We start from the raw sequence: 288,358 nt of genomic DNA, 5'->3' as shown, positions 1-288,358 counted from the left end.
AGGTTACGATTGTGGATGGGGCCGTCAACAGTTGCTGAGAGTTGCACAATAAAACACACAACTTCATTTTTCTTAGAACCAATTATTTACACATTGCCTTAAAAGATCACAATTAGACAATATATCTGAAGGCCTAGTTAAAGAAAACTTGAGATGCTTTCTTGGCTGAAGGCCCAAAACCACACCAAAACAAGAACAGCTGAAGGCCTGGCTTAGAAATCAAAAACAATTAAAAATAGAAGTTAAAATTTTAAAAAAAACATGCAATTGAAAACAGTTAGCGACTGAAGGGCTACACTACACTACTGAAGGACATCTATAATTAAAACACACTAATAAACAATTTTTTCGAACCAAGAAATTTCTTTTCAAACTTACAACAGAACAACCAAAGGCCTAATTAAAGAAATATTAATTTATTGCCTGGCTAAAGGTAAAAAATAACACATCAAACAACCAACGGCTTAGGGCCTGGATTACAAACAATTTCGGATAGAACAAATTTGAAGGACAACATATTTTTAAAATAAAATAAATCTTCAAAATTTTAATTTAACACGGCTGAAGGCCTTTATGTCAAATTTTAAAATAACTGAATTAATAGATGGCCAAAGGCCTCTCACAAAACTTCAAACTGAAAAGAAAACCACAATCTAATACAAACAGAACAAGTGGTGCTCAGAAATGTTTCAAGGGTCGGCCTGAGAAGGTAGCTCAAACTTAAGGTGAGGTGAGACAGGCAGCCAACAGCTGAAGTTAAATAATCGGATGGCAAACCAAATTAGGGATGGCCCAAGGACCTCCCAACAATTTAAACTGTTCTCTTCCGTCCGACCAACGGCACAACGATGGAAAATATCGGCCGAGGACGAAGATACGAACAGCACTACATCTTTAGAAATTGGCGTCTAAAAACAGCCACGGGAACAATAAGCACTCTAAGCATAATATGAACCAAACAACTTAAAAGGCTGTCGAACTACACGCCGTGCCAGACAGCATCAGCACGACGAGGAAAAGCACACTGCCGAAAAAGTAAGCTAACGACTGGTGCTGGTAACTGGGGCGTTAACAGCCACAGGACAGAAAATACCGCTGGTGCACTCCACTGGCAAGTAACAGTTAATTTCATAGTTAATCACAAAATAGGAAGATGGCTCCACGATTTCTCCAGCTCCAGCACATCACACGTTGCTGCTATCCCAGATGGCCCAGGGAGCAACAACCCACAAATGAACGAAGAGATGTCACAATAGTTGAGGTTTCATAACAGGTTAACTGATCACTCAACTTCAGCTTCCAGGTTTGGTGGACAATGAACATTGTCGCTCTCGGAGCTGGCTCCTCACGATCCGACAGCGCGCGCACGCTGCCAGCGGCCCCGGCCTGGCCTCGAGCTGTGGAGACTTCCTGGCTGCTCCGTCCCAACCGACTGACCACCACACACACTACTTGGAAATACTAGTGGTCACACCAAAGATAGTACGGAAGTATTAGTATCGATACGCAATGCTGCTGCCACTCATGGAGGCAATCTAGCAACTTCGTTACACCAGTAAGTAAAGAAGTAACTAGACGGCACTCGATGTGACAAAATGCCAAAGAACAAACGGCATGAACTCGAGTCACACACCGCTCATGAACAAAATACGATTGTAGAGAATAACAGGCGCTCTTTCTCACTATCTAAAAAATTACTAGCAAACAGAACACAGTATGTTATTCTCAACAGAGAGAAATCTAGAGACGTGAAAGAAACTTCTGGCTCGCCACAAGAGCGCATTATAAAACTGGTACGGTTTGCAGCTCATATAAACGATTTTGTAGATAGTGTTGGAACCTCATGGCGTTGTGGATGCTGCTGCTTTATATAGAGACGTCACTATACTAGAAAACTCTAGCGAACAGCAAGAAGATGTGCAAAGGGTTGACATTTGGTGCAAGGATTGACAGCAGACAGTCAACCCTAGGCATATATATAAAAGCAGAAAAAAATACGATATTTCATTAAATAGTTGGGAGGATGCATATGGAGCAATTTAGAGTGCAACGAATACATAAGACTTGTCAGGGGAGAGTCAGTTGCCAAACTCAGATTCACTGAAAGAACCCTAGGAACTGTAACCTACACATGAACATAATAGGTTAGGCCTGATACTCAGCTGGGCTAATATACCCAGGAAGGTCCTCCAACAACAAGAAGTTACACTGAACTCTCTAAAACATGGTCCACATATAGGACCACAGGGACATTCTTTCACAGCCCTCCTTCTGAGAGCAGTCTTGGGAAACAGTAGCTTAAGTGCGTGATAGGTGGATGTCGCTACATAGCACTACCGTCATTACTATCACCATCAACATCACCACCAGCATCAATGACACCACCATCACCACTATCACCACCACCAACAACTGCAACACAACACACAGAAATACAAAATCGTGCATGCTCTAAAGGCAATCTTTATGACTGTAACCTTGGTACGCAGTAGATTGTGGGTGACTGCTCATGTAGGTGCTGTTATCCAATACAACCACCAGCACCACCCTCACCATTACCACTATCAACAAGAACAACGTAAACTGTAGTGGAAAAGATGCAGTCTTCACATGGAACCCTGGTGATTTCCTATTATACACACTATTACAGCAATCTCGGCACACGGAAGTTCGTGATAGAATCCTCACTTAGAAGTTGTTATCCATTACAACTAACATGCCCTACAACAACAACCTAAATTGTAGTTCAAAATTTGTGGTCATCATACGGATTGTTGTCAGTAGCCTTGAAGTTTGCCTGGTGCCTGCTCTAGTTGGACACAGTAGATATTAACAGACATTTTAGTTTGCTGGTGCTTTACTGTCCAGCATCAACACCACAACAAAAATCGAAACAGGTCCTGCTATACAAGTAATATTTGTATTAGTCTACAGTCACACTTTTAATTTCGGCTACTGGCTACTGGTTTCCCTACACAGTACCTCCCCTGGGCATTCTCTGGGGTGCAGTCATCAGCATCACTTTCCAAGTGTATATGCTGAGGTGAACGAAAGTCACAGGATATCTCCCAACATCGTGCTGATCCTCCTTTCACCCATTTTAGTGCAGCTACTCGACTTGTCACATGAACTCAAAAGGCTGTTGGAAGTCCCCTGCAGAAATAATGAGGCATGCTGCCTCTATAGCCATTCATAATTGCGAAGACGTAGTCAGTGCAGGATTTTCAGCATGAACTTTCGATTATGTTCCAGTAATGTTCGACGGGATTCCTGTCGGGTGATCTGGGTAACAAAATCATTCAGTTGAAGTGTTCAGGATGATCGTCAAAACAATTATCAAAAATTTTGATCTGGTGAAACGGCGCATTGTCACGCAGAAAAATTCCATCATTGTTTGGGGACAAGTAGCCATTCATAGCCATTTCCAGTCAATTATCGATTCCGTTGGAGCAGTGGAGCCAGTTCATTACATGTTAACACAGCCAACACCATTCAGGAGCCACCACCATCTTGCACAGTGTCATGTTGACAACCTGGGTCCATTACTTCGTGGGATCTATGCCACACTCTTACCAACTGAAATCGGGAATCATCTAACAAGGCCACTGTGTTGCTGTAGCCTTGGATCCAACTTATAATAATACTAGCCCAGGAGAGGCACTCCAGGCAATGACATGCTGCCAGTAAAGGCACTTGCGTCGGTCGTCTGCTGTCACAGCCCGTTAACGCCAAGTTTCGCCCGACTTTCTTAGAGGATGCATTCATCGTACGTCCCATATTGATTTTTGCGGTTATTTCACACATCATTGCTCGTGTGTTAGCACTGACGACTCTATGCAAACGTCACCGCTTTCGGTTGTTAAGTGAAGCCTGTTGGGCACTGTTTTGTCTGTGGTGAGAGCTAATGCCTGAAATTTGGTATTCTCAGCACACTCCTGACACTGTGGATCTCATGATATAGAATTCCCTAACGACTTCCGAAATGGAATGTCAATTGCGTCTAACTCCAGTCAAAGTCTGTTAATTTCCGTCGGGTGTACGTGATACTACCATTGTGTGTATGTGTACATGTAGGTAAATTATCAGTTTTGTCACCCCATTGTATAGCAGTATTTGATGCATCTGACTGGGCTGACTGCATGCCTGGGAGTGGCCTGAGGATGATATACTTTATGGAAACTTGTAGCCAGTCGGCAAAATTAAAAATTGCTGTTGTAGACTGAAACATATATTATTTCTAAAGTGTACTGGCCGGTTTTCCAACCGCTAGTACGTATAGAATATGGGGTTCTACTACGTTGGTCGACATATGGAAAAGTGGCATATGTTGCGACCACACGGGCAGCCAGTGGACAGTGGCTCACCTTGATGATACTTTCCAGCGCCCTGAGTCTGCCTAGGTCTGCAAGGCTGGGGGCCCGCAGGTAGTCGTCACCCTCGCCGAAGACGTCCTTCAGCTCCTGGTGGGCTGCATCCTGCCACTCAGGGTGGAGGGCGAGCAGTGGCAGAACATAGCTGATAGTCACAGCCGTCGTCTCCGTGCCGGCCATCAGCAGATTCATGAGCTGTGAGGCATTTGAATTAGATTAGCTTGTTGGAGTGTTCATTCTGTAGGCCAACAGGAAGAAATGTTCATTAGGGTGGGAAATCCAGAACACATTATTAGCCGAAAGCTACCACACACAGGAACAGAGGAATATTGTCAGATGATCGAACAGTCCATGGGTATACTGCCAGTTCATAATGTTCTACTGGTACAGCATATCGGTGCTCAGACACATCGCCGTCGTCAGGTGCGCTGGCGACTTGAGCTCCTCGGGAGCCAACCAGTATCCCCTGCCGCCCCCGCAGCTCCGTCTGCAGTCGCGGAGGCCCTAGCGTCGGCCTCAGTGGCAGCGTAGATGTAAGTTCTCTGTCCGCCCCGGTCGCCAGATCGTTTTGTTTGCCGAGTCTTCTTAATTAAACTCATTGCTTGTTCCCAAGCCTTCCTAAGATTATACCCCCAATCTTGGTTGATGAGGTCGCCCCTGGTGCGAATTTCTATGGCCTCAGTCCCAGTGCTTGGAAGTCTGTGCTAACATCCTGCTATGTTCATACTCCTCGCATGAATCTCGAACGAACAGTGCTCTGCGGCCGCTGACTAGTTGGGATACATTAGGCGAATGTGCCTGTGGTGTTCTCGGCAAGTATCTCCGACATTGTACACCCGTGTACTGTTAGACCAAAAAATATCCCGGGACAAACTGAACAGTCGCAATAAATCAGATGTTCAAAATTTATTTGCAAGCTATGAGTCTGGAACTGCTAATGTACAAGTGTTGTTCAATAAATAACTTTCGAAATTTTTTTTACAGCTTTTAACATATCGGGTTCGTCTGTAAGCTCATAGCATTTCTCCGTAGGTTTAATAAACACAACAGATACACATAACCGAGACTTTAATCATCAATAATATATTCTCCTTCTGCCATCCCTCCACTGAACTCAGACAGAAGAATATGTCCCAAGTGTTCCGATTTTTCCACTTGGCACTCCATTTTTTACCATACGCAGCCCCATTCACTACCTCCAAATGACAAAATGACAATATGTAAACCCCGACAGCAACAGTCACTACAAATAAAAAATTACATTCGATAAATAAACCCATAGCAACCGGAATACCAACGTATAATGTAGAAGAAGATACTTTACACGGTTCAAATTTGATGTTCCGTTTCTGCACGTGTGCGACTTGGTGAATCAGGCAGATCCCATCATTCGCGCAGACTGGCGCATCACAACTCGACAATACGCTGTACGGCTGTCAGTGAGAATTACCTAAGTATGTGCGCAGAGAATGAGACTCTTGGATATTCAAAGTTCTCCTCCATAAATGTTCACAAGAAACCACAAGATAAAAAGTGCCTCTTCATCTGAATTATTGGAGCAGTCTGAGGGCAATGGAAGAGGCCTTCCTGTCATGGGTCATTACACATTATGCAACTTCGGTGCATCACATCTAGCCAGAAACGAATATGCAGTCACTATAGTGGCATCTAGTGCATACACGAAAGAAGACAAAATCAACCCAGCTCCTTCTGCTGACAAAAATCATGACACTCTTCTTGGATAGTGTTGATGCCATTCACGTGGATGTGCTGGCAAAGCATCAACTATCAAACTTAAAAAACACAAAGTTCGATAACTGTCTTTCAGGTGAAAATATTAATTGAGGAGAATAAATATTTTCCTCAAAGTTTTAAAGTGTATATTATGTGAAAAATCCCTCCCCCCCCCCCCCCCCAGTCCTCCTTGTGTTACTATGCTTAATTCAGAAGTCTGTGAGAAGACACTAAAAAACTCAAGATCGGTTTTTAGGTCTGACAGGAATCCAAAGTAAACCTTATTCCAATACTATAGTGCATGCCCATATCCGAGTGTAATAACCTGTGAACATATGCCCAAATACTTTTTGTCTTGTACACCATCTAGCTCAGAGTTATTGCCGTGGGACTTCCCTCTCTCTCAGCCACTTAGGAATTCTCTACAAGTGATACACTTTGAAGATGGTATGAGCGTAATTCACGCAGTGGAATCATGAGTTTGAGCACAAGGCAATGCCCTCTCTTAACAAATATTCCCTATCAAATACTCCTCTATTAAGTGTACTCCAACATCGACACTAGCACTGGTCCTCAGTAAGTTGATGCATCTCAGCTTCATTGTTAGATCTGATTGGGGCATTAGGCAGACTGTGTCAGGGGTTTGCCAGACGAATTTCTACACCCACTCCCGGACCACTCGCACTGTTTCTAGCAGCCCCGACGTTGCTTGGTCGGTAATCATTCCGGCGCTGGTCATGACTACCGTTCCCTGGTATGCCATAGTTACGCGTAAATCGCTGCTCATTTCCATATCTCTCTACCTCTCCGGGGTGTCTCCGATTTCCTCTTGGCGATCGGTGTCCATTAGCATCATTCGCTCTACCCGAGTTCCGCGAATTGTAGCGACACACAGAACTATCGCTCACTCTGTGACTCCCGGGTGACCCGTTGCGCCGTGAGTGCATTCTGCCTCTACGGCTGCGGCTCCGCTCTCGCGACCACTGCTCGTAGGCGCTCCGGCCATAATAATAGGCGTTGCCGTTCGCATCACACACAAGCTCTAGGAGAAGGCTATGGCAACCCTCTATGTCTTCCTTACACCGTCCTTCAACGATAACACGCTGCAATTGCGTGCAATTGACCTCATACATGCCGCTGGCTCACCTTCGAGGCAACTGCACATTTGTTCAATTTTGTGCGCACTTGGCCACGTTGGAGGAAGAAAGAATTCGAGTTGTTGCAACCAGGCCTGCGGGTGAATTTCCGTGGCCGAATTACAGAACACTTCAGACTTCCTCACCATCATAAAGTGTTTGCAATCAAATTCATGATTTCCACTCCTTGGCGAACGTTCCTACGTTCCTGAGGGGACCCGTGTCGTTCCCACCTTGTATGGAAACCATGATCGTAACGATAATGAAACTCGCCGTCGTTACCGGAATCACTGTCGCAGTAATTACCCTTGTGCTCATAATGTTTTAGCTTCATGGGCCGTTACACGTTTCATGTGTAATTCTAAATGGGCCATGTGCCCGCACAGTACTTTGGTGACCCCGTCTTTTTGGGTATTTATCTCACACTGTCCGTGTTGAAATTTCATTAGCGACCGGATTTCATCTGTGTCTGCTAATGACGATTTAATAGTCTCCTAATTACAGTCAGAGTTGCCCGCTATTGTGACCGAGATTTTGGATGTCTCTTCCAGCATATTTCAGGGGGCCATGTCCTCCTGTAATTGCATTCCCTCTTGACCTCGCTCGCAGACCGTTAGCCACTGAACATGGGTTTCTACCTGGGACCTGATGTTGTCATGGCATTTAAAAGCAGCACTTCCTGTTCCGGACACAAGAGCCGCGTGGTCACTCTGGTATTGTTCCTCTAACGTGTGGAGATTCCCAGCGACCCTTTTTTTGTGCTCCACAACACGCTTGGTAATGACCAGCTGCCCCTCCTCTAAAGCGCTAATGCATTGGTCCATGATCTTCAGTCTATCTCCGACAACCTGTACTATATCGTTACTAAATTTCGTAATAACTTCTTCGATATGCCTCTTATTCCCTTCTGCTTGACTTTTATTAGCCTCTACTAACTGTTGTAGGATAGCCTGTAACGAATTTACAATTACCAACTGGTTCGAGTTTACTAAAATGGGCTCAGAACGGACAACGCTCGGACCTGCGTGTCCTTGTTTTCCTCCTGGGCAGCCTCCACGTTTTAAATTCGTCCCTGTTCAGCATTATTGTCTGACCAGTTCTCCCGCCTGTGGCTCCCTGAATGGGTACATATCTCCATCGTAGACTTAGTTATTACGTGTTCAAAACAAAACAAAATTTAGAAATCGTTTACCTAATTTTGATATAGAAAAACTTGTTAAGGAATTAAAAATTAATTACTTTAGAGGTGTTTTTATGATTTATGAATTACCTAAACAATCAAACAATAATGAATGTGGAATTGTAAATTTAGATACATCTAATCATCCTTTTACTCACTGAATTTATTATAAAAATTAAGACACAATATTTGTTTTTGATTTATTTTCAGGATATATACCAAAACAACTAGTTAAGTATTTGGTACAAATGATCTGCACTACAGTGTCGAGAGAATACAAAAATTCAATGAATCAATTTGTGGTCATCTGTGTTTGTTTCTTTTAAAACCATTATTAGATAATTGTAAATTTAATTATATTTTGAATCAAATAAATGGATATGTTTGGAGATAAGCTGAAGTGTAAATGACAGACAATTAATAGTCAGACCAATTTAGAAAACATAAAAATTGAATTAGCAGCAAAAATTGATCCAAAAATTGAGAGTTTAATTAAACAATTCCATAAAGAATTACATGCCATTTTGAAAGCAATTGAAGTATATATTTATTCTAAAGGTACATGAATAGTAGATTTGAAGGACCCAGGAAATGGTTATGACGTAGCTAGAGAGTAGTCTAACGCAACTCGGTAAATATGACAACCTAAACAATCATCAACCTAAACAACTTACTGAAAAATTAATTAACATAAAATGTTCTACCCCTCCATGAACCATAGACCTTGACGTTGGTGGGGAGGCTTGCATGCCTCAGCGACACAGATAGCCATACCTTAGGTGCAACCACAATGTAGGGGTATCTGTTGAGAGGTCAGAAAAGTATGGTTCCTGAAGAGGGCAGCAGGCTTTTCAGTAGCTGTAGGGGCAACAGCCTGGATGATTGACTGATGTGGCCTTGTAACATTAACCAAAACGGCCTTGCTGTGCTGGTACTGCGAACGGCTGAAAGCAAGGGGAAACTATGGCCATAATTTTTCCTGGGGGCATGCAGCTTTACTGTATGGATAAATGATGATAGCGTCCTCTTGGGTAAAATATTCTGGAGGAAAAAATAGTACCCCATTCGGATCTCTGGGCGGGGACTACTCAGGAGGCCGTCGTTATCAGGAGAAAGAAAACTGGCGTTCTACGGATCGGAGCGTGGAATGTCAGATCCCTTAATCGGGCAGGTAGATTAGAAAATTTAAAAAGGGAAATGGATAGGTTAAAGTTAGATATAGTGGGAATTAGCGAAGTTCGATGGCAGGAGGAACAAGACTTTTGGTCAGGTGAATACAGGTTTATAAATACAAAATCAAATAGGGGTAATGCAAGAGTAGGTTTAATAATGAATAAAAAAAATAGGAGTTCGGGTAAGCTACTACAAACAACATAGTGAACACATTATTGTGGCCAAGATAGACACGAAGCCCATGGCTGTGGCAGTAGTACAAGTCTATATGTCAATTAGCTCTGCAGATGACGAAGAAATTGAAGAAATGTATGATGAGATAAAAGAAATTATTCAGATACTGAAGGGAGACGAAAATTTAATAGTCATGGGTGACTGGAATTCGATAGTAGGAATAGGAAGAGAAGTAAACGTAGTAGGTGAATATGGATTGGGGCTACGAAATGAAAGAGGAAGCCGCCTGGTAGAATTTCGCACAGAGCACAACTTAATCATAGCTAACACTTGGTTCAAGAATCATAAAAGGAGGTTCTATACATGGAAGAAGCCTGGAGACACTGACAGGTTTCAGATATATTAGATGATGGTAAGACAGAGATTTAGGAACCAGGTTTTAAATTGTAAGTCATTTCCAGGGGCAGATGAGGACTCTGACCACAATCTATTGGTTATGAACTGTAGATTAAAACTGAAGAAACTGCAAAAAAGGCGGGAATTTGTGGAGATGGGACCTGGCTAAACTGAAAGAACCAGAGGTTGTAGAAAGTTTCAGGAAGAGCATTAAGGAACAATTGACAAGAATAGGGGAAAGAAATACAGTAGAAGAAGAATGGATGGCTTTGAGGGGTGAAGTGGTGAAGGCAGCAGAGGATCAAGTAGGTAAAAAGACGAGGGCTAGAAGAAATCCTTGGGTGACAGAAGAAATACTGAATTTAATTGGTGAAAGGAGAAAATATAAAAATGCAGTAAATGAAGCAGGTAAGAAGGAATACAAACGTCTCAAAAATGGGATCGACGATAAGTGCAAAATGGCTAAGCAGGGATGGCTAGAGAACAAATGTAAGGATGTAGAGGATTGCCTCACTAGGGGTAATATAGATACTGCCTACAGGAAAATTAAAGAGGCTTTTGAGGAAAGAGAACCACTTGTACGAATATCAAGGGCTCAGATGGAAACCCAGTTCTAAGCAAATAACGGAAAGCAGAAAGGTAGAAGGAGTATATAGAGGGACTATACAAGGGCGATGTTCTTGAGGACAATATTATGGAAATGGAAGAGGATGAAGATGAAATGGGAGATATGATACTGCGTGAAGAATTTGGTAGAGCACTGAAAGACCTAAGTCGAAACAAGGCCCCGGGAGTAGACAACATTCCATTAGATCTACTGACAGCCTTGGGAGAGCCAGTCCTGACAAAACTTTACCATCTGGTGAGCAAAATGTATGAGACAGGCGAAATACCCTCAGACTTCAAGAAGAATTTAATAATTCCAATCCCAAAGAAAGCAGGTGTTGACAGATGTGAAAATTGCCGAACTATCAGTTTAATAAGTCACGGCTGCAAAATACTAACGCGAAATCTGTACAGATGAATGGAAAAACTGGTAGAAGCCGACCTCGGGGAACATCAGCTTGGATTCCGTAGATATATGGGAACACGTGAGGCAATACTGACCCTACTACTTATCTTAGAAGCTAGATTAAGAAAAGGCAAACCTACGTTTCTAGCATTTGTAGACTTGGAGAAAGCTTTTGACAATGTTGACTGGAATACTCTCTTTCAAATTCTGAAGGTGGCAGGGGTAAAATACAGGGAGCGAAAGGTTATTTACAATTTGTATAGAAACCAGATGGCAGTTATAAGAGTCGAGGGGTATGAAAGGGAAGCAGGGGTTGGGAAGGGAGTGGGACAGAGTTGTAGCCTATCCCCGATGCTATTCAAACTGCATATTGAGCAAGCAATAAAGGAAACAAAACAAAAGTTCGGAGTAGGTATTAAAATCCATGGAGAAGAAATAAAAACATTTAGGTTCGCGGATGACATTGTAATTCCGTCAGAGACAGCAAAGGACTTGGAAGAGCAGTTGAACGGAATGGAGAGTGTCTTGAAGGAAGGATATAAGATGAACATCAACAAAAGCAAAACGAGGATAATGGAATGTAATCGAATTAAGTCGGGCGAGGCTGAGGGAAGTAGATTAGGAAAAGAGACACTTAAAGTAGTAAAGGAGCTTTGCTATTTGGGGAGCAAAGTAACTGATGATGGTCGAAGTAGAGAGGATATAAAATGTAGACTGGCAAGGGCAAGGAAAGCGTTTCTGAAGAAGAGAAATTTGTTAACATCGAGTATAGATTTAAATGTCAGGAAGATGTTTCTGAAAGTATTTGTATGGAGTGTAGCTATGTATGGAAGTGAAACATGGACGATAAATAGTTTGGACAAGAAGTGAATAGAAGCCTTTGAAATGTGGTGCTACAGAAGACTGCTGACGATTAGATGGGTAGATCATGTAACTAATGAGGAAGTATTGAATAGCATTTGGGGCGAAGGGGAGTTTGTGGCACAACTTGACAAGAAGAAGGGATCGGTTGGTAGGACATGTTCTGAGGCATCAAGGGATCACCAATTTAATATTGGAGGGCAGCGTGGAGGGTGAAAATCGTAGAGGGAGACCAAGAGATGAATACACTAAACAGATTCAGAAGGATGTAGGCTGCAGTACGTATTGGGAGATGTAGAAGCCTGCACAGGATAGAGTAGCATGGAGAGCTGCATCAAACCAGTCTCACGACTGAAATCACAACAACAACAAGCAGGAGGTCAAGAAAAATTAAAGTTGGTCATGAATTATCTTAAAATAAATTTTCACAAAGGTTATCTGGTTGTAATAGTGGAAGACCTGAACAAGATAAAGCATTTTGTATTACAAAGTATGAAAGTACAACTTACAAATTAGTGAAACATATGCTTAATGTTTACTTTGGTGTACACAGAGTAGATGAAAAAGTAAACAAGCTTCGATGCATGAGGTGTTAAGCTGATTGTGCGGTAATTCTCGCACTTGTCAGCTCTTGCCGTCTTCGGAATTGTGTGGATGATGCTTTTCCGAAAGTCAGATGGTTTGTCGCCAGACTCATATATTCTACACACCAACATGAATAGTCGTTTTGTTGCCACTTCCCCCAATGATTTTAGAAATTCTGATGGAATGTTATCCATCCCCTCTGCCTTATTTGACCATAAGTCCTCCAAAGCTCTTTTAAATTCCGATTCTAATACTGGATCCCCTAAATCGACTCCTGTTTCTTCTTCTATCACATCAGACAAATCTTCACCCTCATAGAGGCTTTCAATGTATTCTTTCGACCTATCTGCTCTCTCCTCTGCATTTAACAGAGGAATTCCCGCTGCACGCTTAATGTTACCACCGTTGCTTTTAACGTCACCAAAGGTTGTTTTGACTTCCTGTATGCTGAGTCTGTCCTTCCGACAATCATATCTTTTTCGATGTCTTCACATTTTTCCTGCAGTCATTTCGTCTTAGCTTCCCTGCACATCCTATTTATTTCATTCCTCAGCGACTTGTATTTCTGTACTCCTGATTTTCCCGGAACATGTTTGTACTTCCTCCTTTCATCAATCAACTGAAGTATTTCTTCTGTTACCCATGGTTTCTTCGCAGCTACCTTTTTTGTACCTATATTTTCCTTCCCAACTTCTGTGATGGCCCTTTTTAGAGATGTCCATTTCTCTTCAACTGTACTGCCTACTGCGCTATTCCTTATTGCTGTATCTATAGCGTTAGAGAACTTCAAATGTATCTCGTCATTCCTTAGTACTTCCATATCCCACTTCTTTGCGTATTGATTCTTCCTGACTAATGTCTTGAACTTTAGCCTACTCTTCATCACTACTATATTGTGCTCAGAGTCTATATCTGCTTCTGGGTACGCCTTACAGTCCAGTATCTGATTTCGGAATCTCTGTCTGACCATGGTGTAATCTAATTGAAATCTTCCCGCATCTCCCGGCCTTTTCCAAGTATACCTCTTCCTCTTGTGATTCTTGAACAGGGTATTCGCTATTATTTGCTAAAACTTGTTACAGAACTCAATTAGGCTTTCACCTCTTTCATTGCTTGTTACAAGCCCATATTCTCCTGTAACCTTTTCTTCTACTCCTTCCCCTACAACTGCATTCCAGTCGCCCATGACTAGTAGTTTTTCGTCCCCTTTTACGTACTGCATTACCCTTTCAGTATCCTCATACACTTTCTCTATCTGTTCATCTCCAGCTTGCGACGTCGGCGTGTATACCTGAACTATCGTTGTCGGTGTTGGTCTGCTGTGGATTCTGATTAGAACAACCCGGTCACTGAACTGTTCACAGTAACACACCCTCTGCCCTACCTTCCTATTCATAACGAATCCTACACCTGTTATACCATTTTCTGTTGCTGTTGATATTACCCGATACTCATCTGACCAGAAATCCTTGTCTTCCTTCCACTTCACTTCACTGACCCCTACTATATCTAGATTGAGCGTTTGCATTTCCCTTTTCAGGTTTTCTAGTTTCCCTACCACGTTCAAGCTTCTGACATTCCCACGCCCCGACTCGTAGAACGTTATCCTTTCGATGATTATTCAGTCTTTTTCTCATGGTAACCTACCCTTTCGCAGTCCCCTCCCGGAGATCCGAATGGGGGACTATTCCGGAATCTTTTGCCAATGGAGACATCATCATGACACTTCTTCAATTACAGGCTACATGTCCTCTGAATACACGTTACGTGTCTTTAATGCAGTTGTTTCCATTGCCTTCTGCATCCTCAAGTCGTTGATCATTGGTGATTCTTCCGCCTTTAGGGGCAATTTCCCACCCCTAGGACAAGAGAGTGCCCTGAACCTCTATCCGCTCCGCCCTCTTTGACAAGGCCATTGGCAGAATGAGGCTGACTTCTTATACCGGAAGTCTTCGGCCGCCAATGCTGATTATTTATCAAAATGTAGGCAGTGGCGGGGATCGAACCCGGGACCGAAGACGTTTTGATTATGAATCAAAGACGCTACCCCTAGACCACGGGTACATTAAAACTTCCACTTACGGTGTGTGAATGTCATTATTCACAGAAAAATAAAAAGGTTCATCATCATGATCATTAAACTGGAAAATTTATAAATCAATTATGTAATAACTGCAATTTACAACTGAGACATCCTGGTTTTGTAAAAATTTATTTATCTAATTTATCAGAATAAGATTTGCATCTGTTTGTGAAAGAACTTGGTTATGATGAAAAAGACATAGCTTTATACCAAATAATGATGAAAGCTTTGGTACGAGTGCAAAAAGGTTGAAAATGAGGTTTATTAATACATTTAAATTTATGAATTTGTCATTTGTCAAACTTTCAAAAACATTGGATAAGGACCAAACGATAAATATTAAAAAGATTTTCTTAGAAGAGTTATTCAATCTAGTGACCATCAAAGGACTATATTCGTATGATTACATGGATTCTTGGAGAAAATTTGAAGAGGCACTCTTACCAGCAAATGAGGTATTTTATAATAAAGTGAAAGACATTGAAATAAGTGATGGAGATTATGAAGATGCAAAAGTAGTTTTGGAAAAATTTAATATTAAAAATATTGTTGAACACCATGATCTATATCATAAAACTGATGTGTTGTTATTGGCTGATGTATTTGAAAAGTTTTGAAAAACTTATATTAAAGTTTCCTAAAGTGTTTAGATCCATCTGGTATTATACAGCACCAGGTTTATCTTGGGTTGCAGTGTTGAAAATAACTAAAAACCACCCTGATTTATTAAATGATTATGATGTGATTTCTGGGGGACAATGACTGTTAGCATCAAAAGTTCTCAGTTTACTTGCCATGTCAAATGTGGATAAAATCCCAAGCTTTCGATTACTACTTCCGTCATCTTCATGAGGGGTAAGAAATTTGGCACAGCAAGTAAACTGAGAACTTTTTATGCAAGGATTCCATCAAGAAGGACTTCACAGTCATTATGACTGCGTCCATGACATACCCTAAGTGGGGCTGAAGGACAGTCACTTCAAGGCAAATATCTAAAGCCAAGAAACAGAGGCAGCCAGATAATCTCAAAGATCTTCTGGCTAAAATAAGTCTGTCACAAGACATAGACTCACGCAGTTGTTCTCAGGATGTCAAATCAAGATTAAAGACATAAGTAAATCTAGTGCCCAAATCTTACAGAAGATTTTATCAAAATATAACAATCATGTTGTTGTTGTTCAGGAACCTTGTGCCAAAAATGAAGAGCAAACGAATCAGAGAGGAAAAATTCCTCACTTTGAATTACTAGGAGCTATATACCACTGAGCTTGCGGAATGAAAACAAACACACGATCGTCAATGAAAAATGCACATTATTGCTCTCTATCTGATCTCAATGACATTCACAAACTTATAGTAAAAATAGGAGAACTGCCAGTAATTAATGTATACAAACCCCTGGCTGCCTCTTGGCCTCTACAGGTCATTCTGGTATCACAACAACCCACCATATACCTTGCAGTTTATATATAAGTTCCTTGAAAGAATTCTATGCAGTCGGTTTAGTCCAGTAATCTTTCAGAACCTTCCTCTTGAGCAAGCTTGATTCCATCATGGACAGAGCTACACTGATCAAGTCTTATCATTAACAACATTTATTGAAGCAGGATACGAAATGAAGCAGAAAAAGTCAGTTGCTTTCCTCAATGTAAGTGCAGCATATGATACAGTTTGGAGGAATGAACTCCTTTATAAATTATTGCAACTTGTCCCATGCAAACAGACCATGAAAGTAACTGAAACATGTTGATGGCAATGACACTTCTTGCAACTACAGAAAAAGACGCTAGGTACACAAAAGTATTGAATAATATGTTGCCACAGGGATCTGTCCCTGCTCCTCTCTTGTTTAATACATATATATATATATATATATATATATATGTATGTATGTATGTATGTATGATATCACTTAAAGTTGGGCTAGCAGATGACTGGGCAATAGATATACAAACACAAACCACACGAAACTATTAAAAGAACTGAAGAAATCCTAACTTCTGATTTATGTATCTCAAGCCACTATTTCCGCAAATGGAGGTTCCAACCAAACTGAAATAAAACAAAAGTTTCATATTCTGTCCAAAAGATTGGCACACAATGCCCTCAATGTCAATTTTGAAGGAGACATACTTCATCATAATATGCACCCAAAGTACCTTGGCGTCACATTAGATAGGACACTTTCTTTTAAGGATCACTGGCCAAACCCAGAAACATTACTCTCCATAAACTCTACAGCTCCAGTTGGGGATCGTCAGAAGACAGTCTCCAGGTATCAGCAGTTGGTTTGGTATATCCAGCAGCAGAGTACTGTGCACCTGTCTGCCTTAATAGTCCTTAGTAAAAGAGATTGATGTACAACATAATGAGATCATGAGCGTTGTTAGTGGGTCAATAGGATCCACCCCAACATACTGAATATGCTGTTATAAAATACGTAAAAGACCATGATGTCTAACTAATGCTGTTCTTGTTTGTGATATTTTGTGCTGGAGAGCTGCGCTTAAATGTTGACATGTAGTTATTTGTAATCTTTATGTATGTATTGCCACATGATAAATAAACAAATAATGGTTGAAAACCAACCCGCTTCTTCAACGTTATTCCAGCAGTGCTGTGTTTGACTCTGCGAGCTATGTGAACAGTTGCAGGTTAATTACTCCAGGCGAGCAGTGAGCAGAGAGGCTTCAGCGTAGATGTAAAAAGGTTTCTGGGCAGCAGCGAGGTGTGATATGTCTGAGGTACCAGCAGCAAGGCTGCCCTCATGTAGAGATAGGTGTGAATCAAGAAATGAGAGCCTCCAAATCGCAATTTCTTAGGAGTGGGATCGAAGAACTTGAGGTATGGCAACTCGAGATTTCACGATTTGCTCCTTGCACAATCTTAACATCCACACTCCATTCCATATCTAACGATTCATATTTTTGTTACTATTATTGTAATGTAATGGATGAAACAATCACTGACCAGCAGTATGAAAGAGTAATTATTTGTGAATAGGTTTGTGTAATCATTGTTAAAAGGAGAAGCTGTCTGGTAATTAATTTGTAGTAAATATACGAGACGACAGGCTGCAAAGAATTATAAAAGAACGCATTTCTATATTTGTCTTAAGCAATGTGACAGTATTCAGAGTAGGTGCACTGTTTGCATCATCTCCAGTCAATGCTACAGCCGAAGACGTGATTACATGGACTGTATATGAGCTAGAAGTTTCACATGGGTATTCTAAGTGAATATGTACTCCTCAGCCACACTTCACTAATGTTTTGTCCACTCATGAGTCATGTACAGCTCTGTCCCTTACTCAAAATATATCGTTTGCTCGTAGGTCTGTCCACTAATAACACTGACCTTTACTGCAGCGAGGGTCACAATGATTTTAACAGTCTGTTGACGTACTGGCAATGCGTATTTTTGAAGGATGCCATAATACTTGTCATTGCTTGCCACTGTGAAATGTGTACCAAGGCTTATTACAAGCCACATGAAAATATTTCCACACAACCAAAACAGGATATAAGGCACTCTCATACTATGTACCTCTTTCTCCATGCACCTTAGACTGACACCAAACTTTGTGTCAGGCTGACTGGGGGCTCTGTCCTCGAATGCTGCCCAATAAGAGGCCAAAAAGGCATTATGTCCCTGTATGGGCTTGCTCTGGAAAAGCGAATTTCACATGATCGTCAATGCACCCAGTCTTGCATGAGTTTATACCACATTCTGCGATATTACATTTTCTGTATACTGCGTTAGTTGCCTTCCGATGATTGTCTCACAATGAACTAAGGTCATATCTGAAATTTTTTAGATAGCAAAAGGCCAATTAGCTATAAATATTAATCAAGGAGAGACACGTAGTCAGCATATCAATTGGAGGTGCCCACATGTATGGACTATGTGGGTGTCGAGAATCTTACAGAACTTTCTGAGTAGTTATGATTCTGGTCTAAAGAATTGTTAAGATGCAGTAAATCAACGAAGGCATCCCTCAGGCAAGTGGATGGACTCATGCCTTTGACTTGGATGGGAGTTGAATAAAATATAGTGCAGTAGAAAATTCAACATAACAGGGAACTGTGACATTTTAGAAATGTGTTAGAGATATTTAAAACTGTCAGATGCGAAAGTAAGGAACGACGAAAGAAGCTCAGTGTAACGTTGACAGGGTGACGAAATTCGTGGTGAAGGAATCAGCAACAGGTGCCAGCAGACATTGCAGAGGTCTGCCAGGCGGCTGAGCCTATCATATTTCAGGTATTTAAGTGTGCACACTCTCTAATAGCCAAAGTTCAAACAGTTCTAACCATTCAAATTTACTTCACAGGTTTAGTTTAAGTTCTATTCTGAAACGACGAGTAATGTGATTAGGAATAGAACTTGGTCCCACCTGAACAATTAAGTATGTCCATGTTATGTGCAGGACGTGTGTCGTTAACTTCCTCACTATGATTTTATTGCTGATGACGAACTTATCATGGCAGAGAGCGCCATGTGTGGTCAGTATTACCCTCATGCCGTAAAACTGTTCAGTGAACCATTTTCTGGGACACTCAGAAAATGGCACAGAAAATATATCTTAAAGAGTGTTATTAGTGCGAGTAAGTTTAGGCTCTTGCTTTATATCAAGATAAAATTTCCATAAGCTCCAAATCTAAACCTAGAACGGTTAGGGAAGGCATGTTCTGATTGTGTGGTTTTCCATGTCGGTTCTTTTCGATATGGTGTCATAATGCCATTTTTCAAGAAAAATTTGTCAGTGAATCTCCAGAGTAAATTGTTTTATTACATATTTCACTTTGTTCTCGTCAGTGGCTTAACAGTTTGTGTCACAGATTTAAATTCTCTGCATCATTTTGATGTAATGAAAATGCCAGAAGGGAAAGAAAGCAGTCTGGATGTTGCAAGGAACTGATCACTAGCTCATTTTTGTTATGTTTTGTACTTGACGATGCACACAAACAACTGGAGCACTCAATATGTACAAATACTCGAAGTACAAAGCGCACTAAGATAGCCAGATTACATGATACAGCCTTTTTCCTTTTTTTAGTAATTATATTGTTCTAAATTGTAGAAGGATATTTAAAATTAATAAATGTTATTTCGACTATTGTTATTTCTATAATTTAGCGTGGCTAATCATTTCAAAACATTTGTAAAGTAGATTATTTCCTATGTCTGACTTTCTATGACTCTAAAAAGCCGATAGGCAAACAACACCTCAGTTTACTGTAAAATTAGTGTCTTTGTTCTTTATGACCAAAAATGTTTTGGCGTGCGTTAATAATTCGAGTCTGATCTGTGCTGTTGTAAAACGATTGCTGGAATTTGTTGTAGAGTCTGTTCTGATATGTCAGAAGTGATGTGGTTGAAGTTGTTGCATATTCCGAAACAGTTTTAATGTGAAGATTTTGCACTAAAAATAATTTAAATGATATGAATATATCAACAGAAGCATACTAAGTGAATCGGAAATAGTCAAACCTTGTTCATACTTCATGGACACGAAGTACTCATACAATGAGCCATATTTCTCAGTGAGACACATTTTCAGTGAGGAGCCACAAGAAACAGATAAGAAAAATATAATATATCATAACACTATCTACGTTCTCAGTGCTTTATTAGCTGCACTTTAGTAATGTTTCAATAGCTAAAAAAGTGAATTTCATTAGATATGCTTGAAATTCGAACAATTTAAATGGTTTTTCGTAATAATAGAGGAGAGGGTCGTCACAGACTGTTCCTGTAACACTGTAAGCAGGTAAATCTACAAGAAGACTACCATCAACATTAAAATTAAGTTGAAGCGCTGCCTGCATGAGCTGGTTCCTCAACCTAACCTCAAGTACCAACAGGACAGAATGCGAAAAACAGGAAGTGTTCGGTATTCATTACCACGACTAATCTTCTGGACAAAACTGAAGGTTTTGACCCATCTCACAGAGAGTATACCATGTTAATGCCAACAATTCTGAACTAATATGCTAACAACACAACTATTAACTACGTTGTAGTTGTGGGAAAGATTTTCCATTTAGCAATATCTTCTTTCTTAAACATGCATCTTCGGTTTGAGAACTTTTGTGATTATGTATTTTGGATATTCATGAAGACTGCATGTTTACTGATTGCTTTTTTCTATTAAATTTTGTTGAAGAAACAGCTAGTTGTTTAGTTGCTCATACATATTTAGATCATTTAAAAGTTGTATCAAATAAGTCTTACTGGCTGAGATAGGAAACCACATTTTGAAAAATTATCTCTTTCATGAAAACAGTATCATTGTCTTATGTAGGCCTGGATGAAGTACTGCTAATGCATTAGTCTGGATTTTAATTTGCGCATTCTACATGATAAACATTTGTTCATATGCAACCAAATGACACTGAAACAAATGATAGCTGTGTGAAATCATAGATATCGTATTAATGTGCATAAACTGGGCAAATGTCAAGCACTGGAAGGACGTGAACTTTTGTGAGCTATGCTTCGTATTATTTTCAGTAAAGTGGAAGAACTGACAACCAACAAGTACTAGAGGGTACTCTTTTTCTGTACCTTCCAGTAAATAAACATTTTATAATCAGTAACAAGTTACAGATAATTTAATGTGTACTAAGGTAAACACCTATGTTCACAGAAGAAAGAGTCTTTCTGCCTCTATGTTGGTTGTTCTTATCCTGTTTCATTAATAAGGTCTATGTTGTTAGATCAAAGTGAAAATGTCTTATGTTGCAGGAAGGGTGTTGAAGAAAGTGTGAAGATGGTTTCTTATACAGACTGCAACAAATTACAATTTATTAATTGAATGTATGAGTAAAATAATTGTGAGCAACATAAAAAGAAATGTTTTTTACTTTAAAAACAATCATACATTGTCAAGCAGAGAAATTTTCAACCTGCCCATTTAGAATGAGATTTTCACTCTGCAGCGGAGTGTGTGCTGATATGAAACTTCCTGGCAGATTAAAACTGTGTGCCCGACCGAGACTCGAACTCGGGACCTTTGCCTTTCGCGGGCAAGTGCTCTACCAACTGAGCTACCGAAGCACGACTCACGCCCGGTACTCACAGCTTTACTTCTGCCAGTACCTCGTCTCCTACCTTCCAAACTTTACAGAAGCTCTCCTGCGAACCTTGCAGAACTAGCACTCCTGAAAGAAAGGATATTGCGGAGACATGGCTTAGCCACAGCCTGGGGGATGTTTCCAGAATGAGATTTTCACTCTGCAGCGGAGTGTGCGCTGATATGAAACTTCCTGGCAGATTAAAACTGTGTGCCCGACCGAGACTCGAACTCGGGACCTTTGCCTTTCGCGGGCAAGTGCTCTACCAACTGAGCTACCGAAGCACGACTCACGCCCGGTACTCACAGCTTTACTTCTGCCAGTACCTCGTCTCCTACCTTCCAAACTTTACAGAAGCTCTCCTGCGAACCTTGCAGAACTAGCACTCCTGAAAGAAAGGATATTGCGGAGACATGGCTTAGCCACAGCCTGGGGGATGTTTCCAGAATGAGATTTTCACTCTGCAGCGGAGTGTGCGCTGATATGAAACTTCCTGGCAGATTAAAACTGTGTGCCCGACCGAGACTCGAACTCGGGACCTTTGCCTTTCGCGGGCAAGTGCTCTACCAACTGAGCTACCGAAGCAAGGTTCACAGGAGGGCTTCTGTAAAGTTTGGAAGGTAGGAGACGAGGTACTGGCAGAAGTAAAGCTGTGAGTACCGGGCGTGAGTCGTGCATAAACTGGGCAAATGTCAAGCACTGGAAGGACGTGAACTTTTGTGAGCTATGCTTCGTATTATTTTCAGTAAAGTGGAAGAACTGACAACCAACAAGTACTAGAGGGTACTCTTTTTCTGTACCTTCCAGTAAATAAACATTTTATAATCAGTAACAAGTTACAGATAATTTAATGTGTACTAAGGTAAACACCTATGTTCACAGAAGAAAGAGTCTTTCTGCCTCTATGTTGGTTGTTCTTATCCTGTTTCATTAATAAGGTCTATGTTGTTAGATCAAAGTGAAAATGTCTTATGTTGCAGGAAGGGTGTTGAAGAAAGTGTGAAGATGGTTTCTTATACAGACTGCAACAAATTACAATTTATTAATTGAATGTATGAGTAAAATAATTGTGAGCAACATAAAAAGAAATGTTTTTTACTTTAAAAACAATCATACATTGTCAAGCAGAGAAATTTTCAACCTGCCCATTTAGAATGAGATTTTCACTCTGCAGCGGAGTGTGCGCTGATATGAAACTTCCTGGCAGATTAAAACTGTGTGCCCGACCGAGACTCGAACTCGGGACCTTTGCCTTTCGCGGGCAAGTGCTCTACCAACTGAGCTACCGAAGCAAGGTTCACAGGAGGGCTTCTGTAAAGTTTGGAAGGTAGGAGACGAGGTACTGGCAGAAGTAAAGCTGTGAGTACCGGGCGTGAGTCGTGCTTCGGTAGCTCAGTTGGTAGAGCACTTGCCCGCGAAAGGCAAAGGTCCCGAGTTCGAGTCTCGGTCGGGCACACAGTTTTAATCTGCCAGGAAGTTTCTGCCCATTTAGTTTGAAAGAGCATATTTTTTGTATATGAAAAATGGAGAAGAATGGCAAGATGAAGGGCTATAAGGGAGAAGAGTAGGGAAGAAAAGAAGGATGCAGCAAATGATTAGAACAACAAACAGAAAAGGGCTAGGAGAGGGGAACGAAAGATAAGACGAAAAACTGGGAGAAGTGTAAAGATATAGGGAGAGGGAATGTGGATGATGACATCAAGGTATAAATGTTATAGAATAAGAATAGCAGTACAAGATGAAGAAAAGAGACGAAAAATAAGTGGGAGAAGAAAGCATAATGAAATGGGTAACAGACAGTAGAGAAATATAACTATGGGAATGAAGGGAAAGAGGAGTATGAAGAAAGTGAGAAAGGGAAGAAACAGAGGATAAGAGGAAAGAGACTGTGGGTAACGGACGAAAATGAAGCAAAAAAGGATGAGAAAAAACTCGAGGAAGGCAGTATTGTTTGAAAGCAGACTGAAAGAAAATACAGAAAGAGAGATAAATAAAGATGGTACTCAACCAAAGATTAAAAAGAATGGGAAGAAGAAACAAAGGAGCAAATGAGGGACACAGGATGGAAAAAGAAGTGAAAGAAGGAGAAGGATCAATATGAGGAAGAAGCTGAGAGGATTAAGGTAGAGGTGGGTGGACAAGGTGGAGGAAAATTATGATGAAATGTCTGAGGAAAAATGAGTAGAAGTAGGAGCTGAAGAACTGGCATGAGACAATGAAAGATGAAGAGCAAGAGTTGGAGGAAGAGTTGGAGGAAGTGGTGGAGAGAAAAGGAAGAAGAACAGGAAATATGAGTTGGATAATGTGATGGAAGAGAAAGAGAAATGTGGATGAGGGAAAGGGAATGAAAAAGGAGTAGGATCTCAGATGTGGGGAAAGTACACTAGACTCTCGCTGATCCGATCCTCAGTAATCCAGCCTCTCTGTAGTCTGGCACACATCCCAAAACACGTGCTCAATGAATTATCGTGCGCAACAATACTTAGTTAAACAATGCTTTATATACTGATTTGAAATTGTAGCTTTCTTTACAGCTCGGAATCATGTCTTCTAAAATGAAACAAGTTACGCTAGACCTCAAGCAGAAACTCGTGATTTTAGATAAGTTAAATCGAGGTTCTTCGCAGAAAGCGATTGCTGCTGAGTTCAGTGTTGGACGAGCGACTATTTTTGACATCAAAAAGAAAGAAGATGTTATTCGACAGTACTTAACAATGGATAGTGAGTTGGAAAAACGGCTGGTAATGCGAAAGAGTGAGAATGAAGATGTTGTGACGTAACAAGACTGTTACGCCACACTGAAGTAGCCGAAAGAAAGGCACGCGTACACACACGCCGACGTGCGTGAATTCTGGAACAGTATAACTATTGAATGGTAGCAAGAAAAGTACGTAGCTGCTTTATACTTAACTTTATTAGTTGATGACTACAGCGTTCTTCATGAGACACTTGTACTATAACTCTCTAACTATGTAAGGCTAATGGCGCCTTGCTAGGTTGTAGCCATGGACTTAGCAGAAGGCTATTCTAACTGTCTCTCGGCAAATGAGAGGAAGGCTTCGTCCGTATTGTCGCTAGCAATGTCGTCGTACAACTGGGGCGAGTGCTCGCTCGTATATCGAGACCTGCCTTGTGGTGGCGCTAGGTCTGCGATCACACAGTGGCGACACGCGGGTCCGACATGTACTAAATGGACCGCGGCCGATTTAAGCTACCACCTAGCAAGTGTGGTGTCTGGCGGTGACACCACAGAAGATGTGGACGTAGCTGTTTATAGATGGTTCATACAACAACGTTGTAAAGGAATTCCAGTCAGTCGCCGGATTATAAAGTAAAAAGCAGCTGCATTTAACAAATAACTTGGAGGTAGTAACTTGTTTGCAGCGGGTGAAGGTTGGCTATGAAAATGAAAAAAAAAACGACATGGCATTCGGCAGCTGACAGTCACCAGGGAAAGTCGCTCAGCTAACGTTAAGGATGCTGTTGAGTTTGTAAGCAATATACGGAAGATAACAGAGGAAGAAGATTTAGCTACTGATGCCTTGTATAACGCTGATGAAACAGGACTCCTTTACAAGATGCTTCCTTCAAAAACATAGCTGCCAAGAACGAGAAGGAAGCTCGAGGTTACAAGCAACAGAAACAGCAAGTAACATTAATGGCTTGTAATGCAAATGGAAGTCATAAACTACCGCTTATGGTGACTAGAAAATCCCAGTATTCACGTTGTTTTCAACACACTTACATAAATACTCTACCAGTGAAGTATTGCGCTCAGAAAAAAGCGTGGATGGACAGACAAATATTCTTTCGGTGGTCTCATGAAACATTTGTGAGAAAAGAGCTAAAGAAGAAAAAGCTTCCACTGATAGTTATCCTTAAAACCGACAATGCTCCCAGTCATCCTTCAGATGTTTCTCTAAAGTCCGATGGTATACATGTACAAGAACTCTTTTTCCCAATCACTGTGAGAGCACTAATTCGGCCCATGGACCAGGGAATTTTGGAATCAATTAAACGTCATTATCGACATTCACATCTCGTCTCCTTGCTGAATGAAAGTGAAAACGACTCTATAGAGACTACGCAGAAGTCGTGGAAGGCAATTAACATACGTGATGTTGTTTTCCAAGCAGCTGAAGCATGGGGTAAGGTGGAGAGCGCTACCGTAATGAAGATTTGGAGAAAATTGTGCCCATCCATTGATGCCGAGTTGGATCCAGTAGTGAGTGACAACGATGAACCAGTCAGTTCGGAATTATTAATTACTTTGTACACTGACATATTCCACAACATTCCAGGAGGAGACGAAATTCATGATGAAGATGTTACTAAGTGACTGAACGAGGAAAATTGTGATACAAACCAAACTTTAACAGATGAAGAAATAATCAAAAGCGTGCAAGAAAGTAATGATGAAAGTGATGAAAAAGAGAGCACAGCAGGAGAGCGCATGAAGATTTCTCACAGCGCTGATGCTGAAGCTGCCGAGGTCTTCCTGGAGTACATTATGCAACAACCAGATACATGCAATACCGATGTAATGTTTGTAAAGCGGTTGCGTGATAAAACATGATACCGTCGCGTATCGTCATTGCGACAGTTAAAAATTAGGGACATGTTTCATAGTGAGTGATACGACTGTATAATTATGTACAGTGTACACTCAAGGACTAAGTTTTTTTTCAAAATTAATGTATTTTTGGATTTAATAAAGTATATCCTCTATGTTAAATTGTATCCTTCGGTTTAATAAAATACAGTACACTATATCGCCTATGTTTTCAAAAAAAATAAAAAACAAAATAAATGAATAAAATGAATTTCAGACACTCAATAATACGGTACTTCCGCTAATCCGGCACCCATATGTGCCAGGAATGGCCGGATTAGCGAGAGTCTAGTGTAATGGGGAATAAAGTAGTGGATGAAGACCAGGAGGAAGAAGAATTGGATGAAGTGGTGGAGCAAGAATGAAGGCAAAGTAGAAATGATGCAGTGATGAGTTTAACGTGAGAGAGGAAGAAGAGAAGTGCAAATGAGGAAAAGGAGGTGGAAGTATAGAGGGAGAAACTGAAGAAACAAAAGGAAAGAAGTGGGAAAAATAGGGAGAAAGAAGAAAAAAAAGAGGAATGGCGATGAAGAGGCGGAGGAAACTACAGACATGGGTGAAGTAGAAAGGGGCAATGTAATATAGAATTAGCAGGAAGAGGAAAGCAATCAGAATCTGGAGGACAGATCTCTGCCTCAGGCTGTAACTCACTTCGCCCTGAACCTCGTCGAGTGGTACCGCAGTCTGCCCGCCTGGCTTGATCAGAGCTTCCAGCAGGCTCTGGCGTGTCTTGGTAGGTCCGTCCTCTGTGGCTGCCGACCTGATGGCGATGCACTTCAGCGGAAAGTTGTTCAGCATTTTCACGAACCTGAGCAGACCACGTCCTTTGGAGGTGAGCTGCAGCAGGAACTTGCTCTGCATCCATGGCCGGAATACCATCTTCTGCAAAAACAATGTGGCTCTCGTCAATGCTGGTCTCCATATGAGGGGGACCTGGTGGCGAGAGGGGGGGGGGCGTGGGGGGGGGGGGGGTTGACAGTAGGCCATGAAACACTGGTCTCTGTTAATCTAACCAATTCGCACAAATTACAGATACTGGTGAAACTGCTTATGTAACACCAAATATATAAGAGTGAAAATTTAATTCATTGTAAAAATTGAAAAATTGATTTAACTTATAAACTACTACATATCAGTTCCTGGCTGCTCCTATTGGTTAGTGGTGGTCGCTATTGCGAGCACCAATGTCAGTAAACCAGCTTCCGGGAAACAGATACTTTTCTCCAGCCTGGAGATGACGGATCAGCCTTTCCTTTATCTAGCTAACAGTGACTTCACTGGCCCACTCCTCCTGTTTGCAGAGGCGAATGATTCCCGAAGGAACGCCAATTTTTTCCAGCACGGTTTTGGAAAAGAAACTTCTCAGAACTGACAGAAACAAGCACCTTTCGGTAAGTACTATAAGCATTACCAGGACATAACTGAACGCAGTGCCTTACTGATGAGGCAAAACTCTTATGACCACCAGCTTAGTACCTTGTTTATCCCTCTTTGAAAAGAAACACATATCTGATTCTGTGTATCATGGATACGACAGTTAGTTGGCAGGTTTGTAGAAGTATGTGGCATTAGATCTCTACGCACAGGTCATAGAGTTCCCGTAAAAACCGAGCCGCTGATATGGATACGCCGTAATTGCACGTGATAGTAATCAAGGCGAGTTCAATAGGATTTACATGAGGTGAATTTCGTCGCCGAGACATCAATGTGGGTTCACTGCAATGCTCCCCAAACCACTGTAGCGGGGTTCTAGTTCCGAGACACGGACAATTATACTGCTGTAACATGACATCGCCTTCGTCGAAGACATCAAATATGAAGGAATGCAGGTAGTTTGCAGCTGTCAGCGTGTCTTCCATTACTACGACAAGTCAAATTCAAGAACAGGAGAATATCTCCCATAGCATAATACTGGTCCCACTATCCTGCGTACGTGGCGCGCTGCATGTTTCGAGCCGCCGTTCCCTTCGATGACGGCTTTTTTGGAGATGACCCTCGACCTAGTGTAGCAAGAATGTGATTCACCCGGAGAGCCGACACGTTTCCATTGATCGACGGTCGAAGCCTGATGGTCCCCAGCTCACTGCAATCATAGTTGACGATGTCATTTGGTTAACACGTGAACCCGTAGGTGCGGTCTGCTGCGGAGCTCCACGTTCAACAATGTATGATGAGCGGTGTGCTGCCAAACACTTGTGCGTGCACCAGTTTTGTTCTCTTTCGGCAGACGTTCTACAGTAACCAGCTATCCTATATTATGTAGTAGAAAACTCTCCGAACCCCACGTTCTTTGAAGAGTCGCGTAGGTCCAACCATTTAGCGTCCAGTGGTGGTTTCACTGTGCTACGTCTTTTCATAGATCCGCACGATTGTAGCATGTGAACATTCGACCAATTTCACCGTTTTCGAGGAACTCGCTCACAGGCTCTTAGTAATAATAATCTGCCCTTTATCATTTCGCGTATCTCAATGGTTTTCCCGATTTGCAGCCCATATCTTCGCTAGCGTGATCCCCTGTCGGTGTCTGCTCCGCTTACATACTTCTGTTAGCGCATCACGCCACTAGGTGGCATCGAATGTTGCGGTGGGCAGTGGTCAGATTGTTTTGGCTTATCAGTGTATATTCTGCTGTGGAAAGTGATTAATCCAAAGGTCGGCATATTAAAATAATTTCGTGGAGCAATGTTACTTGCTGACAAAGTAGGACTGTCTGCTTAAAGCTCTTGCAAAGCTAGCACGAAAGTCGTAGGCCCTATGAGGCAGAGCTGTGGTTAAAAATTGCAGGGTGTATGAAGACGGGAGTGAGCGGTTGTCATCAGTGTAGCGGTTTTCCGCTTTTTGTAAGAAACAGAGCGAGGTATAAGTTAGCATTTGATAGATAAAGCTTAAAGCTCTTGCAAAGCTAGCACGAAAGTCGTAGGCCCTATGAGGCAGAGCTGTGGTTAAAAATTGCAGGGTGTATGAAGACGGGAGTGAGCGGTTATCATCAGTGTAGTGGTTTTCCGCTTTTTGTAAGAAACAGAGCGAGGTAATAAGTTAGCATTTGATAGATAAAGCTTTCATATTGGAACGTGTAGAAAACAACAAGGTAGACTTGGTGAGGTCTTTAGAAGACAGTAAATTCAGTTTGCTCCAGTGGAAACTTGTAGCGTTTTCGAGTGTGCGCGTCTCTCTTATGACCATAGATTGTCATTCTAAGGACAATGACTGAAAAAAATCCTACCAGCAGAAAAATAGTTAATGTACAGTTATTAAATTTTGGGAATACGTCTGTCCAGGAAACGTATTTAAGTAATTAACACTGCAAAAGACTTGGCGATACCGTTTACGAAAACGTCTGCAGGGCATCATGCACGTCTACTCAAGCCGCACTTTTCCAGGCACATAATAGCAAGTAGGTGGTGCTGCACACCGATATTGATGTTGACCTTGAACCGGTGGGCCGACATGGTTCAAATGCAAATCATTTGTGCAGAATATTTTAATACACATATCCTGTGAATATTAAAGTCGTCGCTCAAGTCTTTCTTTCTCTGTTCTTTATGAACATAAGTGTAGTTTATTTGGAGAAAAATAGTATGCTCATCTGCTCAGATGAACAAAACATAACTAACACTCAAAATGACTGATCGGCTGAAGGCCTTCGTTTGTCAACTCGAACTTTGTCGAGTTTTCCACAAATTAAAATTTACAATCCAGAATGAGATTTTCACTCTGCAGCGGAGTGTGCGCTGATATGAAACTTCCTGGCGGATTAAAACTTTGTGCCGGACCGAGACTCGAACTCGGGACCTTTGCCTTTTGCGGGCAAGTGCTGTACCAACTGAGCTACCCAAGCACGACTCACGCCCCCTCCTCACAGCTTTACTTCTGCTAGTACCTCGTCTCCTACCTTCCAAACTTTACAGAAGCTCCTTTCTTTCAGGAGTGCTAGTTCTGCTAGGTTCGCAGGAGAGCTTCTGTAAAGTCTGGAACGTAGGAAAAGAGGTACTGGCAGAAGGAAAGCTGTGAGGACGGGGCGTGAGTCATGCTTGGGTAGCTCAGTTGGTAGAGCACTTGCCCGCGAAAGACAAAGGTCCCGAGTTCCAGTCTCGGTCCGGTACACAGTTTTAATCTGCCAGGAAGTATAATATTTACAATGTTGTTCTGCTCCATTGGACACTAAGTTCCACAAGAGTTTACTTTGCGGTCCTGCACAGTAATATAGATCCCTGGAAAAACAAAATACAGTCAATGATCCACCAAAGTTCGTCAACTAGTTATAGCATGCAAACACAGAGGCTGGACCGCCGGCGAAGTTGCAGAGGCCAGGTGGTGTCCGTCGAGGAAGCAGTTGGTGGATGGAGGGCAGCGGCGTCGCAGTGGAGCGGATGACTGTGTGTAGCTCTTGCTCGACGTGAACTGACCCTGTACAGCTGTGTGCGGGTCTAAATACTGTCTCGCGGCAGCATATTGCAGGAGCTATTTTAGGTCACGTGGGTCGCGGATGCAAAGAGGTTCCCCCTTCTCCAGTTCGCGACTCCTTGTGGCGCTGCTACGGTCACCCAGTGGAACGGCTGCAAAACTGTTTCCTGGTGCAGAGCGGTTGTGCCAAATGGTCCCCGACTGTCAGTGTCTCCAGTCCCGTAATTCCCTAGGAATTCCTCATAGTCCTTCTCAAACATGCACCTAAGCGCATCAGCTAATTGATAGCCTAAACACTTAATGTTCTCCACAAGGAAACTAAATGCGTCCATCCCAACGTGCCACTGTCCCCATTTTTCTGGGATGTGTCAGGACCGTACTTAGGGCCCGATTGTCGGTCTGAAGAGTAAGTTGGCGGGCTCTAAATAGAATTTAAAATTTTCGAGGGCGAACGTCATCGCCAGGGCCTTCCATTCGTCGACTGAGTACGTTAGCTCAGCTGTGGAAAGGGCCCTCGAGGCATACGATACAGCCGACGACTCACAGCTTTCTCTCCCAAAACGAGATCAGCAACTCCAGAATTCGAAGGGTCAGTTTGGATCAATTAGGGGCACTCGAAATTCTGAATGGACAAGACTGGTGGACTACTAACGACGTCAGAGGCGAACTGGATTGCCGACTCTCTCCCCACTGCAAGATTTCTCTCTCCTTACGTGAATTATTCAATGAGCCGATCTATTGGACAAAATTAGCCACGAACTTCCTAAAGAGTTTTGCCATGCTGACGAAATGGGTGACTCCCTTCTTATTCCTTGGAGAGGAAAATTTATACAAGTTGCGTGTTCTTTGCAGAACGAATACCATAATGTGATGCCACATAAAGGAAATTTGTTTGCCATCAAGACTGATCTCGGTTGGCTTAATAGTCAAACCGGCCTCATGGAGGTGGATCAGGACCTGTTTCAGATGTTGGATTTCTCTTTGAAGATCGAGCTGTTTGCAGCAACATCATCCGAAAAATTGTATGTGATTTTTAACTTTAGATCATACAATACCACATCTGAAACTCACTACAACAAGGCTGCCCCTGCGGATAACTCGATTAAAATCATAGAGATTTTATATGGTGCAAAATGCGGCTACATTATTTGCAATATTTGGTGAGGGGACAACACACCTGGATTTTATCCAAGACAGTGGACCAGCGTTTCCCCACAAACCAAGCAATACAGTTGTGTCAGTCCGGTAGCGGCACTGACTCTCAAATAACCTTATCATTATGTACTGTGTAGTTTAGAACTAGACGATAACCAGCCCACCTGTTTTCTGAGACTAAAACATCGTCGAGGCGTATGGGGAGGTAGATGATCTTGCAGTGGCACTACAGAGCTTGTTATCCACGACTTACCACAAGGCTTTCGTCGTGGTGGCTGAAAGCCTGTACTGGCGTTTTCAGACAGCAATATCGCCTGTCAACCATATTTTATATTTATCCTTATTCGTGACCCCCAATTTGCCGAGTGGGACATCAAGAAATCGGCCGAGCACCTGTAACTGTTAACTAGCTTAAGTATGCCCCAAGTGACTTACCTCATACACCATTAATTGCACCACAACACAGTTGATCCCCTGAACCGACTGACAAGAACACAAAAGAAATTTCCATTAAATTTCGGGCATGTACTTCCGGCCAAATACTTCTTATTCAACTGGTATTTCGGCCGCGTATCGTCCGGCCATCCTCAGAGTCGCTAGACTGACGGCAAAGTGCCAAACGCGGTCTTGTATCCACCACTGCGGCGGTACTGCGCATGCGTGTCAAAGAGGTTGATTGGTGGGAGAAACGTCAACTCACGCACACGCCACACGTTGTTCAGACATTCGATTCGCTTGTCGATGTACATTCGGCGAAAGGAACACCTTGAAGACTCCTCTGCAATTTAATTACTCTAAGAGCCGGATCCCTTGCCTTATGCAAATTAAAACCATTAGCTCAGTTTATTAAGTTATCGGTTAATTTCTGTGGTTTCCTTGAAAACAGAATCCCAAAAGGAAGAGGTGGACATCAAAATCTTCACGTCACTGTTGTTCATCGAATGACCCACATATAAACAATGTTCTGTCACATCTGTCTGGCTGTAGTAAGCGCTTCAGACATTGGTGCTCCACTCACCTCTCATGAATGGTGCGTGTTGTATGACCCGCATATGACTTACATCGTTTAAGTAGATCATCCATCAAATACCATCTACGAATCCACTAACGGCGCAGTGCACACCCACAACTGGTCCTGACAAGTTGATGTAGGGCGGCTTCCCGATGGAGTACACAAGCGATGAATACGTCGATATGCTTTTGATGCTGGATGCATCCAATAACCAAGCTTCTGCTGCTGCTCAAGCATATGCTGCCCAGTATCCTCAAAGGCGCCTACCTGATGAGAAAGTTCCTTATTTCCTGGAGGAACGCTTTCGGGAAATTGCTACAATTCGTCCACAATACAGATGTCGTCCAAGGAGTACACATATTCCACAAAAGAGGACGCGATTCTTGAAACTGTTCACCAATCACCTTGACGAAATACACGTGATATTGCAGGGCAGTTCCACATCTCTCAAAGACCGGTTGAAGCACGATGGAGATCTACATACATACCGGAATAATGGAGATAGAGAGGTAAAAATTGACACACATGCTTGGAGTGGCATGGGGTTTTAATAGAACAAAAACTAAAAAAAAATAAAGAATCACAAATTTATTCAGTTTTCAAATTTATACTGACTTTTTTATCACCCGGTAAATCTACATACATATCACTACATATTACATGTTAACTTAGCATCATCAGGAAGAAGACCACATTCGACAGGTACAGTTTTGTGATTGGCTTTTGCACCAAGTGGAAGATAATGAACATTTTACAAATAACGTGGTAAGGACTGACTTATCAAGCTACGCTCGTGAAGGTATTTTCAACATCCACAACAGCCATTATTGGTCGGAAGAGAACCCAGATGTCACCTGTGAACCTGGCTTTACATTATGGGATAAAGCTGTGGGCTCGAATCGTGGGAGGCGTCCACTGGCCCTTAAACTATTGCAAGACAAGTTGAATGCACCAGTATGTTGTACATTTCTTTGCACTACTTAGTGTGATGTAATAAAAGATGCACCAATTGGTGTTCGGCGACAGCTACGGTATCAGCGTGATGGTGCACTGTGACACTTTGGAACGAATGTGCGTTTCCAGGGAAATTGATTGGTCTTGGACTTCCAGTGCTCTGGCTTCCACGTTCCCTGAACCTTAATCCACTAGAATTTTATTTGTGAAGACACTTAAAGCAACGAGTTCATTATACTTCACACATGGATGTTTCCGACCTAATAGATCGCGTGGATCACACTTCCGCAGTCGTGGATTCAGCTGCGATGCGTAGGGTCCAGCAAAGTATGATCCAGAGAGTCACGAAGTGTTCGCAAATCCGAAGTGGTCGCTTTTGAACATCTTCTCTAAAGTGATCGTTGCTTGCACGTATACGTATCAGCTCTGTGAAGGTAAGCCTGGAATGTACAGAATGAAATTATTGAGCATAGTGTAATGTGCAATCTGATGTAGCCTGTCTGTTAAGTTTCTTGTACATCATTGAGTACAGACAATGTTAATGTATTCAGATCTGTTTTTTGTGGCCCTTATGTGGGTCAAGGAAGAAAGAAGGTGGTCGTTAAGATCTGTAAGAAGTTCATGTTACACCATAATGTTTAAATAAGGTAAGAGTAACAGAAAGAAATATATACACTGTGGAGTTTTAATTGGATAAAATTTGATGCTTTAACTGAAAAAAGGAGTTTGGCACAGACGCGTCTCAGACGTCGGCGAGTCTGCATATTCATTCTCGACGTCATTGCTTCGTCTCACTGTGCTGTCGGCCGGAGTGGCCGAGCGGTTCTAGGGGCTACAGTCGCAGGTTCGAATCCTGCCTCGGGCATGGGTGTGTGTGATGTTACGTTTAAGTAGTTAAAGGTTCTAGGGGACTTATGACCTCAGCAGTTGAGTCCCATAGTGCTCAGAGCGATTTGAACCACTGAGCTAGTGGGACAGCCCTGGCGCTCTTCAGGGTTCACAGTGCCACGCTGCTTGGCGACGCTGCATGCAGTACAGTGTTGCCAGAGCCTCGTTTTTAAATCGCATTTCTGTTAAAGCTATTGGTGGAAGTAGGCTATGTAAGACCAACTTTTGTCATCAACTGAAATGGGGAATCGCCTGCCGACCTCCAAGTGTGGAATTTTTTCTTCACCCTGTATGTTACCTCCTCTAACATTACTGCATTCTGGGTACGTTTGGGCTGATCTGCTGAACAGGGAGGGGCAGAAAGCTATTTTGGTACATCTACAAGCTACATCAACACTCAATACACTGCAAGCCACCAAACAGTGTATGGTGGAGGGTACCTTGTAGCACCGATGGTAACTTCCTTTCCTGCCCCACTAGCAAACAGAGCGGGGAAGAAGCGGGTTTACTTACATGCCTCTGTAAAAGCCCTCATCTTCTCTTCACGGTTCTTGCGCAAGACGTATTTTGGTGGCATTACTCTGGTTCTCCAGTCTGTTGCAAATGCTGGTTCTCTACGCGTTTTCAGTAGTCATTCCTAAATGAACGTCTTCTTCTCTCTAGGTAATCTCATTTCAGTTCGTTAAACAATTCTGTAATACTAGCATTTTGATGGAACATACTGGTGACAAATCCAACAGCACGTCTTTAGTCCAACATTGTGGGGCTCTCAAACACTCGAGCAGTCCTCAAGTGTGGGTCGCCCAAGTATTCTCTCAAGGTCTCTCTAATTTCCCAAGAACCCTTCCTACAAACCGAAGCCTAGCGTTCACCTTACCTACATACGACCTTACGAGACTGTTGCACATCATATCACTTTCGAAAGGCATGTCTAGATATTTAGTTGCTTGACCATGTCAAGCAGGGCACATTATTAAAACATTACTGAATTTCTTTCCCTACTCGTCTGCATTAACTAAGATTTACCCACAAGAATTCCTGCTGTATCCTCCTACAGTCACATAAAAGACGACGTTTGCTAACACAGGCACATAAAGACGAGTACAGCAAAGTCCACTGGACTGCGAGAATATGCGGCTGGTTTCCTGGTCACTCCCCCAACGCTACTACATCCCGAGTAGTCCGCAAAATCACCAGAAATGAAACCCATAGAAAATCTGTGGCAAAAGCTGCAGTAGCAGGTGAAATGCTGACTTCAGCATCAACGCAATTTAGAGGACCTACCAGATGGAATCCTCATTGGGTGGCTTAACCTGGAGGTAGCATACCTGCACGAACTTGTGGAGTGACCGAATCCAGGCTCTCATCAAGTTCAGAAGCGGAATTACATGCAATTAAATGATGGTTGAATTGATATCTCTAGCAGCAACTAATATTTTGTCCGATGAGATTACACACTGAGGTGGCAAAAGTCAAGTATTATATTTGGCCCCCCTTCAGTCGCCGTGGCGCAGCAGCTCGACGTGGCTGGTACTCAACGAAATATTGAGCCATGCTGCCGCTTTAGCTGTCCATAACTGCGCAAGAGTTGCCAGGGCAGAATTCCATGGACGAACTGGCCTCTCGATGATGTCCCATAAATGATCGATGGGATTCATGCTTGGTGATGAGGGTTGCCAGACGTATCATTTCAAATGACCAGAATCTTCTTCAGGCCAGTCTCGAACTACTGTGGCCCAGCGCTATGGCACATTGTCATCCATAAAAATTCCATTGCTGTTTTCGAACGTGAAGTCTACAAATGGCTGAAAATGGACTGCAAGTAACAGAAGATTAACATTTCGAGTCGATAATCGCTTCAGTTGGACAAGAGGACCCACTCTATTCCATGTAAGCATAGCCCATACCATTATGGAGCGACCACCAGTCGCCTTGTCGACAAATTGCGTCAATGGCTTTATGGGGTCTGCGCCACGCTGGAGCCCTGCTATCAGCTCTACCCAACTCAGATCGGTACTAATCTGACCAGGCCACGATTTTTCAGTCATCTACAATCCATCCGCAAAGGTCATTTGGCCAGAAGAGGCACTGCAGGCGATGTTGTGCCATTAGCAAAGGCGCTCGTGTCGATTATCTGGTGCCGTACCACTTAACTCAAAATTTCGCCGCAGTGTCCTAAAGCATACCTTCGCCATACGTCCCACGTCGTAGGTTAATGCGGTTATTTCATGCGATCTTGCTTGTCTCCTAACACTGGCAACTCTACGCAAACGCCGCTGCTCTCGGCCGTCTGACACTGTGTTGTCTACAGTGAGAGGTAATGCCCAAAATCTGGCATTCTCGGCACACTCTTGACACTTTGAATCTCGGAATATTGAATTCCCTAACGATTTCCGAAGTGGAATGTCCCATACGTGTAGCTCCAACTACCACTCCACATTCAGAGTATGGTAATTCCCATCGTGCGGCCATAATCACATGACTCACCAAAGTACAAATGACAGCCCCACCAACATACTTTGAGAAGACAGTTTTACCGTCATCGATATGTTCGATATATCACTATCCAATGACATTTGTCATCTCAGTATACATTGTATTCTGAAAAGTTTCCAGACCGACACATTCAACCTGCGTAGTTGCTAGGTACAATATCATCTTTGCTTACATTGTGGTTGTGTGTTCCTTCAGTGCACTGTTACTCAGTTGTCATATAGATGTGGCAGCCCATGCAGTAGGTCGTGAGTGGACGATGGTATTTACTAATGCAGAAAAAACCGACATGTTCATCATCTATGAATAGTGTAGGAAGAATGCAGTTCGTTCTTGTATGGTGTATGCAGCAAGATATCCCAATAGACGTAAATCATCTGGGTAGTTATTTATCAACCTCTTCAACCAGTTACGTGAAGGAGGTAGACAACGTAACTGGAGGAAACAAGTGATGGAAGAAGAGGGGGAAATTAATGTTCTTGCTACTGTTGCAGTTAAACTGCACATTAGTGTCAGGAACGTGTCCTAGGTAACATACCTACCACATCAGTTTCCATCAGGAGCTGCATGGAGACGATTATGATGTGGTGTCACCGCCGGACACCACACCTGCTAGGTGGTAGCCTTTAAATCGGCCGCGGTCCGTTAGTATACGTCGGAACCGCGTGTCGCCACTATCAGTGATTGCAGACCGAGCGCCGCCACACGGCAGGTCTAGTCTAGAGAGACTCCCTAGCACTCGCCCCAGTTGTACAGCCGACTTTGCTACCGATGGCTCACTGTCTACATACGCTCTCCTTTGCAGAGACGATAGTTTGGCATACCCTTCAGCTACGTCATTTGCTACGACCTAGCAAGGTGCCATAATCAGTTATTATAATCTGAACAGATAATATTGTGAGTCATGTACCGTCAAGAGCGACGTTCATCATTAATGGATTAAAGTTAAGTATCAAACTAATTATGTCCGCTTTCTGAATTCTCATTCCTTGTCATGTTCCAGATCTCACGTCAGTATAGTTCTTCCCTCTACACGCCAGCCTGCGTGAGCTAAAACGCGTGTATTTCGGCCTCCACTAGTAACACAGTGTTGGCTCTTCTGCCAACACAACATATGAGAATCGTGTTTAGCTTCTGTACATGGGAATTAAGACAGGGCACTCCTAATTACCTTATCTAGTGTTGAAGCCACATTTACCAATCATGACCAGGTAAACCACCGAATCATCCACTATTGGTCTATTGTTAATACCCATTAGCTTTGTCATGTTTGTTTCCTGTGACGAGCAAAATGTTCTGAAAAGCGGAATTCTACGTGCCCTTGCGATAGAGCGGTCCTAAATTAGTCTAACGCGATGTTCGATATGTATTAACATGAACGGTAAAACACGAAGAACAAACCCGTATTCCCGCACTGACAACACCATGCTAGCTGCTAACGCCGAACAGCGCTGCTCAGTCGCCACTGGAGTACTGGTTTGTTCTTCGTATTTTACTGTCCCTGTTAATACATATCGATAACACAAACATCACATTAAACCAACTTGGGACCGGTCTGCACAGACTGATTTATTCCAACACATGCAAACTCTTATGTTGCTTGTATACTAAGTGGTCAGTTACAAGTGTTAATCACCGCAGAATGGATATGCCTGCTGTTTATACTTAGGCTATAACAGTTTTACAGGGTTGGTGCCATTGTGCTGTTTATTCTGATACAGTTTAATCATTCTAGATGTTGTGTAATGTTGTCTACAGTACGCTTTGGTGAAAATATTTGCTGTTTGAGTAAATGTGTGTTTCCGTACTGCTGTGTGTGTTGGTGTTCAATTTGAAACTCCTGTCTTATGTGCTTCATGTGTATTGCAGTGTTCTGTCATAGGGCTGTATCTGTCTGTATTCATCATCTAATGCCCTTGAGACATCATCATCGATTATATTTATTATCTCCCACTCGCCTTTGCTTCTTTACATTGCAGCCCGAAATCGAATGGTTATGTCTCTAAGGAAGGTTTCAAACACCACGCACAGTGTTTCCACTGATGTGGTGTTGAAAACTCCTCATACAATTACCAAGATACTTCTCTGCCCTCGCCACATGATGTTCCTATTTGTCACCAGATATACTCGGTGGGACCACGCACTGGCTGCAAAACAGACCACAGACTCAAGGATCGCACAATGTCAAGTTCACCTGAAGTGTATCATATTGAGTCTGGCCAGGTTGTGCATGATCGTGGCAGCCCTATCAGTCGTTGTTCTGATTTTTTCGTCAAAGGATAGTCGTTCGTCGAGTTGTACACGAAGGTATCGTATTTTTCGTTGTCTGTGTATGCTAATGTCGTGTAGTTTTATGGTTGGATTACTTTGTAGTGTTCCTTTGAGTAGAATATAAGCTGTTTTGTGTAAAGCCATTTATAGTTTATTATGTTTGGCAGTGGCTGATGCTTGTCCCTAGCTGTGTTGACCAATGTTTGAGTTGCGCTCTGGAGTCCGCCCTGTTGGCACTGGTCCGCGGCTCGTGGTCGTGCGGTAGCGTTCTGGCTTCCCACGCCCGGGTTCCCGGGTTCGATTCCCGGCGGGGTCAGGGATTTTCTCTGCCTCGTGATGACTGGGTGTTGTGTGCTGTCCTTAAGTTAGTTAGGTTTAAGTAGTTCTAAGTTCTAGGGGACTGATGACCATAGATGTTAAGTCTCATAGTGCTCAGAGCCATTTGAACCATTTTTTTGTTGACGCTGCTGTCCCCATCCAATTTATGTAGGAGGGGTTAAAGGCGATATCCCAAAAGATGGGGCACAGATTGACCCTTGTGGGCAACCTTTGGTGATTATTTTAACCACTTCCTGACTTCCCGTGTACCATTCAACCACCCTGTTTCTACAGTACTCCGAGAGGATACGGTAGAGGGCCTTAGGTACCTGGATCTGACTCTCACAAACTATGCAGGCAACCAGTGATTATATAAGGCGCCCGAAATGTCTATAGGAATAGCAGCTGCGTATTTGTTTTCTATGTTATGAACAGCGGTTAGTGCCTTTTTTGGTGCGTCATATATAGATTTTACCGTCTTGAAAGAGAATTCATGTGGACTAAGCCCAAGCAGATCCTTGTGCTATTGCAAGCAAATTGTTCCTGGTCCTTGGCCAAGGTGTTAATTATGCGTATAGGTCTTTAAGTTTTTTGGATCTGAGGCATTCTTGTTCTGTAATTTTTTAATTATTACGACATTTGCTGTTTGCCCGACCGAGACTCGAACTCGGGACCTTTGCCTTTCGCGGGCAAGTGCTCTACCATCTGAGCTACCGAAGCACGACTCACGCCCGGTGTCACAGCTTTACTTCTCCCAGTATCTCGTCTCCTACCTTCCAAACTTTACAGAAGCTCTCCTGCGAACCTGGTTGTTTGCATTCAAATGTAAGAGTTTCATCGATGTCGGGTATATCAAGACATTTAGATCTCTCTTCACTGAGACGTGGGACTTAGGGAAAGCAGGAAAGGTGTGGACAGGGCCTAATCATTCGCCGTTCGTTGCACAGAAAACACATACTCTTCATTAAAAAAAAACCTCTCAACAATCATTTTTAAAAGAATTTATTACACTGGCGGCTGAAAGCCCTATTAGAAGATCTGCAAGTTATTGTCGGCATAAGGCCACAAGCAATGTTACACACAATCAACGGCTGGGGCTGATTAAGAAGGATGAAAGTTATTCGTCGGCTGAAGGCCAGAAGCAACTTCAAAAATACACTACTGCTGAAGGAATGAATTACCAATAAGGTGGACAATTACACGTTAAAAATACCCCAAACCTTTTTAACCATCTTGATAACTGTAACAAGTTATAATGATGGCTGAAAGCCTTATCAAGACAGAACTGGAACTATTTGTCGGCTGAAAGCCACAAGCAATGTTACAAACAATTAACAGCTGATGGCCAACAGCAATTTCAGAATACACAACAGCTGAAGACCTCAATTACAAGTGAGCAAGGCAGTTACACATCAACAAATATCAAGAATTTACTTCTTCACAATCAAAATGGTAACAATCTATAGTAACGGTTGAAGGCAAATTCTTTATCGGCTGAAGGCCACAAACAATGTTACACACAATCAACGGCTGAAGGCCTGATTAAGGATGTTGAAAATTATTCGTGGGCTGAAGGCCAGAAGCAATTTCAGAATACACAAGGGCTGATGGCCTGAATTAGCAATAAGGTGGACAATTACACTTTAAAAATTTAAAATCCTTTCTAATAATCTTAAAAACTTGTAACAAGGTATAGTGACGGCTGAAGGCCTCACTAAAACACAATTGAAAATTATTTGTCGGCTGAAGGCCACAAGCAATGTTACAAACAATTATCGACTGAAGGCCTGATTAAGATTGGAATCTGAAGGCCACAAGCAATGTTAGAAACAATTAATGACTGAAGGCTGGAATTACAAGAGGAGAAGGCAATAACATGTTAAAACATAAGAGTAAATTTTAAACAATTATGACCACTTGTCCAAATAAGACAGATTGATCCACAGACAGTGCTCCTTGGATCGACCTAAAGAGGGTGACGACAGCTGTGTAAGCGGTGAGACACGCAACCGAGAGTAGTACTCATGTAACAGGATGGCAACTCACATGATGGGTAGCGTAAACGCTGATCGATCCACTAACCAATCCGCCTAACGTCTGATCACCAGTACAGCGATGGAGTATTTTTAGGCAAGGGCGAAGATATGGACTGCACCACGTCTTCAGAAACACACCCAAGGCCGAAGGAAACATTAGAACGAACGTATACCTCCCAAAACATATCCACAGTACAACTCAAGACGCTGTCGAACTACACGCCATGTCGGACATCATCAACACGCCGAGGAAAAGTACACTGCCGGGAAAGTACGCTAGCCTCCAGGTCAGGTAACTGGAGCGTTAGCGGCCACAAGGCAGAAAATACCGCTGGTTGCACTTCAGTAATTAGAATAACACTGAAGCCAAACTAACATCAACGAGTAGAAGGCAGCTAATAGCTTCCGCCAACCAAACAGACACCACTTGTTTCGGTTGGTCTGGGAGCAGCAACACACAAACAACAGTGAGATCTCGAACAGTGGAGGTTTCAGTACTGGACGTGATTCACTCAACTTCAAACGCCCTGCGTTCTGTCGCCGGCTACAGCGACACCCCCGGGATAACAAGGCCGTCCAACAGTGATAGTGACGTCACACTAAGCGGCCCATAGCCGACGCAGCAGTCCACGGACACCTCCGTACAGACGCGCCTGATGCTAACGATCTTCTGTCTGTCATACAGAAAGGAGCCAACTATAATTCGAACCAAAGACCAAATTATATGTATTCTTGTAAACAGCATAAAGGTTCATAACGAAATACCGATTACATATACGGGCAGGAATAGGTTCTAGAACTCCTCTGAAAAGTGTTTATCTTCAGTACCAGAATGAACATCAAACTGTCAGGTTTTCTAAATAGAAAAGCACTTTGTTAGTAACAGACAGCGATAATGAGACTTGCAGTTGGCGATTTCTACGTGGAAAAGGAAATAAGCTGTAGAGAGATTGAAAATGGCAAGTAAAGAGAGCCTCAGCCTTTTGCTCACATTCTTACATGTAATGCACTTGGTTGTTTTTCATTTCCTTACCTTTCATAACATTTTTAATATTGTTTCAAGAAGTGTATCTTCAATAGCAGAGTGAACTTCAAATTGTCAGGCTTTTCTTAAAGGAAAGAGCAGTCCCTTAGCATCACAGTTCAAGACAGAATATTGTGTTCAGTGATGTCTATGTTAAAAGGAGTATATTTGATATCTATCTTTTGTTTCCATTCTTTATTACTGGGGATACACTTGTAAAAATTCTTGAAAAGAGCTGTCACCATGAACATATGAGTAAATTCACAATAGTCATGTGTTTTATGAGATAAAGCGAACTCTTGTTAACTTATTGTAAACGAAAGTTGTGAGGGTTTTGCTATGTATGACAGTGTTTAAGATAATTTACTTTGAGTGTAATAGCTTGAAAATGTTAAGTCCTGCTGTCAGTTGGCATTTGTCACCACCTGTATGCGAGTTTTAAAGCTAAATAGTGTTCTGACAATTATAAAATGGTGGCAAAGTTCCTCAATCGATTAAACTTATTCCTGCCCGTATATGTAATCGGTATTTCGTTATGAACCTTTATGCTGTTTACAAGAATATATATAATTTGGTCTTTGGTTCGAATTGTAGTTCGCTCCCTTCTGTATGACGGAAAGAAGATCGTTAGCATCAGGCGCGTCTGTACGGAGGTGTCCGTGGACTGCTGCGTCGGCTATGGGCCGCTTAGTGTGACGTCACTAACACTGCTGGACGGCCTTGTTATCCCGGGGGTGTCGGCTGCAGCCCCTCGGTCCGACAGTGCCTGCACGCCGCGAGCAGTCGCAGCCTGCCCTCGCGCTGTGGACCTCCTCGCTGCTCTGTCCGAAGCCGAGTTGCCGGACACACACGACGACCTGGAATACTAGCTGTGGCGCCAAAGATAGTACCACAAGACTGGCTATCGATAACCACTGCTGCTGCCACTCGCGGACAAACAATACTAGCAACTCAGTGGCACCATTAACACAAGAAGGAATGAAGACACCACTACCGCTATTACACGACATCAAGTTATGAGCGGCAAGAACGCCAGCCGCACGTGGCTCATTCACTGTAATCGAATTCTACTCGTCCGTGGGCCCTCGTAAAGTCTTTGCATACATATTCTGGAGTGAACTTTTCGCCCCTTCTGGTGCAGATTTTGTATAGTAACGCAGATAGTTCTGTAATGTCTGTCGGTATATTGTCTGATTTCAGCAAAATACTTTCAGCCTGCTCGGTCGTTGCATAGGAGATTGTGGCACCTTCTGAGTTGCCAATGCTAATCAAAAGTTGCAGTGCTGTTTGAAAGGCGTCTCTGTTTTCTATTCTCGAAAGACGTATATTTTCTTCCAAACTTCAAAATTTCGTCTGTTCCCCAAGTTCCGTGTTCTTTTTCTGGGTCTGATCATTCTTTTGCAGTCTGCTAGGGCTGTGATTGTGTTATGGGTAGCTGTATTTCGTGTTTTGTGTTGCACTCTTGTTTACGTTCGAGCTTTGTAGCCGAAGTTGTGTTGGGTTGTCTGTCTGTGTTCCTCTGGAATCTTCGCTTCCAAGCAGTTTACGTGTTGTGATATTGTGTGCTGCGTTATTTGTGTTTGACAACCATCCTGAGATGAACGTCACTGGTTTGATGTGGTCTTGATATTTTTGTGTTGTATACCCTGTTGTGTTTCAGTGTGTCCCGTTTGTGTTGTCTGACGGTGCTTGTTCAAATGTCTGTGTTTTGTGTGTATCGCTGAGGGTCTGCAAGTTTCGTGAGCTGTGTAGTTGTTGGTGTACATGTGGTCATTAATTTCGTATTGTTCTTGTTTGTCATATCTACGCTTTCCACTACCATTACAAACTAATTCTAGTTCCAGTTCTTCTGTTCTTAACAATAAGGATATCTGCGGGGTAGCTCATTGGTACATTTCACGTTTTAGGTGCCTTGCTACCCCATAGTCCATGGCACCTTGCATTCACAGTAGGTCGATGTGTTCGTTGTCTGTCATGTCACTGAAACGCGTCGTTGGCAACCAATGACGGTAGGATTTCGTTATCATAGAACGTCTCCTGGAGGAAGCCCATTTGTTGCCGCCATGCCATTCAGCGCGCCCTAGTAGCTGGAGGGTTATGTTTCCGGCGGTGAATGTCTTCGTACGCGCTGTCAAGATACGTGGAATGAATGTCCTCTTGGCATGATGTGGTCTTAGTAAGCACAGTTTTGATATTTCGTGGTCTGTGTTAGAGATCAGTTTTTCATGTAACTGTTTGTGTGTAGGGTTTCAGGATCGCCTGCTTTGTTGGAAGTGCGGTTTCTGTACATACATGGTACGCTATCAACCGCCTTATCAGTGCAGTCGGTGTGAATATGTCCAAGTTGGGAGTACTTGCAGTGGACTGCTTCGTCTAGCCCACGGCACTTAACTGGGTGCCCTGAGTCATAGCAGGTGTAGCAGTTCTGGACCCATGTGTTTATTCTAATCGCCCACAAATCGATGAATACCCGTTCTCTTTGCTTAACGAAGAAGTGGGCTGGAGCACCATCATGTAGTAGCCACACAACCCTTCGAACCATCAATAAAATGGCTCAAATGGCTCTGAGCACTATGCGACTTAACTTCTTAGGTCATCAGTCGCCTACAACTTAGAACTAATTAAACCTAACTAACCTAAGGACGTCACACACATCCATGCCCGAGGCAGGATTCGAACCTGCGACCGTAGCGGCCGCTCGGCTCCACACTGTAGCGCCCAGAACCGCACGGCCACTCAGGCCGACCGAACCATCAATAGCACTTCTTTCATCAGGTGAGACAAAGTCACCCGCGGAAAACGCCGATAGTTGCGTCCTGTTAGGGGACGTGGAAAGAAGACTGGTCTCAAAATATGGTCGCCAGTTATCCCAGCCCACACATTCCAGCTGCACCGATGCTGATGATTCGCTGTCACCATACCGTGGAGGCGCTGCATACTACCCCACAGGTGAAAATTATGAATGTCGAACGTACCACTCCATGTAAAGCTGGCCTCGTCTGTGAATAGGATGGATGACAAAAGTTTTAGATTCGTGGTTGCCTGATCAAGAAACCAGTGACAAAACTGCTCCAAATGTGGAAATCTGTCGCTAGTAAGCCCTGCACACGCTGTAAGAATCGAGGGTAGTAACATTTGTCGTGGAGACTGTGCCACAGTACCCTGTTCAGGAGGACCCATTACCTGCTATTGACGCGGAAGTTGCCTCCCACAGTGTGAAACACATTTCCCCCCCCCCCCCCCCCCAAGTCTGGTGGCCGGACATTTCGGTCACTTCCTTCATGAATTCCTGTTTCCTGATATGATGCTATCTCAGACAAACGGCGAAACACTGTTCCAAGCGTTGAATACCGTGACTGTTATCGGCGGGGGTAATTTTTCCGATACAACCTTGTTGCCCACCGCCCGTTGCCATTTGCCCTTATGTAAATAAACACCACGTCAAGCAAGCTTTCGATTCGAATACTGAACCATATGTACAATGCTTTATCACACCCTGTACAAGATGAGTCAGCAAGAGAATTGAATCGGATATAACATTAGCCATTACTATGGAAGGAGAGGGCGCTACGGAATGATGTATGATGAACAATACTACCCTAATAAAACAGAACGATCCGTACTGTAACTGTGGCTGGATGGTCCCGCGCGAGGTAGATCACATTCTCTATAACAGTGTATGATTGAATAAAATGTCTCCAGCATGGAAATCATGCATTTCTGGATATAAGTTCATTAGATCCTTTTTCTTCCGTACCCTCCCATCGATCAGTATCTAGAATTTGTGCACTGTGGGAAAAATCGTCCTGTAGCATGAGTACATAAAATTCCGCTTTAAAGGTCGTTTTGTTTTGTGTAGGGAAACAAAGCTTCGCTGGGGACCCCTGAAGATATCTGTATGTCCGATTAACACACTCCATGCGATACAATGTACTGTATTTCCTACGATACAAATCACAAGGTGGTTCAAGAGGTACATAAAGAGCTTCGACAGCAGACAGATCCGTTCTTGGAATGCTAGTCGGTAACCTCAATATTTCAATCCATCTTACCTGCACAATGCTCACAGCATAGCTCATTGTAGCAGAGAGCTCCTCCTCTGCTAAGGCGTCTGGCATGAGAAGGTCAGGGTTCACGCCGATGATAGTGCTGATGAAGTTGCGGATGGTTGCCAGCAACATTGGAGGGTGAACCTCAGTAGCTGCACCTCTGGTCCTGGCGAGCCGCTCGCACACGAAGAGACCACCATCGTGGAAAGCCTCCAGAAATCCCTTCAGAATCTGTAACACCAGCAGTTGTCTATCCCATAGCATGCACTGCAAACTGCATGGAAATAGGAATTGTGTACCACAGTGTTCTACCTTGCGTCCTTTGTAGTTTCTAATATACACTTTCAGAAAAAATAGATTATTACAGTCTTTTATAGGTTTCCATTTCACTCAAGATTTATTGTTACAAGAGTGCATATGCAGTATATGAAATGATTACAATTAAAGATAAATAGCACAAGGAGTTCTGAGGTACGACATACTGAAACACCCACCATATTAATATGTGGTGTAGCTGTCATGGGCCCCGATGCAGACACTGACTCCGGCATCCAGCCGACAGGACAGATGGCCAGTTCTGTACTGAGATACGTTACGCTTGCTCGGCCTGCTCACTTAGCTGTGAAACAGTTGTTAGCTGACCCATCACGCAAGTCACCTCTTGTCCCATCATATCCCACACATGTCTCATTCGAGAAAAGTCCAAGGATATTGCTCTCCAGAGAAGTTTCTGCACATTTTACAGAGCACATTGCAGTTCATGGGCAGTATGTGGGGAAGGACTATCCTGCTGGGACAACGCATCACCTTTGTATTGCAAAAATAGCAAAAGACCATTAGTAACAATATTATGCACACACCGAGCGCTTGTTAGCATCCTATAGCGATTCACCATCAAAAGTGAAAGGTTGTAGCTTATCACATCCCAGACCATAAGGCCGGCAGTGGGACCAGTGTGTCTTGGACGAATGCATTCTCAGAGACAGCGCTCACCAGGTGTACATCGTGGCGCAAGCGACCATCATTTGCATGCAGACACAATCTGTTTTCATTGCTGAAGACCACGGCGCGTCATTCCATCTCGAATGCGATTCTCTGACGCCACCAGTCAAGCCGTGCACTTCCGTGCTATCGCGTGAGAGGAAGAGATGCTGGAGGTGTGTGTGCCTGTGGTCTCACTGCCAATAACCGATTTGACATGGTTCATATTACCGTCGTTTAGCCCCCAAGCCCTCTTATCTGTTCTGTGGTAGCTGTACAATGTGTTACTACTGTTCTTACAGTACAATGACCATGGTGGACGTCTGTGCTACATGGATGTCAAGAACATCATCTGCAGTGCGATTACGATCACATGACAACTGACACCAACATCGCTGCACAACCTTAGAAGCACGTCGAACTTATGTGCCAATTCTAGCAAAGGATCATCCCGAAACTCGAAAGACCACAATTTTTCAAGCACGCTCAGTTGGCTGTGCAAACACGAGTGCATCTCTGTGGCATGGGTGCCTGCTTGTATCACACTTTTGCACCACAGATATGCATAACAGAGTCACCAATAATGTATTTTCCTATGTTACTTACAACAGCCTACAAACGTTGGGGTAACTTTTCTATTCCGCGACTGTGGAAAGCACTTGGTTTTGAGGTGAAGAACATGTCAAGCCATGTTCGAAGCGCATTTTCATCCTGAAAAGTCCTTGAAGCATGTTTGGTAAAGAACGAAAAATCCCAGAGCGCAACATCAGGTGAATAGGATGAGTAAGGAGTGACTTCCCTGCCCAGCTCCTGCACAGTGTTTTTCTGTCTGTCTAGAAGGATGCGGGCAGACGTTGTTATGGAGTACCATCACTTCACGCAGTCTTCTTGGCTGTCGTTCTTGGATTACGTCTGTAAGACGCCTCAGTTGTAGACAGTAAATGCCAGCAGTGATGGTTACACACCGCCAAAGCAATTCGTGGTACACCACACACTTGCTGTTCCACCAGGTGCACAACAACATTTTTTTTTTTTTTTTTTTTGGTGGATGCATGCAGATTTTTGTATGGGGAGTTTCTACTTTGTTTGGGCTCAGCCATTCATGTCTTTTCTTTATTTTAGCATTACCCCCAGTACCAATAAATGACAGGAACGCTCGCTGTTGTTCACAAGCCAATTGACGACATGCAAGCAAAAATGCACAAATGGTCAATTGCTCATTTTTGTGATGCTGCCTAAGAGCAAGCAGTAATCACATACTCAGTTTCTGAACCTTCGCCATTGCATGCAAATATGGCACGATGGCGGACTGATATCAAAGTTCATGACTTTTTCCACTTCTCGCATACACTGATGTGGATTAATGCGTTTAAACGAACTTTATAAAGCCCCAAAGATCTTCCTAAACGTGGAGAGTCACTAAAGTCAAAACGATATGACTTAAAACGAGAAAACCATTATCTTGTCGTCGTCTGTCCAATGGTATTTTTCCCCATACACCCTGAAAATATTTCTGGGTTCCTCCCTAGCTGTCCCCCCATCTACTGAAATTAAACAAAAATAATAAGTCGGAAATGTTCCTAATCCTCTGTTCATCCACTCATTACCTCCAAAAGACAAAATGATCACATGTAAACTCAAAAAGCGGCAGTGAACTACAGATAAAAAATGACAATCGACAAATAAACTCATAGCAATTGGAATACCAAAATTAAAAACAAAAACTCTTACGAACTTAAGTCCCAACCTAGTATTTTTCATCTCGACCAGAGTGACTATGTTTTTGTAGTAAGAAATTTAACTTGTTTATTTTGGATTCCTAGCTTACGTGTTATGCTTATAATATAATGAATATGACAATAACAGTATAGTTGAAGGGTATCAGTCCTCTGAAATATGATCTTGAGATTTTGATCTTAAACAATCTTCAATCTCTGTAGGGTGTGAATAAAAATTTCTTCACGAGCTCCGATTGTTTTCATTTCTGTCTTGTGTATTTTGCCTATCCTTGCAAATCCTTACAAATAACGGAAGATTACTAGCTCCAACAACGCAAGTTAGACTGGTTCACCACCGAGCTGCCTGTGGGCTTCCTGTGAACCCATTAGGTCTTCCAGCTGCTTACCTAGGCTGGTTAACTTACCTCAGAGTGGAACGTCGGGTTTATGAGTTTCCGGTGCACCTTCCACCGGCTGGCATCGATGGTGACTAACCCGTCGCCGCCGAACATCCGCATGGCATTGGTGCAGATGGCACCACGGTCTACCAGCTTTGACGTCAGCAGGATGTGCTGCACATCGTCTGGGTGCGCCACCAATACCACCAACATTGGGCCCACATAAAGCCTGCCACAGGACATCAAGCGCACTCACATGTTCATTTGTTGATATGGCAGACAAAATAGCTGTACATATATAACAACTACAACGAGTGTGACACAGCAGTTCAGGAACATGACAATACACCAGTGAGGAGATCTACAGGACTGTATAAGATGTGTACAATGCACTAAGAATTCATTATGATATAACTTCTTCAAATTCTGTAATAAAAGTTCCTAAACAACTTGGCACCGAGTCAAGGACGGAATGCCTCTGTTCTTGGAGATCTCAATAAATAATTCATGTGTCTTTGACCACAAACGTTCATTAGCAGTAATGGAGGTTGGGAATGAGCAAGTGCTACCAAACAAGCTACATCTACATCTACATCTATATGGATATTGTCTGTTGGTGTGTAAGGGGCGAGCTTTGCTTTAAATTTCCGTTTCCTAAATCTTCGCGATTCAAATTAAGTTCTTCTGAAGTCGCACACACAGGTACTTGATAGTGTTCTTACAAGAACTGCCTTGCACTTTCCACGTCTTCATCGGTATGTGCTGTACACGGGCGAACAGCTCTGGAATCGTCTTGTAGTGAATCTTTGCCTTCACTAAACCTTTTGTGCCACTCGAAATCATGACTTCTTGAACGTGCCACGCGTGCATATGCTTGCTGAATCATTGTTCACGTTTCACTAGGGGTTTTCCCGAGCTTAAAGTATAACTTAATGTTCATTCTTTGCTCATAATCAGCATCCATTGTATCACCGTAACTAATACGTCAATAACGCAAACAGTGCGTTGCTAATCACAGCCCTGTCAGTTCGTTAGTTTTCGGAGAAACATGGCCAAGGTCATCTCAAAGATGCACACATATCAGGAAATATAAAAACAGCATTTCTTTCTTTCTAGTACTGCAAACGCACAAATAAAATATCTCTCCTGGAAATTTTCTGGCAATGGAGCATGTGGCGTTAAATATCCATGTGGATTATTTTGACAATAATGCAAGATATTGCCATTTGTTATTGGTCATGTAAGATTTTTGACACGCTATATGAAGATGCATAGGAATAGTTCTGATTTGAGTCGCCATGCACCGTTGGCTGTAGTTGCGTGCGTGGATGCTAAATGAGACAAGTTACATCAGCTGTCTTCTTCTCGCTGAGAAAACCAAAGGGTGACAGTTGCAGGCAGGATAGCGTAGCGTGTGGATGTAGCTGTGTCATGACTGCCGATGGTAATATTTTTTTAGTACTGAATCTGTGCATATTCGAGTGAAAATTAGTGTGGCGGAGTTATATGTGTCATACAGTTATCTCCAGATATTGCGCGGTTTGGAAAGCATGGTTATCCAACATTAGTGTATGACGGAAATTGCAGCCAACTTAGTAATAAGTTAATTCTATCTCAAAGGAGACGCAAAGGCCAGGGCAATTATCGTTGTGCACTCTTCAACTACAGCACTGTAGCATCTACAATAAAACACTCTATATATGCACTATATGATGCAGTTTTTTTTTCTTTATTGTTATTTTCAAACCTGGGTACAGGTAGGCCAGCAGCTGCATGCTACGCCGCTCTTTGGCCTCAGAGAAACACACAAGAGATAAATGAAGACATCGAGAGAAAAAACATGGTGGACATAGAAACGGAGATAACCACTTTTTAAAATACATGGAGCCGTCCATGGGCGTACAGTCCAAGATAATATTTGTTCAGACACTTGGACAGAGACGAATATTGTCACACAGGAACCACTTAAGCACAAAACGACGGCACAAACAAAACACGAGGCGTAGATCTCCGGCGCGAATGTTCACTAACCGTGTACAAGTGCGGGGACCTGCCAAGAAAGGAGGATGGGGGGTGGGAGAGGGCAGGGGAGATAGGGGGAAGGGAGGAAGGGGGACGGGAAGCCTGGGGGAAGAGGGGAGGAGGGAGGAGATGGGGGAAAAGGAAAGAGAAGGGAAGGGTAGGGAGGGAGGGTGCCGAAAGGAAAGGACACAGGAAGTGGGGGGGAGGATCAAAGTTGGTAGGAGGGGTAGATGGAGGGGAGGAGGACATTATCAGGGAGGGGAAGCCACCTTGGGAGAGGGTAAGGAGAGTGGAGAGATGGAGACCGGGTGGGACGTGGGAATGCAGGCGCGGCAGCAGGTGGGGTGGGAGAGGATGGGGGAGACTAGCGGGTGAGGAGGATCGAGTTTGCGTGAGGTGTACAGGATCCGTACCCTTTCAAGGAAAAGGAGGAGGTGGGGGAAGGGGAGGAGATCGTACAGGATCCGCGTGGGGGAGGGGAGACGGATGCGATAGGTGAGGCGGAGAGCATGGCGTTCAAGGATTTGGAGGGATTTATAAAAGGTAGGGGGGGCGGAGATCCAAGCCGGATGAGCGTAACAAAGGATAGGGTGGATGAGGGATTTATAGGTGTGGAGGATGGTGGAGGGGTCCAGACCCCACGTACGGCCGGAGAGGAGCTTGAGGAGACGGAGTCGGGAGCGTGCCTTGGCTTGGATTGTCCGGAGATGGGGAGTCCAGGAGAGGCGACGGTCGAGGGTGACGTCAAGGTACTTAAGGGTGGGAGTGAGGGCGATAGGACGGCCATAGATGGTGAGATAGAAATCAAGGAGGCGGAAGGAAGGGGTGGTTTTGCCTACAATGATTGCCTGGGTTTTGGTATGATGCAGCTACAGTTACAGTATATGTTGCAAATGGTTTCAATGTGCCTCAACGAATACATATAAGCACTGTATCATGTCCTGTTTCAAACAGTGACATTGGCCAGGTTGAAACCGAACAGTGTCAAAGTCAGCTTGAATACGCCATTCCACCATCTCCAAATCTGAATTGGGTTCTGCATATACGATACTTTTGAGATGAACCCATAACCAGACATCGCATGAATTGAGTTTAGTACCTTCCGCCGCGGGTCGAACACGCGCCGGAAGAAATGGACGTGGTCAGCCCATAGAGGGCTCCGCCTCCGCGGCGGCTATTCCGCGCAGCGAGGGCGCCACCGCTAAGCCACGTGCAGACAGCGGCCAATAGCCGCTCCCTCCGGTTTAGTATATAGGGACCCGCTCTACCCTAGTCCAGTCAGTCTGGTACTCGCTCTGGATTTCGTTTCTATCTCGGCGGTACTGCGTTCTGGTAGTTGCTCGTTGTTGACATTTGCCTGGCTCTGGTTCTGAGTGGATTTACTGTTGGTGTTTGGTGTTGTGGTTTCCACAAGCCTCCGTTGTTTGTCTCTTCCTTGTTGTGTCGGTCATAGCCGGTCGTGGTCGGTTGTTGTCAGTTGTCGTTGGTCTGTCGTCCGACTCGTCCTGTGTTCACCCGGTGTTGCGTGCTCCACCGCCGGCGGCTTCCCCACCTGGCGGCTCCGATCCGTAGCCCAAGGCGTTCCCGCAGTTGGTTTTGGTTACTACATTGAGATCCGGTGACTGAGCAGCCTATGCGACTGGACAACAACGTCCGATCCATCAACCAGGATAGACACGATTTAGAGGCGTCCGGTCGTTAATAGCAAAGTGGGCTGGAGCATCATTATGTAGCAGCCACATAGCCCTTCGAATCATGAATGACACAACTTCCAGCAGAGAATGCAAAGTCACCTTCAAGAAACGCCGATAGTTCCGGCCTGTTAGCTGAAGTGGTAGGAAGACTGGTCCCAAAATATTGTCTCCAATTATCCCAGCCCACATATTCCAGCTGCACCGATGCTGATGATTCACAGTCACCATACCTTTGGGTTCTGCATACTACTCCAAAGATGACCGTTAATAAAGCTGTAGATGCGATTCCATGTAAAGATTGCCTCATCTGTGAATGGGATGGATGACACAAATCTCAAAATCGTGGTTGCGTGGTGAAGTGACAAAATTGCTTTTGATGTAGAAAGTATATCGCTTGTAAGACCTGCACACGCTGTAAGTGACTAGGCTAGTAAGATTTGTCATGGACGATGTTCCAGACGATCGTATGGCTTACCCTGTACTGGCAGGCCTACCTCCTGGTACTTAACCGATAGTCGCCTTGCACAATGTTAATCACATTTTCCTCCAGGTCCGGTGTCTGAATATTTTGGTTACGTCCTTCATGATTTCCTGGTTCCTGCAACGTTCCTGTCTCAGAAAAACGGTGAAACACTGTTGCAAACATTGAATGCTGTGGTTGTTGTCGGCGGAGATAGGTCTACTGATACAAGATTGCTGCCTGCGGCACATTGCCATTTGCCTTTCCGTAAGTAAACACCATGTAGGCACGCTCTCGAGCCGAATAATTAGCAATTGTGAGCAACGCTGTATTGCATCCACTACAAGGTCAGTCAGCAAGAGAAGCGAATCGGATACAGCATTACCATTTACTACGGCAAGAGTGGCCGTTAGGGCATGACGTATCAGGAACAGTACCACCCTATAAGAGGAACCCATGCATACTGTAACTGTGGCTGCATGGTACACCGGTATTAGATTGCAGTCTCTGTAACAAAGTGTGACTGAATGGGTGGCCTCTGGCATGGAAACCATGTGTTATACTAAAATGTAGATTTTCACGGCCGGACATATCTTGTCCATTATAATTATCCGGGCTGTTATGCCGTGGTCGGTTGATGAATTTTGTCTCAATTCCCAACGTTTCGTCTCCGACTGCGGGAGACATCATCAAGGGGGTCCGTAGGTCAATGGAAGGTCCAACACACCCACTGGCTCGCTACTGACTGCCGCTAAATTCCGTGTGACGTCACGTGTTTTGAAAACGTCAGTGCAATTGGCCGCTGTCCGTCGCCGTCGATCGCCGTTGCCATCACCCAGTAGTGGACAGGTGGTACACATCTTTTTTAGCACCGGCATCCATATACCGTTTAATTTCACGCCCTTCTCCTTTCGGTTGAAATTATTTGGGTGTTTAGCGATTTCGATTGCCTCCCTGTAGAGCCTTTCGTAGCATCCGCTTGTGGCCGCTAGTACTTGCGTCTCCTCGAAACGAATATTGTGGTTCCCTGGCTGAAAAGCATGCTCAGCAACAGCTGATCGTTCCGTTTCTCCTCTTCTACAATTTCCCTTGTGCTCTTCCAAACGTTTAGAAACAGTTCTTTTAGTTGTACCCACATAAACATCACCACAGCTGCATGGGATCCTATACACTCCAGCTTTTTCCAAAGGTTTGCGAGCATCCTTGGCAGGCTTAAGGTATTCCTGTATCTTCCTGGTGGGCTTGTAAATTACGGTAATATTCCGCTTCGTCAAGATCCTCCCTATTCTTTCCGTTACGTTTTTAACAAACGGCAGGAAAACCTTAGATTTTGCAGTAGCCTGTACGTCAGTATGATTTCTGCGTGGCTGCCTCAACGCACGTTTTATTTCGGCGGACGAATATCCGTTCTTCGTTAGTGCATTGTGGAGATGTTCCATCTCAGCGTCGAGCAACTCAGGTTCACAAATATTTCTAGTTCTGTCCGCTAACGTCTTGATAACACCCCGCTTCTGTTGTGGGTGGTGGTTCGAATCCCGGTGCAAATAACGGTCCGTGTGCGTGGGTTTGCGGTATACTGAGTGGCCCAAACGACCATTTTCGTTTCTAAAAGCAAGCACATCGAGGAAATGTAATTTGCCGTCTACCTCCTCCTCCATTGTAAACTGAATTCTCGAGTTTATGCTGTTTAGATGTTCGTGGAACCGGCTTAGTTCCTCCCTACCATGTCTCCACAGCACAAACGTGTCATCCACGTATCGGAACCAGACATTTGATTTTTTGCTGGCAGTACCTAAGGCCTGTTCTTCGAATTTCTCCATAAAGAAGTTTGCAATTACGGGACTTAGGGGGCTTCCCATAGCCGCGCCATCCGTTTGCTCATAAAACTGTTCATTCCACTTGAAGTATGTGGTCGTCAAACAACACTTAAACAGTTCTAAAATATCGGCAGGAAAAATTCGATCCATCTGTTCCAATATGTCCTCAGGCTGGACCACTATGCCATTTAATCTGGTGATGAAATGTGTCGAATTCTTATATAAGAGTCCGAACGGCCCACATGTGGCTTCAACAGCGAAGTCAAGAACTTGGCTAACGAGTAGGTGGCGAACCAATGGCACTTAGTATCGGCCTTAACGCCGCATTTTCGCCGAATTTTGGGCAATCCATAAAGCCTCGGTGGTGGCGCAACCGAATTGCAGAGACCTTTCTGTACACTCTCTTCAATGGAGGACTTTTTTATTAACCGCGACACAGTTCTGAGAACGTTGTTAGTGGGGTCCTTATTCAGCTTCCTATATGTTTGCGGATCCAATCCGTTTGAAAATGCGTTGTGCCTTTCCCGAATAGAACAGTCGCTTTATCTTCAGAAACTTCGGTATAACGCCGACGGCTCTGCAACGAGACAGGAATGTGAGGGAACACAAAAGCTGCACTCTCTTCTTCTGGAGGCCTTCCAGGCGTCGCACTTCTCTTGACATCTCCGCCCCGTAGAGGCGTCTGATGCTAAAATGTTGACTTTCACGGCCGGAAATATCATGTCCATTATAATTATCCGGGCTGTTATGCCGTGGTCGGTTGATGAATTTTGTCTCAATTCCCAACGTTTCGTCTCCGACTGCGGGCGTTATACCGAAGTTTCTGAAGATAAAGCGACTGTTCTATTCGGGAAAGGCACAACGCATTTTCAAACGGACTGAGGAGGCCTTACTGCTAGAGCGCATTCAGCAGAGCCGACGGGACTTGGCAAGCACAAACTGTAAGTTAATGTCTCTCCATATTACGATCAGTAATAAACTGTGCAGCAGTGACTGGGACAAAATTGATAGACTACTGCATGATACCATGGAGAAGCGTATGTTGACAACGTCTAGTAGACAGAAGAAGTTTGATAATTTGCTACCTAATCAGACTGTTCGGCATTTAGACGTTTCCCGGACCGTTATCAATTTGTCCAAACGTTCGTTATCTGACGATGAGACATCTGTGCTTGCCAAGGGAGGAAATTTTGTTGTTAGGCCCCGTTTTGTGCCCACGGAAGAAATTATAGCCAGTGTAGAAGCAGGAATTCGCAGTGTGGATTCTGTAACAGCTGAAGAAATCGGTATAGAAACAGTGAGAATATTAGCCAATGCAAAACCGCCGAAAAGTAATATAACTGTGGGTGAGAGAAGAGCTTTAAAACTCCTGAATGACGACGATAGTATTTTGGTTCTCCCAGCTGACAAAGGAAGCGCAACGGTGGTTATGGATGTGGCCGACTATCAGAGTAAAATTACTGATCTATTGGATCCGCAGGCATATTGGAAGCTGAATGAGGACCCAAATAACGTTCTTAGAACTGTGTCGCGGTTAATAAAAAAGTCCTCCATTGAAGAGAGTGTACAGAAAGGTCTCTGCAATTCGGTTGCGCTACCACCGAGGCTTTATGGATTGCCCAAAATTCGGCGAAAATGCGGCGTTAAGGCCGATACTAAGTGCCATTGGTTCGCCACCTACTCGTTAGCCAAGTTCTTGACTTCGCTGTTGGAGCCACATGTGGGCCGTTCGGACTCTTATATAAGAATTCGACACATTTCATCACCAGATTAAATGGCATAGTGGTCCAGCCTGAGGACATATTGGTCAGCTTCGATGTGGTATCGCTGTTTACCATTGTTCCACTTAATGATGTATTGGAACAGCTGGATCGAATTTTTCCTGCCGATATTTTAGAAATGTTTAAGTGTTGTTTGACCATCACATACTTCAAGTGGAATGAACAGTTTTATGAGTAAACGGATGGCGCGGCTGTGGGGAGCCCCCTAAGTCCTGTAATTGCAAACTTCTTTATGGAGAAATTCGAAGAACAGGCCTTAGGTACTGCCAGCAAAAAATCAAATGTATGGTTCCGATACGTGGATGACACGTTTGTGCTGTGGAGACATGGTATGGAGGAACTAAGCCGGTTCCACGAACATCTAAACAGCATAAACTCGAGAATTCAGTTTACAATGGAGGAGGAGGTAGACGGCAAATTACATTTCCTCGATGTGCTTGTTTTTAGAAACGAAAATGGTAGTTTGGGCCACTCAGTGTACCGCAAACCCACGCACACGGACCGTTATTTGCACCGGGATTCGAACCACCACCCACAACAGAAGCGGGGTGTTATCAAGACGTTAGCGGACAGAGCTAGAAATATTTGTGAACCTGAGTTGCTCGACGCTGAGATGGAACATCTCCACAATGCACTAACGAAGAACGGATATTCGTCCGCCGAAATAAAACGTGCGTTGAGGCAGCCACGCAGAAATCACACTTACGTACAGGCTACTGCAAAATCTAAGGTTTTCCTGCCGTTTGTTAAAAACGTAACGGAAAGAATAGGGAGGATCTTAACGAAGCGGAATATTACCGTAATTTACAAGCCCACCAGGAAGATACAGGAATACCTTAAGCCTGCCAAGGACGCTCGCAAACCTTTGGAAAAAGCTGGAGTGTATAGGATCCCATGCAGCTGTGGTGATGTTTATGTGGGTACAACTAAAAGAACTGCTTCTAAACGTTTGGAAGAGCACAAGGGAAATTGTAGATGAGGAGAAACGGAACGATCAGCTGTTGCTGAGCATGCTTTTCAGCCAGGGAACCACAATATTCGTTTCGAGGAGACGCAAGTACTAGCGGCCACAAGCGGATGCTACGAAAGGCTCTACAGGGAGGCAATCGAAATCGCTAAACACCCAAATAATTTCAACCGAAAGGAGAAGGGCGTGAAATTAAGCAGGATATGGATGCCGGTGCTAAAGAAGATGTGTACCACCCGTCCACTACTGGGTGATGGCAACGGCGATCGACGGCGACGGACAGCGGCCAATTGCACTGACGTTTTCAAAACACGTGACGTCACACCGCGTCGCGGGAGCGCGCGGACACGGAATTTAGCGGCAGTCAGTAGCGAGCCAGTGGGTGTGTTGGACCTTCCATTGACCTACGGACCCCCTTGATGATGTCTCCCGCAGTCGGAGACGAAACGTTGGGAATTGAGACAAAATTCATCAACCTACCACGGCATAACAGCCCGGATAATTATAATGGACATGAAACCATGTATTGCCGAATATAAGTTGATGAGACCTTTTTTGTTCCGCAGCCTGTCAGTAGTCAATTCCTGGAATTTGTATACGGTAAACAGATTATCCTGTGCGCATTTGTATAGTATTTCAGCCCGCGGAAAAAAACAGAACCATCGATATATTTGGAGTGAATATGATATAAGAACTTTCTCAAATGTTATAGATGCATGCGATAGATATTTTATCGTGAAAATTTGCGGCTCTCGAGATAAAAAAATAAAATACCGTAGGAGATGTGAAGCTGTTCCGCCTCTGTAACGAAAAAGTCGTCGCTGCTGAATTTGCGTTGTGTTGGACCGTGTGCAAAATTCCAGAGGCAAAGTTGTTAATCAAACTATGAAATTAGTTTTGCTAACATCTGAGACATCAGTATTGTATCGTGTCAGGTAAGAACGCATTTTATTTACGACAAACTCCGAGCGCGAGAGTGCTGAATTGGTGGCGCCAGTATTTCAGTTACGACGGCTCGCCTCAATAAGATCGAGAACATTCCCCACACTGCACAAAAGTAAACGTAGGTACAGCCATTACTTGCGCTGAAGTCTAGTAAAATACGTTTTTGATTTTGTGAAAGCCATACTTTATCGACGTATAGGCCTACTACAAGATAACTGTCCTCTGCATGGAGTAAATGATTTTTACACAAATCTTCGTTCTTGCTGCTGCAATCACTCTTCATTCCATTACAATTTTTATTCTGGTTCATGAAGCTCTGCAACGTGTGAACGGAGGATATTGCCAAACCGTCGATACTCTCACGTCAATGCGAACAATCAGACTGTCAATATATGGATAGTTTGACAATATTATTACTACTGAACGTGTGAGAGCCCATTCAGTGCAGATGGAAAAGAGAGCTTCAGATCTGTGCGTATTTATCTGAAATTTAGTAGCTTCATCGCTAACTTAACTTTTACTGATCGCATTGCTAACTTATTTGCTGATACTGATCATGAGAGTAATTTCACTTATTCTCCAGTAATTTAATTTTCATTAATTCGCAACTGCAACTTAATGATGGTAGCCATTGGGTTACATGGTAAATATCACAGCATGAATCCTTCTGGTGTCCAAGCAGCACACTGATAAACAAAACTCGTTTCAATAAAAGTTAAATGGGTTCTGAAACACTACAATTAAATTGGTCTTTCTGAGTTAGCGAACGCGAAATTTCGTAGAATTAGTATTTCTTACAAAAGGACTGTAGTGCGGTAAGATTATACCCCCCTACAGCCCATTCGCAAGTAAGATGAGTATAAAACTACAAGATACACAGTGAAGTGATTATCATTTTGTTGTGTGCCGAAGTTATTGAATATAAAGCCCTGTTATCTTCACCGAGATTTGGAGAGACGTCCAAAATTAGATTGCGGAAATCAATGTGGAACGTACGACTATCGTATGAGTTCGGACAGTGTGCCGAAATGTGGTGTTAATGGGCAATGGTAGCAGACGACGGGCACGAATTCCTTTGCTAACAGCACTACATGGCCTTGTGATCACATCGCCTGGAGCCTAGATGCCTGGAAAACCGTTGCTTGGTATTATGAGTCCCGATCTCCGTTGGTCGCACGGTTCAAGTGCGGTGCAGACTCCTCGACGCGGTGGACCCAAGTTCTGAACAAAGCACTCTGCAAGCCGGTGGTGGCTCCATAATGATGTGAGCTGGGTTTACGTGGAATGGACTGCGTCCTCTGATTCGGCTACTTGGAGACAATTTGTAGACATTCATGGACTTCATGTACCCAAACAACGATGAACCTCTTATGGAAATAGTGGATCATGTCACTGGGCCACAATCGTCCGTGATTCGAAGATCATTCTGGACAGTTGGAGTAAGTGACATTATTCCCATCGAACAATCATGGGACATAGTCGAGGGGGCAGTTCGTGCACAAAATCCCGCATCCGCAAAACACTTTCAATTATTGACCGCTGTACAGGCAGCGTGGCTCAATATTTCTTCCAACGACTTCTGGAGTCCATGCCATGTCGAGTAGGTGCACTACGTCAAGCAAAAGGAGACTACACGTTATTAGGAGATAGTCCATGACATTTTTCACCTCATTGTATATCGTTATGTTGAGTATGCTGGAGAGACTGCCATCTTCCAAGACGGCAACAGCCAAGGGATGGCGACTTCCGCTGCCACAACTGGTTTCCGGGCCTATCGGTTTTTCTTCACGACAGATTCATGTGATGTTAAAACCGTTCAACATAATCGATTTCTGAAAAATCTGTTTTTAGTCTTCATTCTTATTATTTTCTGTAACAAACGTAGAAATAAAAAAAATTAAAAATGTTGACTCTCTCAGTTTCAAGATGCACGCAATCACGTATTTAATTAAATACGGAAGTGAAAGAAATCTCAGTTCGTTTACCTTTCGACGCTTTTCTCGAAAAGTGGTTAAATACGATAAAAAATTCACCAGCATTCCCCTACTGATTCTAATTTTTGAAACTGTTCAAAAATAATGTTCTAATGGGTTATCATACCACTGTTGTAGCATTACGAATAATCACAGCTAAATGGTAAAAACTGAGGTTAGAGAACTCTGTTTCTCGTGTTAATTTGTCCGCTTTTAAGGGCTTCAAGCGGATAAATTCATTTTATGCAGACACAGACATCAGATTACCTACTTTCAATTTTCATTGTTTAATATGAATTAATTGTTGTTTTTCTTCTTCTTTTTCTTGTGCCTTCGTCCAGCATTTACGCATGGTCGGCATGGTTACCGTCGAATTTGGCAGGGTTAATTTTAAGGGGTGGCCGCATGTCCTTCCTGTCGCCACCCCGGTGGATGAGATGATGATGATGATGATGATGATGATGATGAAGACAACACAACACCCAATCCCTGAGTGCAGAAAATCTCTGACCCAGCCGGGAATCAAACCCGGGCCCCTATGCATGGCATTCCATCACGCTGACCTCTCAGCTACCGAAGTTGACACGAATTAATCGTTAATTTTTTAATTTATTACTGTTTCCTTAACTTCCTTCCTCGTTTCCATTATTTCATAGAAACGGCATACAAATATTTAATGTTTCGAAGCAAATGGAGCACTGCACTTCATTCCTACGTCACTTTGTAAAAATATTTCCCAACTAGTGTCGGTGCCAGTCTGCAGTACAACTGTTGTCCGACGTCGACAGCGAGAAACTGCCGTGTAGACCAGGTGGGGACAAGTTCTGCACACTACACGCACACGTGGATCATAAGGCGCGCTACACGTTGTCTCAACAGTACTGTACCAGTTCTTGTACTAAATTCTTGTTTCGTAAATAAAACATCCTTTTCCTGCTGCTAGTTACTCTATTTATCCCATACACGTTTCGCCTTCTCTTGTTCTAAGATATTAACAGTGGCATCTATAAAGATAGAGCTTTGTTAGTTTTAGATTATTAAACAGTTCGCTTCGTGATTTCTTTGTGAAAATAGTAATTACTTACGATTTGCTGATCTGCGTTTCTTCACATCTGGTCTGATGGAGGCGTTTTTTTTTTTTTTTTTTTTTTTTTTTTTTTTTTTTTTTTTTTTTGGTTGATTCTAATTATTTTCGTGTCATTAAAACTTCCAAACCCTGCAAGAAAATTACCACATACGAAAAAAAAGCAGAGGGGAAAATCCTGTTGAATGACCAAGTACATATGCCAAGCCGTTCATTCAATAAACTAATAGAAAAAATAATAGAATAATATTCGCAAAAAGATTTAATATAATAATAATGTTCATATAACCCAACATTTTTACACTCACTCATCGATGAACCCCTCCACAGAATATTAAAACGAAAAGTCAAATCAGCTGTCACCAAAAGCATGCACATACCTCCCAAGCGTACCTGCCGTGGAGAAAAATCAGCATGGTGCTTGTTGTATTCAACAAAGATGCAATTTCTGTATTTCATCGTCAATGCGAAGGTCCAAGGGTTACAGTAAATGTCCCGCTGTTCATCGGAAACGACTACTGGACTCCCAGGAATGGTTCCAAGCAAACAACTTTTGAAGCGTTGCCTCTCTGGACACAAATGAGCATGGTGACTGTTGTATTCGATCCCGATCCGATTTCTGTGTTTCATCGTCAATGTGAATGTCCAAGGGTTACAGTAAACCTGCAGCTGTAGATCGGTATCTACCACTAGACTCCCAGGAATGGATCGAAGCACAGACCGTTATATGCGTTAGTTCCCTCGTCAGAATTCAGCAAGGTGCCTGTTTTACTCAATCCCGATGCAATTACTATGTTTCATCTTCCATGGTTTACAGTATACCTGCAGCTGTCCGTCGGAAACTACTACAGGACTCCCAGGAAAGATGCCAAGCAGAGAACGTTTGAAACGTTACTCGCCTCGGCAGAAGTCGGTATGGTGACTGCTGTATTCAGTCCCGATGCAAATTCTGTGTTTCATCGTATGTGTGAAGAACCACGGGCTACAGTATACCTGCAGCAGTCCATCGTAAACTTCTACTGGACTCCCAGGAATGGATCAAAGCACAGACCGTTTGAAGCGTTACTCCCCGGGACAGAATTCAACATGGTGTCTGTTGTATTCAAACGCGATGAAAATTCTGTGCTTCGTCGTCAATGTGAAGGCCCAACAGTTATAGTAAATCTGCTCCTGTCCATCAGGAACTACCACCTTAATTCCAAGAATGGTTCCAAGCACAGGCTGTTTGTAGCGTTACTCAACTAGACAGAAGTCAGCATTATGCACGTTGTATTCAATGTGGATGCAATTTCTGTGTTTCACCGTCAATTTGAAAATCCAAAGGTTACAGTTAACATGCAGCTGTCCATCGGAAACCATTACTGGACTCCCAGGAATGGAACAAAGCACAGACTGTTTGAAGCGTTAATTCCCTGGACAGATATCAAAATGGTGCCTGTTGTATTCAATCCCCACGCTCTTTCTGTGTTTCATCGTCAGTGTGAAAGTCCGCGGATTACAGTAAATCTCCAGCTGTCCATCGGATACGACTACTGGAGACCCAGAAATCGATCAAAGCACATACCGTTTGAGAGGTTCCTCGCCTGGACACAAGTCGGTATGGTAACTTCTTTACTTAATCCCGATGCAATTTCTGTCTTTCATCGTGAATGTGAAAGTCCAGAGGTTACAGTAAACCTGCAGTTGTGCATCGGAAACAACTACAGAATCCCCTGGAAAGATTCCAAGCACAGACCGTTTTCGAGGCGAGTAACGTTTCAAACGGTCTATGCTTGGAATCAACACCGGGAGTCCAGTTGTAGTTTCCGATGCAGCACTGCAGATTACTGTATCCCTTTGGACTTTCACGTTGACGATGAAACACAGTAATTGCATCGGGATTGAATAAAACAGGCAACATGCTGGTTTCTGTCCGGGGTAGTAACGCTTCAAATGGTCCGCGTCTGATCCATTCCTGGGTGTCCAGTAGTCGTATGCGATGGACAGCTGGAGATTTACTGTAATCCGCGGACCTTCGCATTGACGATAATACACAGAAATAGCATGGGGATTGAATACAACAGGAACCATTCTGATATCTGTCCAGGGAAGTAACGTTTCAAACAGTGGGATTCCAGTAGTAGTTTCCGATGGGCTGGTGCAGATTTACAATAACCATTGGCCCTTCACATTGACGACGAAGCACAGAAATTTCATCGGGTTTGAATACAACAGGCATCTTTCTAATTTCTGTCCAGGGGAGCAACGCTTCAAACGGTCTGTGCTTTGGTCAATTCCTGGGAGTCCAGTAGAAGTTTCCGATGAACTGCTGCAGGTATACTGTAGCCCGTGGTTCTTCACACTGACGATGAAACATAGAAATATCATCGGGATTGAATACAGCACTTACCATACCGACTTCTATCGAGGCGAGTAACGTTTCAAACGTTCTCTGCTTGGCATCTTTCCTGGGAGTCAAGTAGTAGTTTTCGATGGACAGTTGCCGGTTTACTGTAACCCTTCGACCTACCAATTACGATGAAACAGCAAAATTGGATCGGGATTGGAATACAACAGGCACCATGTTGATTTCTTTCCAGGGCTGTAACGCTTCAAATGGTCTGCCAATTAACCCATTCCTGGGAGTCCAGCAGCGGTTCCCGATAGATAGTTGCCGATTTACTGTAACCCATGGACTTTCACATTGACAATGAAACACAGAAAATGCATCCGGATTGAATACAACAGGCACCGTGCTGATATCTGTCCACGGGAGTAACGCTTCAAACGATATGTTCTTGGAACTATTCCTGGGAGTCCAGTATTAGTTTCCGATCGACAGCTACAGGTTTACTGTAACCCTAGGAATTTCACGCTGACGACGAAACACAGATATTAAATCGGGGTTGAATACAACAGGCATCATGCTGACTTCTGATCAGGGAAGTCGTGCTTCAAACGGTCAGTGCTTTGATCCATTCCTGGGGTCCCGAAGTAGTTTCCGACGGACAGCTGCAGGTATACTGTAAACCATGGACTTTCCCATTGACGATGAAACATAGAAATTGCATCGGGATTGAATAAAACAGGAACAATGCTGATTTCTGACGAGGGGAGTAGCAGTCTATGGTGGGAATCTTCCCTGGGACTCCAGTAGTGCTTTCCGATGCACCACTGCAGGTTTACTGTAACCCTTGGCCATTCACATTGACGATGAAACACAGAAATTGCATCGAGATTGAGTACAACAGGCAGCATGCCGAATAATGTCCAGGGGAGTAACGCTTCAAACGGTCTGTACTTTAATCCACTCTTGGGAACCCAGTGGTCGTTACCGATTTACAGCTGGAGATTTACTGTAACCCGTGGACCTTCACATTGACGATGAAACACAGATATTGCATCGGAATTGAATACAACAGGAACATTGCTCTTTTTATGTCCAGGGGAGTGCCGCTTCAAACGGTCTGTGCTTTGATCCATTTCTGGGAATCCAGTAGTCGTTTCCGATGGACAGCTGCAGCGTTACTACAACCCGTGGGTCTTCCCATTGACGATGAAACACAGAAATTTCATCCTATCGAATACGACATTCACCATGCCCATTTGGATCCAGAGAAGCAACGCTTCAAACGTTCTGTGCTTGGAACCATTCCTGGGAGTCCCTTAGTCGTTTCCGATGGACAGCTGGAGGTTTACTGTAATCCGTGGACCTTCACATTGACGATGACGCACAGAAATAATATGGGGATTGAATACAAGAGGCTCCATTCTGATATCTGTTCGGAAAGTTACGCTTCCAAGAGTCTGTGCTTTGATCCATTCCTGGGACTCCAGTAGTGGTTTCCGAAGGAGAGCTGCAGGTATACCGTAACCCATGGACATTCAAATTGCCGATAAAAAAAAAGAAATTGCATCGGAATTGAATAGAACACTCGCCATTCATATTTCTGTCCAGGAGACTAAAGCTTCAAACGCTCTGTGCTTGGAGCTATTCCTGTGAGTTCAGTTCAGTTTCCGATGCACAACTGCAGATTTTCTGTAACCCTTGGACCTTCACATTGACGATGAAACACGGATACTACATGGAGATTGAATACAATAGGCTCCATGCTGATCTCTGTCCAGGCGAGTAACCCATCAAACGGTCTGTGCTTGGAATCAACCCTGGGAGTCCAGTAGTAGTTTCCGATGCACAACTGCAGGTTTACTGTATCCCTTGGACCTTCACATTGAAGATGTAACACAGAAATTGCATCGCGATTGAAAACAACAGGCACCATGTTGATTGCTGTCCGGAGGAATAACGCTTCAAACGGTCTGTGCTTTGAACAAATCCTGGGAATCCAGTGGTAGTTTCCGATGGACAGGTGCAGATTTACTGTAACCATTAGACTTTCACATTGACGACGAAACACACAAATTTCATCCGGGTTGAATACAATACTCATCATGCTCATTTCTCTCCAGGGGAGAAACGCTTCAAACGATCTGTGATTTGATCCATTCCTAGGGTACCATAGTAGTTTCCGATGTACAGATGCAGGTTACTGTAAGCCATGGACCTTCAAATTGACGGTCAAACACAGAAATTGCATCGGGATTGAATACAGCAGTTACCATATCGACTTCTGTCGAAGCGAGTAACGTTTCAAACTGTCTATGCTTGGAATCTTCCGATGCACCACTGCAGGTTTACTGTACCCCTTGGACCTTCACATTGACAATGAAACACAGAAATTGCATCGGTATTGAAAAGAACAGGCACCATGTTCAATTCCGCCTGGACAGAAGTCGGTATGGTGCCTGCTGTGTTCAATCCCGACTCAGTTTCTGTGTTTCATCGTCAATGTGAAGGTCCACGGGTTACAGTAACCCTGCAGCTGTCCATCGGAAACTAAAACTGAACTCCAAGGAATAGTTCCAAGCACAGAGCGTTTAAAGCTTTACTCTCCTGGACAGAAATCAGCTTGGCGAGTGTTCTATTCAATCCCGATGCAATTTCTTCTTGTTATCGGCAATGTGAATGTCGAAGGGTTACGGTAAACGTTCAGCTGTCATTCTGAAACCACTACTGGACTCCCAGGAATGGATCAAAGCACAGAGTGTTTGAAGCGTAACTTTCCGAAACAGATTTCTGAATGGTGCCTGTTGTATCCAATCCCCATGCTATTTCTGTGTTTCATCGTCAATGTGAAGGTCCACGAGTTACAGTAAATCTCCAGCTGTCCGTCGGAAACGACTACAGGATTCCCAAGAATGGATCAAAGTACATACCGCTTGAAGCGTTACTCCCCTGGACAGTATTCAGCATGCTGCCTGTTGTACTCAATCTCGATGCAATTTCTGTGTTTCATCGTCAATGTAAAGGTCCAAGAGTTACATTAAACACGCAGTTGTGCATCAGAAACAACAACTGGACTCCCAGGAATGGTTCCAAGCACAGATCGTTTTATGCGTTACTATCGTGGACAGAAGTCAGCATGGTGCCTCCTGTATACAATCCAGATTCAATTTCTGCGATCCATCTTTAATGAGAAGGTCCAAGGGTTACAGTAAACCTGAAGCTGTCCATCGGTAACTATTACTGCACTCCCAGGAATGGTTGCAAGCACAGACCGTTTGCAGCGTTACCCCCCTGGACAGAAAGCAGCATGGTGCCTGTTGTTTTCAGTCGCGATTAATTTCTGAGTTTCATCGTCAATATGAAGGCGCAAGGGTTACAGTAAATCTGCAGCTGTCCATCGGAAACTACTACTGGACTCCCAGGAATGGTTCCAACCACAGACCGCTTGAAGCGTTACTCCCGTGGACAGAACTCACCATAGTGCCAGCTGTATTTAATCCCGACGCAATGTCTCTGTTTTATCGTCAAAGTGAAGGCCCATGGGTTAACCTGCAGTTGTGCATCGGAAAACACTACTGGACTCCCAGGAAAAATTACAGGCAGATACCGTTTGAAATGTTACTCGCCTGGACAGAAGTCGGTACGGTGCTAGCAGTAATCACTCCCGACGCAATTTATGTGTTTCATCGTCACTGTGAAATTTTTACGGTTTACAGTATACCTGAATTTGTATATCAGAACCTACCACTGAACTCCCCGGAATGGTACCAAGCACAGACTTTTTGAAGCGTTACTCCCCTGGACAAAAATCAGCATGGTGCCCGTTTTATTCAATCCCGATGCAATTTCTGTGTTTCATCGTCAATGTTATGGCCTATGGGTTAACCTGCAGTTGTGCATAGGAAACAACTACCGGACTCCCAGGGAAGATTCCAAGCAGATACCGTTCCACCGTGGACTTGGCCGTTGGTGCCTCAACGATTCAGATAGCCGTACCGTAGGTGCAACCACAACTGAGGGGTATGTGTTGAGAGGGCAGACAAATGTGTGGTTCCTGAAGACTGGCAGCAGCTTTTTCAGTAGTTGCAGGGGCAGCAGTCTGGATGATTGTGTGACCTGACCTTGTAACACTAACCAAAATGGCCTTGCTGTTCTGGTACTGAAGACGGCTGAAAGTAAGGGGAAACTACAGCCGAAATTTTTCTCGGGGGCATGCAGCTGTACTGTATGATTAAATGATGATGGCGCCCTCTTGATTAAAATATTCCGGAGGTAAAATAGTCCCCCATTCGGATCTCCGGGCGGGGACTACTCAAGAGGACGTCATTATCAGGAGAAAGAAAACTGGCGTTCTACAGACCGCAGCGTGGAATGTCATATCCCTTAATCGGCAGGTAGGTCAGACAATTTAAAAAGGGAAATGGATAGGTTAAAGTTAGATATAGTGGGAATTAGTGAAGTTCGGTGGCAGGAGGAACAAGACTTTTAGTCAGGTGAATACAGGGTTATAAATACAAAATCAAATAGGGGTAATGCAGAAGTAGGTTTAATAATGAATAAAAGAATAGGAGTACGGGTAAGCTACTACAAACAGCATAGTTAACGCATTATTGTGGCCAAGATAGACACGAAGCCCACGCCTGTAGTAGTAGTGGTGGGAATTTAAGGAGATGGGACCTGGATAAACTGAAAGACCCAGAGGATCTACAGAGTATCAGGGAGAGCATAAGGGAACAATTGACAGGAATGGGGGAAAGAAATACAGTAGAAGAAGAATGGGTAGCTCTGATGGATGAAGTAGTGAAGGCAGCAGAGGATCAAGTAGGTAAAAAGAAGGGCTAGTACAAACCCTTGGCTAACAGAAGAAATATTGAATTTAATTGACTAAAGGAGAAAATACAAAAATGCAGCAAATGAAGCAGGCAAAAAGGAATACAATCGTCTCAAAAATAAGATAGACAGGAAGTGCAAAATGGCTGAGCAGGGATGGCTAGAGAACAAATGTAAGGATGTAGAGGCTTACCTCACTAGGGGTAAGATAGATACTGCCTACAGGAAAATTAAAGAGACCTCTGGAGGAAAGAGAACCACTTGCATGAATATCAAGAGCTTTGATGGAAACCCAGTTCTAAGCAAAGAAGGGAAAGCAGAAAGGTGGAAGGAGTATATAGAGAGTATATACATGGGCGATGTACTAGAGGACAATATTATGGAAATGGAAGAGGATGTAGATGAAGATGAAATGGGAGATGTGATACTGCGTGAAGAGTTTGACGGAGCACTGAAAGACCTGAGTCTTAATAAGGCCTCTGGAGTAGACAACAATCCATTAGAACTACTGACAGTCTTGGGAGAGCCGGTCCTGACAAAACTCTACCTTCTGGTGAGCAAGATGTATGAGACAGGCGAAATACCCTCATTCAAGAAGAATATAATAATTAAAATCTCGAAGAAATCAGGTGTTGACAGATGTGAAAATTACCGAACTATCAGCTTAATAAGTCACAGCTGCAAAATACTAACGCGAATTCTTTACAGACGATTGGAAAAACTGATAGAAGCCGACCTCGGGGAACATTAGTTTGGATTCCGTAGAAATGTTGGAACACGTGAGGCAATATTGACCCTACGACTTATCTTAGAAACTAGATTAAGAAAAGGCAAACCTACGTTTCTAGCATTTGTAGACTTAGAGAAAGCTTTTGACAATGTTGATTGGAATACTCTTTTTCAAATTCTGAAGGTGGCAGGGGTAAAATACAGGGAGCGAAAGGCTATTTACAATTTGTACAGAAAGCAGATGGCAGTTATAAGAGTCGAGGGGTATGAAAGGGTAGCAGGGGTTGGGAAGGGAGTGAGACAGGGTTGTAGCCTATCCCCGGTGCTATTCAGTCTGTATATTGAGCAAGCAATAAAGGAAACAAAAGAAAAGTTCGGAGTAGGTATTAAAATCCATGGAGAAGATATAAAAACTTTTAGGTTCGCCGATGACATTGTAATTCTGTCATAGACAGCAAAGGACTTGGAAGAGCAGTTGAACGGAATGGACAGTGTCTTGAAAGGAGGGTATAAGATGAACATCAACAAAAGCAAATCGAGGATAATGGAATGTAGTCGAATTAAGTCGGGTGATGTTGAGGTAATTAGATTAGGAAATGAGACACTTAAAGTAGCAAAGGCGTTTAGCTATTTGGGTAGCAAAATAATTGAGGACGGTTGAAATAGAGAGGATATAAACTGTAGACTGGCAATGGCGAGAAAAGCGTTTCTGAAGAAGAAAAATTTGTTAACATTGAATATAGATTTAAGTGTCAGGAAGTCGTTTCTGAAAGTATTTGTACGGAGTGTAGCCACGTATGGAGGTGAAACGCGGTCGATAAATGGTTTACAGAAGAAGAGAATAGAAGCTTTCGAAATGTGGTGCTACAGAACAATGCTGAGATTAGATGCGTAGATCACATAACTAATGAGGAGGTATTGAATAGAATTGGGGAGAAGAGGAGCATGTGGTACAACTTGCCTAGAAGAAGGGATCGGTTGGTAGGACACGTTCTGAGACATCGAGGGATCACCAATATGGTATTGGAAGACAGCGTGGAGGGTAAAAATCGTAGAGGGATACCAAGAGATGAATACACTAAGCAGATTCAGAAGGATGTAGGCTGCAGTAGGTACTGGGAGATGAAGAAGCTTGTACAGGATAGAGAAGCATGGAGAGCTGCATGGAACCAGTCTCAGGACTAAAGACCACAACAACAACAACCGTTTGAAATGTTACTCTCCTGGACAGAAGTCGGTATGGTGCATGTTGTATTCACTCCCGACGCAATTTATGTGTTTCATCGTCAATGTGAAGTTCCACAGTTTACAGCATACCTGCAGCTGTATATCAGAACCTACTACTGGACTCCCAGGAACGGATCCAATCACAGACTGGAAAAAAATCAGCATGGTGCCTGTTCTATTCAATCCCGAAACAATATCTGTGTTTCATCGTCAATGTGAAGGTAAAATTGTGACAGTAAATCTGCAACTTTCCATCGGAAACTAGTATTGGACTCCCAGGAATTGTTCCAAGCACCGACCGTTTGAAGCGTTGCTCCTCTGGACAGAAATCAGCATGGTGCCTGTGGTATTCAATCACGATGAAATTTCTGTGCTTCATCGTCAATGTGAAAGACCAAGGGTTACAGTAAACATGCAGTTGTGCATCAGAAACGTTTACTAAATACCCAGGAATGATTCAGAACAGATACCGTTTGAAACGATACTAGCCTGGACATAAGTCGGTATGGTTCCAACAGTATTCAATCCAGACACAATTTTTGTGTTTCATCGTCAATGTGTTGGGCCACGTTTTACTGTAAAACTGCACCTGTCCATCAGATACTACTAATGGCCTCCCAGGAATTGATCAAAGCACTGTCTGTTTGAGGCGTTACTCCCCTGGACCGAAATCAGCATAGTGCCTGTTGTATTCATCCCGATGCAATTTCAGTGTTTCAACGTCAATGTTAAATTCCTAGTGTTACAGTTAACTTGCAGCTATCCATAGTGAACTACTACTTTCCTCGCAGGAATGGTTCTAAGCACACACCGTTTGAAGCGGTAGTCCCCTGGACATAAATATGCATATTGGCTGTTGTATTCAATCCCGAAGCCATTTCTGTGTTTCAACGTCAATGTGAAGCTCCAATTCTATCAGTAAACCTGCAGCTGTACATCGGAAACTACTACTGGACTCCCACGAATGGATCAAAGCACAAACCGTTTGAAACGTTTCTCCCTGGATAGAAATCAGCATAACACCTCTAGTATTCACTCCCAATGCAATTTCTGTGTTTCATCGTCAATGTGAAGGCCCACGGTTTACAGTAAATCTGCAGCTGTCCATCACAAACTTGTACTGGACACCCAGGAATGGATCAAAGCACAGCCCGTTTGAAGCGTTACTACCCTAAACATAAATGAACATGGTGCCTGTTGTACTCAATCCCGATGCAATTTCTGTATTTCGTCGTCAAGGAGAATGTACGAGGGTTACAGTAATCCACCAGGTGTGCATCGGAAGCAACTACTGAACTCCCGGGAATGCATCAAATCACAGACCGTTTGAAACGGTACTCCCGATTACAGAAATCAGCATGGCGCCTATTGATTCAATCCCGATGCAATTTCTGTGTTTCATAGTGAATATGAAGGTCCAAGCGTTACAGTAAACATGCAGTTGTGCATCGGAAACAACTACTGGACTCCCAGGAATGGTTCCAACAGATATTGTTTGAAAAGTTATACGACTGGACAGAAATCATTATGGTGCCTGCTGTATTAAATCCCGATGCAATTCTTTGTTTCATCGTCAATGTGAAGGTCCACGGATTACAGGAAATGTGCAGCTTTCCATCGGACAGTTTGAATCAATACTTCCCTGGACAGTCAGCATATCGCCTATTGTATTCAATCACGATGCTATTCCTGTGTTTCATCGTCAATGTGAAGATCCAAGCGTTACAGTATTTCCGTAGTTGTGCATCAGAAACTACTTTTGGACTCGTAGGAATGGATCAAATCACAGACTTTCTGAAGCGATACTCTCTCGACAGAAATGAGCGTGGTGCCTGTTGTATTCAATCCTGATGCAATTTCTGTGTTTAATCGTCAATGTGATTGTCCAACGGTTACAGTACACCAGCAGCTGCCTATCGGAAATTACTACTGGTCTCTCAGTAATGGATCAAGGCATATACCATTTGAAGCGTTGCTTCCCTGCACCGAAATCAGCATGGGGCCTGCTGTATTCAATCGCGATGCAATATCTGTGTTTCATCGTCAATGTTGAGGTCCAAGGGTTACAGTAAACCTGCAGTTGTGCATCGGAAACAACGACTGGATTCCAAAGAAAGTTTCCAAACATATGACGGTTGAAACGTTACTCGCCTGGACAGAAGTCGGTATGGTTCCAGCTGTATTCAATTCCAACGCAATTTCTGTGTTTTATCGTCAATGTGAAGGTCCACTGGTTACGGGAAACCTGCAATTGTACATCGGAAATTACTACTGGATTCCCAGGAATGGATCAAAAAACTGATCGTTTGAAGCGTTACTCCCCTGGACTGAAATCAGCATAGTGCCTGTTGTATTCAGTCCCGGCGCAATTTCTGTGTTCCATCGTCACTGTGAAGGTCCAAGGGTTACAGTAAAGCTGCAGCTGACCATCGGAAATTTCTACTGGACACCCAGGAATTGATCAAAGCACAGACCCTTCGAAGCGTTACTCGCCTGGACATAAATCAGCATACTGCCCGTTGTATTCAATACCGATGAAATTTCGGTTTTTCATCGTCAATGTGAAGGCCCAAGGTTTACAGTAAACCTGCAGTTGTGCATCGGAAACAATTACTGGACTCCCAGGAATGGTTCTAATCACAAACAGTTTAAGGCGTTACTCCCCTGGACAGAAATCAGCTTGGTGCCTATTGTATTCAATCCCGATGCAATTTCTGTGTTTCATCATCAATGTGGGGGTCCAAGCGTTACAGTAAACCTGCAGTTGTGCATCGGAAACAACTACTGGACACCCAGGAAAGATTACAAGCAGAGATTGTGTGAAACGTGATACGCTTGGAGGGAAATCATAATGGTGCCTGCAGTATTCTATTCCGTTGCGATTTCTGTGTTTCATCGTCAATGTGAAGGTCCAAGGGTTAAGGTTAACCTGCAGTCAGTATTGAAGGCAATTACTGGACTCTCAGGAAAGATTGCAAGCAGAGACCGTTTGAACGTTACTCGCATGTACAGAAATCATCATGGTGCCTGTTGTATTCAATCCCTATCCGATTTCTTTGTTTCGTCGTCAATGTGAAGCTCCAAGGGTTACACTAAATCTGCAGCTGTCCATCGGAAACTACTTCTGGACTTCCAAGAATGCTTCCAAGCACAGACCGTTTCTAGCGTTACTCCCCTGGATAGAAATCAGCATGATGACTGTTGTATTCAATCCCGATGCAATATCTGTGTTCCATTGTCAACGGGAAGGTCCTAGCGTTACACTAAACCTGCAGTTGTGCATCGAAAACAACTACTGGAGTCCCAGTAAAGACTCCAGGCTTAGATTGTTTGAAACGTTTCTCGGCTGGATAGAAGTCCATATGTTGCCTGCTGTATTTAATCCCGACACAATTTTTGTGTTTCATAGTCGATGTGAAGGTCCACGGGTTAATGTAAACCAGCAGCTGTCCTTCGGAAACTACTAGTGGACTCCCAGGAACGGACCAAAGCACAGGCCGTTTGAAGTGTTACTCCCCTGGACAGAAATGAGCATGGTGACTGCTGTGTCGAATCCCTACGCAATTTCTGTGTTTCAGCATCAATGTGAAGGACAAAGGGTTACAGTACACCAGAAGCTGCCTATTGGAAATTGTTACTGAACTCCCAAAAATGGATCAAAGCATAGATCGTATGAAGCGTTACTCCCCCGGACAAAAATTAGCATGGTGCATGTTGTATACCATTCCAATGAAATTTTTGTGTTTCATGGTCAATGTGAAGATCCAAAGTTTCCAGTAAAACTGTAGTTGTGCATCAGAAACAACTACTGGAAGCCCAGGAAGGATTGCAAGCAGAGACCGTTAGAAACGTTTCTCTCCTGGACAGGAGTCGGTATGGTTCGAGCTGTATTCAATCCCGACGCGATTTCTGTTTTTCTTCGTCAATGTGAAGGTAAAAGGGGTACAGTAAACCTGCGGCTGTTCGTCTGAAACTACTACTGGACTCCCAGGAGTGGATCAATGAACAGACCGTTTGAAGCGTTACTCCCCGGGACAGAAATGAACATGGTGACTGTTGAATTCAATCCCGATGCCAGTTCTGTGTTTCATCGTAACGTGAAGGTCCTAGGGTTACTGTAAACCTGCATTTGTGCATCGGAAATAATTACTGAACTCCGAGGAAAGATTCGAACTAGACACCGTTTGAAACCTTGCTGTCCTGGACAGAAGTCGGTATGGTCCCTGCTGAACTCAATCCCTACGCAAATTCTGTGTTTCATCGTCGATGTGAAGGTCCACGGTTTACAGTAAACCAGCAGCTCTCCATTGAAAACAACTCTTGGACTCCTAGGAATGGTTCCAATCACAAACCGTTTCAAGCGTTATTCCCCTGGTCAGTAAACAGCATGGTGCCTGTTGTTTTCAATGCCGATGCAATTTCCTTGTTTCATCCTCAATGTGAAGTCCATGGGTTAAAGTATACCTGCAGTTTCCATCGGAATCTACGTCTGGACTGCCAGTAATGGATCAAAGCACAAACCGTTTCAAGCGTTACTCCGCTGGACAGAAATCAGCATGGTGCCTGTTGTATTTTATCCCAGTTCTATTTCTATGTTTCATCGTCAGTGGGAAGGTCCAAGGGTTACAGTAAACTTGCAGTAGTGCATCTAAAACAATAACTTGACTCCCAAGAAAGGTTACAAGCAGATACAGTTCCAAACGTTACACGCCTTGACAGAAGTCGGTATGGTGCCCGCTGTATTCGATCCCGACGCATTTTCTGTGTTTCATCGTTAATGTGAAGGCCCAATTGCTACAGTAAACCTAAATGTTGTGCATCGGAAACAACTACTGGACTAACAGGAATAGTTCCAAGCACACACTGTTTCAAGCGTTACTCCTATGGATAAAAATCAGCATAGTGCCCGTTGCATTAAATCCCGACGCAGTTTCTGTGTTTCATCGTCATTGTGAAATCCAAGTGTTACAGTAAACCTTCAGTTGTGCATCGGAAACAGCTACTGGACCCCCAGCAAAGATTCCAAGCACGTACCCTTTGAAACGTTATTCGCCTGGACAGGAGTCGGTATTGTTCCAGCTGTATTCAATGCCGACGCAATTTCTGTAATTCATCGTCAATTTGAAGGTACACGAGTTAAAGGAAACGTTACTCCCCTGGACAGAATTCGGTATGGTGACTGCTGTATTCAGTGCCGACGCAGTTTCTGTGTTTCATCGTCAAGGTGAAGGCCCAAGGGTTATAGTAAACCTGCAGCTGTCCATCGGAAACTACTACCCGAATCCTGAAAATGAAACAAAACACAGACCGTTTAAAGCTGCACTTCCTGGACAGGAATTAGCATGGTGCTTGTTGTATTCAATCCCGATGCATTTTCTGTGTTTCATCGTCAATGCGATGGTCCAAGGGACACAGTAAACCTGCAGTTGTGCAACGTAAACGGCAACTGGATTACTAGGAAAGATTCCAAGCAGGTACCGTTTGAAACGTTATTCGCCTGGACAGGAGTCGGTATTGTTCCAGCTGTATTCAATGCCGACGCAACTTCTGTAACTCAACGTCAATGTGAAGGTCCACTGATTACAATAAACCAGCAGCTGCTTATCGGAAATTACTAGTGGATTCCCAGGAATGGACCAAATCACAAACTGTTTGAAGCATTACTCCCATGGACAGAAATATGCATGGTTCCTGTTGTATTCAGTCCCGATGCAATTTCTGTGTTCCATCATCAATATGAAGGCCCAAGGGGTACAGTAAACTTGCAGTTGTGCAATGCAAACAACTACTCGACTCCCAGGAATGGTTTCAAGCGGAGACCGTTTGAAGCGTTACTCCCCTGGGCAGAAATGAGCAAGGTGCCTGTTGTATTCAATCCCGATGAAATCTGAGTGTTTCAGCGTCAACGTGAAGGTGTTAGGGTTACAGTAGACCTGCAGTTATGCATCAAAATCTACTACTGGACTACCAGGATAGATTCAAAGCTGACACCGTTTGAAACGTTACTATCCTGGACATAAATTAGCCTGGTGTCTGTTGAATTCAATCTCGATGCAATTACTGTGTTTCATCGTCAATGTGAAGGCCCAAGGGTTACAGTAAACCTGCAGATTTCAATTGGAAACTAATACTGGAGACACACGAATGGATCAAAGCACAGTCCGTTTGAAGCGTTACTCCCCTGGATAGAAATCAGCATGGTGCCTGTTGTATTTAATCGCGATCCAGTTTCTATGTTTGATCGCCAATGAGAATGTCCAAGGGTTACAGTAAACCAGCAATTGTGCAACGGACTCAACTACTGGATTTGGAGGAACGACTCCAAACACATACCGTTTGAAACGTTACTCGCTTGGACAGAAGTCGGTATGTTTCGCGATGTATTCAATCCCGATGCAAATTCTGTGTTTCATCGTCAATATGTATGTCCGCGGGATACGGTAAACCTTCAGTTGTGCATCGGAAACAACTACTGGAGTCCCAGGAAAGTTTCAAAGAAGAAACAGTTTGAAACGTTGCGCCTGGATAGAAATCGGTATAGTGAGTACTGAATTTAATCCCGACGCTATTTCTGTGTTTCAACGTCAATGTGAAGGTGCACGGGTTAAAGTAAACCCTCAACTTTCGACCAGAAAATGGTACTGGACTCCCAGGAATGGATAAAGATACAATAGTTTGAAGCGTTACTACCCTGGACAGAAATCAGCATGGTCCCTGTTGTATTCACTCCCGATGCAATTTCTGTGTTTCATCGTCAATGGCAAGGTCCAAGGGTTAGAGTAAACCTGCAGTTATGTATCGGTAACAACTACTGCAATCCCAGGAAAGATTCAAAACAGATACCGGTTGAGACGTTACCCGTCTGGACAGAAGTCGGTATGGTTCCAGCTGTGTTCAATCCCGACGCTATTTCCGTGTTTCATCGTCAATGTGAAGGACCACGGTTTACAGTAAACCAGCAGCTGTCCATCAGAAACTGCTACTGTACTCCCATTAATGGATCGAAGCACATCCCGTTTAAAGCGTTAATGACCTGGACAAAAATTAGCATAGTGCATGTTGTATTCAATCCCGATGCAATATCTGTGTTTCATCGTCAATGTGAAGGCCCAAGGGTTACAGTAAACCTGCAGCTGTCCATCGGAAACTACTACTCGAATCCTAAAAATTGATCAAAAGCACAGACCGTGTCAAGCGTTATTCTCCTGGAGAGAAATCAGCATGGTGCCTGTTGTATATAATCCCGATGAAATTTCTGTGTGTCATCGTCATTGTGAAGGTCCTAGGGTTGCAATAAACCTGCAGTTGTGTACCGAAAACAACTACTGGAGTCCCAGGAAACTCTCAAAGAACAGACCGATTGACGCGTTACACGACTGGATAGAAATCGGTATGATGCCTACTGTATTCATTCCCGATGCAATTTCTGTGTTTCATCGTCAATGTGGAGGTCCAATGATTGCAGTAAACCAGCAACTGCTTATTGGAAATTACTAATGGACTCCCAGGAATGGATCAAAACACAGACCATTTGAAGCGATACTCCCCTGGACGGAGGGTTCCTGTTGTATTGAATACCGATGAAATTTCGGGTTTCATCATCAATGTGCAGGCCCAAGGGTTACAGTAAACCTGCAGTTATTCATCGGAAACAACTATTGGACTCCCAGGAATGGTTCCAAGCGTTACTCCCTTGGACAGAAATCAGGACGGTGACAATTGTATTCAATCCCGATGGAATTGCTGTGTTTCATCGTCATTGTGAAGGTCCTAGAGTTACAGTAAACCCGCCGTTCTGCATCGGAAAGTATTACTGGACTCCCAGGAAAGATTCCAAGCAGATACCGTTTGAAACGCTGCTCGCATGGATGCAAGTCGGTATGTTGCCTGCTGTATTAAGTCACGACGCATTATCTGTGTTTCATCGTCAATATCAATGTCCATGGGTTTTAGAAAACCTGAGGATGGCTACGGAAACAGCTACTGGTTTCTTAGGAAAGATTCCAAGCAGATACCCTTTGAAACGTTACTCGCTTGGACAGAAATCAGCATGATGTCTGTTGTATTCCATCCCGATGCAATTTCTGTGTTTCATCGTCAACGTGAAGGTCCACGGGTTGAAAAATCCTGCAGCTTTCTATCGGAAAATACTACTGGACTCCCAGGAATGAATCAAGCACAGACAATTTGAAGCGGTACTCCCATGAACAGAAATGGGCATGGTGCCTATTGTATTCAATCCCGATGGATTTTTTGTGTTTCATCCTCATTGTGAAGGCACAATGGTTACAGTAAACCTCCAGTTATGCATCGGAAACAACTACTGGAGTCCCAGGAATGTTTCCAAGAACAGACCGATTGAAACCTTACTCTGCTGGATAGAAATCGGTATGGTGCCTGTCGTATTCAATCCCGATGCAATATCTATGATTCTTCGTCAATGTGAAGGCCTAAGGGTTACAGTAAACCAGCAGCTGCTTACCGGAATTTACGAGTACTACTGGACTCCCAGCAATGGATCAAAGCAGAGATCGTTTGAAGCGTTACTCCCCTGGACAGAAATCATCATGGTTACTGCTGTATTCAATCCCGATGCAATTACTATGTTTCATTATCAATGTGAAGGCCCAAGGGTTACAGTAAACCTGCAGCTGTCCATCGGAAACTACTACTAGATTCCCACGAAAGGATCAAGGCACAGACCGTTTCAAGCGTTACTCTCCTGGACAGAAATCAGCATAGTGCCTGTTGTATTCAATCCCGAAGCAATTTCTGTGTTTCATCGTAAATGCGAAATCAAAGGGTTACAGTAAACCCGCAGTTCTGCATCGCTAAAGAACTACTGGACTCCCAGGAATGATTCCAAGCAGATACCGTTGAAACATTACTCGCCTTGTCAGAAATCGGTATGGTGCCTGCTGTGTTCAATCCCGACGCAATTTCTGTGTTTTATCGTCAATGTGATGGTCCATGGGTTAAACTAAACCAGCTGTTTACCATCGGAAACCACTACTAGTCTCCAGGGAATGAATCAAAGCACATACCATTTAAAGCGTTACTCCCATTGACAGAATTCAGCATGGTGCCTTTTGTATTCAATCCCAATGCAATTTCTGTGTTTAATCATCAATGTGAAGGCACAAGGCTTACAGTAAACCTGCAGCTGTCCTTCGGAATCTACTACTAGGCTTCCACGAATGGATCAAAGCACAGACCGCTTCAAGTGTGACACCCCTGGAAGAAATTAGCATAGTGCCTGTTGTATTTACTCCCGATGCAATTTCTGTGTTTCATCGACAATGTGTAATCCAAGGGATACAGTAAACCCGCACATCTGCATCGGAAACAACTACTGGACTCCCAGGAAAGATTTCAAGCAGAGATTTCTCTTTTTCATCGTCAATGTGAAGGTCCACGGGTTAAAGTAATCCAGCAGCTTTCCATCGGAAACTACGTCTGGATTCCCATGAATGGATCAAAGTACAAACCGTTTGAAGCATTACTCCCCTGGATAGAAATCAGCATAGCGCCTGTTGTATTCAATCCCGATGCTATTTCTGGGTATCATCGTCAATGTGAAGGTCCAAGGGTTACAGTAAACCTGGCATTGTGCATCGAAAACAACTACTGGACTCACAGGAAACATTCCAGGAAGAGACCGTTTGAAACCTTCTTGGCTGGATAGAGGTCGGTATGGTACCTGCTGTATTCAATCCCGGCGCAATTTCTGTGTTTCATCGTCAATTTGAAGGTCCACGGCTTAAAGTAAACCTGCAACTTTCCATCGGAAACCACTACTGGACTCCCAGGAATGGATCAAAGCACATACCGTTTGAAGCGTTACTCCCCTGGACAGAAATCAGCATGGTGCCTGTTGTATTCAATCCCGATGCAATTTCTGTGTTCCACCGTCAATGTGAATGTCCTATGGTTACAGTAAACGTGCAGTTGTGCATCGAAAACAACTACTGGACTCCTAGGAAAGATTCCAAGCAGATACCGTTTGAAACGTTACTCGCGTGGACAGAAGTCGGTATGGTGCCTGATGTATTCAATCCCGACGCCATTTCTGTGTTTCATCGTCAATCTGAAGGTCCACGGGTTACAGTAAACCTTCAGTTGTGCATCGGAAACAACTACTGGACTCCGAGGAAGGATAGGACTCTTCAAGTGGGCAGCTGAGCCACCGAATGTTAGTCATACGTAAGATATCTGCAACTATTTGTAATAACAGGTTAAACGTTGCAGCTAACATCCTCACAATTACTTATCTCTGTGGGACCTAATCATCAGTGATGTCAGACACATGCGATTTTAAGAGCTTGTATTTACAGATGGTGCAGTGTATTCTAAGTCTGAACACATGTGAGTACAGGGCTATTACAAATGATTGAAGCGATTTCATAAATTCACTGTAGCTCCATTCATTGACATATGGTCACGACACACTACAGATACGTAGAAAAACTCATAAAGTTTTGTTCGGCTGAAGCCGCACTTCAGGTTTCTGCCGCCAGAGCGCTCGAAAGCGCAGAGAAACAAAATGGCGACAGGAGCCGAGAAAGCGTATGTCGTGCTTGAAATGCACACACATCAGTCAGTCATATCAGTGCAACGACACTTCAGGACGAAGTTCAATAAAGATCCACCAACTGCTAACTCCATTCAGCGATGGTATGCGCAGTTTAAAGCTTCTGGATGCCTCTGTAAGGAGAAATCAACGGGTCGGCCTGCAGTGAGCGAAGAAACGGTTGAACGCGTGCGGGCAAGTTTCACGCGTAGCCCGCGGAAGTCGACGAATAAAGCAAGCAGGGAGCTAAACGTACCACAGCCGACGGTTTGGAAAATTTTACGGAAAAGGCTAAAGCAGAAGCCTTACCGTTTACAATTGCTACAAGCCCTGACACCCGATGACAAAGTCAAACGCTTTGAATTTTCCGCGCTGTTGCAACAGCTCATGGAAGAGGATGCGTTCAGTGCGAAACTTGTTTTCAGTGATGAAGCAACATTTTTTCTTAATGGTGAAGTGAACAGACACAATGTGCGAATCTGAGTGGTAGAGAATCCTCACGGATTCGTGCAGCAAATTCGCAATTCACCAAAAGTTAACGTGTTTTGTGCAGTCTCACGTTTTAAAGTTTATGGCCCCTTTTTCTTCTGCGAAAAAAAACGTTACAGGACATGTGTATCTTGACATGCTGGAAAATTGGCTCATGCCACAACTGGAGACCGACAGCGCCGACTTCATCTTTCAACAGGATGGTGCTCCACCACACTTCCATCATGATGTTCAGCATTTCTTAAACAGGAGATTGGAAAACCGATGGATCGGTCGTGGTGGAGATCATGATCAGCAATTCATGTCATGGCCTCCACGCTCTCCCGACTTAACCCCATGCGATTTCTTTCTGTGGGGTTATGTGAAAGATTCAGTGTTTAAACCTCCTCTACCAAGAAACGTGCCAGAACTGCGAGCTCGCATCAACGATGCTTTCGAACTCATTGATGGGGACATGCTGCGACGAGTGTGGGAGGAACTTGATTATCGGCTTGATGTCTGCCGAATCACTAAAGACGCACATAGCGAACATTTGTGAATGCCTACAAAAACTTTTTGAGTTTTTGTATGTGTGTGCAAAGCATTGTGAAAATACCTCAAATAATAAAGTTATTGTAGAGCTGTGAAATCGCTTCAATCATTTGTAATAACCCTGTAGATTATATGGGTGACATAGGGGCAGTTTTACCAAATAGCGGTATTTTATATAACCGATAAAAATAAAAAGCTTTATTTTTTAGACAAAACAGAAGGCAATTACATGCATGTAAAACGACATCTTTATCTATAAATTACCGCAATAACTCAATTTACCCACTCATTCCACCCACGCGCCCAAATTGACAGGTAGCTGAAATTATATTTTCAACTGCACTCTAAATATAAAGCACATAAATTTAACAACGTGGTTGAAATTATACTTTCAATTGCCTTCGCAGTATAAATAATACAGGTTTTAGAAAATATTTTGTACGAAATATTAACAGAGTGAATTCTATATAGCGAAATTCATTATCATTATTTTTAAGTTTCTTCTTACTTTAACATCACCTTCTTCAAAGAACTGTAAATCTCAATAATTATAAATTTTCTATCGAGTTCTCTACAAATTAGTTCCCCATATCTAGTTTTTAAAAATTCACAACCACTAACCTCATTCAATTCATTTCATTTAAAAAAATTAGAACTGCTTGCATTATTGAGCTTCTTCAGTAGAGTATCCATTTATATAGAATAAAGTTAATAATATTATAATTTTCACCCAAAATATATGCTGAGCATGATACATAACATGTTTCTTTCCATACATGACAATGTAGGCAATTGTACCTTTGGCAATTTTATCGTTTAAAGTGGCAACTAATTACATTGTTGGATTCTGTGTGGCTATAACATTTATTTTCCTAGATGTATTTATAGCAAAAATAATATAATTTCCAATAAAACTGAGTGGATATACGTTAAAATCACTATTAAATTGAGTTACTCTCTTGAAATCTAGGAAAGCATGATATGTTTTCACGTAATCATTTGGTGGATATAGATTCCACATTGTTTGAGGAAAAACTTCGTTTCTTCTATTCTCTATGTAGATATTCTGCAAATTATTATGATCTAATATAGAAGAATCAATTAGCAGATTACTTTTACGATTAGTTTGAAACATAACGAACATAAAATAAGCATATCAAACTCTGGAGAATTATAATAATTAGTAACATGTAGCTCAAAATTTCTTTTTACATCTAATCAAGCTACTTCAACTGCATGTTACTCAAAGAAAGAAATTAGAATTTTTGGATTTCTTAGTCTTCCTTCTTCTAGTTCTAGTGAATATTTTCATTCATAGTTTACGACTGGAACACTATAAATACTGATACAATCTCATCTGCTTTTGGAATAGTACCCTTTTTCTTAACTCCAGCACTTTTTATCATCCCATCTTAGAATAGCATCTCCAGCACTTTCAAGTAAAAAAATTACTGTTAAATCTCCTTCCCGCATCACTTCTTTATAATCTCTGGAAAAAAAAACCACACAAATCTAGTGGGAAAAGTACTTCATTTTTCTTACATTTTTCTTTACATTATTAAGGATACTACCTCCCATGGCCCACTCATGAGCTAGAGTGGAAGTCAATCGATAGATGAAGATGGTTGTTCCATTCTAGACCAAATTTTTTTTCCTTTCTTTATGGTGATAATATCAAACAGCTTTGCCATGTAGTTATCAATCGACCTCCTGTGGCTCACTCATGAGCTAGAGTGGAAGTCAATCGATAGATGAAGATATTAATGGCTGTTCCATTCTAGACCAAATATTTTTTTCCTTTCTTTATGGAGGTGACATCAAACAGCTTTGGCATGTAGTTATCAATCAATTTTTATTGGATTTTCAATCATATGTTATTATGTGTATCATTAGTAATAATAATACTGAAGTTGATATACAGTTCAACATGGTTAAGATGAACCAAACCATCACCAATATTTATATTAACTTCTGTGTTCTTGTTGGGGATATTGAGATTATTGTAGTCTTGTCATTCACAGGAAGTTAATAAAACTGGTAACTCACGCGATTTTGTTCCTCTTTTAGTAAGGAACAGTTTCATTGAGTTTCTAAAACAACTGTTGCATTAGCACCAATAAAGTCAATGAAATGATCATTCTCATAAGTTAGAGTAATTTCTTAATCTTGAGGTATCAAAAATTGCAATTACACAGGATAATGTGGTTCATGAATTATTAGTCGAGAAAATTCAGTATTGGATTGAAAGAAGCAATAATATTAGTTACTCGTTGAAAATATTCATTACAAACATTGCATCAAGTAGATTAAAATTTATGTTGATTAATTCTAACAGAATAATGTTAGGAAGATCATTAGAAACAGTCATTTCCTCAGCTATAACAATCTGATCACTAAATCCAAGCACACTTCTGATACTATCTATTATATACATGAGTAATTTTAAGTTGTAGTGGCACTCAGTAGTTAGTCTGTTTATAATTCCAAGTGCTTTAATGTTTATATTAGGCTTTCTGGAATGAATAAATTTTTATAAGTTTTTCAAACTATATTAACACGCAGGAATCACTATTGTTTCTCTGTCACCATACAGTTCATTATTTTTCGATGTAATATTCTGAGTTAAAAAAGCTGAATAAGGGCCAACCAGTGCAACATTAATAAGCTGTTTCATATAGGCACTGTCAGTCTTTTTTTGAGAGAAGGTAACTCACCACTCAGTTGTAATACTGTACTCCTTTATTAATAAATATTTTATTTAACTAAATGAAAGCTGTTTGAGAACCAAAAATTAAGAATTCCAGGAAAGAAACCAAAATGTAAACATGGTAAGCTTTTATGAAATACAACTCAATGTGCAGTAATTGGACAAAGTTGTTGTGGGAAAGCTACATTAATTATTCCAACTATATTCTAGCTCCAGAATGGTTGAAATGAAAAAAAATTAATCACTTGTCCATTAATTCTAATAGTTTGGATCAACCAATACATAGAGAATTTATAAAAAGATTGAAAATAAGCATAATGAGAACATTGAAACTTTTAGTGAAATTATGCCCCTAGACTCTTCACACTAGGTAAAACATTTATGGATGAAGTTACAAAAAGTTTCTCACCAACTGGCCACCAAGAACTTTTTACCTAGTGTGAGGAAGCAAGTGGGACCAGTAAGAATTGGCAGTAGCTTTACCTACTAAGAATGGCTAGTAGACAAGAAGCTTTCTTTATGATCTCTTAATAGTTAGTGTACATAAGCTAGTGAAATGAGTGAGTGTTGCTAGTAACATTTTCTGTCAAGAGTGGCTAGTGGATGAGAATCTTTTTGTAGCTTTGTTTACAAATTTTTTACCTAGTGTGAAGAAGCTAGTGAGAGCAGTAAGAATTGGTGGCACATTACCCACTAAGTATTACTAGTAGACTAGAAGCTTTCTCTATGATCTCTCATAGATTTATTACTTAGTGTTAAGATGCTAGTGAGATGAGCAAGGGTTGCTTGTAACATTACCTACCATGAGTGGCCAGCAAGTGAGAAGCTCATAGCAGCTTCTTTCATAATTTTTTACCTAGTGTCAAGGAGCAAGTGAGACCAGTAAGAATTGGCATTAGCATTACCTACAGAGAATGGCTAGTAGAGAAGAAACTTTCTTACGTTTGTTTACTTTTTCATCTACTCTGTGTACACCAAAATAAACATTAAGCATATGTTTCACTAATTTGTAAGCTGTACTTTCATACTTTGTAATACAAAATGTTTTATCTTGTTCAGGTCTTCCACTATTACAACCAGATAACCTTTGTGAAAATTTATTTTAAGATAATTCATCACCAACTTTAATTTTTCTTGACCTACTGCTTGTTGTTGTTGTGATCTTCAGTCCTGAGACTGGTTTGATGCAGCTCTCCATGCTACTCTATCCTGTGCAAGCTTCTTCATCTCCCAGTACCTACTGCAGCCTACATCCTTCTGAATCTGCTTAGTGTATTCATCTCTTGGTCTCCCTCTACGATTTTTACCCTCCACGCTGCCCTCCAATACTAAATTAGATGTGGCAAATAATTAATTTGTTTTTTCTTTATCTCTACTGCATCAGAAAGTATACTTATTGGCTGTAAGCATTCTTTTCCTTTTGCTTGTATTTCTATCATTTATTGTTAAATAATTTTTTGAGATTTATTTTTTGAACTATTGTAATAGAATTCAGGTAACTGAATAAATTATTTTCTAAAGATATGTATTATATTTTACTTGTTTACATTGTTTTGTTTTGAATGAAATTACCGAATTTTTAAAACTTTCAACAGCAAATAAAATCACTTTCTTTTGAACAAGATTATTAGTTCTTGATAACTAAATTTCGTTTTCTATAAATTCATATTATAGAGCCATATAATGGTCACATATTGTTTCTGTACACGATATTTAGTTGTCTCTAAGAAAATTAATATAAATGTTTTTCATTTATTTAAAATTTCTATTGGGATGAATGGATACATCTAGAATTCAATATATAAATAATGAAAGTTCATTCGCCATAAGAACATTTTTATCTTCAAACGATGGAAACCAAATGTTTTTAACCCAGTTTCCCAAATTCAGCTGACAACTGTTGTTGTTAATAAATTGAAATACATTCATAATAGAAGGTTTGGGTTATTTTGGGGGAGGAGACCAGGCAGCGAGGTTATCAGTCTCATCGGATTAGGGAAGGACAGGGAAGGAAGTTAGAGGTGCCCTTTCGAAGGAACCATCCTGGCATTTGCCTTGAGCGATTTAGGGAAATCACGGAAAACCTAAATCAGGATGGCCAGATGTGGGATTGAACCATCGTCCTCCTGAATATGAGTCCAGTGTGCTAGTCGCTGTGCCACCTCACTCAGTCATAATAGATGTTGTATTTAAGGTACCTGCAACTGGACATAGAGTAAAGACTGCTACAACTGTCACTGACTCCATACAATAAAAATATATCAGATACAAATGCTTAGCTGTATTTCACTAATTTCCTTAAGATTGTGTCACTATAGATCAGATTTTCTTTTTCATGAAATGTGTATTGTATTAAAAACTCATAAACGAAATAAAAATTACATAGTAGAAATACTAGTTAGAAAGAAATTTGGGAGTGTAAAAATTTTACCTATACATTATGTAGTCTGCAGCAACATGAAATAACATTCATTTATTAATATGAATTTTGTTTTGCAATGTGAAAATGAAGGTAATCCTTCAAGTACTCAATTGGTAGGCCGTGAAGTTAGATCCATTTTCTTAATCTTATAATTTCTCATATGTGAATATCATATTTGATCCTCTTATAAAAGAACCTGCTAAATCATACTTTTATGGTAATGGAAATAATTATCCTGTTGTTTTGCACAATATTCAATATATTTCTTAAATCGTCTCAGATTCTCTTCATGAGTCATTTTTACATATTTGTCTTATATTTTCCCAGATTCTTTCTCAGAACGTATCCTAATTTTTGTGTCGCCAATAACATAATGATGCTTTTCTAATTTATATATTGTTGAAATTTCCTTACCGATTGTAACAACTTATGAGTTTCCATTGTATTTAATAAATAATAATTGATATTACACTGATGAAAATTATCTCAATAAATGGAAGGGATTATATGTAATAAGTGTAAAATTTGTGAATGGGAGAAGTCAATTGATAACTTTAACTCACATGAATATACAAAGGATAAACATTCACATATGTGTAAGTAATGTATTAGAAACTATCAAAGAAATACATCTATTCAAGAGTTTCAGTGTGTGTGGAAAAAATATTATATCTGAATATTGTAAAAAAAACGTTTACAATAAGTTTCATGTGAGGAGAGTTCTAAAATATCGTTATCTATGGAAAATGATGATTGTGATAGTTCAACAAAAATGTATAGTTTCTCAAGAAATTAAAGGTATTAATTGTTTTTACTTAAATTCTCGAAGGGACAAACTCTCAAATGAATGGTTGCTATGTCAAATACAAGATAAGCTGAAAAAAGGTGTGTAAAAGTGGAAAAGATGTAATTAAAAGTTATCACAAAAAACATTTATGTACAAAGAACCAAAAAGTGAAAACGAAAGTTATATTTCAAAAGCCTAATGTTCTGTATCTCTAATAGAGGGAGGAATTGACAGTTGCCCAACTCCATGATTATTGTAGAAGGAATAATTTGCAGTGATATTATAGTTAGAAAAGCTGATTTAATTACATTTATTATTGGTCATTTTAATATTGAAAAAATCTTGGAAACAATTACGATTTCATAAAATCGGAGGTGATGACGAAATTTTTCAAAATATAGAACCTAAACCACTGAAAGAAATATATCCTTTTTGTAATAATGTATTTGAGAGGAAAGAGACAGAAAAACAATTATAGATCATCTAGTTGATACAGCATTTAAAAACAGATTGCAAACTATAACTTTTGAAAATAATATACATTCAGTTGAGCTGGATTATTTCTTAAATGCGGAAAAACCAAAAATTATGAAAATAGTTACAGAAAATTTAGAGTAATTTAATGGTTTGAAAGTAAATATATATTTATTTTGTGAGTACAGATTGCAGACAAATGATAAAGATCAGAAATTTGGACAACAAACACAAACCTATACTTTCATTACAGAGAAAGCATGGGGATCAGAATGGACTTTAAAAAGAGTTATTTGGGCTTCAATTAGAAATTAACAGATATGTTCCATTGAGAGGATCATCTTGCATCGAAGTACGAGAAAAATAAACGATAATTAAGCTCCTATTAATGTAAAAAAATAGTGAGGTGGTTTGTGGTTTGTGGGATTAAAGGGACCAGACTGCTACGGTCATTGGTCCCTTTATCCAAATACTAAAAACACCCACAGAGAATAAAAACGAGGAACAGAATAGATCACATATGACACAGAGCAAGAGAAACTTAGACAAAGACCAGACAAGACGAGCTAAAATCACACAGAGTGTCATGGTGGTTGGCCAACCATGGAAACAAAAAAGGAAAAGCCATCCAACGAGAAACACATCAAAAACCCAGATTAAAATCGTAGGCCAATGGCCAGAATCAACACAAAACAACATAACAAATACTCAGATTAAACGATAAAAACCCCCTGCCCGAATAAAACGCAAAACTAAGTCCACCATGGCAGAGTCATCGATTAAAAGGGCAGAGAGCGTGTGAGGCAGCGCCAACGTCTGCCTGAGCACAGATAAAAGTGGACAGTCCAACAAAATGTGGACCACTGTCAATGCCGAGCCGCAGAGGCAGAGAGGGGGGGTCCTCACAGCGCAATAAGTGGCCATGGGTCATCCGTGTGTGCCCAATACGCAGTCGGCAGAGGACGACAGACTCCTTGCGAAAGACTCACAAGGAGGAGTGCCACATAGTCGTCGTCTCCTTGACGGCACCGAGTTTGTTGGGGTAGGCCAGACTGCGCCATTCAGCGTCCCAAAGCGAGATAATTTCGCGGCGTAAGACTGCCCTCAAATCAGGCTCCGGAAGGCCAATGTCTAGAGGGGGTTCACTGGTGGCCTGTTTGGCCGGGCGGTCAACACGTTCATTGCCCGGGATACCGACATGACCGGGGGTCCACACAAAGACCACAGAGCGGCCGTAACGGGCAAGAGTATGCAGGGACTCATGGATAGCCATCACCAAACGAGAACGAGGGAAACACTGGTCGAGAGCTTGTAAACCGCTCAGGGAATCGCTACAGGCTCCGGAAGGCCAATGTCTAGAGGGGGTTCACTGGTGGCCTGTTTGGCCGGGCGGTCAACACGTTCATTGCCCGGGATACCGACATGACCGGGGGTCCACACAAAGACCACAGAGCGGCCGTAACGGGCAAGAGTATGCAGGGACTCATGGATAGCCATCACCAAACGAGAACGAGGGAAACACTGGTCGAGAGCTTGTAAACCGCTCAGGGAATCGCTACAGATAACGAAGGACTCACCTGAGCAGGAGCGGATATACTCTAGGGCACGAAAGATGGCGACCAGCTCAGCAGTGTAAACGCTGCAGCCATCCGGCAAGGAACGTTGTTCAGAATGGTCCCCTAGAGTTAGTGCATAACCGACATAACCAGCAACCATCGAACCGTCAGTGTAGACAACGCCAGAGCCCTGATACGTGGCCAGGATGGAATAAAAGCGGCAGCGGAAGGCCTCTGGAGGGACTGAGTCCTTCAGGCCAGTGCCAAGTCGAGCTGAAGGCAAGGGCGAGGAACACACCATGAGGGTGTACGAAAAGTGGCCCGGAAAGGAGGTGGAACAGTGAAAACCTGAAGCCCAGAGAGAAGCTCTTTGATGTGGACCGCGATCGTACAACCTGACCGGGGCCGAAAAAAAATTGTGATGAAAAATGTTTTATGTGGTGTATAAAATCTGCATTATGTATATTGATCAGAAATCAGAAAATTTTGAATTTCCTCTGGTTGTTGATAACATTCCAAAAACTGAGAGTAGAATTAATGGCATTTGTTAACGTTTATTTATCTCATGAACAGTATCAAGTGTATCTACCAAAAATTAGAAAACTTAAGAAAGAAAACATGTAAATTTTTTATATTTTAAAAACAATGGAAACCAACATTATTGTTGGATTAAAGGTTTTTTCTTCATTCTTTTTAGCTGATATCTCAAAACATAAAGGATCCAAATTTATCTGTAATACATGTTTATTCCACTTCATTAGTCAAGAGAAATTAGATTGCCACACACCAAATTACTCAGTAACAAACCATTAAAAGTTGAGTTACCACAGAAAGTGTCATATGTAAGTTTTGAAAAACAGATATAAATAGGAAGTCCCATTTGTTATTTATGAAGGTTTTGAGAGTATATTGAAAATATGGACCACTGTCAACCAAATCCACGAAATTCATGTACAACGAAATATCAAAATGTACTGAGTTGGTTATTATATCAGATACATTAATGGACATTATAAATATAGTGTTGTATACACAGAACTAAATTGTCATAAAAAAGTTATTGACTGTATAAAAAAGAGGTTGAAGAAATTGGAAGAAAATATGCTGAAACTGGAGAAAATTGAAGAAATGAGACCATTATCACTTGAAGAACAATGAGGTCATGTGTACTGAAAACTTGTACATTACATAGATGTCATTATACAAGAAATAATAAAAAAGTTCGTTACCATGATCACTCAACTGATATATATATATATATATATATATATATATATATATATATATATATATATATATATATATCCATTATGTAATAATTATAATTTACACTTAAAACATCCCAGTTTGGTACGAATTTATTTACATAATTTATCAGGATATGATTCTCATTTGTTTGTGAAAGAACTTGCTTATGATAATAAGATCATAGATTTAATACAAAGCAATGAGGATACATACATTATTATTAATAGTATTATTATGTGAGATTAGACCCTGTTGAATCACATAAAGCTGCTTGATTTTTTTCTTTTTTTCCACACTGCTCCAATTTTTTCTCCATGGTCTCTCTTCCTTTTCTCTGTGCTTTTTTTTCCAGCTTTCTTTGGAGCTTCGATCTCTGACATAACTTCCCATCTGTCAGCTTTCTGCTTAAATACCTTTCTGTCCAAAATATCTCATTGGAATTTAGAATCGATGCCTCTGCTATATATTTACCTTTGCTGCAGTTGCTATGGACTCTTTTATAGACGTTCCTATTAACATGGTTGTGTTTTGTCTACCCTTGTGTTACATTCGTTCTGTGGATGTTAATGAAAGGATTTATGTTCACTACCAAACTGTAACCATGTGTTTATTTCAAGTTCAATAACAACAGGTTATGGGCTGAGTCACAGTCACTCAGCAGTTTATCTGAAGTGATTAAAAACTACGTTTTTTCGTCACATTAAGATGCAGATACAGAACGCCGATATCATGAGTCCAGTCAGTGCTAATTCGTTGCCATTAATTGAATAACTGAAAGGAAGAGTAAATTACAATACATGGCAATTTGCAATGAAAATTTATTTACAGCACGAACAACTGTGGCAGTGTATAACAGGCGAGATGAAAGATGAAGTTAAGATATGCCCTGTAAGGGCCAAAATAATCTTATCAGTTGATCCTGCTATTTATGTGCATCTCCAGAACACGTCTTCTGCAAAAGAAGTGTGGGTTGAATTAAAACTAAGTTATGAAGATTCAGGACTTTATCGATGAATAGGCTAGTTGAGAACGAAATCAACACGATTGGAGAACGTCTATGGAAGAATATGTGTCGAGAATAATTTTAACGTCAACAAATTGAACGATCTTAACTTTGAAGTTAAATACGAGTGGGTAGGATGCATCTCATTAGCTCGGCTGCCTAATGAGCACAAACCAAGGATAATGGGTTCAGAGAACTCCAACACGCCAATAATGGGCAATTCCATTAAAAACAAATTACTACAGAAAATTCCATTCAAAAGAAGTTACTACAGGAAGTAAAGGATGAAGCGAGAGCAACACGATGTTAATGACGTGGCTCTCCAGGCGAATAAAAAAGACAAGCAAATCAGCTCACACGACAATCGCAGAGGTCCAAGATGTTACAACTACAACAAATATGGACACATAGCGATAAATTCTCGCAGTAAAAACAAGGCAACCGAAAAATCAGTAATTAAAGAAACCAGTTACAAGACATTCTTCATGATGCCACCGTCAACTAAAACTATACACAAAGACTGGTTTGTGGATTCTGGTGCATCAGCTCACATGTCACACCATCCATGTGATTTAAATTTCCTGGCGTCATTTCCCAGTTTACAAGTGGTCGTGGCCAACAACCAAAATTTACCCGTTAAAGGGAGAGGTTGCACGCATATTAAATCTGTGGCAGGCAGAGAGAAAATAAATATTAAGGTGCTGAATGTACTTTATGTTCCTCAGCTGGGTACAAATTTACTTTCTGTGAGCAAAATAGTGCAACAGGTCACTCAGTCATTTTTGACAATAGAGGCTGTCGCATTCGAGATACAGAGAAGAAATTCATAGCTACAGTATCGTTAGTCAAGGGAATATATTGGCTGGACCAACCAAGTGATCGCAGTGCAGAAACAAAATACGCATCCTTGTCTATCGATGTGAATTTATGACACAGAAGATTAGGCCACCTACGCTCAGATGCGACAGAAGAATTACGAAAGGGTTTGGCTAATGGCATCAAATATAAAGGAGCCGTCGACACTCCGTGTGTTACGTGCCTATAAGGTAAGCAAACTATATTTTCCTTTCCTCACTCCACTTCTAGAGCTAAAGGGATTTTGGAGTTAGTATATTCAGATTTGTGTGGTCCAATGCAAACCACATCGATTGGTGGAGCTGAATAACTAACTGTGACTGATGATTTCTCTGGAAGGATTTTGTATTCTGTCAGCAACAAATACCAAGTACCTGACATTATACGCAATTTTAAAAAGTTCATAGAGACTCAGTCGAAAGGCTTTGTATCTTGCTAACCGATAATCGAAAAGAATATGTAAATGAAACAGTGGCGAAATTTTTAAGGGAAGACGAAGTTAAACATGAAACCACTGTTCCCTACAGTCCAGAACAAAATGGTGTGGCGGAAAGGTACAATAGAACAATCGTGGAAAAGGCAAGATGTATGTTATTTGAAGCGAAATTGCCTATGAATTTTTGTGGGGAAGTACTGACAAAAGCTTTGAACAACCTAATGCCAGAGCAAGCTTTCTTAGGGAAGAAACCTGACCTCCAGCATCTAAGATTATTCGGTAGTAAGGCATTTGTCCACATACCAAAAACCATTAGGCTAAAATGGGACAAGATATGTGTTCAGTGTTTACTTGTTGGATACTGTGAAGATAGCAAGGCACACCGGTTATTCCATTCGGTTCAACAAAGAATCATTAAATCCAGATATGTGATATTTAAAGAAGAAACAATTCAAGAGAATAATAACAAGCCAGGGACAAGTGATCTTTGCTGGAAACAAATCAGATATCTATTCCATTCACAAATAAGGAGGAGAACATTACGATTGAAGATGGCTCAAGGGACAACGGATCCGATAACAGCATTTCAGAAGAAACGGGCTTAGTCGAAATAGAAGAAGAATCAGAACCGCCTCAACAAGCGCTCAGAAGATCTTCCAGAACACCCATACCGAAGAAGATGGATGATTATGTGACCTATCTTACTAAAGAAGATTCACAAGAATCAGAGCCACAACTTTGGAAGTACTTTGCAATCCAAGGATTCAGAGAACTGGTTTCAAGCAATAGAAGAAGAATTGAAGTCACATGCGGAAAATAAAACTTTGGAGTCAGTTATCCTGCCTCAAGGCAAAAAAGGGATGGATGCTAGGTGGGCCTTTAAGATAAAAAGAGACTAACAAGGACAGATAATTCTCCATGAAGCTCGACTTGTAGTTAAGGGATGTTCAAGTTAAAGGTTTAGACTATGAAGAAACATACTCACCAGTGATACGATACAATTCACTCAGATATTTGTTTAGTCTAGCTGCTAAATACGACTCGGACATTGATCATTGTGATGTGGTGACATCTATTTGCAAGGTGATTTGAAAGAAGAGAGTTATGTCAAAATTCCCACAGTTGACTACACGTCAAGAACAGTGAAATGTGAAGATATTAAAAGACTCAAGAAAGCAGTGTATGGACTTAAAGAGGGAAGTCGCTATTGGAATTTCAAACTGGACAAAGTTCTACGAAGTTTAAAATTCAGCAGGTCCATCACTGATCCATGTGTTTATCACAGAAACCAAGAAAGTGATATATCAATTGTAGCTGTTTACGTAGATGACGTGCTGGTATTTTGTAACAATATGCAAAAGGGAATTGCATTTAAAGAACAACTAAAGGAACAACTTAAACTAAAGGACCTTGGAGAAGTATCCAATTGTCTAGGGATCCGTGTGACAAGAGATCATAAGCTTGTACTTTTATGGTTGGATCAGGCTCATTACATAAATCAGATTTTACGAAAGTATAACATGGAAGACTGTAATCCAGTATCCACTCCGCTTGACAATAACCAAGTATTAATTCCTAAAATGAGCCCAAAAACAGGGAGAGAAAGAGCAGCCATGAAGAAAGTCCAAATTAAAGACGCCATATGTATCTTAATGTATGCACAATTAGATACTAGACCAGATCTAGCGTACGCAATTGGAGTTGTGAGCCAGTTTAATAATAACACTGGAATATCCCACTGACAAGTTGTAAAGCGAATCCTAAGGTATATAAAGGGAACTAAAGACTTCAAGCTACAGTTTTCCATAGAAGATCATGACATCACAGGTTACACTGATGCTGACTGGTCTGGGGACATAGGGGATAGTAAATCAACCAATGATTTTTTATTTGTGTAAAAAGGTGCAGCAATTAATGGAATAGTAAACAACAACCAACAGTAACTCTCTCGACGACGGAAGCAGAATATATGGATTTAACTTCTGCGTGTCAGGAAGCAGTTTGGCTGAATCATCAAAAGAGAGATATCCCCTTTCCCATAAGAGGGGCCCAGTAAGATTGTTTTGCGATAACAAAGGTGCAATTGATCTATCAAAGACAAATGGATACAAAGGTCGCACTAAACACATTGACACCAGGCATCATTTCATCAGGGAAAAGATAGATACAGGAGGAATCACAGTGGACAAATTTCCACAAATGGAATGCTTGCAGATATGATTACAAAGCCACTGCCAAGAACCAGACATGAGCAACCAACTGAAGAATTTGGACTGCGACAATGAAGTACTGAGAGACATTCCTCTAGTGGGGGTGTTGGAATTTAGAATCGATGCCTCTGGTACATATTTATCTTTGTCGCAGTTGCTACGGACATCTTAAGGACGTTTCTACTAACGTGGTGATGTTTTGCCTACCCTTGTGTTACATTCATTCTGTGCATGTTAATAAAAGCATGTATATTCACTTTCAAACTGTAACCGCATGATTGTTTCAAGTTCAACAACATATCTGAATAATTTATCTGTGTTTCTTGCAGGGCCTTTTTGACCTCTTGTTTCCAGGGTATAGTTTTAAGTCCTTCTATGTATTTAAGAATATTTTGCATAAGTCTTCTTTTGTGAAGTCTAGAGACGTGCGTGTTAGATTTTAATCGCATTTTCATAACATCTGCTGCAAGGCTGGACAATTTCTGAGTTGTTTGACGAGATTGGGGTCTACAGCACCCTTCTGTTTTCTTTGGCCCTAGTACCTTTCTCATAATTTTTTATTCTTCCTTTAGTAAGTTTTCAAGATCACCTTATGTGTGGACTGTCAGGGGTTCACCTGCATAAAGCCTTCAGGTTTTAGTACTGTGTTATATTGCCGAATTTTATTGTTATTGGACATGCATTTTTAATGCACTCCTTGTAGGATCTTACATGGGCTCTCTTCTGTTTTTGGAGGCGAACATTTTGTGCTGTTTTCTCTCACACTGTAGATTCAATGACTTCACATACGTATTTAAAATATGGGACTCTATTGATATTTTGTAATCAGATTTTGGGTGTTAGTTTTTGTGGCGATGAACTCAGAATTTAGGATAGATATTTGTAGACCAAATTTCTCTGCACATTCTCCAAAGGTTTCAACCTGTTTGATAGCTGTTGTCTCATCATATGCTAATAAGGCTAAACCGAAAAGCTAGGCATGAAAGTCTTATGTCATCCTTGACTCACCCCATCTGTATAGGTTTCCAGCAGTTCTTATACTTCAACTCCTTTTCCCATTTACGGACGACCTTCTCCAGCACAAGAAGAGACAGAACATCACCTTGTCAGACACCAGTTTTGATCAGGATGGGCTTGGATACTTCACCCATGAATTTCACCTTGGCGGTTGTATCAGTCAATATTTCTTTGATGAGGGCAAGGGTTTTGGGATCTAACCCTTGTTCTCCAAGGATATCAAAAAGTGTTTGTCAGTCAACTGAGTCATATGCGTTTCTAAAGTAAACAAATCTGTAAATTATTGGGCTATTTGTGACTGCTTTGTATTTCTCCACGGTCTTTAGTTTGAAAATTTGTTGTGTGCAGGATCTACTGGAGCAGCAACCACCTTGGTATTCGCGAACTTTGTTTTCCAGTTGTTTATGTTCTCTTTGCACAAGAGAGGCTGATAGAACTTTCTATGTGATCTGAAGTAGGGATATGCCTCCATAATTACATACTTCACATTTGACTCCCTTTTTGTGTAATGGATGATTAAGCCCACATTTCCCTTCCTGGTGTAAGTTTTCTGTCTCCCAAATATCTACAATGATATAACACTCAGAGAATTGCACCTAGAGTTTTCAGTAGCTTAGCAATAATCACCTCTTCACCAGATGCCCTATTGTTTTTTAATTTTGATAATGTGTTTGTGAATTTCTTCTTGTGTTAGTGGGGATGATTCAGAGTGCATGTAAATAGGTCTTTCCTTAGGGAATCTCGAAGGTGGTTCTGGACGATTAAGGAGCGTTGAAAAATAATGTGCCAGCTACTTACAGTTTCCCAGGTTAGTGTGTGCAAGTTTTGCATCAGACACAGCAAACAAAATGTATGTTTCAAGAAATCAGATGGAAAATTTGCACTGACTAACCAGGGAAATACATACATTAGTTTGGGAAACAAGACTGAAACAATGAAGATGAGATTTATTGACACATTTATGCTCATGGCTTGTTCACTTGATAAACTTTCATCGATCTGAAGAGAGTTTAAAAGAAGGACATCAGAAAATTTTGATTGGAAGAGCTATTCAATCTAGTGACCAGAAAAGATGTACAGCCATATGGTTATGTGGATTCTTGGAAAAAATTTGAAGAAGAGCAGCTTCCATCAAAAGAAGATTTTTACAGTTAACTGAAATAGTGTGACATAACTACATCATGTACAATTAGTATGGAGAAATATATTAACGACCTTGGTGAATATCATGATATGTATCTAAAACCGATGTTTTGTTATTGGTTGATGTATTTGAGAATTTAGAAAACCATATATTACAGCTTGCGCCAATGGCATTGCTGCAGTGATGACACCAGTTCCCATCAGATAATCGCAGTTAAGCGCTGTCAAGCTGGGCTTGCACTTGGATAGGTGACCATCCAGCCTGCTGAGCGCTGTTGGCAAACTGGGTGCACTCAGCCCTTGTGAGGCAAACTGCAGAGCGACTTGGTTGAGAAGTAGCGGGTCTGGTCTTGTAAACTGACATATGGCTGAGAGAGCAATGTGCTGATCACATGCACCGCCACATCAGCATGTAATGACGCTTGTGGGCTGACGATGACACAGCGGCCATTTGGTACCATTGGGCTCTCATGGCCTGTTTAGGTGGAGTTTTATATTACATCTTATGACTTAGATCCTTCTTGGTAATTTTACTGCAGCTGGTGTATCGTGGGGTGCACAGTTGAAAATGACTAAACAACCATTTGATTTATTATACAATCATGATATGATTTTAATGGTAGAAAAATGAATAAGGAGTGGTGTATCTCACTGTTGTAAAACATATGTCAAAGCAAATAATAAATATATGAAAGATTTTGTTGATAAAAAGACATCAAATTATTTAGCATATTTAGATGAACACAACCTACATGGTTATGCTATGAGTCAGTATTTGCCGCATTCTGAATTTGAATGGGATGAGCAAAATAATTTTGATCATATGAAAACAAGTGAAACATCAGACACTTCTAAAATTGGATATAGGTTTTAAGTAGATCTCGAATATAAAAAAGATTTACATGATTTGCATACAGATTTACCATTCGCTCCTGATAATAACATTTTTCCAAGAATGTAGGAAAGTAAGTTTCTGAATGCTCTGAATGATAAAAATATTTATATAGTTCACTACAGAAATCTTAAACAATACTTGTATCTAGGAATGAAGTTAAGAAAAAGTTTAAAATTTAAACAATCTGATTGGTTGAAGAAATATATAGATTAGAATGCTCAAATGGGAATGCAATCGAAGAATAATTTTGAAAAATATTTATACTAGGTAATGAATAATTCAGTGTTTGGTAAGACAGTGGAAAATAAAAGAAGCAGGATGGATATAAAATTAGTTCCAGATGGTGAAAACAGTGATAAACTAATATCTAAGCCAAATTTTAATGGAAAAACTATATTTAATGAAAAATTGTTGGTATTCACACGATTACGAGAAAAATCAAGTTTAATATGCTAGTCTACGTTGGCATGTGCATACTCGATCTACCTAAAGAACTTATGTAGGATTTACACTATGGTGCAATGAAACAAAAATAAGGAGAAGGTATTGAACTGTGTTCCCAAGACACAGAGAGTTACATTTAAAATATAGAGATTGAAGATTTGTATGAAAGCACGAACTCAGTGACTGATTATTTATATATGAGTGATTATCCAACAGATGATACTTACGGTATTCCACAGGTAAACAAAAAAGTCTTAGGAAACATGAGGGATTAATGTAATGGAAAAATAATGGAAGAATTCTACACTTTGAGACCAAGAAGGTATGCTTATAAGGTTTGTGATAAAATAGAGAAGAACCTAAAGGTGTTAAGATATGTGTTGTTAAAAACAGAAAGAGTTTAGTAGCATATAAAGATTGTTTATTTAACGATATAGAACGATGCATATGATTCGAAGTGAAAAACATGTAATCTATGCATTGAGTCATCATGATGATAAAAGGTATGTGTTGAAAAATAAAATAAACCGATTAGCATATGGTCATTATTCATTTTTATCATGTTGCATATAGTTTACAAATTCATAGTCATCATCTACTTTAAAAAACAAAGACCTTAATTGAGGTGCATTATATGTGATTTCTGCTATCTTTTCCACAGTATAAACCCCAGTAGAATTTTTGTTGCTTTTTTCTCAGACCACTTACAACACACAAAATTTAATAAGAAGAATTTAAATAAATTTTTTTCGTACAAATGGAGGCCCTGGATATTGAAAAAGTTCTTCTATCTTCTGTAACATAAACATAAAATCCATAACACAATTACAACACCAATGGAGTGAATTTATTATTTAATTTTTATTGTCCCCACTGTTTTCTAAATCTCTATTTACTGGGTGGAAACTTCTAATAATGATGAATTGGTTTTAGTATAATTTTGTAATATTTTTGGTAAATTATTTATTGGAAAATTACAATTCGCAAGTTGTTTGGCGATCATAAAAAGAGAAAATATGCGTTTTCTGTTTCTTCCCATATTTATATAAGGCTTCCTTTATAACTATAAAATCTTATTTTGTATTCGTCTTTCCTATAAATTTGCTTTAATACATCAATACGGTCAGTACAGTCCTGTCTTCTCAAATGTTCTATAAGATGGTTTAAATTTGTTTTAGAAATATTGTATTCAACTTGCCTTGTGTTGGATTGTTATTTCTCTCAACAAAAACGTCAAATTTAAGTTGGTACCACACATTAGTCATATTTTCATGAAAAAAATTATAAACTTATTAAATTTTGATCAAAGTAAATGGATACTCTACCGAAGAAGCTTAATAATGGAAGGAATTCCAATTTGTTTAAACAGATTATTGATATAGAACTTAATGAATTGTTTTGTATTGCAGATGATGTATATTTAAAAACTAGACACAAGGAAAAATTTCTATGGAATTTTATAAAAATTTATGACCATTTTACCAAACAGATATAATAAATTAATTACAGATTGGAATATGCTGTTTTTTGAAGATGGAAGTATTAAACTGAGATACAAAGGATTGAAGAAACTTAAAAATAATAGTAATAAGTTTCAGGATCTGGAATTTTTACTCATAATGTGGCTTTACTTCGAAAGTAACTGAATGCACAATTCCATCTACCTATCAATTTGCGCTCTCGGTTGGAATGAGTGTGTAAATTGAGCTTTTGCAGTTATTTATACATGAAAATGTCGTTTTACATACCCATAATTACGTTTTGTTTTGTCTAAAAAATGGGACATTTGATTTTTTACGGTTATTTGTATACAAGATGCTCCTATTTGTAAAACTGCGTCCATGTCCCCAATAGATATCTATTCAGGAGGGCATAGTCGCCATAAAATGGCCTCTAAAGCGTACTTAATCACATAGCTCTCTTTTTGAAGGGATCATCGAACCTTTAAGACTGTGCCTTAAGTTTTTAATAGAAGTGATGTATCAGAACAGATACTTGAGGGTTACTCCGCTTTGCATCACTTCGAGACAAGGGGACAACCTTCAGTTTCAGTTCACAAGTATCAAAAGAACAATTATCCACTTAATTAATACTGTAAAGCCTCGAGTTATGCAGAAGTATCGTATCGTCCAAAATTACGTTACTTATTTCCAGAGGTTAGACGTCATGTTTCAGTCTGTACATTTTGTTGTGTCCAACCACTCTCCCACCAGATGCCATAAGCTCACCTTGTCAAGTCCCCATACTGCCGGTGGAGGTCGAACATCTTACGGAGGGTCAACGGCATGTCGAGTAAGTCCAGAATGTTCCCAATGATGGGCAGCGTAGGCGGCCCTGGAGCGTCGATGTGGGGCTTGGTGGTCCACTTCCACCACAACACCGCCACCAAGCCGGCACAGCACCACACCACCAACTGCACCAACAGCCACAGCCACCACGCCATAGGTTAACAGGCAATGTGGGTTCCCAATAACCGACCTGCAGTCAGAACACAGCTGGTCACATATTCTCATGTTTCTCAGTACTGTGTACAGTAACGTTCAGAAATAATAGTCAGCACCAAATGATTCGTCAACAACACTGGCGTTTTAAAAGTATTACGTTCATATAAGGAACAGTCAAAATGTTTCTGTCAGAAAACATACAGTCCAGAATCGGTGTGCCAGTGAGACAAACTTGCCATGGTCATTGAGGCAATCATCCAGGCGATGCACCAAGATGAAAATACCCATTAAGTGAAACACTGTGTTCTGGTGCGTGAATAAGTGTACAGCCCCTCACGACAGGAATCGGCCACCCTTAAAGTCCGTTTCCAAATGACTGAAGGTGCGATAGTCACGCGGTGTGTGTTCAGGGCTGCAAGGCGCGTGCTCGACTGCCTCCCACTTGAGTTGGCTGGATGGGTCTGGCCTCCCAGGCCGACGGGCGTCCTGAGTGGAGCCGCGACCAGCACGGCACGTGGAGAACCATTCCACAGTGGTGGATTTCGACAGATATGCTGCGCCATACGTATTCTTAATCCTCTGACGAATGTCTACTGGTGTTTGTTCCTGCACAATCAAGAAAAGAATAACAGCACGTTGGCCCTGCTTAGAAGCACTTAGTAACAACGTCGCCAACTCTGTCTTTTCTGCATTTACTGCAGACTCATCTGAAAAAGACACGAATGCTGTTTAATCTCTTGGCTACTTATCGGTGCTTAAATATCCGCATCGCTACGTTGCATATGTGCTGCGGAAACGTTTTGATCGCCCCTTATAAACAGTGCATGAAATGAAAAACATTGTTGCGAATAAAATGTCAATTAACTCTTCGAGAGGAGGTAAATTAAATAAAATTTTATTATAGAGAGGCATAAATAATAATTTACATACTTTGAATTTGATTCACTTGTAACACTTCAGTTTTATTAGTGTTATATGCTTTCTACAGGTAGTTTGTAAAAGTTCACCTTAACAACAACAAAAAAATTTTGTTGTTGTGGTCTTCAGTCCGAAGACTGGTTTGATGCAGCTCCCCATGCTACTCTATCCTGTGCAAGCCTCTTCATCTCCGAGTAACTACCACAACCTACATCCTTCTGAATCTGAATACTTTATTCACATCCTTGTCTCCTTATACGACTTTTACACGCTACACTTCCCTGCAGTACTAAACTGGTGATCCCTTGATGCCCCAGAACATGTGCTACAAACCGATCCCTTCTTCTAGTCAAGTTGTGTGACAAATCTCTCTTCTCCCCAGTTCTGTTTAATACTTCAATACCTCCTCAATAGTTATGTGATATACTTATCTAATCTTCAGCATTCATCTGTGGCACCACATTTCGAATGCTTCTATTCAATTCTTGTCTAAACTATTTATCGTCCATGATTCACTTCTGTACATGGCTACACTCCATACAATTACTTTCGGAAAACACCTCCTGACTCGTAAACCTATACTCGATGTTAACAAATTTCACTTCTTCATAAACGCTTTCCTTGCCACTGCCATTCTGAATTTTGTATCCTCTCGGACGATCACCAGTTATTTTGCTCCCCAAATAGCAAAACTCATCTATAACATGAAGTGTCTCATTTTCTAATCTAATTCCCTCAGCATCACTTTATTAAATTCAACTACATTCCATTACCATCGCCTTGCTTTTGTTGATGTTCATCTTATATGCTCCTTTCAAGACACCATTCCATTCAACTACTCTTCTCAGTCCTTTGCTGTCTCTGATAGAATTTCAATGTCACTGGCAAACCTCTAAGTTTTTCTTCTTCTCCCTGGACTTTTATTCCAGATTTTTCTTTTGTTTCCTTTACTGCTTGCTCAATATACAGATTGAATAACATCGGGGATAGGCTGCTGTTCTTTCTCACTCCCATCTCAACCACTACTTCCCTTTTCTGACCCTCTGTGCTTATAACTGCCATCTGGTTCTCTACAAACTGTTAATAACCTTTTGCTCCCCGCATTTTAGCCCTGATACCTTTAGAAGTTCTAATAGAATGATCCAATCAACATTCTCAGAAGCTTTGTGTAAATCTACAAATGCTATAAGTGTAGGTTTCCCTTTCCTTCACCTGTCTTCAAAGAGAAGTATTGCCTCCCATGTTCCTACATTTGTCCGAAATCCAAACTGATATTCCCTGAGGTCAGCTTCTGCCAGTTTTTCCATTTTTCTGTAAAGGATTCGTGTTAGTATTTTACAGCTGTGACTTATTAAAAGAGCCGGCAGCTGTGGCCGAGTGGTTCTATGGGCTTCAGTCCGGAACCGCACTGCTGCTACGGTCGCAGGTTCGAATCCTGCCTCGGGTATGGGTGTGTTAGTTAAGTTTAAGTAGTTCTAAGTCTAGGGGTCTGGTGACCTCAGTCCCATAGTGCTTAGAGCCATTTATTAAATTGATAGTTAGGTAATTTTTACATCTGTCAGCACCTGCTTTCAGGATTATTATATTCTTCTTGAAGTCTGAGGTGTATCGCCTGTCTTATACACCTTGCTTACCAAATGGAAGATTTTTGTCATGGCAGACTCTCCCAAGACTATTCAGTAGCTCTAACGGAATGTTGTCTACCCCCGGGGCCTTGTTTCGCTGTAAGTATTTCACTGCTTTGTCAAATTCTCCACGCATTATCGTATTTACGTTCTCATCTTCCTCTATATCCTCTTCCATTTCCATAATATTGCCCTCAAGTACATCTCCCTTGTATGGACCCTCTATATATTCCCTCTATATATTCCTTCCATGTTTCTGCTTTCCCTTCTTTGCTTACGACTGGTTTTAGATCTGATCTCTAAAGGCTTCTTTAATTTTCTTTAATTTTCCTGTAGGCGGTATCTTTCTTACCCCTAGTGATATACGCTTCTACATACTTACATACCTCATCTAGCCATTCCCACTTAGCCATTTTGCATTTCCTGTCCATCTCATTTTTTAGACGTTTGTATTCGGCCACTTCATTTATTACTTTTTTTATATTTTCTTCTTTCATCTATTTCTCGCCATCCGCGAGCCATGCATATACACAGTCGCACAGAAAACAGAGTAAATGCTCTCCGAATGTGGAGGTGACTGGACACAGATGAGAATAGTTCTACATTGCGGCTGCCGATCAGTGGAGGCAGCTGTGCTACATTTACAAGCAATTTTAGAACACATAACGAGAGGTTATGTCTTGATCGCATGGATCTATCCGACATAAAATCGATGGAATTGCGAAAAATGACGAGGGAATAAGTATGAATTGACCGAATATACACCGAAATGCGGTGAAATTCAGGAAATACTTGCGTATCTTCTGGTTCGCGCCGAACAATTTGTTCATGGGAACAAGAATGCGGCAACAAGAGGAATCCAAGAAAACGTCGACACCAAAACGAAAGGAATCAGGGAGCCAGTCAATTTCTTTTTCTGTCGAAGCAGCATTATACTGTATTTCTATTGAGGTACCAGTGATACACGCTAGTTGACTACTGCATGTGATGTTTTAAGGAAGACAGAGAACATTCACCTCTAAACTTACTTGCATCTGCATTAAAGGATAGCAGAGTGGACGAGGTGATCGATTGAGATGCTGTAACGAGGTACGATTTAATGGTTGACTGATGCATTCTAGAGGAGGAGAAGTTGCTGCATGTCAATTTTTCCACTGTGTGGTCCGGATAAATCAGTCGCGTGACACAGCCTGCCTTCTACTCGTATACAGCCACGTGTTCTGTATGAGGTTTAAAGCTCTGTCTACTTGCGATCGTTAACGGTGAACCTGTCAGTCATCAAAGGACTTCCATCTCATGTGTGATGAAACTTGACACATTCCTCTAAACGAACTTTGATTTATGCGATGTACTCCATCCCCCCCTGTCGCATCTTCGGTGTAAAATCGAGAATTCAGCATCGAAATTAAGTTAGCGCTAGGTGCTTGTAAGGTGCTGCAATCCCCGCATACACATTTGCCTGAAAGATGTGCTGTTTACAGATTTAGTGACGGAATGAATGTAATTTTTACATGTCGGACGCTGCTGCTATGCTTTTATCTGTTTCCTTGTAGGAGCTATCCCCCACTACTAACAATTATTTTATATAGGCTTGATGGAGGAATCGTATAATTTCTGAACCGTGATCGGATGTGAACGGTGGAGGCTATACGTCTCCAGAAAGCTATATTGTGCTCGTGTCACGCAGAGAAAATGTTTTACAGAAGTAGGTTTTTCTTTTTATGGTTTGATAACATAGTTTATCGTAGAAAACCGGAAGAAGGATGTATCTCATGCGCTTGAAATATATTTCTAAAATGGAATATTAACACCGCTACATTCCACACGACTGATAGGCTAGAAACTCAGGCGATCTAACATTATAGCCCGTTTTAAGTGCAGAACGTTGTAGTCTTGCGTGTGTTTATGTTCTCTCTTACCAATACCTTCCAGGTACCGATCCTAGCCTCTAGAACAATACTTTCAAGTTGATAGCCTGGTTGATTTACGTAAAACTGCGTCGAAATCCATCCGTCTGGAGCTCCATCGCGTTTAAAAATTATTCGTTTCTTGTTCTTCTTAAGTGTCTGCTACTACATCACGGCACTTTGAAATATGTTACTACACATCGATTAGGAGTGCTAAGCTCCTCGACATGGGCGCATCTCGAGATGGGTGAGGACTCGGAAAGCTACATTCATTCACGAGACGTGGAGTGTAGCGGTCTTTTTCTGGTCTGTTGAAGATTAATTTGAATGACAATAGTAAAATGCCACAACGAGGGAACACCAACTATGATAAACTTTGTAAGTTGCGTCCTTTCCTAGAAAGAATTTCACATAACTTTCAGAAAGCACTTAATACAAATGAATGAATGGCAGTGGACGAATCTATGATTAAATTTAAAGGAAGATCTTGTATAAAACAGTACTTATCAAAGACGCCTATCAAGAGAAGCTACAAGGTGTGGGTACTAGCAGACAAATCTAGCTATGCATGGAAGTTTGATATTTACACAAGAGAGGAAGATAATGCTGTGGAAAAGAAATTGGGAGAAAGAGTTGTAAAGGACCTGACTGAAAATATTAAAGGTAAGGATCACAGAGTTTACTTTGATAATTATTTCAGTAGCCCAGATCTCCTTCCAGATTTGGAAGAAAACAAAATACATGCTTCTGGTACAGTGAATCCAAGTAGAAAATCTTTACCTATGTTGAAAAGTAACAAGGAAATGAAAAGAGGTGACTATGATTGGGCTACTAGCAATACAGGCCTTAGTGTGATGAAGTGGAAAGATAAGAGATCCGTCCATCTGCTTTCAAATTTCCGTGATCCAACTCAAACAACAGAGGTTACAAGAAAGGAAAAAGATGGAAATGAAGTAAAAGATTTTTGCCCCATTGCTCTCTCCGATTACAATGCCAACATGAATTGTGTAGATAAATTTGACCAGCTGAAGGGCGTATATGAAACTGACAGAAAGGCCAGAAAGTGGTGGCACAGAATATTTTGGTACTTTATTGATGTCATTGTGGTGAATGCTTTCATCATCCATAAAGAAATGAAGTTGCCTAAGATGACTCTGAAGGACTTCAGAAGAGAAATCGCAAATGATTTAGTGGCACCTGCCTCGGTAGCTTCAAGAGGTAAAAAGCAAATCTGAACAGCCATCTCCAGTTCAACAAGAAGAAACCCAATGTTCCGAAATCTGTGCGTCTTGAAAGCTCATCTCATCAGCCAGAAAGATCTACAGAGAGGAGGTGTGCAGCATGTAGTTCCAAGAAACAACAAATTCGCACCGACTGTATGTGTAGTGAGTGTAAGGTTCCTCTATGCTTAGAGAAAAGGAAGACATGCTTCCAAGACTATCATGCATCTTGATGTATGGTGGTACAAAAATGAACCACATCCCTTGTGACCAACAATAATTATAAAAATTGAATTTTGTGTACAATGGTAATAATTATGTTCATTCTATTATAAATATGCTGCTTGTATGAATTTTTGACAATAAAAGTAAGTCATGTACTTCTAGAGCTATTTTTTGGTCAAATTAGTTGTGCGTGAAAGAGTTAAATAAAGACTGGTGCATGATTTCGACAGTTGACGATTAGCAACCATGTTTGCAGAATCTTTTAGATGGATTATTATTTTGATGATTTAGGAGTTGTTTGTCTCTCTGGACGTAAATGTATTGAATTATTTACGAGTGGTTTGCATATCTGTAGGCTGTCCATTGCGTTATTTTTGTAGTTTCCAATTAGCAAGCACAAGTGTAGAGCATTATACATGAGTTATGCAGGAGTAGTTTGCAGGTCTGTATGCTGTGAGGCATGTCAGAGCGTGTGCTCTGTATCACTCTGATAAATATACTCCATCCCTAAATAAATTGTTCCCACCAACCCCTAAGAAGAGGCGGCAGATGGGTGACATAGGTTAGTGGAGGTGAATTTTGTTTGCCGCAATTTTCTTAGGTTACTAGAGAAACCCCAAGTGACCTTTCCTTACCGCCAAAATTCAAACTTGGCGCCAGTTCCTAGGAGGAGGTGGCAGTCTGGTGACTTAGGTTAGTGGAGGTAGCCCAAGTGACGTATCTTTTCTTAACTTAGTAGAGGTGTGATACATTGTTCCATTAAGTTTCGGGTGTGCAGCCGCAAGAAATCTCCTTCTTCTTCTAATATTTCGGCTGTATAACATCGAGCCATCTTCAGAGTGAGCTGCGGCTCACTCTGAAGATGGCTGAACGTTATACAGCCGAAATATTAGAAGATGGCTCGATGTTATACAGCCGAAATATTAGAAGAAGAAGGAGATTTCTTGCGCCTGCACACCCGAAACTTAATGTAACAGTCTTTGCGCCGCCAAAACCTGAAGATTCACGTGTGATACATTGTCCTGTTGGAATTTGAACTCCGCACCATTTTTCTGGGGGAGGGGGAAGGAGGGGAGGGGGGTTAGGTTAGTGGAGGTTGCCCAATTGACCTATAATCCCACAAAAATTCAACTTCCCGTCAAAATCCGCCATATGGAATGACATCACAGTCGCCATCTTGGATGACGTCATCAGTGCCATCTTGGATAACAGTACTTTGTGCCAGAACATACACCGTCCCAATACTATCGTCTGCACGCTTGTGTCTTCTTAGCATCCACAGTAAAAGAGTGCATAATCCTGGTTTCGAAGAAAAAGTGATTGACTTGTTCAGAAAAAATGTAAGTAGTTTACAGTTTTATTCCACAGATAAATATTACTGTCAGATCCATAAAGTAACGTATGCTTTTTGATCAATACTAATATAAAATCTTACGAGGTTTGCATTTTTAGTTTGTTTGCTGTATATAGTATAAGGACCCTCCTACTCCATTTGTGCTGCCAAATATCTCCTGGTTTCAATGAAGCGGTTAAAATAACTTGTTATGTTTTATAGAGTCTGACTACCGAGGCCTAGTATTTTTGCAACAGGAGAAAGTTTTTAACCGAGGATGAAGTGGAATTTTCTATGGTCAGTTAGAAGTCGCAATTCGCCTACCAATATTAAAGACTGGCGGTCCATTTGGCATCGCATTGGCTTCACTAATGGTAAGTATCTACAGTTGGAAGAGTTGTCTGGCCTCTGGTAAATTTGTTGATGCACCGCTGCGTAGGGCTGTGTGTAAATTCAGAGTCCGGAACCGCGCTGCTACTATGGTCGAAGGTTCGAATCCTGCCTCGGGCACGGATGTGTCTGGTGTCCTTAGGTTAGTATGTTTAAGTAGTTCTAACTCTAGGGGACTAATGACCTCAGATGTTAAGTCCCATACTGCTTAGAACCATTTGAACCGTTTTTAAATTCACAGAACAACGATAGGTAAAGAATACTATTGCTTTCATATACTGAAACGTTTTGTGCAATGCACGCTAGGAATGTTCTCAAGAGACACGAATACTATCCTTTCCATACATTAAGTATGGCATATGACGATTTAATTAATATGGTTCGAACGAACGTAAATATTGCATGCGATTAGTGGCTGTATGTGTGTGTGATCGAAAACGTCTTTTAATTTTTGGCACATCTTACATCAGAGACTGGCAGAATTGATCGTATCTGAAGGCCATAAATGAAATGAAACACAAAAGAAAAAAAACATAACAGGATTTGTAATAAAATCGAGATTTGCGACTACCTAATATCAAACCACGAGTTCTGCTTCTGAGAAGACCATCAGGGAAGCAGCAGTGTGATTGTGGACAACGATAAGACCGCTGGAATAGGCTGTTTAAAGTGGATGACCTCCAACTGTAAAGATTTATCACAAATATATGTGTGAAATCACAAGAACAAGTGTGGATAAAGGTAGGGGTAATCACTTTATAAATTTTAGAAAGTGTCGAGACATGCGACCATGAGAAACTTTTACATCCTTCTTGGCTAAACAACATGATATTACCAGACTAGAGGCTACAATGTATAACTACAGAATTGATTGTGTGTTTGACCCTGTGTAAAAGTGTTATAGACTTTTTTAACTCTTTCATAGAGTACTTACGATGTGGTCCACTGTACTCTGCGCCAATCACAGCCATGTAGTGTCAGCTAACTACTAACTTACAGGATAGCTGCTGTGTGGTGTTTATCAACGTTGTGCAGCTTGTCCACTGGGGTAATAAGAATACCCAAAAACTGACTGATGTGCAAGTAAGTCTGCCCCACTCTCAAGACCGAGAAGTGCTTATAGCTTATGCTGGCCAGCATACATTTTTAATTATCCACCTGTAAATTACGTAGAGATGCTTAAAACTGACTCCAACATAGACAATATAAGTATCACAGTGCTATATTACAGCAGCAGAAACATATTTGTGTAAATTGTCTCAATCCAGGACATTGTTCTCCACAATACCGTCGGGTTTGGATATCGCCGAATTGAGATTTATTCCTACAAATAGTATTATACCACAAGTCTTGAGAAATACAACCAATTCATCAACCGGTCTTAAATAATTTCGCATTAAAGAAATTACTCCGTTCTGTTGTGTGAATGTACTAAGTGAACGAAAAAGAGAACTGGAAACAGAAGAAGTCGAAGATAAAAAACGAAGACTGGAATACTAGGCAAAAGCAATTGCAACTGCTCCTGGAAAAGGAAGAAGCCACTGCGGATGTACAGACAAGACTAAGAGGGAGCGGAGGCAGCTGCTGATGCGTTCAGCTCGATGTGCAGCTACTGACTAACTCACTCTTACCTTCCACCCTACCCCCCCTCTTTCCTCCTGCACGGCCTCCGCAGCTAGAGGTACCAGTTTTTCAGGTGTGATCAAGGCTGCCGCTAACAGTACGCAAAAAGAGCTAAGTGAAACCCTCTGTAAATACATAACGAGTGATTACATAATCACCCGGATGGTCATCAGTCTACTGACTGGTTTGATGCGGCCCGCCACGAATTCCTTTCCTGTGCTAACCTCTTCATCTCAGAGTAGCACTTGCAACCTACGTCCTCAAATATTTGCTTGACGTATTCCAATCTCTGACTTCCTCTACAGTTTTTGCCCTCTACAGCTCCATCTAGTACCATGGAAGTCATTCCCTCATGTCTTCGCAGATGTCCTATCATCCTGTCCCTTCTCCTTATCAGTGTTTTCCACATATTCCTTTCCTCTCCAATTCTGCGTAAAACCTACTCATTCCTTACCTTATCAGTCCACCTATTTTTCAACATTCGTCTATAGCACCACATCTCAAATGCTTCGATTCTCTTCTGTTCCGTTTTCCCACAGTCCATGTTTCACTACCATACAATGCTGTACTCCAGACGTACATCCTTAGAAATTTCTTCCTCAAATTAAGGCCGGTATTTGATATTAGTAGACTTCTCTTGGCCACAAATGCCTTTTTTGCCATAGCGAGTCTGCTTTTGATGTCTTCCTTGCTCCGTCCGTCATTAGTTATTTTACTGCCTGGGTAGCAGAATTCCTTAACTTCATTGACTTCGTGACCATCAATCCTGATGTTAAGTTTCTCGCTGTTCTCATTTCTACTACTTTTCATTACCTTCGTCTTTCTCCGATTTACTCTCAAACCATACTGTGTACTCATTAGACAGTTCATTCCGTTCAGCAGATCAGTTAATTCTTCTTCACTTTCACTCAGGATAGCAATGTCATCAGCGAATCGTATCATTGATATCCTTTCACCTTGTATTTTAATTCCACTCCTGAACCTTTCTTTTATTTCCATCATTGCTTCCTCGATGTACAGATTGAAGAGTAGGGACGAAAGGCTACAGCCTTGTCTTACACGCTTCTTAATACGAGCACTTCGTTCTTGATCGTCCACTCTTATTATTCCCTCTTGGTTGTTGTACATATTGTATATGACCCGTCTCTCCCTATAGCTTACCCCAACTTTTTTCAGAATCTCGAACAGCTTGCACCATTTTATATTGTCGAACGCTTTTTCCAGGTCGACAAATCCTATGAAAGTGTCTTGATTTTTCTTTAGCCTTGCTTCCATTATTAGCCGTAACATCAGAATTGCCTCTCTCGTCCCTTTACTTTTCCTAAAGCCAAACTGATCGTCACCTAGCGCATTCTCAATTTTCTTTTCCATTCTTCTGTATATTATTCTTGTAAGCAACTTCGATGCATGAGCTGTTAAGCCGATTGTGCGATAATTCTCGCACTTGTCAGCTCTTGCCGTCTTCGGAATTGTGTGGATGATGCTTTTCCGAAAGTCAGATGTTATATCGCCAGACTCATATACTCTACACACCAACGTGAATAGTCGTTTTGTTGCCACTTCCCCCAATGATTTTAGATGGAATGTTATCTATCCCTTCTGCCTTATTTGACCGTAAGTCCTCCAAAGCTCTTTTAAATTCCGATTCTAATACTGGATCCCCTATCTCTTCTAAATCGACTCCTGTTTCTTCTTCTATCACATCAGACAAATCTTCACCCTCATAGAGGCTTTCAATGTATTCTTTCCACCTATGTGCTCTCTCCTCTGCATTTAACAGTGGAATTCCCGTTGCACTCGTAATGTTACCACCGTTTCTTTTAATGTCACCAAAGGTTGTTTTGACTTTCCTGTATGCTGAGTCTGTCCTTCCGACAATCATATCTTTTTCGATGTCTTCACATTTTTCCTCCAGCCATTTCGTCTTAGCTTCCCTGTACTTCCTATTTATTTCATTCCTCAGCGACTTGTATTTCTGTATTCCTGATTTTTCCGGAACATGTTTGTACTTCCTCCTTTCATCAATCAACTGAAGTATTTCTTCTGTTACCCATGGTTTCTTCGCAGCTACCTTCTTTGTACCTATGTTTTCCTTCCCAACTTCTGTGATGGCCCTTTTTAGAGATGTCCATTCCTCTTCAACTGTACTGCCTACTGCGCTATTCCTCATTGCTGTATCTATAGCGTTAGGAGAACTTCAAACGTATCTCGTCATTCCTTAGTACTTCCGTATCCCACTTCTTTGCGTATTCATTCTTCCTGACTAATGTCTTGAACTTCAACCTACTCTTCATCGCTACTATATTGTGATCTGAGTCTATATCTGCTCCTGGGTACGCCTTACAATCCAGTATCTGATTTCGGAATCTCTGTGTGACTATGATGTAATCTAATTGAAATCTTCCCGTATCTCCCGGCCTTTTCCGAGTATACTTCCTCCTCTTGTGATTCTTGAACAGGGTATTCGCTATTACTAGCTGAAACTTGTTACAGAACTCAATTAGTCTTTCTCCTCTTTCATTCCTAGTCTCAAGCCCATATTCTCCTGTAACCTTTTCTTCTACTCCTTCCCCTACAACTGCATTCCAGACGCCCATGACTACTAGATTTTCGTCCCCCTTTACATACTGCATTACCCTTTCAATATCCTCATACACTTTCTCTATCTGTTCATCTTCAGCTTGCGACGTCGGCATGTATACCTGAACTATCGTTGTCGGTGTTGGTCTGCTGTCGATTCTGATTAGAACAACCCGGTCACTGAACTGTTCACAGTAACACACCCTCTGCCCTACCTTCCTATTCATAACGAATCCTACACCTGTTATACCATTTTCTGCTGCTGTTGATATTACCCGATACTCATCTGACCAGAAATCCTTGTCTTACTTCCACTTCACTGACCCCTACTGTATTTAGATTGAGCCTTTGCATTTCCCTTTTCAGATTTTCTAGTTTCCCTACCACGTTCAAGCTTCTGACATTCCACACCCCGACTCGTAGAACGTTACCCTTTCGTTGATTATTCAATCTTTTTCTCATGGTAACCTCCCCCTTGGCAGTCCCCTCCCGGAGATCCCAATGGGGGACTATTCCGGAATCTTTTGCCAATGGAGAGATGATCATGACACTTCTTCAATTACAGGCCACATGTCCTGTGGATACACGTTACGTGTCTTTAATGCAGTGGTTTCCATTGCCTTCTGCATCCTCATGTCGTTGATCATTGCTGATTCTTCCGCCTTTAGGGGCAATTTCCCACCCCTAGGACAAGAGAGTGCCCTGAACCTCTATCCGCTCATCCGCCCTCTTTGACAAGGCCGTTGGCAGAATGAGGCTGACTTCTTATACCGGAAGTCTTCGGCCGCCAATGCTGATTATTTATCAAAATTTAGGCAGTGGCGGGGATCGAACCCGGGACCGTAGACATTTTGATTATGAATCGAAGACGCTACCCCTAGACCACGGGTACATTAAATCATAATAAAACATATTTTCAGCGTTTGAGAATCACATGAAAACATCTTGCAAATCAAGTAATTAAATTTCCGCCACAAATCGATCGTACGTCTAAATATATCGAAGGTTCAAATGGCTCTGAGTACTATGGGACTTAACATCTGAGGTCATCAGTCGCCTAACCTAAGGACGTCACACACATCCATACCCGAGGAAGGATTCGAATCTGCGATCGTAGCAACAGCTCGGCTCCGGAATGAAGCGCCTACAACCGCTCGGCCACAGCGACCCGCTGGATCCAAGGACACTGATGTTTGAGAACGCTAGCACACTCCTCCAACGTTTCTACCTTACAATAAACATACCTGGCTGCAAAAACCACACACACACACACACACACACACACACACAGGCCGTCCACCGACTGCTGGGGAGGTCACACACGTCGTCCAGGACAGGACTAAAGGCCTGCACCCTCGCTGGCCACGTCGGCACCTGCGCACACGTCTCCAGCCACACCAAGTGTTCAAACTGCGTTTAATGCATCAGTTTTTGCTGGCACTTCAGCGTCATCATCCATCTTTTTCAGCGATTTGATGAAGGAGAGACAAAAAATGTTTTGTATTCCTCACAAGATGCCGCGCCATTTCTTACAGCTTTGTATAAAAAAATGTTCAAATGTGTGTGACATCATATGGGACTTCTATGGTCGTCAGTCCCAAAGCTTACACACTACTTAACCTAAAATTATCCTACGGACAAACACACACACCCATGCCTGAGGGAGGATGCGAACCTCCACCGGGACCAGCTTTTAAGATCTCGTGTTCAAAAGACGTAAGCATTTCCTTTTTGTTATTAATTGGGGTTCGTTGCACATCACTAAAGGAAGTACATGGTGCAGCTGGCGAATTTTCAGGACTTTTTGTTGCTGATTCACTTCATGGAGTGTTGTTGTTTCCAAATGTTTTGGAATCTTTGACGTGTGCAACAGGAAACAGCAATTCGTCGTAATATCGGTATTTTTTTCTCTTCTTTGCACCTTGTCCTGTTGTAACAGCTTTCTGGACTTGATATTCACAACGATAATGGTTCGACTTTGCTTGAATGTCTTCGACTGAATATAAAAAATTGGCTATTTATCTACCTACTCATACCTGAATTTCATTTATTGCAGCGTCAGCTTTCTCCTTTTTACATAATCAGTTTCTACTTGGATAGTAGACAAAACACTTTGTGACGCAATATGGGAAAGTTTGATAACTAAGTGTAAGCCAGAAAAAGCAAGGATAACCTTAAAAAATTTCAGAAGACTTTTATTGTACTGATTTTCCTAATGTTCTCAGGAATCTAGACGGCAAACTTACTGGAATAGCAAAGCCCGATCAAAGTGTTTCCCTGTACAACAGTTATTCGAATTACTTTTCTATTACTTCAGTGGTAATTTGCAATGGAAACTACTGTTTTACTTGCATTAGAGTAGGGGCATCCGGTGTTTTCGCTGATTCAAACGTATTTAAAAATACATCGTTTAACAGGACACTGGAATTGGGCAATTCGATTTACCAGAACCGACAATACTACGTAATGACCCCAAGGGAAAATAAGGCTGTTTTTACTTATCTAGACATGTCTTAAGACAGTATCCGAGTCTCAACTTAACTGTGCAACAATGTATTTATAATTACGACTTACACGAGAAGGAAGAATGATTGAATCTACTTTTGGTACTCTTTCAAACTTGTTGCGAATTTCAACAACAGCTATAGATCTTGAGTTGAATCGTACAATATCAGTAGTTAAAGCGCGATGCGTGTTAAACAATTCCACCAGGATTAAAGATGGAATTCAATTTGATGATACATTATTTGATAGTGCATTGCGATATATACAACCAACATGTCTAAGAAGTAACTAGGTAGGTCTGGAAGTACGAGATTATTTTGCTAAATACTTTATATCGCCACAACTCGATTTCGTGGCAATACCATGCTGTCAACAGACAGAAAGAAGAACAAAAGATTAGTTCTTGAAAGTGCCTCCTTCGAAGGGGGGGAATACGTCATGTATCAAACACGAAAATTTGTAAACTCTTGGCTACTCCTTCTGCTGATTTTCGTATCCATGCTGGGAGATTTTCTCACTTGCACGTCGACATTTCTGGGACCCTCCCCATTCTGAAGGATGATCGGTCAGTTTATTCGTTGGCCAGAGGCTGTACCTGTTCAGGATATTTCTGCAGCATCTATTGCTCGCGTTTTGATACCCGTGTCGTTCGCCGGTTTTGGTATCCCACAGGTCATTACGTCAGATAGGGGACGCCAACCTGAATGCCAGTTATTCACAGAACTACTGCATATTTGTGGTGGCAAGCAAATCTGTACTATGAGCTGCCATCTCTCCATTGGACCCTAAAGACAGTGTTGTGTTGGCATGCTGTCCAGAATCTAGGGTTTTGTCATTGCCTTTCGTTTTATTGGGATTACGTACTGGTATTAAGGACATCCAGTGTTCGTCTGCAAAGCTGGTTTATGGTGACCTGCTTATTTTTCTCGCCATCTAAACTTCTTTCGTTGCAGTCTGGGCAGTCTGAGTTTTTAAACAAACTACAAAAGCTTGTGCAACGTCTGGTTGCAGAAACTTTACTAGAAGTGGGACCAAACTTGTTTTCGCACATAAGGACTTGAAGACAAGCCACTATTTTTGGTTACGTGATGACTGTAAGACTTCTCCGTACCCATTACTATTCTGGCCCTTTCACGGTCCAACAGCGTGACGACAAGGTATTTATGAATGAGAGGAATGGTAAACAAGATGCAGTCTTGATTGATGGTTTAAGGTTCCGATAGTAACTTGGGAACTGTACCATGTTAAACAATGATAGCAGTAGTGTGCTTCAAAGTCCTTCAAACGTAAGTCTACTACATGTTATCCAAATTCAGTGGTGTGTCAGTACTCAGAAGTACCAGGGGCTCTTAATTTTAAAAGGATTTCTTGGAACTTTTAATTTGCATTCAGCATTCTGTTCCTATGTATGCTGTTAGACGAGCCATAGCTCCTACTACAATTGAAGGGGGGGGGGGGGGAGAGGTTCTACTAATTTGACGAAATCGATTTAAATCAGAGTATGAACTTAGAATAGCATGTGGTACCTATCTGTAAGGACTGAGTACTTTGGGATATTGTTTTGTAATGAATCTATGCTATTTGAGCTCTGAAGTAAGTGTGTACAAAACGGAAGAAAGTTCAGTATATTTATCAGTGTTTAATCAGTAGTATTACATAGTACACCTACAATAACGCAGGTAAAGCAGGTGGATGGAAATTGCACAGATTTTTACACGCTATACTACACTACCACAGGGCAAACTGATTCTTAGTCATTCTGTAGAGCATCTGTAGCGTTGTTCGGGGAAGGGCAACTTAGCCACTGGGAACTGACAGATTATCTCTCCCCAGCATTTCATTTCCAGTTCTCTTATGTGAGTGGACAAAATAACGTCACTGAGCTCAAGTCTATATAGTGAAGTTATTTTCACTTTATTAAATGGGTACTTACCTGAAGTTGTTATGTGAGCGTTTGTGTAAAATACACTTATGTTCAGAGAAAAACAGAACACCTTGAACCACTACAGATGGGATGTTCACATTCAAAGGAAATGTACATTAGTATGCTCTGCAGAAGTGAGCAGCATTTGAACCATGTTAGCCTGCGGTGAACATCGATATCCCGGTGCAAGACACCCTACCGTAAAATGTCCCTGCGGCTCCTGTTGTCGCTATAAACCACAGGTAACGGATCAGTCTCACTTGAATATAAGAGTAGGATGCCTCGTAGACGTATGCACCAACCGTACCATAAAATCAGTGAGTTCGAAAGAGGGCGCATTATTGGCATGAGAGAATGTCATGCATGCATGCATGTGGAAAACTGCTGCTCGAGTGGGACGAAGTGATTCGGCAGTGCAATGGATGTGTGCTGAATGGTTCACAGCAGGCGATGACGATATGGGTCAGGTCACAACACCCAGACCAAGACCACCCCTCGAGAGGATGGACATCTCGTTTGGAAGGCACTGCAGTGCAGATCTGCGTCCTCCTCGGCTCTGGCGCAACACTGGATCACGTCGTACACTATCAGGGGTCGCCATTTATTACGGCATGGCTTACGCTCGCGTCGTCCACTTCGCGGTCTGGGAAACGAAAGTGAAGAAACATGCTAGTCGGAAATGGTGCATGGAATGACGTCAGTGGGGACAGGAATGGCATCCGATAGTGTTTCCCGACAAGTACAGGTTGTGTTTGTTTGAAAATGATGGCTGCTTTTTGGATCGCCGCAAACAAGGGAAGTAGCATCACAGTAGATGCATTCGCACAAGAGATACAGTGCCACCTCGGGACTTTGTGGTGTGGGGTGCTGTGGGGTACTACCACAAATCGCAGTTGGTGGGTGTCCGGGGCATTATGACCAGTGTGACCTACGTGAATGACATGCTGCGAACCCAGACGACACTTTTCAGCAAGACAGTGCACGACCACATGTTGTTGTCCGACCACGTGCCTTTGCCCTGGCCCGCCAGATCACCAGACTTGCCGTCAATCGAAAATTTGTGGGATATGGTGAAAATTTGGGTGCAGCGCTGTGACTAAATGCGAAGCATCACGGATGAACTTTAGAACCAGGTGAATGCAGCAAGGATGGCTTTACCACAGGACGATTTTCACGCGTTATATGCGTCGATGCCATCACACATGGATCAAGTTATCACGGGTGAACCGAGGTGACTGAAATGCTAATGATTTCTGCAGAACACACTAATTTACATGTCCTGTGAATATAAACATCCAGTCTATAGTAGTACAGGGTATTCCATTTTTCCTGAACATGAGGTTTGGTTCCTATAAACAATGCCTGAGAAGTGTTTAAATTGTAAATGTTTCGTTCTCAGTGACCTTGTAGCGCTGATGGGAAATGGATAGGACTGCTAAATGTGGCACCTTGCTGCAGTTTATAGTTAACGGAGTTGTAGAGCTGTGTATCTGTGTTGTAGTCTCTTGTTGCTGAATTGGCGAGTGAACATGAAGTTACTACGCTTCTATCAACATTAATTATGTCACTCGTAGGCCGCATAAATCTTTTCCAGTCAGTAATTGCTGACACTTCTACAGTGGGCTGTAGTGAGTGGAGCCACATACCACGCATTCACAGTGTACCTTTCAAGAAGTGTGTGAAAATGTGTGATGGAATAGCACTGATCACGTTCAAGTTTGAAACAGTACTCTGCTGTAATTCACAGCTTGACTTGTGTTCAAATATCTGAAACTCCATAATACACAAGTGACCTGCTTGTGTTGGAGAGCTGAGGCTGAGGTGACGAATTTGATACCCTTCATGTTGAGAAAATTATTGCAGATGGTGATAGTGGAGGGAATGAAATCGAGATTTCCATTACATGTTGACAGCCTGTTCCACGTGGGACAGGCTCTCCAATGTGGTTTCAGCTGTCGGCTCTATTTACAGAGTTGCTCGCTTAACAACCGCAAATAAGAACAAGCTCCATAAGCATAACAACTCCGCTCGCTATATGGGTTGATTAAGCTGCCCCTACATATGGATTTATGCAACCCAAAGTGCCTTCAGATACTACGTGCACGATTTTCATGTTTATTTATAGCGCTATGTGCAACCTGTTAGTACCACAATAAAAATAATAAAGACCTTTTTGTATAAATTGATTGCAGTTAAGTTCCTAATTGGGCAAATTATTTTGTTTCACATGAGTGCTTCAGTAGTTAGGTTATTGAACATCTGCTTATTATTAGACATAGTTCGTGAGTTTTCGTCTGGGTCTACTGTAGATATGGGCAGCACGTGCCGATAGTCCATTTATCTGCATAGTTTAGTTTCCCACGGTCTTTAGTATGGACAGGGACTGCGATTGTTGCGTGCTGATGCGAGCCGGGTTGGTGACAGTTCCCTTGCAGCTTCAGGCTGTGATGGCTTCGGTTACACAGCTTGAGGCTGCAGTGGATGGGCACCACTGTTGTGGGCCGGCCTTGGCGATCCAACGGATGTCCAGCACGTCAGAGTCCTCCGACCGGTCCTCACCAGTGGCCAACCCAGTTACTGCAAGCACTGACGCTGACCCCTCACCTGCGGTCGAGAGGGAGGTCGCCCCAGGGCGAGGCAGGCGGCGAAAGACTTCCCTTGGCGGCCGCACGTAAGGCCTCCCCGGTTTGTCTGAATAACAGGTTCCAGGTGCTGTCTGTCGCTGACACTGTGGCTGACCGAGATGCTGTCGCCTTGTCCTGTTTCAGAGGAAACCACTCAGCCTGCGAGATCCGGGCAATCACAAAGGGTGGGATTATTGGTAGTTGGGAGCTCCAACGTTAGGCGCGCTTTGGGGCCCCTTAGGGACTTGGTTGACAAGAAGGATAAGAAAATCAATGTGCAATCCGTCTGCATACCGGATGGAGCCATTCCAGATGTGGAAAAGGTCCTCCTGGATGCCATGAAGAGCACACAGGGTGCAGCCAGCTCCAGGTGGTTGCTCACGTCGGTACTAACGATGTGTGTCTCTTTGGATCAGAAGAGATTCTCTCTGGTTTCGAGCGGCTAACAGAAGTGGTAAAGGCTGCCAGTCTTGCTTTCGAGAAGAAAACAGAGCTGACCATTTGCAACATAGTCGGCAGGACCGGTTGCGGACCTCTGGTACAGAGCCGAGTGGAGGGTCTGAATCAGACGGTTCTGCGACGGCGTAGGCTGCAGACTCCTCGACTTGCGCCAAAGGGTGGTTGGGTTTCGGGTTCCGCTGAATAGGTCAAAAAAATGGTTCTAATGGCTCTGAGTACTATGGGACTTAACATCTGTGGTCGTCAGTCCCCTAGAGCTTAGAACTACTTAAACCTAAGTAACCTAAGGACATCACACACATCCATGCCCGAGGCAGGATTCGAACCTGCGACCGTAGCGGTCACGCGGTTCCAGACTGAAGCGCCTAGAACCGCACGGCCACACCGGCCGGCTGAATAGGTCAGACGTCCACTATACGCAGGAAGCGGCTACACGGGTAGCAGGGGCATTGTGGCGTGGAATGGGCGGTTTTTTAGGTTAGAGGGTCTCCGGAAAACACAAGAAGGACTTCAGGCAGGTGCAGGCAGAACACAGTGAGAAAGTGGATATATTGGTACAAAATATGTAAATTGGTGTAGCTGTGTTAGGAAAGTACCACAGCTCCAAGGGCTAACAGAAAGCACTGATGCTTAAATCGTTATAGGAATTGAAAGCTCACTAAAGCCGGATATAAGCTCATCCGAAATTTTTGCGAATTGTTCCGAAAGGATAGGCTAAACACGGTTGGCGGTGGCGTGTTTGTTGCTGTCAGAAGTAGTTTATCTTGTCACGAGATTGAAATAGATAGTTCCTGTGAGTTAGTACGGGCAGAGGTCACTGTTGGCAACCGGAATAAAATAATAATTGGATCCTTTTACCGACCTCCCAATTCAGATAATACAGTTGCTGAAAGGTTCAAAGAAAACTTGCGTTCGATTTCAATACGATAATAGTTGGTGGTGACTTCAATTTACCCTCCATATGTTGTCGAAAATACATGTGCAATTCCGGAGGTACGCACAAAATATCATACGAAATTGTGCTAAACGCATTATCTGAACATTATTTCGAGCAGTTAGTTCATGTACCCACGCAAATTGTAAACAGTTGTGAAATCACACTTGACCTCTTAGCAACAAAAAATCCTGAGTTAATAACGAGCATCAAAATCGATTCAGGGATTAGTGAACACAGGGTTGTCGTAGCGAGACTGAATATTGCAATCCCCAAATCTTCGAAAAATAGGCGAAAAATATATCTATTAAAAAATAGATAAAAATTCACTTGACGCCTTCCTGAGAGACAATCTCCACTCCTTCCAAATTAGTAATATAAGTGTAGACAAGATGTGTCTTAAATACAAAGAAACAGTTTCGGCAGCAGTTGAGTGATTTATACTAAATAAATTAACAAACGACGGAGCTGATCCTCCTTGGTACACAAAACGGGTTAGAACACTGTTGCAGAAACAACGAAACAAACATGCCAAATTTAAAGAGACGCAACATCCCCAAAATTGGCTATCTTTTACAGAAGCTCTTAATTTAGCGCGAACTTTAATGCGAGACGCCTATAACAGATTCCACAACGAAACTTTGTCTCGAAACCTGGCAGAAAATCATAAAGATTCTAGACGTATGTGAAGTGTGTTAGCGGCAAGAAACAATCAATGCTTTTCTGCGCGATAGCAATGGAGATACTATCGAAGTCAGTGCTGCCAAAGCAGAGTTACTAAACACAGCCTTCCAAAATGCTTTCATGAAAGAAGACGAAGTAAATATTCCAGAATTCGAATCGAGAACAGCTGTCAGTATGAGTAACGTAGAAGTAAATATCCTCGGAGTAGTGAAGCAACTCAAATCACTTAATAAAAGCAAGTCTTCTGGCCCAGACTGTAAGCCAATTAGGATCCTTTCGGCGTATGCTGATTGATTAGCTCCATACTTAACGATCATGTACAACCGTTCGCACGACGAAAGATCCGTTCCCAAAGGCTGGAAAGTTTCACAGGTCACACCAATATTCAAGAAAGAGTAAAGAGTATTCAAGACTATTCAATAGTAAAATGGATCAAATATACTAAATGTGTCTAGAAGGTTGTATGAATAGTTGATAAATCGAAATGCATATTTAAGAAACTTGTTAGTTGTAGCGACAATAAATTTGTATGACACTTTGTTGTTCAAATAAATTAGTAATTATTATTTATAATGGTATATAATTGTTGCGATTACTAGAAATAAAGTATGGATTAAGAAGTACTAAGAAAGTACTTGCTTAAGTCATATATGAAAATATTTTATATGGGGTCAAAATGACCCCTTTGCGCCGTTTCAGGAATGTGAGAAACTCCGCTATTCTAGTGTTAACCTGTATCAGCCACCACTTAAATGCAGAACAGAAACGGAGCCGTAGTTCGAATAATGCCACTCAAAGTGTGTCCTCACCGGATTTTCAGTCATCTTTGAAGACAGCTGATCTGTGTGGCGGCAGCAGGAACGTCAGCAGACGTATTTCCAACAGGTCACACCTCCAACAGCCGATCCTACCGCAGATGGACCAGGGTCTCAGGCGGTATCACATCCTCCGTGCATCGTGTCTTGCACAACTGCAACGCCTTCTAACGAGAAGGCTTCACTGGACGCTTCAGTCCGCAACCCCCTCGCCTCACGCCGTGTTGTCAAATCCCCCTTTTTCTGCACATGCTGTCCCTCTCGCGGATCCGTTCCGCACACCAGAATCTTTCCCTCAAAGACGTGCTACGGTTTATCGATAGATCGTGACACATCTGCTGTTGTAGGACAATCGCAAGATATTGCAGAAAGACTCGTACAAATTTTCGGCTCGCTGTAATGGGTTGCAGCTCTTCTTTTATGTGGACAAGTCCGAGATAATCACCCGTAACAATAAGAGCCCCATACTGTGCAATTACAATGTCAGCTAAGAACCTCAACGTTTCTATTTCTTCTCTCTCAACTTTAATCCCCTTTCCTAATTTCATGTGGATATCATTCAGGGCTTGCTCACTGTGCTAGCTCCCCACTGTCTCTATATCCAATTTAGCCCAAATTTACCTCCCACTCTATCAAAATTCTTTGTATTACCAAAACTGTGTATCCACAATATATCATACAACTTAAACTCGTATGTTAACCTTTGACTAAGCAGAACCTGATTTGAACTGAACTGTAACTGTCTGAATATAACTTGTCTGTATATTAAATGTGCAATTGAAGTAAAACAGTTATCACGCACTGTTGTAGACTTCTCGGAAGCACAACAGCAAACAGAAAGCAGGCAATGGCTATCATAGATTTCTATTTTTGAAATAAACTTTCTAAACAATATTGAAACTGTTGCATATCATGTGGCGCAATGTGGTAATGTGTAATGTTAAACCTTTCTTAAACTGTGGGACGAGGAGAGTAATTATTCCCATGAAATTATATTCGAAGACAACGATTTCTTAATCAAGTGTGTACTCAAAAAGGCAGAGTGATCTTCACACACAACATTGTTCTGAACAGTACTATGCTTGACAAAGTAAACAATGCTTTAAAATATGATTAGATTTGCTGACTATGACGTCTGAATCGTTTTAATTTCCACAACACTGTCGTGTACCGTTCCACGAATCTTATAAGGTCCCTTATATACTTGTGACTAAGATGCTTGCCTCTAAAAGGTAAAGGATGAGATTGAACCAGAATTTTCTGTCCACCCTGTAGCTTTCTCATGTTAGTCTGTCCGCGTTGAAATTTCTTCCTTCTTTCTGCGGCCTTCTTCATGTTGTTCGCTGCTGTATCTACCGCTTCCTTATGACGTAATTTTCTCGAGCCTGGAAATACGGGGTGTTCAAAAAGTCTCTCCGCAGTGCCGTGTGATTGTTGGCCACGCATGCCATATGATTCTACGCCTGCCTGGGTTTGCAACGAAACAGCAAACGCACAACAATACTGCAGTGATATTTTGTACCCATTCGCAGGAGAACTCGTGTTAAGTGAAAGGGTTACTTTCAACAAGATGGTGCAACCGCGCTAACAGCCCGTGTTCAATGGCACTGCTTGCTGATGTTTTTGGTGATCGCATAATTTCACAGGGACTTTAGTCACTACAATCGCGTGACCTAACACCACTTGTTTTTTTCTTTGGGGCGCAGCGAAAGCAACTGTCTATAAAAACCATCCAAATCCATCGATGAACTGAAAACTGCAATATCCACTTTCACTGCTTCTGTTGCAGAAGAAGTGTTACAGCTTGTGTCTGGAAACATGATTTGACGAACTGAATTGTGTATTCAGCACATGGGGGACACTTTCGACATTTAATGTGAAAATTTGTAAGTAAAAATGAATATTCAATAAATTAATAACTTGTATTTCACTGAGTTTCATTTTAGTGTAATCGCTGTGGCATACGGCACGCACGACTAACAATCATACAGCACTGCGGAGAGACTTTTTGAACACCCCGTGTTACTAAAATAAATGTTTTGTGTGATCCACACTACTGTTAGCTGGCGGGTCGCCAGTTATTGACTTGTATTGCTTCCTTGTCATTGCTTATCTCGTGGATCTGGTGATCTGAATTCAATTATTTCTATCTGCCGCACTGGGCTTACACTTCCAGAATTTTGCCACTATACCGTGTTATCAAAAAGTCAGTATAAATTTGAAAACTGAATAAATCACGGAATAATGTAGATAGAGAGGTACAAATTGACACACAGGCTTGGAATGACATGGGGTTTTATTAGAACCAAAGAAGTACAAACGTTCAAAAAATGTCCGACAGATGGCACTTCATCCGATCAGAATAGCAATAGTTAGCATAGCAAAGTATGACAAAGCAAAGATGATGTTCTTTACAGGAAATGCTCAATATGTCCACCATCACTCCTCAACAATAGCTGTAGTCGAGGAATAATGTTGTGAACAGCACTGTAAAACATTGTCGGAGTTGTGGTGAGACATTGGCGTCAGATGTTGTCCTTCAGCATCCCTAGTGCTGTCGGTCGAACGCGATACACTTGCGACTTCAGGTAACCCCAAAGCCAATAATCGCACGGATTGTGGTCTGGGGACCTGGGAGGCCAAGCATGACGAAAGTGGCGACTCAGCACACGATCATCACCAGACACACACAAGAGATCTTTCACGCGTCTAGCAATATGTTTCTTTTTTTTTTTTGTTCCAATAAAACCCCATGTCATTCCAAGCAAGTGTGTCAATTTTTACTTCTCTATCTACATTATTCCGTGGTTTATTAAGTTGTCGAATTTATACTGACTTTTTGATCACCCGGTACATTATAATGTTGTTTACTGTGACTGTGTTGGTTTTGATTGTGTTAGTTGCTATTTGCATAATTGTTGTTGTGCCATGTATTTTGCGGATTTGATCCAACTGAATTGTGCCCATCAGAATTTGCATGATTACTAGCCGAGTTAAAGTATTGCCTGTGAGTATTTTGATTTTTACAATATTTGTGACTGCATCTGTTCTCATTACCGTAATTCCTGTGATTTTTGTTGTTATGCCCATAGTCTGAGTTCCCGAATTTACTTCTATCACAGTAATCATTACTGAACTGCGGAAATGGCACCTCATACTGACGATACCTGTTATCTCATCCCTAATTGTTTCTGTGGTTGTGTTTGTTGTGCGAGTTCGCATAGTTTTGTTTACACGCGGTACAAACTCACTTTGCATGTCATAGTTTCCCTTGTGATTGTTGCTATGTTTTCTCGTTAGGCTGTTGTCCCGAGGTAATGCTTGAAAAGCTTATAAATCGACTTTATATCTGCCACCCAAAATTACGTGTCTAAAATGTTTAGGTAACTTTGTTAAACAAATGCGATTTAGCTCTGATGGACTGCATGTGTTTGATAAGCACTGACTTATGCGTACCATGTCTTCAAAGTATTTTGCTGGGGTAGAGACGTCAGACTGTTCAAAGTTTCATAGCACTGAAACGCTAAGTTTTACCTGATCTTGTGTGACCGTGCCGTCAGTAGGCTGACAAAAATGCTCAGTAGAAATCATTTGCGCTTTGTCAGTCTCTCGCTATTGAGTGCATTCTTGCTGCAGGTTCATTTTCTAAATAACCGGGGAGAAATACTAATTTCTGTTCAAGTGTCCAGTTTCGTGGTAAAGAATACAGGAACTGATCAATCCAAGCTCAGTTCAAGAGGCTCTGAGCACTATGGGACTTAACTTCTGAGGTCATCAGTCCCCTAGAACTTAGAACTACTTAAACCTAACTAACCTAAGGACATCACACACATCCATTCCCGAGGCAGGATTCGAACCTGCGACCGTAGCGGTCGCGCGGTTCCAGACTGTAGCGCCTAGAACCGCTAGGCCATCCCGGCCGGCCAATCCAAGCTCGGGGGTGAATTTCGTTAGTGTAGTTCCTGAAAACTTCGAATTTATGTATTGTCATAAAGTGTTTGTAATCTAAGTTACCATTTTTGTGTGAACCAGACATTCTCTGTTGCACCACCTAAACGCCATATATTTGCATGGTCACCAAAGTACCACTTAAGCACTGCATGGCAACTGGCATGTGGGCTCCCAGCATCAACTTGACGTGTTGTGTCCAGACAAACGATGTGGGGAAGGCTTCAGGAAAGTAGTCTATATTGTCAGGGACATGCTATAGCTCTACCTGTTACGCGTCTTCACAGAAGGGAACGTTGAGATTGGTGTCATCAACATGCCACATGGACGGTCGAATGGGACCCAATGTTGTTTTCACAGATGAGTGACAATTTGGTCTGCAGAGTGATTCTCAGCGGATTCGCATCAGGAGGGAACGTGGAATACTATTTCGGGACTCAAAAACTGTGGAAAGAGACCGCGATCAAGGAGCATCCCAAATGGTGTGGGTAGAGCTAAATTTACCACTCGAACCCCTCTTCATGAAATTGTATGGGTGAATCGGCATGGTTCAACTGCTGTTAGGTATCGTGACGAGATCTTGCGACCTCTTTTGCGGTTGTTGCGAGATGCTGTGGGCCCAAACACCGTATTGTTGGACGATAATGCTCGAACTCATAGAGCACGGCTGGTTGATGTTTTCTTGGAATCGGAAGATACTGCAAGCGTGGCGTGGCCTGCTCGCTCCAACAACCACTCTCCAAGACTGCGAGCATCTCTGCAGGAAGAACAGGTATTACGAGTATAGCTTCAACATAAGATTGATGGCATAATTCACAGCAAGCACCGACGTTGCCAAGCCTGCCAGAGGTGGTCACACCCCATTAACCAGTTGTCGGAATGTGTGTGCAAATCCGTTAAGTTGGAAAAAACGAAGAACATTTTTGTCTACCGTTCTGCATGTTGCAGTTGTTTTCATTTTGTATTCTCTACATTTTTTTACTTTACTATCAACTGTTTATAATGTTTTGTGGCAAAATGAACGCAACCTTCAAAAATTTCTGTTTGTTGCTTTAATTTTGGACACCAGTGTACATAAATAGCCTGGCGGACAGAGTGAGCACCGATATTCGGCTGTTTGCTGACGATGTTGTGGTGTACGGTAAGGTGTCGACGATGAGTAACTATTGGGACACAAGACAAGTTAGACAAAATTTCTAGTATAATGTACGGTAGCTACTCTAAATGTAGAAACGTGCAGGTCAGCGCAGGTGAGTAGGAAAAGCAACCCTGTAATGTTCCCGTACTGCATCAGTAGTGTGCTGCCTTACAGTCCCGTAGATTAAATTCGGGACTCTGTAATTAAAGAGTCCGAGGAAATACGTCTTTCTGATAATTTAAGCCGGCCGGTGTGGCCGAGCGGTTCTAGGCGCTTCAGTCTGGAACCACGCGACCGCTACGGTCGCAGGTTCGAATCCTGCCTCGGGCATGGATGTGTGTGATGTCCTTAGGTTGGTTAGGTTTAAGTAGTTCTAAGGTCTAGGGGACTGATGACCTCAGATGTTAAGTCCCATAGTGCTCAGAGCCATTTGAACCATTTGATAATTTAATGACTCGTGATAACGGCTTTCAGCTGGATAAAAATTGGAATCCGTTTATTAAAATTATGCGGTCACAAAGGGACCGACATGCTCAGTCGATACTCAGCATCAGTTTGTTCTTACTTCACCACTGAGGACAGCACACACTACTTGGCTGCCTCGCGCTTGTCACCCTCTAACGCACGAGCCGTAAACCGCCAGTTCGATTCGCACTCGCGGATCTCACCATAGATAGCGCGACTGCATCAGCTCTCTTCAGTACTTCGACTACTCGCCAAAATTACTGGAAGAAGAAATACGCCGGGAAATTTTCAGAAGTCACTGTAGGTGCAATTAGACATAATAAGCATTTTCAATTATATCCGTTTCGTGAATAATTAGTTGAAACTGCGTGTTAGATTTCCTGTTGACTTTCAGACTTCTGGAAGCGTTTTGTCTTCTGGACTGTCGGATCAACCACTTTGCGCATTTTTTCGGTATCTATCTTATCCTTTTCACAATCACGTTTTGTTGGTGTACAGACACTACTCAGTTTACTAAAGTTGCCTTTAAAAATTGAATAATCGGTATTTATTGCAGTAAGTGTGCCTTACAGGAAACAAATTGAAACCCACAACATAAGGCTTTGCCACGCTAGAATGGTGGCACAACTGCTGGCTCGCCGGGGTTGGCAGCAGCCGTCTCGTATGGACGCGGAAGGTGACGTTACGCAACGAGCAGAACCTTGGAGGCCGCCTGCTAGTTTTTTTAAATAAATAATCCACAGAGAGATGTTTACGTCACACGCTCTTGTGGGCCCGTATGCTGTATTTAGTGCTCCAGTTACAAAAAATACAAAATTAGTGGAATCTCACTCTTTCTCAACAGAAAGTGTGACATAGACAATCGTCTTGACGTTTGAGGTTAGGTTGTATTCACAAACGAGTACTCGTTTCATGGCTCAGTTACCCAACACACGCAAAATCAACATAAACGTTTTTCGTTTTTAATGCTTTATTAAAATGGAGCCTAGAAAAAAACTGCGTAAAATAAAGTATTTTTACGTGTTTGATTCCTCTCATAAAACAGAGCGAACAGTCGACCGAAATAATCTACAATAATCTCCTCCATGGCAACCAACAAGGATTCTAAAAACGTCCATCATGTGAAACCAAACTCGAACTCTTCTCACATTTTATACCAAAAGGGAAATCCCGGTTCGCAGGACACAGCGGATCAGGTTGTGGAAAAGGGCCAATATCACTTACTGTTAGTTACACGAGAACCGACAACTTTATTCCTCGAAAACCAATGCAAAGTTTTCTCTTTAAAACAACAAGGATCATGATCGAAACAGACGAAATGAATTAAAATTTGCGCTGCAGCCGAGACGCGAACCTGGGTCTTCTTGCTTGTTAAACATAAATGTTAACTATTACACTACCATAGCACAACTGTCGTCATTCCTGCACGAACTACCTAAGGTCATTGCCCTCACCAACACAAACTTCAATTCATTTTCCCTTATATATTGTCACTACATAAAAAGTTTGCAACGAGACACTTTCCGAAATTTTCCGTTGCCATAGAGGTTATATGAAACACGAAATAACCAGTATTTACAGTGAGGTGACAAAACTCAAGGGATTGCGATGTGCACATGTACAGATGGCGGTACTATCGATTACACAACGTATAAAAGTGAAACGCAATGGCGGCGCTGTCATTTGGACTCAGGTGGTTCATGTTAAATGGTCTCTGACGCGATTGTGGCCACACGACGGGAACTAACAAACCCTGTACGCTGCATGGCATGCGGAACTAGAAGTTTCCATTTCGGAAATCATAAAGGAATTCAGTATTGCGAGACCCACACCGTCAACAGTGTGCTGAGATTACCAAACTTTCGGCTTTACCTCTCACCACTGACAACGCAATGGATGACGGCCTTCACTTAACCACCGAGAGCAGCGGCGTCTGCGTAGAGTTGTCACTACCGACAGACAAGTAATATCGCGTGAAATAACGTCACAAATCAACGTACGACGTACGACGAACATACACTCCTGGAAATTGAAATAAGAACACCGTGAATTCATTGTCCCAGGAAGGGAAAACTTTATTGACGCATTCCTGGGGTCAGATACATCACATGATCACACTGACAGAACAGAGCATGCACAATGTCGGCACTAGTACAGTGTATATCCACCTCTCGCAGCAATGCAGGCTGCTATTCTCCCATGGAGACGATCGTAGAGATGCTGGATGTAGTCCTGTGGAACGGCTTGCCATGCCATTTCCACCTGGCGCCTCAGTTGGACCAGCGTTCGTGCTGGACGTGCAGACCGCGTGAGACGACGCTTCATCCAGTCCCAAACATGCTCAATGGGGGACAGATCCGGAGATCTTGCTGGCCAGGGTAGTTGACTTACACCTTCTAGAGCACGTTGGGTGGCACGGGATACATGCGGACGTGCATTGTCCCGTTGGAACAGGAAGTTCCCTTGCCGGTCTAGGAATGGTAGAACGATGGGTTCGATGACGGTTTGGATGTCCCGTGCACTATTCAGTGTCCCCTCGACGATCACCAGTGGTGTACGGCCAGTGTAGGAGATCGCTCCCCACACCTTGATGCCGGGTGTTGGCCCTGTGTGCCTCGGTCGTATGCAGTCCTGATTGTGGCGCTCACCTGCACGGCGCCAAACACGCATACGACCATCATTGGCACCAAGGCAGAAGCGACTGTCATCGCTGAAGACGACACGTCTCCATTCGTCCCTCCATTCACGCCTGTCGTGACACCACTGGAGGCGGGCTGCACGATGTTGGGGCGTGAGCGGAAGACGGCCTAACGGTGTGCGGGACCGTAGCCCAGCTTCATGGAGACGGTTGCGAATGGTCCTCGCCGATACCCCAGGAGCAACAGTGTCCCTAATTTGCTGGGAAGTGGCGGTGCGGTCCCCTACGGCACTGCGTAGGATCCTACGGTCTTGGCGTGCATCCGTGCGTCGCTGCGGTCCGGTCCCAGGTCGACGGGCACGTGCACCTTCCGCCGACCACTGGCGACAACATCGATGTACTGTGGAGACCTCACGCCCCACGTGTTGAGCAATTCGGCAGTACGTCCACCCGGCCTCCCGCATGCCCACTATACGCCCTCGCTCAAAGTCCGTCAACTGCACATACGGTTCACGTCCACGCTGTCGCGGCATGCTACCAGTGTTAAAGACTGCGATGGAGCTCCGTATGCCACGGCAAACTGGCTGACACTGACGGCGGCGGTGCACAAATGCTGCGCAGCTAGCGCCATTCGACGGCCAACACCGCGGTTCCTGGTGTGTCCGCTGTGCCGTGCGGGTGATCATTGCTTGTACAGCCCTCTCGCAGTGTCCGGAGCAAGTATGGTGGGTCTGACACACCGGTGTCAATGTGTTCTTTTTTCCATTTCCAGGAGTGTATTTTGTCGGACAGTGTGGCGAAATCTGGCTGTAACGGGCTACGGCAGCAGCCGATTGACGCAAGTGCCTTTGGTAACAGCACGACATCGCCTCCAGCGCCTCTCCTCGGCTCGTGACCGTATGGACTCAACTTGTCAACAAGGTACTGTGCAAGCTGGTAGTGGCTCCGTAATGGTGAACGGAACTGAGTCCTCTGATCCAAATGAACCGATCATTGACTGGAAATGGCTATGTTCGGCTACTTGGTAACCACTTGCAGCCATTCATGGACTTTTTGTTCCTATACATCGATGGAATTTTTGTGAATGACCATGCTCCATGTTTCTGGGCCACAATTACTCACGGCCGGTTTGAAGAACGTTCTGGACAATTCGAGAGAATGATTTAGCCACCCAGATCACCCACCATGAAATCTATCGAACATTTATGAGACATAATCACGGGGTCAGTTCTGCACAATATCCTACACAGGAACCACTTTTGCGTTTATGGACGGCTATAGAGGCAGCATGTCTTAATATTTCTGCACGGGACTTCCAACATATTGTTGAGTCCACGCCACGTCGAGTTGTCGCACTACGCTGGGAATGAGGAGGTCCGACACGATACTGGGAAGTATTCGATGACTTGTGTCCTCTCCTCGTATTAAGGCTTACTCCATACACATTTGCGTAGCTCCTGTTAGGTACTTTTTAAATTTTTTTAATAATTTAACTAGGGACGCCCAGCAGTTTGATTCTGTTTGATGTCGAAATGTGAAATACGAAATTGGGGCTCAGTGGTATAACGGGAAGGCAGATATAGCCGACCCATTTCTTTTTACGATTCAACACGGACCACCACAGTAGTCTTTCACTTTCGAGAAAAGGTGTCCGTCGTATCAATCACAATGTCCGCGTCAGTTTATTTTCTCGGTTATTACGCTTATGAAGTAACTGCAATCAAACTGTCGTGTGTCAAACATACGTTAAAGCCTCCTTCTACAATCTGGTGGTCTGTAAACTAAATGTACTTCAAATTGACACACTGTCTGTGAGGGTTTGATGATTTATTATGAAAGGGTACGAATTACGACACAGGACCTGAGAAATTGCGCTTCATGTTCAATATCTTGACAGCAGTTTTGACGTAGTTCATGTTACTGCTTTAACACTAGAACCACCGAAGGGACTTTTTTGTCCCATAACAAAATTTTAACATCTCGCCCTCTTATAACTGTTTTGTGAGTTTTAACTTTCTGTAGACTATTTCATTTTGAAATACACTGAAGCGCCAAAGAAACTGCTAGAGGCATGCGTATTCAAATACAGAGATATGTAAACAGGCGGAATACGGTGCTGCGGTCGACAACGCTTATATAATACAACAAGTGTGTGGCACAGTTGTTTGATCGCTTACTGCTGCTACAGTGGCATGTTGCCAAGTGTTAAGTGAGTTTGAACGTACTGTTAAAGTCGGCACACGAGCGGTGGGACACAGCATCTCCGAGGTAGCAATGAAATGGGGATTTTCCCATACGACCGTTTCACGAGTGTTCCGTGAATACCAAGAAACTGGTAAAACATCAAATCTCTGACATCGCTGCGGCCGGAAAAAGCTCCTGCAACGACAACTGAAAAGAATCGTTCAACGCGATAGAAGCGCAACCCTTACGCAAATCGCTGCAGATTTCAATTCCGGGCCATCAGCAAGTGTCAGCGTGAGAACGATTCAACGAAATACCGTCGATAAGGGCTTTCGGAGCCGAAGGCTCACTCTTCTATCCTTGATGATTGCACGACAGAAAGCTTTACGCTTCGCTTGGGCCCGTCAACAGCGACATTGGACTGTTGATGACTGGAACCTGTTCGGACGAGCCTCGTTTCAAATTGTATCGAGCGGAAGGACGTGTACGGATATGGAGACAACCTCATGAATCTATGGATCCTGCATGTCAGCAGGGACTGTTCTACATCTACATCTACATGGATACTCTACAAATCACATTTAAGTGCCTGGCAGAGGGTTCTTCGAACCACCTTCACAATTCTCTATTATTCCAATTTCATATAGCGCGCGGAAAGAACGAACACTTATATCTTTCCGTACGAGCTCTGATTTCCCTTATTATATCGTGGTGATCGTTTCTCCCTATGTAGGTCGGTGTCAACAAAATATTTTCGCATTGTGTTTTTAATGCTTTCAGCTCAAATCCTGTATCATTTCAGTGAGACTCTCTCCCATAGTTCGCGATAATACAAACCGTGCTCCCTTTCTTTGAACTTTTTCGATGTACTCCGTCAATCCTATCTGGTAAGGATCCCGCACCGTGCAGCAGTAAAAGACGACGGACAAGTGTAGTGTAGTAGATCTGTTACATTGTCTAAGAGCCCTGCCAATAAAACGCAGTCTTTGGTTAGCCTTCCCCACAACATTTTCTGTGTGTTCCCTCCAATTTAAGTTGTTCGTAATTTTTATACCTAGGTATTTAGTTGAATTTACAAGCTTTAGATTTGACTGATTTATCGTGTAACCAAAGTTTAACGAATTCCTTGTAGCACTCATGTGGATGACCTCACACTTTTCGTTATTTAGGATCAACCGCCAATTTTGGCACCGTTCAGATGTATTTTCTAAATCTTTTTGCAATTTGTTTTGATCTTGTAATGTCTTTATTAGTCGATACACGACAGCGTCATCTGTAAACAATCTAAGACGGCTGATAAGATTCTCTCCCATGTCGTTTATATAAGTAAGGAATAGCAAAGGGCCTATAACACTACCTTGGGGAGGGCCAGAAATCATTTATGTTTTACTCGATGACTTTTCCTCAATTACTACGAACTGTGACCTCTCTAACAGTAAATCACAAATCCAGTCACATAACTGAGACGATATAACATAAGCATGGAGTTTCACTACAAGCCGCTTGTCTGGTACAGTGTCAAAAGCTTTCCGGAAATCCAGAAATATGGAATCGATCCAAAATCCCTTGTCAATAGCATTCAACACTTCATGCGAATAAAGAGCTAGTTGTCTTTCACAAGAACGTGGTTTTCTAAACCCATGTTGACTGTGTGTGAATAGACAATTTTCTCCGAGGTAATTCACAATGTTCGAACACAATATATGTTCCAAAATCCTTCTGCATATCGACGTTAACGATATGGGACTGTAATTAAGTAGATAACTCCTACTATCTTTCTTGAATATTGGTGTGACCAGTGCAGCTTTCCAGTCTTTGGGTACGGATCTTTCGTCGATCGAACGGTTGTATGTGATTGTTAAGTATGGAGCTAATGCATCAGCATACTCTTAATCGAACCTAAATGGTATACAGACTGGACCAGAAACTTGCTTTTATTAAGTGACTTAAGTTGCTTCAACACTCCGAGGATATTTACTTCTACTCAAACCTGGTACCAAGGAAGGCAGGGGTTGGGTTGCAATTGTGGACTGGGCCGTAATCACTGTTGGTTAGTATATTTTTCAATCACGTACACTTTATTTGGAAACAAGAACAAATAAAAGGCGACAAAAATGGGTGAAATGGTTCTAAGCACTATGGGAGTTAAAAACTGAGGTCATCAGTCCCCTAGACTTAGAACTACTTAAACCTAACTAAGCACATCACACAAATCCATGCCCGAGGCAGGATTCGAGCCTGCGACCGTAGCAGCAGCGCGGTTCCGGACTGAAGCGCCTAGAACCGTTCGGTCACGGCGGCAGGCTAAGAGGTGACAATAAATAATAAGTGTTCTACGGCTGGAGGTCTCATCAACAACAAATTCTATTTCTCGGCTGAAGGCCACAGTAGTGATAACTTAAAACTGTTTCACGGTTGAAGGCCTCTCTAGCAATCCTTTTAAGAACCAGTTAAACATCTTCAAACTTGAAATTACAGTTATTAAAACATTTTAAAGAACAATCCTCAAAATCTCACTGCTAGAAAACGTCTAATTAAAATTTTAAGACAAGTAACACCCACGGTAGAAGGCCTTAATGACAACAAATTCAAACTTTGTCTCGGCTGAAGGACGCAATAGTAATGAGCCGTGGATGCTGGCGCGAGGGTGTTCCGCTTGCATCGCTGATATCGATATTCGGCTGTCTTACTATCTTCGACTGCTGCCGCCGCCGGGTTTTCCGGGTGAACGTGTGACGGAAGAGCCTCCGGTCGGCGTTCATCGAACCAACTTGTGTTGGAAAACAAGGCGGCCCTAACCGCGGAGCATGGACCTCGCCGTGCTCGCCGCCCTTGTCTTTTGTCGCTCCGGATTTACGGTGCCGATCACTGGGGGCCTTGACGTGCAAAACTGTGGTGTGTTCGTCGTCTCATGCTGAACAGCTTCCCAGCTCCTAATTTGTAAGCCCCAAGTTATTCTGTGTTTAACTAAGAAAATTGTTGAAATTTATTGTGGCATGGGTACCTGCCGCAGATGGTTCTGAACTTGGTTCCACAGTGGCTATTTTAAGGAGGCTGATGTTCCTCATTTCGTTTCTCATTATTTGTGGAGTGTGTCTTTTAAGTTCGAACACAAGTTTTCATTCAAGTTTTAACTTGTTTTAGGATATATTGGCCGCTTGGGGACTGGTTGCCGTTGTGTACGCGCCTGGCAGCCGTAGAGTTAATGGTTTAATCATTTGTCAAGGCAGGATTTAGTATCTTTATTTAATGCCGAAAGTGCCTTAAGGCAACTGCAAGTGATCTATAAGTTTCCTGCTAATTTACTGGGAGACGGGTGCTGTTGGAGGATTGCTCCATAAGAATTTGGGGGCATCCTTATTGTATATTCCAGTGTGGCTGTGTATTCATCTTGTTTTCATTGCAATCTATTTGTGCTGCAGGTCATTTTTAAAGCCTGCTCGTTTCCTGGTGTCGGTGTGATTATTGATTCTTGTCAGGACCGCGCATTCCGAGGCCGGTCGGACTATACATAAATATATACCGCCTGCTTGTGAGCCTGCGCACAAGCCGTGGGGAGTGAACGCTCGTATTGCCTGCCGGCCATAGCGTTATTGCTTCCATATACTGCTGTGGGTCTTAACGCTGTTCCCTAAAATTAAGTGAGACCACTTTGTTAATATTAGCGTTTCTGTAAGTTATTTTACTCGTTATTACTAGCCGTCTTATTCAACACTTATGTTAATCATTTGTGTATTTTTGATGAATGTGCAACTTTTTATTTTTCCTGTGTGCCAGTTTAGCGACCTTGGTTGGCCCACTTTGCATATTTAGTATAAGTATGTTTCACTGTGGATCTTTAAGTGGGCAGTCCAGTTTTATTAAGCTTTAAGATCTTTGATTTTTGAAATGAAGTTGTGGTATGATGTGGCTGTGTAACTTTGGGTTGGAAGTATATAGTGTTACTAGCCCTTTGAGATATGGTTAAACAAGAACGATTGTTTATGATTGATAATTCACCGTGCCTACTATCTATGTTCTTTGTTCCGGATGCAAAATATGATTCTTATTCGTGTTTATGTAATCCAACTAAAGCGAAAATTTGTGTATTGTATCAGTAAGAGGACAAATGTGCAAATTGAAGTTTATCATAAAGTCTGTTTTGAATCAAATTAAAATTGTAAAACAATCAGAAGCTTGTCCATCACCAGTGATCCCGGTCTTCCTGTTTTCTTTAAATAACTGTGGTGAGATTGTAATTTTGATTTTCTAAAGAACTGAATAGTACCACTGTCGAGTAATAATTTAAAACAGTTTCATAGCTGAAGGCCTGAATAGCAGTCTCTTAAGAACCAGTTAACTTCTTCAACTTGCAATTACAGTTATTAAAATATTTTTAAAGAACAAACATCAAAATCTCATTGCTAGAATACAATTCTCTGATTAAAATTTTAAGACAAGTATCACTCACGGCTGAAGGTCTTAATGACACCAAATTCAAACTACTTCTTGGCTGAAGGCTCCCGTAGTAATGATTTAAATCTGTTTCACTGCTGAAGGCCTGTCTAGCAATCCTTTTAAGAACCAGTTAAACATCTTCAAACTTGATATTACAGTCATTAAAATATTAAAAAAAACAATCATCAAATCTGACCAAACCAAGGGGGAGGGGGGGGGGGGGGGGACCGCAGACATTGCTCCAAGGATCGACCCCTCAAAACTTCGAAAGCAATGACACAGGCAGCCAAGAGTTGCATTCACTTCATGAGATGGTAACTCAGACTAGTGGCAGTTTAAACGCATGACCAATAATCATTTGCCGAATCTATCTAACATGCGATGACCAGTGCAACGATGGAATAACACACCCAAGCCGGAACCAGCGGTCAGCACTACGTCTTCAGACTCCAGTGTTTCGAGAATCTGGAAGCAGAAAGGAACCACTGCTACCAGAGTAGGAAAATAAAAAACACCTCCTCGCCCATGAATCAGGGAAGCTGTCGAACTACACGCCTTACCGGACAGCAGCGGCAAAGCGAGGAAAAGTCACGGCCGTAACATGCATTAAGCTCCAGGGCAGGTAACTGGGGCATTACCAGCCACTAGGCAGGAAAAATACCATAGTTTGAACTTCGCAAATAATTGCATATAGAGTGCAACAATTAATAATAAGAAGTGGAGGAAGGCTAATTAGGTTCGCCTTCCCCAAACACTCCACTCACTGGTCTTCATCTCGGCAACACTGCGAGCAGCCACAAGCAAGCAAATGACGATATCTCACAATGTTGGAGGTTTCACTACTTGAATTAAGGCCCACTCAACTTAAGCTTCCTGGGTGCAGTTGACAACGACGTTGTACCCCTCGCGACTACAGCCCTTCCATCCGGCAGTGCATGCGTGCCGCCAGTGGTCCCAGCATGTTCTCGCGCTGCATGGACCTGGCTGCTTGTCTATCCCCAACCAAACTGACGACTCACACATCGCGGAAAACCCCACAACGTCGCCCCAAAGATAGTACCGCCGTTACTAGATGCCGATAACCGCCGCTTCTGCCACTAGAGGAGAGACAACCCTTGTGTAGTGGCGCCAATGACCACGAGAAGATGACAACTGTAACTATACCAGCTAAACGATGCCATCCTAGCAAAGGCACCAACGCGAGCCGCACCACGGCTCATCTACGTTACTCATGTTGGCAGCTGTTCTTCATTCTAATTCTGGAATATTTACTTCGTCTTCTTTTGTGAAGACATTTCGGCAGGCTGTGTTTAGAAATTCTGCTTTCACACCACTGTCTTCGATAGTATCTCCACTGCTATCGCGTAGAGAAAGCATTGATTGTTTCTTGCTGCTAACTTCACATACGACCAGAATCTCTTTCGATTTTCTCCCAGGTTTTGAGATAAAGTTTCGTTTTATAAGCATGTCACATTGAAGTCCGCGTTAAATTTCGAGCTTCTATACAAGATCGCTAATCTTGGGGATTTTGCGTCTCTATAAATTTTGCATGTTTGTTTCGTTGTTTCTGCAACAGTGTTCTGACCCGTTTCGTGTATCAAGGAGGATCAGCTCTGTCATTTGTTAATTTATTTGCTATATATCTCCCAATTGCTGCCGATACTATTTCTTTGAATTCAAGCCCCGTCTGGTCTACAATTATTTTATTAATATGGAAGGAGTGGAGATTGTCTCTCGGGAAGGCGTCAAGTGAACTTTTATCTGCTTTCTTTGAATAGGTATATTTTTCGTTTATTTTTGGAGGATTTGGGGGTTATAATATTCAATCTCGCTTCAACAAACTTGTGTTCACTAATCTCTGCATCGGTTTTGATTCTCGTTATTAACTCTGGATTATTTGTTACCAAGACGTGAAGTGTGTTTTCACAACCATTTACTAATCGCATGGGCTCATGAACTATCTGCTCGAAATAATTTTCAGAGAATGTGTTCAGCACAATTTCGGATGATGTTTTATGCGTACCTCCGATGTTGTACATGTATTTTCGCCAACATATCGAGGGTAAATTAAAGTCACCTCCAACTACTATCGTATGAGTCAGGTACCTGTTTGAAATCAAACTCAAGTTTTCTTTGAACCTTTCAGCAACTGTGCCAACTGAATTGTGAGGTCAGTAAAAGGGCCCAATTATTGTTTTATTCCGGTTGCCAACAATGACCTCTGCCCATACTAACTCACAGGAACTATTTATTTCAATCTCGTAACAAGAGAAACTACTTCTGACAGCAACAAACACGCCACCGGCAACCATGTTGAGCCTATCCTTTCGGAACAATTCGCAAAAGTTTCGGCTGAGCTTATATCCGGCTTTAGCCAGCTTTCAGAGCCTATAACGATTTGAGCATCAGTGATTTCTATTAGCGCTTGGAGCTCTGGTACTTTCCCAACACAGATATGACAATTTACAGCTTTTATACCGATGGTCCCTGTATCTACGTTCTGCTTGTGACTGAGCCCTTCTTGTATTTTTCCGAGACCCTCTAACCTAAAAAAACTGCCTAGTCCACGCCACACAGCCCCTGATACCCTTGTACCGGCCTCCTGCACATAGTGGACACCTGACCAACCACCCTTTGGCAGAAGTCAAGGAATCTGCAGCGTACACGCTCGCAGAACCGCCTGAGCGTCTGATTCAGACACCCCCCCCCCCCCCCCCTACTCGTCTCTGTACCAGAGGTCCACAACTTGTCCTCTCCACTGTACTGCAAATGGTCAGCTCTGCTTTCATCTTGCAAGCAATACCGGCAGCCTTTACCACTTCTGTTAGCCGCTCGAAACCAGAGAGAATCTCTTCTGATCCAGAGTGACACACATCAATTGGTGCCGACGTGAGCAACCACATGCAGTTGGCTGCAGCCTGTGCTCTTCGTGGCATCCGGGAGTACCCGTTTCACATCTGGAATGACTCCACCCAGTATGCAGACGGATTGCACATTGGTTTTCTTACACTTTTGGCAGCCATGTCCCTAAGGCGCCCCGTAACACGCCTAACGTTGCAGCTCCCAACTATCAACAATCCCACCCTACATGATTGTCCAGATCCTGCAAGCTGAGAGGTTTCCTCTGAAAAAGAACAGGTGACAGCAACTGGGTCAGCGACAGTGTCAGCCACAGACAGCACCTGGAACCTGTTTGTCAGACAAACCGGGGAGGCCTTACGTGCGGCCGCCTGGGAAGTGTTTCACCGCCTGCTTCGCCTTGGGGCGACCTCCCACTCGACCACAGGTGAGTGGTTAGCGTCAGTGCGAGCAGTAACTGGGATTGCCACCGGTGAGGACCGATCGGAGGACTCTGACGTGCTGGACGTCCGTTGGATCCCCACGGCCGGCCCACAGCAGTGGTGCCCATCTACTGCAGTGGTGTCCTCCTTAAAATTGCATCGCCTTTATACTTCACTCTAATGTTACATGAAATTCCCTCGCACACTTTCTTAAAATCTTCAAAGGCTCCTTCTTCAATACTAATTTCATTGCCAACAATTATCTTCTACACTCCTGGAAATTGAAATAAGAACACCGTGAATTCATTGTCCCAGGAAGGGGAAACTTTATTGACACATTCCTGGGGTCAGATACATCACATGATCACACTGACAGAACCACAGGCACATAGACACAGGCAACAGAGCATGCACAATGTCGGCACTAGTACAGTGTATATCCACCTTTCGCAGCAGTGCAGGCTGCTATTCTCCCATGGAGACGATCGTAGAGATGCTGGATGTAGTCCTGTGGAACGGCTTGCCATGCCATTTCCACCTGGCGCCTCAGTTGGACCAGCGTTCGTGCTGGACGTGCAGACCGCGTGAGACGACGCGTCATCCAGTCCCAAACATGCTCAATGGGGGACAGATCCGGAGATCTTGCTGGCCAGGGTAGTTGACTTACACCATCTAGAGCACGTTGGGTGGCACGGGATACATGCGGACGTGCATTGTCCTGTTGGAACAGCAAGTTCCCTTGCCGGTCTAGGAATGGTAGAACGATGGGTTCGATGACGGTTTGGATGTACCGTGCACTATTCAGTGTCCCCTCGACGATCACCAGTGGTGTACGGCCAGTGTAGGAGATCGCTCCCCACACCATGATGCCGGGTGTTGGCCCTGTGTGCCTCGGTCGTATGCAGTCCTGATTGTGGCGCTCACCTGCACGGCGCCAAACACGCATACGACCATCATTGGCACCAAGGCAGAAGCGACTCTCATCGCTGAAGACGACATGTCTCCATTCGTCCCTCCATTCACGCCTGTCGCGACACCACTGGAGGCGGGCTGCACGATGTTGGGGCGTGAGCGGAAGACGGCCTAAGTCCTCGCCGATACCCCAGGAGCAACAGTGTCCCTAATTTGCTGGGAAGTGGCGGTGCGGTCCCCTACGGCACTGCGTAGGATCCTACGGTCTTGGCGTGCAGATGTGCGTCGCTGCGGTCCGGTCCCAGGTCGACGGGCACGTGCACCTTCCGCCGACCACTGGCGACAACATCGATGTACTGTGGAGACCTCACGCCCCACGTGTTGAGCAATTCGGCGGTACGTCCACCCGGCCTCCCGCATGCCCACTATACGCCCTCGCTCAAAGTCCGTCAACTGCACATACGGTTCACGTCCACGCTGTCGCGGCATGCTACCAGTGTTAAAGACTGCGATGGAGCTCCGTATGCCACGGCAAACTGGCTGACACTGACGGCGGCGGTGCACAAATGCTGCGCAGCTAGCGCCATTCGACGGCCAGCCAACACCGCGGTTCCTGGTGTGTCCGCTGTGCCGTGCGTGTGATCATTGCTTGTACAGCCCTCTCGCAGTGTCCGGAGCAAGTATGGTGGGTCTGACACACCGGTGTCAATGTGTTCTTTTTTCCATTTCCAGGAGTGTATTAACAGCATCTTGCACTGCGGATTGATTTGTTTTGTTATCACATTTACCTGTATGACCAACATTAAAAGCTAAAGATACAAAGCAATCAAAGAACCAATTCTTACCACTATTTGGAGGACCCACCGTACACAAAGTGTTTAACTTTTTTGACTGTACATGATTATCGTTATTCCAATAATGCAATCCATTCTTATTGAACCATGAAACTAAATTTAACAAAAATTCTGTAGCTTTATCATTGTCCTCTTCACATGGGAATAATAGAAGTTTGTTTAACCAGGATAAAGAAGCACCCAAATAACATTTCCATACATTGTTAGAGGTGGCATAAAATATATTATCCTGTGAACCAGAACATAAAAGTGGTCAACTCCCCTAAGATCTAAATCGTTAACGGTTTTCTTGTATAACTCTAATCCCATATCGAAAAATCTTTTAAATTTAGGATCAATAAATTTCATGAAGTAACCATGATCAGTTGGAAGCACGTTTGTAATGTTCTCAAGTGGTATACAATTGTACTGAATTAGTACGGAAAGGACCTGGCGCATGATTGCTGTCAATGTTGCACCCTTTTCCTGTTATGATCTGTTTGCGTCTCGAATGAGACTGTTTACTTGGTGCATCATTGGCGTGCCTCTGTTCGCTGTCACCATTAGATCGACTACTTTCCCCTTCCAGTATTGTTTGGTATCCTGAGAGGCAACTTTCCCATCGTACAATTTCAGCTGGATAAGGTAGTCTTTTAATGGCTCCTCTAATCCAAATTTGTCCACAGCCATACCCCTTTTGCACATAGAGGTATAACAGTACATTGAGCCAGTCGATATCTGACATTGCTGCAATTGCTCTTTTCCGTCTGTGGAGCTTATTAATTCTGGAGGAAATAAATTCATCATTTCGGAACCAACATCTGCGTCTCCACAAGGAATAGACACAGTCATGAATGACGTGGAAGTGGTCTCCATCCTCTCTCCAGAAGAGAATTTCTCCAGGATATCTCTTTGAGAACACAGTAATTTTGCTATGCAAGATGTCAGCATCTCCCGGTCTTTCTGTGACAATGACGTCACTGTAGTACCACCTGGTAGAGACCTCACATAATTTAATAAATCCTGTAAACCATGGGAACATGAGTAGGAAGTCAGTTCGTATTTTGTCAAACAGTTCATCCTTATATTCAAGCACGTTAACGAAGCTCCATCGTCTTCTCCCAGTGATGATAGGGTACTCGTTACCAGGTATGAGGAGCTTCTGGGATGGTTTCTTCACTTCGGGTTCCAGAATCGTCCACATCAAGGTTATCAATTCCACTATGTGTTCCATTTTCAGAATTCTGCAAGTAACTGTGTCTAATAAATTAATATGCAGAGATTCAAAAACCTAAATACCGAAGCACTCAGGTGAAACTAAATAATTCGCCCCTGATTAGGAACTTGTATTATGTCACGACATATGTTTACTTTCTGACGCAAACAGCACTGGCGCCGAATCTCTCCCCAACTGAGAATGTTTGGAGAATTCCTTTGTTTTGGAGAGAGAGAGAGAGAAAGAGAAAGAGAGAGGGAGTGAGTATTAGAATTTCTGGATGGCGTGGACAACAAATGGTTCTTTGGGATAATTCCGATCATAATCCACACATGAAAAGGTGTGTTATCGAAGACATTCGAAAATTCATTGAAACAGGTGCACAGTGTTGTGAGCTGAACATTATTATTGGAGTACCTTCATGCACAATTTTTACTGTTCTCTCTGTGAGGGGTGCTACTGAAACCGAAAAGAGTAGAAGTGGAGCTTCTTTGGCTAGAGAAATGGAGAATGCATTATTACAAATCTGTGTTGCCACGTCATCGTTTCACGAAAACCTTGAGGCTCATCAGGTTTGATTTAAGGTCGAACTGTCAGACTGACTAAAAAGATGGCAAGTTTACTCTCACCTCAGACGTATGGGAGGGATACATGACAAACTGTGAATGAATGTACGTTCTTTGTCCATATATATATTTTGATGAGAACTCGTTCCTGTCCAAGTGTAAAGATGTTGGTTCATTCAGTTCACGGCTTGGAAACCTGACAAGTAATGGCCAGAAATAGTGGGTGGGTGTTGAAATACATTCCAAATAAATGAGCTGACATATCTTAGTAAAGCTGAACTCTTCCTCGTGGTGAACGCTTTAATGAATTCGTAGATAAAGCTTTCAGGTTCATTGGAAGAAATGTTACATGTGAGAACATCTTCAGGTCACTTTCATTAATATGACGCCTGCATGATACCATGAACATAATTAGGAGGGAAGTGTCTTAATGCACGAAGAACGTTCACGATGACCTATACAAGAATGTAATATTGAGAGATGATGATATGATCTGTGCAGTGTATTAAAGAAAGCTGGGAAAGAATATGTTAATTTTGTTCCTTGCCACCTGATGTGCAAACTGACACTGACATTAAGTGAAAGCCTGACACATTGACAGGTTACAGTGGTGTTGTTGGCCAGACGGTCTGCAAGTACTCAGTCAAAGCTGATGCAAGAAGGTGATCTTCTCATACTTTCTGTAATACTCCAGATTTATCAGGCATTAATGCTTGGGTAAACCACAGAGAAGTAACAAACATCAAAATAAGAAGATGAAATTTCCTTCTAAAAATTGCAGATGAATTCACCAAAGATTACACAGAAACATTTGTCAAATCTCTAGCTATTCACATTCAGTGCTCTCAGTTTTATTCACATTTAGATCATGGTATTGGTATCTCATTTTCCTTTTTCTCGGACCAACTTCCTGAATTCGTCACATCAAGTTCCTGTAGCGTTGAATCAGAGTAACTTAATTTCAGAATAGCTCCAGGAACAGCAACTGACAACACATCTTTCCTTCAACTGCCACTAGCACTTTCAGTACAATGAGAGTCAAAATATGATCTTTTGTGGACTGGCAAGACAGCCAATCCACTAGGACGGGAGGCCGAAGGGCACGCGTTTAAGCTCACGCAGGCTGGCGTGAGGTCTGGAACAGTTAAAGGAGTTGAGTCTAGTAAAAAAAGTACGTAGCTCCTGGAATACTTAACTTTAATCCATAATTGGTAAACATCGGTCTGACGGTACATGCATCACAAGATAAATAGCAAATGATAATGGCGCCTTGCTAGGTCGTAACAAATGACGTAGCTGAAAGCTATGCTAACTATCGTCTCGGCAAATGAGACCGTAATTTGTCAGTGAACCATCGCTAGCAAAGTCGGCTGTACAACTGGAGCGAGTGCTAGGAAGTCTCTCTAGACCTGCCGTGTGGCGGCGCTCGGTCTGCAATCACTGATAGTGGCGACGCGCGGGTCCGACGTATACTACCGGACCGCGGCCGATTTAAAGGCTACCACCTAGCAAGTGTGGTGTCTGGCGGTGACACCACATGATCTGTTTCCCTTCCAGATAATGTCAAAACTTAGTCTGTAAGTGGTATTAATTAGTATGTACGAGTTTTCTAAATTGTAAAGTTCCTTGTGATACCACCAGTATCGTACCCGCTGGACACTAAGAATCAGCAACATTTCTGTGGGCAGTCCCATTAATTAATACCTCTCATTTGTAAGAATGATCTTTTATACGTAACAGGACTGTGACGTTGCTACAGATTCAGCCCTAATTAAAATAATAATCTGACATTATCAAGTTCTAATCACTTATGCTCTTTTACAGGTTCACAATGTACTCTTATGTACAAATGTCAACACACAGCAGAAAAAGGTACTGATGACAGAGTAGCAAAACAGAAAGCCAAAGATGATCATGCAGAACGGTTGTGGAACATTCAGGACACTGGTCAGAAAGAAAAAGTGTCTACAGAGATGGGAGGGCAGGGAGCAGGCGGTAATTGAAGCCGCAACTGTGCTGTAGAGGTTCCAGATGGGAGTACTCTATCCACAGCACATGTGGAATCTGGAGCAGACGCCAGTGTAAGTGAATGGACACATCTACACAACATGTACCTGGTAGGTAACGACAGGGGCGCCATGTTGTTTGTGGACAGGAGCACAATAGTACAACGTTTGACAGTGGTTCCGTGTGAGAAATGTCAGCGACATTTGCAGAATCTGGGGGTCGACTACTGTGTTTGTCCGTAACAACGGATACTGAAGGAATAAAGCTTCAACTGTTTCCCTCGCAGGGTGAACATGAGCAGCATCTTGAAATCTCGTCACTATATTATGATGCAGCAGACTGCAGTGCCAATATCCTTCACACACTTACAAGTACCGGTTCAGATGTGAACAAAACAGATAAGGCAATGCAGCACTGCATTACACTGCCACCTCTTGGAGTGCAGAGTGAATCAGTCTTCTTAGAAGTAGGTGCAGACGTAGGGGTATCATCTGATGATGGCTCTACAGCCCTGCACTTGTCATCGAGGACTGGCTATGCAGACAGTGCGACACTGCTCATGAGGAGCGGTTCAGACATCAAAGGGCAGTACCCAAATGGGGATACACCTCTGATCTGTGTGGCAGGCAGTGGCAGTGTCGAGTGTATGAGGGTACTGTTAGATGCTGGCACAGACTTGTGCATGCCTCATAGCTGTGGTGATACTGCTCTCTTCGTTGCAGTGGTTGGTGGCAATGCAGAATGTGTTGTGCTCTTGATAGCTGCAGGTGCAAACGTCAGTGTATGTGTCTGAGGGTTTATTCAACGGTCCACACTGCAGCTGTGGTAGGGAGAGTGGAATGTGTCAAGTTGCTGACAGATGCCAGTGCAAGTGGGCAAGGATAGGAGAATGAGGGCAACACGCCTCTGCACTTGGCCATTGCTATGGGCAACAAAACTGCGTCAGGCTATTGATCGAGTTGGGTGCCACTTTGCAGGAGTGGAACTGTGATAGGATCTCTCAGTTGCACTGTGTGGCAGAAGAGGGTCACACTGATTCTCATATGTGGTGGGTCTGATGTGAAGGTAAAGGGTAATGACAGCTACATTCCGTTGCACTTTGTAGAAGTAGGTGATCACACTGGGTGTGTGAAACTTGTCATAGATGGTGGCTCCGACATGCTCGCTCAGAGTGCTGATGGATCGACTCCATTGCACTACACAGCTCTGAATGCTGGCAATGTTGACTGCACCTGATTCCTGTTGAAGGCTGGCGCCAGTCTGGCAACACTGGATGGCGAGTGCAGCACGTCTCTGCACTGTGCAGCAGCCAATGGGAATGTAAAGTGCACCAACCTACCAGTGGCTGTTGGTCAGACATCCATGCACAGGACTCGGCACTGCACTTAATGCACTGAATGGCAATGCAGAGTGTGCCATCTTCCTGCTGGCAGAGGGTGTGGAGGTGCAAGCTCAGATTCGAAATAATAACACCCCTCTGCACTGGGCAGCCAGTAAAGATCGCACGGATCTCATCGCCATGCTACTCCAAGCAGGTGCACCTCGAGGAGTACAGAAAAGAGCAGTCGGGGGTGTACCACTCAATATAAAATGTTAATTATGCTATATATACTCTACATACCACACAAAGATGAAGACAGTTACTTTACCTGACTGCTTTCTTTTGCTGTCTGTGAAGTTGCTAGAGCTTTCCAGATAGACAGGTTACTATCATTAACATGAACTTCTTATCGGACAATAGGCAGAACATGTAAGGCTCAAGGACGCGAAAAATGTACAACAGTTGCAGCTAAATCATTCGTTATGACAAGTGATTTTCTCATGTGGCATGTGTATGCACAGTTGTACTATGAGGAAATAGGGGTGGTATATGGAAATGGACATACATTCATTTTAATTGTCAAAACTTATACTAACTCGATAATTTGATATGTTCAAACCTTATTTTCTACCAAGAGTTTAAACATGGCTGAAAAAGCAACTGTTTAAATTCTTCACGGTAAATGATAACAGCCAAACAGTTGCAGGATAAAGATTTATTAAAATTCTTGACCACGGTTTCGGTATATCTAAATATACCTTCATCAGAAGTAAAATATATTATTTAAATATATTATTTAATATATTATTTTACTATATTCAGATGTACCGAAACTGTGGTAAAGAATTTTAATAAATCTTTATCCTGCAACTGTTTGGCTGTTATCATTTACCGTGAAGACTTATTTTATATATTTTGTACAGGCACTAGTGAACAGCTTTCATAAAGGATAGTAACAGCATTATACAATACAGCACTATTTTTTAGTCAGTATCAATAACACTTGACTCGTTTGTACTAGAGGAGAATAATTATCTAAGGAGCAGTCAGATGAAAACGAGACAGATGCAAAGAAAAGGTAAGTAAGCTGTTCACTATTTCAAAAGAAATTGCCATATCTGCTAATGGACCCGCCAACATGTTGCCACAATTGTTTAGAATATGCTGCAGAAGTATTACTGGGAAGCCTTTACATATCCTCCATATGGACCCGATCTCTTCCCATGTGATTTCCATATTTTTGGAGCCGACGAGGAAGACATTTGTGGCCATTGATTTGCTTTGGGCAAAGCAGCCCCAGGACCGTTCTGTCTCACAGTGATATAAATGTATTAACAGTTACGGTGATTACTTTTGAAATAGTAAACAGCTGGCATACATTTTTCCAACCGTCTCGTTTTCATTTGAGCGCCTCTCATACACAAAGTGTGTACACTGACTGTACATAGTGTCTCATAATACGTTTTTCTTCTAGTTTAAATGTGTTATACATGGAATGTCGCTTATACAAAAGATGGAGAAATGTTTTACAAGGCACTATGCACAGTCAATGTTTGCACTTCCTATACAGTTCTTATTCTTTGGTGCAAATAACTGAATGATGCTCTGTGTATGAGCGAAGTGGATTGTAAAAGGACAAGGAAATAATACAGTTCCCAAACCGTAATATATATTTTCGAACTAACCACTTTTCTTTACAAGAAGCGAAATTTTTGATTCTTGCCAGTAGTTAGAACGGTATAACACTTGACTTATCATACACTGAAATGAAATTCCTATTATTCGTGTAATAAAAATGTAGTTTACATGACGAAATTATACACATGCAACGTTAATAAACTTTTGTAATTTCATAAAAATAAAATTTCTTTAATATGACTGTCTCCCTTTTCCAATAATAACACATGTGCACGAATGGTTGTAACCAAAAAAGGTTTGTTTCAGCCCAGTTATAATTCCATTTCTCTGTCTCAAACTTTTCTTTGTGAGACTCGACGAATTTGTTTGTTAAACATATTCCATAAAACTGAACATTGAAATGTAACAGCAGTTCCTTACAATACATTGTTCATCATGTCGCTCATATGCCTTATAGATGCAAGTGTAAAGGAAAGAAACAGATTCTCATAAATATTAGGTTGAAGAGTCAGTTTTAATACTTATACATGGTGTCAAAAATTATTCCCTATTGTGAAACGCATCTCTCGTACTGCAAGCTGTATGCTGCTACAAACACCCTACAGAATGCAATAAACAAATGAGAACACATCATTCTCTCACTGTGAAACTGCAGAGCATCTAATCTAATCTGCATGCTATTACACTGGACCTACACTTGTGGGTCATTGTCAAATACTGGTGATCAGTATGATGTCAATTAATACAAAGGCATGTTGCTGTTTGATGTCCTAGGGACTCAAGCACTATTTGAAAAAGTATTTTGCAAACTTATCAAACACAGATTGATTCCATTGGAACGAATGTATGCTCTGCACTTGCCCAGAACTGTGAATACGTTTTACAGTACCATCGCTAATAGATATTTACCATGAGCTTTACTCGTGGACAGCAACAGATAAATGAGACCTCATTTATTTACTGCATTCTGTAGTTTATTCTTAATAGCAGAGGTCTTGCACTAGAAGAGAAATGTTTCACAGTAGCAAACATGAACAGATGCTCGTAGTTCTTAAGGAATGCATTCTAGAGCCCATATTTTCTATACATTTTTGTCTTGTTGTGGCCCATCTACCACCTCTCAAAATATGGAATACTTTCTTCAATGACCTGTATAGCACTAGCTGGCTACTTTATCATTGGTTATTACTTGTTTTACATACATATCAATTCCTTTTCACACGTTCTCCAATCCTAGGAGAAAGATGGTAATCTTACACCAGCAGCCTTTCTTTCAGTCATATATGTTCTGTGTACGCAGGAAATAGCTCCTAGTGCTCCTGATTTATCCTTTGGTCTCACCACTTGCCCACCTCTGCTCCTATAAATATAAGTGCTAGCGATGTCTTACTATCAGTTCAATGTTATGGTCCTTTCGTTGGTGACAGCTTTGGATATCTATACTGACAGCTGTTTACAGCCAAACCTTTGAGCGCTTCTATGACCAAACTATGAGTGTAATTGACAAGGTTTCAAACCTGACAGGTACTTGCAATTTACACTACTGGCCATTAATATTGCTACTCCAAGAAGAAAGGCAGATGATAAGTGGTTATTCATTCGACAAATATATTATACTAGAAGTGACATGTGATTACATTTTCACGCAATTTGGGTGCATAGATCATGAGAAATCAGTACCTAGAACAACCACCTCTGGCCATAATAACGGCCTTGATACGCCTGGGCATTGAGTCAAACAGAGCTTGGATGGTGTGTACAGGTACAGCTGCCCATGGAGCTTCAACACGATACCACAGTTCATCAAGAGTAGTGAATGGCGTATTGTGACGAGCCAGTTGCTCGGCCACCATTGACCAGACGTTTTCAATTAGTGAGAGATCTGGAGAATGTGCTGGCCAGAGCAGCAGTCAACATTTTAACATTCTCTGTGTCCAGAAAGGTCTGTACAGGACCTGCCACATGCGGTCGTGCATTATCCTGCTGAAATGTAGGGCTTTGCAGGGATTGAATGAAGGGTAGAGCCATGGGTCATAACACATTTGAAATGTAAAGTCCACATTTCAGAGTGCCGCCAATGTGAACATGAGGTGACCGAGACGTGTAACCAATGGCACCCCATACCATCACGTCGGAGGATACGCCAGTATGGCGATGACGAATACACACTTCCAATATGCGTTCACCGCGACGTCGTCAAACACGGATGCGACCATCATGATGCTGTAAACAGAACCTGGATTCATCCGAAAAAACCACGTTTTGCCATTTGTGCACCCAGGTTCGTCGTTGAGTACACAGTCACAGGCTCTCCTGTCTGTGATGCAGCATCAAGAATAACCACAGCCATGGTCTCCGAGCTGATAGTCCATGCTGCTGTAAACGTCGTCGAACTGTTCGTGCAGATGGTTGTTGTCTTGCAAACGTCCCCATCTGTTGACTCAGGGATCGAGACGTGGCTGCACGATCCGTTACAGCCAAGCGGATAAGATGCCTGTCATCTCGACTGCTAATGATACGAGGCCATTGGGATCCAGCACGGCGTTCTGTAGTACCCTCCTGAACCCAGTGATTCCATATTCTGCCAATGGTCATTGGATCACGATCAATGCGAGGAGCAATGTCGCGATACGATAAACCGCAATCGCGGTAGGTTACAATCCGACCTTTATCAAAGTCGGAAACGTGCTGGTACGCATTTCTCCTCCTTACACGAGCCATCACAACAACTTTCCACCACGCAACGCTGGTCAACTGCTGTTTGTGTATGAGAAATCGGTTGGAAACTTTCCTCATGTCAGTACGTTGTAGGTGTCGCCAACGGAGCCAACCTTGTGTGAATGCTCTGAAAAGCCAATCATTTGCATATCACAGCATCTTCTTCCTGTCAGTTAAATTTCGTGTCTGTAGCACGTCATCTTCGTGGTGTAGCAATTTTAATGGCCAGTAGTGTATATGTTTCATAAATTTTGAAAGCAGACGATCAAAATCGTTGAAGAGCAACTGAATGAACTGATGGTGTCTTGCAAAGAGATTCATGAAATGAATAACTGAGGTAAAACAAGGGTAATGGATCATAGTCAAATTAGATAATGTGATACTGAAGGTATTAGAGGATTAAATTAGACACTAAAAGAATGAGACAACTTTAATTGTTTTGGCAGTAAAGTAGCTGTTGATAACTAAACTAAAGAGATTTATGCAGACTGCCATTAATATGAAAAAGTTTTCTGCATATGAGTAATTTGTTAACAATGAATTTCAATTTCAATCTTAGGCAGTCTTTTCTGAATGTATTTGTATGGAGTATGATCTCGTACGAAAGCAAAACAAGGGCAATAAACAGTTCACACAAGACCAGAACAGAACCTTTCAAAATGAGTTACCACAGAACAATTCTGAAAAGCAAGTGGTGAGGAGGTAGTGAAACGAATAGGGAAAAAGTTAATTTACGTCACAACCTCACTAAAAATGGGGATTTGTTGTTATAACAAATTTTGAAGCGTCAAAGTAATGTCAGTTAGGTTGAGGAAAGTATCAACAGTAAAAATTGTAGTGGCAGGCTACAGATGGAATACAGTAAGTTGTAGTAGATATGTACAGAGGAAGAAGAGGTTTGATTTGGACAGAACAGCCTAGAAGTTGCATAATACCGTCCTTGCAACTGAAATCCTCAGCAAGAATAATAGGTCAAAGCCCAGTATTGCGTCTTCATCATTAGCTATCACGCTGACCACTTCAGATAGCACCAACCAATAAATGCATGGTTTATACATAAGTTATTCTCAACAAAAGAATTTTTATACCCCTGATGTAGCCTGTTACTAAATTTCCTGTGCCTTACACTTACATGAAAGTGTTTGTAATATCAAAATATATGTGTACTGAACACAATGTCAAAATATATGTGTACTGAATACCAGATAAGATTCATGCTTGTTTTGAAGAATTCCTAGGAAATGAAACACTGCATGTTTTCTTTAATTACATGTCATTCTTTAACTGGAAAAATCTTCAGAAGACACTTGATAGGAAATTGGGCTACCAGCATACATTTCGTGTGTAGCCCCATTTTCTATCTATAATAATTGCATTCCAGATTAGTTTTAAGCATACAATTTTTACTTTTACAGATATCAAGTTAAAATAAAATTTCATTAAGAAAATAAATAAAAAATTATAAAAATATATGTTTTAACTGAATATGAAATTATCAGAAAACCCACACATTTAACTGAATATGAAAATGACTGAAAATCAGTTAATTGAAAAATATGAATCAAGGAAAAAATATGTACATGAAAAACAAATTCCTTAAAGTAAAATTTTAAGAATATGAACATGTTTTTTCAGGTTTTTTGTTTTTATTTATGTACATTTTAATTTTTGTAATTTTTATTTCTCAGTTTCATTTTTATCACTTTTAATTGATGATTCTGATTTTCATATTTTTATTTTTTTGCAGCCATCAGTTTAAGCAACCCATTCCTATTCTGCAAAAAATTAAATAAAAAATTGAATTTCATGAACAAAAATTAACAAAACATCATAAAAGTTATAAATTTTAACGGATTATAAAAATTAATAAGAAACTATAAAAATCATAAATCTATACTGAACATGGAAATGATGTAAGTCAGTTATCAAAAATTTTTTACAGCGTACAAAACCCCACATTTAAGAAAATTTTGCTTTTCAGATTAAATATTAACCCAGTTTCTTTTTTATTACATCTAATAATTTTTTTATTTATAAAGGAAAGTCTTTCAATTTGAGATACGTAAGAATTGTTTGGTTGAGGAATCAAATAATAATTTTTCATCTTAGAAATATACAAATTTTTGTTACAGAAGAATGTGTGGACCTTGTTTGAATGCATACCATAGAGATATCCAAAAATCAATTTTTTTTGTATGGAAACATGTTTCCAAAAATTGTAATAAAGAATGAACTCCAGGGATAGAACATTCAAAAGTATTATTATCATTGGAAAAAAACAAAGAATATAGTATTCATTAGCTGATGTAAACTTAAAAATATTAAAAATTGTCAAGAAATTAAAGATTTAAATTGGTTTAATAAGAATCAAACACCTAAAGACAACTACTCAAATAAATGTAAATTTAAGAAATGACTTGCCTCAATTGGGTTTATATTATTATTGGAAAAAAGAGTTTGTAACCTCTCTTTAAATGCATTTCTGTAGATATAGTTATCAACTCTTGTTCTCAATTTTTATTTTCAAAAATTATATCATTGCGTTCAGTATTTTTGAAAAGTAATGGATTCTCGATTTTTCTGTTTCTTATTGTTTCGTAAAAATATGATTCAGTTATGTTCATTAGTTGATAGTAGTCATTTAAATTTTCTAATATTCAAAAATCATGAAGTTCATCTACAGTGAAGTTATTTTTAAGAACGTCACAAGTTTCAATTGCAATGGATTTATTAGTGAATTCTAGTTGGACAAATTTATGACTTTCAGTTCCTTTACCTTTAGTTAGGTAATGGCTTCTCTAAGAAATTAAAACATGTCAATTACAGTTTTAAACATGGCTGTCGATCTGCAACGAAATATAAGCTTGAACATAGGAATTACAGCCAACTGGTTGCTAATAACTGTTTCATACATTGACCTATTTCTTCATCAAAATTATTAACCAAGATGAAAACTGTAAAGCATACAAAGGTCACTTATGTCAAATTACCACTGTATGCTGTGCCATTTGTTATCTTGTCATCTTGGTTAATAATTTGGTCAAACTTTATTTTCTATACATTATTTTGTAGAGTTTCTTAAAATTTAATTGTGATGAACATATACTTAGATGTGTAACAATGTGGCGTTAGAGCTAGTTGCCCCCATCCCTGGAATCTATGGGAATTAGGTGGCTCGTGTGTGCAATTGTGGTGGCAACTCCTTCCAGCAACCTACTAAGCCTTGACTGCTTCTGTACAATGACACTTTGTGTCTGTTATCTCTGCCAAAATAGGATTTACCGGTTATTAGGTCGTTGGTCATAATGTTCTGGGTGATCAGTGTACATAGATATGGCCTTCAACGGACCATGTGTAATTTACACACCCATAAATTTACAAAAGACTGAAAAATATTAACATAATCAAACAGACAGCTGTAAAATTATTTAATGCATAGGAAGATAATGACATACAATTACATATCGATAACATAGAGACAAATTCGACCAACGCACTAGCGTTGCCCTTGTGAAATACAATTACAAACGATGCTATGTAACTTATAATTATGCAGTACAACTTGACTGAACAACCATGTTACCAGATGCCTTGACGGTGTAGCATCAGTGTGCACATCTCAGTGTCACTGAAGCTGGCAGAAGAAGAGGCAGTGACTTTTTGTGCAGTGAGGTATGCCGGCACAGTGAACTCATGTGTCCGCACCAAACCGTATTATTGGTTGGCTATGCTAAATTGTAAAAGTGCTGGCTAGAGACAATCCTTGCAGTCCCCATCGCAATATAAGTATATTCTGTCAAAATGAAACATAGGTCATAGGTACTATGATTCACATAATTGCTTAGCAACATGCATATGAATATAGTGGATAGCTTTCAAGCTGCAGGCAAACACGAATAAGACGCAATATATACCAGGACCAAGGGGCATCAATAAGAATGTAAGACCGAGAATGAAGTATTCGGACAAAAACGGATAAAGTCTATTGCCCTTACAATTTATCGATACATCAAAGAAGCAACAGCAGAAATAAAGTGAACGTTTAAGAGTGGGATTAAAATTCATAGTGAAGCCAATCAGTGATAAAATTCGATGATGACCTACCTCTAACTAATGAAAGTGAAGAAGAATTACAGGATTTGTTGAGTGGAATGAACAGTCTAATTAGTACAGAATATGGATAGAAAACTGAAGAGAGACAAAAGTAATCAAGAGTAGGTGAAAACAGATTAGCAATAATCTTAACATCAGAAGTGGTGACCACCAAGTAGATGAAGTCAAGGTAGCCTGCTGCCTTGGAAGCAAAGTAACAAATGGCCGATGAAGCAAGGAGGACGGAAGAGTCAATCTTGCAACGACAAACAGGTCATCATTGATCAAACACAGACCTTAGTTTTAGGCTGAAACAATTGAGAATATAAATCAGGAGCACAGCACATGAAAGACTGTAGAGAAACTTGAAAAAAGAAGAGTTGTAGTGCTAGAAATGTGGTACCATAGAATGAATTTGAAAATTACGTTAACTGTTAAGGTAAGGAGTGAAGAGATTTTGTAGAATCGCCTAAGAAAGAAACATATGGGAAAACATCGAAAAGAAAAAGCGACATGGTGATACAATATCAGGAACAACTTCCATGATACTAGAGGGTTCTGCAAAGGGTAAAAGCTGTAGGGGAATGCGAAGTTTGGCATATAAGTTGGTGGTTGGCCTAAGAGAGGAATCTGTGGCAGTGCATATCGAACCAGCCTGAAGACTAATGAGTAAAAAAGAGGAGCATATATATATATATATATATATATATATATATATATATATATATATATGTGTGTGTGTGTGTGTGTGTGTGTGTGTGTGTGTGTGTGACTGTGTGTGTGTGTGTGTGTGTGTGTCTGTGTATGTGTATGTGTAACATAAATAGATCAGAATAAAAGTAAATGATTCAGAAATGAGTAAAAAATTGTGTAGATCATTTAGAACATTTAAAGATGGTCATACAAATGTCACAACGTAGAACAATAACGTGGTGCAGAAAAATCAGGATGGCAGACGCTACACGATTTTATAATCATCTCATACCATTTCTTGTTGTTGTTGTTGTGGTCTTCAGTAATGAGACTGGTTTAATGCAGCTCTCCATGCTACTCTATCCTGTGCAAGCTTTTTCATCTCCCAGTACCTACTGCAACCTACATCCTTCTGAATCTGCTTAGTGTATTCATCTCTTGGTCTCCCTCTACGATTTTTACCCTCCACGCTGCCCTCCAATACTAAATTGGTGATCCCTTGATGCCTCAGAACATGTCCTACCAACCGATCCCTTCTTCTGGTCAAGTTGTGCCACAAACTTCTCTTCTCCCCAATCCTCTTCAATACTTCCTCATTAGTTATGTGATCTACCCATCTAATCTTCAGCATTCTTCTGTAGCACCACATTTCGAAAGCTTCTATTCTCTTCTTGTCCAAACTATTTATCGTCCAAGTTTCACTTCCATACATGGCTACACTCCATACAAATACTTTCAGAAATGACTTCCTGACACTTAAATCTATACTTGATGTTAACAAATTTCTCTTCTTCAGAAACGCTTTCCTTGCCATTGCCAGTCTACATTTTATATCCTCTTTACATCGACCATCATCAGTTATTTTGCTCCCCAAATAGCAAAACTCCTTTACTACTTTAAATATCTCATTTCCTAATCTAATTCCCTCAGCATCACCCGACTTAATTAGACTACATTCCATTATCCTTGTTTTGCTTTTGTTGATGTTCATCTTATATCCTCCTTTCAACACACTGTCCATTCCATTCAACTGCTCTTCCAAGTCCTTTGCTGTCTCCGACAGAATTACAATGTCATCGGTGAACCTCAAAGTTTTTATTTCTTCTCCATGAATTTTAATACCTTTGTTTCCATTACTGCTTGCTCAATATACAGATTGAACAACATCGGGGAGAGGCTACAACCCTGTCTTACTCCCTTCCCAACCACTGCTTCCTTTTCATGTCTCTCGACTCTTATAACTGCCATCTGGTTTCTGTACAAATTGTAAATAGCCTTTCGCTCCCTATATTTTACCCCTGCCACCTTTAGAATTTGAAAGAGACTATTCCAGTCAACATTGTCAAAAGCTTTCTATAAGTCTACAAATGCTAGAAACGTAGGTTTGCCTTTCCTTAATCTTTCTTCTAAGATAAGTCGTAAGGTCAGTATTGCCTCACGTGTTCCAGTGTTTCTATGGAATCCAAACTGATCATCCCCGAGGTTGGCTTCTACTAGTGTTTCCATTCGACTCTAAAGAATTCGTGTTAGTATTTTGCAGCTGTGACTTATTAAACTGATTTTTCGGTAATTTTCACATCTGTCAACACCTGCTTTCTTTGGGATTGGAATTATTATATTCTTTCTTGAAGTCTGAGGGTATTTCGCCTGTTTCGTACATCTTGCTCACCAGATGGTTGAGATTTGTCAGGACTGGCTCTCCCAAGGCCATCAGTAGTTCCAATGGAATGTTGTCTACTCCGGGGGCCTTCTTTCGACTCAGGTCTTTCACTGCTCTGTCAAACTCTTAACGCAGTATCATATCTCCCATTTCATCTTCATCTACATCCTCTTCCATTTCCATAATATTTTCTTCAAGTACATCGCCCTTGTATAGACCCTCTATATACTCCTTCCACCTTTCTGCTTTCCCTTCTTTGCTTAGAACTGGGTTTCCATCTGAGATCTTGATATTCATACAAGTCGTTCTCTTATCTCCAAAGGTTTCTTTAATTTTCCTGTAGGCAGTGTCTATCTTACCCCTAGTGAGATAGGCCTCTACATCCTTACATTTGTCCTCTAGCCATCCCTCCTTAGCCATTTTGCACGTCCTGTCGATCTCATTTTTGAGACGTTTGTATTCCTTTTTGCCTGCTTCATTTACTGCATTTTTATATTTTCTCCTTTCATCAATTAAGTTCAATATTTCTTCTGTTACCCAAGGATTTCTACTAGCCCTCGTCGTTTTACCTACTTGATCCTCTGCTGCCTTCACTACTTCATCCCTCAAAGCTACCCATTCTTCTTCTACTGTATTTCTTTCCCCCATTCCTGTCAATTGTTCCCTTATGCTCTCCCTGAAACTCTGTACAACCTCTGGTTCTTTCAGTTTATCCAGGTCCCATCTCCGTAAACTCCCACCTTTTTGCAGTTTCTTCAGTTTTAATCTACAGGTCATAACCAATAGATTATGGTCAGAGTCCACATCTGCCCCTGGAAATGTCTTACAATTTAAAACCTGGTTCCTAAATCTCTGTCTTACCATTATATAATCTATCTGATACCTTTTAGTATCTCCAGGGTTCTTCCATGTGTACAACCTTCTTTCATGATTCTTAAACCAAGTGTTAGCTATGATTATGTCGTGCTCTGTGCAAAATTCTACCAGGTGGCTTCCTCTTTCATTTCTTAGCCCCAATCCATATTCACATACTATGTTTCCTTCTCTCCCTTTTCCTACACTCGAATTCCAGTCACACGTGACTATTAAATTTTCGTCTCCCTTCACAATCTGAATAATTTCTTTTATTTCATCATACATTTCGTCAATTTCTTCGTCATCTGCAGAGCTAGTTGGCATATAAACTTGTACTACTGTAATAGGTGTGGGCTTTGTATCTATCTTGGCCACAATAATGCGTTCACTATGCTGTTTGTAGTAGCTTACCCGCATTCCTATTTACCTATTCATCATTAAACATACTCCTGCATTACCCCTATTTGATTTTGTAATTATAACCCTGTAGTCACCTGACCAGAAGTGTTGTTCCTCCTGCCACCGAATTTCACTAATTCCCACTATATCTAACTTCAACCTATCTATTCCCCTTTTTAAATTTTCTAACCTACCCGCCCGATTAAAGGATCTGACATTCCACGCTCCGATCCGTAGAACGCCAGTTTTCTTTCTCCTGATAACGACATCCTCTTGAGTAGTCCCCGCCCGGAGATCCGAATGGGGGACTATTTTACCTCTGGAATATTTTACCCAAGAGGACGCCATCATCATTTAATCATACAGTAAAGCTGCATGCCCTCGGAAAAAATTACGGCTGTAGTTACCCCTTGCTTTCAGCCGTTCGCAGTACCAGCACAGCAAGGCCGTTTTGGTTATTGTTACAAGGCAGATCAGTCAATCATCCAGACTGTTGCGCTTGGAACTACTGAAAAGGCTGCTGCCCCTCTTCAGGAACCACACGTTTGTCTGGCCTCTCAACAGATACCCCTCCGTTGTGATTGCACCTACGGTACGGCTATCTGTATCGCTGAGGCACGCAAGCCTCCCCACCAAAGGCAAGGTCCATGGTTCATGGGGGGGTTCGTAGGTTCTTAGTTTCTTAGGTTCCTTAAAGTATTGTGCATGAAATTCTGACTGAACTTTTACAGTAGCGGAAGATGTGTGCACACTGGGTTCCAGAAATTGTGATAAAGTTGCACGAATCCAATCATCTAGCTGCTGCAACCAGTTCCCAAAATGCATTTGCCAAGCCTTCAGGTCATTACAACCTGATCTTGGTCAAACTCACATACATTGCGCACCTTCCCCATTCAACACATGGACAGAAATATCTCCGGTACTAAATGCACCATGCGTGTGTCTGATTAGTAGTCATTGCTCGCAAGACGATGCTGCTAATGCCTGCTTGGGTTTATGTTGATAGTAGATTAGTGGTCATAATGATATGGCTAATCAGCATATATGTTCCTCTAGTACCATGGAAGATATTCCCCAAAATATTAATAGAGGTTTTATCATCCTATCCGTTCCACATGCCATAGTTTCCCATGTGTGCCTCGCCGATTCTGTGGAGAACCTCCTCATTCCTTACCCTATCATTGCACCTAATTTTCAATATTCTTCTAACACTACATTTCAAAGGCTTCGATTCTTTCTGTTCCGGTTTTCTCACAGTCCAAATCTCACTACCATACAATGCTGTGCTCAAAATGTACATTCTCAAAAATTGGATACTCAAATTATAGTCTATGTTTGATATTAAAAGACTTCTCTTAGCCAGTAATGCCCTTTTTGCAAGCGCTAGTATAGTTCTCATATACTGCTTGCTCCATCCCTCATGGGTTAATCTCTTACATAGGTAGCAGAATTTCTTAATTATGTCTACTGCTTGATGCCCCATTCTGATGTTAAATTTCTCGCTGTTTTCATTTCCACTGCTTCTCATTACTTTTGTCAATTTTTGATCTACTTCCAGTCCACATTCTTTACTCATTGAACCCATCATTCCATTCGACTGATCCTGCAACTGTTCTACACTTTCTATAAGAACAGGAATGTCATCAGCGAATCTTACCATTGATATCATTTCACCTTCAATTTTAATCCCTCTTCTGAACCTTTCTTTCTTTCCAACACAGCTGATTCGATGCATATATTGAACAATAGGGGCAAGAGGCCACACCCCTGTCTTACATTCTTTTTAATGTGAGAACTTCGTCCTTGGTCTTGCAGTCTTAATGTTCTCTCTAAGTTCTTGTACATATTGTAATTACTTGTCTATCCCTATAGCTAACCCTGATTGTTCTTAAGATTCCAAACATCTTGAATCATTTTACATTATCGATCTCATTTTACAGGTCGATAAATCCTATGTACATGTACTGATCTTGCTTTAGTCTTGCTTTCATTATCAAGTGCAACTTCGAAACTGCCAGTCTGGTGCCTTTACCTTTCCTAAAGCCAAACTGATCGTTATCTAATAGGTCCTCAGTTTTCTTTTCCATTCTTCTGTTTATCATTCTTGTCAGCAACTTGGATGCATGTGCTGTTAAGCTGATCATGCTATAGTTCTCGATCTTGTCAGCTCTTGCTATCTTTGGGAATAAATGGATGATGTTTTCCCAAAACTTTGATGGTATATCGTCAGTCTCACACCTTCTACACTCCAATATGAACAATCATTCCAGTGGAATGTCAACTATTGTTTTGCACTCATCCTGATTAGTATGACTTTACAGTAAGTGAATCAGAAAGACAGGATACACTGAAAAAGTATGTAAAAAATTAGAAATAGAAAAAAGGTAGGTCACACTGAAGGTAAGAGTTGACAAATAAGTACAGTCATCCAGAGAAATGTATATACTCTTTATCACGCTCTATCGAGATATCGATATTATCGTTCGATTTGAGTTGTGAGTGTGTTATAGTATGCTCTTTAGCTCAACAGTTGTTAGTACTTCCATCTCAGGATTGAGAAAACAGGATGGCTGGAGCATGCTTGACTTTCGAACAAGGAAAATGTATTGTGAAGTGGTTTTTCAAGTTTGATAATGCTGTTGAAGTGTAATGTCGGTGGAAATGGGAATCTGAACCAGGATCGCCAACCTACCTAACAGTTTAATGCATCACTCCCAAGTTTGAATTGTGTGGAACGATTTGTGATATTCACAAAGTAAGATCAGGAAGACAGTATACAGCTACAAGTCCTGCTTTGTCAGTTCTCATGTTGGAAATGTTTGTTAATTCTCCACAGAAGTCTGATTCTCAATGTGTACATGAAGTGGGGGTTATCAGTACAGTTGTATGAAGAATTCAGAAAGCTGCAAAGTGGAAAGTTTACATTCCACGATTACTGCACGCGATTAACGATGATGACCCTCACTGCAGAATGGAGTTTTCAAATGGTATCAGCAAATGGTAACTGATGATGAAGAACTTGTGACGAAGGTAATGTGGAGTGACGAGATACAATTTAAACTTAAGAGAACCCTGAATCGGCATAACAGTGTGTACTGGGCACAGCAAAATCCGCATGTTATATGGATAAAGCAGACAATCTAGCAGGGCTTCGTGTGTTGTGTGGACTATCATATAGGGTCTCAGTAGGACCCATTTTCTTTGATGCTACTGTCACTGCAGAAGTGTACCTAGAAATGTTACACACATCATTTTTGCCAGGTATTCGTGCACCTTATGGAGCTGATGAAGAGGTCTTCTACCATAAGGACGAGGCACCACCACACTACCACCTAGCCATACGAGCTTTCTGGGATGACAATTTCCTGGGGCGTTGGAATGGAGGAAGAGGGCCGACTGAGTTCCCAGCACTGTCGCCAGATCTAACACCTATGGACTTTTACTTCTGGGGAACTGTGAAAGATATCATCTGTCGACGTAAGCCACGCACACTGGAAGAACTTCGCCAGCAGATTACAGTGACATAGATAGTGGCCTCCACTGTAACATTTACTGACGTAGTTGTGGGGACCTCTCTTCGTTCTGGTATGTGTATAGCCACCAACATTGATCATTTAAAGTAACCATGTGCTAAGCTGAAGGCTGTACAACATGTGTGATCAATTATTAATTGTAAAATAAACAAATAAATAATACTTTTTGTTCCTTAAAATGTGTATACATTTATCTGGTGACCTCTCTATAACCAAAGAACGTTAAAATATATTAATCATAATGAAAAAAGTTTTTGCTTTGAAAACTAATGGCATGTTTAAATACATTGATAGATTACCGCTACTTGGGATTAGCTGAGCGGTCTAAGGCACTTCAGTAATGGACTGTGCGGCTGGTCCCAGCGGAGGTTTGAGTCCTCCCTCAGGCATGGGTGCATATGTTTGTCCTTAGGATAATTTAGGTTAAGTAGTGTCTAAGCTTAGGGACTGATGACCTTAGTAGTTAAGTCCCATAAGATTTCACATACATTTGAACATTTTTTTGATAGATTACCAGTATAATTAGAGGGAAATTTACTAACTGTTGGTAGAAAAAATACGAAACCACAGGTGAATTAATTTCTCTGTTAACTAAACAATACATTACTATGAGTCATATGGGTAGGAATTTAAAGCTGTTAATTTATCAAATTGTGTTGTTATATTATTCAATTCAGGAGCAATTTATTCTGATCATAATCTAAATAAAACAAGATCAAGTAATGGCAAAAAATATAAAAATCTGATAAAAGAAAGTCCTGAAGATTTTTTTCCAAAGTTAAGACAACCACTTTCAAGTTCAGATTTTTCAGATGCAAGCAAAGTGAAGGTTTCATGAAAAACATACAGAAAGACCAATTGAGTATATTTCGATGAATGATGTTGGAGATTCAATCGATGGATCAACAGTTATTAAATGAGAAAGATTAGCTGTAAATAAATATTCTCATAATGAAGAAGTGGTAATAATTTTAATATCAAAAATTCAAAAGAAATACGCTTTTTGATTTGGTTTTTAAATAACTTGGCACACACATTCTGTCAAAGTGAAAAATGTGGAGGAGGATAGGTTAACATAATTTTTAATGAATTACCTTTTGAAATGCACCTACCTGGCTATAGTTTTTCTGATCTGGGCCCAAATTAGATGAAAGGTTAGTTTGAGGAGATCAAGGAATAAATCCACAAACTGAATCTTGCAAAGAAAAAGATGATAATGCATGTTGTTTTTGTCGTTGTGGTCTTCAATCCAGATACTGGTTTGAAGCAGCTCTCCATGCTACTCTACCTTGAGCAAACTCCTTCAACTCGGAGGAAGTACTGCAACCCACATCATTCTGAATCTATTTAGTGTATTTGTCTCTTGGTGTCCCTATACCATTTTCACCCTCCATGCTTCCTTCCAATACTAACTGGTGATCCCTTGGTGTCACAGAATGTCTATTGCCAACTGATCCCTTCTTCTAGTCAAATTGAGCCACAAATTCCTCTTCTTCTCAATTCTATTCCGTACCACTTCATTAGTTACATGCTCTGCCCATCGACCTTCTGTGGCATCACATTTTGTGAGCTTCTATTCTCTTCTTGCCCAAACTATTTTTCATCCATGTTCCACTTCCATACATAGGTAAACTCCATACTTTTAGAAAAAGATTCCTCACACTTAGTATCCTCTCTGCTTCGACCATCATCAGTTATATTACTCGCCAAAGGGCAAAATTCATCTACTACTTTCAGTGTCTCATTTGCTAATATAATTCACCCATCATCACTTGATTTAATTGGACTACATTCGATTATCCTCGTTTCACTTTTGTTGATGTTCGTATTATATCCTCCTTCTTCAAAGACATTCTTCATTCCGTTAACTGTTCTTCCAGGTCTCTGACAGGATTTCAATGTTGTTGACAAACCTCAAAGTTATTCTTTCTTCTCCATGGATTTTCATTCCTACACCAAATTTTTTTTGTTTTCTTTACTGGTTGCTCAATATATCGGGGAGGCCGTGAGCTCGAGCCCTAGCCCTGCTTGCAGTCTGCTGGCCGATGTCACCCAGAGAGTGGAGGCTAGCAGCCCTCTCGGTCTTAGCTCCTGTGCAGCTCCACAGTGTGGCCTACCCCTCCACAGCTATGACGAGACCGTGCAGAGGAGGTTGGAGGTGGTTTCAGCGGGGTTGGCCGCCAGTATCCATCACCAGAAGGGATTCGCAGTTGGCCTGCAACTTAAACATTCATCATTCTCTCCGGTTCTAGACCCAGAAAGAATGGCAAAATGACTGTCCGCCCGAAAGCAACTCTTTCAAAATCTCCCAAATCTCCGCTGTTGGTTTTAGAGTCCATATATGACTAGTAAGCCACAAATCCGGTTGTCTCCAGAACATCACACCTGGTTCTAGAGGCTGAAAAACGGCTAACTGCCCTTCCTCGCCCTTGCAAACAGCAAAAGCGGGACCATCATTCCCCAGGATGTTCTTACGTATTCGCCACCTGTAGAACAAAATTACTCTAGCATCCACTCCATCCTTCCGAAAATGCAAAGTCCACAAAAAAAATCGACATGAAAAACTAACAAGTCTGGAAAAAACAACAAATATCCTTATGGTATTAAAATACATAACCTCTGATTTACTAAACTTAATAAACCAAAAAAAAGGGAAACCCGACAAATTACAACTACACAACTTACTTACGCGACCTTAGCATATACGGCACATCATTCACCTTGCGTTACTCAACAATTCCATGTTCCTCCTTTTTGCCCTTCGTCACTTTCGTTCTGGTTGACTGCCGGTTACTGTAAAATCCCCTCCACGATTCCTTTAAACGAATTTATGTGACTGACGTGTATAATAGGCGGCGTTTCTGTGGGGAACTGAATCTTCACGTAGAGTGGTGAGGTAGTTTCCACGACCTGGTATGGTCCCTGGTGTTTTGTTAAAAATTTCTTTGTTTCCCCCTTTGACATATGGTGATTAGTAACAATGACACAGTGCCACACGTGGCATTGAACCAATTTTCTCATGAGACTGTTCGTTTGTCCCTGGCGCTCTGACGCTTTTGTGTTTCCCATTTGTACATTCCTCCCAACTTCCCTAATTCTTCTGGCAAACTTCCTCACCGACTCACCATTGGGCCCTAATTTAGGAATCAAAACGTGAGACAGAGATGGCATTTTCATACCATACACCACCTCAGATGGATACAAGCCCATGGCAGTATGAACTTTCAAATTACAGGCCATTCTACATAAGGTAAACAGGGGTCCCAATTGTTGTGCCTGGAACCTACGTAATAGTTCAACACGTTTGCAGTTGTCCTGCGCACAAGTTCCGTTCTGACATTGCTCTGAAGATGAAATGGATTCGTCCATAACTTCCAGATATGCGACACATGGGATAGTTGTTTCCTTAAATCCGAGATAAATTCGTACCTCACCCGTAATTATGTCCCCAGAAACTCCAGAATTTACTATCTATTGTTTACTAACGGCTGCACTACAGTACCAGCCCGTTGGTCGGACATTAGTGTCATTGCCAAAAATCGAGAAATAGATCTACCATCGTGAGCATGTACCTATTTCTTGCCGGTGTTCTGTTAAATGGCCCGAGGGCATTCTACACTAATAAAGAAAACCTTTGCAATGGGACTCTCCAATGTGTAATGTCGGCCTTTTGCGCGCATGGCACATAGCCATTAATACACTTCTCCATGTCGTTCTTCCCATTCGTCCACCAAAACTGCTCTGCTACGTGTCTGTCGCAAGTCGCCCACCACGACTTTGACAACATATGGTAGTAAGTTTGCGGTAAACCTTTCTTTCGAAGACCCTCTGGAACCACCATATGTGTCCTCATCTTGTCGTTTTTCACGACAAACCCTCGTGCATAACGAAATGTCTCTGTGACTTAAATGCCTGGCACTCGAGAGCCGTTGCCTGTGCCCACTATCATTCTTCAGTGCTCTTCTCTAGCGTATTTAACATTGCTACCCTATGAGTTAACGAATCTGCGTTTGCGTGTGATCTTCCTGGCTTTTGGATTATCTCTTACTCGAATTCATTAAGCTTAAGTGGCCCCCCTCCTAAGTTAATCTAATACACGGATCTTTCAAACCAAGCAATCATTTCAATGAGACATGGGCTGCCACAACCTTAAATTTCCTACCATACAGATAACATCGAAAATTCGTAATATAACATATGACAGCCATCATCTCTTTCTCCATTGTTGAGTAGTTATGCTCCACCTCGTTTAAGTGCCTTGAAATATAAGCTACCAGATGTTCCTGACCATCTACCATCTGCCCCAAAATAGAACCGAGTACTTCATTTGTACCACCACCTGAAAGGATAAACTCTATTAAGAAATCCGGAAAAACCAATACTGGATCCAAAACTAACGTCCCTTTCAAATTTTCAAAAGCCTCCTGACATTGCTGTGACCAACGAAATTTCACCCCTTGTTCAGTAGCTTGTTCAACGGTCAGGCTATTTCCACAAAGTCTTTCATGAACTATCTATAATAATTACAGATGTCGGTCAACGACTGTACCTGATTAGTTGGCCGGCCGGAGTGGCCGAGCGGTTCTAGGCACTTCAGTCTGGAACAACGCGACCGCTACGGTCGCAGGTTCGAATCCTGCCTCGGGCATGGATGTGTCTGATGTCCTTAGGTTAGTTAGGTTTAAGTAGTTCTAAGTTCTAGGGGACTGATGACCTCAGATATTCCTATAGTGCTCAGAGCCATTTGAACCATTTTTCGCTTAGTTGTTTGTGGTATCGGATAATTCAGACCTGCACCTGTAAGACGAGGACCATCTGTAAGTCGAGGACTGGTCTGTACGTCACGCTCACTAACCACGTGTCCCAGATAGTTTACTTGACTTTGGGCAAAATGGCACTTGTCCGCACTTGAAGTCGAACGTGCCGATCGTAGTCTACTAAAATCATCCGCCGAATTTGTCACATATCTAGTAAATCCTTTGAATAGACATCTATAGTATCGAGTTAGACAAAACTGAGTTTTCGCTTTAATCCTCTCAGTACGTCATCGAACAACCGCTGAAAAGTGGAAGGTCGGTTCGTTAGTCCAACTGGCACGAAAATGTCCTGCTGCGACGGTAAGAGTCGTTTTCGACCTATCTTCAGGGGCCACCTCTAACTGATGGTATCCACTCCTGGGGTCCATAATGGTAAAGAATCGTCACTGACCCAGATTATCCAAAGTTTTCTTGGAATCGGATAAGCATCCGACACCGTTCGCCCATTTAGATATCTGTAGTCAAAGCAAAATCTGTTTTTCTGTGTCCCGTTAGCCGAATCTGTCGACACGACGACAACATTTGTACTGCAGGGACAATCATTCGGTTCAACAACCCCAAACAGTAGTAGTTGTTGAATAAATTCTTCTATAAATGTTGTAGCTACTTTGCTATACAGTATGGCTTCATATAAATTGGTGCACTATCCCCTGTCAGTAAGTGATGTTGCATCAGCAGGGTTGCCAGTAACCCTCCGTTTGCACAAAATAAACCACTAATTCTCAACAACAAGTTCGTCATGGCCATTCGACCACAGGCCTTCAAATGACCTATTTTGCCTCATAACACTTCTGTATCGATGTTTCTTCGTCGCTTGCCTCTAGGCTCAAACTATCGAAATCCTCATGTTTCAAGACCTCCAGAATGGCTCTCATTGCACCCTTTGACAGCGTTACCTCTTGCCTGCCAAAGTTATCCACACTAACCGGAACCATCTGTTACCCTGTCACTCGCATGTGCGAAACTCTTGCGGAAAAAGGAATGTGAGTTGTCCAAATTTTCATTGCTTAAAAGTGGCTGAACCATTTATAATGTTTCAATCGGCAAATCGATATCCTCTGAAACCCACACTATCTTTTCTCCACTTCCTGGTATTTTATGCTGCTGATCGATCTTTACTGGAAACGTATGCAGTTTAGTTGGTCTCATTCCCATGATAGGTAAACCTTGCGCCATTCTCATTTGCAACTGTTCCCCTGGATTGAAACAAAGTCCCACTGAGTCCACTGTGCATTCCAAAACATCAGTCTTAGCTGATGTTTGTCGAGAAAGTCGAGCACGAGAATCACTGAATAACATTCGCCTATACATGGGAACACCTCCAAGCATTCGCTGACCTTAGTTTCCCCAACCGAAAACTGCAGAGCTGCCATACCAAACGATTCCACTCTGTTATCGCCAACCCCATAACCTATACATAGGTGGCCCAAGACTCCTCTTTTAGACGAGGTAAACACTGATAATGGACACATTCGCATCTGTGTCCACCAAAAAAATCTTAGTTTCCTGCCACCCACTATGCCCACTCAGATGCTTACCGTCTCACTTTGTGAGTAAAAAAGATCGTTATCTTCTAAGAATGTTACCCAGAACCTACATAATGCTTCTACTATACCTCCAGTTCTAAGTCAAAATCAGGTGTTTTCATTTAAAAACAACTATTTTACATCAAATTACTTAGAAATTTTTTTTAAAATGTGAATATTTATACCATCTCATTCGTCTGTTATACATTAATTATTTTGTCTGACAAAAGGTAAATATAATTAATGATGAAGAACATAAAATGTAAGTAAATAATTTAATTAACTACCAAAAAGTCCAAAAACCTTTGGCGCCATATGAAGGAAACCCCCAGATGGAATGTTATTTTCTCATCTTCTCATCCTCAGGTTTTTTTTTCAAGTTCATTTCAGTGGCTTCCTAACAGCTGCACTTCTTGTGCATCTGTCACCTGTAATCTTTAACTGAGGGCAAAGCAAAATCAGCAGCATATTGATATCTGATGAACCCCATTGCTTGGGTGGCCAACCCACTCCCAGCCTGGGGCATTCTGGGAGCAAATGTATTCAATCACAGCTTGTATACATAATTGGTATTTGAGTGACAAAGTACATTCTAAAAGTGCTATTCTCATCAGTTTGTTCCAGATGTAAATAAATTGTTTTGTTTGCAATTTCGCATTTAATTTGAAGTGATGAAATGTAAGTAACAGGTAATGTTCCTTTACATATGTAGTTTTATAGTCATTTTCTGTTAACCCACAACATTTTGTATGAGTCATTGTAATCACATAATGTAAAGGAATAGGGTTAAAAACAATATTATATGTAAAAATTGAAGTATATGCTCATGCAGCTTTAGCGCCATCTCTGAATGAAGTCTAGCTGCTTAGTTAATGGCGAGAGAGTATGTGTGCACAATATGAAGCAGAGTCAATATGCAATTTCCTCTGATGCCAGCACTGAAGGAAGCGCTAGAGGGCACATACCGCCGGATAAATACGAGCTGTAAACTCTCACAGCTAACAGGTGCCTGAGAAGGCAAGACGTATGTTTTGTGTGGTTGTGTAGGGAAACAAACATCGATCTGACACAAATGTTAACCGATTTCGAAAATTCAAAATGCTAACATATTCTAATTGACATGCTAGATTTTTCATTTATTATTTCCTTTATCTTTCTGAAAACGCTTCAAAAGGAAGTGCAAACATGAAGTTTTTTTCAGTTTCTTATCCATTTATATAGTTAAAATTTTTCAGTAAGTATTCTGTACTGTGCATTGTAAATTAAATTTTTCTTACCATACATTAAATTTTTCTTGCCATACATTATTATATACACAAAAGTATCTGAAAGAATTTTTTCATTAAAAGTTGCGCAAAGTTTCCTAGTCATTTTCTGTGAAGTCACAACGTTCTTTCTATGAGTTATGTTAATCACATACATTGGACAATTTGAAATGAAATTATATGTAGTTACGTCAATGTCTGATCTCAGTAGTGTAACTCATTTAAAATCTAGAAATTCATTCTATGCCTTGAGAAAATTATTTGGAGGTTTAATACTCCACATCTCCTGTGGAGAAATTTATCAAGTATATAAAACTGGCGTTCTAAGGATCGGAGCGTGGAATGTCAGCTCCCTTAATTGGGCAGGTTGGTTAGAAAATTTAAAAAGGGAAATGGATAGGTTAAAGTTAGATATAGTGGGAAGTAGTAAAACTGGGTGGCAGGAGGAACAAGACTTCTGGTCAAGTGAATACAGCGCTATAAATACAAAATGAAATAGGAGTAATACAGGAGTAGGTTTAGTAATAAATAAAAATATAGGAGTGCAGGTAAGGTACTATAAACAGCACAGTGGATGCATTATTGTGGTCAAGATAGACACGAATCCCACGCCTACCACAGTAGTACAAGTTTAGATGCCAACTAGCTTCGTAGATGACGAAGAGATTGATGAACTGTATGATCACATAAAGGAAATTATTCTGATAGTGAAGGGAGACGAAAATTTAATAGTCACGGGTGACTGGAACTCAATAGTAGGAAAAGGAAGAGAAGGAAAAGTTGTAGATGAATATGGAATGCGGGTAAGTAATGAACGAGGAAGCCGCCTGGTAGAATTTTGCACAGAGCACAACTTAATCATAGCTAACACTTGGTTTGTTGTTCGAAAGAAGGCTGTATACGTAGAAGAGGCCTGGAGACACTGGAAGGTTTCAGATAGATTGTATAAAGGTAAGACTTAGTTTTAGGAACCAGGTTTTAAATTGTAAGAGATTTCCAGGGGCAGATGTGGACTTTGACCACAATCTGTCGGTTATGAACTGTAGATTAAAACTGAAGAAACTGCAAAGAGATAGGAGTTTGAGGAGATGGGACTTGGATTAACTGAAAGAACCAGAGGTTGTACACAGCTTCAGGGAGACCATTAGAGAATGATTGACAAGAATGGGGGAAAGAAATACATTGGGAGAAGAATGGGTAGCTTTGAGAGATGAAATAGTGAAGGCAGCAGAGGATCAAGTAGTTAAAAAGACGAGGGCTAGTAGAAATTCTTGGATAACTGAAGAAATATTGAATTTAATTGATGAAAGGAAAAATATAAAAATGCAGTAAATGAAGTAGACGGAAAGGAATACAAACTTCTCAAAAATGAGATCGACAGGAAGCGAAAAATGGCTAAGCAGGGAAGGCTAGAAGGCAAATGTAAGGATGTAGAGGCATATCTCACTAGGGATAAGATAGATACTGCTTACAGGAAAATTAAAGAAAATTTTGGAGAAAATAGAACCATTTGTATGAATATCAAGAACTCAGATGGAATCACAGTTCTAAGCAAAGGAGGGAAAGCAGAAAGGTGGAAGCAGTATATAGAGGGTCTATACAAGGGCGATGTACTTGTGGACAATATTATGGAAATGGAAGAGGATGTAGATGAAAATGAAATGGGAGATATGATACTGCGTGAAGAGTTTGACAGAGCACTGAAAGACCTAAGTCGAAACAAGGCCCCGGGAGTAGACAACATTCCATTAGAACTACTGACAGCCTTGGAAGGCCAGTCCTGACAAAACTCTACCATCTGGTGAGTAAGAAGTATGAGACCGGCGAAATACCCTCAGATTTCAAGAAGAATGTAATAATTCCAATCCCAAAGAAAGCAGGTGTTGACAGATGTGAAATTTACCTAACTATCAGTTTAATAAGTCACGGCTGCAATGTACTAACAGAAATTCTTTACAGACGAATGGAAAAACTGGTAGAAGCCGAAGATCAATTTGGATTCTGTAGAAAAGCTAGCACACATGAGGTAATACTGACCCTACGACTTAACTTAGAAAATAGATCAAGGAAAGGCAAACCTACGTTTCTAGCATTTGTAGACTTAGAGAAAGCTTTTGACAATGTTGACTGGGATACTGTCTTTCTAATTCTGAAGGTGGCGGGTGTAAAATATAGGGAGCGAAAGGCTATTTGCAATTTGTACAGAAACCAGATGGCAGTTATAAGAGTAGAGGGACATGAAAGAGAAGCACTGTTTGGGAAGGGAACGAGTCAGGGTTGCAGCCTATCCCTGATGTTATTCAACCTGTACAATCAGCAAGCAGTAAAGGAAACAAAAGAAAAATTCAGAGTAGGATTTAAAATCCATGGAGAAGAAATAAAAAATTTTTGGATCGCCAATGACATTGCAATTCTGTTAGAGACAGCGAAGGACCTGGAAGGGCATCTGAACGGAATGGACCGTGGCTTGAAAGATGGATATAAGATGAACATCAACAAAAGCAAAACGAGGATGATGAAATGTAGTCGAATTAAATCGGGTGATGCTGAGGGAATTAGATTAGGTAATGAGACACTTAACCCAGATAACCCTGACGTCCTTCTGGAAGGACGGCGTCACTCACTGTTGAAATTATATATTTTTGCCAATAAGGCATTGTTGCAACGGACTGTGACGCATTGTTATATGAAGTAGGTCGAGTCAGTTGCGCGCTGCTACAGTCAGTTTGACGCTGTCGTTCACAGTGAGTGAGAAACTGTGTCTTGAAAATATGGCCTATTTTACCATGGACGAACTGACCGACATTGTCATGGATGTGTATGTATATTTTCTTTCATATTGCATCAATAATTCTGAAACCTGTCATATAATATCTTCAAGAATTAACCTATATTATTTATGGGTTCATATTACGATGGAAAGTTTTCGTTAGTTGTAATTCAATAATGTTTTCAACCGTCCTTCCAGAAGGACGTCAGGGTAATATGTTGTCATTTTCTATTCACAGATAATGATGTACACTGATGGAACTTTTGGACATGTTAGAATCAAAAGATGAGGAAATACCTAACGCTGGCACGTGTAGTAAGGATTATGAAACGAAAGGTATGGTGTACGGTGTGGTAATGACTTATGTTGACCAGTTACTTCCATATGTTCCATATCGAACATATTTTGATAACCTCTTTAGCAGTGTTGAACTACTACATCACCTAAAAGAGAGGGGCGTAGAAGGAACAGGAACAATAAGAGGAAACAGCCAAGAATTGTACTCTATCATCTGTCGATAAAATGATAAAAGAAGATAGAGGATGATATGAAGTTTGTTCTGACTCAGCATCCGATATTTCCATTGTACGTTGGAATGACAACAATGTTGTTACTGTAGCCACCAACTTTCACAGAGTGCAACCAATACGCTCTGTAACAAGATTTTCCAGGGAACAAAAGAAAAGGATTAACGTGCCTCAACCTAACTTATTACACTCCTACAATACTCATATGGGAGTCATAGATCGAGCTGACCAAAATGTATCCCTATATCGATGCTCTGTAAGAGGGAAAAAGTGGTATTCCCAATCATTGCACATTTTATAGTCATTGCAGAGCAAAATGCCTGGGATCTTTACACGCACAATGAAGAACCCATAGATCATCTGACATTTCATCATCGAATTGTCACTGCTATTCTTGAAAGTAACAGAACAGTCACTACCAGCTGAGGACGTCCTAGTAAGAGGGCAAAACTAGATTCTAGATTTGAAGGAAGAGAACATTAGGTTGCTGATTTACCAATGGGTGAGATAACAAAAAAGAAGAAGCAGCTGAAATGTCGAAGTTACCACAAAAAAAAAAAGGAAAAGAAAATGCTACTATGTGCGTAAAATTTGATGAACCACTTCATGTTTGTTGCTTTTTGTCTTATCATACTAGTGTATAAAATATGTGTATAGATTATTTTCTTTGTTTTTTGTATTTATTAGCTGTTTTAGCCCATAATTCAAATTTATTTATGTTTATTTGAAAGCATAAGAACCAAGACAAGTTAATTGTGCAATGTCATATACTTTAAAAACATGTTCCCTTATGGTCCTGACGTCCTTCCGGAAGGACGCCCATTTTTGGAAATACTAAATAAAAATAAGTACTCAAAATTGTTTTTACTTCCTTCCTTACAACCTCGTGAATCATTGTAGATAAGATATAAATCAATTTTGAAAAACAAATAATTCAGGACTATCTGGGTTAAAGTAGTAGATGAGTTTTGCTGTTTGGGGAGCAAAATAACTGATGATGGTTGAAGTAGAGACGATATAAAATGTAGACTAGCAACGGCATGAGAAGCGTTTCTGAAGAAGAGAAATTCGTTAACATCGAGCATAGATTTAAGTGTCAGGAAGTCGTTTCTCAGAGTATTTGTATAGAGTTTAGCCATGTATGGAAGTGAAACATGAGCGATAAATAGTTTAGGCAAAAAGAGAATAGAAGCTTTCGAAATGCGGCGCTACAGAAGAATGCTGAAGATTAGATGGTTAGATCACCTAATTAATGAGGAGGTATTAAATAGAATTGGAGAGAAGAGAAATTTGTGCCGCAACTTGACTAGAGAAGGGGTCGGTTGGTAGAACATGTCCTGATGCATCAAGAGATCACCAATTTAGTATTGGAGGGCAATGTGGAGGGTAAAAGACAAAGAGGGAGACTAAGAGATGAATACACCAAGCAGATTCAGAAGGATGTAGATTTCAGTGGGTACTGGGAGATGCAGAAGCTTGCACAGGATAGAGTAGCAGAGACAGCTGCATCAAAGCAGTCTCCATAGTGAAGACCACATCAACAACAACAACAACAACAACAACATACTCTGTAGATTAACGTGGCAAAATCATGAAGAGTCAAGTAACGTATTATTTTTAAGATGTGACTGTAATGTAAAAATACGAAATATGGTAAGTCAAATTCTATAGATTTATAGTGATTTGTGACATCAAGTTCAAAATTTTTCTTACCACTTATCCCTGCAACTTTTACATCTTGTAGTTCATGAAAAGTTATTGGAATTTTTGGATTTTTCAGAATATATTCTTGTTGTTCTAACTCTTAATTTAATTCATATTTAGCAACTGGTACACGAATTTCCATCCCATCTATTACAATTTTTCCTTCCTTAGCAGGTGTATCTTTAATTTCGCCTCAAGTATCCATATAATCTGGCCATCTAATAACTTTATCTCCAAAACTAGAGGACCTAGTTACAATTAATATTAAATTCCCTTCCCACATTATTTCTTTATAGACTTTAAAAAAATCCATCAAGTATTACTAGTGGATAATTTTTCTATTATTAAGAATATGTCCTTCTCACCTTATTTATCAGCAAGATATGATGTCAAATACAACATAGCTGTTGATGAAATAAAAGCATGTTCGATTTTAGATAAAAAAATTATTTCCTTCATTTATGGCCATTGAATGCAACACTTTTACCACATAATTATAGATTGTTTTTTATTTTATTTTTCATCGTATTTTGGATAACCTCATTCATATCCGTCATGATTAGCTGTAACAATTCTGATGTTCATTTATAATTGAGCATGATTTGGATAAAACCATCTATCACCAATATTTATTTCATTCCCTTCATGCTTTTTGGGTGCAATTAAATTATTTTTTGTTTGTTCATGTTCAGACAATGAGTCAAACTCATAACTCTCGATTTTGTTCATGATTTATTAAGAATGAAATTCATTAACACTTTTATAAAACAACAGTTTCACAAGCACCATTAAAGTCAATAAGATTGTCATTTCCAGCCATTATAGTAATTTGGAAATCTTGAATAGGATCCAAAATAGGTTATCTACAGGTTAATGTGGTAAATAAATTATTAGTCTTCCAAATTCCACATTTTGTTTGAGTGAACCAATAATATTAGGTTCTCTACGAAAAACATCAGTATGTTTAAGAAACATTCTGTCAGCTAGATTAAAATTTATTTTTATTAATTCAAATGGAATAATTTGTTTGAACATCATTACCATCAGCATTTTCATTGGCTTCAACAGTTTGTCTACCAAATCTGAGCACACTTCCAATAGTACCTTTTATATGCATATACAACTTAACATCATTCTCAATATTAACTCTGTTTAAGATTTCATCAGCTTTAATGTGAATTTTTGGATTTTTTGAATGAATACATTTTTCTAAATTTTTAAAACTATACTGCCTGCAGAATATTGTATTGTTTTTCCATCGCACTTTAGTTCATTACTTTTCAATATATTATTTGGAGTTAAAAATGTTTTAAAAGAAACAACCAATGTAATATCTTTATAAGTTTCTCTTATGGCAACAGTTTATCTTTTTTAAGAGCAGATGGTTTATCACTGAAACTGAAATAGAAAATCATCTTTACCAATAAATTTTTTTTTTAAATAAATGACAACTTGGCAACCATTTATTTGGCCAAGAATGCTTTTTCAAATTGCTCATATGTATCACAACTGTCAGCTGCTTCAAAGTAGTGATTGAAGAAAGCTTGATTAGGAACCGACAGTTTCAGATCTTTACAACGGAGAAGAAATCTGTTCACCCTGTAGTGTTTATCAAGGGATTTAGAAACATTTTGCCTAGCGTTTGGAGTCATACCCAGAAAATACAGTTCGTTATGTCTTACATACAAGGAGATGCTGCATTATGGGCAACCGAAGCAGCTGACAGTTGTGATACATATGAGCAATTTGAAAAAGCATTCTTGGCCAAATATTGGTCAACATGTATCCAGTCTGGTTTGCACAATGTTTCGTTGTCACAGTAACACGTTTTATGGGCATACAATATTTTTCACCATGTCATGACTTGTCATTAGTCACACGCAAGTTTTCACCTTAGGACAAAATGTATCTTCGTAGTCAATGCGCTTTCCTAGCGTCCCTTGACACACAAAGAGTTAAAGTTTGACACTAGCTTGATCCACCGTCCGTTATCGGTTCACTGTTCGTGTCGTGCTAGTTCCTTGTCCACTTGCACACACGGCGATGATACAGTTTTTTATCACTTATACACAACTATTCCGTGACGTATTGCTGCAGGTTTAACAGTCACTGTCTGTCTCTGCCGGGCAAACTCACGTTATTAAAAAAAAAAGAGTTTATTTGTACCATATACGCCGCTCTGGGCAAGTTGTATATATCGTAATTATTGAACAAAAATATTACTGAATGTGGTGTAAAAGACATTTGTTATTCTCCTTATATTTTTTGTTGTAATATTTGTCTGTATTTAGGATAGGAATTTTTTTTCTGTATTTATTATGTGATTGTAAAATGTGGCAGTATTTGCGATAGCAGAGATATGTTGCCAGAAGAGAATAATATCGTCAATTTGCAAAGAAATGTTAATAGTCAGCAATACTATTTAAGCACAACGCATTATGTATTCTTTGGTCTTCTCTGTTCAGAAGTCATTGCGGTAGGACACTGTGAAAGAGTTTTTTACGAATGGGTAGACTTCTTTTGTCTCTGTCTGGACTTAGCCGCCATTAGACGATGCGTTACGAATTAATGTGAGTTGTATTGTTGTTTGATCTAAATATATTAGAGTTTATCAAAAGTGTGAATTATTTATGTAAATTAGCTTGCCCACGTCATCTATAAAATTTCTTTAAGAATTTTTCAGCATTTTTTAGCGGTGTTGCTGGGCTGTGCCGCGACCAACAATAGCAAACCCGTAAATCGGGAACAGATGCATAAAAATCAATGGTGAATTAAGAAATTGTTCTTCTTTTTCAGTGATCCTGTGGCTGATAAAATTTGAATTAATTATACGTTTGTGCATTCGTAGGCGGATAGCTAATGTTAGTTAACATTGAAATTCAAACAGTTTGGTTCTTTCAAAATATCTTAAATGTGTAATGAAGTAGGTTTGATCAGTGATAAATGTCGGCTTGGCAATAATTAAAACATTTTCTGCTAATAGAGGTAATCTTGTGTTCTATGGCTAGTGCCGGGATAAAATTCAGTAAAAATATTTAACAAAAAAAATCCACTGCATCAGGAAAGTGTATGCCAAGGCCGAATGATTTAAAGGACCCAATTCTCAACCTAATATTCTTAACCAGTTCATATGAGTTCACGTAAATATTATTTTTTCTTTAAATGTACGTAATAATTAAGTAATAAAATTTTTTTTATTACCACACGAAAATAAGAGAGTGGTTCTACAACAAAGTTCGCACGAAAGAAAATTAACTTAAAAACAACAGATAAATTTTATTATTCTTCTTTAACGAAATTTCAAATCAATTCCAATCATTTCGATAGACGATTTCGTTAAATTGGCGCCCAACGTGGGGCCAGAATATGCAGTGGCCACTAAATACCCGTGAGATAACTAGGGAATTAATATAGTCGAACTTTGTTGCAGAACATTTAATAATTTTTCTATGTATTGTATGTATTGCATAACCAATATTGTGTGGTAATACCTGTGTATGATTTTTTGCATGAGAACACTATGTACCCAGAGGCAAGCTGAAGAAGAGAGCTCAATATTTCGAAAAATTAATTACCTACCACAATATCAGGGGGCAGCTGCACCCAAGATAGATCACCAAAAGGTAGAGCTACAGTGTAGTTGTCCTGTGGGTAGTAAAGTAGCCTCAGTGCAGTGTTCTCGGATCATTAGTGGTGTGCTTGTTGTTAGTACTTTGTTTTAAAATAACAGGACATTTAGGTAGTTAGTCATTGTAGTATATAGTAAGTGTGTATTAGTTAATGTCCATTTCTTGTGTGATTATGTCAGTGAAACCTGAGTGTTAGGATATTTAGTTCAGATTTTATTTCTTTTGTTTACTATGGTTAGATTGCGTAGTCAGAAAGATATCAACATGGATAATGAGCAACAGTCAGTAAGTAGTGATACCGAGTTGGAAAGTGGGACACAAAGTAATGTTAGTGACGTAGTTCAGGAAGTACAATGTGAGAATCTGGGGGCAGAAGGACAAGAAATGTTGCCATTGCCACCCAGTGATTCAGTTGATAGCGGAAATACTGTGCCATCCGCAAGCACTGGACACGGACCAGAGAGTGGTGAGGTGTCAGAAGTGCAATCATTAAGAGTTATGTTCGAGCGCATGCTCAATTTCCAAGCTGAATTTGTACGTGTGCAAGCAGAGCGTGATAGAGAACGTGATGCTAAACAAGCAGAACGCGATAGAGAACGTGATGCTAAACAAGCAGAACGCGATAGAGAACGTGATGTTGAACAAGCAGAGCGTGACCAGAGATTGGTAGCTGAATTTGCATGTATGCAAGCAGAACGCGATAGAGAACGTGATGCTGAACAAGCAGAGCGTGACCAGAGATTGGTAGCTGAATTTGCCAAACAAGCAGAGCGCGATAGAGAACGTGATGCTAAACAAGCAGAGCGTGACCGACGCCTGCATGAGAGGGACTTGCAGTTGATGCAAACTTTAGAAGTTATGCAAAGTGAGATTGTTAGTTTGAAACAAAAATATGAAACCATACCCAAAACGGTGCAAGAATTAAGCGAAAGAGTAGATAGTGTTCAAGTGGCTAACGCCAATATAGTAGAGGAAATCAGTGTCCTGACTAATAGGGTCGAACAACTAGAAATTGACACAACTCAAGTAATTGAGAACAAAGTGATCGAACAAGTGCACAAAGTAGAAAATGAAGTCATAAAAGAAATAGATCAGAAGGTGCACGCCGCAATTGAGGCCAGAGATGTGGGCTCAAGTGCGGATGTGCAAGATCTAAAAAGGATAGTGCACAAAGACATTCCGCTGTGGCAGCGGAGTGTGGACCGTCGTCTTGCCGAGATGGAGCTTAGCTTGCGGCATGACGAAGCACGGGCGTATGTCACGCCAGCCAGGTCCAACAATGATAGGCATATAAATACTGCAGTAAAAAATTGCGACTGCGAGACAGAACAGGCAACCAATGTAAGCGAAACAAATAAATGTCATTCCAAAGTAGTGATTGAAGAAAGCTTGATTAGGAACCGACAGTTTCAGATCTTTACAACGGAGAAGAAATCTGTTCACCCTGTAGTGTTTATCAAGGGATTTAGAAACATTTTGCCTAGCGTTTGGAGTCATACCCAGAAAATACAGTTCGTTATGTCTTACATACAAGGAGATGCTGCATTATGGGCAACCGAAGCAGCTGACAGTTGTGATACATATGAGCAATTTGAAAAAGCATTCTTGGCCAAATATTGGTCAACATGTTTCCAGGAGAGATTACGGAAGGAGGTATATAATCCAGAGCCGTATTCTCCACGACTAGGCAATTTGCGAAAATATTTCGAGAAGTACATTAATAAGACCCGTTACTGGGACGAACAGATTTCATCCCGGGATTTGATCAGGCTTTTGAAATCACACTTGCCGATACATGTAAAGGAAAAACTTATACACGTGCCTGAAAATGATATGGAACATTTCTTGTCTGTTCTGGACTCAATTGACCTGATTCAGGAGGACGTTAAGGCAGCCTCTGAACAGGCTAGAAGTAACGGAAATGGTTATAGAAATGGTAGAAATAACACGCCTCCACCAAGTAATGGAAACGGCGGAGGTAATAATAGGAGACAGGAGTATGCACAAAACGGAAATAGAGGTAGAGACCGGAACGGCAATAGTCCGCCGGTGAATAATGACCGGAAAAGGAGGTTCGATGACCGGTATGAGACAGGCCCACCAAGCAATAATAGATGGAAAAATGCCAGGGGGCCGAGCAACACTAATACTTATAATGATGCAAACCGAACTTGGCCGCAGAACCAGAGGCCCAGTCCGGACCGGCAAAACAGTGATAGATATGACAATAACCGACCGCCACCACGTAATGCGCCAATTGCGCAACCGTGGCGGCCGACGCAACACAACGTGCACATAGTGGAGGTCAGTGACACAGAGCAGCCACGCCCATCCACTAGCAATAATTCAACAAACTAGATGCAGCCGAGATACGCTCTCCATCGTCGGCTGGGGTTTGGAGTGAGAGCAGCCCGACACAGAACAAAACACCGAACAAAATCTGTATCCTTAGGTATAATGACGGGGTACAGATGGGAGATGAATTAATAACTGAACCATCCACGTGCATAAAGGAGCACAAAGACAAAGTACAAGCGATAATAGAGATCAAAATTAACAATATTGATGTGCAAGCGGTCGTAGATACAGGTGCTACTGTCAGTGTTATGAGTATGGACTTATTCAAAGTACTGGGGAAGGAAAGGCGTATGCTGACTTTTCCCGTGAATAATTGTAAAGTCACTGGAGCCATAAGTGCACAGCGACAAATAATTAAACTCCAAGTGCGGGTAGAGATGTATGTAGGGGATGAAGCCATAGCGTGCTCATTCCTGGTAGTAAAGGGTTTAAAGGTAGCCTGCATTTTGGGGGTAGATTTTTTAAGAGAAAGGGACGCAATAATCGACCTTTCTCGGGGAAAATTAAGCTTGATGAATGCTGGTAGGAGAATAGAATTGTCCATGCTCAGATCTGAAGAGCTACCTGTACCTAATAGTAACGCTATTAACATAAGGTGTAGGAATCAGTGGATACTACATTTAGACAATCATTGTCTAGGTCAGAATCTCTATTATCCTGACGTACAAGATGATCAATTAAAAGCAAATGTGGACGCACTTGTGAACAAAGTATCACAGTCCGAAAATTTGAACTCTATGCAACAGCAGGATTTGGTACAGTTATTATCTAATTATGCAGATGTATTTTCAGAACGACCAGGAATTGTTAAGGGATATCAGTACAATATCGATGTAAAGCCTCACAAAACTTACTGTCGAGCCTCATACTCCATTCCTTGGTCCAAGAAGGAAATAGTAGCTAAAGAAATAAGAAAACTGATCGAGTGGGGAATAATAGAACCGTCTTTGTCCCCTTATAGTAGTCCTTTGGTGGCGGTAGCAAAAGCAGACGGACAGGTACGGTTAGTACTAGATGCGAGAGACATAAATGAAATTATTGTACCTGTTAGGACTCATCCGGAAAATCTTGATGAGCAAATTCAAAAATTTCATGGAGTGCAATATTTGACATCTATTGATATGAGAAGTTCTTTCTGGCAAATCCTGCTCACACCCGAGTCGAGGAAATATACTGCATTTATATTTGGGGGAAGGAGCTACCAATTTAGGGTACTACCTTTCGGCCTAAATGTAAGTGCAGGAGTTTTTATAACAGCCCTCGACGCGGTTTTAGGTCCGGATTTGCTGCAAAGGGTAACAGTGTATGTAGACGATCTAGTGATTGCCACTGCAACCTGGGAGGAGCACGTAGAACTACTGAGTAAAGTCTTAGAAAGGTTTAAGCAAGCGGGAGTAACAGCGAATCTTGATAAATCCAAATTTGGACGTAATCAGATTAAATTTCTAGGTCACATAATAACACCACAAGGCATCAAGCCTGACAGCAAAAAACTTGATGTAATTCGTGGGTTTCCTAGTCCGAGAACTAAGAAACAGCTCAAAGCATTTATAGGTCTAGCATCTTTTTTTAGACGGTTTGTTCCAAACCAATTAATGAATAACGAATCTTTATTGAGCCTGTTGCGTAAAAATGCGTACTGGGTGTGGACAGAAGAATGTCAACGCACATTTGACGCTATCAAAAATGCCTTGGTGAACGCCAACATACTGCGACACCCAGACATGACAAAAGATTTTTGTATAGTGACAGATTCGTGTTCATACGGTCTGGGCGCGTGTTTATTTCAGTGGGACAGGAGCAACGACCCCACAACAATCAATGTAATCGGATTTGCCAGCCGCACACTAAACAGCTGCGAGAGAGCATATTCCGCTACCGAATTAGAGGCTCTTGCAGTGGTTTGGGCGGTAAAGAAATTTAACTATTACATCTATGGTAAAGAAGTCAAAGTATTCAGTGACCACCAGGCTTTGAGCTATTTAATGACTTGCAAATTATACCATACCCGCTTGCTAAGATGGAGGTTAGCATTACAGGAATATAAAATTAAAATCATGTACCTTAAAGGACAAGATAATGTTGTAGCAGACGCCTTGTCGAGGCTTCCACTAGGGCAATCCTCAATGTCAAATATTTTGGGACAATCGGAGGAATATCGAATACTATTAGTACAAGATAAGGTACATAGGAGGGACTTTTTACATATGTGTAAAAATATGTCCATATTACAGGAAACTGATCCGATTTGGCGAGATATCATTAGTAAAATTAAAGAAGGAACCAATCTTAAAAGTGTTCAGAATTTCAAAATAGTAGATAATATTCTGTATTATAAAACAGGTGTGTCAAATGACCATGGAGTCGTGTGTATACCACAACAGGCTATCCCAGCTGTAGTGTGGCACACGCATTTAGCATGGGGTCACGCTGGGATAGGCAAGACAATAAGGATTTTGTCCAAATTCTGTTATTTTAAGGGGATAAGCCAGCAGACTCGCACCATTATCAGGACTTGTCCTCTGTGCCAAAAAGCTAAGTTTCAAAATAAGTCCACAAGGTTTGAACTGCATCCTATAGTGCCTCATCGACCACTTCAGTTAGTATCTATAGACATAGCAGGACCCTACCCACGAGCCAGGGGTGGATTGAAGTACATTTTAGCGGTGTATGACCTTTTCTCTAAATATTTAAAAATATACTGCCTTAAATCAGCCACTGCTCGTGGAATAGTTAAATGGTTAGGGAAGGAATATTTTACACAAGTGGGTAAGCCTGAAGCGATAATATCGGATAATGCTTCCTATTTTACAGGCCATACCTGGAAAAACTATTTACATGAACAAGATATAAAGCATATACTAATTTCCCGTTTTCACCCACAAGCAAGTTTAGTAGAGAGAACATTTGGAGAGTTAAATAAATTTTTCAGGTTATACATTGCATATAAACACACAAGATGGCCAGATCTAATACCTAAGTTTGTAGAAGTTCACAACGCAACCCCGCATGCTTCTACGGGGTATCCACCAAACGAGATTATAATGAATAATAATAGAGTTTTGAATGAGTGGCTGGCACCTTTGCCTAAGGTCCCAGTCATTCCTGAGCCTAAGGAAGAGAAGATAAGAAAAGCAGGGTGCAACCTTACCAGGTGCGCTCAGAAAAGGAAAGAAAAATATAATCGACATGTGACGAATAACCAAAAATTTAGTGTTGGGGACTTGGTACTCTTACGCAATCATCCTAAGTCCTCGGCATCCTTGAAACAGAATAGCAAGTGGCAATTGGTGTACAATGGACCTTTTAGAGTAGTAAGTGTGCCACATGAGTGTAGCTATCTCTTAGCAGATCCCCACTCAGGGAGAGTACGGGGACTGTATCTGCGTAAGGATGTAAAAGCATTCCTACAGTAAAAGACTAATAGTCCTATGTGGACACCATTCGTTTGTAAATAATGAACATTAATGATGTGTGATCTTTAGAGATAATGTACTAGTGTAGAAGTGTTTAGTTATAAGAATATGATTGACTTTCTCATGTGTATAGATATTTGTGTTATGTACTCTTTTAATTTGTGTTATCTAGAACATGCTCTAAATGTTTGCACAGATAATCTGATTAGTGCAATTATTTGTAGTGTTAAGCTGTGACAGTGTTCAATCAAAAAGAACATTTTAGTAATGATTAGTTAGTGTACTACATAATTTTCTATGTGCCCAAATTTGAAATATTTCTTGGCACAATCTTCTCTATTATGTGTATGTATGTATATATGTGTAGCTGTCAGATTGACAGATTCGAACCCAGAATAATATCAATAATATGAGGCCCTGAGAACTTTATTATCTAACCAATGTTATTAGAGAAAATAATGCACCCAGTAGTGACCCGAGGGCACCACGGGAGGCAAACTTGTTGCAAATTTATGTAATGCAAAGTTACGCACAAAGAAGCTTCAATTGAAGCATGTGCAGATTCAAACAGTAAAAAAGAGCTAGCCAGATACAGTCCAAGTCAATTTTTGCCTACAGAGACTACACTGTAGTTACGTAGGACGTTGATAGTAAAATGTGACATGAGTTCAAAGGAGTTATTGAACAATATGCCTGAATCCGGCTGGAATGCACAAATAAAATCTACTCGAACACGAATATAGATGACTTTTGGGCAAACTAATACCAAATTTTAATATTTTGTTACCATGTACGCAAATATCACACCTTGGTAAAGAGTTACGAATGTGCTATTACAAAAAAAAAAAAAAAAAAAAAAAAAAAATTGCACAGCGGACATTGTAAATAAAAATAAAGGAACTTAAACAAAAGTGCAGTATTGTGCGGCAGAGACAGACAGTGACTGTTAAACCTGCAGCAATACGTCACGGAATAGTTGTGTATAAGTGATAAAAAACTGTATCATCGCCGTGTGTGCAAGTGGACAAGGAACTAGCACGACACGAACAGTGAACCGATAACGGACGGTGGATCAAGCTAGTGTCAAACTTTAACTCTTTGTGTGTCAAGGGACGCTAGGAAAGCGCATTGACTACGAAGATACATTTTGTCCTAAGGTGAAAACTTGCGTGTGACTAATGACAAGTCATGACATGGTGAAAAATATTGTATGCCCATAAAACGTGTTACTGTGACAACGAAACATTGTGCAAACCAGACTAGTGAAGGCCTACTGAGTAATAACTGCCACTAACTGTGTGCGTTCTTTCCCACAGCAGGAAAAATGCCTATAAGGATAGTACACTGTTTCTGAACTTGTTGCATGTTTCCTGGAGCACTGCAAGAAAACGTCGCACGGGCGAGCGGATATCCAACGCGCATCCGGCTACATCAGCTATGCAGCGGCCGCAGCAGCCCGTAGCAGACCAGACAGACAGCCACGCCCCTGCGCGCCGTAGCTGTCAACGCCGGGGGCGGTGACCTACAGGGAGTCAGCGCGCCGCGCCGAGCGCCGCTCAACAATCACTCCGCACCGCTCACCAAATACAGCATTATTGATTTTTTCTATGTTCACATAAACTGAATAACATGTCAATGACTTCATTTCGATAAACATTGAACATTTACTACGTAGGACAAGTGACCTTGTAGTGTATCACACGAATAATAGTATCACACACAAAAAAACTTCAGTCGAACTGTATGTGACTGTGATATTGTGTAATTGTGTAACCGTTTGTGACGAACTGAATTTAATTCAAATGAATAACTGCATTTAATTCAAATGACCATGAACCAACTGGGATGGCTGGGCTCCGGCACAGTTTTGCCCAGGTTTCCTGTTTGCCTACGCCCAAATGGGGGAGCCATGAACTTATATAATCCTGGGACTAAATAAAAGAGCCATTCCGTAAAATATACAAGTGTAAAGAACGTTACTGGCACCATTGTGTCAAAGTGTAAAAACTCTTTGCCAAATGCTGCCAGGGGGCAATGTAACGTTCCCTGGCAAACTCACATTATTAAAAAAAAAAAAGAGTTTATTTGTACCATATACGCCGCTCTGGGCAAGTTGTATATATCGTAATTATTGAACAAAAATATTACTGAATGTGGTGTAAAAGACATTTGTTATTCTCCTTATATTTTTTTGTTGTAATATTTGTCTGTATTTAGGATAGGAATTTTTTTTCTGTATTTATTATGTGATTGTAAAATGTGTCAGTATTTGCGATAGCAGAGATATGTTGCCAGAAGAGAATAATGTCGTCAATTTGCAAAGAAATGTTAATAGTCAGCAATACTATTTAAGCACAACGCATTATGTATTCTTTGGTCTTCTCTGTTCAGAAGTCATTGCGGTAGGACACTGTGAAAGAGTTTTTTACGAATGGGTAGACTTCTTTTGTCTCTGTCTGGACTTAGCCGCCATTAGACGATGCGTTACGAATTAATGCGAGTTGTATTGTTGTTTGATCTAAATATATTAGAGTTTATCAAAAGTGTGAATTATTTATGTAAATTAGCTTGCCCACGTCATCTATAAAATTTCTTTAAGAATTTTTCAGCATTTTTTAGCGGTGTTGCTGGGCTGTGCCGCGACCAACAATAGCAAACTCGTAAATCGGGAACAGATGCATAAAAATCAATGGTGAATTAAGAAATTGTTCTTCTTTTTCAGTGATCCTGTGGCTGATAAAATTTGAATTAATTATACGTTTGTGAATTCGTAGGCGGATAGCTAATGTTAGTTAACATTGAAATTTAAACAGTTTGGTTCTTTCAAAATATCTTAAATGTGTAATGAAGTAGGTTTGATCAGTGATAAATGTCGGCTTGGCAATAATTAAAACATTTTCTGCTAATAGAGGTAATCTTGTGTTCTATGGCTAGTGCCGGGATAAAATTCAGTAAAAATATTTAACAAAAAAACCCACTGCATCTGGAAGGTGTATGCCAAGGCCGAATGATTTAAAGGACTCAATTCTCAACCTAATATTCTTAACCAGTTCATATGAGTTCACGTAAATATTATTTTTTCTTTAAATGTACGTAATAATTAAGTAATAAAAATTTTTTTATTACCACACGAAAATAAGAGAGTGGTTCTACAACAAAGTTCGCACGAAAGAAAATTAACTTAAAAACAACAGATAAATTTTATTATTCTTCTTTAACGAAATTTCAAATCAATTCCAATCATTTCGATAGACGATTTCGTTAAAATTACTTTTCAATATATTATTTGGAGTTAAAAATGTTTTAAAAGAAACAACCAATGTAATATCTTTATAAGTTTCTCTTATGGCAACAGTTTATCTTTTTTAAGAGCAGATGGTTTATCACTGAAACTGAAATAGAAAATCATCTTTACCAATAAATTTTTTTTTAAATAAATGACAACTTGGCAACCAAAAATAAGAATTCTAGAAAAGAAATCACAAAATAATTGTGGTTAACTTTTACCAATTTCTTTTTGATCTGCAATAATAGGACCAAGTAATTGTGGAAAAGCTACAATATTCTGGTTCCAGGATGATGTGAATTGGAATAAAATTAATCATTTGTTTGTTTATTCAAAAAGTTTATCAACCAAACTATTATGAATATAGAAAAAGTGTAAAAAAAATTTAAGCATGATGAAATATTTGCTACTTTTACTGGAAATAGTGATGACATTATTCTCTTAGATCAATATCTAGATAATGCAGTATTAGTATTTGATGACTTCATTCTTGAAAATCAGGATATAGTTAGGAAACATTTTACTATAGGAAGACATCAAGGAACACATTGTTTTAAATAGCTCAAACATACTCAAAAATACCAAAACAATTTGTTAGAGATTGTCTTAATTTTTTATATATTTTCAGACAAATTGGCACAAATTCAAATCATATTTGTCATGAGTTTGTTGGTGATGATTTCGAATTTGATGGTCCATAAAATTGCATAGTAATTTTTGGAATGACCAATTGGGATTTTTTACATGTCTGCACAAGACTAGTAAACTAAATGAAGGCTAGTTCAGAAATAAAATACAGAATGTCATTCAGGGTGTATTGGGGAACTATGAAGCAGATGCTTATATACATCAAGATGATAAAGAACTTCAGTTAGCTGGATATTAATCGTAGTAAAGATGAAGTTTTTGGGTGACTCTTGTTGATGTATTTTAGTATGTAGGTAAATTACCAGTTGAATTCAGTGGATATAAATTAGTTATTTATTGGATTAATAAATCCTTTACTGAAAATAGATTACTATGGATATGGGTGAACATTTTCATGGCATTGATTTATAAAATTATGCAGATATATTGCATATTATATTCTGAGAACAACCCAAATAAAAGAAAATCGAGTAGAGGTAGCAAATATAAATATTTGATAAAAATAGATTGGTGATTATTTTTAAACTTAAGAAAATCAGCTACATATTCTTAGATTATTCAGAAATACATTGATCTGTGGAAAAAGGAGGAGCACCATCTGCTTGGCAAGTTGAGGCGCCATGACCTGCAGCATAATCTGGCTACCTGCACTCCGTGCCTGTCCCTCAGAGCCACCGCCAGTACAGGATCGGCCCATGCTGCCCAACCCGCCCTGTGCTGAATAGTTCTTAGCTGATTACAACTCGCACAGAGCCAGTGCGAATTTTTGGCGACTTTGAGTTGTAATATCTCAGACAATAGTTGTTGTAAAGAAATCAAATTTAGCTGTCTTATATAATTTTATGCGTTGTCTTAAGAATAATAACGAAAAGAATTTTAGTAGCGATATTGAGCCAGAAAATTGTAGCTATATCGGCCAAAAAAATAGGCAACCAAAAAAATTTCGAAGTTTGGCTTCTGGCATCCATTGAACTAACGCTTTGACGAACGTGAATCTTGGCATGTAGTAACCCAACTACACAAGGTTCTTAAATATAAAGATTCATTTCCACAGCACTTTCCAGTACTGAATGAATTAAGTGCAGATCTGATGATTTTGTAAAAGCGTCAAAAATTCCGTATTTTCGTTCTGATTTTGCTAGAAACCTATGCTCTGTAAAACATAACAAGCTGTATAACTGTAATGAAAGTTGGGCGCGAGAATGAGGCCGGAAAACAGTGTAAACTTCGGATTTGCTTATCTAGAAGAGTGAACGGATGATGAAAATGAAATTTAGAGTGCAATAGATTGACAGCACAACGATAAGAAATAAAAATTTTTGTTCCCCTACTATTTTCCAAAAATCTAAAAATTGCTCGAAAATAGGTATTTTCATGGAAAGATGAAAGCAGTGTACATTCGATACTACTTTTACAAACACCGTTTTCTATTAATGCTTCAAAGCTAGTTTCATTCGAACAACAAATTTTAAGTCTCCCAGCCTCCACAGAACAATGAGTTTAATTTCCAATATTGGGTAACAACAGAGGCAAAGTAGCAATAAAAATCGCACTGAGAACACAGTTTTAAGTTTGGCAAGTTGTTTCTAGTTGATCAAAGGCGTTTAAATCAATTATGGAAACAGGTTTTGTACAATTAGACCGAATGTGAGATGTATTTTTACTACTAAGGAAAAAGAAAGAATATAACAGTCCATATCATGTGTTAATATTTTAAATGTATTGTTTGTAGATTAATAAATGGTTTTTTTTATATTGGCGCAATGTACTCAGTGTAATTAGATTTGCCACAGTACAGATATTGAGCCATCTCAATCACCAAGTAAGTTCATTTGTCAGTAAACTGCTACATATAAAGAAGTCAGGCTTCGTTTGAATAATTTTACACCTGTTGCGTCTATTTCCTTTCCTTCTTTTCGATCTGGGCTTTGGACCAACCCTGGCGAAGTTAAATGTAAATTTATATATTTTTTTTTTACATTTTTGGCTTATTGTTAGTAATTCATGTAGAAGTGTCAATAAATTTTCTCAGATTTAGTTCCCAATGATTAGTAATGCTTCTTTGTATGATAAGTCTCAAAGCAGCATACAATACATAATGGAACGTTACAAGTTTTGCATTGGTATCTAGTTTCCCCGAGCACTTTCTGTTTCATGCAAACCACGCATCTGCAAATTAGCATAGTTTTCTGCGAATGTTCACTCATGATAACAGCCGGAAAATGTCTCCATGTGAATCGCAGAGGATTATCGTCATCGTAGCGCCTTTTCCTACCAGCTTTTTTCTGTTCTGTAGCATATTTTTCTACAACCTCCCTTAAGGGAGAAAGGTGAAACTGCGAGTGCCGTTTTACATCCTGTTACCGACCAGTGGAGAGCATGAGCATTTAGAATGCATAAATCCAGATTGTGAAAAAGCTATTTCTCATATCATTTCACAGTCTTATGCAATGATTCCACTGAGCTCGGTAACATGTCACAACGGTCAACTGCACCCGTAATCGAATTGTAATCTACAATACATTGCGGTTTCTTTATTTTTTAGCCAATATTTCTGTCAGTCTTCTCTGTTTCAACCATTTGTGCTGTGTGACTTGTGGTCAGCATGCACACCTCTCTCTTATCGCACCACTTGATAGCAAGGACCTTGTCAGTGGACCTAAACTGTTTCTCCTCATTTAAATTTCTTCTGCAGTTCCGGCATGTAGCGCCTCTTCTTACGAACAATGTCACATGTGGCTGTTCCATGCTTGTGAAGCCAGAGGAGCAGGTCCGGGCTGGAGTACCAATTATCGACACATTGAATATAACCCTTTTCCAAATACGATCCCGATTTGCCACTATGTCACCACTATATGCCAAATTGTGGAACGAAAATTCTGTTGTTGCGCGTGTATCTACAATAAAATCCAAAATACACCCACTCTGAAAGTCACACAGTACAACTGTCTTTATTCCTGATCTACTTTGCTTTGTTGGTATAAATTGCTTGAAAGATAATCGTCCTCTGAACAACAAGAAACTTTCAACTATACAAAGCTTGTGATGTGGGCGACATGAATTACGAAACGTCTGACGAACTTTGTCAACAATCGTCCTAATTGTAAGTATACTGTCACCTCCAGTACTCGCAGAGTTATCACTGAAGTGTAACGTTCTCAGACGTAAACGAAAACGGTCTTGGGACATAATTTCATTGAAATCTGGTGTGTTCAAAATCGTAACTCTGGACCAATAATCACTTAATTTTAACTTCTTAACTTACGCCATTAGAAGGCAAATAGCAACAAAACAATACATTTCCTCAAATCCAGTGTCTTTCCACTTTGATAGTCGAGAATTCACAGATTCTGTAATATCTTGTCTGGTGTGAACGTAAAAACTATTTCTTTCGTCTGCAATACATTGCAACAGTTCATGAGATATAAATATCACAAAATATGAAATAATGCTTGGGTCAGTATCTAATCGACGGTCGTGTCCTGAACTGGAGTCATCGAAATAATGGTTTAACAGCTGGAAGTCGGTTTGTTTCAAGTCAAATGTGTCGCTTAAGCGCGTTCTTTTCCGAACCGTTTCACAGTCACTTTCTGATTCCTCAGATTCAGAGGAACTGCTGACTTTAATTCTTGCTCTCTCCTCTGATGTAAAGGGCGGAGGACTACAGCTTCGAGATTCTGTTGAAGACTCATCACTGCTAGCAACGCCACACAATTCACACACACTGTCCTTCTTAGTGTGCATATACAGGATTTCTTTGTCTGTGCAACCACGGTGACGTGACATTTCTCACATAGAAAGCAAGAAAATTGAAAGAAAAAAACAACACCGTTATCGATGTCGAATTCTGCAAAGAGGGAACACAGCAACAAACATGTACGCAGTCTCGAACTATACAGTCAGACCACAGCACAGCTGCTGGAAGCACAGGGCGGAAAGACAGCTCTGCATGTTTACATTTGTAGCACTCAGGTAGCTGTGACTCAGCGCGCCTAAACTCGTCCCTAGCGGTGGAAAGGCCGGTGGGGCGGTATGCGTCAACACGTCCTTAGCATTGTAGGGAAGACCCAAAGGTCACACGTATACACGTCAGGCGCGCCAGGGGAATGGTGAGGCATGACGAGTTAACAAGTCCCCAGCAGTCAAAGGGTTAATAAAGAAATATTCCGAAAAGCACATCGAATATGTTTAGATGATAGATGTTAGGGTTTTAATCGACAGATTAGCAGTAATTTATGGAGAAGAATTAGCTGGAAATAAAAATTATCAGAATCAAAAAGTTAGAATACCATAGAAGTTAACTAAGAAGTTCTATGATTTTATTATCAATAATACTAAAGCAATTTCACGTTTAATTAACTATTTGAATAATCTTCCCCACACATTTTGGAAAAGTGAAAAACATGGAAAAGGTCAAGTAAAGTGGGCTTTACGTAATTTACCAATGCCAAAGATGCATCCACCAGGATATAATCACTGCAGACCATTCACTAAGCATAAAGGAAGACTAACACATCCTTATAAATTTACATAATCGTTTAGATACATCTGATCATCCTGGTACTCATTGGATTCGTTATTACAAAAATAAAGATATAAATTTTGTTTTTGATTCATTTAGAGGAAATATACCAAAACAACTAATAAAGTATTTGGAAGGAATGATCTATACTTGAATGTCAAGAGAATACACAATTTCAGTGAATTACTTTGTGGTCATTTGTGTTTGTTTGTTTTATAACTGTGATTAGATAATTATAAATTAAATGACAGTTTGAATCTAATAAATAGACATTTTTGGAGATAAGCTGCAGTCTAAAGGACACACAATTATTGGTCCAATAAATCTAGAAAACATAAAAAAAGAATTAGAAGCAAATATTGATAGAAGAATCGACAATTTAATTAAACAATTTCGTGAAGAATTACATTCCATTTTGACAGTGACAAACGGATATATTAATTCTAAAATTGCGAGAATAGTAGATTTAAAAGATCCAGTAAATGGTCATGATGCAGTTACAGAGTAGTAGTTAGAAAATACAAGTATTCTAATACAACTCGGTAATTATGACACTGCTAAACAACTTACTGGAAAAATTTATTACCTTAGTAAAAATGATAAATCTAATTACTTTACAAAAGAGAAATAGAAAAAGCTTTTGCAGACTACTTCTCAAAGGAAGATTTCTCATTGTATCTAAGTCAGTTACGTAATCTTCATATAGGAATGTGTGGAAGACAAAAACTAAATTTTCATTTCATTGCAGGAGATGAGCTATTGAAATACAGAGTTAAATATGATGTAAAAATCAAGAGAATTATTTTATTTTGGGCCAATATAGATGGTGATTTGTCGATAGCTGATTTTAAAATAGGGATAATAAGATTTTATTTTATATCTGACTCTCTTCATAATCCATTACTTGAAGTGAAAATGAAAGAGCTAATATTTATGATTCTCAATCAGTCACTTAAAACTGTATCTGTTGCAGATGACTTAATCATTTTTGTGAACATATTTTGTAGTCAAATAATGAGAGAATGGAACAATAATGTTATACAGATAAAATGTGATTTAGAATCAAAACACTTTTTTCTTCAAACAGTGGAAGCAAAATATCTTTAAACCAAGAACCTAAATTTAGGTGATAAATATTTTGATTAATAAATGCAAATATATTTATCATATATACTTCTGAAGTAGTGACAAATGCATTAGAGTTACATTTAATTGCTGTCATTTATTAAGAAATAAATTTTGTTAGGTTTTTCAATAAAAATATTGGCTTCCCTCATTCTTATGTCAGTGGTAGTAATATCTGAATAGTGACCTTTTTATTTCAAGTATTTGGTGTTTTTTTTAGTATTTAATGAAGTGTGCTTTAGCTTCATTTTTTAATTGTAGACCTTGCACTCTATAGAAGTGAGTAAATATTTAAACACTTGAAAATCTTTATGTATATAGTGTAACATTTCACTTGTCTTAAGTTTTTGGCAGTCAAGTAACTGACCACAGGAATTTCATTTAAAAGTAATGAAATATCATCATGATTAATGATTAATGTTCTTTTGCTTAAAATCTTTAGGGATTAAGCTCTTAATATTGGAATTTCGATACAGAAAAGATTACATGAAATTAATTCCATATTTTTTAAAATTTTTAGGGCTGCTCCCCCTACCCTGAAATATGAAAATGAATAAATTTTAAAATTTCCTCGGAGATAACTGGATCCCACTGTAAAAGTATTACTTTTATAATATTCATGGTCTGTCAACCCAAGGCCCTGCAACTCCATAATAAAACAATAAAAATTAATTAGTAGTCAATATAATATTTCTCATGTGTGTAATGTTTATAGGGTCTACGTGTGCAGGCCATGAAATACCGTATTTAATGAAATGTCATTGACTAAAATCTCATTTGGTTAAAATTTTCAAGTGGTAAAAGCTTATCACCTGGAACTCAATACACAAAACATAAAATATCATTGTCAATTAACAGAATTTTTTCAACTGTTAAAAATTTTCAGGGGCTAATCATTTAGCTCCAGGAATATCATACAGAAAAGTTAAAATATCACTTGTCATCAACACATTTTATACAATATCCCACAAGACTATAATTCGATCTCTTAAATATTATAAATCTACATCATTGCAGAGGAATAAGATTTTGCATTTTTTCTTACAAATGTAATAAAATTTATTTCTTGTTAATGGCGAGCCTAAATGGTGTAAAAATCAACAAACTGGAAGTTAGAATGAAACAATTAGAACCTAAAGTTTATTCAAAAGTGACAAAATGTAAATTTATTCAACTTATTAATAACCATAAATATGAGGACATGGCTAACAATAACAATGAAGTGAAAAAAAATACAATAATGTAATTAATAGTTAAGGCAAAGGAATTGATAATGAAAAGATATTATAAAATGGAGAAGGAAAATTAGATTCAGTGGTTAATTGTGACTTTGAAAATATAAATTTTAAGAAATTATTTAAATTGCATTCAAAATTTATAAACAGTCACTCAACCAAGCAACCATGTTTAAAACTTTAAATTGTATTAAATAACAATTGAAATTTATAAAAATAAAATTGTTGAGTATTAAAAATAATGATTCATTTGGTGGAGATGACTGGAAATTTATAACAGGACATTTTGTATTATCTGTAGATCATAAGGCAATAATGCTGACGCCGACACAGTAACCAGCCACTGACACCAACGCAGTAACCAACGTTCAACGCTGACAGCGCCTGTGCTATTTACTGGTGCCGATTCTACACCTGTTCACCGACACAGCCTAAAAATTTATGTCAGATGAGCGAAAAGCAATAATTTTTTGGTAAAATTGAGGGGACGATTGCATGATAAACTGTTATTATAGTTACTGCATTCAGTGGTGAATTTTCTTTAGATGATCACTAGGTCCTAGATCCATGAATTTATGGATCAAGAACAGCAGAGAACTTCAGAGCCAGCCATGGCAATGACTATAACAAAGGAAATGCCAGAATGGACTGAGGTAGCAAATTTAATTTAAGCACTAAGCCTTAAACGAGGTAACCAGAGACAAGAACAGAAAGCTGATACGGCCATTCTAAGTGAAAAGTTAGAAGCACAGATGGTAACTTCAACTGCTCAAATGGCCTCTTTGAGAAATGAAATAAGTGCTACTTTAAGTGAAAAGTTAGAAGCATAAGGCGAAGCTCTAAATTCTAAGTTTGATGTATTAAGTGATAAAGTTGAAAATTTACGATTAGATTAAGGAATGAATTAAGTAATCCTTTAACTGTCCAAATGAATCAAATGTTTACATATTTTAGCCAAAAGCAGGATAATCAATTTCAGAAGTTGACCCAGAAACTGGAATTTGATATTGAAGACAAGTGTAACAATATAGAGTCTGAATTTAATGAAAAATTAGGGTGATTTCAGAGGGTGTGTAATGCTACATTCGACACAGTGAAACAGAGACTACATACCTTAAATGACAGCATAGAAAGACAGGGTAAACTGATCCCTATTGTCCAATCGCAAATTGCAGGTGTCAACACTCGAGTTGATGACGTGGAGAGAAATTTTAAAGAAAAGTTAGAAATCTTAGACAACATAAATATAAGCGTTCTGTAGGAACAGGTAGAGGAAATGATAGACCGAGAAGTGGCCGCTAGAGTAACCTCCGACAATGTGTCTCCAAATTAGTTTCCTGATCTTAACGATAGCAGGAGACATATAGATAATTTGTGGAAAGGATTCAAAATTATCCAGGATGGAGTAGAAAACAGATTAACTTTACCTGATGTTATGTAGTAAAGGGATGACTGTTTTGTTGTGGGTAGACGTCCAAAAAATTTAACTAAAAGTATCGGTTTGCATTTGATCAAGTGAGGTTAACATCAGATCCATGGGATATGATGGAGTGACATCTGTTCCCAAGGTACATTAACATTCTGTGTTAACAGGCGGAGTGGCGACCGTGGGATCCCGAGCTGGTTTCGGTGACACTTCCACATTAGTTTTCCTACACCGAATTCCCAGCAATTCTTGAACTATTCTATAATCTGTTCTTGAATTCTTAAACGATCCTATAATATAAGTCATTAGAAAACCGGATATGATTACAAGATTGTGACATATTTAAGAGAATCACGGATAAACAGTGATCTCTAAACATGGAATGTAATTAGTAGAAAATAGTACTCGTATGAAGGTAATATCATTGCACTATTCAAGCAGAGTAATATCTAGACGTCATAAACTAAGTGGAGCACTTTATGTGTGTATGAAAAATAGTATAAACTGAATGACTAAACAATTATGTTATCGTAGTGTATAATTTTCTATTTTTATAGAATAATTTATATCTTTTGTGAGATGTAAAGTAAGTGGGAGGGTTTGTTTTGGAAGTAGTGGGTAAGGTAGGTACAAACATGACTAACACTAAACACACACCACACCATTCAGACGACCCTCACAGACAAGTGCCATTCCATAGGAGTTTCTAAGATCTTTCTTTGGGGAATTCAAAGGCGAACGTGAGAATGTCCGTTCTGCAGGAGACGTTTAACATATACCTTCTCCGGCTTGTCACTGAAGTACCACCGAAGTAGGGATCCTGTGGAAGGGTTGGGAAGGGTTTTCCTGTCTTTGTGGCTATCTTCTTTCACTTGTTCGATCTTAGCAACCGTTTCTATTTTTTCTTTCTCACTTCTCTGTTGAGTACTGGTCTGTGTTTTCCTTTTTCCCTATACATACACTTCTATCGCTGAAGTCCTTCTTACTTTCCATGGTTTCCTATAACCTTCAACTTACTTCAAATAAGCAGGCCAAAGAATCAGGATGCATGAACACACATCGACGTACACACAAAATTACACTTACACACAAACATGAGAATTACGGTTTAGAAACCTAAAGCGATGTCAGATTCTCCAGGGGATGTAGGAGAATAAAGACCTATGTACATCTGGGTAGGTGCATATATTGTATGGTTGATATATGACGGTTCTGAATCGCCCCTTTTTTATTTTGTTGTTTCCTATATAATTATACATAGGTATAAGAATAGAGACGATTCTATACCGCACAAGGAAATGTGACAAGTGAAGGAGAGTAGAAACGAGAAAGAACTAATGAGCATACACCAGAGAGGAACTAAAGGTGATAGTTAGGAATAGCAGTCGGAAATTTGTTCTGATGATCTGTAGGATAGTGGGATAAGTCTAGAATAAAGAGAGGTATGATAGAATGAATTACATATAAATATGTCTACTGAAAGCGTAGAAGTTAAAAAGTAGTGGAGGACTCTACGGGATCAATTAAAGTACCAAGAAATAAGAGAGAAGTGGGAAGTAGAATTGCATTCTGCCAGGTAATATTTAACGACAGTGTACATAAAGATGTATACTAGTACAGTGAGCTATGAAGCCTACTCAGGAAGGAGAAGGAGGGCACACCTAGCATTCATTGGATGAAAAGGGCAGATAGGCAGACCCAAGAGAGGCTGATCTACACTGTGTGGGCAGGGGCACCAAGATGGGGATTGGCCTGTACCATACTAGATTAGGAAGTTTAAAGGGTCGTACCTACCAAAACGGAAGGAGGAAGAGCATTCATTATATCAACCCATAGGTAAGTTATAGGTACTGTGCCTAAAAGGAAAAGGACAGTATCGTGACAAAAGTTCCACATTTTGTAGAAATTATTCTGGTAAGTTTGATTCTCTATTCCACTAGCATTGTCAAGTTTTATATTCATAAGTGTCGGAAAGAACCTTTTCATTTGCCCAGAGTTCCTCCAGATTACGGGAAACGGAAGGTAATGAAATTAATACGTACAAAAGGAAAAACAGTACAGAGGAGTAGAGTAAAGAACGATATAATTAAGTGTCTATGACACCGGGAGTCTGTGATTGGCAATCAAAAATGTTTGATCTCGTAGACTTTCCCAACGTAATAACTGCCGATATTCTTCACGGGTTTGCAGCCAGATCATGTCGTCGTCCATATAACGACATGATACGGCTGCAAATGCGTGAAAAATATGAATAAAAAATGTTGCCTGCACGATTCCTAGATGTAAAAGTATTAGCTCCAACATGGGGTGAAATGCTCAGATAATTATTATTGAAACAGAAAGAAAAAGAAGAACTATGTATTAGGTACACGATTCCTAGAAAAAAATTATTTATAAACTGATTGAAAAATATATTAGTTTTGTGCAAAATATCGAGAGTTCGAGCTAAGGGGAGGGATATGTAGTGCTTCGGGAATTCCGGGGTAAATTCTAGAAACATGTGGCTCTCCACTGTCGAACAATCTATATTTTAATGACGAGGGTGAGAGAGCCTTTTTATCGCGCCACACATCTCTTGTGTGTGAAGGAAGGACAGCTGTCGTGAGGAGCCAGGAGCTGTGTCAGACGAGCGGCCCTGACAAGTGGTTACCAGCAGTGCCTTGGAAGTTGTATAAAAAATTCAAAGAGTGTTTGGATAACGTTCTGTGATTTGTGGTCTCATGAGGATTGTTATAGAGATAGATGAGCGTGTATTATACAGAGACCGTTACTTTATGTCTTGGCTCTGCATGAGGCAGAACATATGTAACTGTATGAGTGTTTACTAGACTCTGACATTTGTCTTGGAACCAGTTGGCTTGCTGGAGTTTGTACAGAATAATTATTAGCTTGGGACGGCAGTTGAAAATATATTGATATTGATATGACAAGAGCCTACTAGTAAATAATTTATTTCAAGAATATAGAGCTAGTTAATAATATTCCCTTTAACCTGATACGGTCTTCGGAGATGAATTAAGCAGTGAGAGCATGTAGTTGATAACCCAAAGAAGAGGATCGGCTGCAAGCACAATGTGTAAGTCAACTGGAGGAGACAAGTGAATCGTGCAGCCCAACATCACAATATCTCTTGTCGTCCAAGAAAGAAATGTATGCTTATAAAGTTGGTTATAAAATAGCGAAAAATCTAAATGTATTGTTAAAATAGAATAATTTTAGAATACCATTAAGATCGTTTATTTTACAATAGAGAACAGTACAGAAAAATTCATATGTTTCAAAGTGAAAAACGTGATGTCTATACAGTTGAAATAAACAAGAAAATATAGTGTTGTTATGTTGATAAAAGATCTTGTTTGGAAAATAAAATATACATTACCATACATACTTTACAAATTGAAAAGAATCTAACAAAAAAATTTTCTATGTAAATGGAGTCTCTAATCGAGAAGTTCAACAATGCAAGTGCCTCAAAAAAAATTAAAATATTAAGTGAGTCAGAGATAAATTTTTATATGATATTACTAGACATGGATATTTAAATACAAGGTATGGAGAAGAACTTTGTATGGCGCTTAATAACGAGTTTAAGATTATTTTACCAGAGAGATATTATAATTTAATTACTGATTTGGATTTACAATTAACTGAAAAGTAAGAGACAAAACTGAAAAGTAATGGAATGAAGAGACTTAAAAAGAGAAATAATGAATTTAATAATCTACAATTCACTTTGTTAAAATTTAAAATTCTTTTTCCTACTGAATTTTATATCTTTTAAATGGACAACACCAAACAGCTAAAGCAGAGTAGTAATAGTGTGGAAAAGAAACTGAAGAATTTCATAAAGATAAGTATCGAAATGGTGGGTATGGTAATATATGTAAAGAATATTGTAAAGAATATCTCAGAATTAAAGTTACCTGTGAATGTGGTAGAAGCGTAGGCAAGAATCATTTGCAAACAATTGTTCATAAAAATCTTATGATTTCATGAGAAGAAAGAATTACGAAAATTTTAGGTAAACAATGGATTTATTACATTCACCACAGCTCATTTTAATTATTTTATTACATTCACCTTTTATAAAAAAATATTAAAGTTATTTTCTTATGTTTACCTTTTGTGAGAAAAAATAATGAATTTATAATAAGAGAATATGATAACAAAAAATATTCATTTTTATTATTTTTTCTAAGTAATTTAGTGGAAAATAGACGTTTATAAATGAAAATAAATGATTTTGACCTAGAATTGGAGGTATACCAGAAGTATTGTGTAAGCTCTGGGTAACTTTTTTACAAGATAGCGAAATCTTTACTCGCAAAATGAGTAAAAATGTGAGCTAGCTTCGAACAATTTGAGCCAGAACGCACACAATACTTACAATCCTGTGCCATTTTACTGTCTATCGGAACCGCCTCCCGACGGTTGGACAGTCCCATGTGCGTTTTACGGCTGCTTCCCTTACCTGTGCTTTCCACCCTTGCTACCTCTACACTCAGATGCCAAGTGGCCCAATGTGCCACATGCTGATTGCTTACACTACTTCCCGACCACATCTATTACACTTGCCTTCAGAAGCCAGTGCGATAACAGTTGCGATCCTAAGAGCTGTATCTGATTCCTGTGGCTTTTCCATTCGTAACCACTGTGACATTTCAGCGGGTATACCACGCAAAAAACCATCCACTGCTCTATTCTCTGCCCCTATAACAGTACCATATTTGCTTCTGCATTCTGGGTCTGTACATACGTCTTTGCATTTGGCTAACGAGATCTGTTCGAGAATGCCTCCATAGGCTCGTTGAACTGCATCGACAACGTACTTAATTTCTCCGGAAAAACAGCGCACTGTTCTGCTTCTGGTACTGCTGGCACAAACCAGCAGCCCACTCCTGGAACGCGTATGTTCTTTACTAAATGTCTCGTGACAGACGACGTATACGCTGGCGTCCCCCGCCAAACGCATGTTAGCAACACACAGGGTTACTTCACCCGACCGCCCACGTGCTTCCGCAGAGTAACTAACATCCTTTTCGAAAACTGACATGTGCTCCGTTGCCTTGCCCGAGAAGGGATTAATCAGTGCAAACAGAAGGTACTCTCAGTCCAGACTTGTTTCTTCATGACTCATTGCGACTGATCGTGACTGTCATTAGGAGTCTCTAACTCACGATTGAGTACGAAATTTGCGCTTTGGGAGAGAGAGAGAAGACTCACGGAGATGCTCGCAGAGAAACACCGGCAAATGTGTTATTGACCTTTATTGCAACGAAGGTACACAGCAGCCTTCCACTGATCCTGTTGATGGCGCCGTACGGCGAGGGTGCGTGGGTCAGCGCCAGTGCCAGAATCTGCTTCATCACAGTCGGGATGTAGCGCTCCTACTCACGCAAGGCTAAATGACCACCATGCGTGTCAGCTGCGCCGGTAGCCCGAGACACAGCTGGCTGCTCCCTCAAGCGGACCTCATGGACCCCATGCAGAGCGCCGAAGGGAACGAGACGACCGCCGTCGTTGTAGTGAGCCTTAGCAGCTCCGATCGTCTGGCCATTGCAGCTAGGTCCGTGACAGCAGACAGCTCCGCTCCTTGGAGGCCGTGACTTTGAACCCCAGCCCCACCCTTGTGAATTGCAGCTTGCAGTCTGCCGGCCGTTGTCACCCAGAGAGTGGAGGTTGGCAGCCCTCTCGCTCCTCACGCCCGTGAAGCTCCACAGTGTGGCACGCCCTGCCCACGTTATGGCGTGTCCAAGCATTGGAGGTTGGTGGTAGTTTCAGCGGGCCAGTTGTCCACTGATACCCATCATCAGAAGGTCGTCGTGGTTGGCATGCAACTTAAACAATCGTCATTCTCTCCGGTTATAGAAGCAGACAGAACTGCTTGCTTTGAGCCTCCGGGCCCGCATATTAATACTTTTCCATACGCCTCTGACGTAATTCCTCTGTATGGGACAAGTAGAGTGCTCTTTAATAATTACAACTTCACCTTTCATACCCGCTTTGGTCCCTATACACTGGTCACTAGCTGCTGTTGTAACTGAAGCATATGTGTTCTTCACAGCACATCAGTGTCCTGTGGTGCTCTGATTACTTCGCACATGCATACAGAGCCCGCCGAGCCGCGCCTTCTCGCCTGCGAGCGGTGTTTTACCTGCCTCACAGAATCGTTTGCTAAATAACATTGCATGTGGCTGCCATCCGATGTGTCAATCGGTTCCTTAACTATTACCTTCTAGCCGTAGCTGCGCGAAAATTACAAGAATTCCCCAAATCCTCGCCTGTTACGTATTGATGGATCATCAAAGAATAAGGAAAAACGGTTAGCATACATTATCCGCAAGAACCAAGAGGGAGCGATAAGGATGGAATGTGCTCGGAATGAAATGAACATTCTAGTCAGTACAGAGTACTGATTGATAGTAAACTGAGGAAAGACAAGTAATAAGTAGTGGCACAAATGAGATTAGCCATAAAAGTAACATCAGTATTGGTGATGAAGGGAAAGATTGAGTAAAAGAAACAAAATAACACATGACGGACGAAGTAAGCAGGACACCAAAAGAGGACTGTAAGGTGGCAATGGCCTTGCACCTTGCCATGAGTCCATTTAACGTGACACTTTAGGTTTTGTTGGAGTAATACTCTAAAGTACGGTGTAGGCAATCTATGTGGAAACGCATCGGCACGCGAGAATTCCGCGATTTTGCAATTATAAGATTTTACAGAAAGGCAGTACGCGAGACAAATCTCGTGCGTGCTCTCGCCTATGTCCCACTAATTTTACGCCTTCGAGTAACTCAAGTGGGGCAGGCCAGGAGTTCCGAATAACAAACTTTCAATGCAATAATCTGTGTTTCCTACGACGGGGAATCTCGAGTGGTCTCTTGGGGGAAAACTTCCAGGAAACGTGTTATTGCCCACAGCTGTGGTTCTTCCCAGCCGGCGAGGGCGGAGTTTACTTGTGAAATTTTGTAGAAATAAAAGATTTGTGAAAAAGAGTTCTATTCCCAGGCCGTACATTGGTCGGCACTGGCAAGCTGGGTATTTTGAGAGCTTCTAGTGATGTGATTCGCTCAGTAAAAGTTGAGGTGAGAAAACAAAGGTGAAGAGCGACTCTCGGTAGAGGTCTTTCGTTCTGGGCTCTCGTACTGACAAGGGAACCTCCCCATCGCACCCCCCTCAGATTTAGTTATAAGTTGGCACAGTGGATAGGCCTTGATAAACTGAACACAGATCAATTGAGAAAACAGGAAGAAGTTGTGTGGAACTGTGAAAAAATAAGCAAAATATATAAACTGAGTAGTCCATGGGCCACATAAGCAACATCATGGACGAAATGTGCTCAGAAGCGCCGTGGTCCCGTGGTAGCCTGAGCAGCTGCCGAAGGAGAGATCCTTGGTTCAAGTCTTCCCTCGCATGAAAATTTTACTTTCTTTATTTTTGCATAGTTATTATCTGTCCGTTCGTTCATTGACATCTCTGTTCACTGTAATAAGTTTAGTGTCTGTGTTTTGCGACCGCACTGCAAAACCGTGCGATTAGTAGACGAAAGGACGTGCCTCTCCAATGGGAACAGAAAACATTTGATCGTAAGGTCATAGGACAACCGATTCCTCCACAGGAAAACACATCTGATATATTCTATACGACACTGGTAACGGCATGTGCGTCACATGACAGGAATATGTTGTCGACCCACCTAACCTGTATACTTGGCGAATGGGTAAAAAGATTCTTCTACCTTGCCCGATTTAGGTTTTCTTGTGGATGTGATAATCACTCCCAAAAAAGTGATGAAAACATAAGAGTTTGTCACATAAACTGAAAATAAAAAATTAAAATTTACACTTGATGGAAGATTTGAGTCTAGGACCTTTCGTTCCGCAGCTGCTCACGTTACCACGAGACTACGGCGCTCCTGCGCTCTCAATGTCCTTAATGTTGCTTATCTTTCCTTGAACTACTCAGTTTGTATATTTTGATTATTTTTTCACAGTTCTACACAACTTCTTCCTGTTTTCTCAATTGATCTGTGTTCAGTTTTTCAATGCCTATCCACTGTGCCAACTTATAACTAAATCTGAGGGGGGTGCGATGGGGAGGTTCCCTTGTGAGAGGGCGTTAGCCAAGTCTCTCCCCTTTTGGTCTTTCGTTCTGAGAAGACGTTAGCCGCGCCAGCTCATTGCTGACGCAAACATTGTCGCAATTAGAGAAGTTTACGGACAGCAGTGTGGTGTTCGAATACTGTAGGATTGTACTTTCCGAGATGCCACACGCCGACTGCACGGCCGCACCGTCGCCGTCGGAGACCGCCGCTACGACAGGAATATTACGGTGAGATCGCTCCCGCTTCGGCCTGTGTTACGAGTAACGTTCAATAGTTGGATCAATTGCAATTGCTGTTTCCACAGAGTGTAGTGGTTCTTCGTATATATGTTATAAGAGATCGCGTTTTGGACCGATTTTAACACAGTTACTGCCAATGCCAGCTAGGAGGATAATTTGCAAATTGTTCATTGTGTTTTATTCAGCATTGATCTGGATGTTATATTAAAATTATTGTGATTCAGTAGAGCCTTTACTTTCAGTAGTTGATCCTAAATTCACCCGTTTGCTTTATTTTATTGTTGTGTGTGCGTTTGATGTCATGGAACACCCTAAGTGTTCGTGATCGTTCATGTTTGGAAGTAAAAATAGACGTGATTTATCGTCAGCACTACCACCGCAGATTAATTAGGACTGACAGGGCCACATTTAAATCTAGCGTTATCCATTTTTGCGTACAGTTCCACTCCCAATTTCTCTGTAAGTTGTTTGTCAGGGGCGAACGCACGCATAAATCGGACAAGCAACGGGTGGGGTCTTACAAGACCAATACAAGCACAGACGGTATTCCTGGACTAAAGAATTCTACCAGTGTCGAACATCGGGCTTAATCAGAGGAACAAATTTTTGGGAAATGCGTTTGGAGAACAGCATTAAATAGAATTGAGTCATGGACAGAGGGGAAAATAGAAAAAGAAGAGAAACGTAACATTTGAAATACGTGCTACAGAAAGATGATGAAAATGACTGGGACAGCGGAGAAATAGTGATGTTCCCCACAGAATCGGTGACGAAGGAGTATAAGGAAAACATTGACAAGAAGGCATCAGGCCATAGGGCAGTCATGGACTGTGCGGCTAGTCTCGACAGAGGTTCGAGTCCTCCCTCGGGCATGGGTGTGTGTGTATTTGTCCTTAGGATAATTTAGGTTACGTACTGTGTAAGCTTAGGGACTCATGACCTTAGCAGTTAAGTCCCATAAGATTTCACACACATTTGAACATTTTGCCGTAGGGCAAGTGTTAAGACATCAGATTTTGTTATTGTTGTAGTTCTCAATAGAAAGACTGGTTTGATGCTCTACAACAGGCAATAACTTGAAAATGTCAGTCTGTCAGGGACCGTGTCCGGATTTCTGAAGTTGTTGACGGAAGCACTCATGATCAGCAGGTTATGCCGGTGTCAGTCCTGGTCTGGCACCAATTTTCAGCTTCCGCCACTGTATTATCACAGTGTCCTGTGGAACTGGGAATCACCAATCCCCACCTATCCCTTTCCTTTCTTCCCTGTTATCGATTCCGTATGAAACTTTTGGTATGGCTACCCTTTCCAAATTCATGAGCAGTTCTAAGGAAATGTCGTTTACTCCAGAGCCCTTGTTTTGCCTCATCTCTTTATTGCTCTTTCCAGTTCTTTTCTCAGTATCATATGTCCCATCTCATCGTCATCTAAGTCTTCTTCTCTTTCTATAATACTGGCACCAGGTTCATTTCCCTTTTATAAATCGTTCATGTATTCCTTCTATCATTCAGCTTACCGACCTTTCCTTGGTACTGGTTTTGCATCTAAGCTCTTGATAAACAACTGCTTGCCTTTTCTCCAGAGGGCTTTTTTTTATTCTAGGCAATATCTATCTTTCTCCTAGTTATATAGCTTTGTACGTACCTACATTTGTTCACGTCTCATTTCTGCTTACGCATTTCGCACTGTCTATTAATCTCGATTTTTAGCCATTTATGTTCCTTTTCTTTTACTTCATTTGCTGCATTTTTATTATATGTCCTTTCATCAGTCAAATTCAATATCTTCCGAGATAACCAAGGGTTCTACTAGGAGTTGCTTTTTTGCCTATTTCATCCTTGCTGCCTTCACTATTTCACAATTCAAAGCTACCCATTCTACTGTATTCGTTTCCCTGGTTTTCTTTTGAAACTCTCGTCAGTTTCTCTTTCTTTCTGTGGTGTCACCGGCAGACACCACACTTGCTAGGTGGTAGCCTTTAAATCGGCCGCGGTCCGTTAGTATACGTCGTACCCGCGTGTCGCCACTATCAGTGATTGCAGACCGAGCGCCGCCACACGGCAGGTCTAGAGAGATTTCCTAGCACTTGTCCCAGTTGTACAACCGACTTTGCTAGCGATGGTTCACTGACAAAATACGCTCTCATTTGCCGAGGCGATAGTTAGCATAGCCTTCAGCTACATCATTTGCTACGACCTAGCAAGGCGCCATTACCAGTTACTACTGAGATTATGAATAATGTACCCTCAAGAGCGATGTTCACCATTTATGGATTAAAGTTAAGTATTCCACCAGCTACGTCAGTTTTTTCTACAGTCTAATTTCCTTGACCTGTTCCAGACCTCACGCCAGCCTGCGTGAGCTAAAACGCGTGCCTTTCGGCTTCCTCTCAAAACCGGTGTTGGCTCTCCTGCCAACCCACAACACATTCAACTTGTCTGAACCCCACTTCCTTACTTTCCTAAGTTTCTGCAAATGTTTCAGCTGTAATCTACGTTTCATAATCAATAAATTTTGGTCAGAGTCCATGTCTGCGCTTCGAACTATCATCCAGTTTAAAATCTGCTTCTGAAGTCTCTGTCTTATATAATGAACCCGAAACCTTCTGGGGTCTCCAGGTGTATTCCACGTACACGACCATTTTTGTGATTCTCAAACCAAGTGACAGAGAGGATTAAATTGTGGTCTGTTAATAATAGTACCAACAGTTTCCGCTTTCACTCCTTTCCCCCGTCCACATTATCATACTATTTTCCTTGTTTTCCTACTACGGACTTCTAATCATTTGTTGCAGTTAAATTTTCCTCTTTCTTAACTATCTGCATTAAGTCTTTTAATTCACCATACATGTCTTCATCATCTGCAAAGCTACATGGCATACAAACTTGTGCTATTGCGTCGAGTGTTGGCTTAGTGATTATCTTGGCTACGATAGTGCCTTCACTGTGTTGCCCATAGCAGCTTACCTGAATTCTTGTTTTCTTGTTCATTGTTAACCTACACCTACGTTACCTCTGTTTCTTTTTTTATTTTTTGTCCTTTACTGAAGTGATGAGAAGCCCTATGCGTCCTGTCACTGAACTTTACTATTGCTCACTATAGCTTACTTCAGCCTCTCCATTTCCGTTTTTAAACATTTTAACGTACCTACCAGATTAAGGAATCTAATATCACCTCCTATCAGTAGAATGGCACTTTTGTTGTCCTCATGACGACATCCTTCTGGGTAGCCCCCGCTCGGAGATCGAAATGTGGGATTATTTTACCTGCGGAATATTTTACTTAAAAGGATGCCATCATTATTTTACCATGCGGTACTGCAGTTTCCGATGGCTTTCAGACGTTCACAGTACCAGAACGGCAAGACGTGATTGCGAACGTTACAATGCCAGATCAATCAATGATTGCATCACCTCTCTACAGATACCCCTGTGTTTTGGTTCCATCTACAGTATCACTGCCTGTATCGTTGACGCATGCAGGCCACCCCACCTCAGCAATGTACTTGGCTCGTGTGACAGAAGACATCAGATAACAACTTCTGTAGAACTGGATGGAAATCTAGGGGGTAAAAACTGTAGGGCCAGACGGAGACTGGAATATGCCCAACAAATAAATGAGAACTTGGGTTGCAACTATTGCTCTAAGATGAATGTGTTGGTTGCATGAAACCAGTCAGTGGATTGATAACTCAAAACGGAACCAGCGATACTGATTACTACAACTATCGATCTGAGGTTCACCACAGTTGGCACGTGCGCTGGTGACGTGGTAATCTGTTTAAGATTAAGGGTATTGCTGTTGAAATAGGTCTAATTTATTGTGGACCCAGCAATGTTTAGGGTGGGTTTTAGTTGTAACCTCGGTACTCAATGCTCGATGCTGGCGGCAGTAAGATAAGCCTGCAGAGTCTTAACTGCCCATGTACACCACACCATTGATGCTCGCTATGACCCTACCAGGGGATGATATGAAGATGGTTTGTACTTCGCGCCGCGGGTATCGCCACGTCGCCTGGAATTTGAGCCGTGGTGGGCTTCTTCCGCGTCACTCCAGCAGTGCCGTGTTTGACTCTGTGAGCTATGTGAACAGTTGCGGGGTAATTACTCCAGGTGGGCAGTGAGTAGGGAGGCTTCAGCGTAGATGTAACAAGGCTTCTGGCGAGCAGCGAGGTGTGACTGGCCTGAGGAGCCAGTGGCAAGGCTGTAGCATAACCGTGCCCTCATATAGGGATAGGTTTGGATCAAGAAATGGCAGCCTCCAAATAGCTATATTTTATGAATGGGATCGAAGAACTTGAGGTATGGCAACTCGAGATTTCACGATTTGCTCCTTGCACAATCTTAACATCCACACTCCATTCCATATCTAACGATTCATATTTGTGTTACTGTTATTCTAATGTAATAGATGAAACTATCACTGCACAGGTATATGAAGAGTACTTATTTGTGAATAGGTTTATGTAATCATTGTTAAACGAGAGAAGTAGTACGTTAATTAATTTATAGTAAATATACGAAACGACAGGCTGTAAAGAATTACGCCAGAACCAATTTTTATGCTTGTCTTAAGCAATGCGACAGTATGACGTAGGTGCGCTCTTTGCATCTTCTCCTACCAGTGCTACAGCCGAAGACGTGATTACATGGACTGTATATAAGAGCCAGACGTTTCACGTGGACATTTTAAGAGAACATGTACTCCTCAGCCACACTTTACTAACGTTTTGTCCACTCATGTTGTGTCGTGTACAGCTCTTTCCCTTATGCAAAATATATCGTAGGTCCACTGATAACACTGACCTTGACTGCATCGAGGGTCGCAATAATTTTAACAGTCTGTTGACGTATTGCCAATGCGTATTTTTGAAGGATGCCACAGAACTTTTCATTACTTGCAAATGTGCAATGTGTACCACAGCTTATCACAAGCCACACGAAAATATTTCCGCACAACTGAAACAGGATATAAGGAACTCTCATACTATGTACCTCTTTCTCCATGTACCTTCATCCTTAGACTGACACCAACCTTTGTGTCAGGTTGTCTTGGGTCTCTGTCCTCGAATACTAGCCAATACGAAGCCACAAAAGGCAATGTGTCCCTGCAAGGGCACGCTATCCAAAAACGAATTTCTCAGTCGTTTCACATGATCGTCCATGCACCCAATTTTGCATGAGTTTATACCACATTTTGCGATATTACAATTTCCTTACACTGCGTTAGTTGCCTTCCCATAATTATCTCCCAATGAACTAATGTCGTATCTGAGATTTTTTAGGCCGGTCGGTGTGGCCGAGCAGTTCTAGGCGCTTCAGTCTTGAACCGCGCGACCGCTACGATCGCAGGTTCGAATCCTGCCTCGGGCATGGATGTGTGTGATGTCCTCAGGTTGGTTAGGTTTAAGTAGTTCTAGTTTCTAGGGGACTGCTGACATCAGATGTTAAGTCCAATAGTGCTCAGAGCCATGTGAACCCTTTGAGATTTTTTACATAGCAAAGGTGTCCACAAGTATGGACTATATAGGCTTCGAGAATCTTCCAGAAATTTCTGGGTGGTTACGATTCTAGTCTAAAGAATTGGTAAGATGCAGTAAACCAGCGAAGACACCCCTCAAGCAAGTGAATGGACTCATACGTTTGACTTGGATGGGAGTTGAACCAAACATAGTGCAATGTAAAATTACAACAAAGAAGGGAAGTGTGACATTTTAGAAACATATTAGAGATGTTTGAAACTGTATCAAATGCTAATTTAAGTAATGACGAAAGAAACTGCAAGTTATACCCTAGTGTAACGTCGTCAGGGTGACGAAATTCGTGGTGGAGGAATCAGCGACAGACGGGGGCAGACATTGCAGAGGTCTACAAAGCGGCTGAGCCTATCATACTTCAGCTATTTAAGTGTGCACACTCTCTAAGAGCCAAAGTTCAAAGGACAAACTGTTCTTACCATTCAAATTCACTTCACCAGTTTAGAATAAGGTCTAACCTGAAACGACGAGTAATGTGATTAGGTATGGAACTTGGTCCCACATGAACAAATGCTATGTGCAGGATGTGTCGTCACCTTTCTCAGTATGATTTTATCGCTGATGACGAGATTATACGGCAAAGTGGGCTGTGTGTGGTTAGTATTACCCTCATGCTGTAAATTTGTTCCGTAAACCATTTTCTGGGACACTCAGTGTTCAAATACTTATTTTTCGAGACCCATGTGGCACAGGAAATGTCACTTAAAAGAATGTTATTAGTATGAGTGACGTTAAACTCTTGTTTTGTATCAAGATAAAAGTTCCATAAACTCCAAATCTTCACCTAGATCGCTTAGGGAAGGCATGTTCTGATTCTAGTTCTTTCCGTGTTGGTTCTTTACGATATGGTGTCAGAATACCATTTTCCAAGGAAAAATTTGTCAGTGGATCTCCACAGTAAATTGTCTCATTACATATTTGATTTTCTTCTTGTCAGTAGGCTAAACAGCTTGTGTCACAGATTTAAATTCTCTTCATCATTTTGATGTAATGAAAATGTCACAAGAGGAAAGCAAACAGTCAGGATGTTGCACACAACTGATCAATAGCTCATTTTTGTTATGTTTTGTACTTGACGATTCACACAAAGAATTGGAGTACTCAAGATGTACCAATTCTCGGAGTACACTAACGCAACCAGATCACACGATACACAGACTTTTTCCGATTTATAGTAATTCTATCCTTCTAAATTGTACAAAGATATTCAGAATTAATAAATGCTATTGTGACTATTGTTATTTATATAATTTAGCATGGATAACAGTTTGAAAACTTTTGTAAAGTAGATTATTTCCTATGTTTGACTTTCTATGACCATTAAAAGTCGATATGTAAACAGCAACTCCGTTTACTGTAAAATTAGCGTCTTCGGTCGTATTGATATCTTTGTTCTTTATGACCTAAAATGTTTTGGTATTCGTTAATAATTCGAGTCTGATTTGTGCTGTTGTAAAATGATTGTTGGAATCTGTTGTAGAGTCTGTTCCTATATGTCAGAAGTGATGTGATTGTAGTTCTTGCATATTCCTAAACAATTTTAAGTTGAAGATTTTGTACTAAAGTTAATTAAAATAACATAAATATATCAACAGAAGCATACTCAGTGTTCTAAATGAAATAATCGAACCTAGTTCACACTTCATGGACACAAAGCCATGTTTCTAAGTGAGCCACATTTTCAGTGAGGAGCCACAAGAAACAGATGAGTAAAATATAATTTATCACAGCACTATCTTCTTTCTCAGTGATCTATTAGCTGCACTTTAGTAACGTTTCAATAGCTAAAAACGTGAAATTCATTAGATATGTTTGAAATTCGAACAATTAATATCGTTTTTCGTAATAACAGAGGGGAGGGTCGTCACAGAGTGTTCCTGTAACACAGTAAGCAGGTAAGTCTGCAAGAAGACTACCAGCAATATTAAAATTAAGTTGAAGCGCTGCCTGTGTGAGCTGGTTCCTCAACCTAACCTCAAGTACAAACAGGACAGACATGCGAAAAACAGAGTGTGTTCAGTATTCATTATCACGACTAAACTTCTGGACTAAACTGAAGGTTTTGACCCATCTCACAGAGAGTATACCATGTTAATGCCAACAATTAAGAACTGATATGCTAACAATGCAACTATAAACTCCATTGTAGTTGTGGAAGAGATTTTCCATTTAGCAATATCTTCTTTCTTAAACCTGCGTCTTCGGTTTGAAAAGTTTTGTGATTGTGTATTTTGGATATTCTTCAAAGGAGCATTTTACTGGTAATTTTGTTCTATTACCATAATTACATTTTGTTCAAGAAACAGCTAGTTGGTTAGTTGTTCATGCATCTATAGATCACTTAAAAGCTATACTAAATATGTCACGCTAGTTGAGAAAGTAAAGCACTTTATCTGTTTCATGAATACAATGACATTGCCTTATGTAGGCCTAGACTAAGCGTTGCTTATGCATTAGTTTGGATTTTAATTTGCACATTCTACATGAGAACCATTTGTTCATATGCAGCCAAATGACATTGAACCAATTAATAGCGTTGTTAAATCATAGTCATCATTTCATGTGCTCAAAATGGGCAAATTTCAAGCACTGGAAAGACGTGAGGCTTTTTAAGCTATGCTACGTAATATTTTCGGTAGAGCAGAAGAACTGTCAATCAAGAAGTACTTGAGGTTACCCTTTTTATGTACCTTCCAATGAATAAACATTTTATGATCACTGACAAGTGATGTTCACTACAATAAACACCTATCTTGACAAAATAAAGAGTTTTTCTGCTTAAATGTTGGTTGTTCTTGTCATAAGTGTTTCACTGATAAAGTCTATGTTACTAGATCAAAGGGAAACTTTCTCACACTGCAGGGAGGGATAATTGTGAGCAACATAAAAAATTAATGTGTTTTTTACTTTAAAAACAGACATTGCCAAGCCGAAAATCTTTCAAACTGCCCATTTAGTTTGAAAGAGAATATTTTTTGTCTACGAAAAATGGAGAATAATGGCAAGATGGAGAGCTATAAGGGAAAAGAGTAGGGAGGAAAACAAGGATGCAGCGAATTAGCAGCACAACATAGAGAAAAGTGTTAGGAGGGGTAATGAAATATGAGACGAAAAACCAGGAGAAGTGTAAAGATACGGGGAGAGGGAATAAATGTGTAAATGGTATAGAATAAGAATAGAAGAACAAGAAGGAACAAGAAGAAGAAAAAAGATAAGAAAAGAAGTGGGAGAAGAAAGAATAATGAACCGATTAACAGGCAGTAGAGAAATATAACTATGGGAATGAAGGAAAAGAGGAGTAGGAAAAAAGGAAGAAAAAACTGGGAGAGGGAAGAAGAGGAGGGTAGGAGGAAAGATAATGTGGGTAAAGAAACAAAATGAAGCAAAAAAGGATGAGAAAAAAGCTTGAGGAAGGCAGTATTATGTGAAAACAGGCTGAAAGAAAAGACATAGAAAGAGGCAAAGAAAGATGATACCCAACACCAAAGATTAAAAAGAATGGGAAGAAGAAACAAAGAAGCAAAAGAACACAGAATGGAAAACAAGAAGATGAAGGATCAATGTGAGGACAAAGCTGAGGGGAATAAGATAGAGGTGTGTGGGCAGGTTGAGGAACATTTGGTTAAATGTCTGAGGAAAATGAAAGAGCAGTAGCACTAGGAGAGGGATAAGGATGAAGTGAGGGAGGAGGAAGAGAGGTGAAGTTGAGGAAAATTGAGATGTAAGTGGAGCAGAAGTAGGAGCTGAAGAAGTGAAGTGGCATGAGAAAATAAAAGATCAACAGGAAAAGGAAGATTTGGATGAAGCGGTGGAGGGAAAATGAAGAAGAACAGGAAATATGAGTTGGATAAAGTGATGGAAGAGAAACAGTAATGTGGATGAGGGAAAGGGGATGAAAACGGAGTAGAAGCTCATGTGTGGGGAAAGTAATGTGGAATAAAGTGGTGGATGATGACCAGGATGTGGAAGATTTGGATGAGGTGGTGGAGCAAGAATGTAGGCGAAGTAGAAATGATGTAGTGATGAGGAAGAGGAGAAGTGCAGATGAGGAAAAGGAGGTGGAAGTATAGAAGAGGGAGAAACTGAAGAAGCATAAGGAAAGAGGTGGGAAAAACAGGCAGAAGGAAGGAGAAGAGGAATAGGGATGAAGAGGAGGAGGATACTACAGATGTGGGTGAAGTGGAAAGGGACAAGGTAGTAGAGATTTAGCAGAAAGAGGAAAACAATAAGAAACTGGAGATCTCTGTCTCTGGCTGTAACTCACCTTGCCCTGAATCTCGTCGAGTGGCATTGGAGTCTGCCCGCCTGGATTGACCAGAGCTTCCATCAGGCACTGGTGTGGTTTGGTAAGTCCGTCCTCTGTGGCTGCCGACCTTATGGCGATGCACTGCATGGCCAAGTTCTGCATAATTTTGACGAACATGAACAGACCACGTCCTTTGGAGGTCAGCTGCAGCAGGAACTTGCTCTACATCCATGGCCAGAATACCATCTTCTGTAAAAACAACGTGGTTCTCGTCAGTGCTAGTCTCCATCTACGGGCGACGGGAGGTAGGGGGGGGGGGGACAATAGGCCACGAAACACTGGTCTCTGTTTATCAAATCAACTAGCGCAAATTACAGATACTGGTGAAATTCCCTATGTAACATCAACAGTATGAGAGCCAAAGTTTAATTCGTGGCAAAAATTGAAAACTTGATTAAACTTGTAAACTACTGCATATCAGTTCCTGGCTGCTTCAATCGGCTAGTGGTGATCGCTATTGTGAACACCAATGTTAGTAATCCAGCTTCTGGGAAACAGATACTTTTCTCCAGCCTGGAGGTAACGGATCAGCCTTTCCTTTATCTAGCTAAGACGCTTCACTGGCCCAAGCCACCTGTTTGCAAGGGCGTGTGATTCCCAAAGGAAAGCCAGTTTCTCCCAGCACGCTTTTGGAAACGAAACTTCTCAGAGGACTGACAGAAATATGCACCTTTCAGTAAGTACTACAAGCATTACCAGGTCATAGTCGAATGAAGTGTCTTACCGATGAGGCGAAACTTTTATGACCACATGCTTACTAGCTTGTTTATCCCTCTTTGAAACGAAATACATATCTGAGTCTGCGTATCATGGATACGACAGTTAGTTAGCAGGTTTTTACACGTATGTGGCGTTAGATTTCTACGCACAGGTCACAGAATTCGCGTAACAACGACCCATTGATATGGATACGCAGTGATTGCGCCCGATAGTAATCTAGGTGAGTTCAATAGGATTTACATCAGGTGAATTTGGTCGCCGAGACATCAATGTGGGTTCACTGTAATGGTCCTCAAACCACTGTAGCAGGATTCTAGTTCCGAGACACGGACAATTATAGTGCTAGAAGATGACATCGCCTTCGTCGAAGACATTAAATATGAAGGAATGCAGGCGGTTCGCAGCTGTCAGCGTGTCTTCCATTACTACCACAGGTCCAATTCAAGAACAAGAGAATATCTCCCATAGCATAATACTGCTCCCACTATCCTGCGCGCGTGGCGCGCTGCATGTTTCGAGCCGCCGTTCCCTTCGATGACGGCGTTTTTGGAGATGACCCTCGACCTAGAGTAGCAAGAATGTGATTCACCCAGAGAGCAGACACGTTTCCATTGATCGACGGTCGAAGCCTGATGGTCCCGAGCTCACTGCAATCACAATTGACGATGTCGTTTGGTCAACATGTGAACTCGTAGGTGTGGTTGATGAGCGGTGTGCTCCGAAACACTCGTGCGTGCACCAGTTTTGTTCTCTTTCCGCAGACATTCTACAGTTCACCGTCTATCCTATATTATGGAGTAGAGAACTCTCCGAACCCCACGTTCTTTGAAGAGTGGTGTAGGTCCAACCATTTAGCGTCTGGTGGTAGTTTCACTGTCCTACGTCTTTCCATAGATCCTCACGGTTGTAGCACGTGAACATTCAACCAACTTCGCCGTTTTTGAGGTACTAGTTCACAGGCTCTGCGTAATACTAATCTGCCCTTTATCATTTCGCGTATATCAATGGTTTTCCAGATTTGCAGCCCATATCTTCACTAGGGTGATCCCATGTCGGTGTCTGCTCCGTTTACATTCTTTTGCTAACGCGTCACGTGATCGCAAGGGCTCCAGATGACATCGAACGTCGCGGAGGGCAGTGGTCACAATGTTTTGTCTTATCAGTGAATATTCTGTTGTGGAAACTGATTAATCCAAAGGTTGGCATCTTTAAATAATTTTGTGGGGCAACGTTAGTTGCTGGTGACAAATCCTACAGCACCTCTCTCAAATGTTTCAGTATCTTCTTTCAGTCCAACATGGCGGGGCTCTCAAACACTCGAGCAGTTCTCAAGTGTGGGTCGCCCAAGTATTCTCTTCACGGTCTGTTCAATGGATGAAATACATTTCCGCAAAATGCTTCCTATAAAACGGAACCTTAGGGTTCGCCTCCCCTACAACCGACCTTACAATACTGTTGCACATCATATCGCTTTGGAAAGGCATGCCTAGATATTTAGTAGACGTGACATGACCATGTCAAGCAGCGCACATTGTTCTAACATTACTGATACGCTTTTCCTACTCCTCTGCATTACCTAAGATTTACCCCCATTTAGAGCAAGCTGCCTCTAATCACAACAAGTTATCCTGTATCCTCCTACAGTCACATAAAAGACGACGTTTGCTCACACAGGCACACAAAAACGACTACAGCAAAGTTCACTGGGCTGCTAGAACATGCGGCTGCTTTCCTCGTCACTCCACCAACCCAACTACATCCCGAGTAGTCCGCAAAATCACCAGAAATGAAACCCATAGAAAATCTGTGGCAAAGGCTGGAGCAGCAGGTGAAATGCTGACTTCAGCATCAACGCAATATAGAGGACCTACCAGATGGAATCCTCATTGGGTGGCTTAACCTGGAGGTGGCATGCCTGCATGAACTTGTGGAGTCACGTCCTAACCGAATCTAGGCAGTCATCAAGTTCAGAAGCGGAATTACATACAATTAAATGATGGTTGTATTGATCTGTTTAGCAGTAACTAATATTTTGTCTGGTGAGATTACACACTGAGGTGACACAAGTCAAATATTCTATTTGGCCTCACTCGCAGCAACTCGATGTGGCTCGGACTAAACGATTCGTCGGAAGCCCCTTGCAGAAATATTGAGCCATGCTGCCGCTATAGCCGTGCTGAGTGGTCGCGCGATTAAACGCGCCATGTCACTGACTGTGCGGCCCCTCCCGCCAGAGGTTCGAGTCCTCCATCGGGCATAGATGTGTGTGTTGTTCTTAGCATAAGTTAGTTTAAGTAGTGTGTAAGTTTAGGAACCGATGACCTCAGCAGTTTGGTTCCTTAGAAATTCACACACATTTGAACATTTTCTGCTGCTATAGCTGTCCATAATTGCGCAAGACTATCCAGTGCAGAATTCCATGAACGAACTGACCTCTCCATGATGTCCCATAAATGATCGATGGGAATCATGCTTGCTGATACGGGTTGCCAAACGGTTCATTTCAGCAGTCCAGAACGTTCTTCAGGTCAGTCTCGAACTACTGTGGCCCAGTGGTATGGCACATTGTCATCCATAAAAATTCCATTGCTGTTTTGGAACGTGAAGTCCACAAATGGCTGAAAATAGTCTCCAAGTAGCAGAAGATAAACATTTCGAGTCAATAATCGCTTCAGTTGGACAAGAGGACCAACTCTGTTGAATGTAAGCATAGCCCACACCATCATGGAGTGACCACCAGCTTGCACATTGTCTTGTTGACAAATTGGATCCATGGCTCTATGGAGTCTGCGCCACACTCGAGTCCTGCTATCAGCTCTACCCAACTCAAATCTGAACTCATCTGACCACGATTTTTTAGTCATCTACAATCCATCCGCTAAGGTCATGAGGCCAGAAGAGGCACTGCAGGTGATGTTGTGCTATTAGCAAAGGCGCTCGTGCCGTTTATCTGCTGCCGTACCACTTAACACAAAATTTCGCCGCACTGTCCTAACCCATACCTTCGTCGTACGTCCCATGTCGTACGTTCATGTGGTTATTTAATGCGATGTTGCTTGTCTGCGAACACTGACAACTCTACACAAACGCCGCTGCTCTCGGCCGTCTGGCACTGCATTGTCTATGGTAAGAGGTAATGCCCAAAATCTGGCATTCTCGGCACACTCTTGACACTATGGATCTTGGAATATTGAATTCCCTAACGATTTCCGAAATGGAATGTCCCATGCGTCAAACTCCAACTACCACTCCACATTCGGACTATGTTAAATCCCATCGTGTGGCCATAATCACTTCGGAAAACTTTTCACATGACTCACCTCAGTACAAACGACAGCTCCACCAACATAATTTGAGAAGACAATACTACTGTAGTAGGTATACTGGATATATTACTATCCGATGACATTTGTCATCTCAGTAGATATTGTATTCGGAAAAGTTTCCGCACCAACACATTCAACCTGCGTAGTTGGTAGGTACAATGTCATCTTTGTTTACATTGTGGTTGTGTGTTCCTTCAGTGCACTGTTACTCATTAGTCGTGTAGGTGTGGCAGCCCATGCAGTAGGTCGTGAATGGACGATGGTATTTACTAATGCAGAAAAAACCGAAATGTTCATCATCTATGGAAAGTGTAGGAAGAATGCAGTTCGATCTTGTATTGTGTATGCAGCAAGATATCCCAGATAGACGACAATCACCTCGGCAATTATTTATCAACCTCTTCAACCACTTACGTGAAGGAGGTAGCATAACAGCTAGGAAACGTAACAGGAGGAAACGAATGATGGCAGAAGACAGGGAAATTAACGTTCTTGCTGCTGCTGCAGTTAATCTGCAAATTAGTGTCGGGAAAGTGTCCTAGGCATTCTCCACCTACATTGGTCCCATGCCTACCACATCAGTCTCCATCAGGAGTTGCATGGAGACGATTATGAGAATCGTGTTAGCTCTTGTACATGGGCATTAAGACAGGGCACTCCAAATTATCTTATTTAGTGTTGAAGCCACATTTACCAATCATGACCAGGTAAACCACCGAAGCATCCGCTATTGGTCTAGTGGTAATCCCCATTGGCTTTGTCAGGTGGTACATCAGTGTCCATGGAGAGTAAACGAGTAATGTGGGGTAGTGAATCATCAACTCATAGGCCCATTCTTCATAGACAGAACACTGAACGCACACAAGTATCGCAGCCTCTTAACAGACCATCTTCCACGAATGTTAGAACACGTTCCTCTGCAGGATAGGAGGAACTTCTGGTGATGGTTGTCCAGCCCATAGTGATAGAAGTAGTACAGCATGTCTTCATGAATTGTTTCCCATTCCCCAGTTCTGACACCTGTAGACTTTGTCCATGGGGAAAGCTGAAAGACGCTGTTACGATGACATACCAGCTACACCCAATGATATGCAATGACATAATACTGCAGACTGCTCAGACTTCTCTGCTGAAATGCTGGCATACGTATACCAGTCGTCCCATACTGGACTCATGTATTGCTGCTGCTGGTGGTCATTTTGAAAACAAGCTGTGATGGCTAAATGCCTCGTTACTGGCCTGAATCCATGTAACTAGCAAATGCATTTGTATTGTTCTTTAGTGTGTGCTACCACAAGTCTTGTCCAAGAAGCAGCGTGGGAAACTTCCAAAACACGATAATTCGTAAACGACTCATATTAGAATCCTGCAACAGACACCACTGATGTTCTGATTTACCCCACTTTTAATTTGTTAAAATTTTTTCTAAGGATATGTAATATTTTTTACTTGTTTACATTGTTTTGTTTTGAACATCATTACCAAATCTTTAAAACTTTGAACAGCTAATAAAATACATTTCTTTTGAAAAAGATGATTAGTTCTTGATATTTGCATTTGTGTTCAACAAATTCATACTGTAGAGCCAAATAATCGTCATATATAGTTTCTGTGTGTGATATTTCGTTGACTCTAAGAAAATTAATATAAATCTTTTCCATCTGTTTAAAATTTCCATATGGATAAATGGATCCCTCTAGAATTCCATATAAAAACAGTAAAATTTCATTTGTAACTAGTACATTTTTCTCTTCAAACGATGGAAACCAAATGCATTTAAACCGATTTTCTAAATTCAGCTGATAACTGTTTTTTTTAATAAATTAAAATACATTCATAATAGATGGGTTGGGTTGTTTTGTGGGAGGAGACCAGACAGTGAGGTGATTGGTGTCATCCAATTAGGGAAGAATGGGGAAGAAAGTTGGCTGTGCCCTTCAGAAGGAACCATCCTGACATTTGCCTGGAGCGATTTAGGGAATTCATGTGAAACCTAAATCAGGATGGCTGAACACAGCATTCAATCATCATCCTCCTGAATGTAAGTACAGTGTGCTAGCCACTGTGCTGCCTCACTCAGTCATAATAGATGTTATGGTCGTTGAGGTACTGGGAACTGGAGATTGTCTACAGACTGCTTCAACTGTCACTGACTCCATTTACAAGAATACAAATATATTAGATGAAAATGTTTAGCTATATTTCACTAATTTCCTTAAGTCTGTGTCTTTATAGATCAGATTTTCTTTTTCATGAACTGTGTATTGTATTAAAAACTCGTAAATGAAATAAAAAATACATAGTAGAAATGGTATTCATAGAAATAAAATTGAGAGCATATATATTTTATCTATACATAATCTAGTCTGCAGCAACATGAAAGAAGATACATTTTTTAATATGAATTTTGTTTTGTAATGTGAAAATGAAGCTAATCCTTGAAGTACTCAATCGGTAGGCCGTGAAGTTAGATCCTTTTTCTTAATCTTCTAATTTCTCTTGGGTGGAAATTATATTTGATCCTCTTATGAAAGAACCCACTAAATCATAAACAGTTTTACTGTGGTGGAAACAATTGTTCAGTTATTTTGTGCAATATTCAATATGTTTCTTATATTGTCTCACATTCTCTTCATGAATAATTGCTACATATTCATATTTAAATTTTCCAGATTATTTCTCAAAATGTTCTCTAATTTTTGTTTCTTCAATAACATAATGATGCTTTTTTAATTTATACATTTTTGAATTATTCATTAACAAATGTAACTACTTATAAGTTTCAATTGTATTTATTAAATAATAATTTAAATTAAAATGATGAAAAGTTACTCAATAAATGGAAGTGTTTATATCCAAGAAGTGTAAAATTTGTGAAGGGAAGAAGTCAATTGATAACTGTCACAAACATGACTATACAAAGGATAAACATTCACATGTGCGTAAACAACCTATCAGAAACCATCAAAGAAACAGATCTGTTAAAGTGTCTCATGTGTGTGTGGAAAAAATATTACATCTGAATATTGTGACAAACATTTAAAATAAATTTCGTGTGGGGAGAATTCTAAAATATTGTTATCCATGGAAAATGATGAATGTGATAATTCAACAAAAATGTATAGGTTGTCAAGAAATTAGTTATTTTTACTTAAATTCCACATCAAGGGACAAGCTCTCAAATAAATGAAAGATTTGTCAAAAAGAAGATAAGCTAAAAAGAAAAAAGGTGTGTTAATGAGGAAAAGAGATAATTTAAGTGGTCTTGAAAAACATTTATTGACAAACAAGCATAAAAATTAAATGAAAACGAAACTCATTATTCAAAAGTCTAATGTCTTGTATCTCTATCAGATTGCGGAATTCACAGTTACTCAATTCAATGACTATTATAGAAGGAATAATTTGCAGAGATATTATAAACTTAGAAAAGCTGATATAATTACACTTATTATTGGACATTATTATATTTTAAAAAGCCTTGGAAACATTTACGATTTCGTAAAATCAGAGGTGATGACGAAACTTTTCAAATAATGAACCTAAACCACTGAAAGAAATATTTCCGTTTTATAATATTGTATTTGAGAGGAAAGAAACAATTAGAGATCATCTAGTTGATACAGCATTTAAAAGCAGATTGCAAACTATAACTTTGGAAAATAATATACATTCAGTTCAGCGTGATCATGGAAAAAGCAAAATTTGTGAATGTAGTTAAAGAAAATTTAAAACTGTTTAATGGTTTTCAAAGCAAATGTTAATTAATTTGTGAGTACAGATTGCTGACAAATGATAAGGTTCAGAAATTTGGACAAAAAACACGAACCTGTATTTCATAATAGTGAAGGATTTGATTAAAAAATTCGAGTATGAAGAGCGAGCAATTTCAATAAAATTATCTAATTTTTAAGCATGAGGATCAGGAATTAACAGATTTGTTCCATTGACAGGATCACCTTACTCGAATTACCAGAAAAATAAATGAAAAAGCAGCTTCTATTGATGTAAAAAATAGTGATGAAAAATGTTTTTTGCGGTATCTAAAATCCGTATTATATCCTGTAAATAAAGATCCACAAAGGGTTACAAGATATTGAAAAGTATTGGCCTTTATCTTGATCGGAAACCAGAAAATTTTGAATTTCCTATGGTGGTTGATAACATTCCAAAAATTCAGAGTAGAATTAATGGTATTTATTAATGCTTATTTACTTGATGAACAATATCAAGTGTATCCATTAAAAATTACAAAAAGTAAGAAAGAAAAACATGTAAACTTTTTACATTTTAAAATCAATCAAAACTAACATTATTGTTGGATTAAAGGTTTTTTCATGATTCTTTTCAGCTGAAATCTCAAAACATAAAACATCCAAATTTATTTGTAATATGTGTTTACTCCACTTCATTAGTAAAGACAAATTAGGCAGTCACACACCAAATTACTCAGTAACAAAGTTGAATCACCACAGAAGGGTTCATATGTAAGCTTTGGAAATTATCAAAACACACAGGAAGCCCTATTTCTTATTTATGCAGGTTTTGACAGTACATTGAAAAAATGATCTACTGCTAACTAAATCCAGAAAATTCATATACAATGAAATATCAAAAATCGTACTGAGTTGATTTTTTTATATCAAATACATTAATGAACATTATAAATATGCTATTGTGTACACAGGGCCAAATTGTCATAAAAATTTATTGATTGTATAAAAAAACATGTTGAAGAAATTTGAAGAAATTACACTCAAATTGAAGAAATGATACCATTATCTCCTGAAGAACAATCTAGTAAAGAAATATCGAAAACGTGTACATTGTTTGGATGTCATTATATGAGAAATAATAGGAAAGTTCGTTATTATCATCGCTTAACCAGAATATATATATATATATATATATATATATATATATATATATATATTCATTATGTAATAATTCTAATTTACAGTTAAAACATCCTAGTTTGATACCAATTTATTTACATAATTTATCAGAACATGATTGTCATTTGTTTGTGATAGAACTTGCTTATGATAATAAAAACGTTGAATTAATAGCAAGTAATGAAAATTCATTTATTATTATTATTATTATTATTAGTAGTAGTAGTAGTAGTATCTTTTAGTTATACCCTGTAGGATCACGCAAAGGTTTTTGATTCTTTTTTCTTTTTTTCCACACTGCTCTCATTTTTTCTCCGTGGTCTCTCTTCCATTTCTCTCTCCATTTTGTTCCTGTTTTCTTCAGAGCTTCGTTTTCTGACTTAACTTCGCATCTGTCAGCATTCTGCTTAAATACCTTTATTTACAAAATATCTGAATAATTTATGTGTACCTTTTGTAGGTCCTTTTCGGACTCTTGTATCCGGGCTATAGTTTTAAATCCTTCTATGTATTTTAGAATTTTTTGCATAAGTCTTCTTTTGGGAAGCCTAGAGACATGTGTGTTAGATTTTAATCTCCTTCACATAATGTCTGCTGCAAGGTTGGACAATTTCTCAGTTGTTTGATGAAATTGTGGTCTACAGCATTCTTCTGTTTTCTTTGGCCCTAGTATCTTTCTGATGATTTTACATTCTTCTTTTAGTAGTTTTCAAGATCACCTTTTATGTGGACTTACAGGACTATTGTCTATTGGCATACAGGACTTCAGGTATTACTACTGCATCATAGTGCATAATTTTAGTGTTTTTGCACATGAATTTTTTATTGCACACCTTGTAGGACCTGCATAATTTCTTCCAATTCCTTCTACATGTTTTTTTATACAATCAATAAATTTTTTATGACAATTTGGCCCTGTGTATATAACAGCATATTTATAATGTTAATGAATGTATTTGATATAATAAAAAATCTAACTAAAAAGGAAAACATGTGACCTGAAGTAGGGATATGCCTCGATAATTACTTACATCAAATTTGTCTCCTTTTTTTGCAATGGATGAATAAGTGCACATTTCCCTTCCTGGTGGAATTTTTCTGTCTCCAAAATTTCTGCAATGGTTTGGGTAACTCTCAGAGAATTTGGTCCTAGAGTCTCCAGTAGTTCAGTAATAATTCCATCTTCACCAGATGTTCTATTGTTTTTTAATTTAATAATGTGTTTGTAAATTCCTTCTTGTGTTACTGTTGCTGATTTAGGGTGCGTGTAAGTAGGTCTTTCCTTAGGGAATCTCGAAGGTGGTTCTGGACAATTAAGGAGTGTTGAAAAATAATGTGCCAGCTGCTTACAGTTTTCCTGGTTAATGAGTGCAAGTATTCCATCAGATACAGCACACAAAATTTGTTTCAATAAATCCAATGGAAAACTTGCACTCACTAACCAGGAAGATATGTATATTAGTTCTGGAAAGAAGAAAGAAACTTTGAAGATGAGATTTATTGACACATTTTTTCATGGCTTCCTCACTTGACAAACTTTCATCAAATATGAAGAGAGTTTAAAAGAAAAACATCAGAAAATTTTAACTGGAAGAGCTATTCGATCTAGTGATCAGAAGAGATGTATGACCATATGGTTACATGAATTACTGGAAAAAATTTAATGAGAGTAGCTTCCATCAAAGGAAGATTTTTACAGTTATTTGAAACAGTGTGACATAACTAAAGTCATGCACAATTATTGGTGTGGAAAGAAATTGAATATTAAAGACCTTGGTGAAATATTATGATCTGTATTTAAAAACTGATGTTTGGTTATTGGGTGATGTATTTGGAAATTTTAGAAAAGCCTATATTACAGCTTGCGCCAACAGCCTTGCTGCAGTGATAACACCAGATCCTGTCAGATCACCAAAGTTAAGCACTGTCGATCTGGGCTTGCACTTGGATGGGTGACCACCCAGTCTGTCGAGTGCTGTTAGCAAACAGGGTGCACTCAGACCTTGTGAGGCAAACTGCAGAGCCACTTGATTGAGAAGTAGAGGCTCTGGTCTTGTAAACTGTAATGTAATGGTGCTTGTGGGCTGAGGATGACATGCCAGCTGGTTGGTACCATTGGGCTTTCATGGCCTGTTTGGGCAGAGTTTTATATTACAGCTTATGACTTAGATCCTTCTTGGTAATTTTACTGTAGCTGGTTTATCATAGGACGCACAGTTAAAAATGACTAAACAACCACTTCAATTATTAAGCAATTATGATATGATTTTAATGGTTGAAAAATGAGTAAGAGGTGGTGTATCTCACTGTTGTAAAACATATGTTAAAGCAAATAATAAATATATGAAAGATTTGGTTGATAAAAAGATATCAAATTATTTAGCATATTTAGATGCAAACAACTTACATGGTTACGCTATGAGTCAGTATTTACCGCATTCTGGATTTGAATGGGATGAGCCAATTAATTTTGATCATATGAAAAAAGTGAAACTACAGACACTGCTGAAACTGGATATGGATTTGAATTAGATCTAGAATATACAAAAGATTTACATTATTTGCATAAAAATTTACCATTGACTCCTGAAAATAAAATTGTACTAGGAACATAGGAAAGTAAGTTGTTGAATACTCTGATGATAAAATTAGTTATATAGTATGCTACAGAAATCTTAAACAATACTTGTATCTAGAAATGAAGCTAACAAAATGTTTTAAAATTTAAACAATCTGTTTTGTTGAAGAAATATATAGATGAGATGCTCAAATAGGGGTGCAATTGAAGAATTATTTTGAAAAATATTTCTACAAGGTAATGAATAATGCAGTATTTGGTAAGACAATGGAAAATATAAGAAACAGACTCGATATAAAATTAGTGCCAGATGGAGAAAAGTGTGATAAATTAATAGCTAAACCAAACTTTAAAGCAAGAACTACGTTTAATGAAAATCTTGCTGTGTTATGAAACCAATATATGGAGAAGGTGCTGAATTGTGTTACCAAGACACAGAGAGTTGCATTTACAAACTAAGGATTTGTATGAAGATATGAAATCAATGATTGATTACTTTGATGTGAGTGATTATCCAACAGATAATATTTATGCTATTGCACAAATAAACAAAAAAGTTTTAGGAAACATGAAAGATGAATGTAATGCGAAATATATGCAAGAATTCTGCAGTTTGAGTCCAAAATAGATATGATTATAAAATTGGTGATAAAATAGAGAAAAAATGTAAAGGTGTTAAGGAATGTGTAGTTAAAAATAGAATAAGTTTAGTAGCATATAAAAACTGTCTATTTAACGATATAGAACAATACAGAATGATGAATACGATTCAAAGTGAAAAACAAGGAATCTAAGCACTGAGTCCTCATGATGATAAAAGAAGAAGAAAATAAATCCATTACCATATGATCATCATTCATTATTATCATATTCCATATAGTTTACACATTCAGAATCATTATCTTCTTTAAAAAATAAAGACCTTAATTCAGGTGTATTATAGATGATTTCTGCTATCTTTTCCACAGTATAAACTCCAGTAAAATTTTTGTTGTTGTGGTCTCAGTCAACATATACCATACAAAATTTAATACATAAAATCTATAACACATTTACTACACCAATGGATTAAGTTTATTATTTGACTTTTATTGTAATCTCTGTTTTCTAAATCTCTATTTACTGGGTGAGAAACTTCTAGAAATAATGAATAGGCTTTCATGTAATTTTGTAATATTTTAGGCACACTATTTTTTGGCAAATTACGATTCGCTATTTGCTTGGCAGTCACAAAACGAGGAAATATGAGTTTTCAATTTCTTCCCATATATCACTTACCTCATAACTAACAAATTCTTCTTCTGTATAAATTTGCTTTAATACATCAATACTGTCAGTACAGTCCTGACTTCTCAAATGTTCTATGATTAAAGATGGTTTAAAATACTCTCTGGAAATATTGCATGCAACTTGTCTCTCTCTCGGTTTATTATTTCTCTCAACAAAATCGTTAAATTTAAATTGGTCCCAAACGTTAGTCATATTTGTAAGATTAAAAATTTATAAACTTATTAAATTTTAATCTAAATAAATGGATACTCTACCAAAGAAGCTTAATAATGTAAGCAATTCCAATTTGCATAAACAGATTATTGAGCTAGAAGTTAATGAATTGTATTATGTTACAGGTTGTGAATAATTAAAAACTAGATATGGTGAAAAAATTTGTATGGAAGTTGATAATAAATTTAAGACCATTTCACCAAGCAGATGTAATAAATGAATGACAGATTGGAATTTTCAGATTTTTTGAGATTCATGTTCGCTGTCGCCACTAGGTATCACAAGCGTTGCCTGTCCGCTAGTGGCAACCGCGGTGGTTATCGATATGTAGTATTTGTTACCCTATCTTTGGGACGACGTCGTTGTTTTTCCGATTGTGTGAGTGTAGCAGTTAGGTTGGGGACTCAGGCGAAGCGAGGTCCACACAGTGCGCGAGCACGCCACAATCGCTGGGCAGCATTCATGGACTGCTAGATGGAAGGGCTGTGGGCACGAGGGTGTACGACTTCGTTGTAAACCGGATACAGCAAGCCTTAAGATGAGTGCATTTCAATCCAAGTTGAGAAACCTCCACCATTGTGATATCCCACGATACTCCAGTGACTTGGGTTCGTGTTGCTGCTCATAGTGTCGCCGAGGCGAAGAGCAGCGAGTGAAGTGCTTGGGGAAGGCGGATCTGATTAGCTTTCCTCTACTTCTTATTACTACGCGTTCAACTTGTTACAATTTGTTAAGTTCAACCAGCGGTAGTTTTTCTTGCCTGGTGGCCGCTAACGCCCCAGTTACCTGCCCTGGTGAATGTAACGGCAGTGTACATTTCCTCGCCTTCCGCTGCTCTTCGGTAAGGCGTGTAGTTTTGACAGCTTTCTTGATTGTAATCCGGTTGGTGATTCCTCTACTCTGGTGGTAATGATTCCTTTCTCGTTCCAGGGGCTCTAAACGCAGTATTCTCTGACATAGTGCAGACCTCTGGTTCTGGCTTTGGCGTATTGTTCCATCGTTGCATTTGGTTTATCAGACGTCAGTTACCTTCAGCAAGATCATCAGTAGTCATTCGTTAGACTGCCACTAGTCTGAGTTACCATCTTGTGAAGTGAATGCAACTCTTGGCTGCCCATCTCATCGCTCTAGAAGGTGTTTGTTGTTGGACCTTCTCGGCAGTTGATTCCTGAAGCACCGTCTGGATCAGTTGTTTGTTTTTTTAATTTACTTTTTCTATTGTATTTGCTGTTTTACTGCAGTTTCAACTTTTTTTTATATTATTGCCGTTCCTGGCGTGTAAGGACTTCAGCTGTGATTGTGGTTGCTTACCTTAAAATTCTAATTTGATATTTGTATTCACGCAGTAAGACTTTAAAACCTTATTTACTGCCATTCCTGGCGTCTGATGCAGTCTGCTCTGTTTGTGGCGACTTGCCTTTAATATTTCAATACCTGTAATTTGTAAGTTGCGGCGAATTTCAAACAATTCTTAATTTATTGCCATTCTGGCATGTAAGGCCGTCTGCCCAGATTGCAGTGGCTCGCTTTTAAAACATTATCTGTTATATCTGTAGTTAATGGTGATATGCTAAATTGTAACGCACTGAAAACACTATTATTTACACCGATGTTTATTCCTTCATTAATAATGTGTGGTATTTTTTATTTATTGTTGTGTCTCGAATTACGGGCTTAAAATAAATTGTGTGTAATTGTAAAAGGCAACCAATAGTAACTGATTACAGGCCCGTCCACAATCGTAACCGATTCCTTCCTTCCCCTGACTACCACCAGATCTCAGAAGTATTAAACTGAGATATAAAGGAATGAAGAAACTTAATAATAATAACAATAATAATAATAATAAGTTTCACGATCTGGAATTTTTACTCATAGTGTGGCTTTACTTCGAAAGTAGCTGAAAGTACAATTAAAGCTACCTGTCAATTTGCGGTCATGGGTAGGATGAGTGTGTAAATTGAGCTTTTGCAGTTATTTATACATGAAAAATTCGTTTTAGATGACCATAATCACCTTCTGTTTTGTATAAAAAATGGTACATTCGATTTTTTACTGTTATTTGTAAAACTGCACCCATGTCCCCAATAGATATCTTCTCAGGAGGGTACAGTCGCCATAAAATAGAATGCAAAGCGTACTTAATCACGTAGCTCTCTTTTTTGAAAGGATCATGGAACCTTTAGGACTATGGCTTAGGTGGTTAATAAAAGTGATGTATCAGAACAGAACCCTGAGGGCTTCTCCGCTTTGCACCACTTCAGTATCATTTGAGTCTGGTTTCTGGTTTTCGAGACTAGAGGACAACCTTCAGTTTTAGTTTACAGGCATTAAAAGAACAATTGTTCTCTTCATTGATACCGTAAAGCCTCGAGTTATGCAGATGCATCGTATCGTCCAAAATTGTGCTACTGATTTCCAAAGATTAGATGTCGTGTTTCAGTCTGTGCATTTGGTTGTGTGCGATCACTCTCCTAGGAGATGCGTTAAGCTCACCTCAACAAGTCGCCGTACTGCTGGTGGAGGTCGAACATCTTACAGAGGATCAACGGCATGTCGAGAAACTCCAGAATATTCCCAACGATGGACAGCATAGGCGGCCCTGGAGCGTCGATGTGGGGCTTGGTGGCCGACCTGCAGTCAGAAGCACAGCTGGTTACATCTACTCACGTTTCTCAGTACTATGTACAGGAAGGTTTAGAAATAATGGTCAGCACCAGACTTTTGTCAACAAAACTGGCGTTTTAAAAGTATTACGTTCATATAAAGAACAATCAAAATTTTCTGTTAGAAGGCATATAGTCCAGAATCGGTTTGCCAGTCAGATAAACTTGCCATGTTCATTGAGGCAATCATCCAGCCGATGACACGAATGCTGTGCTAATCTCTTGACTATGTATCAGTGCTTATATATACGCATGGACCTAGCGCTAGGTTGCATATGTGCTGCGGAAATGCCCCCAAACGGAAATATATTCATCGCTCCTTATAAACAGTGCATGAAATGAAAAATATTTTCGAGTAAAAGGTCACTTAACTTTTCGCGGAGGTAAACGTAATAAAATTTTATATCAGAGAGGCATGAACAATAATTTACATTGTTTAAATTTGATTCACTTGTAACACTTTACTCTTATTAGTGTGATATGTTTTCTACAGTTCCTTTGTAAAAATTCAACAACAAAATACTATCATTAAATGTGGTCACTGCAGATAATCATCACCTCATTATGGAAAGTAAGTCCGATAGTTAGTGGTTCAACTTGTTATAACTTTCTTTCAATTTTCCTCTTGAAACAGTTCCTGCCTGCTCTCAGCAGAAAAGTACTTTGCACAGTGTACACATTCACAGAATATGGACCAGGGCTTTTCGCGAACTGCCCGCAGCTCATGGTCGTGTGGTAGCATTCTCGCTTCCCACGTCTGGGTTCCCGGGTTCGATTCCCGGCGGGGTCAGGGATTTTCTCTGCCTCGTGATGGCTGGGTGTTGTGTGCTGTCCTTAGGTTGGTTAGGTTTAAGTAGTTCTAAGTTATAGGGGACTGATGACCATAGATGTTAAGTCCCATAGTGCTCAGAGCCATTTTTTTTTTCGCGAACTGCAGAAGTGCCAAATATTCTGAGGTGAGCATTTTCAGTTTGTATGCTATATAATGTATAAGGACCCTCCTCCTCCATTTGTGTTGCTAAATATCCCCTGGTTTCAATGAAGTAGTTAAAATAACTTGTTATTTTTTTATAGAGTATGAGTACTGTGGCCTAGTATTTTTGTAACAAGACAAAGTTCTTAACTGAGACAAAACTGAAATTTTTTATGCCTACTTAGAAGTCGCCATTCGTCTTCCAGAATAAAATTTGGTGACCCATTCACCATCGAACTGATGCACTAATGGAAAATATGTACGGTTGGAAGAGTTGTCTGGCATGGCGGTAAATTTGTTTACGGATCGTAGCGTAGGGGTGTTTCAGAGAACCACACTGTGTAAGTGAGTATAATCGCTTTCATTTATGCAATGCACGCTAGGAAAGTTCTCAAGAGACATGAATATTATGCTTTCAATACGTTAAGTGGCGTCAATGATGAAAGCACATCACGATTTAAATAATATGGTTCGAACGAATGTAATTATTCTGTGCGATTAGTGGTTGCATGTGCTTGTGATCGAATATGTCTTTTAATGTTTAGCACATCATATATGGGTGACTGGCAGAATGGATCATTTCTGAAGGCCACAGATAAAATGAAACACAAAAATAACAACGCAAGATTTCGCCGGGATTTGTAATAAATTCGAGATTTGTGACTAACAAATATCAAACCATGAATTCTGCATGTAAGGGGACCGCCAGTAAAAAAGCAGTGGTTGTGGACAACGATAAGGCTGCTGTAATACACTGTTTAACGTGGATGAGCTCCAACTGTAAAGAGTTATCACAAATTTCAAATCACAAGCCCAGGTGTGAATAAACGTGTCGGTAACCATCTTATAGATTTTATAAAGCGACCACGAGAAACTTTTACATCCTTCTTGGCTAAAAAACAGGGTATTACCAGACTGGAGACTACAATATACAACTACAGAATGGATCGTGTGTTTGACCCTGTGTAAAACAGTTTCAGTCTTTTAAACTCTAACAAAGAGCATTTAGAATGTGCTTCACTGTAGTCTGTGCCAATTACGTCCATGCGGTATCAGCTAACTAATAAGGTACAGAATAGCTGATGTGTGGTGTGTATCGAAGTTCTGCAGCTTCTCCACTGTGGTAATAAGAATACCCGAAATTTGAATGATGTTTATGTACGTCTGCCCTACTCTCAAGAGCGAGAAAAACTTGTAAGTTATGCTCTGTCAGCGTACAGTTTTAATTAGCCACCTGTAAATTTTGTGGAGATTCGTAAAACAGACTCCAACAAAGACAATACAAGCAGTACCCAGAAGTGATATATTACAGCAGCAGAAACATATTTGTCTCAATCCAGGATATTGTTCTCCACAATACTTCGGATACAGACGTCCCCGAATTGAGATTTATTCCTACAAATAATATTATACCACAAGTCTTGAGGAAAACAACCAATATATCAAACGGTTTAAATCATTCACCAATAAAGAAATTACTCCTTTCTGTTGTGTCAATGTATTAACTGTACGAAAAAGAACAACTGTAAATAAAAGAGGTCAAAGCCAAGACACGAAAACTGGAGTACATGACGAAAAGAGTTGCCACAAAGCAGGAGTATAAACTGATCCTGGAAAAAGGAGAAGCTACTACAGATGTACAGGCAAGGCTAACCATTTTCTTTACACACAGAGCATGGAAAAGTCTGGATGCAAGTGGAGAACATAATCTGTGAGCATTTACTGTAGATAGCTGTGGTAAGAGGCCATATGTGGGAGTACTGGCCGAAATGCGGGCATCAAGAACGTTTCCTACATTAAAGGACAGATGAAAAATCAAATTACAAAGCCAAATTCTCGTCTGGATCTGCCTAAAAAAGGATGGTTACATTTCTCTTAATCTTGTGGACTCACTTTTATGCAGTTAGTAACAAAAAACCCGTTTTCAGAGTTTCAAACTGATGGAGTAACATCATTCAATAGGAATTAGTTTTTAAAAACTGTTAACTTAAATTTCAGTACGGAATTTCCAAAAGAATGTGGAACTGGTGATCTGTCAACATATACCGTGGATTATATGGAGAGTTTAAAGAATTGTGTTATGCCGGAAATGAGAGGGAAAATTAAAATTCCCAAATACTCTCAACTACAAGAACTTCAAGAAGCAACAGAACTAACTGTTACAGCCATATAGGAGCTAGTTTGCAGGAAAAAAACTAGGTATGCATTAGAAACCAAGCACATACCTTCTTTGTACTTGTCAAATTACTGGCCAGAGAATGAAATATATGATTCAGACATAGACATAATAATAACTTAAATTTTATGTTCGATGTTATTGCAACTAGACCAAACAAAAATAAGAAATACCTCTGTCTGTGTGAATGTATATGCAAAAATTAATAAAGGTTTTTGTACAAGGATATTTGCTTTCGTGTTCTCTTCTGAGTCAGACGTCTTTAAGACGATGTCTTATTTCCAATGATCTGTGTATGTGCATTTGGATGCAGAGAGCAAGGCTGACCTTGAAAAGTAGTTGAAACTAGGTAGTTGAAAGCATAGTAAACTTGGTTTCTTACTGTATGAAGTGGTTGGTCAACACACAGTGCAATAGGCAACTTCTTCCTATTTCGCAACCCCAGACTGAAGGAACCAGAGCTTCTTGCTTTGCTGTATGCGGCTCAACTAGGGAGTGTATATATTCACCTTGCTGTGTGCTCTTGTCCACACTACTACTTAAAACTACAATAGAGCTGCTGCCGGAAGAATTGCCTCCTACCGACCTACGATGGAATAGCCACTGAGGAACTTGTACACAGATACTTGGTAAGAAGGGGTACGGCAGAAAATTGCACATCAAAATTTTCGTGGAAAATGGAAAGAAAACATAGTTGTAAACAGCAGATCATAATGCTACACATGCGCTGGGAATTGAGAAAAATCATTGTAATAACACAAGTACCTAAAACCTGGTCCCAAACGATCTCACCAGGAGAGATTGGTGGTAGCTGCTGATGCGTTCAGCTCGATGTGCAGCTACTGACTAACTCACTCTTACCTCCCACGCTACATCCCCTCCTTCCTCCTATTCATCCTCCCCTAGCTGGAGATACCAGTTTTTCAGATATGATCTAGCGTGTCGCTGACTGTAAACAAAAGAGAGCTAAATGAAATTCTTTATAAATACATAACGCGTGATTACACAAGAACCCGGCTGCGATACCGCAGCAACTGCGACATCGAAAATGGCTGCAAATAGTCTATTTCACTATCCTAATAAATTAATTGTAAAATAATTTACAAGAATCAAATAGATTGCTTAAGACATTCACTATCACCTTAGGATGATTCTTATTCATGATAAAACATATTTTCAAGTTTGAGAATCACATGCTAACATTTTGCAAATCAAGTAATTAAATTTCCGGCACAAGTAGATCGTAGCGCTAAATATATCCAAGGTCTTATGTTTGAGAACGCTAGCACACTTCTCCTACGTTTGTACCTAACAATAAAACCTTCCGATCACACACACACACACACACACACACACACACACACACCGTCCACCGACTGCTGGGGAGGTCACCCTCGCCGGCCAGGACAGGAATAAAGGCCTGCACCCTCGCTGACCACGTCGGCACCTGCGCACACGTCTCCAGCCACACTGAGTGCTCAAACTGCGTTTAATGTTTCAGTTTTTGCTGACACTTGAGCATCATCATCCATCATTTTCATCGATTTGATGAAGGAGAGAGAAAATGTTATCTTTTCATCTCATGATGTCGCGTCATTTCTTACAGCTTTTAAAATCTGGTCTTCAAAAGACGTAAGCATTTCGCTTTTGTTATTAATTGGGGCTCGTTGCACGTCACTAAAGGAAGTACATGGTGTAGCTGTCGAATTTTCAGGATGTTGCTGATTCACTTCAGTTTCCAAATGCTTTGGCCTTTTTGACGTGTGCAACAAGAAATAGCAATTCGTCGTAATGCCTTTATTGTCCGTAGTTCGTGGTCGTGCGGTAGCGTTCTCGCTTCCCACACCCGGGTTCCCGGGTTCGATTCCCGGCGGGGTCAGGGATTTTCTCTGCCTCGTGATGACTGGATGTTGTGTGCTGTTCTTAGGTTAGTTAGGTTTAAGTAGTTCTAGGGGACTGATGACCTTAGATGTTAAGTCCCATAGTGCTCAGAGCCATTTGAATACCTCTATTTTTTCTCTTCTTTGCACCCTGTCCTGATGTAACAGCTTTCTGGACCTGATAGCTGAATTTCATTTGTTACAGCGTCAGGCAACAGTTTTCTCCTTTTTAGATTATCAGTTTCTACTTGCTAAGTACGTTCGTGACGCAATATGGGAATGTTTTATGACTAAGTATAAGCCAGAGAAAGCAAGGATAACCTGAAAAAAAAAAAAAACAGAAGACATTTATCACCACACTAACCTTCCTAATGTGCTCAGGACTCTTAACGGCAAACGTACTGGAATAGCAAAGCCCGATCAAAGTGGTTCCCTGTACTACAGTTATTAGAAGTACTTTTCTATTACTTTAGTGCTAATTTCCAATGTAAACTACTGTTTTACTTGCATTAAAGTAGGGGCATACGCCGATTCAAACGTTTCGCGGGCAAGTGCTCTACCAACTGAGCTACCCAAGCACGACACACACCCCGTCCACATAGCAGGTCCGGAGTTCGAGTCTCGGTCCGGCACACAGTTTTAATCTGCCAAGAAGTTTCATACAAGCTCACACTCCGCTGCAGAGTGAAAATCTTATTCAGGACCAAACTTGTTTTCGTACACAAGGACATTCGAGAGGATGGACCGGTAAAAAGTGAACCCTCTGCCGCACGCTGCTGGAAGATTCCTTGGGAGCGCTGCGCTAGCCGTAGCTAAGCACAACTTGTCGTGTGCGTTGTCCTCGCACAACGCAGGCAAAATTGTTGAGTGCGGGTGCGCGCGCTTCGCGATTGCGCCGCAAATTTGTCGTGGTAGGACCTAGGTGTGGACCCTTTGTGGCGCAGCTGCTACCGGTCTACTGGCAGCGCGGAGGCCGCGGGGTCGTGCTGTTCTCGTTGCAAGCCGCCTAATCTGCCACCAAAGTGTCTGCCGCAGGGCATTCCCCATGCTCTTCCAAGAGCAGGGAAACTCCTACACCAGAGCCCGTGGCGCTACCCGCTTACCCGCATGTGGTCTATGCCTGGGCTGGCGCTGTTCAGGATAACCTAATGATGCCAACAAATGAACATCCAGTGCCCCATGGCAGTGTCGGTCTGACCACCGGATCCGCTACTGACACATTGGGTAAACCCAAAGCTCCCAGTCTCTGGGCTCCCACAGCCAGTCCTCTACAAACATTACCAAAGCGGAAACAAGAAAACAATGAAACGGACGTAATGCCAGCAACGAAGCGCCCAGCCTGCAGCCGGCTCGCTTCGGACGCCACCAGAGATGACTTGGAGCTGGGTGAGGAGACTGTTGTCGCCAATATCCCAATAGCTTTGCACCAATTGCATCCCCAGAAGCGGATGAAATTGTGGCGAAGAAAAACCAACAGTCCAAATCAGGGACGCTGCCCAAGCAGAAGGACAATATCCCTCCTATCACAGCCACCATACAAAATGGCACCATAGAGGTTATTAAGGACATTGCACCGATGTTGAAAGGAGGCGTCAACACGTCATTTAGGGGCTCATTGGTGAAATTCCAAGCATCAACACTCCCAGACTACAGAGCACTAAAAGACTATTTCCAGAGACATAGCATCAACACTCCCAGACTACAGAGCACTAAAAGACTATTTCCAGAGACATAGCAGAGACATAGCATCCCCCACCACACATCCACCACCACACATATCCAATAACTGAAAGGGACACGTTGAAGGCGGTGATCGAACGTCTCCCCCACAACACCGACCCAGAGGAAATCAAGGCCGACCTCATCTTCCGCAAATTCAAAGTGATCGAGGTCGAGCGGGAAACGCGTGCCTCTGACCCAGCTAAACCAGGGGAAGGGCGCAAGAAACGCGCGTCTTTCAAGGTCATCCTCCATCGTGACCAAAAAAAAAAAAAAAAACAGAGAATTGTACGCAGTAGACTTGACGCTCCATTGCGAAGTCACAATCGAAAAATACCGGCAACCTGAAGGTCCTGTGCAGTGCCACCAGTGCCAGCAGCTCTTTCACAGCGCCGAAAATTGCAATCATCCACCAAAGTGCGTCGAATGAGCTGGCCCCCATCTTAGCAGCACCTGTGCTAAGAAGCGGGATACGCAAGCAAAATACGTCCTCTGCGGTGACAGCCACCCTGCAAACTTCAGCCGCTGCCCCACAAGGCTACAGGTGATGGCGAGCCGTCCCCCACAGTTGTCCCTGCGAACTGCTACTGCAGCCGCGGCTACGCCCGCGAGCTCTGCTCCCGCGGCCACAGCCACAGTCACGCATGAGCTCTGATGCTGTCAAAGGCCACAGACTGACTGTGGCAGGGCCAGACCCATATCCATCGCTTCCCCCACCACGCGCCCCGTCGGCTGCTGCACCCCATCACCTCAGCCCTCCCCACCCCAGGGCGCGGAGCCCTCTACCCAAAGACCTTGTAAAAAATAACTAGACGCACTGCTGTTGCGGGATAATTTGAACCTACAGCTGGACGCCATTATAGTGGTTGTAGTCTCATGTGTTATGTAGTATTGTTGTTTATGAAGACCCTGATTCAACGTTGTATATTTGTTGGTATGTACATACAGTATTTATTACTTGTAATTCTACTGTCTGTACATTCCAATCAAAATACGTACAATGGTGAAGACTTGTGCAGCAGTTAATTGTACAAATAAATTCGAGAAAGGAACGAATATTACATTTCACAGGTATGTGGATATTTTAAGTTGTTTTGTATGTCAGTGCACTTGATTAATAAATGTTTTTGTAACACAGTATTAGCATAATGTCTGTGCATCTATTTGCAGGTTTCCTTTCTCAAAACCACAGCTGTTACATAAATGGTTACACGCTGTCAGGGGGCAAGATTTCCGACCGACAGAATACCATTTTATATGTTCTGATCATTTTGAAGAAAGTTGGATGATCGGTAGTGTTTTCATGGTCTAGGTTAGGTGGAAACTTGATAATTTGGTCGTGAGTTGCCAAAGCACTATGCCATATATAACGCACTTCTCGTCATAAAATCTAAAGCAAGGTAGAGTCAGAAAATATCTATTAATATAGTGGGCAAATCTTCGAGTATTTTGATGCATTTTGCGTACATCTATCGTAAATGAACTACGAAAAATGCTAGGGATCCAGTACATAACTTTTAGCTACAGCAGATTTCATGTAGTATGTAAGATAAATTCATAAACAGTGACTAGTTGCTGTTTGTTCATAAATTAAAAAGTATATTGTAGTAACGTATTTAAATGAGGCATTATGTTTGTGTCTTAACTTTTTTTTCCTTTATTGAATTTCAATTCCCCCTGAAGGTGGCGGGCTGGAAGCAACTTAGTATGCCACTCTTCAGCCTACAGACTTTGTTAGAAAGATGAAGAGAATAAATAATAAAAACAGGTGATAAAATCGGAGACTTAAAGAGTAACATGGCGAAAAGAAATCGTGGAACTTAAAACAAAGAACAGAGGGATGATGACGCTAATAAAATACATACGAAGCAGACAGGTAAAACAATAGACAGACAATTAAAAAACACAGCGACAGTCTGGTTTCTGTTCGCAAAAGACATAAAATTCACCTAGCGACAGCATGGTTTCTGTTCACAACACGAGAAAGATGAACAACACTGGTCACTGGAACACTGCACTAACAAGTTGGCAAATGTTAGATACCACAGGCAAGAGCAGGTGGGGGGAAACAGGACAGATGATGGGAAAATAAAAAAGGGGGGAAAGGAGAGTAAAAGTGAAGGGGGGGAGCCAGTAAAGGAGCTGATGGAGGATGAGGACCCATAAGAGGGGTGGGGGGCGCTGGGCAGACGCGACAGGGAGTGGGGTAGGCAGAGGAGGGGAATACAAAAGGACTCGGGGGGAGAAGGGAGGTAGGGAAAGGTTGAGTGGGGAGAGAACAGGACAGAAGGGGGGAAGGGGGAGCCCAGGGAAAGGGCAGAGGATGTTGATAGGAGGGATAAATGGAGGGAGAGAGGGCATCATCCGGGAGAGGGAGTGACATAACTCAAGGGAAGACATTTTATAACCAAAAGCGATGTGTAAACACTGGAACACCGCACATCAGTTTACCACTCTAATGGCCGCCGCACAGCTATTCAATTTGTCCGCTCCTCACAGCTGACCACTCGCGCGGTTGTGGGTGCCTGCCACTACCATACAGTTTCAGTATAATCTAACATAACAGTCGCGACACTTAGCCTCGATTTTGTTGCCTATCGAGCCAGCAGCGCGCCAAGCGGCCAGTAACTTAAACTGTGAGTTCGGCGCGATCATGAAAGCAAATAGTGGTTGTTTCTTTTGATTTCTACAATGGTTTTTACAAGCGGGAGCGTTTTTAGCACAATAAATTGCAGCAACAACAGGAAGAAGACACCACAGCTGTCTTTTTGAGGTTTCCTAAGGATCCTGAGAGGCATATACCATCATGTTACTAAACTGTATCGTCAGGATTCACTTGCAAACTACATATGTATTAATGATTAATGTTTCGTTTTAGGAGCAGAAAATGGCTAGTTAATAGCAGACAAGAAGACCTTATGAAGAAAGACCCAGTTTACCTGTATAATAATATTTGGTTTTGTTCGCTACATTTCTACATCTACATGATTATTCTGCAATTCACATTTAAGTGCTTGGCAGAGGGTTCATCGAACCACAATCATACTATCTCCCTACCATTCCACTCCCGAACAGCGCGAGGGAAAAACGAACACCTAAACCTTTCTGTTCGAGCTCTGATTTCTCTTATTTTATTTTGATGATCATTCCTACCTGTGTAGGTTGGGCTCAACAAAATATTTTCGCATTCGGAAGAGAAAGTTGGTGACTGAAATTTCGTAAATGGATCTCGCCGGGATGAAAAACGTCTTTGCTTTAATGACTACCATCCCAACTAGCATATCATATCTGCCACACTCTCTCCCCTATTACGTGATAATACAAAACGAGCTGCTCTTTTTTGCACCCTTTCGATGTCCTCCGTCAATCTCACCTGGTAAGGATCCCACACCGCGCAGCAATATTCTAACAGAGGACGAACGAGTGTAGTGTAAGCTGTCTCTTTAGTGGGCTTGTTGCATCTTCTAAGTGTCCTGCCAATGAAACGCAACCTTTGGCTCGCCTTCCTCACAATATTATCTATGTGGTTTTTCCAACTGAAGTTGTTTGTAATTTTTACACCCAGGTACTTAGTGGAATTGGCAGCCTTGAGAATTGTACTATTTATCGAGTAATCGAATTCCAACGGATTTCTTTTGGAACTCATGTGGATTACCTCACACTTATCGTTATTTAGCGTCAACTGCCACCTGCCACACCATACAGCAATCTTTTCTAAATCGCTTTGCAACTGATACTGGTCTTCGGATGACAACAAAACCAGTTCATGAACGCAGACAATAATAAACTTTTGCGGAATGCAGTACCCACACTGTTTGACGTCCCCAATAAGCCACCTCAACTGACAATGAAGAGCTGCCACAAAGATTTGACAATCCATCTAAAGCTGTAAAACAGTCCAATGACACGGAAGCAGCCAGTTGAGCTCTCCGTATATCAGTGCCAGATTCGTGTGAATCGTCAGCACAGACCTGCTTTGACGATGAAGTGGTTAGATTAAGTGCAGTTATATGCGTCTTACAAAAGCGTTACGTTTGGCATATATTTCATTCACTTCTGTTGTTAGTCACTTAATTTTCCTTGCTTCTTTCGTGTAATGGCATTATTTTGTGAGCACATTGTTCACTGACAGATTGTTTGAAAATTATTAAAATATTTGGTTTTGCGTAGAATGTAATCAGCTCATTTTACTGTTTTCAACATATGTCACCCACAATTTGGCAGTTGCTTGTCCCATTTAGAATAATAAAAAAGATGAAGGTCGTACTTGTGGCAACAGGCGACAATGACAAACGCAGTAGGCCTACCGAACGATAAATGAGCTGTCGATCACTTCTGCATGTAGTGGTACATGTATGTGCTTCTTACGTGTGAATCTGTGTGTTTATATTCTTTTCATATCAACGAGGGAAGCTGCAATTCTATCCAACGTCACAAGTGTTTCTTCACGAATGTGTTGTAGCTTGCCACTAGATTTATGATTTTTGTCCACACTTGCGCTTATTTTAGAATCATTTTTAGAAACATATATGCCTTCTGATAGTACAAAAACCCTTGGGGGCACGAAAATAACTTAAATATTTCGTAAATTACGTAGGAAATGGCTGGAAAACAAACATTATGCTTACAACGCGTCTTACTCTCCGCTTGGAGCGCTACTGTCGCTCCATCTGTCAAACTGTAACAACTTTTACACCAGTGAGTGTCGCGACTGTTATGTTAGACTGTGGTTTCAGTCTTTACCCAGCCCTCAACCGGCGTCGTTTCTTGACGAACTGAGAGAGCTGCGGCAACTCTTCTCAGGATTCAGTATAATGACCATGTTCAATACATTTAGGGGCGTCTTGGCTAAGCTCCGAGCTGCGCCTGACGCTCTGACAAAAATCATGATTATCGCTGAAGGAGCAATGGCACTGATGGCACACTTTGATGGATCCCCCTAAATCCACGAGAATTAAAATCGCAACCTGGAACGCCAAAACGTTAAAACAAGCAAAATCCTTTTAGAAGACTATTTAGACCGGCATGCCATCGATATTATGTGTCTGACGGAAACGCACCTCAAGCCTGACGACCGATTCGCTGTCAGAAACTACGCCATCCACTGGTTCGACCGTGTGGACCGCCCGGGCGGCTGGACAGCGGTATTGGTTAAGAGCAGGTGCTTCCAAACATTGGATCTCCCGCAGACTCGTACTATCGAGAAATCAAAATTGGTCAAAACCTGTGGCAAATTATTTCGGCCTACCATCCCACCACGTATAACTGCACAAGACCTTCGGGAACTGCTTAGGGTTGGCAATAGTGTATTGGTGGGACGGGACCTAAATTCGAAACACGGAGCCTGGGGCTGTCGTGCCGAGAACGCAAGTGGCAGGACTCTGCGGGGATTCGTTGAAGGACGCGCCACCCTGAGTGTCATCACCCCAGTCGAGCCAACGCTTATTTCTGGCAACGCGGGCAGAAATTCGGACATATTAGACATTTTTGTTGCGAAGAACTTGGATCTCGATGCGGCGGCCACAGTGCACTACTAGCTGGACTCCGACTACATTCCTGTTATGCTGGATCTTGCCAGTGTCAAAGACGATGCCGGGAGTATGGAAAATACACAAGTCATCACAAACTGGGACAGATATACCTACGTGGTGGGAGAGCACATGGAGGAGAATCCCCTTCTCCAGACTGAAGAAGACGTGGACGAAGCCATTGAGAAATTCACTGGCATTCTCCACGCCTGTGCTCGCGCTACTAGCGCCAGAATGACCACCAGATCCTGTAGCCAGGGACCTGACCCCTGACATCTGGGATCTCATAGTCGCCAAACGCAGGAGGCGTAGGCTGTGGCAACGCTACTGCGACCCAGCCGATCGCCGCCTGCTGTGGAGTCTAGAGGACCATGTGAGATAACGACTACAAGATCACAGGAGCCGCTGCTAGGAGGAGAAACTAGGAACCGCCGATGTAGACATATCCAGACGCAAGGTCTGGAAAATAACCCGGCAGCGGTAAGATCCCACCAGAGGAAACAAGCCACTCCACGGTGAAGACGGTCTTGCATATGACGAACAAGAAAAGGCGGAAATAATGGCAAAATCACTGGAGTCACAATTCCGGACTCACATCATGCAAGATGAAGTGAGCAACAGGCAGGAGAGAATAGTTACTGGACGAATGACTCAGATAAGAGATACGCGGCCAGTGACAGAATTTGTGCCCGTTAGCGTGCCGACTGTATGTACACTCATCAAGCGGCAGGGCAACCACAAGGCTCCTGGCATTTATAATGCCTGCTTGAAACTCACATACTTCACTTCAGCGTGGAAGGCTGCAAAGCTCATCATCCTGCCCAAACCCAATAAATATCTGCAGCTTCCCAAAAGCTACAGGCCCATCTCTCTCCTAACAGGCCTGAGTAAATTCCTAGAAATAATAATCCTTTCACCCCTCCATCAATTCCTGACTGAAAACAACATCCTTATACCCAAACAGTTTGGTTTCCGCGCTGAGGACTTCTCTATCCAACAATCCCTTCGCTTGGTAGAACATATTTGTCTGGCCAGGGCAAGGGGAGAAGCAACAGGAGCAGTGTTCCTAGACACAGAGAAAGCATTTGACAGCGTCTGGCACGATGGCTTAATTTACAAACTTGATCAAATAGGGCGCCCAGCTCATATAACCTGGATCATTGACTCCTTCCTTACAGGGCGTCAGTTCTTTGTAAGGAGTGGAGACAAGTCCAGCCAGACACGACGGATTACGGCAGGAGTCCCGCAGGGCTCAGTTTTGGGTCATGTCCTCTACACCATATACACGAATGACACCCCTAGGCAGTTGGATGGAGAAATTGCTCTGGATGCGGACGATACCGCAATATACAGAAGCAGTCGCAGCCTCCTCCTCACACACCGCCACCTCCAGCAACATCTTGACAATATTACCCAGTGGCGCAACCGCTGGAAGATTAAAATCAATCCTGCTAAGTGCCAAGCGATCTATTTCACCCCTAAGATCAAACTCCCGCATCGCCAACACACAATTGACGGCCGAAAGCTAACCTAGCGAAACTCAATCATTTACCCAGGGGTCGAAATAGGTCGGCACTTAACTTGGAACAGGCACCTAACTACTGTTGCAAATAAGGGCTGCGCCTTCTGTGAGCTATACCCGCTTCTGAAAGGTGATGGTATCACCATCCAATGCAAAGTCCTTCTCTGGCGTCAGCTCATACTTCCGGTCACCCTATATGGTTCGGAGGTATGGTCTATGGCATCGGATACCGCACTTTCCCGACGTTTTCCGCGTCATCTCTGGCGCTGGCAGATACGTCCCTAACACACACATTAGAGACCTTTTAGGCTAACCCACCACATACACACTCATTCAGGAAAAATCTACAAAATTTTATGGAACAGCACACCCCACTTTCTTATACATAATTTAGGAGACGAACCACCAGAAGTTTCTCATAAACGTCCAAAATTAACCCTTACATGCTTCTTTAGAGACCTATAACACATTCATAAAACACCAAGCACAAACTTACACACAGAAATCACACACACATCCCCAATCCCTCATTTCAAATAACCCCTAGCGCGTTCCGAAGTCAGACGAGAACAGCCCAGTGGCACTTCGTGTACAACAAGAACACACATAGCCTCGTCGTACACATGGACTTGAACACGTGTCCATATTTTTGGTTATGTGATGATGCTGTCAGACTTCTCCATATCCCTCACTTTTTGGCTCTTTCAGGGTCCAACACAGCGTGACGACAAGATATTTATGATTCACAGAAACGGCAAACCAGATGCGGTCCCAGCTGATCGCTTAAAGTTGCAATAGCAACTTGGGAACTGCTCTATGTTATCCAGTAGTGTACTTCAAACTCCTTTAAAAGTAAGTCTACCGCATGTTATTCAAACTCGGTTAGGTACAAACACTGTATGTCAGTAGCCAAAGTACTAGGGGCTCCTAGTTTTACTAACATTTCTTGAAACTTGTTATTTGCATTCTGTTCGTATGTATATTGTTATACCAGCTACAGCTACTGCGACATGGACTGGGAGCGACTAATTTGGCAGAATCGATTTGATTCAGATTATGAACTAGGCATTCCATGTGGTATGTACGTGTAAGGACTGAAATCTTTGGGATACTGTTTTGTGATGTATGATATTTTATGCTCTGAGGAAAATATATACAAAACAGAAGACAGTTCGGTATATTTATTAGTGCTTATTCAGTGGTATTACATAGTTCACCTAAAATAACGCAGATAACGCATGTGGATAGAAAATTCATAAATTATGCACGCTGTTCTACACGACCACAGGGCAAATTGATTCTTAGTCATTTAGTACAGCAGCTGTAGCGTTGTTCGGGAAAAGGCAACTTGCCCACTAGGAACGCTGCTCGCTTCTCCGTTTAGAGACAGATTATCTCTCCCCAGCATTTCATTTCCAGTTCTCTTATGTTAGTGGACAAAATATCTTCACTGAGCTCCTGTTTACATAGTGAACTAATTTTGACTTTATGAAATGGGTACTTATCTGAAGTAGATATGTGAGCCTTTATGTAAAATACACTCACGTTCAGAGAAAAACAGAACACCTTGAACGACTGCAGATGGGACGTTCACATTCAAAGGACATGCACATTAGTATGTTCTGCAGAAGTGATTGGCATTTGAACCACGTAGGCCCGCGGACTCACGGTGCAACACACCCTACCGCAAAATGTCCCTGCGGCTCCCGTTGTCGCTATAAACCGAAGGTAATGGATCAGTCTCACTTGAATACAAGTGCAGGATGCCTCTGAGGCGTATGCGCGAACCGTAACGTCAAATCAGTGAGTTTGAAACAGTGTGCATTGTTGGCATGAGAGAATGTGATGCATCCGCCAGGGAAATTGCTGCTCGTGTGGGATGAAGTGTTTCGGCAGTACAACGGGTGTGTGCAGAATGGTTCATGGAAGGCCGTAGGACACGACGAGATGGGTCAGTTCAGACCACCCAAGCCAGCCGTCGAGAAGATAGGCACCGCATCGGAATGGCATTGCAGCACAGATCTGAGTCTTCCTTGGCCCTGGCCCAACAGCGAAAGAATGTAACATATCGTACACTGTCAGGGGTGACAGTCCATCACAGTTTATTACGGCATGGGTTACGTGCGCGTCGTCCACTACTCCGTCTACTTGCTAGACCGAAATGGTGTATCCCGACGTCGATGGAGACAGGAATGGCATCAGATAGTGTTTCCAGAAGTTCTGTTTGTTTGATAATTGTGGCTGCATTTTGGATCCCAACAGACAAGGGGAGCAACATGACAATAGCTGCATTTGCACAATGGATACAGTGCCAACTCGAGACCTCAAGGTGTGGGGTGCTATTGGGTAAAACCACAAATCACAGTTGGAGGGTGACCAGGGCACTATGACCAGTGTGACCTACGTGAATGACATCCTGCAACCCGTAGCCATATCCTTTCCCCACAACATCGCAGACGCCATTTTTCAGCACAACAATGCACGACCGCATGTTGCTGCACGACCACGTGCCTTTTGCTATGCCCGCCAGATCAGCAGACTTGTCACCAGTCAAAAATGTGTGTGACATGTTGCAAAGATGGTTGCAGCGCTGTGACCAAAAGCCAACCAACACTGATGAACTTTGGGACCAGGTGAACGCAGCATGGATGGCTATATCACAGGATGCTATTCGCGCTTTATACGCGTCGATGACATCATGTATGGGACAAGTTACCACGGCCCATGGCGGATCCTGTGCCTAGTGGCAAAAGGACACATGATGAACCTTGGTGTTCTGTTTTTCCTCTACATATGTGTAGGTTCCTATAAACATTGGCTGTGAAGTGCATGATTTGTAAGTGTTATGTTGTCAGTGACCTTGTAGCGCTGGTGGGAAATGGATAAGATTGGTGAATGTGGCACCTCGCCGTTTTTTATTGTTAAGGGATGTTTTAGACCTATGTAACTGTGTTGTAGTCTCTTGTTGATGAATTAACGAATGACCAGGAAGTTACTACACTTCTATCAACATTAATTGTGTTACTGGTATGCCACATAAGTCTTTTCCTATCTGGAATTCCTTGCACTTGCAGAGTGGGGTGTGGTGAGTGGAACTACTTACCACCCATTCATGGTATATCTTTCAAGATGTCTGTGAATATGTGTGACGAAATGGGACTGATCATGATCAAGTTTAGAACAGTAATCTGCTGTAATTCATAGGCTGACTTAAGTTCAAATATCTGAAATTCCATAACATGTAGGTGACCTACTTGTGTTGAGAGGGATGCAATTTAAGCAAGTGGATCTCTTCTGTAAAGGATAAGGGGTTATTTTTAGGAAATACGATGTGAAATTGTGATTTAGTGTGTTCCAGTGTGCGATGCACCAGCCTCAGGGCAAACGGCGAACGCAGGCTGGCCATTGTGTTATGCAGGTGACACAGTTTTACAACGAGCGTCGATATGTGTACGTGCGCGGCAGCCATCAGAACGCAGCAGAATTACGCAGGCGCGGGCCGCGTGTGGCGCGGTTGGGTTAGCGAACTCATCGATAACCTTCTAATAAACACGCCGCCATGTAACCGGCGAATTAAGCAGGGGGCCTGCACTATTTAAGGGCATCAGAAGTGGGCGTCGGCATTCAGTTCGACTGATTGGGCATTCGGTCGCTGTCACGTCTTCGTCATCAGTGTCACTGTCCACGAGGACCGGCCGGTGGGGGCACTGCCCGCTGCTGCTCCCGGCGTCGTCACGAGCCGCCACGTCTGCAGGAGGTGCGCTGGGTTGGGCCTCGTGCCGCTAACCTCCTACCGCCTGCACAGCCGCTGACCGATCCTGGCGTCACGTTCCCCACACTGCGTGCATCAGCTCGTCTCCACCACAACATTAGTGGTGGGGATGAGCTACCGGAAAATGTATTGGGAGAACCAACAATAAAGAGGAAGATTGCTAAAAACAGCCACCTTCTTCTACCCAACCATGCTCTACAACCCTGACCACGTCGCCCGCTCCGGTCATCCTATTACACTTCAGATGTTTTGAGAGCTGAAGCTGATGTGATACCCCTCATGATGTGAAAATTATTGCCGACAGTGATAGTGGACAGAATGAAACTGACATTTACGAATACATATGACATCCTGTTGCACGTGGCACAGGCTCTGCAGTGTGGTAGCCAGCTGACTGATACAACCGTCGAATCTTTTTACTCAGTTGCTCGCGTAACAACTGCAAATAAGTACTCACTTCATAGTCACTATAAATCCACTCGCTATATTATCCGTTTCAGCTGCCTCTACATATGGCTTTACGCAATCCACAGTACCTTCAAATACCACATGCATGATTTTCACGTTCTCTAGTTTGATATGTGCAATATAAGAAATTTGTTGTAGTTAAATTTTGTCTAGGGATACATTTTCGACGATGGCCACTGTTCAAAACTTGTTTGAAGACGATTTTGTACGTTTAACTTCAATAATTTGAAAACTGCGGTCTTTAGCGAAAATGTATAGCGGTACAAGAAATTACATACAAAAACGTTTTTTTCACTTTTTCTGTAGGACTAGTAGCTTGCGCATATTGAGCGAGAGAATATGAAAATTGAGCACGTGGTAGTGGAAGGTATTGCAGGTTGCATAAAACCCACAGGTTGGGGAAGCTAAATCATCCTGTATATACAATGAAGGCCTTAACGGCTGGGTGTAACTGTAGCTGATGAGTCTCCTGGGATGCATGGACAGAACGTTTACTTCACAAAAGACACCGCCAGAAAAATTGAAAGCGAACCACCTCAGAACACAGCATTAACAACTTTTTACCAACCATGACTAATGGATCCATTCGGAAAACATTACTGTATGCTAACGTCACTACCTATTTTACGTGGAACACAAAAAAAAACTATCAACGACGAAAACAAGGAATTCTAGTAGGACTGAAATCATGGAAACTGGAGCACTAGGCTGAGTATACACCGTACATACGAACAACGCCGAATGTTTCTATCTCCGGATGTTGCTACATGAAATACGGGGGCCAATAAGTTTCATAGATCTCAAGACTGTTAGACGGTTACGTTTGCCAGAAGTATAGAGAAACATTCTAACGCTTAAGACTACTGCAAAACGACAACCACTGGGAACTAACTCTACCAGAAGCCTGACTCACAGTCTCAGCTGTACAAAAGAGAGACTTATTCACCATAATTCTAAGAATATATAACCCACCGAATCGAAAAAAGTAATAGGATTCTTTCAAAGAGAATATGAGTGATGACGTACTGTAGCATATCCGACAAGTTCACTCCGAACTGGCCATCGACTTCAACGACGCCATCTTCAATGAAACACTCATTTTGCTAGAAGATAAATGTTTAGCCGTAAACAACCAGACCTTAGGACAGCTTGAGCTGCAAGCACCCAGAGAAGATGCTGTCAGTGCCCTAAACGTCGAAGTTAAGAATGAAAAAAGCTACAGCATCAACGAAATACTTCAATACATTGCTCACAACAAACCACTCCTCAACGAAAATCAAAAGAAAATTTCCATCGTTATCATGGGCGAGATCGACAACAACACTGGAGGAATTATTTACTTGAACCACCACACGGCAATGGAAAAATTTTTGTAATAAAACGTTTCTCTGGTGGAAATACGTGCTAAAAAAAATCGCATTTGCACTGTCATTAGCCGGTATTGCAGCCACACTTATGGAAGGAGGACGAATTGCCCATCCCGCCCTACAACTACCGTTCAGCCGAAGAACAATTCCCCGTATGTAAAATCTCAAGAGCATATGGAGGAATGAAATTCTAAAGCAAACTCCAACTATCTCCTTGGACGAATGCACAACAGCATATAAAAAAAACCACTCGAAGCCATGGACATAACTTTGCAAGAATTGCGAGGAAACTTTGAAGTGATAGGAGCTCTACTTATAATCTCAGGAGATTTTCGACAAACATACCCAGTTATCTCCAAATCAACACCAGCAGACGCAATCAAAGCATGCTTTAGGAAATCACATCTCTGGCCATACGTACAAGTGCTGCGACTAACAAAAGATATGAGAGCTGAACTATCGAAAGGTAAAACAACAGTACATTTTGATCAATAACTTTTACAAATAGGCGATCGCACATATCCTACTGACCAAATGACCAGCGTCATTAAACTCAACAATGATTTCTCCAGCACAGCCACTGATGAAAACGAACTCATCGACCAAATTAATCCAAACTTTGTTCACAACTATATCAATCCGGACTGGCAATTTGTAAGAACAGTTTTGGCGACTAGAATTAATATTTCGACGACATCAACTTCAATATTAAAATGGATCGACATGGTGGTAAACCTTAAAGAAAGTGGGAACTTCCCTATAGAATTTCTAAACTTTTTGCAAGTACCAGGAACATCATTATACTGCCTTCTACATGATATTGGATCTCGCATCATACTACACGGAAATGTCACCAAAACTACGTAATGGAACAAGGGCTATCGTCAAACAGCTATTGATTAACTGGAAAGTAAAGTAGACACACTCTATGTACCCCCAGAGTAGCACTGATCTCTACTGAACTGCCATTCCCATTTAAAAGACCGCAATTTTCAATCATATTAGCCTACAGTTTCACAATTAACAAAGTGCCAAGACAACAAAATATTGCAGCGTCAACCTCAAAGACTCCTGTTTCTCTCATGGTCAGCGATACCTAGCTTGCTGTCTAGTGGGAAATTCGAAAAATTTGTGCATATATACCTCAGATAACAAAATGAAAAATTTTGCTTATGAGCAAGTGTTGTAAATAGAATATTTTTTACCTCTTATGCTTTAAAGTTTATCCTTTTATTCTAACTACCATACAATGTCATATCAACTCCATGAGCAAAGCCAACTACCCCAAATAGTTTTGTTTATAAATTTAATAACATGATAATGTTGTTACAAAAAAAATCTCAATATATATAAGTTTTTCATAACAACGTTTGCCTGTTGCTATGCATAAGTGGTCATCAAAAAGTCAGTATACATTTGAAAACTTAATAAAGCACGGAATAATGTAGAAAGAGAGGCAAAAATTGACGCCCATGCATGGAATGACATGGGGTTTTATTAGAACAACAACAAAAAAAAGTTCACAAAATGTCCGACAGATGGCGCTGGACAGCAAAACGCCAGTGACTGCGCATGAAAATCGTGTATAAAAGGAGCTGTAATGAGAGACAGAATCAGATGCGCCAGCAGTCGTAGCATTTTGACGTTACCTGAAAAGGCGCTTTTAGTGAAGCTGTATTATCAGAATTGGGAATGTGCTAGTTCAGCCTTACGGTTCTATCGCCATAGGAAGGGGATTCGAACGGGTAAAGGTCCGTTGACAAATGAAGCTGTGGCGAGAATGATTTCGAAGTTCGAAGCCACGGATTGTTTAGACGATAGATCCCGTAGTGGCCGACCGAGCACAAGGCGTAATGCTGCTGAGACAGTTGAGGGAGACTGTAGCGGGTTCGTCTATGCACGGGGAAGTCAGCGCTCGTGCAGTCGCACGTCGCACCGGCATTCCACACACTACTGTTTGGTTGGTACCGAGGCGTACCCTCCGATGCTATCCGTACAAAATCCATCGGCATCACGAACTGTTACCTGGCGATTTAGTGAAGCGGAGGGCATTTGCGGTGAGGACGTTTCAGAAGATGGCGGAAGGTAACGATTAGTTGAGTAACCTGTTGTGGACCGACGGAGCTCATTTCACGCTCCGAGGGTCAGTCAACGCCCACAACTGCAGAATTTGGGCTACCGAAAATCCTAGAACTGCGTGGAAACTCCATTGCATGACGATAAAGTCACGGTATGGGTTGGATTTGCCACATCTACCAATATTGGGCCTTTTTTCTTCGAGGAAATGCGTGATTCTAGTTTTGTAACTGCTACCGTGACGGGTGAGAGGTACGCCGATATGTTACAGAATCGCATCATCCCCAGCCTGGCTGATAAACACCTGCTGGAACGTACGATGTTTATGCAGGATGGCGCTCCACACCATATTGCTAGACGCGTGAAAGATCTCTTGCGCGCGTCGTTTGGTGATGATCGTGTGCTCGGGCGCCGCTTTCGTCATGCGTGGCCTCCCAGGTTCCCAGACCTCAGTCAGTGCGATTATTGGCTTTGGGGTTACCTGAAGTCGCAAATGTATCGTGATCGACCGACATCTCTAGGGATGCTGAAAGACAACATCCGACGCCAATGCCTCACCATAACTCCGGACATGCTTTACAGTGCTGTTCACAACATTATTCCTATTGTTGAGGAATGATGGTGGACATATTGATCATTTCCTGTAAAGAACATAATCTGTGCTTTGTATTACTTTGTTATGGTAATTATAGCTGTTCTGATCAGATGAAGCGCCATCTGTCGAACATTTTTTGAACTTTTGTATCTTTTTGGTTCTAATAAAACCCCATGTCATTCCAAGCATGTGTCTCAATTTGTAACTCTCTATCTACATTATTCCGTGATTTATTCAGTTTTCAAATTTATACTGACTTTTTGATCACCCATTATATATATACCAACGTGTCAAGAACATTCAGAGGTACACGATATTCAACGAACTAAAATTCACCTCTTTATTCACATAGATAATGAAACAAAAATAACTCTGTAAGTGAAAAGGAAATAAAACAATACTTCAGTGATGATTGTAATGTCACTACAATTCTGTACAGCCACATCTTATCTCTACAAACAACTGTGAACTGCATGCCTCACAGTACATGTCGTTTCGTCATTATTAGGGCTTTCTCTCTCGCATTGATCACGGTAGAATGATACCTTCAATTTGAGGTTCTATCTCGTCCGTGAGTGACTGGACACTCACTTCGATCCAATAACAGAGTTTGTATATGACCGAAATTTCCTTGGCTTTTGTGAAAGGTTTTTCAGCAACATGCTGCTGCACCAGTCGTTTTAAGCTTCATGCGCTCTTCTCATGACAGTAACATGTTTCATTCAACACGTCTTTGTCTGATTCCTATTCTTTGTTTTACGCTTGTTGTGTAGTTGTCTCTATTTCTTCATGAATTTCCCTACAATGACTTTACACCGTGCAGTGTCCCTCCCATCACTAAGTTTTCCACTAGGTACGTGCAGGGGATGGACAGAAATGTGGAACCACCGCGAGAAATTGATGCTTCAATATAAATGCAACCGAGCCGAAAAGAACGCTCCGAGACGACGGGACCTCTCCTCACGTAGCTCGCATCGTCCAGAGGTGGTTTTCTGAGCGCGAGGATGATTTTCGCATCTCCCCTGGCCACAATCAACAGAGCTTAATATTATCAGTCTGTGTGGTCTTATTTGGAGACAAGAGTGCGTGGTCCTATCCACCTGCGTCATCGTACCTGAACTTGCCACTATCGCACAGAAAGAATATGTAAGATTTTTCCTGAAAACTGTACGGGACCTGTATTTATCCATTCTTGGACGACTGGAAGCTGTTTTAAATGCCACAGAGTTTCCTGGACATGTGTTTTCTGGTTCTTCCGAGCATTTCTCCACCTGTGTACCTATCCAATGGATGATCAACTATTTTGTCAAATAGTTCCTCTGCACACTCACGTCCTGGGTTGAAAATTTTAAGTTCCCCATTGAAATATGAAACTCCTACTTCACTTTGCTAAGCACGCAAAATCTTCCACTTGTTTCATCTGTCCTTTGTTGTTACGCCTATCCAATGGTCAGTGAGACCACATTCGATGAGGACATCATTAAAGATGTCACGTCTGTTTGTTGCCATTTGATCTAATGTATTTCCATCATGAGTGGGTTCCCAAAACATCGGTTGTAGGTAGTTTTTGAGAAGGCATTAACAGTAATTATCCCATTTGATTTTTGCGTGGTTCAAGTCTCCTCCGATGGTTACAGTATAAATGATGAACTTGCATATTAGTGAAATGAGGTTTTCTCTGAAATTTCAGGTTATATCAGGACATCAGTCTGGTAGTCGAGAGAAGGACCCAAACATTTTATGCCCACTCCTGATACTCAGTGCTGACCAGATGATCTTGCTAGCAGCCTCGATTTGTACCCCCTTGGATTTGAGTTTCTTGTCTACTGTGGCAAATACACCACCGCCATTTCCCATTAGCCTATCCTTTCAATATATGCTTGAATGTTACCCAGTAACTCACTACCGTAAACTTTGGGTTTTACCGAACTTTCTGCTCCTACTATTGTGTGAGGCTCATTTCTTTCTAGGTGTCTTTCAAACACTGACACTTGACTTTTGCGAATATATGGTGTCATTTCTTCCGATCTTACACCGATTCTTCTGGGTTTTCTGTACCTGTCCTTATCTAGATGGGGTGGCGAGTCACTAATCTGAAAAACTCTTGTGCGCTCCCCACATACAGTCAGCTACTGGGAGAAGCCTTGATGTGTAGAACACACCTGACCCATTTAGAGTGACCCCACAGTTCTCAGTCTTACAGCGCACATCTAGGAAGTCAGCGCCTAGCTTTTCACAAAACCCTCGAAATCTGTGGCTCAAGTTTTCCACTTGACGCTGAACCGGGGCCACGATCTTTCCTTGGGACAATGCTGCAGTTTGACACTCCATGAGAATGGCTGGTATTCTCAACCTTCTCTGCCAGTCACTGGATTGATCCATTGATCCACATGTGACCTCGGAGCCCAGAAGACGTGCATCGATTGTCCCAAAGTGAGGCACAGTCTGAAACTGGCTGCACCCTGTTCCCTCCGAAATAGCCTGTTCAGCATGTTGGATGAGGCCCCCAGACATACGTACTGAGTGCCCATTGCATTACGTCCTTGCTGTTATTTCTGTAAAAGGGCAGAATTATTCGTCTTACATATGAATTGCCGCTGATTGATAGCCCCATCGGCACAGGCTTCAGCATGTTTTCCAACAGGTGGCTTAGTTTCATTCTCAGTGGAATAAAGCACCTCGAACTTGCTGGATTCTGTATATGCAATAAGATCTCCCACGAACAGCCCAATTGAGCTAGAAATAAGAAAAATGACTGATTTGACAATTAGCGTGAATGACATTCAACTGGCTTAATAACGCTTCGTCACTTACATACACTGATCAGCCAGAACATTATGAGTGCCGACCTACTAGCAATATAAATCCATCCAGACAATAGCAGCGTCACCTGGCGATGAATCGATGAATGACTGTCAGTCAGACACACTCACGGTGCATGTAGTATCAGTGAGCGTGCTGTCCGTGTGTAGAATGGGGAACGCGCGAGATCTATCTGGGTTTGACCGATGGCAGACTGTGATGGCCCAGACGCTCAGCGCGAGCATTTCGGGAACTGCACGACTTGTTGGATGCTTAAGGAATGTTGTAGTGAGTGCCTCCAACACGTGGCGAAACCAAGGTGAAACTATGTCCAGAGGTCGCGGGGTTAGGTGTCCACCCCTCGTAACAGATGTCAGACGTCGTAGGCTTGGAAGACAGGTAAAACAGGACAGGCGACGAACTGTGGTGGAACTAACAACAAACTTTAATGCTGGGAACAGTACAAGTATGCCTGAACACGCAGTGCGCCAAACACTCCTAACAATGCGAAGGTCCTAAGGTCATCGCCGCATCCCTGTCGCCAAATTCTTTTATCTCGCCATTCTTCCTCACACCCTTCCATTCCTCTTGTCTCCATCGCTTCTTGGATACCACTTCGCTACACATACCATGGTCTTCCCCTTCTTCTTCTTCTTCTTCATCTTCTTCTTCTTCTTCCAGGAAGTTGCCACGAAATAACTTTATTGAGTCATCTGTCTTCATCCGTTCTTTTGATATGCCCTAACCATCCTAGCCGTCTTTCTTCTATTTTATCCGTATTGAATCGGTGTTCTTTCCCTTATTTCCTCATTTCTTACGTGGTCAAGTCAAGAAATTCTGCAGGCTCTTCTCAGGTGGTGCATTTCTAAGGCTCTAGGTCTCATTTTATCTCATTCTGAGAGTTACCAGTACTCACTCACATAGGTTGTTATTGGTTCCACGATAGATTTGTATAAATGAATTTTAACCTTTAAACTAATTTTTGATGACCAGAGTACAGGGTTTAATTTTGGAATAGCAGCCCTTTCCTGCATCATCTGTAGTTGGATGTCTTTGTCACATCTTCCATCATGTTGTAGGATACTACCCAGGTACCTAAACTCTTTACCCACTCTAATAAGACGTCCACCAATGTCCAGGTTGCTTCGCTCATCTACACACATATTCCATCTTCTCAGAAATCATTTTCAAATTCCAACAACTTCTTTGGCATGTAAGATATCTAATTCGCTGCACTGACCTGATAATCAGAATAGCAAAGTATGTACATGCGCTGGTTCCCTAGTTTAGACCCCACGACGATACACTTTTTACACAACAGGTCCAACGCCTTTTCCACATACATCTTAAAGAGTGTGGGAGACAGGCAGCATGCTTGTTTCAGTCCTAAAGCTATTCTGAAGCCGCTCTAGAAAATTCTTTCCCTACTTTAAAGACACATTCGGCTGACTTGTAGAGATATTTGATGCTTCTTACATAAAATGTTGGCAGTTCCCCTGACCATAGCATCTAGAAGATTAGCTTTAGTATCACTGAGTCATATGTTTTCTGAAGATCTATGAAAACTGCTTAGACTACTTTCCAATCACTTCTCCATGATATGTCTTAAAGATGTTATCTACACATGCCATGCCTCTTCTAAAGCCACTTTTTTCTTCCTCTACATTTAGAAACCTCACCAGTCTTGGTTTTAAAATCGTGCTAATTGTGCTTGTGTCACTTCTGCCATAATAATTGCTACACACTTCCTTGCTTCCTATTCTATGTATGGAGTTTAGGTGCGCTAAGTTCCACACTGGTGGAATTTCCTCCCCATCCCACATCCATTTATTTAATAGCTGACTAATCCTACTGTTACATTTCCAGGCCCTCGTGATTTCCCAGTTTCCATTTGTGTAGCAAGTTTCTGTACCCCATTCGCAGTTTTCTCCACCTGTTCACCCTTCTGGCTCTCTTATTCCTCATAATCTGCCCATTCTTCTGTTATCAGGCCTTTAAAATGATTTTCAACACTGCCACACTGACAATCGGCAGGTTTGCTAGTTATTTTACTTATTTCCTTAGCCATGCAATCATTTTCCATGCTACCGCCACTTCTGTGCTCCCCATACATCGATCGTCTTCTTCGCATTTATCCTCACACGTTTCAGCTATCTTTTTGCAGATGTCCTTTCTTACTTCTCTATTCAGTCTAACCAAAGCTCTATCATATTTGTGCCGTGTTCTCAAGAAATTTTTCTTTAATGCTTGGAGTCAATCATAGTGGGGTGGGGGGGGGGGCGCTTTGGTTTTTCCTCTTGCTGCCCCAATGCTTCCAATGCTGCTTCATGTATGTCTTCTTTAATTTCTTGGTACATACGCTACGCCGTTTCTTCTTCTAAGAGCCTCAGTTTATTTGACAACAGTAATTTATTAACAAATTGTACACTGATAAGCCAGAACTCTCGACTACTGACCTACTACCGACATAAATCCGTGCAGGCGATAGCAGCGTCCCCTGGGGAGGAATGCCTGCCAGTCAGACAAATGCATGGTGCAAGTAGTGTCCGTGAGGCAACAGTACGTGGCGAAACCAAGGTGAAACTGCACCCAGGTGCAGTCGGGTAAGGCGGCCACCACTCATTACAGATGTCGGATGTCGTGGGCTGGTCAGACTCGTAAAGCAGGACAAGCGACGAATTGTGGCGGAACTAATATCTAATTTTAATGCTGGGAAGAGTACAAGTTTGTCTGAACACACAGTACACCGAACACTCCTAACGATGGACCTCTAAAACCGACAAGCCATGCATGTGTCAAATGTCGACACCACAACATCGGCAACTTCGACTATAATGGGGACATGTGTAAGATGGCAAGAACTATGCCCCTTACATGAAGTCATGAAAGATCACCTAACTCACGTTGAGCGAAAAGTAGGGCTGAACAAAAATGACTGACAAGGCACAATGCATCTTGTAGATGGTATAGTATGGACATATTGAATAATTAATGTCGGGTGATGGTTTTAGAGTAATTCACAAGACATGAAAACTTTGTGGAAACACGTCGATTTACTGGAGGTTAGTTTATCCCAGGGAAGTATTCGAGTTGACCATGGCCGGCTGGGGAGTGCTGATGGGAAGTGACAATAGACAGCATAGGGTGGCTCAAGCTCTGAGAAAGCGGTAACGGGGCATGGCCTCCAGCTGCCTTAAGATGAGTGACAGTGAGTGGGTGGTTGACCCCATGCTGGTGTACCAGGAAGCAGATGGAGAACTTGTATGCCTGTTGATAAATGTCCGTCGTCCTGTTTTCAGTGAAACATGCGAGTAAGCCATGCAAAGCTACAGTGGAGCGGTCAACAGAGGCCAAAATATGCGTGTTCGTGACTATAGAAACTTCATGCTGGATTCACGGTCCACAGAGTCTGAAGTTAATCAGGTGAAGAGTGACAGAATGAATTATGCCAGCCTCCGATGGGAACATAGAACCAAGGAATTTGAAGTACTCTCCTGGGAGTCAGAATTCCGGAAAAATTGGTGTTTTGTGCTGACGCTAACCCTGATGGGTGGCCTGGAAGGAGCTAAATAGCAGAAGTTGAGAGGAAGGGAAATTCTGTGGGAATTTGTTCACTTCCCAGAGCAGGCATTTGTCAGCGCTGGGAAGCGGCACATAATTAACACGACTTGCGGTGCAATTGGAGTAAGTGATTTTACTGGAGGGGAAACCGAGGTGAAGATCAGACTGGGAGAAGTCCCCATAGAGGTCTTCCATTCCCAGCTTGCCTAGAGCGCGGACGTGGCGTTCTTTACTCAGCTTGCCTGAGAGAGAGTGAACATCTTTGCAGTTTAGGACTTAGCAAACGGAACGATTGAGCTTGGAGATAGAAAGTTTTCGTTCAGCTATGGACTGAGCAAGATAGCGAGAAGTGAATAGACGAGCGCAGCCTTGCAGCACCACGAGGTCAGCCGATGTCCGCATAACGACGTCGCCCCGCCACGCTGAAATCGGTGATATTGCGCCAGCTCCGGGCACTGATAAATTTGTGGGATCACATCGGCAAAGTTTCCACAAGGGTTTGATGGGCCGTGTATTGTAGAATTCTTTTCGCACTTTGCATTACGCCTGGGTCAGTCGATAGGAATTACTTTTGATTTATCGTGCTTTACTCCACGAAAACGCAATTTATTACCACTTCCTGTTAGGAGAGTCATTTAATGTGACGATTGAAGGTCGTGAGTTAAAATAAATCTGTGCTAATCGACTGCATCTGTTTTCAATCAAGTAGTAGAAATCCCAAGACACTTTCTTAATTAATTTTATGTTCAACATTTGCATCTGGTGTTCAATAGCTGAATATAACATCAATGTGCCCCCCTTTTTAATTAAAAGGGATCAATTCTGAATCAATTAATTTCAACACTCCCACTGTAGTTCAATCAGGAGGCAGAGGGCCTTATTACTTTCTTTGCATTATCCGACATTGCGGCAGTTTTGCACTCTCTGTTGATCTGTTAGTCAATTACCTGGGGTGAACACACACTAAAACCAGATAAGTGACGGATGGGGTGTTACACGTGACCCTCGGCACTGGACGTTGACGCAGTGTTAGAGCATTGCACTGTGTGATGAATTCCGAAACTTTCTTCATCATGCCGATGAGAGGTCGCGAATGCGTCGTCTTTCATGGGAGCAGTTCCTTGACACCTGAACTGTGGGACGAAGACAAGCTGGTCGCGGCTCCATTATGTTCTGGGGAACATTCACGTGGGCATCCGTGGTTCCAGTGGAGCTCGTGCAAGGCACCATGACGGCCAAGGAGTATCGTTCACTGTTTGCAGATCACGTACACCCTTCCATGACGATCATGTATCCTGACGGCAGTGGTATTTTTCAACGAGATAATGGGCCTTGTCACAAAGCCAGGAGTGTGGTGGAGTGATTGTAGAAACACAGTGGCGAGTTAAAACTTATGTGCTGACACCCCAGCTCACCAGATCTCAATTCGATTAAACACATCTGGGATGTAATTGAATTTGGCGTTAGAGCTCATAGCTCCCCTCCTCTGAATTTACTGGAATTAGGTGACTTGTGTGTGCAGATGTGGTACCAACTTCCTCCAGCGACCTATCAAAACCTCATTGCTTTCTTGCCACGAAGTGTCGCCACTGTTATCCTTGCCTAAGGTAGACATACTGGTTATTAGATAGGAGGTCTTAATATTATGGTCGATCAGTGTACATACTCTTGTTTCAACCTATCTGAGTTGTATTTCATAGCATCAACTGTCTTTGTGGGGGTATTTTCCTTATTAGTTTCTCTTTGGTCCTTTGATGTTAGTGCCATCTTTACAACACTGTACAACTAACACCAATTGGTGTTAGCCACATTCTGTACCCCTGCAGATTGTAACTTCATTTGTTCTTATCATACATCTATATCTACATCTATACTCCGCGAGCCACCTTACGGTGTGTGGCGGAGGGTACTTATTGTACCACTATCTGATCCCCCCTTCCCTGTTCCATTCACGAATTGTGCGTGGAAAGAACGACTGCTTGTAAGTCTCCGTATTTGCTCTAATTTCTCGGATCTTTTCGTTGTGATCATTACGCGAGATATATGTGGGCGGTAGTAATATGTTGCCCATCTCTTCCCGGAATGTGCTCTCTCGTAATTTCGATAATAAACCTCTCCGTATTGCGTAACGCCTTTCTTGAAGTGTCCGCCACTGGAGCTTGTTCAGCATCTCCGTAACGCTCTCGCGCTGACTAAATGTCCCCATGACGAATCGCGCTGCTTTTCGCTGGATCATGTCTATCTCTTCTATTAATCCAACCTGGTAAGGGTCCCATACTGATGAGCAATACTCAAGAATCGGACGAACAAGCGTTTTGTAAGCTACTTCTTTCGTCGATGAGTCACATTTTCTTAGAATTCTTCCTATGAATCTCAACCTGGCGCCTGCTTTTCCCACTATTTGTTTTATGTGATCATTCCACTTCAGATCGCTCCGGATAGTAACTCCTAAGTATTTTACGGTCGTTACCGCTTCCAATGATTTACCACCTATGGCATAATCGTACTGGAATGGATTTCTGCCCCTATGTATGCGCATTATGTTACATTTATCTACGTTTAGGGAAAGCTGCCAGCTGTCGCACCATGCATTAATCCTCTGCAGGTCCTCCTGGAGTACGTACGAGTCTTCTGATGTTGCTACTTTCTTGTAGACAACCGTGTCATCTGCAAATAGCCTCACGGAGCTACCGATGTTGTCAACTAAGTCATTTATGTATATTGTAAACAATAAAGGTCCTATCACGCTTCCCTGCGGTACTCCCGAAATTACCTCTACATCTGCAGATTTTGAACCGTTAAGAATGACATGTTGTGTTCTTTCTTCTAGGAAATCCTGAATCCAATCACAAACCTGGTCCGATATTCCGTAAGCTCGTATTTTTTTCACTAAACGTAAGTGCGGAACCGTATCAAATGCCTTCCTGAAGTCCAGGAATACGGCATCAATCTGCTCGCCAGTGCTTGAGTGCTTGAATAATATCGTCTATTACTGACCAGATATTTCTAGGAGGACTCTACCATATACACGTGTGGATCTGCTTGTGAGGAAAGAAATCATTTAAATCTTCAAGGATAATGTCTCACACGTATCCACGAACCTTTCTCCATTGTCATTTGTTGTATCATCTCGATACTTCCCACTACTCCACTATCAGAGGCCTCTACTTTTCTATTAAAATCTCCCAATAAAATTTTTTGTTGGTGGGCACTTGTGCTCTCTAGCACGCTTGTTAATGTCTCATAAAACTCACCTTTAACGTTGCTATTATTCTAGGTGCATAAGCCCTGACATTTATCATTTTGTGGCAATATTTTAAGATTTGTTCGGTGATTATTCTTTTATCAGTTTCCTCTCACCATTTGATATCTCTTCTGTGCTTCATATAGACAGCTGCAGAAATCTCTCTCTTGCTCCTTTTTAACACCATTGTAAAAATAATTGCAGTTTGCTATATTTTAATTCCGATTCCTCTTAATCTTTGTTTCACTGGCGGCGCAGGCATCTACCTTCAACCTCCTAGTTCCTGCAATACTTCTCTTTTCTTTGTACCCAAACTCTGCACAGTCCATGTTGTTGTAAACAGAGTCCTTTTCCGTAGCCAATTTCGTCTAATACCTCTCAAAATATGGAAAGCAACGCACTTGCAGTAGAGGAGATCCACTGTAAGAGGCATCAGAATGTTTTTCGCTGCTAACTTTCGTTTTAGTCTCTTTTGGACCAGGCTCCCATATCGTAAATTAATATACTTACCTTTCTCTACCATCCCTGAAAGTCTGTAACATCATCACGGAATCACCCTGTATAAGCACACTGCTTTTGTTGCAACCGATGAAAATCTTTAAATAAAATGATTTTACGTATTCAGTCGTTGTAACCACCGAAACCAACTTCACTATAGTGGGACATGTTTCCACGCTGTTTGTGGGAAATAACATTGTCAGTAAGTGAGGACTTGCCTATATTCGTGTCTCTCAACAAACAGAACTACAGTTTCCTTTACTGAGTCGACTGAAAGGTCTCGTGGCACGAGTTCCCAGGTTCCTTAGCCCCACAGAAAGGTAGAACCTTCCAAATATGTTACTGCACAGTAGTAAGCTTTTCCGAACTATAGAAACGAACAATAAACGGGAATGAGCGTTTAATGTAGTTATTGGTTCAAATGGCTCTGAGCACTATGGGACTTAACATCTATGGTCATCAGTCCCCTAGAACTTAGAACTACTTAAACATAACTAACCTAAGGACAGCACACAACACCCAGTCATCATGAGGCAGAGAAAATCCCTGACCCCACCGGGAATCGAACCCGGGAACCCGGGCGCGGGAAGCGAGAACGCTACCGCACGACCACGAGCTGCGGACTTAATATAGTTATCAACTGCTAGTTCTTAGTGATGGTACAGCAGAGCGTTCATATGTGGCAATCAAGTGAATGTCGAATACACATGCTGCAGAAACAAATAACCAAATAAATCTCCGTCGAAGATTATCTACCGACTTGTTACAGCCCGTGCCACGAAGAACGGCGCTTCCGCTTGTAGTTGTTGTTGTTGTTGTTGTGGTCTTCAGTCCTGAGACTGGTTTGATGCAGCTCTCCATGCTACCCTATCCTGTGCAAGCTTCTTCATCTCCCAGTACTTACTGCAAACTACATCCTTCTCAAACCGCTTAGTGTATTCATCTCTTGATCTCCCTCTACGATTTTTACCCTCCACGCTGCCCTCCAATGCTAAATTTGTGATCCATTGATGCCTCAGAACATGTACTACCAACGGGTTCCTTCTTCTTGTCAGGTTGTGCTATGAACTCCTCTTCTCCCCAATTCTGTTCAATACCTCCTCATTAATTATGTGATCTACCCATCTACTCTTCAGTATTCTTCTGTAGCACCACATTTCGGAAGCTTCTGTTCTCTTCTTGTCCAAACTATTTATCGCCCATGTTTCACTTCCCTAAATGGCTACTCTCCATACAAATACTTTTAGAAACGACTTCCTAACAGTTCAATCTATACTCGATCTTAACAAATTTCTATTCTTCAGAAACACTCTCCTTGCCATTGCCAGTCTACATTTTATATCCTCTCTACTTCGACCATCATCAGTTATTTTGCTCCCCAAATAGCAAAACTCCTTTACTACTTTAAGTGTCTCTTTTCCTAATCTAATTCCCTCAGCATCACCCGATTTAATTTGACTACATTCCATTATCCTCGTTTTGCTTTTGTTGATGTTCATCTTATATCCTCCTTTCAAGACACTGTCCATTCCGTTCAACTGCTCTTTCAGGTCATTTGCTGTCTCTGGCAGAATTACAATGTCATCGGCGAACCTCAAGGTTTTTATTTCTTCTCCATGGATTTTAATACCTACTCCGGATTTTTCTTTTGTTTACTTTACTACGTGCTCAATATACAGATTGAATAACGTAGGGGAGAGGCTACAACCCTGTTTCACTTCCTTCCCAACCACTGCTTCCCTGTCATGCCCCTCGACTCTTATAACTGCCATCTGGTTTCTGTACAAATTGCAAATAGCCTTTCGCTCCCTGTATTATACCCCTTCCACCTTTAGAATTATAACATAGCAGCGGAGCGATAGGGAAGAGTGGCGGGGATGAAATATGCGCATGCGTGGCGGCAGAAAGAGGGCAAACAAAGTCCGCGTTACGACCTACGTTGCTGCGGTCAACAGTCAGGTTCTTTTCCCTATGGTACGTCGTACTAGATGTTCACATCAGTGATGGGAATAATACATTTTAAAACCGATTTCGATCAGTCGTCTGCACGAGAGGAAACCTACTTCAGACCTTGATGCTGCGTCCGCTGCTCCACTGCGTTATTCCGCTTGATGTCGGAAAGCAAGAGCAGCTGACGCGGCTTTGTGAAGACGTCAAGTACACTTTTTCTCAAAATGACGATTGTCTAACGCCAAGATAGCCGAAACTGGTTGCGACAATAGTCATTTATTACTTATTATAAGTAAAAATTTGTGTGTGAATGTCCGACTAGTTAACTGTAAATTACTGTTTGTAAAAAACAAAAAAAAAAGATTATTGGTAGCAAAGAGTAGTCCAAAAGACTTTCATGAAAATTACCTGTATGTTACAATATTTTCCGCTGTCAGCAGTCGTTATGAGGGTAAACTAACTCGAGACTGCATTTATGAGCCTTTGAACAGACAAACAATTAACCATCTTCTATGAATAACTCTAGGGAATGCTGACCGCTAACGTAGAAAACCACAAATATCTCGACAGGTAGCTTTTACTGCCATTTTAAGGCATTCCCCAATTCACGCCCTGAAAATCATAGGCGTTTATTCGTCTCAGTCTCGGAGTTTTCGAGAAATTTATCCAGCCGCATTCTCGCGATTGGTTATAGCATACGACACGCTGGGCAAAGCTGAATTTCTCCTTGGGCAAAATACGGAACATTATGTCTAAATTCTTCATGACGTACAAAGTCCTAATCAATGAAGGCTAGGAAGTTCTCAAATACCATATATGCAACTGATATGTTGACAGACTTCTTTAACCATGAGTCTTTAAAACCAAGAAATATTATTCTTTACTTTGTTCCAAAGTCTACATCTTAATATAATCGTCAATGCTATCTGAGCGTGCCTGAACCACCTGGATTTAGGATATCTTCAAGGCTTATATCCATCTTCACCTCCCTATCAAAGTCTTCTACGGCTTTTCAACTTGGCGCACACAGTTTGCCCAAGCTCAAGGGGGATGTTGTCTACTGCCTCATGCACAACCGATTATGTGTCTGTTATGTTGAATATCTTGTTTCCCCCGCCTCCCACGTATGTTTTAAGCTGTGGCCAGATTAATTCTATCGGATTATACTGACAGTGAGACGCGGGGAAACGTAAGACTTTTTGGTTACATTCACGGGCATGGAAGTCAAATTTGTGCGTTCTGATACGCATAAATCAACAAGCTGCGAAATTCGGAATGAGTCTGGCTTATAGCGTGCGGAATATTTTTCTTTAAGACAGAGCACTAGATCCGCTTTCCTGGTGTCTGTACTTCGTTTTTTCTCTGTAACAGGTGAATGGTAATTATCTCTGTAATTACAATGACCGACTTCGAAGCAAGGTATGACAAGAATTGTTCAGTGAACCACATCTTGAAATTGACAATGTTCATTTCCGAATGTTGCTGTTGTTTTTACACCTACATACTAGTTTTCTGTCTGGAATAAAACCAGAAGAAGAGACGGCATGCAGATTTATCATCCAAGAACTTATTCCTATGGGATCTTTAAAACTGCCAGTACAACCACTTATTTTCCAGCAGGTATTCATGAAATGATTCCGACCACCCACACTTGATCGAGTAATACATTTTGAACTACCTCCTTCGCTTATTTCGTGCATCTTCATAAGGGATGTGATTCGTTCTGCACCTATGTCATCTCTTTCAAACAGAAACTCTCTTCTTAACATATCTGAAATAAATGTCTTTTAAAATTTTATTGTGACAAATAAGCCCTTGGTCACAAATATTAAGTCAAAATTGATCTGGTTTTGACGCTACTATGAGTGTCGTCTTCAGAATTAGACTAACTGTACTAAAACATTAGGTATATAGTACATCAATAAAATTAAAGTTTGTACTGACTCGAAAAGATGCAGTACTTACAAGTCACATAGTAAAAAAGATCTAAGCCCGAAAGGCGACGTCATGAACACCTGTGAGATGGCGAGCCGCTAAGGGCTGCTCGTACTGTGAACAAGGATTGCAACAAGACTGAGATGCCCACTTTAGAAAGTGTGGGCAAGTAAACATGGTGTTGCTACGAGCGCCATCTAGTAGCCGCAGAAAGAACTAGGCTACTGTACATTCAAAATTAGACACATGAAATTGTCTTTTAAAATTATCCGTATTGATAAAGTGTTACCGCTGAAACCAATTTTGTCTTGCATAATTGTAACAGACTGTCGTGATGTCGGCTGTTTACTACTTATATACATTTCAAACACGGAGCTCTTTCAAATATCATTGTCAAAACCAGGTTACAGGTTTCGACGCTTTGCAGACGACTCGATACCAAATTTTCCTGACGTTTCTACAGCTCTGACACTTTCGTTTACTATTCTCTGTACAGTTCTCTTGACGACACGTGCCTGTGTGATTCGCTCTTACGTCCTCGGAATGTCAAAAATAGGAGACAAGTTTTCAGATCCACGTTTTTCAGATCCACGTTTAAAAAAATTGTAAATGTAGTAAATAAACCTACTCGCCCGTTTGTGAAGCACTTCATGTTTATTGCCGTCATTTGACATATTTATTTGACAGTCAGACTAAGACGTTTGCAGGGTCACATTCACAGTCATACTGGTTCAAGAAAGTGACATCAACAACTGAATGAATAATTCAGTCGCTCTGTGAGTGAAACTGCACTGTCTGTTGTATGACAACTGTGCAGCATGCAAGAGACAGATTTTCGCGGTCTACTTGTAAACGGCGGCTAGCAATTCGGAGAGAGAATGGATCTTACTGGCTGCTTGCAGACAATGGAAGGGGGATAGGCAGAATGGGTGAAAATTTGCCTGTCTTCCTAAATGAAGATATCTATATACATATGATATCTATATATATCTATATCTATATATCTATATATATATGAAGCAATCTATATATATGCGTGCACATACCGTATCTTTGGTAAATTTCTCTACACCAATCAACATTGAAGATGAATGTTCTGCACCATTAGTGCTTCGACCCGACGCTACTGTCGTCAGCTGTGAAGAGAGAACTCACACCAAACTTTTCAGCCACGTGCTGCCTTATCAAGAACGCGTGGCAACAACGGCCTTGCACGCAAGTGGAAAAACCAGTCGCTTGCGTCTTAATCCTGCACAGCAGAACGACCTTGGCCGCGGTCAGCCAATGTAATTATGTGCACGCGTGTAGAGATTATACAAAAAACTGGACTGAACTCGACATCCAATGAAAATCGATCAAAAAACTACTACACGCATACAGACATGTGCTAACATTACAACAAATAAGTATTTCCATCGAAGTCAAATTAAGACACTAAAGCATAAAACGCCTTACCAGTGGATTTATAGGCCAAAGGAAGAACGAAAATGTAGGAGGTTGAAACACAAGAAAGGAAAATACTAAAAAAGATCTATTGGTCGGTTGAGAAAGAAGGGATTCGTATAAAGAGATCGACAAAAGGACTTTACAGGCAGATAGAAATGATTACAAACATTAGAAAATGAAGGGCAACAATCTTCACAAACGTGCAGGCTGTAACAAAAATATACAGCACCAAATGCCAGAAACATTCCTCACATGTAGATGAAGAAATTATGTTATATGAATATGGAAACGCTTTGTTTCCATGTTACAACTCATTTCCTCCAACGAGTTTCAACGGGATCAGATTGTAAATTTTCACAATCGGCATGTATGGACGGAAATCACTTCTCATAAAACTGCCGAAGCAAGTCATCAACAAAGATTTTCTGTCAATGCTTGGGCCCTTATTGTTGGTGACCGTTTGATAGGGCCTCACTTTCTTCCACCCAGGCTTAATGCACGAAGTTATAATTTCGTAGAGAATGTTCTACATGATCTGTTAGAAGGTGTGCCTTTAGCTGTGTGAGAAAACATGTACTTCATACAAGAGGGAGTATCTCCTCATTTTAGTTTCTATGTTGGTTGGTCTCTAAATAACAGATTTGGTGATAGATGGGTAGGTAGAGATTAGTGATGCGACCGACCTATGCATCCATTTACACAACTGCGGAAGTTCCGCACATTTTTCCACATCCGCTCCCACATTTTTGTATAGGAACTTTCAACAATGGCGAGATTGTCGATGAGCGCGGTTCTTGGGGTCGGGAGTTCGTTGGGTGGGGCGTTTATTGGACTATTACTCAGTGATCTTTGCCCATCGACGCGAAAGTATAGCGCTTTCTCGCTCATCAATCTACTTTGTGTTGCTGCATAATATCACTATATTGTCATGCGTTTCTTAGTCAACAGTTTAGTGGTGTAACGTTAGTAAAGATTGCAATAATGAAACCAAAAGCAAGTCTTTTTTGGAACTATTTGAGCTTGATGATTTGTGTGCCAAATGAAAAATCTGTGACAAGGTATGTTCACAAACATTGCATCGAAGAGACGTCTTAAATCATTACATGTCGCAGAGTTCAAGAAGTTAGAGAAACTATTAAACTTTCAGTGGAGGCGAAAAAACAAAATGTTAGTTAGTATTTATACAGGGTGAGTCACTAACTATTGGCACCAAGAGTACCTGTGAAAGTGTGATAGGAGTTGAAAAGTTTGTGGGACAAATGATGCATGGGACAACGGGGCCCAAAATATGATATTGGTTTTTTGTTGCTAAGGGGGGTCGCTTCAGAGATATGAAGGTCAACTGTGTTTTTATTAAATGCGGTATATCTTTAGGTATAGTTGGAACATCTTTATAAAGACTGTCTTTCACGAATCTCCACAAGAAAAAATCCATAGGCGTCAAGTCTGACGAATGAACCGGCCACGACACATCTCCTCTGTGTCCGACCCAATTATTTGGCAATTGTCTCTGTAACTCATTTCTAGCCATCAGCGAAAAATGTGCTGCACACTCATTTTGATTCCACATTCTGTTCCTTGTTCCTAAAGATATTTCTTCCAATAACAGACGTAATGTTTCTTGGAGGAATGTGGTGTACTTCCTACCATTAAGATTTCCTTCGATGAAATAGGGGCCCATGATTCGTTCCTCCAGAATTTCACACCATACATTCACCGACCACAGCTTTGGTGTGCAACTTGCCACAGCCAACACGGATTTTCAGTTGCCCAGTAATGCGTGGTATGCAAATTAACATTTCCATGCTTCATTGATGTAGCTTCGTCAATAAATGAACTCAAATTAATATACGCGTCATCCCTCAGAATCTGAAGTTGAGCGCATCGGCAGAATTCAATGTCATGCATACAACCCGTCAGTTAATTCTTAGTGGAGACTGATATGGTAATGGTGATATTTATGGTGATGCAGAACACATTCCCTTGTGATCTGATGTGAACTAACACAAGGATCTCGAATCACAATGGCAAGAGTACCAATTCCGTTTCCTCGGTAGTAACCAACCTTTGGTGGATATGTTTCACATCCATTAGTTTTCCAGCTGTTCTCCGTTTATCATACACATATTTAAATGAACGACTTGTAGGGTGAGTACGTTGAGGATATCTTACAGCGTATAAGTCTCTAGCTCTCACTGAATTTCGCTAGCATTCTCCGTAAACGAGAAGCATATCGTTCTTTGAAGGAATGCATCATTCAAATTCGCTTGATTCGACGATACTAGTCTTACCGTTACTATTAGCGTTGTACTGCGAAACGATCGAATGTTGTTAGCATCAATGGCACGTTAGATGGATACGCCGTATTCGGCGAATATTTAATATTTGTGCAGTATACGAGAGAGAATTGTCACATCATGTGCTTCGTTAAGTGCCGAAGTGATAAGGAATACCACTCAATCCATGATAAGAAGACTGCAGCATTGCACTGATACCAAAGTTCATCACTTCGAACACCGTTAATGGACGTTCATGCCACATTTTTCACCGTCGTTGACCTTAAAAGACCTTACTGTTACACATCATTAGAATCGTCTCGATAGCAGCTGTCAGACAATAAGTACCAAACTGTAGCATCCCATTTGAAAAAACAAAGTTGGCCTTCATGTCTCTAACACGACCCCACCTAGTAATAAAAAACCAACATCATATTATGGCCTCCATTGTCCAAAGCAATTTTTCCCACAAACTTTTCAGCTACTATCATACTTTCGGAGTTATTCTAGGTGGCAATAGTTATTGACTCACCCTGAATAACAGTGTAGTCGGTACTAAAAATATGGTTCGATTATTATAGGGCGAGCTCAGTCCACTGCTGGTGCAAAGCTGTTTTATCCGAATGACTCATAATAAGATAAAATTTTAAAGAGCTCATGCCACCGTTAGTTCTGGTCGGTTCACATTGGTACATGTTGATAGATAATGTGTGTTTCCTCGTTGCTGCCTCCACTTAACGGTTTAAGTATATAACAGTCTGTGGCACAGAATAAATACACCACTGTAGTACATGAGGTCATACACGACTGTACGTTGGCAGCACTACGCAAAATTTAAACTGGTTTTACGTCCCAGCCCCTCATCTAATCTGTGATCAGCTCTTTAAAAAGTTATCGAACTCGGTATAAAATGTTTCTAAGAATTTATCTCACATTTATGTTTATAAGAGTGATGGTACTTGTGTCACTCTTTATTATTTGAACCAATACCAATCATGTTACAGTTACTCATTGGAATGATAATTTATTTACTCCATATTCTTCTGCATGTTGCATATCAGGAATCAGCAACTAAAATAAACAATAATGATGGTAAGCAAATTACAGAAACCTAGTATGCAATACGAAGAATGAAATCCTATATTTGTAAATTAACATCCTACTGAGAAACTGCAGCATGATTATAAACTGGTTCAGAAACTTTCTTTTACAATTGTAGGTTTAGCTGGACAAACTGCGAATTATTGTCGTTCTCTACATAACAACAGAGTGTGTACATGGGCAAGGATAAAAAATTCTCAGATTTTTCATATTACAGAAGCATAAATTCGAATTCCACCAAACACAGCACGTTAGTTTCCGAAGCGTTGAAATAAAAATAGCGATGTGCTTTTGTATGTAGCTCATACCACGTGATCTCGCCAGCACATGAAAGCACATATTCAGAGCATAGAACACGTGTTGTAGTCAGTCCTCACCAGTCAATGGAAGCAGATCTTCAGAGCATAGACCAAGTGATGTAGTCACTCAACAGCAACATCACTGTTAAGTGGTGCGAACACACAAGAGGGAAAATTTAATGGTTTAAATTAATATACAAGTGTGGCCACAATAAAAATTATGCTTTCACATATAATAGTGGTCTTGAAGCTCAATAAGCCACCAGAAACGCTAAGCTTTCAGGTGTAAACTGTTTTTTTTTTACGTGTGTTACACTTCATGATACATCAGACTAATGCGCCTGTAAAATTTTAAATAATGACATAAATGTCTGGTCTCCTGGACTCGAAATTCTTCTAAGTGGCTGGTCCTCAAAGTCTTAAGTTTCAAATGAGATTCAAAAATCCTATGATTTAAGAAATTCATAGAACATTCTCATAAGCAACATAATTCATCTTGCGCGAAAGGAAATTTACATTGAAAGTGGCGCTTTTCAAACCACCATTCGCAATATTTTCCTCCGAGCTATAAGAAACAGATTCGTTTCAGCAGTTGCCATTGACCGCCAGGAAATAGTCGTCAATGCGCGTGCGCAGCTACAGTGACCTAGGAATCCTGTTTATTCGTACATTTAAACCATTAAGAGATCTTACATTATGTCATAAAAGAAATAGGAGATCAGATGATACCCCCAGAGCATCGGAATTTCGTAAACCATACTAAAATATATAATTCCGCTTAAATTGCACATTTGTATGTCCAGATTCACAATGAAATAGCCCCTATCCTGATATTAAGCATTTCCGTGCGCTTTTGGGGTGTAAAAATACTGCATTATCTCATGATTGGTTCTTTATTGTGGCGTAATGCCACATGTGCCAGAAGATGAAAACATGAACTTGAAATCCAGCAAACAGTTGAAACTAACCAATAGAGTAGAATGAAACACTTCGTTTCAAATAAATTGAGTGGCTCAGCCAAATTTCTTTAGCAAACCGACGAAAATAACTTCATCGTTCTGCAAGGCGATTAATACTTGACCGTCAAAAACCTGGGAATAAAATCAAATAACTGAAACTAATAGTGTATTTTAGCCTCCCATAACTTTTAATTCAATTGATGGCCACAGAAACCTATTTTGTTTTAATTTGACATGAGAGCTGTAAACGAAGTGGAAACAGCAACATCACTAATTGTAAACACTGCATGCCAGAAATATTTTTCTGGATAGCTTCTGACTGCTTGCTACGAGGGCAGTTCAATAAGTAATGCAACACATTTTTTTTCTCGGCCAATTTTGGTTGAAAAAACCGAAAATTTCTTGTGGAATATTTTCAAACATTCCCTCTTCGTCTCGTATAGTTTCATTGGCTTCCGACAGGTGGCAGCGCTGTACAGAGCTGTTAAAATGGCGTCTGTAACGGATGTGCATTGCAAACAACGGGCAGTGATCGAGTTTCTTTTGACGGAAAACCAGGGCATCTCAGATATTCATAGGCGCTTGCAGAATGTCTACGGTGATCTGGCAGTGGACAAAAGCATGGTGAGTCGTTGGGCAAAGCGTGTGTCATCATCGCTGCAAGGTCAAGCAAGACTGTCTGATCTCCCGCGTGCGGACCGGCCATGCACAGCTGTGACTCCTGCAATGGCGGAGCGTGCGAACACACTAGTTCGAGATGATCGACGGATCACCATCAAACAACTCAATGCTCAACTTGACATCTCTGTTGGTAGTGCTGTCACAATTGTACACCAGTTGGGATATTTAAAGGTTTGTTCCCGCTGGGTCCCTCGTTGTCTAACCGAACACCATAAAGAGCAAAGGAGAACCATCTGTGCGGAATTGCTTGCTCGTCATGTGGCTGAGGGTGACAATTTCTTGTCAAAGATTGTTACAGGCGATGAAACATGGGTTCATCACTTCGAACTTGAAACAAAACGGCAAGCAATGGAGTGGCGCCACACCCACTCCCCTACCAAGAAAAAGTTTAAAGCCATACCCTCAGCCGGTAAAGTCATGGTTACAGTCTTCTGGGACGCTGGAGGGGTTATTCTGTTCGATGTCCTTCCCCATGGTCAAACGATGAACCCTGATGTGTATTGTGCTACTCTTCAGAAATTGAAGAAACGACTTCAGCGTGTTCGTAGGCACAATAATCTGAACGAACTTCTCCTTCTTGATGACAACGCAAGACCTCACACAAGTCTTCGCACCCGAGAGGAGCTCACAAAACTTCAGTGGACTGTTCTTCCTCATGCACCCTACAGCCCCGATCTCGCACCGTCGGATTTCCATATGTCTGGCCCAATGAAGGACGCAATCCGTGGGAGGCACTACGTGAATGATGAAGAAGTTATTGATGCAGTACGACTTTGGCTCCGACATCGACCAGTGGAATGGTACCGTGCAGGCATACAGGCCTTCATTTCAAGGTGGCGTAAGGCCGTAGCATTGAATGGAGATTACGTTGAAAAATAGTGTTGTGTAGCTAAAATATTGGGGAATAATCTCGTGTATTTCAATGCTGAATAAAACAACCCCTGTTTCAGAAAAAAAATGTGTTGCATTACTTATTGAACTGCCCTCGTACAATCGATACAGCGAACAGTCACACTTCAAGTAGCCAGAAGTGTACTGTTCATATACAACTCAACTGCACAGGCGCATGAGTCCACTGGCAACTGCCCTAACGGAGCTAATGAGACAGTTGTGACATCACATGCATCTGAAGACGTTTGTTGTTATGAAGTATTGCATAGTCTTTCGTCTTAATGTATTTAACATACTTTCCTCTCTGCAGACGATGGCGTATGCAGTGTGTTATATTATCATTTCCTTCGCAGCTTTGAAGATTTAGTTTAGTTTTTTTCTCTTATATGCTTTACTGCTGCAGTGTAGTTCTGCAGTAGTGGGATACAGTAATATTCTTTGTTTGACTATCAATTTTTATCAGTCAAAATTCCAAAAATTTAACTTAAAATTAAAACGCTAAAAATTTCCTGGTATTCTGAAAAATTCCCGTGCTTTTCCCGGTTTTCTCCCAGATGAAAAAATTCCCAGTTTTTTACTGGATTTCCTGGTTGTCCAGAGACGTGTACACCCTGAAGGACTTGGCATTTTATATTTGTATTACGTTTTACTTATTTAATTTCTTGAGGTTTTTTTACTATTTTTATTGTGTCGCCTTTATAGGTCTCTTTATCTCTGGTCAAAGACGCTAAACAACAACTTACATCACAGTAAGGTCTGCAAGCAAATACTTATTAGGATTCCTCATACCTAAGGTCTCAAAAAATAGAATGTGTGTTTACTGAAATGATTGTCCCCAGAATTTATCACTTAATTTTGATGGGATTCTGGCTTGGGGGTAATGAGTGCTGCTCTTTGAAGGTATAAGACGAAAGGTCATGATGTCTGTACCTCATAGTTGGCCAATAACTTGAAAAATAAGTTGGCAAGAAAAATCAAAAACTTATTTGAAGGGTTTGAAAAAATATCTTTCACAACTGACATTGTCCAAACTGCATTCTGGAACATCATTACTTAGTTTGTCTTCTCATGGTAATTCAACGATTTTCACAAGATGTCTATAACTCTGAAATGTGAAGTCATGAATGAGTGTCATAGACATGATGTAATATGACAAAATTTGAAACAGTACTTGAGGAATGGGGCATAAATGGGGCATAGATTATCAAGCTGTGGATTGTATTCTTCGTGATCGTCGATCTTACTTGGTTAAAGCATTGAAGTTGTCTGGCTTTGATGATGAGAACTGTGCAATATGTCAGATACAACTTTATATTCTATGTTCTGTGGCCTCAACAACTTACTGCCAAACTGAAAAAAATTGCCGCTTATTACAATCATTCCTGGGTTGCACAAACTGAACTGGCAAAAATTCAAAGGCAATACCTTAATCAACCTGCTTTATCTGTCATTCGCGAGTAGTTACAACCTTTGAGTTCTGGACCAAGGAACACTTCTGTAAATTTCTTCTAAAAAACTCATAATCTTAAATTTATCATTTTCTGCATGGCTATAGGTCAAGAAAATTTTTTTAAAGTTTGATCTGTGAATCTAATAAATATTTTTTAAAAAAGATTATATTTATTCTATTTTTAAAAAAGAAGTTTCTCACTGGGTAACGAAAAAATTAGAACATAATTTTTTAAAAACTTCAATCAACATTTTGTGTTGTGATTTGTAAGTTAAATTGTTTTCACCATACATAATTACACAAGGAAGTGTGTCATTTGGAATTTTATCCTTAACAGTACCACATAATTTCATAGTTATTCATTTTGTACTTAAAACATTCATTGTTTGAATCGTATTTATAACATAGATCGGACGATTTTCTATAAAACTGAATGTATTTAAGTTAACACCGTAATTTAATTGTGTTACTCTTTTAATAATCTCGGAGAGCATTGCAAGCTTTTAAAAACTCCTTTGATGGAACAGCAATCCATAATTCTTAAGGAAAAATTTCATCTCTATGATTCTTAATATAGATATTTTGTATTTTACCATGATCGAATAAAAAAGAATCATTTAACTGATTCTTTTTTCCGTTCACTTGGAAAACAACAAAAATTAAGTAAGGCATATCAAATTCTGCAAAATTCTAATAATTATTGATATCTCGTTCAAATATTGTCTTTCCACTTAATCCTGCAATCTCTATGGTTTGTGCTTCAAAATTTGTTATAGGAATTTTCGAAGATTTTAGCCTTTTTTCTTCTAGTTCAATCGAATGTTCAGGTTCATATTTAAATGAAGGAACACGAATCTCCATCAGTTCTATGACAATTGTCCTTCTTTTGGAAATGTATATTTAATTTCAACTCCAACATCAGTTTTAGTGATCCACTTAAGAAGAGAATTTCCAGAACCTGAACTCCTAGAAAGAATTACTGTACATCTCATTGGGTGGAGAAGAAATTAACTGAACAAAAGTCGATGAGGAAATAAATGGATGTTCTGTTCCCGACAAAATATTGTTTCCTTTTTTAATTATGGTAACTTCAAACTGTTCTGCTACATAGTTAACGATTAATATTTTTACTGAATTTTCTGTTATGTATTGGATAATCTGTATCATCAGTATCCATATTACTGAAATTCATATTAAGTTATGCATAATTAGTATCAGTCGACTTGTCACCAATGTTTATGTAAATCACCATTTCTTTGTTAGTGAGATTTAAATTACTTTTAGCATTCTCATTAATAGAAAGTGAGTAAAGTGGTGGCTTTCAATTTTATTCATTTACAAAGGATAAAATTTATTGAGACATTTTACACTAACTGTTACAGTAGCTCCATTAAAGTCAACGAAATTATTATTTTCATCAGTTATAGTAAATTTTAAATCCTGTATAGTATCAAAAATCGGAACATTTATAGGTTAATGTGGTTCAAAAATTATCAGTCCTCAAAATACTCTATTTTGCTGAAATGAATGAACAGTATTTGTTCCTCAGTGAAAATGATCAATAAGTTTAACAAACATTCCACTGGCCAAATTAAAATTTATGTTGATTAAATCGAACAGAATCATTTCAAGAATATCATTAGTAACAGTTTTTCCTTTAGCTGGAATATTTTAATTGGTAAAGTTAAAAATTTGCCCAACACTACCATCTTTATCTATACATAACTTAACATTATTCTCAATAATAACTGTGTACAAGTTTTATTTTCTTTAATTTGTATATTAGGTTTCTCTGAATTAATAAATTCTTCCTAGTTCTTCAAGCTATGTTGATCGATCGGAATTTCTATCATTTCATCATTGATATGTATTTTATTATTTTTGGAAGCTATATTTGAAGTAAAAGAAAATTGCACTAAAGGCAACAACTGCCACATTTTTATAAGTATCTCTTATAGGAGCTGTTAATCTTGTTTTGAGGACAGAGTATTATCACTTCATTGAAATAGTCTATTCATTTACTATTAATAAAAATTACATAAATAAATGACAGATCGGAACACAAAAAAAGAATTCCTGAGAAGAAATCGTAATAGAAACACAGTAAGCTTTTGCCAAATTCTATTCAATGTTCAACAGTTGGTCCAAGTGGTTCTGGAAAACCTGACATTGATGATTGATAGTTATATTTAAGCTCCTGGCTCGTTGAATTGGAATAAACTTCATCAGTTGTATGTTTATTCCGAAGTTTGGAACAGCCTAAATATCAACAATTTATGAAAAGGTTTGAAAAAATTTAAGATAAGCTTTTTTGAGAAGATTGCTATTTTTATTGAAAATAGCGATGACATTATTCCATGTGTTGAATTTATGTAGTTTATTTGTTGATTTCCTTCTTGAAAATTATGATGTGGTTACAGAATATTTTATTGTTAAGGAATATATAATACTTCTAAGATAAATCAAATTTTTAAATATTTTTAGACACAAATACACACATTTAGATCATATTTATCATGAATTCGTTGTACCCTATTTAAAATTCGATGATTTCAAATAAATGTGTAACAAATGTCAGAATATCCATCAACTCGATTTCATTACGATAGACATAATGAGCAAAATACTTATGGTAAGTACAGAAAAAAGATAAAGAATTTGTTGAAATTGTGAATGTTGAACAAGAACATTGAACACAAACAATGAAAAAGAATGTTGAACACAAATGATGAACATTGAACAAGTTTTCAAAATATGTATGTAAATATTTTTTGTTTCTATATCCAAATAAATGTTTGCAAAATATGACCCTGAGGTTTTAAAGACGCTAAATGAAATGGAAGAGTAAAAGAACTATTAAAAGTAGAATCCGGAAATGGAAAAAATAATCAAGAATGGAATATGAAAAATATAAAAATGTAGTACAACCCATTATTGATAGAGTAGAGGAAGTTGAACAAGGGACTGACACATTAAGTTATTCAGAAGAAGGGAAAGATATTCCCGAATCTGGTATCAATTATATATTAAGTGAATCAGAATAAAGTAATTTCTTAGAGAGTTAAGAAAATATAAGAAATGGAAAAGAGTTAAAAGATGAAGACAATATAAATAAATATAAGTGAAAGAATGCTAGAATATATCAACCATAGTGAAGATACAGTTTTTGGATTAAGACCTGGCAGTACAGTTAAATACAAAGATAGGTATCCAGTAGAATTCAGTGGAGAGGAATTAAAAATTGGTGGAAGATAATATGAAGGTGCAGATGGATTAATGAATCTTCTAACTAAAAAAACAGGTTACTGCAGAGGATTTATGCGATATATTTTATTCTGGTGATTTAAAATTAAGCCAGAATTTTATTTGAACCCAAAACAGGATACAATGAAAGAAAAGAAACTAAAGTAAGTTAAAGGACTCAATATATTAATTTGATAAAAGTTACAGTCAAAGAACCTTTTCGTAATTTTTCAGAAATAAGTCTTGATAATTCATTAGATAATATGCCTGAAAAAATTGGTGAAGGAGAGTAAAAAACTGATCAGAAAAACCAATTGGATGTATCTGGATGAATGGTGTTCGTCAATTAATTGATAGATTAGTAGTAATATGTGGCAAAGAGTTACAGGTAATAAAAACCATCATAACGAAAATGTTCAAATAATAGAAATGTTAAGAAAAAGATTTTACGACTTTATTATTAATAATCCAAAATAAATTACATATTTGATTAGATTTTTCAATATCCTCACACAATTTAGGAATCAGAAAAATATGAAAAAGGATTAGTTAATGTCTTAATTAATTAATACATTTTGGAATACATATTCCACATTATAATTATTGTGGTCCTGGCACAAAATTAGAAGTAAGGTTATCCAGAGGTGATCAAGGAATTAATTTGTTGGATCAAGCTTATAAAAAACATGATACTGCCACAGAGGTAATAAAAACTTGGAAAAAAGATACCAAGTTGAAAAACAGCCTCAGTTAACAGCTAAAGAACGAATGAATACCAGTTCTTCATTTGGTGAAAAATTAGCATCAACAGCAGTTAGAGGAATAATGTATGGGAAACTAAATTGGGAATGGGTATTGAAACCAATGAATACGGATTTATAAATTTTTTTATTAATTTTTAATCTATATATATGAATAATTTAGAATTAATTATAATTTGCTACTTAGTACCAAAACTAAAGAAGAAGCAATTAAAATTAAAGTAATGAACAATTAAATAGTACTGATAATTCTTAACTGGTATTCAAAAAGAAAGAGAGACGAAAAACCTGGTGGAAATTTACTTATGATGTTAGGTATTCCTGTTGTCCAAAAAACTGTCGAATGTTCAATGAAAAAGAAAGAAGGTTCTCACTATACAAAAAAACAAGGATGATTTTTACCTGTTTTACTAGCGACATTGGCAGCAACTGATTCATTCGCTAGTGGTGTATTTTCTATTGCATCTGTTCACAATAGCAAAAAGTTGATAAGGAAGTAGAAGAACAAAAAAGATATAAAACTTCTGGGCAGATTATAGCTTCCTGGCAGATTAGAACTTCCTGGCAGATTAAAACTGTGTGCCAGACCAAGACTCAAACTTGAGACCTTTGCCTTTCACGGGCAAGTGCTCTACCATCTGAGCTACCCAAGCATGACTCACGCCCCATCCTCACGGCTTTACTTCCGCCAGCACCTTGTCTCCACTTTCCAAACTTTACAGAAGCTCTCCTGAAAACCTAGCAGAACCAGTACTCCTGAAGGAAAGGATATTGAAGAGACATGGCTTAGCCACAGCCTGGGGGATATTCCCACAATGAGATTTTCACTCTGAAGTGGAGTGTATGCTGATATGAAACTTCTTGGCAGATTAAAACTGTGTGCCGGACCGAGACTCGAACTCGGGACCTTCACCTTTCGTGGGCAAGTGCTCTAACATCTGAGCTACCCAAGCACAACTAACACCCTGTCTTCACAGCTTTACTTCCGCCGGTACCTCGCCTCCTACTTTCCAAAATTTACAGAAGCTCTCCTGCGAACCTAGCAGAACTAGCAGTTCTGAAAGAAAGGATATTGCAGAGACAAGGCTTAGCCACAGCTATTCCTTGGTATAAATTTAACGAGTTTAGATAATAGTTAACTCTTATCATTTCTCCACAATAAGGATATCTACAACAATGTTTAATTGTTTTTGCAAACTTATTCTTTGTGTTCTAATGACATAATAAGTATATTCACATTTATCATCATACAGTTTGAAAAGAACAGACATTAGCTTTAAATTTTCTTTAAATGTTTCAGGGAAAAAATGAAGTAATAAACTATTTAGTTCCCCATTTCTTTCGTTTATTAACTCTGAAGAGATGTTAATTGTTCCCTTCCATTTTGTTTTCTCCTCCAGTTTGATGATTTCACCATCACTTTTAATTATTTTTGGAAGTTATTCTGTAAAATAACTTTTGCTTTCTGTAGGAATCTATATTTGTTCTCTAATCTTATATTCACCACAACTGCAAATTGAAGGTAAAACTCCTTCATAAACCCAACCTTTGACATTTTCAGAAAATGGTGTTACGAATCTCCTGAGGAATACATTCCAGGTTCATTGATAAATTTTGTATGTGGATTAATATTTTGAGACACCACTTTTTTGGTGTTATTGAAGTTGTCATATCTTTTACAATATTTGGTAAGAAGACAATTATTTGCTTTACAAGAACACTCATGTTCTAAAATATCAGTAACTTGATTTGCATAAAACCAAGGACTATTCTTTTCATCAATAATTAATAAAATGTGTCTACTATTATATTTAACATTGTTGTTTTCAAGATGAAAAGATGATTCCATTTATAAGAGAAATCTTTAATATAAATTTTTATATAAAGCTGGAAGGTTGAAATAAAATATGTCCATTGTGGAAACAGGAAAAAGAAATTAATAGTGAGATAAAAATTATGAAAAGTAATTTACTCTCAAAAATGTGTTATGTTGATTGTATAAGAAAGAAACAAATTAATTATAAAAAACATATAAATGAGTTGGTAACAACAGGAATAAAAAAAGATTTACTTATGAAATTTGTAAAACAGTGGTTAGAAATGTTTCTAAATATGTTTCAAAATATGATCATAGTCCACAAAAAAAGGAAGAAAATTATAAAATTCTGACAATAAACCTTTTTACATGTGCACCAACACTTGTCAAGAAGAATAAAAAGATAAATATTATGTAAAAATCGAATGTTTATTTGGAAAATTGGTTTCCAGAATATATTGGAAAACACATCAAAAATCTTAAGAAATATAAAAGTCCTGTAGACCTAAACATGAATTAAGTTTTATTTTATTTTTATTGTTTGACTGCTAATACTTTATTTTATAATTTCCATGTGATAAAGTATTTATTCCACCTTCTAATACACCCATGGCCAACAGTATTGAGCAGCATAGAAATTTCACACATGTGCTATATACATAACAATAAAGAAGTCCTTTGCTTTTAAAAGTAGTCTGCTCCCATCGAGAAAGGCCAAAAATAACAATCTACATCTACATCTACATCCATACTCTGCAAGCCACCTGACCTCAGAGCCACCAATAAAAATCTGGTTTGCTTCATTCGCTCTTGGAAACATATCACTAATCTAGTGCTCTTTACATGTTCGGATCTGTAACATCGGTGATACTGCTGCAGTATGCCTAAAGCAATCGAACTTAGTTTAGAAAACCGAGTGCAGATAACGCCTTTGCATTTGCAAGGAAAATCGCAGGTGGTGATTTCGAAACAGTGAATTGTTCACACCTATCTGTGCAATATGCTATTGACTGATTTGTCATGACCGGATCGCATGTTAATAGGCCCAGGACCTGGCACAAGAATATTTGAAGGCTGCATGGATTCCACAAAATATGTAGCCATCCTAAAATCTGCTTTACTGCCGTCTTTCACAGCCCTTTCTAGCAACAAAGGTGGATGGCGTTTATTTCCAGAATGATAACGCAACCTACCATAGATCTGTCAGCACAATGACTTCGGTTTGGGAAAACACAATTGAGCTTCTGGACTGGGCAGCCCAATCACCAGATGTGAAACCCATAGAGCATTTATGGGCTTTACTGAAGTGAAAAATCAGATAGCACACAGTTAAGTCAACAGATGAATCAAAACACCTCCTGCGACTTGAGTGGAATGCCATAAGAAACGAATATTGTAAAACGCTACTGTACTCTTTACCAAAAAGAATTTCTGCTGTACTAAGAGCAAAAGATCGGCCCATGAAATATTGATTTTGTGTTACCAATAAACATTACATACTTGAACAAGCTGTTGATACTTTCTTATTTTTTGCGACACTCTAAGTTACCTAGGGTAAACAATAATTTTGGTGTATAAACGTTTTATGATCATCAGCACTTAAAACAATTTTATTACATTTAGTGGTATATAATTCATATTTAAAAGATCTGATTAAATTCGTTTTCTATATTGCTTTATTTTACCATTTAAAAATTTTTCTTAATCGTTAAAAGTAATTTCACTTTGTACTACATATTTTTTAACTCCCTTACATTTTTTTATATTCTTCATCTTCCACTCAATAAGCATATATTTTCGACCTTAAACTAGAATATTCTAAAATAATGTTCCCACAATTTTCGTCTTTCATTTTTCCTAAAATTTTTTGTTTACTTGTGTTAATCCGTAAATATTATTTTATCGTACTCAGTCAGATTAGTTAAATGCTAAAAATCTATAGAGTTTCATTAATTTTATTCCAAGATTTTGATATTATTTTTTATTATTTAATGTTGTTAATGATTTATTTTTTGCTACTGGCACCAAATCTTGTAATTCTTTTGGATATTCTAGATCGATTTGTAAAGTAAATCTATATTTATAATCGTCCAGTTTTTTTAATATTTTTTCAGTATTAAAAGTGAGCTGTGCACAGTTCGCGTTTCTCCCATTTATTGTTTGTCATCTTCTACTATGGTACTGCCACTTCGCTTTCTTGTTCCATTTACTGGTGTCACTAACTTCCTGCGTCACTTGCTCATGAGCGGCAGCGGCAGTGCGTGTCGATAAGTGCACTGAGATACCATCTCTGGAGCGACCAATAGTATTTCCAGGTCGTCAGGTGTCTGGTAATCAGTTGGAGATGGGTGAGCAGTGCAGTCGGGACGCAGAAGCAGTGAAGTCGGGGTGGAGTGCGGGTGAGGTGCCGACAGCCAGTTTTCGCCGACTACTGGTGACACATATGAACTGTCCAGTGGCGGCAGATTGGAGCAGAACGACCATTGGTTGTTCATCTCATCAGCCAACGTGTATTTGGTCCCTTCACCTCTTCCAGGCCTGGGCAGTTGGTCGGTTGGTATGGAGCAGCGAGGAAATCTCTGCAGCGCGTGGTTGGGATGGGGCCACTGGCGATGTCTGTGAGCGGTCAGAGTGTGTGGTGCTGTTCCCATTGCTACGAGATCCATGGCTTACCTATCCTGGACACGAAAGTTGAGTTTTTACTTAATCTACCAGCAAGTTACGACCGTTTACATTGTGTCGTTTGGATTCCTTGTCGGCTGTTGGGGCATTCCCATGAGCAACAATGTGTGTTTTCAAATTGGCAGATTTTAGCCATCCTTCAGTGGAGTTTAACTGTGCTTGGTTATTTAGAATTGAAGTGCACCAACAGAATCTTCTGCCTCGTGTCATTATGTTCCAGTTTCCAGCACTGGCCATTCACGTAAATTCAGGCAGTGTATTTTCCTCATCACGTTGTCACTGTCAAGCATAGTGTGTAGTTTGACAGCTCAATGTATAATTGGTTTTGTGCACCAATACATTCTATGTTTCTCCATTGAACTCCCTGTTGTGTGCTGGTCAGGTGGAGCGGAAGTTATCTTGTCGATGGATCCGTTGACCGCCTGTCTTACCTAAGCGAGCATTAGTGTTGGAATTCCAGGCCGACCCTCAGAAACTTCTGAGTGCCATTGGGTGTACTGCCTTTTCTGATTTTATGTTGTTGTTTGTATTTGTATGGCTTCTACCCGTTTTTTAAATTAAGGTTGTTTGCCCTTAAAGTGTAAAACTGTTTGGGCCTGCAGCCTAATTGAAAGAGCTGTTTAGGTAAGGCCTATGGCCTTTTTAATACTCGTAATTTAATGTTGTTGAGCCTTAAGTGATAAGCCTTCAGCCGAGTTTTAAATTAAAGTTGTTCTCAAGGTGTGAGATTGTTTGGGCCTTCAGACTAATTAAAAGAACTGATTCAAGATATGGCCTTCTGCCTTTTAAATTTCTGATTTTGGTTTTGGTTTTAAGTTATTGGCTTTCAGCCGATTTTAAATTAAAGTGGTCTTGCCCTTAAGACATGAGATTTATGGCATATTCAGCCGGTTCTAAAAATTAATGCTGTGTTTTTTTAAATATATTTTCTTGGCTCTTGTAATTTTTGTCAGATAAATAAATAAAGTTGTATGTTTGAGTGAAGCTGACAGCCGCTTATTTTGGCCTCTTTCCACAATTTAAACTACCTGTCCTGCCCTGCAGGTTTAGCAGGGTATTTCAATAAGATTCC

General features: G+C 40.9%; 1 protein-coding gene, 1 long non-coding RNA gene and 5 other non-coding genes across 7 annotated transcripts in view; 1 reads left to right on the top strand and 6 right to left on the bottom strand.

The window, feature by feature from the left end:
* The window catches only part of LOC124717239 (cytochrome P450 4C1-like), a 117,665-nt gene extending 14,454 nt beyond the window's left edge, over nt 1–103,211 (bottom strand). Inside the window, exons 1-5 of the mRNA XM_047244041.1 lie at nt 102,967–103,211; nt 50,124–50,325; nt 47,003–47,230; nt 27,047–27,277; nt 4,365–4,565 (exon numbers count right to left, since the gene is read on the bottom strand). Of these exons, the coding sequence (XP_047099997.1) occupies nt 4,365–4,565; nt 27,047–27,277; nt 47,003–47,230; nt 50,124–50,325; nt 102,967–103,181 (1,077 nt within the window). The 5' untranslated portion in view covers nt 103,182–103,211. The remainder of the gene's footprint in view (nt 1–4,364; nt 4,566–27,046; nt 27,278–47,002; nt 47,231–50,123; nt 50,326–102,966) is intronic.
* On the bottom strand, nt 21,693–21,767 carry Trnas-cga. Its single transcript has one exon. It is a non-coding gene; the product is annotated as a tRNA-Ser (tRNA).
* Nucleotides 21,994–22,068, bottom strand: Trnas-cga. The gene has a single exon. It is a non-coding gene; the product is annotated as a tRNA-Ser (tRNA).
* Nucleotides 22,295–22,369, bottom strand: Trnas-cga. The gene has a single exon. It is a non-coding gene; the product is annotated as a tRNA-Ser (tRNA).
* On the bottom strand, nt 23,002–23,076 carry Trnas-cga. Its single transcript has one exon. It is a non-coding gene; the product is annotated as a tRNA-Ser (tRNA).
* Trnas-cga lies at nt 23,164–23,238 on the top strand. Its single transcript has one exon. It is a non-coding gene; the product is annotated as a tRNA-Ser (tRNA).
* A 52,731-nt stretch (nt 103,212–155,942) lies between the features above and the next one.
* LOC124717238 lies at nt 155,943–270,820 on the bottom strand. The gene is made up of 4 exons (XR_007005727.1): nt 270,728–270,820; nt 233,446–233,583; nt 217,886–218,116; nt 155,943–156,025 (listed from the first exon to the last, which is right to left on the bottom strand). It is a non-coding gene; the product is annotated as an uncharacterized LOC124717238 (long non-coding RNA).
* Between the last annotated feature and the right edge of the window lie 17,538 nt (nt 270,821–288,358).

The sequence above is a fragment of the Schistocerca piceifrons genome, chromosome 9, assembly GCF_021461385.2.
Source record: "Schistocerca piceifrons isolate TAMUIC-IGC-003096 chromosome 9, iqSchPice1.1, whole genome shotgun sequence".
Taxonomy (NCBI): Eukaryota; Metazoa; Arthropoda; class Insecta; order Orthoptera; family Acrididae; genus Schistocerca; species Schistocerca piceifrons.
The sequence above is the reverse complement of the archived record's forward strand: the minus strand, read 5'-3'. Positions and strand labels throughout refer to the sequence as shown.